Source organism: Ostrinia furnacalis, unplaced genomic scaffold, assembly GCF_004193835.3.
Source record: "Ostrinia furnacalis isolate ACB-3 unplaced genomic scaffold, ASM419383v2 OfSCF4102, whole genome shotgun sequence".
In the NCBI taxonomy this organism is placed as follows: domain Eukaryota; kingdom Metazoa; phylum Arthropoda; class Insecta; order Lepidoptera; family Crambidae; genus Ostrinia; species Ostrinia furnacalis.
In genome coordinates, this window is record NW_021134341.1 from 636,410 (window position 1) to 903,173 (window position 266,764).

Genomic DNA, 266,764 nt, shown 5'->3' on the forward strand with positions numbered 1-266,764 from the left:
TAGCTCTTACATACCAATAAAATTGCATCAGTAAAATTAGAATAAGTAAGACATTTTATTTCATTAGTAGGTAGGTACCTAATACGGCGCAGGACCGGTCTTTGTGGAAATCCTTGGGGGAGGCCTTTGTCCAGCAGTGGAAGTCTTTCGGCTGAAAGATATGGATGGATGTAGCTAATGACAATAATAATAAAGCATAAATAATTTGTGGTAAAAGTCTCTATTATCAACCGTCACATTTTTATGGAAACCAAGGTTAAGACTTTTCGTTTCACCTGACAAGCTCTTAAAAGCAGTCTTTGGACTTTTATATGACGCTTATATTGTCTTTCTAGCATTTAATAAAACAGAGTTGTAAGAAATAGATCGCAATAAGGACCATGTGTAATAAATGCCAGCAAATTGTCTCGTTCTAGTTCAAATACAAAAATAGATCATAGTATTTCTGCAATACCAAACTAAACCAACACAGTATCGAGAAGTAAGAACATACTCGGCTTATTATTGGAATCCATAAAGCTTGTGGAATAACTAATATCCATCATGCGAAAATAAATCATAGTTGATAACATTATGGTGCACTTTCGAATGTGTTTGAACATGCAACTAAACTATCGACTGATATTGTGCTCATCTGAATAGAGTGCATACTGTTTGTGGAACAAAAACTAATTTGGGTTGCACTTAAGGATCCGAGGATTGGAAATACGAGTATATTCAACGTTCATATCCGTTGCGTGTTTACTCACAAATAGTTATTAAGGGTACTACTTTAAACAACGTTTTTTTTATAGCCACGTCTAGTCATTTGCTGAAACCTTTTTTTAACCTGCGGCAATGCTGTTAATGCCTTAGTTCAGGGTCAGGAAGGCAAGAGAGCAGCGGTCGATCACCAACCCGCTGGATAGACGCTTTCACAAAGGCTACTGAGTCCATCATGAACATGGTCCAGTGTACCTACTCGCGACGCCTCTAACCGTCATAAATGGAAGTACATCGCCAGTAGAGCTATCCTCGGAGATGACATCGAACACCCCACCGAGTACCTCGTTAGCGCAACCACGACCACTCTGACAAGAGCGCCGACTAAGAAGAATAATGCAATTTATTATTTGCCATCGCGGGTCAACTACAAGCACTAAAAACTCAATGAGAAAAGGGCTGGGACCTTCCTACCACTGTCATCCCGCTCTACTTTATACATAGAGGAACCTACAAGATCCCCCTAAGGAAGAAGCCGGGGATGGCTGGGACCATAGAATATTTCCTGAGCGATAGTCTGAAGTTACATAAACATTTAAATTCATTGTTTTAATCAAAATTAACTTCTACCTACTACTTACTTATAACGTCAATTTGACGGCATGCTCCCCGGCCCTTCTAGTGTTAACTTTCAACAGAATGTTCGAGTTGTACCTGCTTGCACGTGGCGTTTGCCTACACTTAATTTCACGTTATCTGCAGTGCCTATTTATTGAATACCTCTCACCTAATCACAATCAACGTATGGTGTCAAACATCAAAGGGCACACTGAGGACGCAACCACACCGCATGATAATATAGTTAGGTATAAAGTAAGTAAGTACTTAACAATAATTAGGCTTCATGTGATTGATAGTGGGCTGTTGATAATTCGCTGCCTATTTAATTTAATAGCAGATGGTGGGCACTAGCTAGATGGTCAAGAAGAAACAAAACTGGCAGAGGATTAAACTTTCTTTGCGAATTCCTCATCATCATCATCATTTCAGCCACAAGACGTCCATTGCTGAACGTAGGCCTCCCCCAATTACTTCGACATCGCCNGATGCCTTAGTTCAGGGTCAGGAAGGCAAGAGAGCAGCGGTCGATCACCAACCCGCTGGATAGACGCTTTCACAAAGGCTACTGAGTCCATCATGAACATGGTCCAGTGTACTCGCGACGCCTCTAACCGTCAGATATGGTAGCACATCGCTAGCAGAGCTATCCTCGGAGATGACATCGAACACCCCACCGAGTACCTCGTTAGCGCAACCACGACCACTCTGACAAGAGCGCCGACTAAGAAGAATAATGCAATTTATTACAACTGTCTACAGCATTTTTGCGCACGGGTTATGCATAGCTTATTTTTATTGCTTTAATACCTAGAAATAAGAAGACAACAAAAAATTGTTCTGAATTTGCTTTTATGTGTAAAAAATAGAAAAATTCATATTAATGAATGTATGAAACATGAACATAGAGATGATTTAATTTGTTGCCAAATTTTTTTTTTCTTTCTTTTTTCCATTCTTTCTAATTATTAAAACATACCAAACATCAATTTAAGATTCATTCTCACAAGAGAAAATTTAAAATAGAGTCCAAATATTTATTAAAAATTAAAAGTTCTAATCTCCTCTCATGTTCCATAGAAGATTTTTCTCATAAAAATCTAACCCTATGACGCTTTCAGTATACGAGTACTGGCCTTGGTAACGCCGTCTTTCAAATCCCACTATATTTTGATTTAAAAAGCGTGCCCCTTGTTCTTGCGAATAAGCCCCCATAATTATCTTTAAATATATCCCAATGAGAATGTGACGTGCATCTTTAGAGACATTTTACTATGAAGATGGAAAATTCAAATCGCTATAACTTCTTAAAAAGCAAATATTTTCGATTTGTAATCGCACTTTTTTATATAAATTTGCTTATATAATCAGAATATAATAAGTAAAATCCATGCGCAAAAAAATATTTTTTTTTTTGTTGACCGGTGTTATTTTGTCATCGCGGGTCAACGACAAGCACTGAAAACTCAATGAGAGGAGGGCTTGGGACCTTCCTACCACTGTCATCCCGCTCTACTTTATACATAGATGGACCTACAAGATCCCCCTAAGGAAGAAGTCGGGAATAACTGGGACCATAGAGTATTTCCTTTGCGATAGTCTGAAGTTACATAAACATTTAAATTCATTGTTTTAATCAAAATTAACTTCTACCTACTACTTACTTAAAACGTCAATACGACGGCATGCTCCCCGGCCCTTCTAGTGTTAACTTTCAACAGAATGTTCGTGTTGTCGCCTGCTTGCACGTGCCGTGTGCCTACACTTATTTTCACGTTATTTGCAGTGCCTATTTATTAAATACCTCTCACCTAATCACAATCAACGTATGGTGTCAAATATCAAAGGGCACATTGAGGACGCAACCACACCGCATATAGTTAGGTAAGTACTTACTTAACAATAATTAGGCTTCATTTGATTGATAGTGGGCTGTCGATAATTTGCTGTATTTAATCTAATAGCAGATGGTGTGCAGTAGCTAGATGGTCAAGAAGAAACAAAACTGGCAGATTAAACTTTCTTTGCGAATTCATCATCATCATCATCATTTCAGCCACAAGACGTCCATTGCTGAACGTAGGCCTCCCCCAATGACTTCCACATCGCCCGGTTGGTAGCGGCCTGCATCCAGCTACTTTTTTTTTAGGTCGTCTGTTGCGAATTCTTTACCGATTAATTCAAATTCTAAAGAAAATGTATCATTTATGAAATCATTCATACAGGGTAAAAATTTATACCAGTTAACAATATAAATGTAGGCAAGTACACCTGCCCGAATCATCTCTATCATTGTACCTAGCATTTCGCTTGGAAGTAGTAACTCCTAGTCATTTCATTTTGAGGTATACCAATAGGTAGAGCCAGTCTAATAAAGACATCGCCAAAGAAGACGAGGTACATAACTATTTTGATCTGGACGTCTATTATTCAACCTGTGCACTGTGATGTTATAACTTATTTAGATTTTGTAGGTACATTTATTGTATGTACCTTTTTTGTAAGTACATTTATTATAAGTATTAAGTAATATTTTGAGTTTTGAAAAGATTAAATCAAACTACCTACACAATTTCAAAAGACGCACGTAGACTGCGTGGTTAGCTGAACTATTTCCTTAATCTGCAGCATTTTTCCTATTTCATACGGAGATAACAGGTTAATGTGTCACGTAGGCTTAAATCGACAGACCAATATTTGCGGGGCGTAGAGGACTAATAAGGCATAATAAAGAAAACACACGAGTAAGTAATAGAAGGGAATGTAGGCCTAAGTATTTGTTTGTGCGTAGCTCAAATGCAAAATGCCTATACGTATAATAAATAATAGGTATTTTTGTGACTCATCTGTGTGAAAGAGATATTCCTCGAAGCGCACCTACTAAAGCGCACCTAAACTATTCCTCAAACCTTTTTTTTACCAATTTTTTTTTATCCACAACGAGGAAGCTCTTATCAATATATTAATCAATGCGCACCTATGTTCACTAATATGTATAAAGATTTTAAATACCTAAATTATCACATTTTATTCAGCAAAATATAATGACAAATTAAAATAATATTTTTATTTTAGACAGCCTGCAGAGCCCATGAACATGAAACCAAGAATCATAAAGTATGTAGAGTCTTTTAACATAGTAGGTACAGTATATTAAGAACATAATATAAAGTTGGCGATGGGAAAGTACCACTAATTCCAAAAAACCCCACAAAATCACCACAATGTGCTATTTTTAAGCCTTCTTCATCATTTTTAATATTTCAAGCTATAACATTATTTAAAACATAATGTGAATTAAAAGACGATTTAATGTTAATATCAAAAGGTTTTCAATCTTTAATTGATTACGAGATGAGAACCGTAATAAATATTTAGGTAGTACAACAAAATACGTAATAATTAACAATACAATTTTTTCGCTATAAAGCGCGGCAATTTCGCATTCAAGCAGCATTAAAAGAAAATATTGTTTACAGAAACCATAATAAAATAAATAGCCAAGTGCGTGTCGTGCCACGCGCAGTGTAGGGTTCCGTAGTTATCCGTCGTTAACACAATATATTTCAGAAGCAAGCAATTACTTCATCTAAAGTCACTTTTCATATTTTCTTCAAAGGAATTTCCACTAGTTAAGAAAGTTTATACTTAATACCTACATGAGTTAAATGAATATTACTCAAGTAACTCATGTATCTTAACTCGTTTACTCGTTGTACTGCTAACGCGCTAAAATCACGCTTTTCAAAGCTTATTGTCAAAGTTTTTACACGGGATGTCTGTGGGTCAACCATACCAAGAAATCTTTAGATGTCCTACGTGTCCAATACAATAACATCTTCAGGATGTCGTTGCGGCTGCCGCGCTACTGTAGCGCATCGGAGATGTTTGCGCAACATCACACCGACGGCTTTCACGCTGTCCTCCGTAAGAAGACAGCATCTCTGATAAGCAGACTGCGTGGCAGCGGCAACAGCATTCTGAAAACGGTGGCTGACAGATACACATCACTTAAGTGGAGATGTTGGGTGCGGAGGGTGATTATGTGAGAAGACACTTCTGGCATAATCACACTCGGCGGCTTTCAAAATGCCTACAATTATTAGAAAACCAAATACTTTACTAACATTACTTTTAAGATTATAAATTGTATCCTACTAACCACTATGAACTGTACAATTGTTTGAAATAAACGTCATTATTATTATTATTATTTTCCCAGATTTTTAAAGCCAACAGTTTAGTTTTTAGAGGGGGGGGGAACACCCTACTCGAACTAAAATTGGCACTTCAAACTTTATAATTTGCAAACAGAAGCCTAAATGGAAAAATAGTCTTAGCAACCCCTTTAAAAGACCTATCCAACAATATCCCACATGGGGTAGAAGATGAAAAAAATAATTATCCCCACTTTACATGTAGGACATAACCTCAGATCATAGAAGGGAATAGATGTGAAACGGGGGCGTGGCGCGTGTCTCCGCGAATTATGCCCAGAAACGAACATCGGCCGCTCAGATCATAGAAGGGAATAGATCGATGGCTCCTACGTATAAAGGCGAAACTGCCGCTTACGCCTTTTTCCAATTATTTAAGCAATGATTTCATTTTGCTCTAATCTATAACGTCAGTAAGAAAAAAAAAATTTTTTCCATTAGATACAAAATAAAATTTTAGGCAAATAGGCGTATGTGCAAAACTACGCCACGTATAAAGCCCAATCATACGATTCGTCAATCTATACGAGTAGTTGCTTACATAAATATATATTTTTTATAATCCAAATCTTAAATAAAGCCATGAAAATATTGAGCAAATTGTTTTATTTATAAATTATGACACATTATATAGATATTTAATTTTTAGCGTTAAGAGTCGCATCTCAAACTAATTTGAAAATTATAAATAGGTAACTTGAAAAAATCGAACTGCCTAAGGCATCGTGGGTTCAATTCCCGCCTTAGGCAGTTCGATTTTTTCAAGTTATTTATAATTTTTAAAAATATGACATATTATGTTAAAAGACCTAACTAAATCTCGAGCACAGTATATGGGCGTATTTGCGTTAAAACGTAATAACGATACATTAAACAACTTTTTCTAACTGATTTATTATGGATATAGCACATGATAACAGTTAAAATAATTGCATGCATAAATAAATAGAGTAATCGCTTTAAATATTATATTTACGTTGTCATTTAAGTCTCTTTACGTTGAACAATATACCTACATGAAATTATAGAAATATGACGACGTAAAAGGGCAATGCGTAAAATCTCAAAATATATAAAAAAATATTTATATAAAAATTGATAACAGCAGTTGTTATAACACCATGTTGAGGCTAAATGTGAAATTTCATTAAATTCGTTTTAGTAGGTCAGAAGATTATGACCCAAAAATATGGTTCTGGCCACTTAAATGGCTCTCCTGTAAAATCTATTTTTTTCACTTACGCCAGTATACGTAGGAGCCATCGAGATGTAAAACGGGGGCGTGGCGCGTGTCTCCGCGATATGCCCAGAAACGAACATCGGCCGCTCAGATCATAGAAGGGAATAGATGTGAAAAGGGGGCGTGGCGCGTGTCTCCGCGTTAAGCCTAGAAACGAACATCGGCCGCGAACCCAGAGCCCCGATTACGGTAATTTTTAACGTCAACAATCCAGACACGCTTCTCGATTCTGCGTTTCGATTGGTCGTTCAACTGTTTTGACCAATCGTATCGCAGAATCAGAAACGCGTCTGGATTGTAGACGTTACAAAAGTTACGGTAATCGGGGCTCAGGTTAGTCGCTGTTCAGTCGTACTGAGGTAATGTTCTCCGATATTTTGGATAATGCGTCGTTACGTGCAATAACACAAGAGAAACGAAGAACTACAGGAACACAAGTAAGTATTGCAAATCCATTGGTATATTGCTTCTATATGAAAAAAACTAAACATTTTTACGAACGAATTCAGTGCCGTAACAGTTACTGCGATATCGCAATTAGTGGTGATAAAAATTCAAATACGTTGTACATTGACGATTTGGTTAGCAACCACTTTATGTCATATCAAACAACTTTATTGTTGCGCGTTTGAGAAAAAAATATAGTACACTTTTGATGTGTATTTTCGTATTATTTCTAGCACTAGTTTTGTTAAACAATTTGTTTATTTGCAATGAAATAATTTATTTGATGTAAAAGTTATTTAAATTGATGAAAGTAAATTGATGTACGATAAGTTATTGGATGTGCGATTAATAATATCCCGTTTTTAATAAACATAGGCGGTATGAAGTTCGCCATAGTTAAAAAGTTAATGCGCAATATTAATAATAACTAAGTATAGTGATCCTGTTATTATTATTAAAGTAAATAACATACACCTATTACCAATATTGTAAATACTGGTAAAAATCACAAGTACTTAACCCATGACCTTTCATACAAACTTTGTCAGTCTATAACTTCTACACTCCATTGATATCGATCGACATTGAGCTTTGGTTAGGGTAAAATGTGAATGATTAAGGAAACTACATTTAGTCCCAATTGATTCTGAGTGTTTCGTCCATACAAAATGGAACTGACTCCTTTATGCAAAAATCGTTAAAGGACACAATAATAACGTATTAACTAATTAAAAGGTTTAAACGTTTAGTTGAGACATCTTACGATCCAAAGGCTGGCCTATATCTTGGCCAAAGAATTAGCCTGGCCATCCAGCGTGGCAATGTGGCCAGTCTTCAGGGCACCTTCCCCCAAGACAGCGGATTAAAGGATTGTTTTTATTTTTAAGCCATGTATTTTATTTTATTTTTAAATTAGGTTTAGTTTAGGTTAATAAAGTAGTTATATTTAAATATTATTATTGTATTATTTTATTTTGCCAAATAAAATCTTTCTTATCCCATTAAAAGGTTTTCATACATAAGTATTTTTTAAACCAGTTTCGAGTCTTGCCCCGAAGGATTTAAAGTATCGATATCTTATCGACTCCATTTTATCTTTCTTCTCTCTAATTGCTTGTTGCACATGTTGTCGTACGTAGACTCTCAGTCGCTTTGTTTTTACACAGTTGAATGTATGTGTGGGAGCTATGGTGGGGGAAATGTGGGGACACACTGGTTCTCGTTGTAGTTACGCGCGAGTTCATAATCTATTCCCTTGGACTTATCAGACAGACATTATCGAAACTATAAGGGTTCTTAGGAACCCTAATGAATTTGAAAAAGTTTTCGGCATTGTTTTCGGAAGTAAGACACTTTACAAAAGTAAAGTACCACGCATTTGTGAGGAATTAAGACCACGCACGCTCATCAAAAGCAAAAAACTTGTAGAAAAAACACCACGGAACTACATAAATCACTGTGATTTTTACCATCAATACTTTACGTTCATTGATATTCTCTGTGGCACTTTACTGACGTACTTCCTTTCAAATGTCAAATTTCGTTGAATTTTGTCTATGGTTTTTAGACTATGGCCGAAATCGCGCAATGCTATTGGTTGAAAAATAGACAATTATAAATGGCGGGTCAGTTGTCATATCCTGTTATGTATGGGGTGAGTGCATGGCCTCTACGTTGATCCTGTTTCAAGATTTTTATTTTACAACGCCGCTGTGGTATTTATGTAAAGTTTACGGCGTTAATATTCGTGATGGTGTTCTCTAAAAGGCCATGGATTTGATGAAAACGGTAAGAGACTTATATTTGCAGTGTAATCTTTTAACAAATTTGTTTGGCTTTTGTTTCTTGTTTTGGTGATATTGAAACTGGCCATTTCATTAGAAAAAATATCTCTTTCCAGAAATTGTGTGCTCGTGAGAGGTAAGTTATTATAGTTTCAATAAATACACGGTGTCCAGTTTCGGGTTTGCACAATACGAATCCCCAATATGTTGATTTGTCAATACTTCGATGGCACCCGGCAACTGAGCGTTGTTACGCCATCTTATAGTCCTCCAAATGTTCCGCATATTTCGGAGTTTTATGTAGAAATTCATAAGATTTATCAAGCTGGACGTACTTAATGTGATTAAGAAATCAGTGGGATTGTTTATAAATATGATAAAATTTTGGTATGTTAATTTTACTTTTACTGTTCTAAGACCTATGACCACATGTGCCAAGTAGTATTTGTTGTTGTTATTCGGCGGCGTAAGTGTTATTGCATAATAAGTCCTGCACGGTAGATAGTTTTTACACGAATTAGAATGTATTTATTGTAATAAACATCTGTAAGATAATAAGGTGACTGGTAAATCTCGAAGATAACCTAAAACTTCGAATTGACAAGTTCCTTGGTCCAACGTTCAAACGAAGTGTCACTTGTGTCCATTTTGCAGCATATTTCAAGGTTATTTTGTGATAGAAATCTATCCCAGAAATTAATCAAGCTGATGCAATGATTATTGTTTGTGAAAGATATAGCATGAATTTATTGCAGACAGGTAATTATTACTCCATATTGGGACTTACTATCACTTTTGCAATGTGCACATAATCTTGATCAATGTAACTTTTACTCTACAATCCTGTTTCTTATATTTTATACATTTATAGCGTGTACATCAGGGATGTCAGTCTTACTTATGTTTCAAGTTCCTAATATTTATTGGTTACCGTCACTGCTTCTGACAAATCTTACTTGAATAATACTATTTTCATAAAATTGTAAACAAGGTTTGCCACTCTCAATATTATAAATAAGAAACAGTTACAAAGGTAAACCAGCGTAATGCAAGTTAAAAATTATCCTTTAGATTAAACTATTCTAAAAGTATGACAACTCAAATATGCTGCCGATATAGGTAGTCTGTCTATATGTGATCGTTAACCTATTTGAAAAGATCTGTTACTTTATTCTGAAGCATTTTCCGCAACACAAATGACACAAAATTATCTATCAACTTTATGTATTCTCATTTCTATTTGTACTATGATTTCAAAATTCTTTTTGTATGTGTGCATGCATGCAGTTTGTAACATGTTCATTATTTATGTTAAAATATTTATGAAAGTAATTTATCAAGTTTCATTATTATTTATTATAATTATTTTTTGTCAGTTCAGTTGCATTTAGTTTGTATATTTTACCACTTTTAGTTCACATTATTTTTTCTTAATTACCATTAGAAAATAAGTATCTAATGTAGTAAATAGTAAATCATCATATTAAATTTTTGAGTCATAAGCTAATCTGAAAATAAATTAGGAAAATACCATTATTGCAAAATTTTATCCCTATTCAAAATAATTTAAACAATTTAAAACACTGAATGATGTGATAATTAATAACAGTGTTGATACAGTTAACCTTTATTATACTTTATTTAAACGATGAGTTTGTTTGAAAGGCCTTCAACTTGCGATTACTTTGTGTGTGAACTATTACAATGTGTGGTGGTTAGATTCCGCATGCCGTGGGGATTGTAGCTTTAAATACACTACTAAATGTGAGTGGCGTGTTTCAGGAATATGAGTTCCTAGACTTGTCAGATGTGAAAGAAGCGGAGCTCTGTAGTCTGCAGTGTGCACTGTTCGAGCGGAATCCAGACACGCCGGCATCAACTGCGTCAGTTGGTTGGGCCGAATCTGCTTTAGGTATGTTTATTTAAAAATATATTTCAATGTAAGATCGCTATCTCCTTGTAAATTATGTGAATCTCATTGTTCTTTGTTTACGTCTGCCTCTGAATAATTAAAATTCATCACAGGACTGATAAGATTTGTTTATTGTTAATAATGATCTCATTACTAGTAAATGTTAATGAAACTCATTATAATTGATAAATTTTCCCTTCATCGTTCTGTAATGTCTCAATGTCGGCCGTTTGGTGTAGTGCTTCGAAACGGACTACTATTCCGGAGGTAGCGGGTTCGATTCCCGCACAGTACAAACATTTGTGTGCATGAACACATTTGTTTGTATTGGACTGGGTGTTTTCTATGTATAATAAGTACGCATTTACAAAAAAAATATATTTAAGTATGTTTATATCCGATGTCTAGTACCCATAGTACAAGCTTTGCTTAGTTTGGGACTAGAAGCGCAGTGTAAAATGTCCAAGGATATTTATTATTGGGAGGTGCCTGGATGCGAGCGGTGCAAGACCGGTCTTTGTGGAAATACTTGGGGCAGGCCTTTGTTCAGCAGTGGACGTCTTTCAGCTGAAACGAACGATTTATTATTATTCCTTTATTCATTTTTCTTTCTTATTTTTAATTTTTTCTTTTTACAATGTTATTATCAAAAAATAAAAATACATTATAAAAACAAAAATCTTAAAAATAGTTAACCCGCTGGCAGCAGAGCAGGGCCCAAGCTACCGGTGGTCAGGGTCACAGCCTGAGGAACCTCCGGACAATGCGTGCCGTGCTGAGGATCACCGCCTTTTGAATCTGACCCTTGAGCCAACCATCTAGCAAGAGCTTCTTTAGATGTTGTTCGAAGCTCTTCGCTATTAGCCCGTTTGCCGAGACAACTATCGGGACAATGATCGTCGAGTCAACATCCCACATTATTATTATGTTTGTACGCTTTGGAGCTCACGGGTCAAAAGTGGCCCGGTCCTTTATAAGGCTTGCGTGGGGATACAGATCCAACACGTAGAGGCCGTTTTATTATTATTATTGTTACGTTTCTTTATTTTTACTCGAAGTCCCTATGGTCTTCGGTTTTAACCATAACTCACTGGCTTATTATTTGTTAAATCGCTGATATATTTGTCATCAAAACAGACATCTCATCGTGTTCATCGAGTACCGCTGGGCCGCCGACAGTGTCGAGCAGCCTGGATAGCCTGTCGGGCGGCGAGTGCGAGATGGCGCCCCATTCGCCAGTGAGGGGCGCGGGCGCGGGCCCGCCGCACGCGCCGCCGCCGCCGTACGTGGCGCCGCCGCCCGCCTACCCGCCGCCGCATCACCACCAGTGGCCGGTCGCGCCGCCTAATGTCTACGTCAGCCAGGTGAGTAGCGTGGAAAAAAATCACGTTTTTTTTTAATCAAAAAGTCATGTTGTTTTTAATAAAAAAATCGTGTTTTTTTATTTTTATTTATATTTTGATTTATTTGACTTTTATTACATTTTTACCCGACTACGGCAAAGCCAAAGGAGGGTTATGATTTTGACAGGCTATGTATGTATGTATGTATGTTCATCTGTTCCCTCGTAACTTCTAAACTACTTATCAGAATTTGACAAATGACATACCATTAGAAGCGTCTTAACTGTCCGCTGGTTATAGGCTATATGGGGTTTCACAAAATCTAATGTGGCGCCCTCTAGCGGACAAAACATACAGAGTAAAAAAATAAAGTTAAGATAAATATGCCGTGTTTGATATCATTTGAAAGGGCTTTACTTGTACATTATGAAAATATATATATTACTAGCATTTGCTCGTGACTTTACCTGTATTCATGGGCTGATTGCATATAATTCACATCTTTTCGTTCATTGCTTCGCATATTATGCGCCACAAATACACTTTAACACCAAAATGGTACAAATAATAAATAAAAAGTAAAAAAAACTAAAACCCAACTACGACAAAAAACGACGCTAAAAAAGTATAAAACAAGATTTTCAGAATACTGAACTGAACAAAGTTGCTAATGTAGTTGCATAGTAATTTTCATGTTTGGAAAGGCGTAGTCACACGTTACATATACCTACCGTAGCACTTTGTCTTTCATGCTAAAATTATGTAAGATGGTTTGTCATATTTTTACTGAAACAATAAAAAAAAACTTTTGTCAAAAACAGCTCATCTTCAATGGTGTCCGTTTCCATCGAATATCTTATTACAAGTATCAATTTTATTTTTTTCGCAAAAAAAAAATCTATGGAAAAATATTGTTTTACCAGTTTTCCATACAAAACGGTAATTTCATACTTGAACACCTAAATTAACATTGTTTTCGAACATTATAGTTGATTAAAGCCCAGAACAGACGGTGAAACGCAACTGCAACTGCTAGTTACTTTTAAGTTGCATCTAAGTTTCTGCCATTGCGTCATTTGAGAGACCACACATGACGCGACCAGTTTGAAACTTTCAGTTTCATTCATAAGAATCATCAGAAAGTTGCAGTTGCGATTCACCGTCTGTTCTGGGCCTAATATGCACTACCGGCGTTGCATTAATTCCATTTTCGGATATTGATTTAAATCAGTGATTTTTATTTAAAAAATCATGCAATAAAAATCGGTAATAATGCAACCCTGCAGGTGACGGCCAACGTCAACGTGCACGGCTACATGGGCCAGTACTACCAGCCTCAGCCGCAGTACGCGCCGCCGCCGCAGGTCGACAGACCGCCAAGGAACCCGCGCCGCGACCGCCGCGGGAAGCGCGCGCCCTCCCCGCCCCCGCCGCAGCCCCCGCCGTACTACGTCCAGTATCCGCAGTACTATCCCGCCGCCCAGGCCCAAGGAGCTCCGCTGTACCATCTCCCGATGTACCAACCGCTTGTATATGGAGCTTATCCATACCCGCCTTATTATGCCGACTATCCTATGCCGGTCGAAGGCGACGCTGGCGATAAAGGACCGGAGGAATACCCACAAGAAGTGGTGATGGAACAAGAGGCTGTTGATGCGTACTACGCCAGTGCACACTACGCCGGGCCGCCGTACGGGCCGCCGGTGGAAGGAGGCGTGGAGTACATGCCACCGATATACCTCCCGCCGCCGCAGCATCCGCCGCCGGTGCCCATGCCGCAGCCGCAACCTCCCCATCAGTCCACGCCGCACCAGTTCAATGTTCACGCCAAAAACTTCGTGCAAGGCCAGGGACAGAAAACTTTCACTCCCCCAGAAAAGAGCCAAGAACAAAAAACCTCTCCGGTCACAGCCACAGCTTCGGCGACCACATCTGTGTCCGCCGCTTCCGTGGTCGAAGCGCTGCCGGTTAAAGATCTCAAAATCACCGGCAAGGGCCCCGGCAGCCCGAAACACACCGAGCGCCCCGTCGATAATACTCAAGCGAAACCCGCGATGTCGCCCAGCGAGAAGTCGCCCCCGGCGATTAAACCGGAAACCTCAAAACCCGCCTGGATAGCCAACGAGAATAAGGCCCCCGAAGCCGCGAGTAGCAATCAAGCTCAGACCGTAACTAAATCGTTCCCTCCCACCGCGTCGGCTAATAATCAAGCGTCCGCTCCCCCCAAAGTGACTCCGTCGGTCGGCAAGCCCACGAAAGGTCCGGCCGCTCCTTTCTCCGGTGGCAAACAGACGCCAAAACCTCTGGTGCCCCAGAGCATTGTTCCGGTGCAACAGGCCGCGTCGACGCCCAAGGCTCCCTTCGGCAACCGACAGAAGCGCGACGGCCCGCCGAACCGCTCGCCGTCCAACGAGACCGCCGAAAGCACCGAAAGGTCGACGGCCCCCGAGCAGCATATAAAGAGGGAGCCTCCGCTGCCGCCCAGCAAGGCCCCGGTGCCGATTTCGATCACGTTGCACTGCCAGGGTCAGCCTGTGATCGTGACGAACAAGTCTCCATTCGCTCACTCGCGGAAGGCCGCCGCCGCGGCGCCTGAGCCCCCGCCGGTTCCACAACCGCCACCGCCGGCGCCCACAGCGTCTGATTTCCCACCGCCACCGACTCCGAGAAACCGTGGGGAACCGATTCCGCCCCCAGTGGTCCAGCCTCAGCCTCAACCAGCTCCAGGCAAATCGTGGGCCAGTCTTTTTTCTAACAAGACGTCGGTAGCCGCTCCAGCGCCGGTCCCGGCTCCCGCTCCGGTCGAGGAGCCGGCCAGTCCGACCACTACAACGCCGCCGGCGGCTCCTAACGTTCAGAAACCTGTGGCTAAAGTGTCCCCTTTTGACGCGTCGCCGCTTCAGGCGGCCGTTGTAGACAAGAGCTCGCCCACACCGCGGCCGGTGACCACTGCCGCGCCGACGATCTCATACTCTGAGAAGACGTCAGTGAACGCTGTGAGCAACGTCACCAGCGCGACTACGGCCACCAAACCGGCAGCGTCCGGCCCTTCCACGCCTGAAGCACGCGAAGTCCCGATCCAGAAGGAACCCACACCGACGGCGCCGGTCCAACCGTCGCCTTTCAGCGATGACCCCAACTCCTACAGGATGGGAGGTAAATATTATTCACACACTTGATTTGCTAATTTTCTGAATCGTTTGACTTTCAACTTTTTCCATGAAGGTTGAATTATAATCGTAATAATGCCATAAATTGGAATAGTTTAATATCATTGAATTATCTTAGTCTGGTTTGTTATTGTTCCTTCTTAGCTCGTGACATATTTCTTTGTTTTTTTTTGTACACGATAAACCTAGTTGGCAATACGCCAGTCCTGTAGTTCCTGGCACCGATTCTGGAACGCGACATCTATAGTTAAATCTAACACTAGGAATGTCACTCAAAAATTTATTTTCATAGAAAAAAATTTTAAAGCTGATGTTTTTGCAGACAATTGCTTTTCTAATTATATCACTAAAATATCTCGAAAGGACATTGACATGATTTTGTTGGCCGCGAAATTTTTGCCTACGCGCTTCTCGCGATCACAAAAAGAAAGAAATCAAATAGATTAATTTCTTTCTTGTCAGATTGACTATTGATATTTTATTATGAGTTTCATATCATACTTTCATTCACTATTCTCTGCCCCTTTTATAACTTAATTTGTGACAACAAGAGGATGTTACTCCTTGTCCCATCCTATTTAAATTAATTGAAATTGATTCTGTGGTTGAGTCATGTCATTTTGTTTCAAACAGACGGCTACTTCGCCCCTATAAGTTTAATAATCACAGTATGCATTTGCCATGATGTTCAATCAACATTGATATCGTAGCTACTAATTTTCTATTAAAAAAAACTAACGCCCGTATTCATAAACGATGCTTGCGTGAAGCAGCAAATCGAACGCACAGCGTCGAATAAAGCTCTGTGATTGGTTCGTCTTTGTGAGTCTCGTTCGTCTCTGTGTTATTGGTGTGTCACGCTGTGCGTCCAGGCGCGATGAGACACCTCAATGTTTGTGAATAAGGGCGTTATCCATGTTCAAAATAAAAACTATTGTATACTCAAACTTACCAACTTTCTATTCCAGAGTTCCTATCAAAATACCAGCTGGACAACCGGCCGGTATCGCTCCTGCCTCGTGGCCTGACCAACCGCTCCAACTACTGCTACGTCAATGCGATCCTGCAAGCGTTGGTGGCCTGCCCACCATTCTATAATATGCTGAAGCAGCTGCCGTATCAGACGAGACGGGGCAAGTCGAGCACGCCGGTCATTGATTCTATGTAAGTACTAGAAATAATAGCCGTTATTTTATAAATTACCATACTGAAAAAAAAAACACCTTTTAAATTGAAAAGTGTACTTTGACTATGTGATAGATAGCCTTTAAATAATTATTGTAAAAAACAGCCAATTCTGTTCAACGGTTTTCAATTGATATGTTTACCAGCGAATAGTACTATTTTTTAATGATACAGTCTTTGGAGTATCAATAGTTGAATATTATATTATTAGGCACAATCAAGTTTCTTGGAGCTTAATTTAAGTCTATGTATTTTAACAAGTGTCATTATTTGAAAGAAAGAAAGAAAAGTCGACTACTGCTACTTATGTGCTCTAAACTTAACTTTCGCCCGTATACACAAACATTACTATGAGGTCTCACGGTGCGCGTGGACGCACTGGGTCACACACGAACTATTTTGTGTTCGATTTGCTGCTTCTAAAGCCTGGTCCGTGAGCGCGTAATTATGTTGCTGTCGCGCTCGCACACACACTGCGGGCGCCCGTCGCACAGTCGCGACAGCAATATAATTACGCGCGAGCGATAAGGATGGGTAGCTTGAGGTCATTGGACAAAATTCTACGTGCTCACGGACCAGGCTTTAGCAAGCATCGTTTGTGAATAAGAGCATTTGTTTTTTACCCAAATCATTTCTTTGACAGGGTGGAACTCTGCTACGAGTTTAGCGCCAACGCGGGCGCTCCGCCCGCTCGAAGCCGCGGCCGGGGCGAAGCCGGCCCTGGCAGCGGCCCTGCCGTCCCCGCCGGGCCCCCGCTAGAAGGGGGCGCAGGCCTACGCGTGTTGCGGGCGCTCCGCCCCTTCCCCGGCTCGCAAGAGGGCCGGCAGGAAGACGCCGAGGAGTTCTTGGGGTGCTTGCTGAATTCCCTCAACGATGAGATGCTTGAGGTATGGATTTTGTTTTATCATCAATTATTTTCTTAGTTCATTAATTAGTCTCCGCTGTAGGAACTCGACCCTCTAATTTACCAGTCTTATTAATATCATTATCCGTTCATTTATTTACTTTCCACTGAGAATACTAGAGCATGATCCTCTCTAATTTACCATCATATGGAAAGTAATCGCATTAAAAAAAAAATTGCCTACACTTTCATGCTGGTGAGGCCAGATGTTCGCAAACTTGTCTCTTAGTAAGGTTGCTTTGTATTGTGACCATTTTAAACCATTTAATCATTTTCATTATCATGACACATAGATGGTTGCTTGGTACGACGGTAAACAGCAGATTCATCTGCTAAGTCTTTAAGCTATCGTTTTTAAAATAAAAGCGATAGAAATATCATACTTTAATTTCTCTTATATTTCAACTGAAATACATAATATGTATGAACATAGTTCTACTAGAATATTTTAACATCAAATACATAACTTTATCATTGTGTCACAACAAAGAACTCGTTTTTATTCTCATTTTACTTTTTATCATATCAATTTAAATAACAAACACATACTTTACAATGATGGTACATTATTTTTCGTCTCTGAAATATTCACAATGTGAATAAAACATGTGGACAATACTTGCTGAGTGAATTTACATTCGTAGTATTGCAAAACGTATTAATAGTTTGAAATTCTGAAAGTCTGATTGGTTTTTTACAGCTGATGAAACTGGTTGAGCCAGAGGAGCCTAAAGATGCGAACGGACAACAAAATGGCGTCGTCCCACAGGAACCGCCGCCGGAAGAAGACGATGATGACGACGAATGGAAGGTAATTACTTTGATCTCATTCGATTGGTGCATTTTTTATCGGTTGTTTACGAGTGGCAAACAAAATGCAAATCTATTTCATGTTCGGGATGCAAAAAAAAACTAACGTGGTGCAGCATATTTCAGTGTGTAATATGCTAGTGTTGTTCGCTAACACGTTATCAGTGTGCCAGGTGGCCTGTGTCTAGTGGTAAACAAAAGTGCTTCATTACTTCTCAGCACCAGCCTACATTTTGTCTAGAAGAGGTAGTAGGGCCAGCTATAGGTACTTGGGATAGTCAGCGTCAAATAGTTATGTTCGCAACCTCTTAGTTACAATTTGAATAAGGTTGTGTTACCAACTTTTTGACCACTTTGGGTGTCACGAACTATTTGACGCTGGCTGGAATGCATGCCTTGGAAAAGGTCTATGTAAGTACTGATTAAATTATTTGATTATTATCAACTAACCCAACTACATTCCTCCCAGGTGATGGGTCCCCGCAACCGTGGAGCCGTAGAACGTCGCTGGGCCGCGCGTCGCACGCCCGTGGCCGACATCTTCCGCGGCCGCACGCGCCTGCGCCTGCACCGCGCCCGCGCGCCCCGCCCCCCGCCGCACGCGCCGCATCTTGTTACCGACGCGGTGCAGCCGTTCTTTACATTGCAGCTGGATATTGAGGTAAGTGATACGCTGGAAGTCTTGCATATGGAACAATGAAACAAAAGAGCGTCGCACGCGCCTGCGTCTACACCGCGCTCGCTGTTGCGTCATTCTTTACGTTGCAGCTGGATATTGAGGTAAGAGATACGCTGGAAATCTTGACACGCCTCCCACGTGTTTAGATATACGACACAAGTGTTCATGGAACAATAAAACAAAAGAGCATCGCACGCGTCGCATTTCGTCACTGGACATTGAGGTAAGAGAGGGATACATGACGTCACACGAGTAGTCATAGAATGATACAACAAAACAAAAGAGCGTTGCACGCGCCTGCGTTTACACCGCGCTCGCGCGCCCCGCCCCCCACCGCACGCGCCGCATCTTGTCACTGATGCGGTGCAGCCGTTCTTCACGCTGCAGCTGGATATTGAGGTAAGAGATTCACTTGAGATATTCAATAGGATACGAAAAAATATTCGCGTTTCTGGAACGATACAATGAAACAAAAGAGCATCGCACGCGCCGCAATTCGTCACCGACACCGTGCAGCCCTTCACGAGCAGCTGGAAATGAAGATAAGAGATACATGACGTCACATCACTCGAGTGGTCATCATGGAATGATACAACAAAACAAAAGAGCGTCGCACGCGCCTGCATTTACACCGCGCTCGCTGCTGCGCCGTTCTTTACGTTGCTGCATGCATGACGTCACACGCGCGACGCAGGCGCTCTTTTGTTTCATTGTGAATGATACAATGAAACAAAAGAGCGTCACACGCCCGTGGCCGACATCTTCCGCGGCCGCACGCGCCTGCGCCTGCACCGCGCCCGCGCGCCCCGCCCCCCGCCGCACGCGCCGCATCTTGTCACTGATGCGGTGCAGCCGTTCTTCACGCTGCAGCTGGATATTGAGGTAAGAGATATATGACGTCACACGAGAAAGTACAACAAAACAAAAGAGCGTCGCACGCGCCTGCGTCTACACCGCGCTCGCTGCTGCGTCATTCTTTACGTTGCAGCTGGATATTGAGGTAAGAGATACGCTGGAAGTCTTGACACGCTCTCACGTGTCTAGATATAGGACACGAACGTTCATGGAACAATGAAACAAAAGAGCATCGCACGCGCCGCATTTCGTCACCGACGCCGTGGAGCCCTTTTCACGCTGCAGCTGGATATTGAGGTAATGACGTCACACGAGTGGTCATGGAATCATACAACAATACGACAGAGCGTCGCACGCGCCTGTCTGCACCGCGCCCGCCGCTGCGCTTTTCTTATGTTGCTGCTGGATATTGAGGTAAGAGAAACGCTGGAACTAGCTTAATACGCTCCCGTGTATCTCTAGATACAGGTCATGGCATAACACAAGCGTTCATAGAGCGATACAATTATGAAACAAAAGAGCGACGCACGCGCATGCGTTGCGAGAAACGTCTATGTAAAATCCTTTTTGAAACTAGGATCAAAAAGGAAAAGAAAAAGTAGGAACTCCAGGACTGCAAAATACATACAGATTTATTTCACAATGATGGTACTTATTTTTCGTCTCCGAAATACACACAGTGTATAAATCATGTGGACAATCTTAACTGAGCGAATTTAACTCCCCTTATTCTACAATCCCAACCCAAGATCAAACTTAAAATATTCCTTTATTTTCAGCGCGCGAACAGCGTAAAAGACGCCTTAGAACTTCTAGCCAACAAGGATACATTGGAAGGAGTACCAGACGCCTGGCAGCAGCTGTCTTTGGAACAGCTACCTGTGGTCCTACTGCTGCATCTGAAGTGCTTCCAGTTGGATGCTGAAGGACACACAGCTAAAATCGTGAAGAATATCGACTATCCTGTGGATCTGAAGATTGACCCCCGTGAGTGTAACAATCATCTTTTTAGCTATCAGTCCATTAGAATGTATTTTTACTGCTGAACTAAAGGAGCGCCACTGAGGTTGTTCCTAAACGACGTTTGATTAGACGTAGTTTTTATTCGAAAAGCCCAGCTAGCTTTTCTTGGGCTTATGAGATATCGACCGACCAAAGCTTGCTGCTACATGAAGTAAATAATATTTTGAAAAGAGTAAATTTTAATATCTTAGATATCTTCACCTCTTATTATGTAGAAAGATTAAGGTGAGATGCAGTCTCGATTCCAAGTTATAATATAATATTAAAACTCCATTAGTTAACTATCCCTGCAGCTAGATAATTTGTATGAAATTATTAAAATCAACAATGATGCTCTCTATTTTTCGTCTCCGAAAATGATAAAAACAAATCATTTGCATGTGGACAACACTATCTGAGTTACCGCTCACTCCCACCTTTCCAACCCCTACAATTCGTTCACCGACTCACATCGTTCATTCTTGCAGGGATCATGACGTCAAAAGTGAAGTACACTCGTATCCAGCGGATATACAAGCTGTTTGCGGTGGTGTACCACGAGGGAGTGGAGGCGGTCAAAGGACACTACCTCACCGACACCTATCACGACCAAGTCGGATGGATTAGGTGAGTACTTTATTATTGTGCTTAGTTTGTGATACCTATTCTCTATCAAACTATACCTATTCCTTCAATTATTACTACCTCATTGTATATTCTAGAAAAGTATTTTTTTTATGACATTTTAGGTTTTAAATTGTGTGGATTCTAATTAATTTTAATACATTTTTTTTTTTCAATATTTTCCTTGTGGCTAATCCACCTTCACAGGTTTTGTAAAAAAAAATCATTACTATTTTGAATTCTTAATGGTTTCAACAAAACTGTTGATAAAGCCGACCCCGCGTAACGGGATAGGACGAGGCAGAAGAATAATGTTTTCCAACAAATTACTGCTGTGTCAAGTTCAAAAAATTTTACAGTCTTGAGCTTATTTTAATTTTAAAACTAAAAACAAAAGAAACTTGAAACTCCTTTACTATGATGCCAAATTATTTTTCGTCTCCGAAAGTTCACTTGTGGACAACCTCAACTGAGTATCCTATACTAAGTTGATAGAGTCCAAGCACCCCCAACTACCCTCTAATTCTCCACCTACCCGCAGGTATGACGACTCGATGGTGACGCAGATGGCCTATCACAATGATGTCAATTTTTTTATTTTTCGTCTCTGAACGTTCACTTGTGGACAATATCAACTGAGTATCATTTGATACTAACGCCCGTATTCACAAACGATGCTTGCTTAATTGAAGCCGAAAATCGAACGCACAGCGTTGAATAGAGCTCTGTGATTGGTTCGTGTATCGCTCTGTGCGTCCACGATAATAATGTTTGTGAATATAAGCACGGTAATACTATCTATACAGTATTCCAACTCGCTCATATTTTTGAAATAAATGTCAACTGCCGCGCGGTACGTCACCCTATGACAACATGCGATAGGGCTGCCCACCTTCAGACCCTATTTTCACTACATCTGCCTACTAAGAATTTTTATCTAGTTTTGTGAATGTAATTTTTTATTTTATTTTGACAAACAAAATACACAATGAAATAGGACAAAAATGCATAATTGTCTTGTCATTAGTAAATTTAACTAAAAAAATATATTTGTGTTAAGATTTAGTGACAAATCTTATAAATTTGCGACCGTAAAATGTATGCGCCTCGACTGAGGCGTACAAAATGCTTGATTTATTATACAGGGTGTTAGGTAAATGGGTTTATAAGCAGACACTGGCCCATGTTAACGTGTGCATATAAATGGTATGGTGAAGTCAGAAAATTGATATCAGCATTTTAATAATTTTAATTTTCATATAAATCTGATTTTATAAATTTTATTTTGTATGAAAATTTAAAAAAATATGATATCACTGACTACACCAACCATACCATTTACGTACAATGTTAACATGGGCTAGTGTCGGCTTATAAGCCCATTTACCTAACACCCTGTATAAATAGTTACTAGTAATTATTTTTATAAAAAAAACACTTACTGTTTACAAAACAATACATCGTCAGTTTATTACTGTGGCACATTCGCGACACCCCCGACTTTTGCATGTCGAGCGCATACCGAGATTTGAATTTCGAAGGAAAGCTCGCGTTTCGTCCGTTTATATGAAGTTACAATACTGTATGATAGTATTACCGTGATATAAGCGTAAGTTTCGTGCGAGTCTAAGCGTCCTCAACTATTGTCTAACCCAGCGGTTCCCAAACTTATTTTGTCTACTGCCCACTTTGAGAATAAATTCTTTTTAGCGCCCCCATTTGTAGTCGAGTGTCGAGTGCTCAATCGGTGTCTAAGAGTCCTAGAAAATGACGCCTCCCAAGCCTCTACACAACGTCCCGATTTTTTTTTCTGGGTCTCTTACTGCCCCCCATTTAAGCCTGCAGCGCCCACAAGGGGGCGTTATCGCCCACTTTGGGAAAGACTGGTCTAACCCCTATCAATATCCTCAGATCAGGTCACAATGATGCCAAATTATTTTTCGTCTCCGAACGTTCACTTGTGGACAACCTCAACTGAGTATCCCTCCTCCACTATACCTCCTCCCTCACACCACGACTATTGTCTAACCCCTGCTTTCATTCCCAGGTATGACGACTCGACTGTGACGCAAGTGGGCGAAGGCGCGGTGCTGAAGCCGAAGCCGCCGCGCATGCCGTATCTTCTGATGTACCGGCGCAGCGACACGCTACCACACCGCGCGCCCGTCAAGCCCGAGTGAGACGTGAGTGGATCTATCCTATTGTTTTTTTTTCTTTCCGAAACAGCGTGTCTCAAACGCGACGCGACATAAGTATTTACAACTTACCACTAGTTACAAAAAAAAGGTATCAGACTAAGAGCTAGTGAACGCCAGACCTACGTCATTTTATAAAAGCTGAAAGTTTGTCAGCGTATGCTCCCAATATAGGATAGAATTTTTGCGACCATGGTTGTAGCAACACGGCCGAAACGTTACTAAGCTACATTATCAACTTCAACTAAGTACCAAAGTTAGTAGTGTAGTCAGACTACAAAGTCACATCGTGTTGAGTGTCTATGACTCATACGAATGTCACGCATGAAAAAAAGAAAATATGTTTGTAATAAAAGAAGTCTACTACTAAACAAAATCTCTCCCACAGATTTCCAAGTGGATATGAATATAATAAAATATTTCGCTTGCAGATGTGTAAACTCGGGAGCGGCGCGGGCGCAGTGCAGGCTAGCGGCGCCCGGCGCAGGCGCCCGCGGCGCTAGTGTCGCGACCGCGGACAGACATTGACGAGTGAGTTCTATATTACGCATCGGTAANTTAAAAATCTAAAACTTGAAACTCCTTTACTATGATGCCAAATTATTTTTCGTCTCCGAACGTTCACTTGTGGACAACATCAACTGAGTATCCCTCCTCAACTATACCTCCTCCCTCACACCACGACTATTGTCTAACCCCTGCTTTTATTCCCAGGTATGACGACTCGACGGTGACGCAAGTGGGCGAGGGCGCGGTGCTAAAGCCGAAGCCGCCGCGCATGCCGTATCTTCTGATGTACCGGCGCAGCGACACGCTACCACACCGCGCGCCCGTCAAGCCCGAGTGAGACGTGAGTGGTACATTCTACTACTTGTTGACATTCTAATACTTTTTTTAAATAAACAACTTGAACTGCCTAAAGGCCTATTCAGACCTAAGCGGTATTCGCTACCGTCTACCTATGTACCTCTACCCACAGCGGCAGCGAATATCGCTCAGGTCGCTCTAGCCGCGATACTTGATACTTAATACCTGAGCGAAACCCGCGCGGTATGTACCTCTACCCACAGCGGCAGCGAATATCGCTCAGGTTTGAATAGGCCTTAAGGCGGGACTCGAATCCACGACCTTCCGCTTGCCGGGCGACTGCTCTTCCAACTGAGCTACTTAGACACTGATTTTAATACTTTCGGAAACTGCAACAGGTCTCCAAAAGTGAAATAGACTATTTGACACCATCCTCAAATAATTCGAAATCACAACTTTTCTAAAAAGACACTTCATTCTGGTCCTAAAAACTTAATTAATTTTAAATTACCTGTAAATTACGATTTTAGGTCGCATTGTAATTGAAAAAAGGAGTTTGAGTTGACAAAATAGTGACGTCACTTGCTTGTAGTGCCATACAAAATCTATGGGAGAGTTTCGTTTTGACAGTTTTAAAAAGTACGTCAATTGATCAACAATCAACATGTCTTTAGTCAGGCGGCGGTGGGATTCGAACCCTCGTTCCTCGGATCTCGAGTCGGCCAGTCCGACTCATTCACCGTTCGGCTATTGTGTCTATGTCTATCCTATTGTTTTTTTTTCTTTCTGAAACAGCGTGTCTCAAACGCAACGCGACAAAAGTATTTACAATTTACCACTAGTACAAAAAAGGTATAGTTTCAACACGATGTGACTTTGTAGTCTGACTACACTACTAACTTTGGTACTTACTTGAAGGGGATAATGTAGCTTAGTAACGTTTCGGCCGTGTTGCTAGTTTGCTACAGCTATGGTCACAAACAGTTTGACGGCCGCAGCACCGTCTATTCGGGCGGGCTTGTATATCTTTGGCCAGACTCACCTATTATAAGAACCCTCAGAATCATAGTCATACAGTATTCAATTACTCACCACAGCTACAATGGATTACGCCGGTCTATGACTCGTACGAATGTCACGCATAAAAAAAGAAAATATTTTTGTAATTAAAAGTCTACTGCTAAACAAAATCTCTCCCACAGATTTCCAAGTGGATATGAATATAATAAAATATTTCGCTTGCAGATGCGTAAACTCGGGAGCGGCGCGGGCGCAGCGCAGGCTAACGGCGCCCGGCGCAGGCGCCCGCGGCGCTAGTGTCGCGACCGCGGACAGACATTGACGAGTGAGTTCTATATTACGTATCGGTAAAATAATCGGCCCATACAAACACGTACATCTATATTTATTACGCGAGAATCACGCAAACAGAAATATTACCGTCGGAATGCCAAAATATACGCCAACGCAGAATTGAAATATTTATTTTTGAAAATTTTGGATGTGAAATGTCGTGCGCAGCTGGATTGACACGAGATGGTAGCTCCGCATTTGTTGAAGTGTTTGTGAATTGACTGGTGTGTGTGAAGACTGTGTAAATATGAACTAACGTGTGCCTCTGAGGACTATCCAGTGCAAAAAACGAACTAATGTAAGTGTACATTTTAAAAAAAAGTGCTTTCTGGAGCAATGTAAAAAAATAATGGTGGTTGTTAGTCTGTACTTTTTATCTCATCACTGTTATACTTTCAGTTTTAGTTGCATTTGTTTTTTTGTTTTTAACTACACTATCTCAGAAATTATGTATTATACTGTGTACATTGAAGCATTGCATATTTTAGGTTAAATGTTTACTTGTAAATTAATAAATGTCAGTTATAAAGTACAAAATTAACACATTTTGTTTACTAGGCTATCTAGGACGTTGTCCATTCGGCTTGTCGTCGATACTAAATTTCAGAGCTTTTTCAATGGAGCAAAAGCAAAAATTTTACAAGATTTTGCTATTGCTGCTTTGGAGAATTAGGGGACAATAGCCCTAAAGGTTGCTTTTATGTATCAGTTTATCGAAATAATATTGTAAATATAAACTAGTTTAAAAAACGAGTTGGAGCTTGTTTTCTCAATTATACTGTTGTTTAATTTTGCAAACATCAATTGATAATCTAATTGTAGATTTTGTATGGTTTGACATCATGTTTTATGCATGAGATACAACTCCATCTGCGCAGCTCCAACTCATGTTAGTTGTTAGTTAAATATTTAGAAAGTCTAATGGACAATATGGAATTATGGTGTTATAAATTATAAAAAAATGTAAAAAAAACATGGTAGTCGTATATAAACATTCAAAATACGTATTCTTTCTTAGTGGTTCTGTTAATGATCACGTTAGTATTGGTGTATAGTCACAATAAATGTGAATTTTCTCAAGTGAATACAATATGTATTCTGCATGAAATTACATTTCTGTGTATCTATAATTGTGAGGAAGATTATGTATATTGATTGAAATATTTCGTCCTAGAAATAATTGATAATGTAATTTAGGGACCGTACAGATTGTAGGCTGAGACATCACGAAAGAAAAATGGAATTGTTATGATTATTCTGTACAGTTGTGATTTCACTGTGTATTTAGTTCAATGCGCATGTTATGGCAATTGATTGAAACATAGATTTCACACTGCTATACATAGACTTGATTGTATACGGAAATATATTTATGGCTTCAAAGTACAAAAGCGATATGACGGGGACCATGTAAAATGTCGAATTTTCGATTGTAAAATCGATGTTGCAATTCGCATTGTGGCAACACTGGCCAGTGTTGTATGTTCACGTCGAAGCTAAATACAAAGTGGGCTCGCGCGGTCTTTAGTGAGTGTCAGCCTCGCGATAGTGTTTCAAAGAATCGGTGCTCGGACGGACTAAACAAGGCAAGCGGTGACTTGTTACATGTGATATGGACGGTGATAACATCGACGGATCGTTGGTAGTCTGTATAATATTGTTATAACGGATGTAAGTGTTAAATATAAATAGATTATTCTATCGTCTCGCAGTTACTAAGTTACGTGGGGAATGTCTGTTTTTAATATTATTCAAAATCGACTCGATATCTACGTTTCTTTTTCATTTGTCCGAGAATACGAATTAAATATTAGCTGAACTGTTGGGTATACAAAATTTTACTATGTAATTTATTATCTATATTGTAAAGCGGATTGGTTTAGTGGTTTGAGCTAGTGCGAAGATCATCTTCTAACCATTTGATCTCACGGTAAAGTTGTTGTCTAAAACGCGTGATATTTGGGTGTAAATATCCTTCCTTGAGTGATGAAGGCAATACATCATGCCTTATTTAGTGTTTGAATGATAATATTTTGCTATTACAAAATTGACCAAAAAGTATGGATATCATTTAAAATTGCTACTAAATTAGAGCTTTTCTACTTAAGGTGTTTAAAAAATGCCGATACATTGTTAGGATAAATGATATCTTAACCAGTTTGGTGTGTGTCCAAATGTATGAAGAATATTTTAGTCTTAAAATTAGTCAATTTAACTATTATGATAATGAAACGAAATAGATTTAGTTTTGTATGATAATTTCTGATACAAATTTATTTACTAACTTGCTAAGCTTTTTATATGTATAACTTGGTTGTTAATTCTATTTGGATTGAGGGTAGGTCATAGCATAGAGTAATTACGTGATGAAAACAGGCAATAACTATTGTAATTCATGTTTGCTATACACTTCCTCTTAGTACCTTGACAGGGAACATAAAGACGTAAGAAAGTCAACGAATCTTTAAGAAAATTAATCTGTTAATATAAAAACNGTAAAAATACAGGAATATGTATGTTATTGTTAAATCTGCAGTATTTGAAGGAACTCACATTTTTATATTATTAGGAATATAGTGTTGATCCCAAACATATTATTTAAAAATCCTGCCTTGTAGCTGTATATTGATTTTGATTGAATAAAATCAATACAATAATTCACACAGCACTGATGAAAAACAGGTGCATAGGAATAACCAGGGTTTGTAAATTAAGAGTCCTGTGTTTTGGTCAAAATCTTGACATCCAAGCTATGGCTTTGGGCTACAGAATTCAACATACCATGCACAATCTATAAAGTAAAACCTATACATATATAATTTATTTAACGCCATCTATTTACTGATTGTTCCAAGTCAGAACAAATCGTATTTACAAGGCGTACGGTCTCGTAGCTGCACAAAACTAGTAATCTACAACCACAAGGTCATTGCAGTCTCAAAATAGGTTTGCACGAACTAGCCTCTTGTTTTTGTGTGTACTACACTCGAAACCTAGTAAGGTCAGAGTCCAAATACGGATAAAAACCGCTTGAGACAGACAGATCAAAAACGAATGAACTCCATTCGGTTGCTTTGTAATTTCATAAAGTTAAATGGACAGTTTGCACTTGAAGGTGGGGTGTAGTCCACAGAAAATGTTGTGTGAAAGACTGAACGCAGGGTCTCCAAGCATCTGCCATTGTAGAAGGAGCACAGTAGCGAGTAAGGTTTTATCGTAACTGCCTTTTTTTAGTTAAGTGTCTTATGTTGCGTATTTATTGAAATAGTTAATAGTCTATGTTTGTAACGAACCTCTTGTGATTGTCGATCTGAGTAGAAATTGTAAAAACGTGTTTTAATCTGAGCGGGACTCTGTAGTTAACCAGTCATATTTTTGTATTTACAAAGCCTTATTTCGAATATTGTGACGTCTACAGTTATGTTTAGTGTCTAAGATATTACCGTGAGGTATCAAATGAGCGTCCGTTTACAGTCAGCGTCAAATCGCTTGTGACACCCAAAGTAGCTAAAAAGCTCGCGACACGTCTGTTACATTGGAATAAGATTATGTTGTCAAATTTTTGGTCATTTTGGGTGTCGCGAACTATTTGACGCTGACTATCAACATCTGCGGTTGATTACACTTCTACTCTGATTCACAATCTGTTAGAATTAATGTTTCTACTAGCTAACTCAGGCATTTATAACTATGTATTGAATGATCCTTTCGCAGTTGGCTGTGACATAGCTATTAGGACATCTACTGTTATAAATGACAGCTAGCACTGATATTTAAACACTTGACTTTAAAATAATAAATGTGAATCTTATAACATGTATATTCACTATAATTTATATAGAATTACTTGTCGTCCCGAAAAAAAAATCATTCAATCATTGATTTTTCATCTGATCAACTCATTATTTAGTATAAATTATTTCTGTGTAGATTATAAAATTGTTACATTATGTACATTAGTTTAAAGAGTTTATCATTAGTGAACGTTCCTGATAATAGTTTTTAAATAACTGATCAAAATATTAGCGAGTGAAATCGAAATATCGTTTAGTTTTTATTTAGAGAAAGTGCAGCTTCCTAGGTTCACTATTGACGCTACGTGCCAACACGATCGCTTACAATTCTTATGATCACATAGGTGTTTTATTAATAAGTATCTGAATGCATTGAATGAGAGAATTTTAACATTATGTTTACAATGATTGTTTGCCGCGTCACCGTAAGATTTTACTAATTTGCAGTATAACAGTGTCATCAACAGCTTTTTAAACTACTGCTTACGGAATTATTTGATGTGAGAGCTTATCTTTTAGGTAATATTAATTACTAAGGAGTTTGTAATGTTAAAATGTATTTTTAATAAAACATAGAAATTAATAATTGCTCTCTTAGCACAATCGTCCGTGTTACAGTCTCAAGGGTGACCGAGATGCCAATGTTATGCATTTCATCTCATCTTTTTTACAATATTTTTCATTTTAATACAGCTCAGGCAAACATTTTGCATGTATCAAAAACAATGAATGACAAGTTTTTGAATGATTTAATACCGAATTTTTATATGAACAATATAACTAACAACTCAACCATCTAGTCCCCATCAAATTCCTTTGGTGCAATTATTTACTGATTTATTATCGAATATTTTAGACGTTACCTTAACAGACGTGAATTTATACGAAATGGCTCTTTATTGCTTTTAAAAATGTGCAATAGACTATAAAAATATGCATAGTTATACAAATGGGATAACAAAACTAAACGAAACACGTTGGCGGTCTATCTACTTAGGTTCTAGAGAGGTATGTAATATGCATAACATTAATTTTATTATTATTTTTATATGAGAGGTTCATTATTTAAGTTACAGTTAATTTTAGTGATAAGATCCAAGGCTGTATTACCTAGGAGTGTTTTTTCCCCAATGGAACACAACTGGATTTGTATTTTTTGTTTGAAAATATTTTATTTGAAATATTGTGTAAAAAATACTCCGGTTGGCCGTAATAGATAATGCTTCGAACGAAATATAAAAAGACAAAAAAATCATCATTACATACAGTGGCAATACCTATTACGATCAACGCTATAAGTTGTTATGTGCATATGTGTGTATGACTAATTATAAAAATAATCCTTTATTTTGGTAACAAATTGGTGTTATGAAAATTTTGTGAATAAAATATGGTGTCATTCAGAAAGTTTAATGTTTTATTGAATACAGTTCAGTCTTCATAATATTATAAATTAACACAATCTTCCAAATTACATAGTTTCACACAGGACTTCGAATTTATTTTTCAGTCCCCACAATATTCTGAAACAAAGGACAGTCAAATTATAATAAAAGAACCATAATTACATATTTTATAAAGACAAACATCAGTTTGTAACCTCATAGCATAAAGGGATAAGCCTAAGCCTAGGCGCAGACCACCGACTTTTAATTGGCCGATAGTTGGGCCCGATTTTAATTTGTATGAACAATTGGCCGATCCCACGCTGAACTGTCCCACCAAACTTAATTAAATAAATAATAATAAATATATTTATTTTCTCTCCACAAACAGATTCTTAAAACTAGTCTTAAATTTAGTTTGATACATTTGTCTGTGGGAGACTGGTGTCTAAACTAGGCAGAATCCTGCCTGTATCTTAGAGCACCAGGCCTCCAACCAAGATACATAATTACTAGGTTAGTAGGTAGGTACATCTTACAATGACAGGGGGGCGCTACCATCGTTCAACTATATGGTTTCCAACATGACAAAAATTGAAACCAGCGATCCGGCATTGACGGTGGCGCCCCACTGTCAATGTCATGGATAGGACAGTTCAGTATTTTGGAACTATATCTGTGTAATGTGCGCAACTTCCATACATGCCCGGCTAAACTGTCGGCCGACAAAAAATCAGTGGTATGCGCCTAGTCTAAACGCTTGCTTACCCTGACGCGGCACTTGAAGACGGCATAGAACAATATAACCAGCACAAGGGGCGCCAGTGCCAACGCCACCAACATCCAGCCCGCCGCCGCGCCCGCTGGCCACGATCCCATGCTGACTACGAACATTATCTGAGAAAACAATGGGGGACCATTATCAACTCGTTAGGAATTTAACTGAACACTAGCGGCCGCCCGCGACTTCGTACGCGGGGATCCCGTTTTACCCCCTTCATCTATCTTACGCGGTTTAGATTTTTTCATACAAAAGGATTTTCCCTATAATTCCCGTTCCCGTGGGAATTTCGGGAATTCCTTTCTTAGTGCACCTCTACGGTACCTAAGCTACGTCCCTGCCAAATTTCAAGTGCCTACGTTTATCTGTTTAGGCTGTGCGTTGATCTGTCAGTCAGTCAGTTTCTCCTTTTATATATTTAGAAGATAAGCCAGTCAGTGGCAGTCAGCGAACAGGGAGAAATGGTGGGAGATCGTATCGAGCTGTAAACGGTGCAGTCCTGTTGTCCCCCCTGGTTGGCCCCCCTGGGGGAGCCAACAGGATTTCGAAATCCTGTTGTCCCCCCTGGCTAGGGGAGACAACAGGACTAGATTTTTAATCAATGATTTGAGGACTGTTGTCCCCCCTGGCAAACATGATTTAAAAGCCATATATTATTATTAATTGTAGTTATAACATAATTTTTGAAATACTGAAGTACTTGACTGAATGCCAAATTGCCAAACTGAATACCTAACCGTTTGTTAAATAATAATTACCATTTTGATAACGAAAAAAATAGGTGTTGGTGCCGATACTGACACCTACAAACTTAAAATTTTACAGGTAGGTTCCTTATAGAGTGTAGACATCTGCCAAGAACGGATTTTATTTAACTATTTATTTAAGGATATGATATTTCATATCCTTAATACAAAGGATATAATATAATTTTACGAAATTCCACACTTAAGGGGGTGAAACAGATTCAACGCATACGAAGTCGCGGGCGGCTGCTAGTTGAATCACTGAGCAAGTGTTGAATATTATGATTAATTTAAAATTATGCAGTTTTGGCGTCCTACCTACTAATATTATAAATGTCAAAGTTTGTGAGTATGGAATATGGATGTTTGATACTCTTTCACGTATTTAAAAACTACTAAACGGATTTTTAGTAAACTTTACAGAAGATAATATTATTTTTTATACATGAGAATAGCATACCTTTAACTTAGCTTATGCCCACGGCTTTGTCTGCGTAAAATTTTGTCTGTCACAGAAAAAAATATAAGAGCGCCTTCCTGTTTCAAAAACTGGCATAAAAACTATCCCACGTCCTTTCCCGGGAAATCCCAGATTCAAAACTATCTCTTTACCAAATATCAAAATCGGTTCAATGGTTTAGGCGTGAATTCGTAACAGACAGAGAGATAAAGTTTTTCGCATTCACTTAACATTATTTAGTAGGGATAATTCATAAAGATTTGTTAAAAGATAGTAAAGCAGATTTCGGATACCGGTACTGCCGGTACCAACAACTTATATTTTTTTCGTTACCAAAATGTTAATTATTATTTGACATTCGTTTAGGTATTTAGTTTGGCAATAAGTATGACATTCAGTAAGGTACTTCATTTTCAGTTCATCTTAAAAATTATAAAAATATATGGCTTCTAAATACTCAATGTTTGCCAGGGGGGACAACAGTCCTCAAATCATTGATTGAAAATTCAGTCCTGTTGTCTCCCCTAGCCAGGGGGGACAACAGGATTTCGAAATCCTGTTGGCTCCCCCAGGGGGGCCAAGCAGGGGGGACAACAGGACTGCACCGTTTAAACGACCATTACTGAACTGTTCCACCAAACTCATTGACAGCGGGGCGCCACCATCGTTCTACTAGATAGTTTCCAACATGGCTAAAATCGGCACCAGCAATCTGGTATTGACGGTGGCGCCCCGCTGTCAATGTTCAGTATATTGGGTCTATAACCGCCTCTACAAACGACGTGAACGCTTCAACGTGACCGCACTGCCAAGAGTGAAACGATACCTTTAACTTAGCTTATGCCCACGGCTTTGTCTGCGTAAAATTTTGTCTGTCACAGAAAAAAATATAAGAGCGCCTTCCTGTTTCAAAAACTGGCATAAAAACTATCCCACGTCCTTTCCCGGGAAATCCCAGATTCAAAACTATCTCTTTACCAAATATCAAAATCGGTTCAATGGTTTAGGCGTGAATTCGTAACAGACAGAGAGATAAAGTTTTTCGCATTCACTTAACATTATTTAGTAGGGATAATTCATAAAGATTTGTTAAAAGATAGTAAAGCAGATTTCGGATACCGGTACTGCCGGTACCAACAACTTATATTTTTTTCGTTACCAAAATGTTAATTATTATTTGACATTCGTTTAGGTATTTAGTTTGGCAATAAGTATGACATTCAGTAAGGTACTTCATTTTCAGTTCATCTTAAAAATTATAAAAATATATGGCTTCTAAATACTCAATGTTTGCCAGGGGGGACAACAGTCCTCAAATCATTGATTGAAAATTCAGTCCTGTTGTCTCCCCTAGCCAGGGGGGACAACAGGATTTCGAAATCCTGTTGGCTCCCCCAGGGGGGCCAAGCAGGGGGGACAACAGGACTGCACCGTTTAAACGACCATTACTGAACTGTTCCACCAAACTCATTGACAGCGGGGCGCCACCATCGTTCTACTAGATAGTTTCCAACATGGCTAAAATCGGCACCAGCAATCTGGTATTGACGGTGGCGCCCCGCTGTCAATGTTCAGTATATTGGGTCTATAACCGCCTCTACAAACGACGTGAACGCTTCAACGTGACCGCACTGCCAAGAGTGAAACGATTAAGATGAAACAGAAGTAACATGACCTATGCATCAACAAAGCTGCAAAGGAGCAGTCATCCTGCCTGGATATAACATTAATTTTATTTCGAGGTAAGGCTTTCAGCTATCAGCAATGTGTCTAAGAATCTACCATGAGGCTGTTATGTTAGCCCATTCATGTGAGTATAAAGTGTTCTAAGACTACGCAGCGACTTGTTACGATGGAGCTAACTGCTCACCTCGCTGGAATGCGACTCCCTCACTCCCCCGTCCGTACCAGAGCGTCGATGTGACGTCACGGCCGCAATGTGCGCAGTTAACTTGATCGCATATCAAAGCATAGACATACCACAAGCAGCACCGGCGACAGCGCCCAGCAAACCCTGACGAACACCCCCGGATATTCCCCCACGGCGAAGTACACGTCCTCGCAGAACGTGGTCTGCCCGTACACGTAGCTCACGACCACACCGAGCGAGGCTTGGATACCGGCCAGTCCATTAGGAAGTTCAGGATGTATATTTTCGAGCGTGCGAGACCTCCCACTAGGTGGACCGACGACCTGGTGAATGTCGCGGGAAGTTCCTGGATGCGGGAAGCGCAGGAGCGGTCACTATGGAAATCTTTAAGGGAGGTCTTGTCCAGCAGTAGACGTCATTGGACTTTTCAAGTGTTGCTGGGCAAATGAGCACATACGCAGGTCTTCGACACGATTCTTTTTGAATAAAGCCGCCGACACCAATTCGCCGGGCTTTCGGCAGTTACACCTTAAAGCTACTTCCTCTCAAATCATATCAAATCTTACCACAAGCAATACAGGTGACAGCGCCCAGCAAACCCTGACGAACACCCCCGGGTATTCCCCCACGGCGAAGTACACGTCCTCGCAGAACGTGGTCTGTCCGTACACGTAGCTCACGACCATGCCTACAGCGGCCGCTACCAGCGTGCGAGGCTTGGATACCGGCCAGTCCATTAAGGCCTATTCAAACCTGAGCGATATTCGCTGCCGCTGTGGGTAGAGGTACATACCGCGCGGGTTTCGCTCAGGTATTTAGTATCAAGTATCGCGGCTAGAGCGACCTGAGCGAAATTCGCTGCCGCTGTGGGTAGAGGTACATACCGCGCGGGTTTCGCTCAGCTATTTAGTATCAAGTATCGCGGCTAGAGCGTTTTCTCTGCCGCAGACGGTAGCGAATACCGCTTAGATCTGAATAGGCCTTTAGGAAGCTTAGGATGTGTATTTTTGAGCTGCGAGACCTCCCACTAAGTGTACCGACGATCTGGTGAATGTCGCGGGAAGTTCCTGGATGCGGGCAGCGCAGAAGAAGTCGTAAAAATCCTTGGTCATTTGGCTGAAACGAACAAATTTTCGAGTGTCGCCAGGCAAATGAGCACATACGCAGGTCTCCGACACGATTCTTTTTAAATAAAGCCGCCGACACCAAGTCACCAGGCTTTCGGCAATAACTCCTTAAAGCTACTTCCACTCAAATCATATCAAATCTTACCACAAGCAATACAGGCGACAGCGCCCAGCAAACCCTGACGAACACCCCCGGATATTCCCCCACGGCGAAGTACACGTCCTCGCAGAACGTGGTCTGTCCGTACACGTAGCTCACGACCACGCCTACAGCGGCCGCTACTAGCGTGCGAGGCTTGGATACCGGCCAGTCCATTAGGAAGTTTAGGATGTATAAGCCGCCCTGTGTAAATGTAGATTATTGTGAGATAATTATTATGAAATTCATTGTAAATTATCTTTTTTTTTTAATCCACAACGAGGAAGCTCTTGTCCTGTATCTCACCTGATGGGAAGTGATGATCAGACCGAAGATGGAAGCAAGCTTCACCCGGAATCCTCAACCACGGAGGAACTGGCTATCTTACCTTTAACTGCCGGAACACAACAATGCTGTTAACATTGTTGTTAAGGCGACATACTTAGGTAAGATAGTGGTTAGCTAGCCAGGCGGTCTTAAAACAAGCCCTACCACCACAGAATAATAATAAGTACTACGTACAGAAGTTTTACTTCGCGAAGGTATTTAAAAAAATGTATGCTCAATGTCATTAACAATATGGTGTAATTTAGCCTGTCTCAAGAGTCAAGCACCATTTTGTTGACAAACGTCAGTGATCGGCACTGCGCCGAAGCTCTATAGCTTCGGCGAATTCGGCCGAAGTCAGCCCTATGGCTGACTTCGGTAAAATGATGGGACTTGAGGTGCCAAACTGCGGAAAATGGCGGAGAAAATACATGATTTAGCATGAACTAACATGAATAATATTAACTACTTATTTACCTCTCAGTGTCTTGAGGCAACTTAAAAAAGTAAATTCTGTGTTTTTATTATTATTTAGGCAGTTAAATACTGCACAGTATGTAGTACACCATTTTCTTTATTTTCTTCCATCATACACAAGAATACGCGTGCGTGAGTCAATGTTCGCTCGTATGTGAGGCCTTGTCGAATAGTATCCTGTAGGTGGGCCATCGTGCGTGTTTTGTTTTCGATGTAAACTCGCGGAGATGAACAGGCCTGCTACCACCAACCAAACCGAACAGAAAAATCTGCGCCCACTGGGAATCGAACCCGGAACCTCTGCGTCTGAAGCAGGTGGTCTTACCACTAGACCATAGAGGCGGTACACTTCAGCTTCGAAACCAACATTACTTATTGCCAATGAGGGCGGGGCACATAGCTCGTAGAGCTGATGGCCGCTGGGGCAGAAAATGTCCGACATAGAAGACGCACGTAATGAGAGCAGGCTTTCCACTAGGTGGACCGACGGTCTGGTGAAGGTCTTGGGAAGTACCTGGATACGGGCAGCGCAAGACTGGTCATTTTGGAAATCCTTGGAGAAGGCCTTCGTCCAGTAGTGGAGGTCATTTGACTGAAGAAACGAACAAGGGCTGCTGTGTTTACGCTCTACATTTGGCGTCACTGTAGCGTAAAGTCCTGTCACTCGCTGTGGCTAAGACAGTGACGAGAACTGGTGAATGGTGCAGTTTATATAGGTAGGTAGCTATCATTTTTACTCACCTGAGTACTGACTTGTACTTACAAGTGAGCATAAAAAAGATATTATCTCATATTAAGTTTAATTACTTAGGATTTAAAAAAGTAAAAGTAATTATTTACCTGTGTGCACAACGATATGATTCCAATAAAACAGAATAGAAAGCAAATAAAAATCAAAAAGGCCCAAGTGATTTTTCGGATCGCATGGCCGGTCAGCGTTGACATTATGGTTTGTACCAGAAGAGCCTGGAAACGAGAAAAATCAAAATGTACTAGATTTCGTTTAAATTACTTACTCATAGAATAATATTTATTTCAGCAAAGAGGGGCATACATAGGGACCTAAAAATACATAATAGTAAATTACCGTTGAAGAGATTGCCAGAACAAACATTGTGAAGAATAAAAGACACGACCAGAACTGACTGCCAGGTATCCTGGCCACGTAGTCGGACCAAATCACCATCGATGTGGAGGATCCTGCAATAAAAAAATAATAATTTCCAGGGTTTGACACGGGCAACGTTGAAGCGCTACGTAAGTTACCTACTTACTTTACTTCATGACATCGCCTATTCAGTGACACTCAAAATTATAATTATTTATTCAGTTTACTTTAGACTACAAGTGGCACTTATGAACGTCAAAATATAGTAAATAATAAAAAAGAAAAGGTAGCCCTTATATACCTACTACGCACATCGATGATATCCCTCCCTAAAGTTGCATAACTCATTACGGGACTATTTCCACTTACCACAGCTGCAACTCCTGTGTTGCCAGGATCTTGCTCCTACAGCTTGATCACCAATAAAAAGACAACCAATGAAGGTCAAGGTCCCGAGGGAAAGTTATACTTACTGTCATTGGACCCGCAACAAAATTAATGGAAAGTATATGATCTGAGGTATAGATCGTTATATCCTCGGAAGACGCTCCCCACCAATTTTTGGTCGGGGGAGCGCGGGATGCGGGGAGTTTGGTCCGAGCAATCCGAGCTTCATTATTGTAGTGTGCGTGTGCACTCATAGATAATTAGGTACTTACTTATTCTGTGGTACCGATAACACTCAAACATTAGCGGAAGAATGGTGGGGCGCGTCTTGGTGGATGAAACTATCTATACATAGAAGGACCTCGATGGGACTGAATAAATAACGACTCACCGCCCCAAATGTTAGTGTTGTTAACATCATAATCCTTCTGCAACGCTCCGTGGGCAGCTCCCAATATGAAAGCGCTCGACATCGAACTGGTTTTCGAAGCGGCGAACGCGAGCAACGCCGTGGTGCCGAGCTTGTGCTGTTGCTTGGGGCAGTATGAGCCCAGCATGACGAGGGAACCCTGGGAGACGGTCATCTCTATGATTGAGTATTCCACTGCGTCGCGCCAGATCTGTCAGGGAAAGAAAGATGGGACTCTAACTAAAATTTTAGAAGTTCTCTAGAAGACCAAAACAGACACGGTTTTGGCGAATTTTTCAACCCCCTTAACTAAAGTAAGTAGGTAAGTACCTACCAAATGTATTATTTAAATAAATGGAGTGTATTTTAGCCTTTTTTAAAACTATTCTGTTAAGCTATGTTATTCATTTCCATTCTACTCTAAAGATTTTTGAGATACATTTATTTACTTTTGTTTCGTACCGAAATATATTTATTNTTCACAGCAAGTAATGCTAGGTACACCTTTTTACACCGGACTTCGAATTTATTTTTCAGTCCCCACAATATTCTGAAACAAAGGACAGTCAAATTATAGTAAGAACCATAATTACATATTTTATAAAGACGAAAATCAGTTTGTAACCTCATAGCATAAAGGGATAAAGCCTAAGCCTAGGCGCAGACCACCGACTTTTAGTTGGCCGATAGTTGGGCCCGATTTTAATTTGTATGAACAATCGGCCGATACCGTATAGATGACCCACGCTGAACTATCCCACCAAACTCAATGACAGGGGGGCGCTACCATCGTTCAACTATATGGTTTCCAACATGACAAAAATTGAAACCAGCGATCCGGTATTGACGGTGGCGCCCCACTGTCAATGTCATGGATAGGACAGTTCAGTATTTTGGAACTAAAAATCGGTGGTCTGCGTCCAAACGCTTGCTTACCCTGACGCGGCACTTGAAGACGGCATAGAACAATATGACCAGCACAAGTGGCGCCAGTGCCAACGCCACCAACATCCAGCCCGCCGCCGCGCCCGCTGGCCATGACCCCATGCTGACTACGAACATTATCTGAGGAAACAATGGGGGGACATTATCAACTCGTTAGGAATTTATCCGAACATAGAAACCAGTCAGTGGCAGTCCAGCGAACAGGAAGAGATGACGGGAGATCGTATCGAGCTGTATAAACGACCATTACTGAACTGTCCCACCAAACTCATTGACAGCGGGGCGCCACCATCGTTCTACTAGATAGTTTCCAACATGCCAAAAATCGGCACCAGCAATCCGGTATTGACGGTGGCGCCCCGCTGTCAATGTTCAGTACTATATTGGGTCTATAACCGCCTCTACAAACGACGTGAACGCTTCAACGTGACCGCACTGCCAAGAGTGAAACGATTAAGAAGAAGCAGAAGTAACATGAGCTATGCATCAATAAAGCTGCAAAGGAATAAACATCCTGGCAATGGCATTAATTTTATTCCGAGGCAAGGCTTTCAGCAATCAGCAATGTGTCAAGGCCCAGAACAGACGGTGAAACGCAACTGCAACGAAACTGCAACTTTCTGATGATTCTAAGGCCCAGAACAGACGGTGAAACGAAACTGCAACTGCTAGTTATGAGTTGCATCTAAGTTTCTGCCATAGCGTCTGTTGAGAGACCACACATAACTTTCAGTTTCAGTTTCATTCATAAGGTCTGTTCTGGGCCTAAGAATCCACCATGTGCCTGTTATTATAGCCCAGTCATGTCAGTATAAAGTGTTTTAAGACTACGCAGCGAGTTGTTGCGATGGAGCTAACTGCGCACCTCGCTAGAATGCGACTCCCTCCCACTTACCCGCACACCCCTGTCCGTTCCAGAGCGTCGATGTGACGTCACGGCCGCAATGTGCGCAGTTAACTTGATCGCATATCAAAGCATAGACATACCACAAGCAGCACAGGTGACAGCGCCCAGCAAACCCTGACGAACACCCCCGGATATTCCCCCACGGCGAAGTACACGTCCTCGCAGAACGTGGTCTGCCCGTACACGTAGCTCACGACCATGCCTAAAACGACCGTTACCAGCGTGCGAGGCTTGGATACCGGCCAGTCCAATAAGGCCTATTCAAACCTGAGCGATATTCGCTGCCGCTGTGGGTAGAGGTACATACCGCGCGGGTTTCGCTCAGGTATTTAGTATCAAGTACCGCGGCTAGAGCGTTTTCTCTGCCGCAAACGGTAGCGAATACCGCTTAGGTCTGAACAGTATTATTACCGCATACCCACTGGGTTATCTCTGCCGCAGACGGTAGCGAATACCGCTTAGGTCTGAATAGGCCTTTAGGAAGTTTAGGATGTGTATTTTCGAGCTTACGAGACCTCCTACCAGATGGACCGACGATCTGGTAAATGTCGCGGGAAGTACCTAGATGCGGTCAGCGCAGAATAGGTTGTGGAAATCCTTGGTCATTTGGCTGAAACGAACGAATTTTCGAGTCTCGCCAGGCAAATGAGCACATACGCAAGTCTTCGACACGATTCTTTTTAAATAAAGTCGCCAACACCAATCGTCAGGCTTTCGGCAGTAACTCCTTAAAGCTACTTCCACTCAAATCATATTAAAACTTACCACAAGCAATACAGGTGACAGCGCCCAGCAAACCCTGACGAACACCCCCGGGTATTCCCCCACGGCGAAGTACACGTCCTCGCAGAACGTGGTCTGCCCGTACACGTAGCTCACGACCATGCCTAAAACGACCGCTACCAGCGTGCGAGGCTTGGATAGCGGGCCTATTCAAACCTGAGCGATATTCGCTGCCGCTGTGGGTACACACCGCGCGGGTTTCGCTCAGGTATTAAGTATCAAGTACCGCGGCTAGAGCGTTTTCTCTGCCGCAGACGGTAGCGAATACCGCTTAGGTCTGAACAGTATTATTTCCGCATACCCACTGGGTTTTCTCTGCCGCAGACGGTAGCGAATCCCGCTTAGGTCTGAATAGGCCTTTAGGAAACTTAGGATGTGTATTTTCGAGCTGCGAGACCTCCCACTAAGTGGACCGACGATCAGGTGAATGTCGCGGGAAGTACCTAGATGCGGTCAGCGCAGAATAGGTCGTGGAAATCTTTGATCATTTGGCTGAAACGAACAAATTTTCGAGTGTCGCCAGGCAAATGAGCACATACGCAGGTCTCCGACACGATTCTTTTTGAATAAAGCCGCTGACACCAAGTCGCCGGGCTTTCGGCAGTAACTCCTTAAAGCTACTTCCACTCAAATCATATCAAAACTTACCACAAGCAATACAGGTGACAGCGCCCAGCAAACCCTCACGAACACCCCCGGGTATTCCCCCACGGCGAAGTACACGTCCTCGCAGAACGTGGTCTGTCCGTACACGTAGCTCACGACCACGACCTCAGCGGCCGCTACCAGCGTGCGAGGCTTGGATACCGGCCAGTCCATTAGGAAGCTTAGGATGTATATTTTCGAGCGTACGAGACCTACTAGGTGAACCGACGATCTAGTGAATGTCGCGGGAAGTTCCTGGATGCGGGCAGCGCAGAAGAAGTCGTAAAAATCCTTGGTCATTTGGCTGAAACGAACGAATTTTCGAGTCTCGCCAGGCAAATGAGCACATACGCAAGTCTTCGACACGATTCTTTTTAAATAAAGTCGCCAACACCAATCGTCAGGCTTTCGGCAGTTACTCTTTAAAGCTACTTCTACTCAATCATCATCATCAATCATTTCAGCCACAGGACGTCCACTGCTGAACATAGGCCTCCCCCAATGACTTCCACATCGCACGGTTGGTAGCGGCCTGCATCCAGCGCCTTCCTGCTACCTTTATCAGGTCGTCGGACTTCTACTCAAATCATATCAAAACTTACCACAAGCAATACAGGTGACAGCGCCCAGCAAACCCTGACGAACACCCCCGGATATTCCCCCACGGCGAAGTACACGTCCTCGCAGAACGTGGTCTGCCCGTACACGTAGCTCACGACCACGCCCACAGCGGCCGCTACCAGCGTGCGAGGCTTGGATACCGGCCAGTCCATTAGGAAGTTCAGGATGTATAAGCCGCCCTGTGTAAATGTAGATTATTGTGAGATAATTATTATGAAAATAATTGTAAATCATCTTTTTTTTTAATCCACAACGAGGAAGCTCTTGACCTGTATCTCACCTGATGGGAAGTGATGATCAGGCCGAAGGTGGAGGCGAGCACCCGTAATCCTCAACCACGGAGGAACTGGCTATCTTACCTTTAACTGCCGGAACACAACAATGCTGTTAACATTGTTGTTATGGCGACAGACTTAGGTAAGATGGTGGTTAGCTAGCCAGGCGGTCTTAGAACAAGCCCTACCACCGACCAAACCGAACAGAAAAATCTGCCCCCACTGGGAATCGAAACCGGGACCTCTGCGTCTGAAGCAGGTGGTCTTACCACTAGACCACAGAGGCGGTTTAAATTCGGTTTAAATAAATCTCAGCATCAAGTAGGACTTCAGCTTCGAAACCTACATTACTTTTGCCAATGAGGCCGGGGCACATAGCTCGTAGAGTTGATGGCCGCTGGGACAGAAAATGTCCGCGCGTAATGAGAGCAGGCTTTCCACTAGGTGGACCGGCGATCTGGTGCAAGTTGCAGATAATACCAGGATGCGGGCATCATAGGACCAATCGTTTTGGAAATCTTTGGGGGAGGCCTTTGTCCAGCAGTGGAGGTCATTTGACTGAGAAACAAACAAGGGCTGCTGTATTAACGCTCTACATTTGGCGTCACTGTGTAGCGTAAAGTCCTGTCACTTGCTGTGGCTAAGACAGTGACGAGAACTGGTGAATGTTGCAGTTATAGGTAGGTAGCTATCATTTTTACTCACCTGAGTACAAGTGAGCATAAATAAGAAGGTGAAGCTCGCTTCCACCTTCGGCCTGATCATCACTTACCATCAGGTGAGATACAGGCCAAGAGCTTCCTCGTTGTGGATAAAAAAAACTAATATTAAGTTAGGATTTAAAAAACTAAAAGTAATTATTTACCTGTGTGCACAGCGATATGATTCCAATAAAACAGAATAGAAAGCAAATAAAAATCAAAAAGGCCCAAGTGATTTTTCGGATCGCATGGCCGGTCAGCGTTGACATTATGGTTTGTACCAGAAGAGCCTGGAAACGAGAAAAATCAAAATGTACTAGATTTCGTTTAAATTACTTACTCGTAGAATAATATTTATTTCAGCAAAGAGGGGCATACATAGGGACCTAAAAATACATAATAGTAAATTACCGTTGAAGAGATTGCCAGAACAAACATTGTGAAGAATAAAAGACACGACCAGAACTGACTGCCAGGTATCCTGGCCACGTAGTCGGACCAAATCACCATCGATGTGGAGGATCCTGCAATAAAAAACCATTGCCAAGACATGTCCAGAGTTTGATCGTCGTAAATGGACACTGGGTATAGATAAACTACACTGAACCGTTCCACCTGAAACATTGACAGGGGGCGCCACAGTCCATACTGGATCGCTGGGTTCCAACTGGCAAAAATCAGAACCAGCGATCCAGTATAGACAGTGGCCCCCCTGTCAATGTCACGGGTTTGACGATTTAGTGTAGGGTAGGAGCAGTGTAGAACGCTGCAACGCTACGAAGGTAAGTTATTTACCTAAACTTCATGACAACGCCTTTTCAGTGTCACACACTACGCACATCGATGTTATCCCTAATTTCAAAGTTGCATAACTCATTACGGGACTATTCCCACTTCTCGTTCCCACAACTGCAACTCCTGTGTTACCAGGATCTACAGTTTGATCACCAATAAAAACCCAACCAGTGAAGGTCAGTGTTACGGGGAAAAGTTAAACTGTCATTGGACCCGCAACAAAATTAATCGACAATACCTAAACATCGTTTAATCCTCGAAGACGCGCCCCATAAATTTTTGGTCGAGGGAAGCGCGGGATGCGGGGAGTTTGATCCGAGCAATCCGAGCTTCATTATTGTAGTGCGCGTATGCACTCAGATAATTTAGCGTGTACCTACCGTTAACACAAACATTAGCGTAAGAATGGTGGGGCGCGTCTTGGTGGATGAAATTATCTATAGAAGGACCTCGATGGGACTCATTAAAAAACGACTCACCGCCCCAAATGTTAGTGTTGTTAACATCATAATCCTTCTGCAAGGCTCCGTGGGCGGCTCCCAATATGAAAGCGCTCGACATCGAACTGGTTTTCGAAGCGGCGAACGCGAGCAACGCCGTGGTGCCGAGCTTGTGCTGTTGCTTGGGGCAGTACGAGCCCAGCATGACGAGGGAACCCTGGGAGACGGTCATCTCTATGATAGAGTATTCCACTGCGTCGCGCCAGATCTATAAGGGAAAGAAAGACGGGACTCTAACTAAAATTTTAGAAGTTCTCTAGAAGACCAAAACAGACACGGTTTTGGCGAATTTTTCAACCCCCTTAACTAAAGTAAGTAGGTAAGTACCTACCAAATGTATTATTTAAATAAATGGAGTGTATTTTAGCCTTTTTTTAAACTATTCTGTTAAGCTATGTTATTCATTTCCATTCTCTTCTAAAGATTTTTGAGATACATTTATTTACTTTACTTATACCTTGAGATTTCAAAAATGTGTGTGTGAGAAGAACCATTTAGGTACAGCTTGTTGTTTATTCATTCATATTAGCTACTATAGTCTGGTCCGTGAGCACGTAGAATTTTGTCCAATGACCTCAAGCTACCCACCCTTACTTATTGCTCGCGCGTAATTATTTTGCTATCGCGCTCGCACACTCACTGCGGGCGCTGGTCACGGACCGGGCTTTAACAGAGTAAATACAAATGAGTAGGTCATCTTCATATAAACGCACGGGCGCGGTTTCTATGTGAGCGCGCCAACACGTATAAGGCGCGCACGCACACTTTGACAAAATTTAGCGGGGATTACCGGGGAGCCAGTAGTGGTTGCGCCGAATTTTGTCAGTGTGTGCGTGCGCGCCGCATACGTATATTGGCGCGCTCACATACAAACCGCGCTCGGTGCGTTTCTATGAAGATGACCATTTGTATTTACTCTGCTACTTGGTATATATTGTAACGCGGGTATTCTATAAATCAGTCTGGCAATAAACGTCGAACAGTATGCACGCCTTTTATTTGTCACTGGCGACAGGCGGACTCACGTGGTCACAAACTGACCGGGCGAAAATTGTTGTGTGCGTTAAATAGCAGAAATATTGTTTTATTTTATCATGGGGGGCGTGGGACGAATTCAAGAATTTGATGTGAAATCTGGGAACTGGACAGTGTATTGTGAGCGGATAGAAATGTATTTTCTTGCGAACAAAATTGAAGATAACCTCAAATTACCCACTTTAATTGCGGTGATGGGGGAGGAAGCGTATCAATTATTGTCTACATTATCGAGTCCACAAAAACCATCGACGTTAACTTATGAAGTAGCAGTTACTCTTATGAAGAATCATCTACAACCTAAACCATCAATCTTGGCGGCACGATACTTATTTCGGCAACGGCGACAAGCAAACGGAGAATCGGTAGCTGATTACGTCACTGAGCTAAAGAGACTCGCAAAACCCTGTGATTTCGGCTCGACCCTAGAAGAAAACTTACGTGACCAAATCGTGTGTGGAATAACAAGTGAAACCACGAGACAAAGGTTATTCGCGGAAGATGACTGCATAGCATTTAATCGGGCGGTCAAGTTGGCGGTAACATTGGAAACGGCCGAAAAAAATGCATGCGCTGTCGATCGCGACATTAGTTCTACAGTCACGGTGAATAAGATCCAGAATAATTTAAAGTGCATGGCGTGCGGAGATAACGGACATAAGACAGAAAACTGTAAATATAAAAACTTCGAGTGCAGTTTCTGTAAGAATTTAGGCCACCTAAGAAGGATGTGTCCGGAAAAAAGTGCAAGTGCAAGACCCGAAATGACGAGGGCACCTAGCAATTACCAACCACGGGGAGTGACCTTCACTGGAAGGGGTCGCGGAGGATGGCGTGGAAGGCGTAGCGGCAACGGTGGCGCAGCAACGACGCGCGGAAAAAGCCGCGGCCAAGCCGGACATGTTTCCGGGAGCGACCGGAACGCGGACACGTACTGGGTGCATCAGCACGGCGGCGGCGGCACGGTAGAGGACAATTACGACGACGGCTGCTTGGCGTCGATACCAGGGGTCGACGACAAAGAAAGCGATGACGAGGATGACGAGCAACCGATGTATCAAATGTCTATAAGTAAATACAGACCGGTATGTATCACTCTTTTAGTACAGAAGAAGTCTTTAAACATGGAAATAGATACCGGTTCTGCCTTGTCTTGTATTAGTTCTATTACTTATCAGACCAACTATAGTAACTTGCCTCTTCATTCTTGTCAATTAAAATTAAAATTTTATAATGGTTCTATAATTCAACCACTTGGCTATATCAAGGTGGAAGTAAAATATAAAAACATAAGTAAACAATTGGATTTGTATGTAATAAATAACGGCACTACCAGTCTGCTAGGTCGTCAATGGCTCTCAGAATTAAATATCGAAATACCTAAAATAAATGTAAACAATGTGAACATCGCAAGAGAAGACAATAATAATAAACAATTGAATGAAATAATTTCCAGGCATGAGTCATTGTTCGACGGGACACTGGGTCGCTTCGCGGGGCCGGCGGTGCAGCTGCACGTGCGCGAGGGCGCGGAGCCCGTGTTCTGCCGCGCGCGGCCCGTGCCGTACGCGCTGCGCCCGCGCGTCGACGCCGAGCTCGACGCCATGCTGCGCGCCGGCGTCATCGAGCCCGTGGAGCGCTCCGACTGGGCCACTCCTCTGGTGATCGCGAGAAAGGCGGATGGCGGTATACGTCTATGTGCGGACTATAAGGTAACCTTGAATCGTGTCTTGATGGTCGACAGATACCCGGTTCCAAAAGTTGAGGACTTGTTTAGTGACCTATGTGGGAACGAATATTTTACTAAATTAGATCTCTCTCAAGCCTATAATCAGCTGATCCTCGATGAGTCATCTAGAAAGTACACAGTTATTAACACCCATCGAGGACTGTTCAAATACAACCGTTTGGTGTACGGTCTTTCTTCGAGCCCAGGAATTTTTCAAAAGTTTATGGAAAATCTTTTTAAAGGTATGTCAGATGTAGTCATATTTTACGACGATATTTTAATCAAAAGCAAAAATATAATTAGTCACTTAAAAACTATTGAGCAAGTTTTAGAAATTTTACAGACCAACGGGCTTAAAATTAAAAAGAGTAAATGCAATTTCTTATCAGAACATGTAGAATATCTGGGATTTATTATAGATAAGAAGGGCCTAAGAACCAATCCTGAAAAAATTAAACCAATAATTGACATGCCTCCGCCACGGAATACTACGGAATTAAAATCATTCTTAGGCATGGTGAACTTTTATGGGAAATTTGTTAAAAACCTTGCATCATATTTATCACCACTGTATAACTTATTAAAGAAAGGGAAACACTATTACTGGGGAAAAGAGGAAAATAATTATTTTTTGACGATTAAAAAATTACTATGCAGTACAAGCGTATTAGTACATTATAATATAGCGTGGCCGACTGTAGTGACGTGCGACGCCAGCGCGCACGGGCTGGGCGCGGTGCTGGCGCAGCGCGCGCCCGACGGCTCGGAGCGGGTGGTCGCGTACGCGTCGCGCGCACTCACTTCGGCGGAAACAAATTACAGTCAGATTCATAAAGAGGCACTAGCGATTATATTTTCTGTAGAGAAGTTCCATCAATATTTGTACGGGAGAAAGTTTATATTACGCACAGACCACAAACCCCTAGTGAGCATATTTGGCCCTAATGTAGGAATACCTACCACGGCGGCGAGTCGCCTTCAAAGGTGGGCTATCAAACTTTCAGCTTATGATTTCCAAATCGAATATATTAATACCGACAAAAACACAGCCGATTCTCTCTCGCGCTTAATTAAAACTCACAAAGATGACACCGTTGCCACGGAAGAAAAACTTCCCGAGCAAACATATTTACATTTTGCTACTGAAGCGCTCTTATTGGACTATAAAATCTTAAAGAAAGAAACTTCATCTGATCCCATACTAAGTAGGGTAAGGAGTTATATCACGGATGGTTGGCCTGCTGATGTAGAATTAAAAGAGCTTAAACCTTATTTGAATAGAAAAAATGAGTTGTATTGCGAACTAGGGTGCATTATGTGGGGTCACCGCGTTGTCATCCCAGCTTCCTGTAGAAATAGAGTAATAGATGAGTTGCATGATTCACACATGGGCATAGTTAAAACAAAAGCATTAGCCCGCAGCTACGTGTGGTGGCCCGGCGTGGACGAGGCGGTGGAGGCGGCGTGCCGGCGATGCGCCGTATGCGCCAGCGTGGCGGACGCGCCGCCGGCGCACTCGCCGAGTCCCTGGCCATGGCCTGACCGCCCATGGTCTAGGCTGCATCTGGATTTCTTAGGGCCCATGTTTGGCACGACTTACCTAATAGTGGTAGATGCATGCTCAAAGTGGATCGAGGCTATAAAAATGAAAAGTACTACCGCCGGAGCAGTCATCTCAGTTTTACGCGACATGTGGGCGAGGTTCGGCCTACCAAAACAGGTGGTTAGCGACAATGGACCCCCGTTTACGAGTACTGAATTTGACAGCTTTTTGAAGAATAATGGCATAGACCACATTTTTTCAGCACCGTATCATCCCGCTTCCAATGGAGCAGCTGAAAATTCGGTTAAAATATGTAAACGAGTTATAAAAAAGGCTATTAAACAGAAGGTAGATATAGATACGGCCCTAAATAGGTTTTTACTTGCTTACAGAAACACTGAACATTATACAACGGGCGACAGTCCTGCCAAAATTCTCTTAGGTAGGAATCTACGTATGCGTTTAGATAGACTAAAACCTGACCGCTCGGGACGTGTCGGTGACAAGCAGGTAAGGGAAAACGGCGATTGTACACTGATACGACAACGTCAGCTCCGTCAAGGCGATGATGTTTGGTGTCGTGATTTTCGTTCCCGGGACAAATGGATCCCCGGTGAGGTATCAAAAATTTTAGGCAATACAGATTATAGGGTAAAGTGTGTTAATGGAACCGAGGTACATAGGCACGTCGACCAATTAAGGCGTAGGGTATCCGAGGCACCTGACAGTAGATGTATACCGCCAACGCGCAGAGCGAGTTCCCTGGTGGTCCCCGTGACTGAGAGGGAGGGGAGTGTACCAGAGGAGCGCTCCTCTTCTTCCTCGGAGGAGATGGCGCCGGCGTCACCTGACGTAACAAAGTCACCGGAACAAATAAGCGAACCCAGTGTACCAATAGTGGAAAGTAGTGTTTCGCCCCTAGAGAATGTAAGACCCAATAAACGTTTAATTAAACGCCCTGTACGATACGGTTGGGACGAATATTGTTAAATATTATAAGTGTACTTAAATACTCTGAATATGATTTTATGTTGGAGTCTATTACTATTAGAATAAGTATTAATGTAAGGTAACTTTATCACTATAGTGATACTTAAGACAATCTACATATTGTCTATTTAGATAATTAGTCATAAGTTTAAATTAATGTTAATTAAGGGTGAAGGTGTTGGTATATATTGTAACGCGGGTATTCTATAAACCAGTCTGGCAATAAACGTCGAACAGTATGCACGCCTTTTATTAAGCTCTGGCAAAACAATGAGAACTGATATTAACTTAGGTTCTGTAGGTGGTTCGAAAATATTGAACCTACCTGCATGTTATTCAACAGCACAGTCCAGTCGCAGCGTTTGAACATGGCGGCTGCGCCGTCAAGCCGCGCCGCGCCCAGCCCAAAGCATACCACCACGAAGTACGCCATCACGTCTTTGAACAGCACTAGCTGGAAGTGGTAGAGAGAAGACAGTGTGATCATGTTTTTAAACAGCACTACGAGACTATTCCTACCGCTGCAACTCCTGTCTAGCCAGGATCTACAGCTTGACCGGCAAATAAAAACCCAACCAGTGAAGGTCAAGATTATCCCGGGGGAAAGTTAAACCGTCATTGGACCCGCAACGAAATTGAACAGGATTAGCTGAAAGTAATATAAGCCCTTGTGTTTTCAGTGTTTAAGTATTGTGTTTACGTTATGGATGCGCGTGCGCAGAGATACAGGTAAGTTATATGATTGAGTTGTGCAAAAATTATCTTAGTAGGTATCTAGTAGGTAAATGAAACTTTTTATCTTCTTCATATTCATTTTATGGTGCGTCCACACTGGGCGAATGTGCTCGCGCAGCACGCTGGTCATCCTGCTCACTCTGCTCTTAAGTGAGCAGGATGTTGAGTTTGCCGCGCGAGCCCATTCGCCCAGTCTGGACGCACCATTAAAATATTTTTCGTCTAATTGCATAGCCTTACCTATCTACTTGTGGGTGTAGCATCATAATGTGCACTTATTATAAGATTAAGTTAGTCAGGCATATTTTTATATTTTAGTTAATTTCAAACAATTTGACTTTCTGATGAGAACTGATACCTTCGAATAGCTGTAGATCTTCTTCACGGCGATGAAGTAGATGAGGACCCAGGAGATGACGAAGTAGACGGCCAGCTCCCACACCACGTTTCCGAGGCCGCCTTCCAAGCCATCGCGCTTCAGGCTTAGGACGAAGTTACTAAAAAGAATTCGCAGTTTTTCCAAGATTCGTTCACATCGAAGTCAGAGTTCTTACTACCGGATAGGTAGGTATGGATTTTCCAGCAATGCAAACCATTGTGATCAGATAGGTATACATATAGGTAAATAAAAATAACTGACGGAGCATCTAATCAAAGTGCTCGTGAGTTAAGTAGAAGATATATAGATATACTCACAACAGGACTATTCCTTGTCGTTACTAACACCTATTGTATGCTACTCCAGCATTCGCCATCAGATATTGCTTGACTGCCAATAAAAACTCAACCAGTGAAGGCCAGTTTGTCCCAAGGAAAGGTAAATTATTCACGAAATTAATAGGAAGAATGAGTTTGAAGTACCTACCTAGCTGATAGTGGAAACTGGTTTTGTTCCCCAGTCGATGAAGCACCTGATGTCGTGCCCTGAGCGCCCAAGCAATTGCATTGAATGGATTGGATGAGTGCTGCTGACAACGCCTCTCTCACTCTTGTGGCGGAGTTTTGGGCTGACACTGTGTAGGTTTGTTGTCGACACGAAAAGAAGAAGTGGAAACTACTCACAAGAAGAAAGACTGCGCAGGCGTCTCGCTCCCTTGCACTAATGGGCGGTGCCGCGCCGCGCAGGCCGGGCGAGCGGCGGCCGCGCAGTGCAGCCACGGCAGGAACGAGTGGCCGCTGTGCACCAGCAGCGCCAGGCACCAGGCGGCCACCGCGCCGAGGGCCAGCGCCGTGAACACGCAGCACGCTAGCATGGCAAAGCCGATGCCTGGTTACGGAGAAGCGAAAACATAATGCATGGCGAAACCGATGCCTGGGAAGCGACATTCCAAGAGTTATGGCGGCCACCGCGCCGAGGGCCAGCGCCGTGAACACGCAGCACGCTAGCATGGCGAAGCCGATGCCTGGAGAATATCAGTTTAGATAGCAGTTGTTCCAAGAGTTACGGAGAAGCGTAAGAGTATAGCATGATGACTTTGATGCGTGGGGAGTGATATTAACAGCTGTTCCAAGAGTTTTGGGCACTTTTCTCTGGTAAAATAGAGAGTCGTACTCCTGGGTTTAAATCTCTTGGCGAAATCTTTGGAGTTGACCTGTGTTCACTAGATCACTAGTAGACGTCCTATGACTGAAATTATGATGCTGCGATTGTGAAATGGAAGTACAAAGATGCCGCGCAGTGCAGCCACGGCAGGAACGAGTGGCCGCTGTGCACCAGCAGCGCCAGGCACCAGGCGGCCACCGCCGTGAACACGCAACACGCTAGCATGGCGAAGCCGATGCCTGGGAAGCAGCATAAGTAGCTGTTCCAAGAGTTACGGAGAAGCGTGAGTATTGCACGGTGACTGATGCGTGGGGAGTGATATTAACAGCTGTTCCAAGAGTTTTGGGCACTTTTCTCTGGTAAAATAGAGAGTCGTGCTCCTACATTGGGTTTAAATCTCTTGGCGAAATCTTTGGAGTTGACCTGTGTTCACTAGATCACTAGTAGACGTCCTATGACTGAAATTATGATGTTGCGATTGTGAAATGGAAGTACAAAGATGCCGCGCAGTGCAGCCACGGCAGGAACGAGTGGCCGCTGTGCACCAGCAGCGCCGATGCGCATAGCAAGGCGAAGCCGATGCCTGAGAAGCAGCGTAAGTAGCTGTTCCAAGAGTTACGGAGAAGCGTAAGAGTAGGTATAGCATGGTGACTGATGCGTGGGGAGTGATATTAACAGCTGTTCCAAGAGTTTTGGGCACAAAAGTAATTTATTTTTCTAAATGGAAAGCCTCCCCATTCAAGTGACATCCAAGATTCATCGGGAAGCATAAATATGGGTAAAATTCTCCACTTTCCTCTGGTAAAATAGAGAGTCGTGCGCCTACATTGGGTTTAAATCTCTTGGCACACTCTTACACTAGTAGCACGTCCTATGACTAAAATTATGATGCGATTGTGAAATGGACTGCGCTGAGGGCCAGCGCCGTGAACACGCCGCACGCTAGCATGGCGAAGCTGATGCCTGGAGAATATTGGATTAGATAGCAACAGCTGTTCCAAGAGTTATGGAGAAGCATAAGAGTACAGCATGGCGAATTCGATGTGATTCGAAGACTAACGGGAAGGGGAGGCAAAAAGGTAAGTAACTTTTTCTGTTTCGAAATCCCCCTCCTTAGCCCGTCTAGCCGCTGGCCAGTGGCCAACGTGAGGAGTGTGGGCCAAATCCTTCATCTGCCTCTAATAAGTGGAGGCAACGGAGACTATCTAAATGAACTGATGATGATATGGAAATCATTGGGGGAGGCATATCTTCACTGGTGAATGACTTGCTGCTGAAAGTTGGTGCACGACAAAATAATGAGTGAATAATTTAGTTACCTGCAGTTAAAATACAAAAACATCACTTTGAAACCTGGTCAAAAAACCTGAAGAAAGTGCATTTTGGAACCACCAACCTCTAGCCATAGGCGCCATGTCCCAGCATCTCAACACGCCTTTCTTAGTGACCACGCCTACCGCCAGTTCGAGGTAGAACATCGGGTATCCAATGATGATACTGAACAGGTTGTACAAGAATATGAAGGGCAGCAGTTTCTGCAGGTCGTAGAGGTAGGGATGCCACCAGAGCTGGAGAATTCCAATGCAGGAGGAGATCACCAGTTGCCGGTAGCTTATGTTGTTGCTCCATCGGTCTAAGACCTGTTAATAAAGAAGTTTAGGCATGTGCTAGGCCATCTGATTAGAGATATCAGGCATCCACCGGGCCCAGGGTTAGCGACGAATGCAACCGGGCCCGGCTGGATTAAAGACATACCGGGTTGAAAGAAAGAAAGAAAGAAAGACACATTTATTACAATGGACATCACACAAATACAGGCAATTACATAGCGAGTCGTCTNGGATGGATCAAATCAAGTTTCAACCACCCCGGTATTTCACTAAACGTGACGGATGACACAGATCTAAAAGGTTCCACCTCGATATTGCATACCGAAAATAAAATAATACCGGGGTGGTTGAAACTTGATTTGATCCATCCGCCCCGTTAAACGATATACCGGGGTGGTTGACACTTGATGTGTTCCATCCACCCCGTTGAACGCTAAGACTATGACTACCGGGGTCGTTGAAACACTTTTTCCCATCCGCCTCGTTGCCGGGGCAGATCCACCGGGGCCGTTGGGACTAACCCGATAAATCAAACAGTACGGAAGCTTCATACAAACGCTCGAAATCAGACTCACGCACACAGACGCACGCTTTACACGAGCTCTAAGCGAACCTCGCAGTCCATCCGTCGCGAGTGTCGCGCGCGTTGTTTTTAATAATAATTTTATTGCATGCACTGTCCGCTGTATTTTTAAAAAACATGCCAAGAGTGTATTGCGTAGTATACGGCTGCTTGAACTCGGCATCAGTAAGTATCCGGTATTTTATTTATGAGAATAGAATATCTTCTACCGGCCTCTAATAGTACTTAATCAATTTATTCGATTATGTATTCGATCATTATAGAACCTAATTAACGTTTTATTTTTTTATTAACTACTTAGTCAATTAATTTATTCCAATAGGTATTTGATAATTAAAAAACCTAAATAAACGTTTTTAATAAATAAGTAAGCCAGAACTTTATTAATTTTATAAAGATTAAGAGTGCCAACCCTAACACTCAGTTGAAGTGTAGGTATTTAACTCGCCGAAAGGGCTAAGTTTCCGTACTGCTTTAGCTCATATATCTACTGTGGTAAGTGCGAGGGAGAGTCGCATTCCAGCAAGGTACGCAGTTACCTCGATCGGAATGTAAGTTCAGTTATGTGGTACATAATGTAAAGTGCATTCTTGAGCCTATAAAAGTTTAAATTACTTTGAAATTCAGCTAAATTCTCCGCGATAGGCTAGTTTCCTAAAAAAAATTTTTTAGTCCGGCAAATTTATTATACAGGGTGTTAGGTAAATGGGTATATGAGCCGACACTAGCCCATGTTAACATGGTCATATAAATGGTATGGTGAAGTCAGAAAATTTATATCTTCATTTTAGTTATTTTAATTTTCATACAAATCGGATTTTATAAAATTTATTTTGTATGAATATTTAAAAAAATAAAATAATGATATCAAATTTCTGACTTCACCATACCATTTATATGCCCATGTTAGCATGGGCTAGTGCCGGCTCATATACCCATTTACCTAACACCCTGTATAAAAGAAAGTCGTGTTAGTTACTCCACTTATAACTCAAGAACGGCTGAACCGATTTAGCTGAAAATTGTCAGGGAGGTAGTTTAGAGCCAGGAGAAGGACATAGGATACTTTTTATCCTGTTCGAAATAAAAAAAAAGTCTGCCTATTTATTGCCATTAAGGCGGAACAAAGTTCGCCGGGTCAGCTAGTTTCAATGCGTAGATGAAACATTGCTATAAAAAATTGTATAGGCGAAAATAAAAATAATAAAAATTCATACATCTCTGGTACAAGACACTATCCACAGAAGATAAAAATATTTCTACATAGAGGCTATACCAAAGTATTGTTCAGTATGAAATAAAATTGCGCATTCCGTTTAGGATGGAAGAAAAAAAATAAAGTCTAAATAATGAAAAATAATTAAAATCTCTGGAACTACTTGACTTGTAGAAATGAAATAAAGTACAATACATGCGTCTTTTAATGATCAATCGAATCAGCTTTATCACAAGTTTACAAACCCTCCTAATTATTGAAAAAATGTTTTTTTCATTTTTAGGAATTTTAAAAACGGCCAACTTTCACAATTTTTTTCTCAAAAACCAAGTAAAATGAGCACACGTGAGTTTCACTCTTGTAATTGAAACATAAGAAGCTATCGACTCATGGCATTAACTTAATCATGTCCGATTTTGAGGGTTTCTAAAACACTGTGTGACTGCTAAGCACCCAGATGAACGCATAATTATGTCCTGTAGTTTCATATTAGTGAGCTGATAAAGACTTCATTTTAATGGAGACCCCAGAGTTATGTGTGAAATTTGTTTATTTCCATAAACAATATGATAACGCCTGTTTTCCAGGTCAAATATTACAAATTGGATTAAGATCATTTTTAGTGAATAATTACTTCTCCAAGAAGTGCAGTGAATATTTGCTTCACCGTGAAGNAAAAGAAAGTCGTGTTAGTTACTCCACTTATAACTCAAGAACGGCTGAACCGATTTAGCTGAAAATTGTCAGGGAGGTAGTTTAGAGCCAGGAGAAGGACATAGGATACTTTTTATCCTGTTCGAAATAAAAAAAAAGTCTGCCTATTTATTGCCATTAAGGCGGAACAAAGTTCGCCGGGTCAGCTAGTTTAATATAAAAAATATTGGACACGTATATTTTTAATTGTCAATCAAACAAATAATAATTACAAAGTTATAGTGCGTTGAAGTTCAGCGCGACGTCACAAAGTGCTGCACTTTTACGCACTCATTGACGTCACGGGCCTTTTCTTTGGCACGCTTTATCTCTTTACATTTTCAAAAAAGTGAAAAATACGTGTCGAGTAGTTTTTGATAAGCTAACTGACGGACTAATTAAAACTCTTGCTTTTTTTACCCAGGAAACATCCCTATTGTCCAATTGATTGATCCAATCCGTCCTTATGCCCTTAAAATTGAATATCGTCTACCTTATTGCCTCTAGTCTTCTGGATACTTGTATGTGTTTTCAGATGCTAAAGAGGTCTCCAGCCGAGGGCAGAGGCGCCAGGCCTCCGGTGACATCTGGCAGTTGGGACACGTCTGGCAAATTGTCTATGTGAGACTTGACTTCTGCTTTTACTGCATATATCTTCTGTAGCTTTACGTTGTATTCCTGGAAACGATATTGAAACTGTTTTAGGAGGTAAACTCTAAAATAATATATAATAATGATATTTTTGTGAATTTATTCCTTTATTAGATGCCTAGATAAAGAATTAATATTACGTAATTATGTATATCGATACGAAACAAAACTTAGTGGTCATATATGAAACGAAATATTTAACAAAAAAAAACTGTAATGAGGGGTCGCGCCGATAGGCAGACGTATGGTGAGGTGAAGTGAAACCCCGACGTAGAAGCAAAAATGTATTCAAAAGCCGGGTGTGACACAGGTAGACCCGGTATGTTCGGAGAGTAACTCTGCAAGAGCCTAAGCAAGACACTATAGCGTTCAAGCTAAGCGCTCCTTATGCTAAGTGTACTCCCGAAGCTTATTTACAGTAGTTCGCCAAAACCCTTATACGGTGTCGAGAAAACTCTTATACCGCGATATAAGTAACACACAACGCCATCTGTTGGCAACCGCGGGAACTAACTAGCCACTGCGCGCTGATACATCATAGTGAGCTCAAGTGACGGTCAATGTATTATGTCGCTAATGTTTATTATGATTGTAATGTTACGGTGTTACAAAACTAAATAATTACTGCTATTCAGTACAGTATTGTATTTCGATACCACAAATTCGCGAACAGAACAAAATGGTAGATTGTGGATATGTTATTTAATTCTAGTTATGTTTTGTCAAAACACGCACCTCTAGCCTAGCCTCAGCCTGTTTCGCCAGATCCCTCTGCGCTTGAGCAAAGTCTCTCAACATGGCTGCCACTTTCCTTCTTTTCTCCAACTCCTCGGATAGCCTCAGGTTATATTCAGCGAGCAGAGACACAGCTGAGTTAACCACAGCACTCAAACTCAACGCAGACTCCTTATCTGGAACAGACGGTGTTATATCAGAATCTGACCGTCCGTCCCAAACTAAATAAAATAAAACTACAGTTTGTGCTGGCAAGAAGCAAACTTTACTGACGTGGGTAGGTAAACTAAATTTAACTGTTATTTTTATGTTTTACCTACATTCGTGATTTTTATCTAAATTCAAGAAGTTTACGGTGAATGTGGCAATTTATTTATATTGCACTGATGAAGAAAATATCTTATGAAGAAGAAAGGAAGGGCATAAAATCAAAGAAAAAACGTAATAAAACTTAAGCATGAAGTATTTTTATTATAAATTCTTTTACAGGTGGGATTATTCTGATTTTGATTGAGAAATAGATATCATTATGTGCATGTGAAACTTATGAAAAGAATAAAACTTGAAAAGAAAATAAAAAATGAAACAATAGATTCAGGATAATTATAATTCATTTATTTCATTTATTTGTCTATCCAAACTTTTAATGATCAAAGCTACGTGTTGCATACGCCTTATGATATGTATTGCGAGTTTAAGGCGGTACTTTGGCGTCATTTTACCTTCTAACTTAGACAATAATTGCACTTCGGATACTTCTGGGGGCAGGGACGCTATTCTCTCGCGGACTGCCTCGTCGCTGGAAGCACTCGATTCAAGCTCCAGAAGTGCCTGAAATAAAATTGGATTTCTTGAGTAGGTGCTATTTTGAGATATTAGAAATAGCTTAGATTTTAACTATTCTGAATTGGGGCCAATGTAAAAAATAATACCAGTCCTGTCACCAAAATATGAGTATTCAAGTTATGAAAGTTTTAATGTCACACACATTGGTTTTGTTTTTAATAATTTGTCAACAATAGGCTAAATTCGCTTCAAAGTTAACTTGAACTAAGTAACATGTTGCATGCAGATTTAAAATGTAAAATATGATCAAATTACCCTAATTAATTCTTCTGGCTCCGGGGGGTCTCCCGGAGGCGTCCTGGGGCTGAGTGTGATGTGAGTCTCGATATGTCCGTCCACTTCCACTTTAGTCTCACTACGACGTCTCTCCCGACTCTCCTTTTCAATTTTAGGCTTTTTCTCGGGCTCTTTCGTCTCTGTATCAGCTGATTTGCGCTTGCTAACCTTCTTTGGCACTGCATCGTTAGGATCAACTGTGAATAATTATTATGAATTTAGATATTTAACGTAACTTCACAAAAATATATTTAAATTCACAGAGAAATGGAAGAAAATATACATACCAGCTTCTTTGAATTCTTGTATTTTTTGAGCATCGTAAACACCCCTCTCTTGCCAAATGGAAAGTATTCTATGCAGTGAGTTCTTCGTCTTAGCGTTAATGCCTGTCTTGGCCATATGCTTGAACGACTCTACGAGTACCTCTCCAAACTCTTTTCCATATTCTGGGCCCTTCTTTTTGCTATTTTGTATGACATCATTCGCTAAATACATGAATGTCAGCTGTTTGGCATCTTTAGCTGCAAACAAATTAAAAGTGACATTGAGGCTGATTTTTATCAATTGAACAATTAATTTCATATTATGTACAGAAAATATAACAAAACAAACATTAACTGATTGCTGATAGAAGGATAACAGTAATATGATTTTAATTTGTGACTGCCTATGATTTCTATAGGATAAATTATATAATTATAATAGGGATGTTTCCTGGTCAAAAAAGCAAGAGTTTTAATTAGTCCGTCAGTTAGCTTATCAAAAACTACTCAACACGTATTTTTCACTTTTTAAAAGTAATTAAAATGTAAAGAGATAAGTTCTAAAGAAAAGGCTGGTGACGTCAGTGAGTGCGTAAAAGTGCAGCACTTTGTGACATCACGCAGAACTTTAACGCACTATAACTTTGTAATTATTTGTTTGATTGACAATTAAAAATATACGTGTCCAATATTTTTTTATACTAAAATTGACAGACTAAAAAATTTTTTTTAGGAAACTAGCCTATTTATGTCAAATGGTTGAAATATGGTATTGACTGTTTCTAGTGAACTTGGCAAGAAAACAATAAAAAAAACATCAGGCCTTCACTACTGAAAAATCATAAATGGTAGGTATTTTTTTCAAATATCTATAGATATGGGTTGTTGACACATACATATTGTAGACAATTATCTACTCATCTAAATACTGAAATTCACTTTTCTGCACCATCAGTACAAACAAATGTATACTAGGCAGCTAACTCTTAAGTTAACACTTGTGGCCATAATAATGATTTCGTGTAGATAGTATTTATTTCAATTCAATATACCACAAGCCAGGTAAGAAGTAATATTATCAAAAGGTCAATATCAACATTAAACATGTCAATTGAAACTGTATGAAGCTTTGCAATCTAGAAACGTGTTAGATGAATGTTTAGAAAAACCTAGAACGTGCCAGCAAGCAACTTTTTTTGGTGACAAAGCCTAAAACGTTTTGGTATCAAAACAATAAGTTGTTGTAACCTTAACAAAGTTGTGAAAGACAAATAAAATACTAAATTTAACCTCAACACACTCATACATATCTTGGTCAGAGGGTAGGATAAAGAAAATTATGGGAAAACCGAGTAAATAACACAAAATAGGTTACCTTTTAGCAGCTCCTTGAACCAAGTCTTTACCACAGCAGCGTGGTGTTTCCTGTGATGTATTAACCACAAAGACAAAGTCTGAATACTCTGTTGGCTCGAATTTAACTCCTGTAGTTTACGAATAAGCGCATTTTCTGTAAATCCAGCCATGATCACTAATAAACTGACACTGAATTAAATCTAAATCACAAGCCTTCCCCTCCACGACGATCACACTTTGACAACTGACTGACTGACATTAGTTCGATAACAAGGACCGCAACAACGTTATACGCTACGCAGCAGCCCTACCATGCTCCGAAAAATACCGTTAATCGTTATCTACCTATCAGCCAATAGGAATAGGGTAAGTACGAATGCGGTGCTTCTCATTGGTTGTTGGATTCTTTCTTGAGTAGTATTTTTAATTTTATGTTGGTTGAGTATCCGGGACTTTTTGGCGGGAATTTAAAATGTCGTGTTAGCGGTTTTGTTTTATTTTCTAATAACCATTAGGTGTTCGTGAACATGCATGAGTGTGGGCAAATGAAACAAAACAGTGCAGCGTGATTCTTAGGATTCTCTCAAGTAGTCCATTATGAAGTCTCAGTAAAGTATCACAACTTTACTGAGACTCCACAGGGTGGGAAGGGAAGGGGTATCTATCATCCATCATTATAATTAACATTTCCCATGGTCCCATTTTATAACTCGCCTGACGCCTCACATGGCACAGAGGTATAAAGCAAATCAAGTCGGCCTCGACATGTTTGCCAACATCAACAAAACAGAAGAAGAAGAAGAAGGGTATCCGGTTAATGAGGGCTATCGTTTTTATACTTAACAGTTGGCACCCCTGGCGATTGACAGGACCTTACTCTACAGTGGCGCCATCTTGATGAGTGCAAATACGATAGTCCTCCTACCACTTTCGCGCTCACCAGTTGGTGCCACTGTCTTTGCTACTAGCAAGTGACAGGACCTTACTCTACAGTGGCGCTAACTGGTGAGCGCTAAAACGATAGCCCTCATTAAACTGTGACCCGGATTCAAACGATGGCGCGCAAACAAAAAATCCAAAGTTCGAAATTAATAATAGTAGAATTTTATTTTACGCTTGTATGTAACTCGTAAAAAATCTCCTAAATAGCAAGCACTACATGCTCACATGTTTTACATCGTTCGTTCGTTTCAGCCGAATGACGTCCACTGCTGGACAAAGGCCTCCTCCAAGGTTTTCCACAATGAACAGTCCTGCGCTGCCCGCATCCAGGCTCTTCCCGCGACCTTCAAGAAGAAGGGAAGAGTCTGGATTTTTTACATGCAAAACCTTAATCACAAAATAAAAATTACACTGGGGGGTAAAAAATAGAATTACAAAAATATATTATGTAAAAGCAAAGATCATGAGCACATCATGATTGTTAAGAATAGAAGACATAATCTCGATTTTGCAGACTGAATTGTGATAGTTAAATAAAATTTAAAATTCAATCAATGATAGGCTTACTAACTTAAACTTTTTCAGCTCAAATATTTTGTTCAATTTTCTCTACGCAATTTCCATAGTGTTTCTTATAGATACTTAATTAGAAAATCCAGGGTAAGGACAAGTAGGTATTACAGTAAACAGTCAATTAATTATGATAGATGCAAGGGTAAATATCTCTTATAGGCAGGTGATTATTTTAGGGAAGATAAAATTATTTTGTACCAAGTACTTATGTATACGCAAAACACTTAGGTATTTTTATAGGTTTTTTTAACTTTTATGTAGATGTAGCTCAACTACACTCGCGAGCAAAAATATGGAATCACCCTATTTATTCCGAGCGATCATAAGAACTAAATGACTAATAGAAGATCAATAAAAATGGTACCATTTTAAAGGAGATATTTTAACTTAAAATTGATACCATAGATCAGGGTTTCCCAATTTTTATTTGCCAAGGAACCCTAATTGATTATACTTTTCCTAGCGGAACCCCCGCACTGAATAGTGCGCACCCGCACGCCCTGCCCCTCCCTTGTGCGTAAACAAGTCGGTGCGAGCGAACAACGTCGGTCACGAAACGTGGGATAACATTTTTTACGGAACCCTTGCGGCCTTTCCACGGAACCCCAGGGTTCCGCGGACCACCTTTCTGGAACCGCTGCCATAGATACATACAATACATAAGTAGTCATTCAGTTCTTATTAAGATCGCTTGGAACACAAAGACTTTTGCTCGTAAGTTGATTGAAAGTGTGGTATTTTTCGCACATAACTATTTTACCTTTTACATAGACTTTATCGCTAAGCTAAGGTTTAATTATATTTTTTTAAATAATTTATCTAATTATAGTTTCTCTCAATGTACCTAGGATGTACTTAGATAAAAGTAACTCCTTTCTTAAACCTTAGTTCTTGACCGTTTCAACTTATTTTCTGGAGGTAGGTCACTACTTAAGTACCTAATAATAAATTATCGTATTCTCGTGCACGGAAACAAATACTGTACCCTAAGCACGAATGACTTTCGTAATAATATAGTAAACGTATTTCTTCTAAAACTGTATAGTGGCGCTATTTTGTTTTTCAGACCTACTTACAGCTGGGTTTTATCCCTATTCGAACACCATTTAAGTATACCCTGTCCAGAACTCCGGATGTATTTACGCAGCGTAAGTATACCCTAGCGAGAACTTTGTTCGTGCTTCGGATACTTAAACTATTATACGATTTTGTATGTATAAACAAAAATAAAACTTAAAAAATGTCGTAAAGTAAATTATGTGTGTTGGATAAATAACTAACTACAAAGTTGCATCTACCTACTATTAAAACATTCTGTTGAAAAGCCTTACTCAATTACAAACTAATCGTTGTCAATTCCTTACCGATCTAAAGATCTATTTCTCACAGACCGGTGAATTCTTCAAATGCCGTTTGTAACTACTATACTATAGTAGGCAGGACTTAATTGTACTGGTTGTTATGGTTGTTTGGGCCATCGACCGGTCGCGATGAGCTTGCGTGCTTCTTTCTCCACCTGCGCGCACGCAGCCTTCTCAGTATACTTTACCGACGACGCGAAGCACGCGCTACCAAAGCGGCCGGACCGCGCGAAAATGAAATCGAGTTTCTAAATTCGAACATTCGAAGTTTTAAATTGAAGTGACAGTAATTTTTTCTTAATTGTTTTTTTTGTGTGTTGATAGTACTAAGTATTAGTGAAAATGAGGTTCGTTTTGGTTAATAATATTCCCAGTGTGCTGCTGATGAGTTTGGTACTGCTGGCCAGTGCCCAAAGAACTTCAAACAACTTGAGAGACGCCGGTAAGTTTTTAAAATGCTAAAGAAAGAAGTTATAGCTAAGTAACACTAACATTTTCATAATGACTACTTTTATAGTTTAGTTAATGAACTAATTATTAATGATATGAATGAGATTCAACTGTTGAATACATTTTTTTAGTATTCAAATGAATGACTCTACTTTTAGAAATATTATTTCACGTTATGTTAATCTCTTGACTTGACTAATGCGCTTTAAAGTTGTTTTAAAATTTTGCAAATGCATGTTGTAATTAAGTAGATATTAATAATTACGATGTTACCTTTAAAAAAAAAGCGCAATCAGATAGGTAAATCAAATTAATAAAATGCTACAATTACCTGAGTGTCGTATTAATACTACAATCGCAAAAAAACCCAACTGCGTAAAAATGAACTAAAAAGATAACAAGCCTTAGTGTTCACAAATGCAGTCGGAGGCATCAATGACTACTTAATTCTTTTAATGGTGATATGTTTTTGATGCCTCCGACTGCATTTGTGAACACTAAGGCTTGTTTTTATCTTTTTATACATACATTTTTATAAGCTACTTAAAAAGCCCTTTATTTTGATACCCCACTCAATAGGTTTGAAAAAAAAATTTTTTTGAAGACGCTATTGCGCCTAAAATCAATTTTTTCAATTTTAATATAGCCAGAGATTAAGACGAATCTAACGATACCTCTCACGCTAAAATCGGTTAAGCCGTTTAGGCTGTAGGCTGTGCCAAAGAAATATACAATATACATACAACATACACTCGAAATACATAACCCTCCTTCGGGCGCAGTCGGGTAATAAGTTATCACTTGAATTATATCAAGTCACAAGTGCGTAGGCAATTTAAGTATCCTACTAATTTTAACCGACTTAAAAAAGGACTTGACCTTTTATGTTTTTCCGCAATTTTCTCACGTTTGGCTGAACCAATTTTAATACTGTTTTTCTATTAATGAAATGAATACTTGCGAATAGTTTTGTTGCTTATTTAATCGGCAAATCATCCAGTATTAAGCTAGTAGAGTAGGTATCAACCTTGAAACAATTCTATTTCAAATCCTTGATGCTCTTGAGACTTGACCTGTTGATCCATTATTAAAACGCGTAAAAATTGATGAATTTCCATATTATGCTCAAAACTGCTACTAGGTAGTAATTAGCAATTCAATATGTTAGTGTGCCTACTGCCTACATATTAGGTAAACAACTTGTATTTTGCAATTTGAATTTCATGGATTGACACAAATTAATGATAAATATATAACTTTTTTTATCTTTAAAATATATTACTTTAAAATATTTGTAATGTAAGATAAAGTTTTTAAGAAATATATTAAACTTAACTAGATACTTTAAGTATTACATAACAACTTCAGAATGTGTTTCAAATAAAATGATAAGTTCATAAGTTACAAAATAAAATAAAAATTACAATCGTATCTTTCCTTATTTTCGAATGTGAAAATACTTACCTAATTATTATGTATACCGTCCTTTTTACAGTAAGGTGATTAACATTTTAGTCTTACAACGAAATTAATTATGAAAGTGCTTATTTTCTGACACTTACCATCTCGTGTAAGTAAATACGCTTGCAGTAGTAGGTAGGTAAGTTTTGTATTAACACTTTCTATTTTAGATATTATTAACATGTTTTTTATCTACCTCTAATAATAAATGGGAAAGTAACTCTGTCTGACGTTTTCGCGCCAAAACTGAATCATTGTTTTTAAGTTTGATAACATAAAATGCATCTTGAAAAAGTACCTTATGCCCGTTTTCACCATCAATCCCTAATTTTTAAGTGACCCCTATGAAAACAAAACTCCTGTTGTGTGTTACCATAGGGGTCACTTAAAAATTAGGGATTGAATATTAACTTGCTTAGAATCAAAACGACAACGAGCTTTTAAGTAATCTATAGTTACTTACTTTGTTTATGGTAATAGCAACTGGCATAGATTAATCTAAGGTAAAATATCATACCACAAAATTAAATTCTGCATTAATTGTTTTTGCTAGCTTACGATATATAGGTACCTACCATCAATATCAATCAATACTTATATTTTTGAAATGCTAGTCATCTGAGCCCAGCTATGCTGGTTGAACCACCATTCCAGTGGTGGAATGCTCAAAGTGTGCATTAAAAAATGCAGGAATTGCATTGTTTCGATCAATAAGAACATTAATATTTATTATTGTACAATAAACTTATCCATAATTCATTTTCATCTTACTATAGTTTATGTGTTTCCTTATCCTTTCCTTAAACAAGTGAGATAGTCATAGTTTAGAGTCCTGAAATAAACACCGAAGAATGCAGTAGCATATTTTTATTTGTTTCACGTTCTTTTTATTTGTCTATTGTTAAACCGGAGATGGTATCTTCAACTATTAACAAGAGCCACCAGGTGTTTCACAAATAATTGCCGTCAATGAATTCCTTACATAACGATGACCGTGATCAAAGAATGTATTTCGGCTGGTGTACAGTCCCGACCACTTTTACTTTCTGCGATGTGGGTGTGATTTCTCCGATGCCAGGGCCGTATTGACACTGAGATGTCATGGTGCCCTATAAATTAACGTTTTTAACAACATCATCATTTCAGTCAATAAGACGTCCACTGCTGAACATAGGCGTCTCCCAATGATTTAAATAGTTAATGACAGATTTTTATTTATTTATACTTCAATGCCAAAAATATTAACATTAGGCGAACTTAATGCCATAAGGCAAATTAATTTAATTTTAGGCGAAATTAATGACCGATTGGTAGCAGCCTGCATCCAGCGCCTTCCTGTTATTAACATTGTTAAAATATTAACGTTTAATTCGTGGAACTTCCCGATTTTCAGGGGTCTGACAATAACGTATCGTTTTACTCATGATCGGAGCGTCAAAATATCCCAATTTTTCATTACTTTCGACTATCTTTCGAAGATCAAAGAAGACATAAGACAAAAGTAGGTATGACGACATCAATAACATTGTTCGTTTGTAATAAATGAGTAGTAATTAATTTAGCTACGATTAAAACTTGAAAAAAAATTAAAAGAATACCTAATCCTAGAGTCATAATAATAAAGTGATGTAACTAATCAAAATGTATAGCGATTAAAGTTAAGTGGTTTAAAACATTTGACTTGTTACCTTTAGTAAGCAGCTAGGTACTTTAACAATTTAATTTTCCAGACTAATAACTAATCATGCCTGACTCTTTGACATATTTTGAATCTCTCATTCGTTGCTTTGGGACCCTGAGGCCGAAAGACCCCAACCTGATTACGCTCCTGGTACGAAGCTGTTACAAGCTATTGGCATTTTACGATAGCACAACAAAACGTGCGGTTTCCTTACAAAGTACGAATTGTGAAAATTATGTTTAGCGGTTTAGTGCTGATTTGAGGTTTTAATAAATTAGCTGTTGCGACATGCCCCGTTTTGATTCCGGCAAACAATCGGTCGTTGTACAGACAAAAGCTTGTTAGATTACCTTTGTTTCTTACAAAATCGTACCTAACACAGCTAAATATGATGCTACTCGTACATTACTTATTTAGCTAAATGTGCCGTCATTCGTACATCTGTTGAAAACAATGCCAATTTCCATTTACTATTGTCTCTATGTAGAGCTATGTAGGTATATTTTGCTATTTTGATTGAAACAAAAGTTCTCTTCGTAAGAATTATAAACTAAAAACACCATACTATTAATCTAAGAAATTATTGGAATAAACTCATAAACTGGTAGGTACATTTGCTCGGTACAGTTCTATAGGTACCTACTTTTAGAGACTGGTCTATGATTGCCTAGGTACATTATAGTTAGTAACTATACATTATAGTATAAACCAATTATTTTTCTGCTAACGAAAAGCTTGGACTAAATACACATAAAGGCTTTCGAACTTTTGTAAGTTCGAAATCGAGCGATATCCAAATAAAATCGCTCGATGTGTCCGATTAACCTGAATATAATCGATTACTGATATTCACGATATTGTCATTGAACTCTTTACGTTGGCTTGAACGTACTTTACTTCATAACCGCTATTTCATAATAAGCTCAAAGTTGAATGTTTAATGAGTGTGAAATACTACTTATTTTATGTGGGCCAATTAAATATTTGTACAGCAAGTCAAACACTTTTTATTTTACTGGCTTATTCTATTCGATGCATTCAGTGTGGAAATATTTTCGAAATATGGAATTTTCTTAGTTTGGGTACCTACCTACCCAGCAATTAGTGCGATAAAGTTAAGTAAGTAGGCACCTATTCAAATGATTTAGTATATTTGTTGTATACTAAGGGTGATTTTCAAACAAAGTTCAAGTGTTAACCTACTATAAAATCTTTAGTCACTGGAAATTGAATAGGAGGCAGAAAACAATAAAAAATCTCTAAAATTCGCGAAGGGGAATAAAAAACATCGCAGAATTATGCGCTTGGAGAAAAATAGCATTATTTCTTTACTCTAACTGCTCTATCATGGGTTTAAATGTTAGTTTTAAGACATATTATTACTTGTTCGAACCACGAAAGTGTTATCAACAGACTCTAAAAAGTCGCTTATTTTCTTGAGCAGGTATGTAGGTAGGTTCACTATAAAGTCAAGTGATGAAGAGCTGTCAGAACGCTATTAGCGAACTCTTCCTTAAAATTTATAATTTAACCTTTAATGTATGTCCGTCAATTTCATAATAGAGAAAGGAGAATTAAAATTGCACTTAACATAGACTCTAATTAAAANTTTATTTTACTGGCTTATTCTATTCGATGCATTCAGTGTGGAAATATTTTCGAAATATGGAATTTTCTTAGTTTGGGTAGGTACCTATAAAGTTAAGTATGTAGGTACCTATTCAAATGATTTAACATATTTGTTTAAACAAAGGGTGAGTTCAAGTGTAGGTACTATAAAATCTTTAGTCACTGGAAATCGTACCTAATATCAGTTCTCAATGGACAATAGTTAGGAGGCAAAAAAACATAAAAAAATTCCAAAATTCTCCGAAGGGGAATAAAGAACATCGCAAAACGTAAGCGAAGCGAGCGCAAGAATTAATTATGCGCATTCAGAAAAATCATTTCTTTACTCTAACTGCTCTATCATGAGTGTCAAAAGTCGCTTATTTTCTTGAGCTGGTATGTAGGTAGGTTAACTATAAAGTCAAGTGCTGAAGAGCTGTCAGAACGCTATTAGCGAACTCTTCCTTAAAATTTATAATTTAACCTTTAATGTATGTCCGTCATTCTAATTTCTTAATAGAGAAAGGAGAATTAAAATTGCACTTAGGTACCATAGACTGTAATTAAAAGAAATGCACACCTCAAATCGAACACAATCCAAGGGAAAAGTGAGTTTTATTGCAGTTTTGATCGCCATAAATCGTCTTTCTTTTTATGGCTTCCGTAGCGACGCTACACTCGGCGATGTCCCCGGTTTTGTGTGTGATATGCTCCAATAAATTACCATGGAATTATAGCCATCACTTAGAACCCATAAAAGGGGGATGGAAGGAAGCAAGAAAAAATACCGAAGGATTTAATTGCTTATGAAAGTTTATACAAAGGTTTCATCAATTGTGGGGGGTTGTCACAACCCTGGTGTCAAACTAATGGTCACCGAGTTCTGACTAATGATTGATGAACTGATGACATGGTTTAATTGGATCGATGCCGATGGGACAACAAACCCTCTAAAGCTACCAGATATAATTACTTATCTAGGTACTTACTCATGATTTTTTGGACAATTTGGTTTATTTAAGCCTCCAATACCAACCAAACAGTAATTTAAAAAAAATCCCCAACTTCAAAAAATCTGTGAAATTATCAGAAAACGTATAAGTCTAAGTAGTGAGAGATAGAAGCATTCCTAATATTTATTGAGAGTGAAAGAAGAAAATAATGCAGGTAACTAATTTTAATGTGTTTATAATCATCATAATTAAAAAGTTAAATGAAATGTATTAGACAGATAATAACTATGATTTTGATAGATAAATAAAATGCCTTAGGCGAAATTACTCAGCGACAAATTCATCTAGGTATTCAACGTAGACGGACGCTGACTTTAGATTAGTCATCAGTTAAAAAAACTGGTTCCAATCGAAAGTCAAGGCGCAAAAAATACCCATACATGATATTTCAGCGTTGGTACTGATTTCACTTGAGTTATTGATACCTACAACTATTAAAACATACAGAGTTTCACTTGCAAAAAGACTGCGGCACGCGGCATGCCGCCAAGTGATGGGATACTGCGATTTAGCTATCTAAGTGATAGTTTTGCTGGTAAAAGATATGTAACATTTTTTAATTCAGTCATTTCATTATGCACATCTTTATTGTACCAGTTTAAATGGAGGATTTGGCCTACGCTCCCCACGCTCTAACTTTTTACATGAGACATAATAACTAAGTAAGCTTGCTGCGAGCGAGTCGCTTTTGGCTTTTGCCAAAGCTCAGCTCAGCTCTAGTCTGACTACTTATTAGTTGTGATATGAAAAAGACACCAATTTTACTTTAGGTATAGATAGAAACGCAGCGAACTGCTTCGCTCCACTGGCAATTTTTTCTTCAATCGTATTTTTACTCGTACTTCACCATAACTCTTGACGAAAAATTTTCCTTAAAAAGTATATTTTATGTATAATCCTCTAAATACTGGGTAAAAGAGACAAAAGAAATCATTCAATATCTTATGCGACCTCTATATTTGTTATTTGAGTGTGGCATTTTCTACTGTGTAAGTATTGTATGTTAAGTTTACAAGCTAATTTATGACAAGCAATATTATTTAGAGTCAAAAACAAAACAAAAGTTTTTGTGGAGGCGCACCGTGGCGACATGGAAAGTATACCGGGTGTAACGTTACGGATGTGGGCCTCATCAGTCAGTCTGACCAATGTGTGACGTCATATGACATATTATGTTTGTACAGCATCTGTCTCTGTGTGTAATTGATTTGGAGACAGGATTTCAGATAATTTTCTTCAAGTATGGCTGACAACGTAGTATTACCTAATATTTTTGTTGCAAAATAGCCTCTAATAACCACGTAAAATGCCACAGTATTTAGTCGCCGTTGTAGTTAATTTAATTTCAGAAGATTTTTTTACGTCCAAGCATTAGGTATTGTGTTCTTTCAGTTACAAAAGAAATATTTCATTGTAATCAGAGCGTCTCTCAATCACGGAAAACTTAAACTCTATTGAAACTCTTCACTTTTTACCATCGCTAATTTACCAAAGGCAAATGCACCATCTACTTTAAAGTAACAAACATCAAAATTCTGTCAAACTCCACACAAAATACACCGGGGTTATCGTTATAGTTACGGTTAAAGTTAGGTGGTGTAAGTGATAATTAAATAAATAAGGGCTGATTTTACCATCGTCGGATAACTTTTGAAGAACTACTGAAACTGTATTGTATAGGTATGCCAAACTTATTCTTCAAACGCGGCAACGCACCTGTAACGCCCCTGGGTCTGCGGGTGTCTATGGGCGACGGTAATCACTTACCATCAGGTGATCCGTCTGCTCGTTTGCCTCCTATCACATAAAAAAAAAAAAAAAGTTAAAAGTAAAACCAGCCCTTAATCGTTTAATCGGGGTAAGTAGATCGAGCGTTGTAGATAATTAAAAGAGCGTTAATTCCATTTATCTTCTTTCTTCAATTTCATCAACTACGATTTCTTCTAAAATTCTAAATGTTTTTAGGAAACAACAATGTGTTTTCTAAAAACAACTAAAGTAGTTATAGGCGTCGCGTCAACGTCATCGATGTTGACAGGTGAAAATTTCTAAACAAACAATGTATTGTGTAATTTTAACATCCTAGGTTTTGCATATAGGAACAAGAAAGTTGCAGACTTGACTAAGTTTACCTCTTTTCTATTTTACGCAACTATAAAAAAATATTATTAATTAACCAACGTTTAGGTATTCAGTTTTGCTAGTAGGTACTTGACTGAATGCCAAATTTCCAAACTATAATAAATAACATAATTTGTGAAATACTGAAGTACCTACTTCAGTTATACAAACATATGACTTTTAAATAATGTTTGCCAGGGGGGACAACATTCCTCAAATCATTGATTAAAATTCTAGTTCTGTTGTCTCCCCTAGCCCCTAGGCTCCAAGCAGACGGGGGACAACAGGACTGCACATTGCACAACACACATAGGAATAGAGAAATAGAATAGAATGAAACAGAAGAATAATAATGTGTAGGTATGTGTTCCGTTGACGACACATACTTTTTATAAAGCAAATCATGTAATTAAAATAAAATGTCTTTGTTTCATTGAAAACTTAAACTTATTACGTACCATTTTTAATTAAAAACTTTCTTAAGTTTTATTGAGCGTATCGCTTTTTAAACAAGATGCTTCAAAGTGAAACGTCAATTTTCGTCAAATTAAAAAATATACTTTAGTAAAAAACTAAGGCTTTATATCCTAATTACTAATTATTTATAAACTCACGAGCATGAAGGTGCTAAGAGTGGGCGTGTTACGTCACTCCCAAGAATTCGGTGAAAGTAGTTTTGCATCCTTACAACTGTCATTAAAATTACAAATTAATCTTGGCCAACATGGTAGAGCTACAAAAATGCAACAACTAGTACCTAATTGAGTAGTAAACTTGCATAAGTTTGAATCTTGTTAATTCGAGCCTATGGTTGTTTATTTAGGTAAGATAGAATTAAGTTGATACACTATGATTGATTATTAATAAGTAATTGTTTTAGAATGTATTTTAATTATATTGTTGTTTATAGGAAAAGGAGGTTTGACAGATAAAAAGCCAGAGTGGATCAAAATAAAAATTTATTTTGAAACAAAGACCTTAAAAGTGAATCTTCATTAATATCATAATATTTTATTTCAGGGTCTTTGAATGACACTGTCAGAAGAAAAACACCATGAGAAAGATATCAATTAATAATAAGTAGCAAGTTGTACCTACCTACATAAGTAATATACTTAGATATGATACTGAGAAAGCAGCTATTAATTAATTACTATCATTGCTGGATAATTAGCAACTAATTTTAACAGAGCTCTATTAAAATTGTTTTTCACCTTTGAATAAGTAAATTATTTACTTAAAAACTTTCATTAAATTTAACTTTATACCATTAACTTTCCCCAGGGACAAACTTGAGCTTCACTGATGGGTTTTTATTGGCGGTCAAGCTGTAAATCCTGGCTATACCTACAGGAGTTGAAGCGGGGGGAATACTCCCGTTTACACGTTCTGGAGGACGTAGCGTGGGCGGCCTGCCCAAAATCAAGTGGCATTCGGCGAGGCACATAGCTCGTAGAGATGATGGTCGTGTTCAGGCCTCCTACTAGGTGGACCGACGATCTGGTAAAGGTCGCGGGAAGAGCCTGGATGCGGTCAGCGCAGGACCGTTCATTGTGAAAAACCTTGTCGAAGGCCTTTGTCCAGCAGTGGACGTCATTTGGCTGAAACGATCGGACACTATAATCATATTCTGTGCTATAATAAGCCATTTCATATCCCATTCCAGATTTCAAATTTCGACAATATATTCTGTGCTTTCAATGATGTTTCCCAAGTTCCAGTTTCATTTATTTTTCACAATTTAATCAGACCGTCAAAACTATTTTGATTTGATTTTATAGGGCCATGAAATTTTAACAAATACTTGAAGTTCTCTGAATTCTGCCCGAAGTAATACGTTTTGAAACAAAGCAAATTATTATTAACTTAGTTGCGTTATAAAAATGTAAACAGATATGTATTTCACTTTCAGAGTTTTAATAACGGGGTATAAGTAGGTATAACGCTTGCCTAGTGCAATCGTAACTTAAGTATAATTACCGACAAATGTATGAAATGTTTTGTGCAATTGTGCATTTTTAAGTGATTGTTTTTATAATATTATTTTTATAGCGCAATCTACTTAAGTTACTGTAATTTGACGTCATGTTGAATTTTAACTCTTTACACAATTCAATATGGTGTAGCTATTAATATTATTTTGTACTAAGGGCCGCCCGCGACTTCGTCGCTTGAAATTTGGTATGTAGTAAACTTAAAGCTTATATAAGTAGTTACAACCATAGCTGGGCATTAACTCGTTAATCTTTTAATCGTCAATTAACGAAGTTAACATTTCTATTAACGGATTAACTTTTAAGTTAACTTTAAAAAATGTTAACGGACTTGTTAACTTCCGTTAATCCAGTAAGTACCTACTATTTACCAAAAAGATAAGTACAGCAGGCAGGCTGAAAAACGCTAGAAAAACGCGTTCTGACAAGTACGTTCGGGCTTCCAGAACTTCCAGAACCCAAAACAACAGTTTTTGTAACCAGATCACTAACGACACTTGTTAGTATGTGTGGGACAACTCTTGATGAATTTAAGACCAGTTTTCCTCAACCGATTGAGCTGAAATTTGGTATACCTACTTATGTAAGTACGATGACGATGCAAAGTTTAGGTACCATTGAGCTGGTCTGATGATGGAGTCATGAGGTGGCCATAGGAACTCCTAAATGAAACGGAGGCATCGTTTGTTCATCATTTCGTTTTATTATCATGTGTTAACGGATTAACGATTAACGTTAACTTGCGTTAACTCTTGCGAAATGTAACGTTTTAACGTTTAACGAAGTTAGTTTTTTTTTAACGGTTTAACGATTAACGAAGTTAACTATTTGATTAACGGTGCCCAGCTATGGTTACAACAGGATATTGCAAAATTCCTACGGGAACGGGAGTTAGCGGGAAAAATCATTTGTATGAAAACATCTAAACCGCGCCGCGTAAGATAGATAAAGGGGGTAAAACGGGATCCACGCGTACGAAGTCGCGGGCGGCCGCTAGTTATAAGTATAGATTATTAGTTAGGTAGGTACACGATTGATATCGTTGAGTTACGAGTTGTTACAAAAAAAAACGTTTTGAGAAATATTTTTATTCAAGTATTTGTTACCTTGTATTAAGTATTACAATTATTGGGCTAATAATGATGTCTATAGGCGTACGAGGAAACCTACTATTTATAATTATTTTCCCGTTACGTTCGTTCGTATAAAGTTATTTATATCCGGAATTAGGTAGGTACCCTATACCAAATTATTACCTATCATTACAAAATGTAAAAATTATTATTTCGCGACTAGTGATGGAGATCGCTAATATCAATCGATATACTTACTTAATTATTCGATTTCAACTACATCTACTACACTAATTTTATAAGGAGGAAAGGTTTGTTTGTTTGTATTGAATAGCCTCAAAAACAGCCGGATCAATTTGAAAAATCTTTCACCATTAGAATTCTTCATTATTTCTGATGAACATAGGCGATATGAAGTTCGCCGGGTCAGCTAGTACTTTATTAAAATCAAATGAAGAGACATTTTTCGATTTTCAAACTTCAAGGTTCAAGAGCAGACTTGAGTGAGTATATCGTTTTAATTTCAACTCGATACCTCCACGCGTTCCCGAGTTAAAGGTTCTTCTTGACAGACAGACGGACAATAAAGTGATCCTTTAGTTCCATCTGTTCCTTTCGAAACCCTAAAAAGTTTAGGAATCACAGTAGGTACATCAAGAAAAGAGCCTAGCTTCACCTGATATTGTCGTAATATCAGGCCGCTTCCCATCTACTTATGCTTAGGTCCAAATACCAGAATTCTAGTCGCGGCAGTTCTACCTATGGTTGATAGATCTGTTAGCTAAGGCAGTTGTCAGATCAATCAATAAGTGGAGCAATTTCCGTTAAATGAATCGATAACAAAATTCACATCACTATTTTATAATCACTAGGTACTTAAACCAGCTGTCGATCGAAATATTGGTTAGTCAGTGAATCAGTTCCCAACCATGGCCAAATGCAATTGGCGGGTTCCTACAGGCGTTGCGCTTGTGTTCACCTTGTGCAGTGTCGCCGCTAGGGTAGCATTGTTCACTATGAAGAGCACTCAGAAGATTGAGGTGCCGAGGTTCACGATAGATGAAAGTAAAATGAATCTGCAGCCGCCTTGGTATCAACCGTTTCAGGAAAAACTTTTTGAGGGCAAGATAGAAAGTGTAACAACAACAACGTACGAACCGATCAAGTTAACAACCTACCTGGCTGCCACGTCGTCACATCGACGCCGACGCTCTGGTACGGACGCTGAACCAAAAGCCCAATCTAGCTGGACAGAAAGGTTTAAGGCATTGTTTTCATGGGGTTAGCAAAAACGATAGCATAATAACCAGAGGTAAAATTCAGTAATTATTTTTGTGCCTACTTACCTCCTGACTATTTAGTAATTTTAAGACAAACTTGAACAAGTGAGTATTTTACGACGAAATCATTCACNTCATTCACTTTCTTTCGTTTGATATATCAGTGTACTACAATGATCCAATGAATATAATTATGTATTATATTATGAATTACTTTTACAGGACTAATGTAAACTGGACTGTAACTTGGATTTATCGTCTAAAATTGATAAAAAGCCTCAATATTATAATGTGGCGCGTATTCTAGCCCTGCTTGTAATATATTAAAAAGCTGAGTTGCACCATCTAACTTTAACGGTAACTGTAATTTTGTATTTAGTTTGACAGATTTTTGACGTTTGTTAAAGTTAAAGTAAAATTATGTAAGCCTACTGTTTTAAACTGTTACCTACTATTACTCACGTAATGTAAACTTAGATCCCTGGTGGTATTTTCCCCAATAAATGTTAATGTTTTGTAATTTTCTGTGTGTTTAATGTGTGTAATCTTTAATGTTCTTATTAAAAGATTTGTACCTATTTAAGTAGAGATTGTAATAAGCTTTTGCTAGAGGGTTCACCCGCGTGAATTTGGTCTGTTATAGAATTCAAAGGCTAAAAAATAAAGCAGATGTTAATTATTAAATTGTATTTTATTTTAGATCGCATTTTTGCTGAATGTTTTTATCATTACCTTTCATGATGCGAGCAGTGTTCATTTTGACAAAGTTAATGTGGCAAATCCTTAAGTGCATTCATTCAACCATTTCTCTCTGTAGGTACTATTGCATAAATAATCCGGTTGGTTCTCGTACTAATGTCGCTCTCATTTATGTATGTAATAGTATGTATGTATATATGAGTACGCAACTTGAAAGCATAATTAATTAAGTATATTAGACATTTGCAGCGTGTTAAGGACTGTGTGTAATCTGTAATAGGTATTTATCTTAGATCGAGTTTGTAATCAGGATTAACTGTCTAGGTATAGGTCAGTAAGATGTTACAAGGGGAAATCTTAGAAACAACACGAAAATGATTCTCTTAATGAAACTGAACTGAATGAAACCTCCACTTCTTAAGCTAATTTACATAGAATTCTGGACTGTGGTGTGGTATCGTTTTTCCAAACGCTGCCAAAAGTAAAAGATTCGCATATAGAGCTGTGAAACAAATGAGAATGCTTAATACAAAATCAATTAGTACATGATTATATCTAAGTACGTCTCAACAATGACCCAAATAGGTACTTAACTTTTTAATAGATTGAAATAAGTTTGGCGCTTTACACCCTAAGCATAATTCGATAGTTATTAGTTTTAAGCCTCGGCCTTTACGTCAAAGTTCTTCCTAATTAGTACCGCTTTAGTGCTATTACCTGACAGGTGAAAAGTTGTTATTTCGCACTATAATGTCGGCGCCAGACGTTGCATTGGACTCGTAATATTTTTATTTTATTTTATTGTGCTCTACATAACCTGTAAATGTCATATCTACTCAGATCTCAGGGGTTCAGTAGAGAAAGCTCTAGATTTTGGGCCTTAGTTTCGATTCTAGGGTCAAAAAATTTTCGTTGTAAATTCATCCATAATGTCAATCAATTTCTTTAAAACTAAGAAAGTTTTATCTGACTTGAAATTGAAGTTTAATCCTATTTTAGTGTTAAATGAAAATAATTATAAATAATAGGATTAAATAATAAGAACTACTAGGCTGAATTGCACCACCTAACTTTAACCGTAGCTATAACGACAACCGATGCTTTTTCTATGGAGTTTGACAAATTTTTGACGTTGGTTAGAGTTAAATTAAGATGGTGCAACCCAGCCTTAGCCTTTGCAAACAATTGTCTATCTGACATTAAAGTAAAAAATAACGATCAATAGGCTATTAGAGGTGGTGCCAAAATATTTTCAAAAGACTTGCCTAATTTAGAATTAATTTACGAAACTTAAAAGTAATCTTCCAATTTTATAATAGTCTTCTAGCATTAACACCAACATAAAGGCTAGTAATAGACCTATTAACCTATGATCTAGCTAGATTTTAGGTCATATCAGCTCGTAATAAAAATCTCTGATTATTATAGGCTAATAACATTTTAGAGCTTGGCTTATCACGCAATGGTTTTTGATGATGATTGATTGAATTTACGAAATACTCTTTAGAAATATACCTACATTCAATATCTAGTCAAGTCTAAGGCTGAATTGCACAGATTACTTGAACTTTAAAATCTGACAAATTCCATACAAAAAACACTGGTTTATGTTATAGTTCATCATCATCATCATCATTTCAGCCATAGGACGTCCACTGCTGAACATATGCCTCCCCTAATGCTTTCCAAGTTGATCGATTGATAGCGGCCTGCGTCCAGCGCTTCCCTGCTACCTTTACGATGTCGTCGGTCCATCTTGTAGGTGGACGTGAATGTTATAGTTACTGTTAAAGTAAGATGGTGCAATCCAGCCTTAGAGTTAATACGAATATAATAATAGGATGAATACCTACAATAATTATGAGAAACAAGTCATAATAAATACGTTACAATAATTGCTGATTTTTGGGCTTCTGTTCTTTTATAATTTGAATTGCAATTCGCAACATCTGAGGTCAAAACCTTGGTGTCATTTCAGACATTATGAGCCTCGTCAGAAACCTGATATGATTAAAAATTTAGCAAATACGAAATCATCATTCTTACAATCGGGTACATTTAAAGTTTACAAGAAAGAAGTGATTAATTTTTCAACTTACCTAAGAAGGAATCGAACCCAGATCGTGAAACTCTTCTAGAACTAGGTAACTACAATCATATTGAAGTTAGTACAACTAAGGTCAGGAAAAATACAAATTAGAATCAGAAATTATTATCATAAATAGTATTTTTATGAAAATTAAATAAGTTTTCCGGACGAACCGGTATCAAAAATCTATATTTTGTACTCGAAGCTACTATATAGCAAATAGTAATCTAACATTTTAATATAGAAACAACACTTCACATTGTAATATTCATTCGTAATTATAACATATAATAAGTAAGTATCTACATAATTTACTCATGACTGAAGCTCTACTTACTGAAGTAACCTTGCGAATTTTGTGTCATTGTAACTGCGCAAACTCGATTTAAAGCATGTAAAATAATATAATTAGCCAACGGATATTTAATAATAACATTTAATTCAATTTCATGCATTTCACGCTCATCGGGGCAACGGGCGCCACAGGGATGCAACTGCGATTATATTATTATCACTATCACTACATAATTATTATAAAACAAAGTCGCTTTCCTGTCTATCTGTCCCTATGTAATGTATCTAAGCTTAGAAAACTACGCAACGGATTTTGATGCGGTTTTTTTAATAGATAGAGTGATTCAAGATGAAGGTTTTTAAGTATAATTCATTGTAGGTACCTGTACGAAGCAAGGGCGGATCGCTAGTGACAAATGAAAATAAACCTTAAAGTAAATGACAAGGTAAATGATAAACGATTTAAGACTAAACCTATCCTACTTATTTCCTTTACGCTCTATTACAATTTACCATTTACCTCCTCATTTATACTTTCCGTTCTGCATAAATTAAAAATGTTCCGGGGATTTGCTCATGGTTCACCATCACTTGCTATAGTTGCCTCGGAAAGCTGTCACGCTGGTAGGAGCTATTTATAGAAGACTAGCGGCCGCCCGCGACTTCGTACGCATGGATCCCGTTTTACCCCCTTAAGGGTGGTGTTTCGTAAAATCTTTTCTTAGCGGATGCTTACGTCAATACATCTACCTGCATGCCTTTCAAATTTCAGCCAGATCCATCCAGTGGTTTGGGCTCTGCGTTGATAGATCACTATGTCAGTCAGTCACCTTTGAGTTTACCTATTTTTACATGTGTGAGTGTCAAATATTCTATTAATTAAGGAAAAGTGGGCGTCTATCCTTCCATTAAAAATCGCAGTCGCAACGCTGTGGCGTCCGACACGATCCGCTAGCCCGCACCTTGCATGTTGTATGCAAATCGCATGCGCCACGACTGCCAATTACCTCGGTAGGTGCTAATTGATCAAGAACTTTATACACTGGTCATCAAAAAAATCGACCCTCCAGCGACAAGGACTTTCAAACGTATGCATCCCCACTTCCCACCAATATTGGCACCATTTAAAAGCCTAGTTCTAAACTTCATTTCATTAAAGGAAAGGTTTTTAACCCAAAAATGTGTCTGTAGAAGAATCCAGAGTCACTTCTTCAAAAAATAGGTAGTTACGCTTGAGCCAACTTTTATGGCTATAAAACTATTAAATTGGGATTAATCGCTATCCATCTGTTAAAGAGGTCACGTGACATCATTATTTGGTTTTATAACCATAAAAATTGGTCTAATAGATTCCAGAGGTGAGCCCAAAGTGAGGTTTTTTTTCAAGTCACATTTATTTTATATGTTAATCGTTTATTAAAAAATTAAATGTGTTTATCTTTAAGGATATTTATTGGGCTTTCAAATAACATCAATATTGTTCGGGCACCATGATTGTGTCAGTAGAGAAACGAGTTTTCCTGTAAAACGTAGGTGGGCCGATTTTAGTGATGACTAGTATATTTCACTTTATCTGTCTAAAAACGCTGTAAATTGTTTGATGATGAATCTTGAATTCTATGGTTAAAGGTTGGAATCTGGAACGACGTGGACAGATGATCAAATGGCTGCTACTAAATAAACTCTAGGTATATCTTAGTCAAAATAATGTGGCACGGCCGTTTCGCTATGTCACATGGGCTTAGGTAAAAACAAATAAGTATTCACTGTTCATTGCTTTCTTTTTATACCTATCTAGTAAGATAGGTACTAGTTTAACTTTCCTCAGTGGTTTGATTTTATTGGCGATCCAGCAGAGAGGTGGGAATAGTCCCGTTACACAACAGTCCTTGTAGTAACCCTTATGTCTATACTCAACCAACATAGTAATACACCTAAAGAACACTAGCGGCGGCCCGTGACATTGTACGCGTGGATCCCGTTTTACCCCCTTAGGGATGGAGTTTCGTAAAGTGCTCTAAAGTCGAAATCTAGTCATTATTTTCAAGTTTGTTTACAGATAAACGAAGCGATCATGTACAATTATTATTAGTAAGAAAAAAGTACAAATAAACTCCAAACGCAGCAATTATAGCGAGATACTTAGGCAAAGCTGATTTATTTTCACTTTTTAAAAAAAAAAAAATTTTTGTGTAGGATAGATAGGACATTAGTAGAGCTACCTCCCCTAGCAGTTTGATTCACCCATTCTGGGACACCCTGTAGATAGATTAATTTTTTATNTTGTCGTAGTTGGGTTTTTTACATGTGTGAGTGTCAAATATTCTATTAATGGGCGTCTAGCCTTCCATTAAAAATCGCAGTCGCAACGCTGTGGCGTCCGACACGATCCGCTAGCCCGCACCTTGCATGTTGTATGCAAATTGCATGCGCCACGACTGCCAATTACCTCGGTAGGTGCTAATTGATCAAGAACTTTATATTTCACTTTATCTGTCTGAAAACGTTGTAAATTGTTTGATGAATCTTTAATTCTATGGTTAAAGGTTGGAATCTGGAACGATGTCGACAAATGATCAAATTGCTACTACTAAATAAACTCTAGGTAGGTACATCTTAGTCAAAATAATGTGGCACGGCCGTTTCGCTATGTCACATGGGCTTAGGTGAAAAAATATTCACTTTCTTGGTTTAACTTTCCCTGGGACAAACTTGACCTTCACTGGTTTGATTTTATTGGCGATCCAGCAGAGAGGTGGGAATAGTCCCGTTATACAACAGTCCTTGTAGTAACCCTTATGTCTATACTCAACCAACATAGTAATACACCAAAAGAACACTAGCGGCCGCCCGTGACATTGTACGCGTGGATCCCGTTTTACCCCCTTAGGGGTGGGGTTCTATAAAATCCGTCCTTAGTGGATGTCTACACCCTATAAGGAGCCTACCTGCCAAATTTCAAATTTGTAGGTGTTTACTTTCTGAGATTTCGTGATGAGTGAGTCAATCAGTAGTGACCTTTTGATATACGATATATTATACAGGGTGTCCCAGAATGGGTGAATCAAACTGTAGGGGAGGTAGCTGTACTAATGTACTATCCCTAAAAAAAATGAAAAAAAAAGTTGAGTTCGGAGTTTTTTTTTTAATAAAGTGCTCTAAACTCGAAATGTAGTCATTATTTTCAAAAGTTTTTGTTTACAGATAAACGAAGCAATCATGTAGTAATATTAGTAAGAAAAAAGTACAAATAAACTCCAAACGCAACAATTATAGCCAGATACTTAGGCAAAGCTGATTTATTTTCACTTTTCCAAAAAAAAAATTTTTTTTGTGTCCATGCGCTTTATTTTTTTCATATTTTTTAGGGATAGTACATTAGTAGAGCTACCTCCCCTAGCAGTTTGATTCACCCATTCTGGGACACCCTGTAGATAGATTAATAGACCCTTTTGCTATTCTTGCCCTCGGAACAACAACAACAGCATACCACGCGTTATTAAGATCTCTTACACAAGAGGTCAAGTGGAATCGAGATATTATGAGTGAAATATGAATGAAGTAACCGCAAAGCAGTGCGTTACGAGTTTTATCTATTACGTGAATGTTTGTCGTGCATCAGGGCTGCCAAAAGTTGTTTGTGGTAGTTGAAAATAAGTTTTGTTTCCCGCGATTTCGTACGCGTAGATTTCGATAGGCCATCTTTATAATCTCCTGCTTTTTACATCTAACTGCAGCTGACTATCTTCTTGAAGACGTCAGACCATCAAACATAATAAATATGGTCATCCAACGATATGTTTGCCGAGACGTGTGTTCAATTGAGAACCTGTTGACTCTACTTTTCAACGATTCTCCGACAAAGGACAATGACCAAAAATGTATGGAGTGTGGTCCAAATGTCCACCACTAACGAGACCTATGTAGTAAAATAGTCTACTAAATACTGATTCATTATAACCAAACCGCAATCAAAAATATGCTGTCAGTAAAAAGTTATGACTGAATGAAAAGTCTGTTTTTTACCTTTTCATCCGAAAAATGTTCTTGATGTTATGTCATGTCGCATGTGGCGCGGGGTTATAGATGAACTTTACTAAATATTATACTAGCTGTGCCTACGACTTTGTACGCGTGAGAATTGTTAGAATAATGTTTCCCAATTTTACAACATTTGTCTTTACTTCTCCGCCCCTATTGGTTGTTGGGTGATGTTATTTATCTTAAAACCATCCTTGATAAATGGGCTATTCATAACAAAAAGAATTTTTAAAATCGGACCAGTAGTTCCTGAGATTAGCGCGTAAACTACTACATTTTTTCAAACACTCATAACTTTTTACTGACAGCTTATTTTTTTTTCGTCCTATACTGAAAGTTAATCTCTTTTTAATGGACTATAAGCCAATATAGGTCTCATTGGTGGTGGACATTTGGACCACTTTTGGTCATTGTCCTTAGTGATTCTTTGAGTTTGCTACATGTTTGGACTATGTCCATGTTAATTACTAACAGTATTAGTCTTGTAATAGGCTAGATGACAAAATTTCAATTATTTGTCCGTCAGACAGATAATTAGAAAATATTAGACTCATATTTTTATTTTCTTTCATAATTAAATAATAATATTACTACATCGAGTTGAAATGGCGCGATACGTCACGCTTGAGTAAAATTTTTACTCAAAAGTGACGTCACGCGACATTTCAACTCAATATAATACTGTAATTATTATTCGATTATAGAAAAAAATAAAAAATATAAGTCTAATATTTTCTAATTATCTGTCTGACGGACTAAATAGAATTTCGATTTCATTACCCAGACATCATCCCTATTGAAATATTTGACTTTATAATCAGGTCATTTACTTAGCCTCCAGAAGGAATATTTGGCCTAGACTTTCCACGCTGACCAGGCGGGTTGTGAAGGTTGTAATTCATACTGGTTACTTATCTAAAGCATTTTTATAACACATCTTCTAAATATATGTGTCAACGCGAAATTGTGAACTCTGTCAGTTTATAATATAACGCGTGAGATTGTAAACTAACAGTGGGTTAGGTTAGGTTAGATTGTAATCTGACGGAATTCACAATAGGTATTACGGTGACATATACATATAACTCAAAGGTGACTGACTGACTGACATAGTGATCTATCAACGCACAGCCCAAACCACTGGATGGATCGGGCTGAAATTTGGCATGCAGGTAGATATTATGACGTAAGCATCCGCTAAGAAAGGATTTTACGAAACTCCACCCCTAAGAGGGTAAAACGGGATCCACGCGTACAAAGTCGCGGGCGGCCGCTAGTTTAAAAATAATGATGTGATTACTGTGTATGTAAAGTTGTTGGTATGCCTCATTAAATAAATAACTAAATAAAATATAGAAAGACGACAACCCTAACCACATGAACTAGATGTCCGCGTCTGCGCGTACGCGGTAACACCATTCCGATTACGTTCTATGTCGTATTTCGGATTTCTAAACTTAATGCTCAGCTGTTTTATGGGGCATTTTCATAGATGCGTGAAATGTTTATCATAATGCGGGTGAGAAATTACACATACATAAACAACCGGTTTTAAGTATCACCGTTCCGATTTTACTAAGGCCCAGAACACACGTTGAAACGCAATTGCAACGAAACTGCAACTTCTAGTTACTTTTGAGTAACTAGAAGTTGTTTGAAACTGGTCAAACTGGTCGCGTCATATTGTCATATTGTGTGGTCTCTCAACGGAATCTATGGCAGAAACTTAGATGCAACTCAAAAGTAACTAGAAGTTGCAGTTTCGTTGCAGTTGCGTTTCACCGTGTGTTCTGGGCCTTAGAGTTAAGAAAAGACAAAAGACTGTTCTAAATAAGTGTGTGTTTAGCAGCAATTAATAGCGCATTTGATTAACTTACATCTGTCAAAGTTTTTAATAACTTTATTTTTAGTGCTTTTTGATCAATTTTATCCATGCTGCATAACGGCAAGTATCAAAACAAATGCACTTAGGTACCTATACATATGGATCAATATTCTGTTTTGTGAGAGACTGGTGTGCTATGGTAGTTTTATCATTTCCATATAAATCTAATGTAAATGTAATATAGTTATAAGTAGGTACCAGATTTATAAAAATGCTAAAGATAAAGTTACTGATTTGGTTTCTGTGTGAGTTAATTGGTTGAACTCATTTCCATATCCAACAGATTGCACCTATACATACTTAAATATCTTACCAAAAGTAATAACAACACATGTTCGGCCACAATAATATTATTGTCTGGCATCTTTTCCTTAATAAAATTAATAATAATTACTTCTAATCGACTCTAGAAGGTATTTTTCATGCATTTAATCCTAGTCCGGTTAAAAAACAGGCCGATTGAATGTCAACTCATGAATTATTTTGGAGTTCATTGACATTTACGTGGATAGATTCTCTGTTTTTTAACCATTCCATGTTAAGTTGTGAATACAAATTAGTTTAATTTTAAAAACTTTACTGATCACAACATTCAGAGCCCATTTTAATGTGGCAACGGCCATTTTGAAAAGTTTAATGCTGCCATTTGTTTTATTGGGGGCATTAACTTTTTGCTGGAGTCAATTGAAACATTTTTATTTCGAAGTAATTAAATATTGCAATAAGTAACAGTAAATATTTCGAAGATTTTTATTTTTGTTGGAATAAGTGCGATATTTCATAAGAAGCTTATGTTTTTCAGTGTGTGGAGTTCATTTGAGTCTTTACAGTTTTTATTCAGTGTTTCATAAATTAATTTTGTTTCAGGTAAGTTGCAGACAAACCACTTAACTATAGAGTAAGTTAAGTAATCTCTTACAAACTTTAGGCTTTTAAAAATAGACTAAATTATAATATTATGCTGAAGAATATGCAATGTCTTTAATAGACGGATAAATTGCTTCGTGTCATCATGAAATCAGATAATGCAATAGAGATTATAATAAGTACTATTTTCAGACAATGTTTAGCCTTTGTCTAGTTGTAATCTTGCTATGAGTGCTTTTTAATTATACGTCTTGCCATACACAAATTACTAACTGCAGCCGTTACGGTTGTCAAACCTCGTATGCTTTAAATAACAATAATTTTCATTGTAGATTGAAATCTCTAACTCCCGTAGAAACGTTAACGTTAAGTAACCAACAATTAGCAAATGGTTCTAGATAACCCAGTTTGTGATTTCAATTGTTATAATAATTATACAAACAGGAAACTATACATAAATAAAAAACCATTAAGGCTAATGGAAATACTTAGCAATAACCTAAAAAGTTTTTTTACTCAACTTTTAACCACTTACCTTAGCAAAGTTTGTATTATTAACTAGATAAGTGAATAAGAAGTGATAGGACACTTATTTATAATAATAGGAAAGCTACAGTCAATGTTAAGTTGACCATCCCTATAAAAATTGGCTCAAATTATGATTGCGAATGGGTCCGTNGAGTCCGTTACAAATTAAGATAACTCATTGGATTTGTCTCATATTTGGGGCATGCACTATGTACCTATAATAAGTAGAGTCTTATATTATAAGGATGATTTTAAAGTCACCCTGTCCTGTATAAAGTAGCAACAACTTAAAAATATCTCAATGTAAAAAATTACTGACAAATTGCCGTGAGAAAACAAAATCATTCACGTCGCGTCGCGTCAAGCTCTACTAAAAACAAACTAGCAATTGTATTCTCTTTGCTGAACGCCTCAGCATTTCACGGTTAATTTTAAAACAAAGTACCGGCTTACGAGAGCTAATTAATCCTAAGATAACTAGAGTATCCTATTGAAATCTGACTGCATTACAGCCAAGTCGTGACTGCTGAAAATAGTGTTGCGACAGGCGTTCGGTACCGGTATAATTTTAGTGGATACCGTTTCCAAATTTGTTATTTTTTGTGTAAGTTCTTATGTGGACGTTTATGGTAGCTCCAATCAAAGACAGTTTCATATAACTAATTTGCATCAACTAACATAAAAGCATATAGCTTCAAATTAAATCCCTGAAATGCATTTTTCCTAGCTGCAATCGAACTCACAACCAATGTATAATTATGTATGTACTATGTATAATATGTATGTATTTACAAAAAAAAGTATTTAAGTCTGTTTATATCCGTTGTCTAGTGCCCATAGTACAAGCTTTGCTTAGTTTGGGACTAGAGGCGTAGTGTAAAATGTCCAAGGATATGTTGAGTTGGTGGTTTTAATCCGGTCGTGAAATACCAGTCAGGGCAACCTTAAATCTATCATAACTACATTGGGCTTGGGTGTCTCAAAATTAAGCTTTTAATTGGCACCGGTAAGTGCACGAATCGCCACATCACTAGCAAAAACTACTTTACAATTCGACGATTTAGCAGTGACAATAGCACATTGAGGTTTCTGTTCGGTGCTCCAGTTGTAATATACTGTTGACAGCGCAATGTACATCGCAACGATCGTTCTAGATTAGTATCGTTGTTATTTATGAACACTGAAGGTACAGATAGCTGCAGCTTAAATACTGAGGCTCTTACGCAGTTGAAATAGGTGTTATTTTGCAATGAAATTGTATAGCCCGATGTGCTGTTGACTGCACTAGATGTTCTTGTACAATACATTGGCGGATAAACTGTTGTTGCACATTCTACGAGCAATAGCTATCGGCTATGGCAGAATGAGAGCACTAAAGATGCCTTCCTGGTATGTTTGAGTTTTGTAATCGTCGATTCCCTTTATGTAGTTAGCTAAATGATTTATTTACTAGACTTCCACTTAAGAGGCTAAATGTATTTTAATATTTTTAATCCAAATGTCTTTAAAATAAAAAAATACCCAAAGTTCAAATATTAATGCTTCAATTAACTGGTCTCGCAAACTAAGTTCATCACATTTTGACTAATGAGACCTAATCAAGTGACCGTGACACCAACTGATCAAACGACAAAAAGCTCCGTAAGCTTTCTTTTCTTTTTTCTTTCTACTGTATGATAGAGCATCAAAGAAAACATCTGGAGCCGTCTTTGAGGTAAAATCCGCGGAAAAATGCAGAATTTTTAATTGATAGGAAAATGGGTTCAAATTAAACTAGTAAACTAAGTGTTTNAGTGTTTAGTTAACTAGTGTGTATATCTAAAGGGCTATCGTTCACATGGCTAACTAGGAAGCAAGTTGGGCATTGTCGTTGCATAAGTACACAACTAGAGCATGGTATAGGATGCAATTTGATTGCACTCACACTGGTTTGCATTAGATTAAGTAATTAATGCTTATAATAATCAGTCTTATCTTTAATCACCAGTCATCACAATATTTTACTAACAGAGGAAATGCCCTAGTTTTAGAAAGTGAGTTAGGGGCGTACCTACCAAGATGTAATGAAAAATATGAAGGGATATTTTCATGAAGGGGTTTCTACTCATTATTATGAAAAGCTTTTACTATTGGACCAAAGGTGACGAAAAATCTTTTCTCCTCCTCATTTGGCAAGTGTTTTAAAATATTTATCCCTTTTCTTGAATTATTGTAGAGCAATAGATTGGGCCAGTTAAAAAGTTATAGGATTTAATGAAAAAACCGGCCAAGTGCGTGTCGGACTCACGCACAAAGGGTTCCGTACCATTGATTTATGTTTTTTTTTTAATTTAAGGTATTTGTATGAAAGATTACGCGGTAATAAGCGGTTTACGATTTACGAGGTATTAAAAAAACTACTTACTAGATCTCGTTCAAAACAATTTTCATCATAATTTCATAATGTAATAATAAGATTTTCTTCAACAGATCGAAAACCACGCACGTAGTTTGCGGACAGTTAACCCATGAGTACAAACATAATCGCACGTACTCATTAAAAACTCATTAAAACTCATTTATTTCTGTAAATAGGCTTAAAAAAAAGCACTTTTACACGTCCCAGTATTAACCCTACCACTGCTTCAGGACAATAAATGGGCCAGTGCTGAGAAGAAGCAGCGCAAGAAACTCAGTCACTATTGTCAGCCTCTTTTTCAAAGGTTTACATGCTTTAAAATGTACAAAGTTATAAATATTTATGCGAGCTAGGCAGTAACGTTATCCCAAACATTTTTATCTTTTAAATAATCATCGACTTTACAAATAAACTCACGTAGCTTGCGTTCTATTGACATAACTACGTTCAATTTTCTGCATTACAAATCTGGAGCATTTAGGTTTCGAAAGCCTGAAGATTTACGTACGCGACAAGGTTTGAACTGCGCGCGCACCGTGAGAAAATACCAACATGGCCGCCGCGGACGTCCGCCGATGGTGATTAGATTCGGTTTCGTATAAATTATTTCAGTATTTGTTGATAATTTATGGATTTTATCGAATAATTGGCGATTGCGTGTGTTCAACACACGCAATCGCCCACAAATCCGAAGTCACCCTGTCTGGTGTAACTCTTTGAGCGTCTTAGGTGTACACATTACTTATTTTCGAGCTATGTATTAGCTAAAACGGCAGCACATCAAGATATACAGCGATCTCAACCTGCAACAATATGTGTAAAATTATGTCCTGTCGTCTATACCTTCATATTAATGGGAATCGAATATAAATTCACAAAGTGATTTTGCACTCCATTTTGGAATCGAACTCAGAAGCTCTTACGGATGACTAAACGAGTGGATAAATTACTAATCCAATTGACAGTGTTAATTAATTATAACATAATTAGGAATGTATGACCCCCAACCCACAATTGCTTAGATCATTAGCACCTGACGCACCAACATTCATTAAATTGTTATTTTTTTAATTACTTCATAAATCCAATTCAAATTAACAGTCACAAAGTCGGAATCAAATTAAGATATTCAATCTTCATCAATCACAAATGAGGAGTAACATAAACCACACGCTAACCTTAAGGTTAAACTTAATGTCTGTGTTAACTTTAACATGCGTGTGATGCCAAGGTTGCATATACTTCTAGAGGTACGTAACAGTTGGCTTTGCCCTCGGCATCACTTGTTATGTTTCAAAGTGAACTCACGGATTCTTCAGGATATTTTTTATTTATTTACATTAATTAGATTTACAATATAATGTCTGTAGACTTTAATTTCCTATATAGAGGTACGTGATAATTACTTTTTCGATAAAGCAATAAATTAAAATCTCGGTCATAAGCTCTTTCATTAATTGATATCTTTAAGATTAAATATTAAAAGTTTCGTCAGCTATTCCAGCTATTCCTGTTTTCACAACACAAAGTTTTATACGAAATTGTAATGTCAGCTAAGTAATTTAAAATAATTTTTCGTATAAGATAGATACTTTTAAAGAATCCTGTATACAGGATTATAATACTAGCAAACAAACATTATGTAATAATGCCTCTGTGTTTATAGTGAAGATTTACAATTTGCCGACCATAATAAATAACATAATTCGTCTTATTTGAGCTTTCAATGTAAGCTGTAGAGGCCAATTTAATTTGGTAGAAGGTCCTCTTCTTAGGGCGTCACGAATTGGTGCGTTATAACAAATTAGAGTTATGTATTTTGTATGAAGAATATTATATGGCCTCGATTCCAACCCTCGGTTTTTTAGCACATCGAGCCACAGCGCCATAGGTGATATAATTACCGGTTATTTTATTTAAAATATTTTCTTAAATTATTATGAAGATAAAATATACCTACTATTGATACATCTATAGAACATATTAGGTTCTATAACAAACCAATAGATGTACCTTACTAAATCAAAGTATTCAATCGTTTCTGTGGCAATGCAGTTCCTGATTGACTAAAGCTTGTTGATAACTTTCTTAATTCAACAAGTTATGAGTAATCTGCTATGAATATGAGATGAAAAGGTAACATTCATTCATAGACGCGAGGTGTGGATAGAGCTATGATTGTGTTGATTATTTGTGAAAATAAAAACCAAAAGGTTTTTTTAAGCACAACAAGGCAGTCATTATGACCGCAATCGCACCTGATGTTAAGTGAGATGCGGACATGCGGTCTAGGATGGTACATGTCTTGTAAGTGCTTATTCACTCTCGCCTTAAAAAAGTACGGNTAAATCAGGAAGGAATGCAACAATAAATAACTGTAATTTTCAATTTAGTCGCAGAAAACTTCAAAAGCATCTGCAACAATGCGATATTTTCAAAGAACGCAATTCAACGTTTGGACAAAGTTAGTTACAAGGGATTTTTGAAGTTTCCGGGCAGAGTGAGAAATAAACTGCGAGTCTGTTACGCTTCAACTATAATTGAATCATAAGCTCGGAACAAGTCGTTAGTTCAGCGAGTAGGGTTACCACGATTTGAGGCTACGGGATACTTTTACCGGTTTGAGATAAAATTAAAAAAAAAAGATATCTCGAATCGGTAAAAGTATCCAGTATTTTTAGAGCTCTGACATTTAACACTAACAGACAAAATATTTCAGGACAATAATGCGGGTCAGTACTGAAAATAAACCGTACAAGAAAGCCAGAAAAAGCCAATTTATCGTGAGATCATGGTTCCAATAGGAGATACTACGTCCTAAATTATTCACAATAACGAGTTCATTAGACTCATTTGTCAACCTGCTCGTGTCGATAAACTGGCTACTTGTAAATTGTCGTTGACCTGTTCGAAAGTCATTTCAAATTGCTATAATTATCATCGGTATTTTTAGAAATATCTTTTCGCCACAGACCAATGTAAATTGACTGTTGTTTTTTACCTTTTTAAAAAGAAAATCTTTTTTTTACACTCGTCGTTTGGTCACCCTAACTGCAGCAGGAAATTTAATGAGATATTTACTGGAGCTTTCAATGGGCAAAGCGACGTGGTTGGAGAGAGTGCGAAAACCATTCGATGGGAGTTACGTAATGAATGTGGCGGTACTTCAAAATTAAAAATGGCTGCCATAACAAGTTGTCATTACGAGTTTGTTTAGTCAAATTGCATCCGAAAAGCTTTTGCATAGAAAAAGAGGTAGAGATGAAGTTGATGCTATTAGGTACGCCCCTCCAACTAAGTTTTGGACTTCATTAAGACTAGCAGAAATAAGAAAGAGAATAGTGTTTCCTAGGCTAAGCTGAAGTCTGAACATTCTGGCTTCAATTCTTAGGTGAGAAATGACGAATGCGCTCTGTGTATTTTTTTTTCTATTCTAAGACTGACTTTTAGGATTGATTGCGATCTTCAACTGTTACAGGACACGCTAAAATGAGCTAAAGCTGATTTAAACTTACATAAAATCTCTACAAGAATCGGGGTAACTTTCCGAAATCCGAAATCTTGAATGGGACCGGAGTCAATTTATCGCTCGAGCTGTTCCGGAAGATTTCGGAACTCCGGATGCTTGCATTCCGATCCAGTGATGCGATGATGCAGTTTCTCAACCGCATTTTCCGAAATATAGAGGCATTCTTAGGAATGATCTAGAGGTCTATGATTTGTAAAGGTTCAATTTATATTTCAAATTCACGTTTATTGAAATGGAGTTTACAGTGTTACTTAAATGACATTTCTATTTTAGGATCTTTAAACGTCCCACAAGCTATTTTCTATAAAACCTGAGGTGTTTATGTGGGTACTTACAAGGTATAAAACCCACGTGGCGGTCTACCTCAGGGCTCTACATTTTATCTAGGTATCGTTTTGACAAGTAAATAACAAAGCATAACTTTTGTCAAATTACATTTCGCCAAAAAACTTACATACTTACTTAAGTTACTACACATTTTCGGTTTTATGTGAAAGACACTGTCTTTTCTTCTGGGTGTGGGCAGGCCTCCTACTAGGTGGACCGACGATCTGGTAAAGGACGCGGAGGGAACCTGGATACGGGCAGCGCAGGACCGTTCTTTGTGGAAAACCTTGGGAGGCCTTTGTCCAGCAGTGGACGGCATTTGGAAACGACCGAACGAACACTGTCTTATTGGGCTTAAAACACTGAAAATGGTCCCCATTACCGTTTTCCAAAGAGACCATAACCTACTTCGAGAATTAGAACTAAATTCTTTTATCACCAAACAATGAATCTACGTCGTTTTCGCCACAAAACGCAGATTTAACGACGCCATAAAACGTGTAAGATTAGCACAGTTTTCCATCGCATGCTCCACGGTAAGTATTTCCACAATGGCGGATCACGTTAGGTTGCATAAAACCCCATGACTAAAATGCACGGAAAGTTTCCATTTTGACAGCCGTTAAGTTGTTACATTGTTTCAATTTGAATAATGATTTGATGGGTCTTTTACTACGGTTATTAAGTGATGATTTTAAAGTTCTTTTTTTCACTTATCATGGCTTCATGCAGTTCTAAACTTTTATTAGGTCTGTGTCATCCATTATTAATCAGTTTTCTTAATATTCATACTTACATAAATATTTTATTATGCTTTATTTCTGTCGGAATTGGCGGGGAACTTACGACCTCCGTACTTATTTGCTGAATTATCAACCTCTAGGGGTTATAAAATTTCAAACTGTGTATTGATTTTAATAATCCCTCGAATTATATTCCCATGTAGAGAAAGTGTCACTACCTACCTCATTAAAAGTAATTTTCTAAAGGACTTCGCCTACGACTTCGACTTTGACAACATACTACAACACAGTTTTAACAGTCTCAACACCAGTTACGTCACAACCGTATACTGGCAATATTTCGGCGTTTGTCCCGTCATCAGTGGACCAAAGCGCTCCGGCTTATGTAGAACAATGGTCCTACTTCCTCCAACAATGGTCCGACTAACTATAATTCTGTTTGTTGTAATCCTCATTGTTTGGTCCTCTTTATTAGCATATCATGATCAAAGCCTGTAACAGCAGTGTAAGATGGCTGTACATAAGTATCGAGTAAATAAGCAGAAAGATATTATGAGAAAAGATGAGATACAGGCCAAGAGCTTCCTCGTTGTAGATTAAAAAAAACCTTTTGTAAAAAATAACTGTTTTCTGAACAGTCACTAAATATCATACAAAGTAAAAAAAAACTTTTATTCTCAAGGTTTTACCATAGTACCAAACATGTTTCTTAATATTTTTACATTTAGGTACCTACTTATGTTTTAGTTGTAATTAAAGAAACTATGATGACCAAAAAAGCTTTAATTCAATATGCTTCTTTAAGGCTACGCTAAAGGCTGTTGATTAAATGATAAATGACTTAAAATTGATATGTGTTAACCTAATTAACCATTTTTGCGTGCGCACAGTCCGTTTGAGAAAATACTGCTTAAAATATACCTACTCGTACTTTGCCAGTCATTGGCTTACAAAATTATCGACTGCATAGTATTGATTCTTCCATTCACATCTTGAGAAAATTTAATGTGATGCGACACTGTTTGGTTTTAACTTTTTTGTCTATACTGATACACGTTCACTAACATTTTAAGCCACTGTTATTCGCATTCATATTTGGCTGGACACATTTTTTTAAATCAAACCAAATGCACGACGCTTTACTTTCGCTCCAAGAACAGGTGATGTTACTAGTACTTATTCAAAAGGCTAAAAATGTAACAATTTTTGCACAGTCGACTGTACATACCGCGACATTTTTGGCGGTGAGAGGAGGCGACACATAGGGCACCAAGGACGGTAAAAGTAGATTTGGTATTGCCCTGGATTATTTAAATACTTAAACAGGGTGCAATTGCAGAATCACTGCGCGTACACGTTACCATGCGCGAGTTAAACTGCATTTTTAATTGGCCTTTAAATTATACATTCTAAAGATCTGTCTAAAAAATAATAATGAGGGGCATTCCCTCGACAATGGTCTGCTAGCTTAGGATGCGTGCCATATATCATCTTATCGAAGCATTTTATCAATTATCTAAGACGACAAGTCAATACGTTTTGGCCGAAAATTGACGATAAAATTAATATCGTGGCGCGCATCCTAGGCAGGCTGGTTCACGAAATTGAATTTTTTCAGCAAGATAAAAAATTATCTAATGTTATTTAATCATCTTAATTTTAATTTCATCTTAGACTGAACTGTACTTATTGGTGAAAAATATAGAGCTCATAGTTATACCTATCAACGAACTAGAAAATATCTAAAATAGCGTGCTATTTGGTAATCTAAAGTTGTATTTAAACCCATGCTCGCGATGTCAGATACCACGCCAGTCCATATCACTCTTATACAATATGGCCTCATTAGGGATTCTATCTATGGAAGAGGAAATTATAAGGGTTACTGCATACGAACGGATTATGATGTGATCCTCGATTAGAGAGAGTATCGCTGTAGAGCGCTGAAGTTAATGTACATTTATATGGTGGTGAAATACTCTTTCTCACAGATGAAATTGGAGAAGTGACAAGAATGATCCCTGTCGTCAGGAACTCACTTCTAACATAATACTATTAAAAATACCTAAATATTCGTAGTTTTTAGTAGCAATCGTTCACAAAAAGACTGTCAATAAATGATCCGGAAAAACTGTTTTCTTTCAACAAACAGTTTTTCTTACCGAACTCATGAATTAATTAAATACCTACCTATAAATCAACTAATAATTTCAATCTTTATTTATCAAAACTCATTTCATAGGCTCTCGTATTAATTATTTAAGCCGGACGGCAGCCATCATCTTAATTGATTGCTACCTTTCTCCCAATAACTGGTTTATTGAATGACGTTGACGATTAACGATTCCAGTCATTGGACATTGTACAGAAATGAATTCGACATAATCTATGGATTAAAAACTACAAAATTATGCTGCTGCCTTCGAGATAAATCTGTCCCATCATCTTAGATATAGTCCCTTACCTATTTACTTGGTGGACCGAAAAATTGATACAGCACAGGACCGGTCACTGCGGAAATCCGTGAGGGTTGCCTTTGTCCAGCAGTGGACGACACTAGGTTTAAATGGACGAATTTGCTACAAAATCGCTAGCGTGAAACTGACCTAACTCACTGATACAACATTATGCTTGCACTAGGCATTACCATTTGAGGATTGCACGTTAATTTGATTTTGAAATGTTGGCACTACTGATGTCTGATATGTAATTAAACCCGAGATTTGCGTTGCACTACTTAAATTCTTGTTAACATTTTTTTCAGTTGGTAACAACCATTTTTATAGTGTTTATCAGATTATGATTGTATAGTACGAAACAATTTAATATCGTAATTTAGTTTCTTAACATTAGAACGTGCTGCAAATAGTAGGTGTAATTACTATCTAATAGGTTGATCTAACTTTCAAAGACCTAATTAGGTTAGGCCATAAGTGTCTCAAAGTAAAATAAAAGTAGTACTGATTTAGTTAAATTAATTGATTTTGTAACGCTCCTATTAGTAATATCTATTTTACTTTTTTTACCCCAAAAGGCATCCAGGCTCTTCCCGCGACCTTTACCAGATCGTCGGTCCACCTAGTAGGAGGCCTGCCCACGCTACGATCTGGTAAAGGTCGCGGGAAGAGCCTGGATGCGGGCAGCGCAGGACCGTTCATTGTGGAAAACCTTGGGGGAGGCCTTTGTCCAGCAGTGGACGTCATTTGGCTGAAACGAACGAACCCCAAAAGGGCTCTTGGCAAGCATCTCACGTGATGGAAAGTGATAATCAGGACGAAAGTGGAAGTGAGTTTCACCTGGAATCATCAACCACGGAGGAATCTACCTCCAACTGCCGAATCAACGGCAGGCAATGTTTTTAACATTGTTGTTACGGCGATGACTTAGATAGGTAATATTATGGTGGTAGCTGGCTAGGAGAATTTACAACCTTCTACCAACCAAACCAAGCAGAAAACTTTGCCACTGCTGGGAATCGAACCCGGGTCCTCTGGGTTAAAATGAAAGTTATTAGAGCTCTTCATTTAATAATTTATCGCTAGTGCTAATAACTTAAGTAATGCCGTCAGTCAACGGCGCACGTTCTCTTGTCCTCGACATCGACATTGACTGACGCTTGCACAAAGACGTAACATTATAAAGGTTTTTACAGGCGTATCAAATTCAAAAATCATACTTCTAAACATTCTTCTAAGACCAGGCGATATGGTTCAAAATTTGGTGGCAACTTTACGGAACACCCAAAACAAAACACACAAAATTAACGTGAAATAATTTTAAAAATTTTGTGAGATGCTAGCCGTTCCATTAGTCCAACTATTTATAACAAAATCAGAAAACTTAAAAAAGCTTATACGTGAACCATAGTGGAATAACTTGTACTTCTGCCCAAAACTTGGCTAAACACTACCATGTAACTACCAGGTAAAAATCAGTCAATACCATAGACTAANTCCTCATTAAAAAATAATAATGAGGGGCATTCCCTCGACAATGGTCTGCTAGCTTAGGATGCGTGCCGTATATCATCTTATCGAAGCATTTTATCAATTATCTAAGACGACAAGTCAATACGTTTTGGCCGAAAATTAACGATAAAATTAATATCGTGTGGCGCGCATCCTAGGCAGACTGGTTCACGAAATTGAATTTTTTCAGCAAGATAAAAAATTATCTAATGTTATTTAATCATCTTAATTTTAATTTCATCTTAGACTGAACTCTACTTATTGGTGCAAAATATAGTTATACCTACCAACGAACAAGAAAATATCTAAAATAGCGTGCTATTTGGTAATCTAAAGTTGTATTTAAACCCATGCTCGCGAAGTCAGACACCACGCCAGTCCATATCACTGTTATACAATATGGCCTCATTAGGGATTCTATCTATGGAAGAGGAAATTATAAGGGTTACTGCATACGAACGGATTACAATTGGAATAACCTTCGATTAGGGACTTGATTACTAATCGCTGGAAGATTTTTGATGTTAACTGAAAAGGTGGTAACACACTTTTTCTCGCAGGAGAAATCGGGGAAGCAATGAATTCGGACATTCACGGCCAGTTAAACTGATCAGTTGAACTGACCGTGAATGTCCAGTATTCGTAATTTGTAATAGCAGTGTGTTCTTAAGATAAACCTGTCAATAAATGACCCAGAAAAGCAGTTTTCTTTCAATAAACAGTTTTTCTTACCGAACTCATGAATTAATTAAATACCTACCTATAAATCAACTAATAATTTCAATCTTTATTTATTATAATTCATTCATAGGCTCTCGTATTAATTATTAAGCCGGACGGCAGCCATCGTCTTAATTGACTGCTACCTTTCTCCAAATAACTGGTTTATTGAACGACGTTGACGATTGACGATTCCAGTCATTGGACATTGGACGACATTAGCTTAAAACGGACGAACTTGCAACAAAATCGCTAGCGTGAAACTGACCTAACTCACTGATACAACATATGCTTGCACTAGGCATTACCATTTGAGGATTGCACGTTAATTTGATTTCCAAATGTTAGCACTACTGATATGTAATTAAACCAGAGATTTCCGTTGAACTACTTAAATTCTTGTTAACATTTTTTTCAGTTGGTAACCATTTTTATAGTGTTTATCAGATTGTGATTGTATAGTATGAAACAATTTATTATCGTAATTTAGTTTCTTAACGTTAGAACGTGCTGCAAATAGTAGGTGTAATTACAATCTAATAGGTTGATCTAACTTTCAAAGACCTAGTTAGGTTAAGCCATAAGTGTCTCACTGTGTCTCAAAGTAAAATAAAAGTATTTTTAGGTACTGTTTAAAATAGTCTAACTGATTATTATAGTAGACTATCACTACTAATAGACTATATCTCTTTTTCTTTTTTTAACCAAACGGGGCAGCTCTTGGCATGCATCTCACCTGATGAAAAATGATAAGCAGGCCGAAAGTGGAAGTGAGTTTCACCTGGAATCCTCAATCACAGAGGAATCTTATATCTTTAACTGCCGAAACACGGCAATGCTGTTAACATTGTTGTTACGGCGACTGACTTATAAATTATTTTCGCGTGAAATTTAGTGTCACAGATCGGCATAAATTATAACCTATATGTTAATCTGGGTTACAAACAATAATACTGTAAAGTTTCAACGAAATCCGTTCAGTAGTTTTTGCGTGAAAGAGTAACAAACATCCAGACATCCAGACATCCAGACATCCAGACATCCAAACTTTATTAGTAGGAAGTAGGATAGTAGCAACGACAACAATATTATATTAGTAGGAAGCAGGACCGTTCATTGTGGAAAACCTTGGGGGAGGCCTTTGTCCAGCAGTGGACGTCATTTGGCTGAAAAGAAGAAGAAGAAGAAGAAGGAAGTAGGATAGTAGGATGGTAGTAGCTGGCTAGGGGAGAATTTACAACAAGCCTTCTACCAACCAAACCAAGCAAAAAACTTTGCCACTGCTGGGAATCGAACCCGGGTCCTCTGGGTTAAAATGAAAGTTATTAGAGCTCTTCATTTAATAATCTTTCGCTAGTGCTAATAACTTAAGTAATTCGGTGCCGTCAGTCAACGCCGCACTTTCTCTTGTCCTCGGCATCGACATTGACTGACGCTAGCACAAAGACGTAACATTATAAAGGTTTTTACAGGCGTATCAAATTCAAAAATCATGCTTCTAACTTAAGACCAGGCGATATGGTTCATAATATAGTGGCAACTGTATGGAACATCCAAAAAACAAAACACACAAAATTAACGTGAAATTATTTTAAAAATTTTGTGAGATGCTAGCCGTTCCATTAGTCCAACTATTTATAACAAACTCAGAAAACTTAAAAATGCTTATACGTGAACCATAGTGGAATAACTTGTACTTCGGCCCAAAACTTGGCTAAACACTACCATGTAACGACCAGGTAAAAATCAGTCAATACAATAGACTAATTAATCGATTGGTATCAAATGTTCATTAATTAGTCAATACGAGTACAATAACCAAGGCAATTCACTTTTAAAATGAATTTTATTAAATCCAATTCATAAACAACAAAACATAAACCTTTAAAAAACTACATGTTATTGCTATCCATCGTAAAAGCTTTTACTTGCTCCTGGTACATTCTGTGCTTTTCTTCTAAGGTTTGCAGCGCACTGGAAGGTCTGAGACCACCGACATTGACCATAAAACTAATTTGCACAGGAGGAATCACCTTACTAACCGCCTCTTTATCAGTATTTATGCCTCTATTTCTAGCACTTGATTTGACAGATTGTACTTTGTGATCAGTCTCATCAGGAACCTTTCGTTCGTTTCTAGAAGATTTAACTTGTCCTTTCTTATTGCTTTTAGCATCTTGTTGCTTATGTTGTTTGTCTTCATTTGTTTTCTTAGTTCTCTCATCTTTGAGGAGATCTTTTCTTTCCTTTGCCCTCTGACCACCAGCCGATTTTGATTTTGAGTACAATTTGTTAACCGCTTTTTCATCTACTGACTTGTTAACCAGATAAGAGGCACTTTGGTCGACTCTTTTAATTTCTCTGGCAGAATCTCTACGTCTGGCAGAATTTTCTCTTTCTGCCTTCATTTCTATGTCAGCTTGAACCGATTTCTTATAAATTCTGAGCCTATTTTCCATTCTTACCTTTTCAGAATATCTTTGCAAGCTCCTTGCTCTTTCCAGTCTTGGTTTAATTTTCTCCATGTCTGGACCAAGACCACCTAATTTGACGTTCTGTATAGGTTGAACTGTAGCTCTCCTCGTGTGACGGCGAGGTTGGGACACTTCAGAAACACTTTTAAGGTTGTTATCAGCAGAACCGTCTGGCGAATCACTTCGCAAAGCCTTTTCCTCAAAACGCAACCCCTCATCAAAGGAGTTTTCTAAATAACCTTCCAATTCTTGATTCAAGAGTTTGTCATAGTAAATTTCATTGTAGGACTCGGTGTTATAAAACTCTGAAGCTTGATTGTTGTCATCATCACCAATGCTCTCCCTTTCAGTGTCACCATACTCCGGAGATATTGAACGAATCTCTTTTTCTTCCTGTTTCTTATCCACCTTAGCTGGAGCAAACTGTTTACGAAACATTTCTAAATACGTCGTCCGTTTGGACTTCTTTACATCTTTTTTAATTAGGTAGCTATTTGTACATTGGAACTCTTTCTTCAACTTACTGTTACTCTCCTGTTTATGTTTTCTTTTCTGATCTTTGGGAACTTTTATGAGGACATCGTTTTCATAAAAGGGAACCAAAATTGTGTCGACATTTTCATCCGATGGTGTTGTTTTACGGATAGATTTCTTCCTGAATTCGGTATCTAAGCTATCCAATGACAAATCGCTTGCTGAACTTGATTGTTTATCCATTATTTAAAAAACAAAATTGAAATAATATTGCACGAAGAAATGCATTAAATGCGATGACAGCATCGATGTTGATTCACTGTCACAATTCTGTCATTTTACTTTTTAAACGACCAGTCTTTGAAAATAAGGTTGGTATTTTACATACAGCCTTTTTTATGAAATTCCTATTGCTTTCATGAAAAGCATTTCGCCATCATTTGGCGTGTAGACCTAACACATAAATTGTTCAGTGTCTGAAGTTGAGACACGTAGCTGGCACCGTTCCAGTTGGTTCGAGCTGGCATCGGAGCTATCCTCGCGGGATGCAGCGAAAAGCTGGATAGCAAATAGATTTTATCTTAAGTGCTCAAGCTGTACCAAAGTAAAGTGCTTCTTATTATCCTGCTGCGTAGAGTTATCCGAAGTTAATTTATAGGTTCAAATAATACTAAATTTTTTAAGACAGTAAGTTACGGGTGAATCAAATTATATGATATGACTAAAATGTAACTTTTCATAATAGGTTTGTGTTGCGGTTTCATTAATTAATTTTTTTATTGCTTTTAGTATCTTCTACTCCTATATCGATCTTACTCATGTATGTCTCAGATGTATGATAAATTAATTGTTAGTTTATCTTAAAGTTATCTATAAGATTCCTTTGAAAAATTATGACATTGTAATCCGATGACATAAACTAATATTTTCAAACAGGAGTTGACGAACGTCCTTGAACTATTACATACTCATCAGTGATATTATTATACAGATACCCATTATGTAATAGATAGACATAAAAATAATACGAAATTATCTATTCATTTTAAAAATACGTTATGCGCGCAAAATTGTGGGTTGGAACAACTAACAAAAAGTTGACCTATTCTGACAAATCGTTTTGCCTTTTGGAGATTTCCTAGTTGTTCACTAGACGGCTGAAAAGACCATAGTGGCACGGTAATGATATCTATACAGTATTCCAACTCGGCCATATTTTTGAAATAAATGTCAACAGCCGCGCGGTACGTCACCGACTGACAACATGCGATAGGGCTGCCCACCTGCAGACCCTATTTTCATAACATCTGCCTACTTAGAATTTCTATCTAGTTTTGTGAATGTATTTTGTGATTGTAATTTTTAATTTTATTTTGACAAACAAAAAAAATACTTTGTGAATGAAATAGGATAAAAATGCATGTTGTCTTGTCAATAATAGATTTAATTAAAAAAAAATATTTGTGTTAAGATAGTAACAAATCTTTTAAATTTGCGACCGTAAAATGTATGCGCCTCGACTGAGGCGTACAAAATGCTTGATTATTATACAGGGTGTTAGGTAAATGGGTTTATAAGCGGACACTAGTCCATGTTAACATGTGCATATAAATGGTATGATGAAGTCAGAAAATTGATATCATCATTTTAATAATTTTATTTCATACAAATCTGATTTTGTAAATATTATTTTGTATGAAAATTAAAAGAAATGATATCACTGACTTCACCATACCACATGCATAAATTACATGCATAAATGTTAACATGGGCTAGTGTCGGCTTATAAACCCATTTACCTAACACCCTGTATAAATAGGTACCTACTTGTAATTATTTTTATAAAAAAACACTGTTTAAAAAACGACACATCGTCCGTTTATTACTGTGGCACATTCGCGACACCCCCGACTTTTGCATGTCGAGCGCATACCGAGATTTGAATTTCGAAGGAAAGCTCGCGTTTCGTCCGTTTATATGAAGTTACAATACTGTATGATAGTATTACCGTGATAGTGGCATTTCATGAGGAGGCTGTATTCTAGAGCTGATGATGATGTTGATAAGCTAATTGCTCTTATTATGGTCTCATTTAATCAGCACCAACCATCAGCTATTAAATTAGAGTAGCTAGATAACTTCATTTCCCAAAGCATAATGCACTTTTTTATCCAGCCGGGTTAGGATAGGTACGCGCCGTGATAGACTCTTATCGACGTCAAAATGTATGAGCAAAATCGATAAAATGGCGTGATAACCGCTTATCGCGGCGCGCATCCTAGGCCTACTTCTATCAAATAATATTTCTGCGATAAATCCAATACATTTGCATGCAAAGCAACGGGTTAAAATGCAACCTTTATCAGCTCTAAATCGATATGGGTATTATGTTAGTACCCTTTAACAACTTCATCAATTTATTCACCATTCGGAATGATGTATCAAATAGATCTTCACATTAAGATTTAATTAAAACTTACGTTTGTTAATGCAATGTTAACTGCTTCGTGACTTCTGTTACTTAGATGCTGGCCTACCCATAACTGACTCATATGGTCCAAATTAGTTTATTATCAGATCAAAGTGAACTTTAAGGGGATTTAATAGGGTGTAATTTAAGTTGCTAAGCTGATGAGGATTATGATGTGATAGTATCAGTGACATTAAAACCGGAAAACTAATTCAGAGACGCATCATGGCGTAACTTAAAGGTTAACCAGATCGCTAACATGGTGCTTATAGTGTCTAACACCTACTGGTTGAAAGACCAGGGACATATTATGTACCTAGTACCTACCTACTACGAGTAGGTACATATTGAAATTCTGTTTTCTTGTATTCTCTCTCACGTAAACGAAAAGGAAATATGTAGGTAAGTAGGTACCTAGGTAATTAATATGAATGGAATCTGCCCCGTCTGTTACATTTATTTACCCCTAACCCATAGTCTAAGCCGCTGACAGAATGTAGATGATTTTTTGAAGGTTCAAACAAGACAATAAGGTAGGTACCTACATATTATTGGGATTCTTAAAAACATAGAAGGAGGGTTAAATAGGGATGAAAGTTTTTATGGAGAAAGTGACTTTTACCATCTTATGAAAATATATTTATTTTGTCATAATGACTCGAAGTCAGTAAACATACCGATCGCTCGATTTTAAAATTAGCACCGACTTTATGATATTTATCTAACTGAAAAATAACAACATAACACGCATTAAGAAGAAACGAAAAAAATAACTATAATTAGACTTGCCTAGTGCCTCACCAGATTACATTTCCATAGCTGATCACCTTCGCGAATTTTGAAGATGCGGTCATAATTTCCTTATGGACGGACGACCTTTACCTTTTAGGCCTAACCGTCCGATAGTATTTACACGGTTTTGTAACAAAGTAATCCGCAAACGAATCCCTAATTAACTACCACCGTTAACAAAAGGCCAAAACTACAAAGTCGGTTTGCTTAATAATTTGACATACAGTTTATTATTCATAAAAATAAATAGATATTTGAATGACATTACTGCAGTGATAATGAGACAGTTAAGAGATAGTTTCGTTAGAATCAACCTAATGGATAAATTTTATAGTGATGAAGACAATTCACATTTTACATGTATTTAATAAATGCCATGTTAAGATTTCGAAAGATAAAATAAAGTTTGAAGTTTTCATAACATAAAAATAAGGTCGATCACAAAAAATAATGGAAGTGCTACAGATTCTTCGAACGTCTTTTTTGTGGAATAAAATACAGCGAATATGTGTAAAGTGTTGTTTTCCTTGAAATAGTAATTAAAAATAATATCAGTTTTTTTCGTTGTAACTTTGAATAAAAGAAATAAATGAGGTTTTTAAACATTAGGTAAATCTGGTTCATATGCCTCACAACATGTCCTAAAGGTCAATCACAAAAAAGTTTAATTTTCTTCATTTTTTAAATAAATAAGTAAATTAGATTGTCTGCAAAAAGTCGGATATTTTTTATGCAATTTAATTAAAAGCTGTCGCACCAATAGGTATTTGTTACAAGCAGTGCTTAAAGCTACCTGCTACGCTGCTACAATAACAAATAGATAGGTACACATTAAAAAACCTCCATGTGTAGGTACACTTAACTTTTTGTCCCCCGTGGGATCCAAACCCGTACTTGGGCTAGGAGGATCCTAGATCAAAGACGTCGTGATTTATAGTCTATGTACCAACTGCCTTTAAATAAAAGGCCCAGTGCGTGGCAAGGTGACACAAATTAGGATGGATTGTCTAACAAAGCAACAGCTTAGCGACAGTGGGCCAAGGTGCATCGAATTGATGCCATTTACAATAGTTACGTTATCAACTATTATCACGTTAGGTATTTCGTCGGCCGTTTGGTGTAGTGGTTCAGAACGGACTACTATGCCGAGAGGTCTCGGGTTATTTTCCCGGTCGGACAGAAATTGAAATGATGAATTTTAATTTCTGTGACGGGTCTGGGTGTTTTCTATGTATAATATGTATGTATTTACAAAAAAAAAAGTATTTAAGGAGGTATGTTTATATCCGTTGTCTAGTACCCATAGTACAAGCTTTGCTTAGTTTGGGGCTAGCAGCGCAGTGTAAAATCACGGTAAAATGTCCAAGGATATTATATTTATTTATATTATATTTAAATAAGTAGAATCATCTGCTTTCAAGGCCACGTGCCTGAAAAAGTGGCAGTTTTTGAGGCTGGGATTGAGGAAGTTCTAAGACAACTATACCCGGGACTAACGGGACTATTCCACCTCTCGTTCCCACCGCTGCAACTCCTGTGTAGCCAGTAACTACAGCTTGACCGCCAATAAAAACCCATCCAGTGAAGGTCAATTTTGTCCAGCAAGTCAAAAAGAACATAGGAGGAGTTCGAAGTTAAGGTTCGACTTCCCTTCAGGGTAAAGCGCGTAATAGGTAATAAAATAAAGGTGTAAGTAGGTACCTTTAAGAAAAGTCTCAGGGAATACTCAACCTTCACTGGTTGGGTTTCATTGGAGGCCAAGCTGTAGATCCTGGCTATACAGGAGTTACAGTACCTAATTGGGAAAGAGAGGGCGACTACCAGTCAGACTCAGTGCCTATCCTCATTTATTTCCCGTCTTCTTCTTTTTCTATGGCAAAGACTTGGATTTGGGAACCAAAATTTTGCCAATACCACGTTTATTAATCTTTCTAAACCTGCAAATAACATTGACCACCTTCTTATGTTGCAACAGGATTAGTCTCTTCTAATTGGGGCTTGATTGATGGCAATTGTAAAGACAGAAAGTTCAAGTTCGCATGTCGCTTACTCAATAAAATGTTGCCGCTAACCACAAAATAAATACTTACCTACGTAATTATGCAATTTAAGCCTACACAATATCAATTTTGCGAATCGGTGATGGTGTAGTTACGGATTTTGTATTTTGTAATTGTGAGAATGACTCTTTTTCTAACAATAAAATGTGAGGATTCGTGTGATTAATGTATGACCTTAATGTAAGTTATTTAAGGCTCTTACTTCTTTTTGACTCGCTTTTGCCTTTCAGTGACATCACTTGTGTGAATATCAGACTATCACAAAAAAATTTCATCGTCCTGCGACCAAATCCACATTTTTTTTAACCAAAAGCATACAATCGTCTGTAACATGTTAGTTCTTATTCAGGGTGCAATAAGTCCCAAATTACGAGCATCAAGAGACTGAAACTATTCTATCACTTTGTTATATCAACACTATGATAGTAAAATTAAATAATAGTTCCGGTTGACAGTTCTATAATCGCCAGCCAACCGAGAGACAATGCAGCGATTAGCAAGCACTTGACCTACTTAGATCGCCGCTTAACTTCGCCTGGTGGCCGGCATCTATAGATTACAATTAAGCTTGCTGATTGGCAAATTGTTTATCAATTTGTAACCGATTTATTAAGGCCTCATTTCAGTTTTTGAGTTCCCAAAAACTTATAACCATAAAGTCTTCAAGGCAGGAGTGAACAGGCAGCTTTAGGGCAAGGTCGCTCCACCATAGAACGCATCTTCATTATTCTTCATTCCCTATGTAGGTAAGTAAGTTTGTTCTAAAAAGCAAACCCATCACTAGTATTACGAGTATGTTATCTGTGTTCATAATAATAACTACAAAAAAAACTGGTAGGTAGGTACAGTCTGAAAGTCTGAAATAAAAATGTGCAGAGGTTACTGAAAGAATCATTCACATTCTGGGGAATGTTCCTGAGAAACACGCCTGGGAAACTAAGACTGCACGTTGGTTGGCTAATAAAGATTAATAACATGCCAAATGATTGATTTACATTCCGTGCACACGCAACATCCGTTGATCTGAAGATACCGTTATTTATTATGACCTAAAGAAATCTCCCATAAAACAAGATTACGAATCGATTAAGTATATACTTATTTCTCATCACTACGGAAGAAGTTGTAGTAATATGCAGTAAATAATACTTCACGGAAACGAACGAGACAATTCAATTACGACAAATTAACGACATGCTTTCTGCTGTATGAAGTATTTACGATTATGTAGTTGTATCGAGAGTGCAATAAAAGATTTTAAATTACAATAATTCTCTACAGTGGATTATTGACGCGTTCAAGGATCGATTTCTTGAAAAAGTATTCTTTTAAATCGAGTTAATCAGTTATTTACGGTTAATATTTCACTCGATAAGTATCTGGTGTAGTAAACTGCAGTACTTAAGGCACAATAGGTGTCCTATAATGTGAATGAAACACGCAAGACACTCTCTTTGCAGTAATAAAATATTTTTTTAAGATTTTATTTAACTTAACGCCTACGCGCCTTTGAGGTTCAGTTTTAAATAAAAATGTCCTATCATCCTAGATTGCATCTCACTTAACACCAGGTGTGATTGCAGTCTAACACCTTGTCTCATCACCATCATTTCAGCCATAGGACGTCCACTGCTGAACATAGGCCTCCCCCAATGACCCGACGGATTAGCAAGCTGAAGTGGCAATGGGCAGGGCACATAGTACGCAGAACTAACGGCCGATGGGGCAGCAAGGTTCTGGAGTGGAGGCCACGTCCGGATATCGCAGCGTGAGACGTCCACCCACAAGGTGGACCGACGACCTGATAAAGGTAGCAGGAAGGCGCTGGATGCAATATCAACCGATACCAACCGTGCGATGCCTTGTCTTGCATAAAAAAAATTATTGACTCTCTCAGAGGTTTTAGATTCGATTCTCAGTGGACACCAAACACTTTTTGTACACATTTGTGCACATCAATCAAACTGTTGGAAAATGGAATAATAATATAAAAATATCTGAACCTCACCCAGACTGTTATAGATAGAGCCTTAAAACATTTATTTTTAAATAAAAAATGATTTTACCGTCAAAAGTATAATCAGAGGAAAAATGTTAATCCCGTCAAAACAATACTTGTCAAAAAAACCAAGTCTCGCAACTCAGTTGTTCTACGGTAAAAAGTTGTGAGATCCATGTAATACCAAGTCCAGGCCAGGAAATCTTTAACGTTTTACATAAATATATTGACTTGGCCATCGCACTAAATAATTTAATTTACACGTGTTTTCATACCGTAGAACAACTGAGTTGCGAGACTTGTTTTTTTTGACAAGTATTGTTTTTGATAGGATCTCATTTCTTTTTTATTTTGTAGACAGCAGTTATGTATCTAGAAAACTGGACCGAAATTGAAAAATTTTACTCGACTTGGCGGTTGCACTACCGTGCCCCCAAATATTTTAGTTTTTCCTTGATTCATACACCAAACACTACTTATATTCCAAAGGACATCATTCTTTTTGGGCCTTTTCTAAAAGTGCCGGTCAACAAAAAAATATGGTACGTATTGTTAGAACTATCTATTTGGAGCAATAGTTAATATGGCACAAAAGTTGTAGGACCACTCAGAACAAAGTCATACAAGTTCGATGATTCATCATTTTCATACATTTATTGACTTTTAAAGTGTTGGCAAACTTGAAAATAATTACATATATGTTTTGTTAGAAACTCATGATCCAAAACAATTATCAACCGACCGCTCTAAGTTAGCGATCAAATGACGCGATGACGAAACGAAAAAGATACATCCGTGGCCCGCGCTAGCAGTGTCGCTGTGGCCGGGAAGAAACGAGCAAACATGCCAGCCAATAGGATGGCTCGGAGCATACCCGTCAGTGAATGAGACGGGGACATTGAAAACTGAAGTGAAGGTCATCCAGTTATCCATGCGACTCGCGTTACATCAAACGGCTACCTGCTTGCGTTATCGTTAAACATCATTGTTAAAGCCCGGTCGCCGAGTACGTAGAATTTCGTCCAATGACCCCAAGCTATCCATCTTTTTCGCTCGCACGAATCTATGTTGCTGTCGCGCTCGCACACTCACTGCGGCCGCCCGTCGCACAATCGCGACAGCAATAGGTATAATTACGTGCGAGCGATAAGGATGGGTAGCTTGGGGTCATTGGCCAAACTTCTACGTGCTCGGCGACCGGACTATATGTGAATATTCGACTCAGATTCCGTTTGTTGTGTGAAGTGGCTAATCATTTGTGTATAAGCTGTCGTGGAGATATTGGTACACGGCGTAGATACACCTGGGCTTCGTGAGAGGAAGGTTTTATAAATATTGCTCAGATTATAATGGATGAACTGGTGGAAAATGAAGTAACATGAAAACTACTTTTTTGTCACTTAAATAACTGAACAGACAATGAACCCACACTTTCGCACTATAATGACAGATGCTTCAAATAACTAGTTCTATCAATATCAATAATCATTATTTATGATTCTCTGCACTTTCAAAAATCAATAAATGCATGAAAATGATGAATCATCGAACTTGTATAACTTGGTTCAGCGCGGTCCTACAACTTTTATGCCATATTAACTATTGCTCCAAATAGCTAGTTCTAATAATACGCACCATTTTTTTTTGTTGGCCGGCACTTTCAAAAAAGGCCCAAAAATGTATGAAGCCTGAATGATCTCCTTTGAAGCTTCTAGGTCTGCTAGAAGTGCCTTAGAATTTTGATGATCGGTGAGTCAGTGAGTCAGTGAGTGACAAAATTAAGTAACTTTGACCCGTTATAATTCTTAAACTACTAGTTAAAATTTAATGAAATTTTAAATATACCGTGTCTTTACAATACCTGCATAGCTAATGAAAATTCAGCCTTCTAGTATTATCCACAACGAAGTTACAGGCGGTCGAAAATGGCCTGAATTGCTTCGAGAAAAGGATGGTACGGCCGTGCCGCTTTTTTGCTCGACTTGGTGGGGGCACTGCTGTGCCCCCAGTCCAGATTTGCGTTGTGTCGTGAAAAATAACTTGTAGGGGAACATTTCGATGCAAAATAGCACCTTATTTAAAAATGCATAAGATACACACCACAGCGTTTAGCTTGATATTCCGTTGTCCGTAAAAATCCTCGTAGAGATACTTTACTCTATTGAATTCCATTTTTTACTGCAAAGGAAAGCCGAGCGTGACAACACCATTTCATTTTGGTTGTCATAACTTTAACTTTTTGCTATCTTTTCAATTTGTTCTGGCCAAAGAAACACGCCTCTAGACATTTTTTCTTTTGCGATTTGTTACAGTAATATCAACATAGAAATATAATATGTACTTTGAAATATTCTAAAACTAAGTTTAACTTGGGTTAGTAGTAGGAAACTATCTAATAATTTCGGGTTTAAAATGTGATTGAATTTTATTTCACTATCTAGATTTAAAAGATGTTAATAAATTACATACACTATACTCGAAGTTGTTGACAATTATGTATACCTTGGACAAACAGTCCAGTTAGGTAGGTCCAACTTCGAGAAAGAGGTTAATCGTCGAATCCAACTCGGCTGGGCAGCGTTCGGGAAGCTTCGCGAAATTCTCACGTCCGAAATACCGCAGTGTCTCAAGTCAAAAGTGTTTGACCAGTGTGTGTTGCCAGTGGTGGTGGATGGCTCTGAGACGTGGTCGCTTACTATGGGCCTCATAAGAAGGCTCAAGGTCACCCAAAGAGCGATGGAGCGTGCTATGCTCGGAGTTTCCCTGCGTGATCGAATCAGAAATGAGGAGATCCGTAGGAGAACCAGAGTGACTGACATAGCCCGCAGAATCGCTAAAATCAAGTGGCAGTGACATAGCTCGAAGAGCTGATGGCCGCTGGGGCAGGAAAGTTCTTGAGTGGCGACCACGAGCTGGAAGACGTAGCGTGGGCAGGCCTCCCACTATGTGGACCGACGATCTGGTGAAGGTCGCGGGAAGTACCTGGATGCAAGCGGCGCAGGACCGGTCTTTGTGGAAATCCTTGGCGGAGGCCTTTGTCCAGCAGTGGACGTCTTTCGGCTGAAACGAACGAACGAACGAACGAAATTACATAATTAAACCAAACCTTATTGGAAAGGATAACTTAAGGTTGAAGGAATTCTAAAATTATTTAAGGCATTAATTAAATGTATGTCTGGAATCCTTTAACTAGACAGAAACATAATACCTACTTAATCACATTTGCACGTTGCATTAATGTAATTTTAATCTCGTATTTTCAAAAGATACTTACTTATACAACCTAATAAAACAGAACTATGAGCTTTATTGGTGTGTGTTTAAGTCTATATTTTTTGTGCTCAGTAAATCCTTGAATTCCCGCGCAGTCAGCCATGTTAAATATTGTTTTTTTTTACAAAGCAAGGGCAAAGGAATCCGTGTACATCCAGCGTCCCTACAAGATGGGTGCCCTATAATTATTCGCAAAACTTCCGCACATTCACCGAATGTAGATAGCGATCCCATTGTTTCCATAATAGATGCCATTGCCAACAATTGCTTACAATGGGGCAAGGAAGAAACTTGCTTTGTGTTTCTGATGGGGCATATCGTATGGTTTAGATTAGAATAGGTACCTACGTAATGTGTATTGATGATGTTTTTGAAGGTCCACTGAAAAGACCTTACTATATTACAGAATCAGTCTTGGCAGCTATTAAACGAGTTTCAGTTATTGAAACTTTCATCCGTGAATCTACGGAGTACGGACACAAAAACAAATGATTTTTTTACATTGTTTGATAGGCAAGCTATTCGGGAACATAATTTTACAATAATAATTCCTAGTACTCTACTGAACCTAGAGAGGTCTTGATTGACTGGTCAATTTACTAGAAAGAAGTCACAAGCACAGATGCCAAAAAAGGCTAAAAGGACCCAATAAAAAGCATAGGGAGTAGGGAGAACCAGATAAAAATGACGTCGACCCTGTCTGTTCTTGTCCTACTCTTTCGCGCAGTCATTTTTATCTGTTTTCTCCTTCCTCAGATGTGCACGAACTGGCGCGCCAGAACAAGATCACCAAGCAGATCCTGGAGGCTTTCATTCAGAAGAAGCTGGGTCTCTCGAAGGGGTACGTGAGGCCGCCGTCCATCCAGGACATTATACCGATGAAGATGGTGCAAGAGAAACGCGTGATGAATCAGCCGTTGGAGGAGGAGCAGACGACGGAGACCCAGGAGTATCCAGAAGATGACGGCTTGCAGAGCGTCGAGAGCGAGCAGATCGACTCCATTTATGGCGAAGGTATACTGAAGCTTGATTGGCACACGTATTCTTTCACCTGCACATATAGAAATACCTACTAACTTAATTTGATGATGATTTTTATGATTTTGGTTTGGATTCTTTTGTGAAATGCACTGAGCATATTCACCTAAAATATTTTCACAGAAACGAAGTAAATTCGGAAGCTTTGCTTTTATTAATTAAATCTATGTACAAAATCATAACTCTCAAGAATAACTTACTCTGATTCCAGACAATAATATCTTTTTTGAAACAATGATATAGTAACACATTACGAATAGGCCTGTCTTCATCTATGCGACCAAGGTCCTTCATATTTGGGTGAATATCCCAAACACGTTTTTTACGCGGCGGAGCTGAGAATCGATGGGAGAAATGTAACTAGAGCGATGATTTTTTTTCTGTATATAGTTTATACAGCGTTTTACACGATAGCAAAGTCTTCAGGCCAATAGGTAGTTATTTTATGTACTAAAAAAATTTTCAAAGACCCAAAATCTAATAGTGGTGGCGCGTCCTNATTTGCTGACTCAATAGTGACCACACGGCCAGTTTAAAGCCTCAAAATCATAACTCGAAATTCAAATATTACGAGTATGTCAGTTTGTTCAAATATTTTGTAGTCGGTCAAATAGTAAAATATTGCACATGTGACAGAACCTTATGTGCATAAAAATAAGGCATATATTATGCTTAGCTTAGCATTGCGAAAACTTGACATACCGTATGTACTGGTAGGCACTACAGTTATGTTTGCTTGTTGACTTGCCTTAATTAAACAAATTTTTGCATCCTTCTGCAAATATTCATTCTGTCTCGTAAGCTTGGTGTGTGTTACACAATTTTTGTCACAGCTACTTATTATTATTCTGTGCAGCTAGTCACGCACAGAACTATACAGCGTTGGGTTGGGATGTCACTTTGACACTTTAGGATTCCCATGGTCTCCGTTGTCTCCGTCTTCGTTTGTAGTTCTTTGTACAAACCTACTCAGAACCTTTAATGCAGTTTGGTAATATTTTCACCAACTCGCACTGGAACTGCTTGATAGAGTATGGCATTAACTACCCCACAGTTAGGATGATGAGGTCTGTGTACTGCAATGGACGTTATGTAATGCTTTAATTATTTAGGGGTTTAATATTCACTCACGCAAAAATAAGCTCCGGTCTGCTCATGAATACAATTACCAACGTTTAATTATTAAATGCTAGAATCATTTGCAACTAAGTAGGTATTAAGTATTCGTAGGTTGTATAAATAGTATACCTTCAAAGTCAAATATGTTTTTTTTTATTAGGTACAAGCTTTTTATTACTTTCACATGTCTGGTGTCTGTCGTAAAATCTTGCAACTTAAAATTGACCCACTTCCCGGTTTCCTATTGAGCTGAAATTTTGCATACATGTGTAAGTCCGATGACAATGCAATATTATGGTACCATTGAGCTGGTCTGATGATGGAGTCGGGAGGTGGCCATAGGAACTCCTAAACAAAACGGCGGAAACTCATCGAGTTTGGGTTCGTTGGATTTGTCTTTTCGAGCACTTTAGTGTTAGATAACGTCCAGGGTCCTGAGATTAAGATATAACTAAAAAGTGTAAAATAAAATTATAATAAAAATAAACTTTTTTAAAAACAAGCTTTTATTCTGAATTTCGAAAGCTTGTAGCGCAAACAGAGAAAAAGAGGAATAAATTCCATGCGCGATACAAACTTTCGAAATTCAGAATAAAAGCTTGTTTTTAAAAAAGTTTATTTTTATTATAATTTTTATAAAAAGTAGTTGGTATGCTCGTACATAATTGTTTTTGTCTGACTGTTTTTGTCATTCTCACCTTATTATTAGGAAGGTGCTCATTACTATACGCAGATTTTTGTTTTATTTACAAATATACGTTTGATTTTAATTTAAATGTAGTTAGTATGTAAAATTGGTTCAAAAAAGAACTTTTGATATCCACAAATAGAGTGATACGAGTAAGTGATAAAAAGATAAAAACGCATTAAAACACATTATGACTTTATCTAATATTAAAAAGATCGCATAAGCTAAAAATTATTCAATAAAATTTTATTACCTACATTCCAAATGATAGAAACATTTTACTAAAAATAATTTACCTAATGAGGTCAAATTATGTCAAATACATTATTATTTCGATACATCTTAATCTTATATCGGGGCTATTACAGTTATCGGTTTAACAATATTAATGATTTATAGAAAAGAATAATACGAAACTAAAAAATCAAAAAAACCAAATTACCTATTATATTGACTACTTCTTGAATTTCTTTGGGGATCCAAAACGAAAAGCCATCTTTTAATACAAGTTTAATTCCACTAAAATAGGTAGTATACTACTTATTAGTATAATCTGAGACATATTTAGACGCCATATAATTAGAGAAAAAAGTTAAATGTCATTGGACTGATAAACCGACCCACCTTGGCTCGGTCAATGCATGCGCCAAGGACTGAGGATGCAATGCAACAGCTGACAAAAAGATACAAGTAGTAGAACAGGACAACTTGTCTCTTTTTAATGCTTTCAGCATTGAATGGGTTTTTGCAGACGTCCCTCTTTTGTATTGAATAAATGCAACCTTTATCAATTATGCGACTGGAATGCTCGGTTGCTTTTTAAATTGTGAATGTAAAGCGTCCTTTTGAATTCAAAAATTGCTTTTCCAATTTAGTAAATAAAAGATAGGTTTGTTCTTTACAATCTTTACTTTTCAGTAATCTACTGGTTGGAAACTAATTGTTTCATTGCTGCCTAGGACAACCTTTTCCGATGGATTTTGGACTCATTTATTAATAACAATATTATTACTTTAGATTTCTTGTAATAAAAAGTATTAATATACATAGTAAGTAGGTACCTACTTAGTTTAAAAATAGCATAATCAACAAATACTAGAAAAAGGCATAATACAGACCGGTCTTTACTTTTATTTGTTAGACTTGAAGTAAGTAGGTACTTAAAAAACGTGATCGGAATTAAAATAAAAGATAAAATAAGTAGGTAAATTCTAGATGGGAGATATTCTAGTTACTCGAAGCATTTGGGTTTTTTACCAAAAAAAATAAGTAGGCAAATTGACGTGGTATGGACCTGATGATAGATACAAGCCACGTTTTTAAAAATAAACGCATAAAGTAGAGCATCGCTTCTTTATGATCTACTTCAAGGGTAATTACAAGATCCCCAGGGGTAACCTGAAGGTCTAAATGCCAGTTGTCGGTCTGACATTTAGAGAAACTCATCATTGTAGCGAAATTTATGGCCCTTTATTCCAGTGCACTATTAAGTTCACGGGCAGTAATTATTAACGTGACGACAGGAGTTTTATTCGATGCGATTTTTCTTATCGTCTTTTCATTATAATTATCTTTCAGTTTTTAGGGTTAAACTGCTGAGTGCTGAACCAATTCTTAAGACCGTAAAATAAGATTTCGACATAACTTTGTTGTATAAAAAAACTAAACCCCTTTAAAAAGAAATCGGATAAGTCCTCTTTTCTCAAATTGAAATAAGAAAATTCATATCATATTTGATCAAAAGCCACACCATAATAAGTTTCTGTGACGGGCCAAATATCAAAAAGTGTAGATTGATTAGGTAGATATAGCAGTTTGTAAGATTGCATGATCCGCAAAGATTCACTATAGTTTAACCAAATCATTAACCTTTAACCTATTTAAACCAGCTACAATCACTGCAGTCGCTCTATTTTAATTTCGGACTTAAACCTACTTTTCTGCCCCGTTTTAGCGAAAGCTGAACATCCGACAATCTCCAAAGTAATCCGGGCTGCTGACAATGGCGGCCGCTTACGGGATCGGTGCAGTCGAGAAGCGGGAATCGTGAGCCTGTCGTTAGGCGCCCCATTTTTGTAAATAGTGACGTCACTTTTATTGCAATTTTTATAAAAAATGTTTTAAAATACTTTTTTATTTAAGAGCCTAAGGGTAGAGCTAAGTGAGCCTAAGGATAGAGCTTAGATTGTTGGTTAGAGTTTTTTGCATAATTAATTATAAAGAAGTCACTATCCGAATTTGGTTTTTCTTTTAGATTATATTCAGGATTTCAGATAAATTGAGCCATCATAAAGGTATTGGCTGTTGTGGCAAGAAATCTTGAAAGTTATTTTGTAAATGCATGTAATTTTCATTATTCCGTTTGACAGAATTAAGAATATAATGTGTTTGGTAAAATTAAATTCATCCGACAATCTCCAAAGTAATCCGGGCTGCTGACAATGGCGGCCGCTTACGGGATCGGTGCAGTCGAGAAGCAGGAATCGTGAGCCCGTCGTTAGGCGCCCCATTTTTGCAGTTTCGCCGCGCGCGAATGGTTAACGCTAAATATTGACGTTACTTTTATCGCAACCTTTCAGGTTGCGTTGCTTTTTAAAGCAACGTATATTTTTATAGCATAACAAAGCTGAAAATTGAGATTTTTTTTCTTTTTTCAACCATGGTTTGAGACATTTTGTTTGTTGTTATTTTTCAAGCCAAGGTTTTGGCTTTTTTGGAAAAAACTCAAAAGGGTGATACTTGAAAACCCGACACTTCTGTAGGCGGTGAAATGCCAATACATTTGACTCATTTTCATTGACATTTCAATCGCGATTCGAATGCGCGACACACACGCTGCAGAAAAAGCCTCAGTGTGCCTACCATGAGTTTACGTTAGGTGTGTTCGCTAGCGACTGCGTAAAAAAATGACATTTAAATATATGACATATTGAGCAGCGCCCCTAGCGGCTACTTTCAAGAAATAAAATCTTCATAGAATTTTTTGACGTATTCGCTAGCGAGCTCACATAACGTAAACTCATGGTAGGCACACAGAAGAGAGTAGTATGTCATTTTAAAAGTTAACCTTTTTGTGAATCTATTACACTAATGGCGTAATGATAAATATAACTAAATCTGTGTTACACAAGACCTTTTAAATAAATGACCAGCAATAAAGGTCACGTGGAAAGAAGATGCTTCGAAAGATAAGTAGAACCAAGAATACTGCCTCCAAGAAACAAAGGCGCGCGCTGCCATACAAATAGGGGTAGAAATGGGGTGTCAAGTTTGGCAGGAAGCCAAGCAGGTACCCAGGTACCTAGCCTCTGCCTACAGCTTACAATGAACCAAAACATGGCTCTCATTTTAAAAACATTAACAATATTTAAAAACAGATGGATTAAGGTTAATTAATGTAAAATTAAAATTGGGAAGTTTTGAAATTTTGAAATAAGTATGAATTGAAATGTCTGAAACACACTCAAAGCAAGGACTGAATGAAAAAAGCGAGAGATAGTGCCTTTTACGTCCAGCTGTAGAGTGTAGACTGTCATCGACTAAAATGATACTGATGATGATAGTTTACTGATACTGTAGGATAAACCCCAAACAATCGGAATCCCCAAAAGCCTAGTCAGTTTCCGTAGCCCTCTGACTGAAAAAACATGAGTCAGCTTTTAAGAAAAACACTGTATATTCAAAATGTTTACCCCTCTTTGGAGATTAAGTAGCACTATCCAGTTACATAGCTTTACTCTACTAAAGAGCCTTTCCTTGCTGCAATTAACAAATGCAAAAGGCCGCATTCGATGTTCCTTGCTCCGGTGTAACTGGGAGCACGGGAGTGCGCCCGCCAAGAAGTGCCAAGCGAAATGCAAGGGCAAGGTAATCTACTTTTTCTCGAAGCGTTTCGTCGTTTTTTAAACCCTTAAAACTTGGGTTTGCTTTATACCCGGTATAATATGTAACTTGGAAGTTTCGATACTGCAAGAACTATTGTTTAACGAAAAGTAATGAAGATTGAACAGTGAATAAGTACGTTTTACATTTTACGCTTAAGTGACGATAGCGAAACGGCCATGCCACATAGGTATGAGTATGACTAAGATAGTAGTTAGAGTACTAGAGAGGTAGGGAGTGTAGAGTTAGAAGCTTGGCTCTACATGAGATCCGATATTTTTTCACAACTTGGTAACTTTTTCCATGCAATGTTTTTGGTAGGATTTATTTTTACTTCGTTACCGCGGCCCACTCCTTCGTTGCAGTCTCGGAATAAATTGTTGCAAACTTTTTGAGAACTCTGATAACATTTAAAGGGGGTTTCGTAATTGGACTACGTTTATCTGGTGGTGACCGACTTTTGGAACTAGGTTTCTTGTGTGCCTCTGATATTGTTAGGGTTTTCAGGAAAAAAACGAATCCCAATTTTGTAAATCGGATGCTTAAAATTAATATAAATCCTAACACTAATTTGTGACAGCTATTTAATTTTATGACGGTACACGTTGGTCTGGAGCTTCTGAAAGAATATGCATTGATACACCCTGGGCTTGTGGTTGATGTACTGGACCATAAAGCTAGCCTTGATTGTGGGTTCGAATCACGAGGCGTGCAAATTTTTCAACTCTTTTCAACTTGACTTTTTGTTTTGTTTCAGGTAGGAGCAAAAAGTACCCCACCCCACCATTTGAGCCCGAATTGGACAGTTATCGTAAGAAAATTCACTTCTATGGCAAACGCTTACTTTGCTTTGTCACCATAACACCCTTTTTTGCCACCTTTTTTCATTTGTTTTTATCGCCTTAAAGACTAAAGAGAACACTGCTCACAAAAGGATTGATAAGTTTACAATAGGTATTTATGTTCTAGTTGGTGGTAGTTTGGTCAAAACTATTATTACCTCTAGATTTTAATGATATTGTAGGCTTCATTGAAGAAAGGCGAAGCATGAGTAGTAAACTTGTCAAATGCGTCCGCTGTCTACCACTTTAAGATAAAATATATGACTGGGTAGTAATTAATCAGAACACATAACACCTTTACGTGTAGCTAATGAAATATATGAAATAATGAAATAATGCAATATGAAATCTTTACTCGTACATGATTTCCTAGAGTTTGTTACTTATTATTATTTCCAGGTAATTCTTTGGAATCGTTGATACCAATATTTATTTGTTTTAAAGAATGCAGTAAATTATTTAGTACTAGCGGCCGCCCGCGACTTCGTACGCGTGGATCCCGTTTTTCCCCCTTCATCTATCTTACGCGGTTTAGATTTTTTCATACAAATGTTTTTTCCCGCTAACTCCCGTTCCCGTGGGAATTTTGCAATATCCTGTTGTAAATAAGCTTTAAGTTTACTAAGGTACTTGCATGCTAAAGGACAATGCCCATTTTACTATGGGAGTCTGTACCATGTTGCATCAACCTGAATTTACTCTCAAAAGTCTAGCATGCCAAATTTCAAGCGTCTAACTTAAAAGCGTTTTAGATTTTTCATACAAAAGGACTTTCCCGCTAATTCCCGTTCCCGTGGGAATTCCTATGTACCTATACTATAACCTGCCCAGGAGTATGAAGAATAATTGTACTAAGTTTCATTAAAATCCGTCTAGTAGTTTTTGTTTCTATAAGGAACATACAGACAGACAGACAGACAGACAGAAAGACAGACAGACAAAAATTTTGCTGATTGCATTTTTGGCATCAGTATCGATCACTAATCACCCCCCCCTGATAGTTATTTTGAAAATATATTTCATGTACAGAATTGACCTCTCTACAGATTTATTATAAGTATAGATTTCATTTAGCAGACAGAATACGAACGATGTTTTTGTTTTTTAAGGGAGAGTGTATTATTTAAATTTTTAATTACATATTTTGTTTTAAGCTCTACATTGTTTTAAATAATATGGTTTTTGTAACACATGCTACCTATTTTGCTGAAAGTGTACATATGAAAATAGATAAAACTAGACCTGTTTTTATCTACAAAAAAGAGGTCAAAAATTTTTTGAGATTTTTTTTAAATTTTTTATAGATTTTGATTTCTTCCAATTACTTATTGTAAAGAAAACGTAATAGTCCAGTCATTATAGTAAGTTCACCTCGGAATTCTAGATACCCAGCTGTAAGTCTGTAAATACGTGTATATTGACACCCTAAAAGTTGTCTCAAAACCTACATATGGTAGGGTGTAAGCAACTATTAAATTTCAAGGTCAACGGTCACAAAAATCGGTTTTTTGCGCTTTTTTTAGAAATATCTCATTTCCTATGGGTTTTTTGCTATTTGTATATATTATCAATATTGTAGAATACTAAATTCTCTACAAATTTTGTTTAAAAACTTTTTTTATGCGGTGAACCGTTTTTGAGATAGAGGGCGGAGAGCGCGCGGTCACTGCATCACTTCAGGTCTACTTAAGCGGTTTAAATTTTTCATACAAAAGGATTTTCCCGCTAATTCCTATGGGAATTTCGGGAATTCCTTGTTACAGACAGACAGACAGACAGACAGACAGACAGAAAGACAGACAGACAGAAAGACAGACAGACAAAAATTTTACTGATTGCATTTTTGGCATCAGTATCGATCACTAATCACCCCCTGATAGTTATTTTGAAAATATATTTCATGTACAGAATTGAGAATGTTACTAGGTATGCAAAATCACTTGAAACCTATGTTACAGTTAAGCTTTTACATTTACAAATACATTAGTTTTTATTTCATTCAAAAATACCCAGTTGTTATGATTTTATAGGCATTCAAAGTTCGCTTAAATATTGAGTCCCGCCGACGGTCACGTGACCCTGCGTGACGTACTTACATTCACAGTGTCCGCTCACTAGAAAACGGATATAAACATACTTAAATACATTTTTTTTTGTAAATACAAACTTATCATACATATTAACACCCAGACCTATCACAGAATTAAAATTGAACCAAACCCAAACTTGATGCGATTGTGTCGTTTTATTGCGAATTACGGGTGTCGTAAGAGGCGACTTAGGGACTACACATCAAACAGAGAATGGGCAGCAGCGCTCTCTGAAAAACATCAATCTTTTAAACTGCGATCTCCAACCCGCCTGCCAAGCGTGGAGATTATGGCAAAACCCTCCACTATAGTGGAGGAGGCTCATAGTCCAGCAGTGGACTGTAAAGGGCTGCTGTTGATGATTGCGAATTACCTTCCAGCTTCATCATTAGACCCTGATTACTATATAGAATTAAAATACTCATCAATACAAAACGAACGAGCCCAAACTCGATGCATTTAAGTCGTTTTATTATAGAGTTCNCATGTACAGAATTGACCTCTCTACAGATTTATTATAAGTATAGATTTATTATCTTGGATTGCAACGGATCATACAATACAATATGTTGTCTACTCAATGAATATTTGAAAAAAAAACCGAATCGGCCCGGTCGCAAAATTTGCGCTTAGCAACACATTGTGAATCTTATTTAAATAGATATTTTTCGAGTTCTGCAACTTTATACATATTAAATTAATGTAACATGTATTTTGCCTCAATCATTACCCAGTGAATAAAAGCCTTTACGTATTATGTTGTAACACCGGAACTGGTTAAGTAGAGCCTACGTAGAGCCTACTTTCACGATACAATAAATCCCACTTCCTTTTCTCCAAGTAATGGTAACCACTTGGCGCTTGGCAGCCTTTTTAGTGACCTTCTATCGAATAGGTTGTAGGGTCACGACCCTAGTGTCAAACTTTACTAGCGCATGATGTCTAACATGTTTATTCCGAATGACTAAACTTGTTCCTATCAGTTAGGAAATGATGAATAATAATAATGTTGCAAGCTTTTGACCCTGATGTTGATGCAGTTTGTTTTCCTTTAGGTTAGGTTATTTACCGTTTTGTTTTCCGTCACCCAGTCGCATATGAGCTGTAGGGCTCGTCCTATTTAGCGGATCCTACCACTGACTTCTTCGCAGATGGCCATCCCCTTCCAGCTAGATTATCTAGCACACAATATCTGAAAAAACAGTTTAGTTAAAAATATTAAAGTATCTAAGTTCTATGTTCTTCTGATTAATTTTGTTGCGGGTCCAATGACAGTTTAACTTTTCCCCAGGACAAACTTGACCTTCACTGGTTAGCCTCGCTTGCGCTGCTTTTTCTCAGCACTGGCCCATTTATTGTCCCGCAGTGGTAGGGATAGTGTTCTGGGACGTGTAAGCCTTAATATTATAAGCCTTTTAAAATAAATGAGTTTTAAGAATATCTGAGGCAAAAGATTCCAACACTGGACCATAGAGGCATTTTAGTAATATAGCAAATTCTTGTATGCATTTTGAAAGGCGATGAGGTTAGTGAAGTGAGCCGTCATCTTATTACCATACATAGAATAAAAAATTGACCAAACCGGTTAAAATATTATTGCTATTTTAATAAGGCCTTGAACAATAGAAGATGTGGATACTTTGAATGTGGAGACTTTGAAAATGAATGACCCAGTGGCGGTGTAGAGCGAGGATTTTAAATGCAAGGCGTTCTTGGTTTAATTCCCAATCCCAATTCCTGGTTTGACAATAGAAGATGGCCTTGGTGTTAAACCTATTGTATAATTAGTTATAACTCAGACAGATAACGGCAGGTATGTACCATCCTAGACTGCATCCCACTTAACATCAGGTGCGATTGTGGTCAAATACCTGCCTTGTAATGCATAAAAAAACTGTTTAATTGCATATCTTAATCTTCTTTTAAGTCAAACCTTAACTTCGCGAACTCCTCCTATATTCTTCTGATTAATTTTGTTTGCGGGTTTAATGCCAGTTTAACTTTTTCCCGCGACAAACTTGACCTTCACTGGTTGGGTTTTTATAAGCTGTCTACAGCTTGCTTGCAACCGCCACTGCTACTCAACTTAAGTTGCAGCGGTGGGAACGAGAGGTGGGAATAGTCACGTTTACCTTTTAAGCACTAAATCAAGTAATTATGTAAAACCTAAAGAAACCTACATCGTATAATCACAAGTATGTAAGAGTATGTTTAAACATTTGTTACCGCCTAGTAACAAGATAGCTACGCACAAATATGCATGTTATTTATTTACTAACAACAACACATATTACATTCACAAAGTAAATACTAAGTTTACGAACAGGAATCGCAAGCATCATGTGTTTGGTCAAGATGTTCAATTTATAGTAATTTANTTATTTTACTTCGAAATCTTTTGTTTTTATTTGAAATCTAACTTGTCTTTATCAAAATTACAAATCTAGAGCCATTTTCAGTTTTGTTGTTAACGAAGCGTTGAATGGCGCGCTCGGAGAGGCTTAGTTCAAACGATCATTGCAAACGTTGTGATAGGGATAGAGACATGCGATTTTTGGTTTTACGAAGGTAATACGATAGAAAATAATAAAAAGTAATAAAAACCACCAGTTATAGGGGCATTTTTTGGAGAAATTTATCAAATAACCAAAAAAACACGAATTTTTAAGCATTTGTTGGCCTTTTTTGTGTATTTTATGTATTTTTTTAGTATTGCCTGTTATTTAGCATTATTACTGTTTTTATTTTATCAGGATATACCGCTTAGTTTAAAAGTTATTACGTTTTCTTTACAATAAGTAATTGGAAGAAAAAAATTGTATAAAAAATTTTAAAAAAATCTCAAAAAAATTTTGACCTCTTTTTTGTCGATAAAAATAGGTCTAGTTTCATCTATTTTCATATGTACACTTTAACGTGACTCACACTGTATACTTTGATGGTACTGTTGTTTGACTATACCACATTGGAAGTAAGTTCTCAGGAATCTGGAAGCTCGTCTTTACAGTTTTTTTAACACCAACCAAAAACTATCCTTATCACGATTATTTAAAGCATACATCCATAATCTCGATGCTTTGAAAGTATTGGAAACCACGCTGCTTTTAACACTTTGCAGATCTGTGACTTTTTACAATGCGACGTGTGACACGACACGCAGACGACATTTCATTGACAATGGCTTTAGGCATTGAACTATCACAATTGCTAAACTTGAAACATGATTTTAACATTTTTAACACCTCATGTACTCCCTCAAGGCAACAAATAGTGTGTAGGTGTGCCTTTTACTATATCTTTTAGTATAGAGTATAGCGTACCTTCGTCACTATCGAAACCTCCACTATTAACAAGTTTTCACCATAAAAACAATGTTAACTGTTTGAAATGTTGTGTTTCGGGAGTTGAAGGCAAAATAGCCTCCTTTGTTGTTAGAAATTCCGGCTGAAACTATCTTCCATCTTCAGCCTGATTATCACTTTCTATCAGATTAGATGCAGGCTTCTCCATTTGGATTAAAAAGCCGCCTTACAGTTCCAGGAAAGGATTTTCTGTAATAAGAACTCATCACCGCTGGGTCATTATCATTAATTATCCATAATTGACAGGCCTCAGATTTTTTTTTCTTGATTTGATTTCAATGCAATTCGCGATAGGCAACATGTAGGTATTTCCTCTTTAAATTTTATTTTTATAAACATGGCTAGCCCGACAAATGCCAAAGGCGAGCTTGCGTTTATCATTTCCTATGGGTAAATACACCGTGTTCAATACCTACTGTACGATCACGTAATTATTATTTTATGATGAAAGCGGAGTCATTTGAAATGGCGTCGATTGGGTCAGGTCAGTGTTACATCTGCTGCATCAAGGTCACTTCACGGATTTATGCGAAAACAACATTATTTCTAGATTATACGATAGAGCACTAGAATGTTAATAGATCTAGCGCTTAACTCAGTGCCTGCAAAGTCAAAGTCAAAGTCAAAATTTCTTTATTTGTTTAGACTAATAAATAGTTCTTACAAATCGTCATTTTGCTCTTAAGGAGCCTCTACATGTCTCATGATCTTTTTACCCTACCAGCGCTTCGAGACCAACATTTGGCAAGTGCTGAGAAGAAGCGCCGCAACAAACTCAGTCACCACTGTCTGCCGGTTAATATGAATAAATAGAAAAAGCAGTAGTAGGTACATTTGATTCAGGAGCAGTTCACTGAATTTACCACGCATTCTTTTATGATGTATCTTATAAGAATGGGTATACAAAATTGCGTGGCATATTAAACAAGGTAGTAACGTGCTAATATCTAGACTTACAAATTAAGATACATAAATACTAGGAGAAATGATTCGCATTAATAAATGCGGTATGGGAGCGGCACAGCCCCCCTAGACAAAACGCACTTTTTGATCGAATCGAAAATCGANAGCGGCACAGGAGGGTGTTTTTGGGACGTCAAACGTCAGCGAGACTTCAGATATTTCTCTGACACGTCATAATTATGTCAATGTCATCCCGAGCCGCTCACCCATACCTCAAGCACTGACTTAGTAAACGCTACACCTAATAAACCTTGTTATAATCAGAACCTGATCTGAGCCTTGTAAGATTTTTATTGAGGATGACACTACGGCTGGAGCTGTGATCCATGACAGAAGAATACTCTGGTCTTCATTCGTGAAAAAGATTAATAATTCAAGTGACAGAGCCTTACCTTTTCTCAAGACAGATTCTTATAATCTCAAAGGTGTGATCATGGCATCCTGAGGCAGTTAAATTAGCAAGTGAAAAATCATGTCTTAAGGATTATTTTTCAATCGTCCTTCACGTAGAGCAAATGCATATTTTATTACTGCTGCCTTTTAAAAATCGCACAAAACCAGACGTCTGGAGAGATCGCATTTTGAATATCAGACTTTAGACGCTTTCGTAAGATTATGTCGATAAACATGACATTGCTATTTCGCATCGATAATGCCTCACTATAGCAATATTAGTGACTAAAAATGATGTCCATTAATAAAGCGGCATTCGATATAATTCTTTGTCTATGTTCAGGCTGTGGCTTGTGACCACTGACCACGTCACTTAGTGCGAGATATTTAAAGCGAAACAAAATGCCGATGACTCATTTTATTAATAACATTTTGTCCACAAATTCATTACCTATCCGAATAAAAGTAGCCTATGACACATCAGACTGAACTGAGTCAGTGTTCTCAAAATTATTTTCTATTGTAATCAAAAACAGTTGGGATTTCCCATTTCACAAACTGATATCAATGTTAGTGAGCCATATGCAAGATTTAACCGGATCCGTCAATATCAATATGCAAGAATTGGCAAAATTCTGAATCTCTGAATCAACTTTCAAGGCCGTTTTTTACATAAATAAACTAAAACTGGATCATTTTATATTTATCGGCGAATCAACTTCAAACCTTAGGCTGGGTTGCACCATCTTACTTTGATTTTAACAAACGTCAAAAATCTGTCAAACTCCATACAAGAAACGCCGGTTGTTAACGACAAGTTACGGTCAAAGTTAGGTGGTGCAACTCAGCTTTAAAATAGGGTAAGTACGAGTATACCAAACTTGAAATAAGGATTTGGTTTTTATTTTATTATCGAAACTTAAACTTCAGGTTTGGATGTCACAATACGATGTAATTAATGTAGCAGCTTCTATGAAGCCAACCAGCCTTGGCGACCAGTTCAAATGTCAGAGGACTTACCACCAACTCGAAAAGTCAGATTCTGGAGGATCGCATTTAGATTGTCTATGTAGAGTTTCACGTAAAAACGATAATATTTTGGTTTTTAATGATCTTGGTACCGGGGCATTTTTAAGTCTCAACGTTTTATTTACATAAAATAACCATTAAGGTTTACAAAAATAATTCAATCAAAATAATTAATAATGTGATATCTCTACATTTGAATTGGTGTAAAACTTGAATTTTTCGTCTTTATTGAAGGAATTGAATAAAGCAATGATGTTTATTAATTGCAATAAGCGTCTCTATGGCATTGAACTCATATAAATTACGTCTTATTCACCGCAAACCACATTTAAGTACATACACCTACCATCAAGTGTTGCCACACGCGAATCATAATAGCAGACTTCATACATCAAATGTGTTGCCAAATTAGTTAGGCCAAATAATTACATAGTGTGAAAGAATGACGCAAATGTCAAGGTTACGACAGGTCAAATATCTGAACTAACTAGTTTTGTTTGCGGATCCTTTAAGTATTAAAAACATATAGGCTAAAATACTGATTCGTTTTATACATATTTTTTCAATTGCTAAAAATGTGGTTAACATTTATGTGTCACACACAGAGGATCAAATGTACAAAAAAAGAAAACGAAATATTTTTAGACAAGAAAAAACTAGAACTGGTGAACATTCTAGAATTAGATAATACAACAACAACTATTTAAATTATGTAATTTTCCTTTATTGAATTTTTTTATCATTGAAACTTGTCTTATATGTATATAAAATTTGCATAATTCACATAATATTATGCTAAACATAGTACAAATTCCTATTTACCTAAGTGATTCTAAAAAATCTGCTTAATTCCGTCAGAAAAACCATATTAGTCACTAAATAGTCTGAGTTGTTATTTATTTGTAATGCTTTAAATACTCGCATCGAAAAAATACTTTTCTTTCTTTTTAAATAATGTATTATTTTGTATGTACGAGTATAAATAGGCTACAAAGTATACAAATAAACATTGTGTTTTCAATAACTAGGTACCGAAAATTGATTATCGAATGCCAAATTAATAAGTTACCAATAAAAATCATGCGGCATTTTTTTAAAGAAAGCTCGATGTCGTTATCATGTGATAAAAAACTTAAAAATTAAATAAAAACCGGAAAACTTATGACAAATTTTAATGTATAAGCCTTTAAAGGCTTAACATCCTCTCAGGAAGGGATAATTGGTAATCGCTGATGAGTTCAGATTACGACTAAAATAAATATAAGAGTGAAGGTCTAGTCTATCTGGGCTATAGGAGACCTTGCCCTTTAGAGATCATTAGCCGGGCATCGTATAACTTGCACAAAGACTTGCAGGTTTGTTCGTGTGTTTGTTTTTTGAGTGTAAAGCCTGGGAAAAGATAAAGGATGATGTCGTTTATAGGATTTTTTTATGGATTAAATAAGTCATTCCATGAGTTATTTTTATAAAGAATATTGGATGTGATATTATTTTTGTTTTTTTCGTTTTTTTTTTTCCAACGAATAAATATTATTAAAACTAACGAAACTAAGATCATAGATTTTAGATAGAGTCTCCAAAAAATGCCAATAATAATTTTTGGAACGAGTATTTTTAAACAAATAATAAAAAACAAATCGAGACAAAAGCTGCGATACTTTCAGCTTGGCATTTGAAAGGGTCACATTGAAAATCGAAATGACAAACTTTTTGTTTGTTTTGTAGTTTGATACTTTGATAGTTACGTCATCAGAATTCTCATCAAAGCCTTGTAAAGGTCAGCGTGGACTGTGGGACGGTTTGCGCCATCTCCAGTGAAGATCAGAACACGCTTGACCGCAAGAATGTGGCTTCAAATCGAAGGTTGCAAAAGCTTCGGAGATTTTAGCGCTGTCGGACCTTCTTAGTGCAATCGGATCGGCAGCTGTGCGCACGCGCGTTTCTCTGCGCAAGCGTTCACTTTCAATAACTCGTTCGCGCGTTCGTAATTCGAAAAAACCGTTGAAAATTTATAGTGATGTGCGTGTGATTGGTTCTAGGTATTATTACCGTATTAAATTACCAGTTTTTTTCACAATTACTACCTTAGCTCATTTGCATAAATTAATAATATGTTCCTATTATAAACATCCCAATGGCTGACATTGACATTCGTGAATATTTGTTGTCGATAAGATTTTTTAAACCTTTTTTTTTTTTGTTAATACCTACTAATACTAAGACTACAAAAAATATTACATAATTGCGGTGCCAGACTCTATCTTCAATTCAAAATAATTTTATTCATGAATCATTAACCTTTGAGTTTCAAAAATAAATATTATATTTAGCTTTTCCTGTAACTGTGAGTATTTTGGATTTTTGTTTTTTTTAAATTTGAAGCACTGACAATAATAAATGAATAGCTTATGATGAACTAGTTTCCGAATATTAATTATAGGCTTATGAATAATAAAGGTTAGTAATAGGAACAAAGCACGATAATTTAATATAACTGGGTGTACACCTGGCGCTGATATTTTAAAACGACACAAAATAAAATTATGAATTACATTGGTGATCGTTCATCAGCCATTTAAAAAAATATCTGCTTAAACTTTATCATGGATTATATTATTATTATCTTGGATTGTATTGGATCATCATAGACAATGCATGTAGTTTACTCTAGGAATATACATATGAAAAAAAAATCCGAATCGGTCCAGTCGCAAACTTTGCGCTTAGCAACACATTGTGTGAATCTCATTTATATTAATTTTTTTTCGAGTTCTGCATCTTTATACATATTAAATTAATATTACATGTATGTAGGTATTTTGCCACAATCATTACCCAGTGAATAAAAGCCTTTACGTATTATGTTGTAACACCGGAACTGGTTAAGTAGAGCCTACGTAGAGCCTACTTTCACGATACAATAAATCCCACTTCCTTTTCTCCAAGTAATGGTAACCACTTGGCGCTTGGCAGCCTTTTTAGTGACCTTCTATCGAGTAGGTTGTAGGGTCACGACCCTAGTGTCAAACTTTAGTAGCGCATGATGCCTAACATGTTTATTCGGAATGACTAAACTTGTTCCTATCAGTTAAGAAATGATTAATAATAATAATGTTGCAAGCTTTTGACCCTGATGTTGATGCAGTTTGTTTTACAGACAAGGTCCTTTAGATTGTCTACCGTTTTGTTTCACCCAGTCACGTATAAGATGTAGGGCTCGTCCTATTTAGCGGATCCTACCACTGACTTCTTCGCAGGTGGCCATCCCCTTCTCCTAGGTTGATTGTCTAGCATACAATATCTGAAACAAACGAACAGTTTAGTTAAAGATATAAGTATCTGTATCTCAATGAGGACTTAAAGACAGACTGAGTTTCTTGCGCTGCTTCTTCTCAGTACTTGCCCATTTATTGTTCCGAAGCAGCGGTAGGGTTAGTACTGGGACGTGTAAAAGTGCTTTTTATAAGCCTTTTAAAATAAATGAATTTTATGAGTTTTTCATCTGAGGCAAAAGATTCCATCATTGGACCATAGAGGCATCTTAGTAATATAGCAAGTTCTTGTGTGCATTTTGAAAGGCGATGAGGTTAGTGAAGTGAGCCGTCATCTTATTACCATACATAGAGTAGAAAATTGACGAAACCGGTTAAAATATTATTGCTATTTTAATAAGGCCTTGAACAATAGAAGATGTGGATACTTTGAATGTGGAGACTGAAAATGAATGACCCAGTGGCGGTGTAGAGCAAATATTTTAAATGCAAGGCGTTCCTGGATTGATTCTCATTCCCAATCCCTGATTTGACATTAAGAGATAGTTAATTGTAGTTAATCCTATCGTTCTAAGGCGCAGCGTGGGACGTCCACCTACAAGGTGGACCGACGACATCGTAAAGGTAGCAGGGAAACGCTGGACGCAGGCCGCTACCAATCGATCAACGTGGAAAGCATTAGGGGAGGCCTATGTTCAGCAGTCCTATAGCTGACATGATGATGATGATGATGAATCCTATCGTAGAATTAGTTATAACTTATTAGTTGCATATCTTTATCTTCTTTTAAGTCAAACCTTAACTTCGCGAACTCCTCCTATGTTCTTCTGATTAATTTTGTTGCGAGTCTAATGCCAGTTTAACTTTTCCCCGGGACAAACTTGACCTTCACTGGTTGGGTTTTTGTTGGCGGTCAAGCTGTCTACAGCTTGCAACCGCCACTGCAAGTCAACTCAAGTTGCAGCGGTGGGAACGAGAGGTGGGAATAGTCCCGTTTACCTTTTAAGCACTAAATCAAGTAATTATGTAAAACCTAAAGAAACCTACATCGCCTAATCACAAGTATGTGCCAAGAGTATGTTTAAACATTAGTTACTGCTTAGTAACAAGATAGTTACGCACAAATATGAATGTTATTTATTTACTAAGAACAACACATATTACATTCACAAAGTAAATACTAAGTTTACGAACAGGAATCGCAAGCATCATGTGTTTGGTCAAGATGTTCAATTTATAGTAATTTAACCTTTATGGACATCAGCATATGACTTAAAACTTTGTATTTCTGTGACTTTGTCGAAAGCTACTTGCTAACGAGCATTGAGCAGGTTTTTATAGAAATTTAGCGTTGCATAACACGCAAACCAAGCGATGTGTACGGCTAAGGAAAATCATACTAAATAGTAAAGCAAAAAATGGGTACGAACTATGTAACTATCGTAATAAAATTCCTTTGAATTGTTAGGTAGAGTCTGGCAAGCGAACCGGTTCACAATAGACGAAAATACTCTACTTATTCTTATTTACTAGCGCAGACAACTGGTTGCCTCTAAAAACGTGCAATAGTATCGTTTTTTGTCTACGAAAAATGCAAGCAAAAAGCATCTGAATCAAGTGGCATCCTATAATCAATTATAAGTTAACAAGAACACGGTGTACAATCCTTTGACACGCATGTACGAGTTATATAATTAGAAGATAATAGACCAACAGTTGTAATTTTTTTTTACTTAAATACTGTGCAAAGAGGCTCTGAATTCAAACGTTAATAAAAGTTAATAATAAGTTGGCAAGGAGTATTATCACAGAATAAATACTGTATTATTCTGTGATAATACACCTTACCCACTTATTGTGTAGTCAGATATCTTTTTTTATCAACATATTTCCCATACTGAAACTGTAATGTGCCAAACTTCACTTACCATCAGGTGAGATACAGGCCAAGAGCTTCCTCGTTGTGGATAAAAAAAAAAAAAAAAAAAAACTTATTCTTCCGTTAAAACTTATCCGATGACTGATAAATCAGCCCTAAGTTGAATAAATAAATTTAAACTCCACACGCTACACTCATGCAAGTCAAAAAATAGACAAAAAGCAGTCATTTCTTTTTACGTGTTAGAAAACCCCCACAGAAGAGAAACTGGAAGCTTCTGTTTAATCTTCAGCAGACTCCGATTCCCGTTACACTAAATAACTTATTTACATATCGATAGCCGCCCAGTTTCCTGGTCCGTGCGGCAGGCAATTTCCTGGGAAACTCGGTCGGACGGCCATCCCGAGGTGCAGTGCAACCGATATTTTCCGTGCGGCGTAGTCACACGATGTGGGAAATTGATCGAGTAGAAGCGCGAGCACGAAGTTTGGACGACGCACGAAAACGCGAAACTAACTGAAGTGCGTGTTTACACTACACAGAATGCTCCAAAATAGTTTCAAGTCGAAGCCCAGAGGTAGAGCATCTCCAGGGCGACCTGAATCACCGCAATTTTTGATGGTTTTCGACTTATGTTTTTTTACAACATACTTAGGCAAGATTTTTAACTTTTTTAGTTTACATTGAGTTATGGATGTAAATACTTCTGAATCAGCTAAGCCTGTATTCATGTAATAATAATACAAAATCAGGCATAACTATTCGCGTCACAGTGACCAAAAAGAATTTTAAAACAATCATAACTCGAAAACTATCAAAAAACGCAAAACTGATTCGGGTAGCTCTACTGATGCTCTACCTCTGGGCTTCGTCTTGAAACTACTTTTTGGGACAACCTGTATGTCGATCAACTTCCCGCATAGTGTAACTGCGCCGTAAAATATAGCCATTAAGATGCACCGAGGCTTAATATGGCACATCGTTATGAACATTCCGATAAAATCGAGAGTCGCCAATTATGGCCTGTTTTATTGATTGTTGAAGTACAATTTTGACGGATATAAATATGCAATTATGCAAATGCTTTTTTAATTAATATTGATTTATAACGGGACTATTAATGTCATTTTGGAATTCGCAATCCCTCATCAAGTGTTCTCTGAAAGTCAATTACTTTTTAACAACATCATAATTTTATAAACTCGTACATCCCTTAAGGATTAGTACCTGCACCTTATTTTTTTACTTGTTTTTGGTTTCCTTTGTGACTTGCAACTGAAATCAATTTATCGGACTTAATACCGAAACTGGTTTAAAGCAAGTTTCCTTCTGGCCATGTGGAAATGGGAATTTCCTGTGAAACCGAGCCGGACGGGGCCGTAACGAAATTCGAACGTCCTGTAACGCGATCAACTTCGGAATCTGCCCGACAGTGGCGACGCTAACCAATTTACGGGAAAATAAAACACCGGACGCGAACAGGTTAAATAAATTCCTGCAAAACTTGATAGTTTTCGTTTACGCTCTTATTTTGTTAAATTATTTTAGTAACGTATCATGAAAGCATACTTTACAAACAACCTAAAAATATAATTACCCTTAATAGAACTTACAAGAGTATTTTAATGACGGTAATTTATATGTTAAAATACTTCAGAAGAACTTTTACTCTTAAGTTTCACCACGCTTTGAAGATGTTTATTTTCAAGAATCGCGAGCTAACACTAACCTAAACCTTTTTAAGAAACCCCAGTGAAAAATATTTTCCTAAAAGTGGATGTAACAAAACTCTAGAATTAGGTCGCAGCCATACATTGCAAATGTCATCTGAAAATAACTTTCCATGAAATAGGTTTAAAATCTCGGAAAATTGTATTGTTAAAATGTCAGCCAATTCCTATAGTCACAAAGTTCATTGCAAACTCAATTATTCTGCCGCCTACGTCATTCAGAAATAGAATAAATGAATAAACCCTTTACTGATACCAGATATTCACAATGTAAAGGAATCTGAGACCTTGATAGAGCTAAATAGGCTTTTACCGTTCAAACTATGCGTTGAATAGTAATTACTATGCACCTACAAGTAGGTATAATATTGCTCAACATCAGAAAATAATAGTACCTACATTAACATACGATTGCACGAAGTTATTGTGCAGAAATATCGATGATTGGATTGTAATTACTGGTCAGGTGGTAGGATTGCAGGGTTCGCTTCCCGTTGAAGTCAATATTGGTGTAATGATCACAAAGTTCAAACTCACTTAGGCTGGGTAACACCATCTCACTTTAACTTTATCAAACGTTAAAAGTCTGTCAAACTCCATACAAAAAAGAACCGGATAAGGTTATAGTTACTGTTAAAGTAAGATGATGCATGCAACTCAGCCTTAGTACGGCTATCTGATTAGTGTTATCGTTAAAAATAAGTTATTTATTTGTGTGTGGTGGTCTACTCCAATAATTAACTTCACACTTCAAAATCATCAAAGTTAAATTAACTTTGTTAAACATTAGAGGAAAAAGTTTGTGGTTTTAAATAAAATGACGTAAACCATATATACCAAATTAGAAAAAACAGGTCTGCCTAAAATGTAGCAGTGGTCACAAAGCGGCTTTTTAAAAGATATTCTAACCTGATGTAGTTTGATAAAAAAAATTCTGCGCATCGTTTAGCAACACTATGTGGTCGAAAATCCAGTTAGTCAATTAAAAACCGCGACACCTATTAATTCTTGTTAAATCAATTAAACATTACTCAATAAGTGAATTTTGATTGTTACAGCAAATAATAGAAGTGACAGTGAATGTTTTTGACAGTTGTGTAACGGATTTTGGCGGGAAAAGACGTTCCGTTCCATTTTAGTTAAAGTGACTAGAACTTTTTTGTGAAAATGTGTCAAAGAAGAATCCTGTGCGTAATGATCATCATGAGCTGGATAGCCAATACTCACACAGTGAGCTACCCCTCATCGTTGGGAAAAACAGGTAATTACTTTCAATTGTTTTTGTTACGTTGTATTATGGACTGTGTTTGTAATTTATAAAATTTTCTTGTGTTGCTTAATACTTGGAGTGCTTGCTAGCTAATATAGGAATTCGATAAAAGAGAACTGGGTAGAGCCTTTTGGAGCTGTCTATAAGCAAAATAACATGACTTCACATTCGCAACACAGAATTTGCGTTGTCAGGCCAGCTTCTAAAAATGAGGTGTGAATCGCATTTTTTTTATTTGGTTACTACGGTTTATACTGATTATAATGGTATTCGCACAGTAATACCTCCATGCTAGTATAATTATTATATCCCTGCTCTCAAATATCATGTGACCAATTTATCACCCACCACTCATACACAGCTGATACTTATGTACTGTGTCAATGATACCTGGAAGATATTAAGAAATATGCAATAAGCCTCCATTAAAGTATTCATCAAAGTCACTGAGGCTTTCATTCCGATTACGTGTAAGCAGAACGATTTGATATTTACCAAGTTATGTACTTTTCTGAAACTGTTGCATGACACGGGTCACTTTAGTACCGTTAGCAAATTAAATCATATTTTGATCAGTTCTTAAATTTTTATTATCCTAGTTTAACATGAGATTTAAAAGGTTTTATTATGCACATCAGACTTCACAATTTTATCTAGAACTGCAACACAGTGTCGTTGTCTGAAAATCGCACATAGATATTTTAAAAGTCGATTTATAATTTAAAGAGAATGCAGTTTTATTTTTTAAATTATTTGTGACAGAAAACTGACATAGACTTGGTGTCTATAAAATAACTAATTGAAGAAAAATAACTTATTAGGTTATTTTGTAAAAAGAACCGTAAAATATTTTTATTGGTGTTCTAATTGTAGCTGCTGACTATACCAGTGTCCATTGCTCTGCATTTGCAAGCCGGCAGACTTTATGTCTTCGCGCCAGTTTTAACGAAATTATAAAAGCTTTATGTAAAAAGTAGCTTATCGACCTTTAGTGCAATTTTTATCAACTTGCTTTGAGTTTACCAACGTACGATTGTATCATATTTTTAGTGACGTAGTTCCAGGTTGGTATCGCTAATTAAAACATTTACAATCAAGGAAATACCAAAAACACGAAGCAACTGACATACAGGGTAGCTCATATTGAAGTGTCTATACTGTCTATTGAATGTGTGCTATTGAATGCTTTATCAAACAGTCAGAACAGAACAGAGACGAAAAAACTAGATCAGCTCTACAACAACAATAAAAAGCAGTAGCGATATAAAGAACAATCAAAATTGTATTCTTTGGGTGTCACGTTTAAAATACTCTTTGTATTTAGTACCTACCTAAATAGATGTCAAAGTAGCCAAAAAGCAACACGTCTTTGTATGCTGTCAACTTTTTGGCCACTTTGGGACTCAAGAACTATTTGACGCTGACTGTACCACAATATAAGTTTAGACATCCTGTATACTCGAATGCTGAAACCGTTTGAAATCTTCGTAATTTAACCAAATCACCTATTGTATGCTAAATACAGTGCCTGTTTCCCAAACAACATTATAATCAACGCAGCTGAGTGAAAGACAGAGTATCACTATAATTATAAACTGCTATGTAATTATTATGTCGAGTTTTAAAACTGTGTTAAGTAATGGACTTACAAAAAGCCAATGATGTGGGACTAAATGGACTAACGAGTTTAAGTCCTAAGCAACTTTTTAACAACTATTTAAATCCCAAAAAAACATAGTAATGATAATGTATATTTATCTGAATTTCAGAATCTGGATACAAAGGAGCATATGGCAAATCTAATATCTACAACCCAAATCGGTCAGATGATGATGGTGATAGTAAGTAAACTTTGAATGATTTAATAATGAGAAAACTCAGAAAAGAAACAACTACATTATCTAACCACTTTTTACCGAATAACTAAGATTACACAAACACGTCGCCACATACTTAACTTGCGCATAATTTCCATAATTATTCAGTTAAAATAAAATCAAACAACCAATTTGAGAAAAGGCGCGGGTGTGTCCATTTTCGCGGAAAGTCGTGACGATGTCAATTATGTCATTCTAAGTTGACAGCCTTGAATCTCAGCCTATTGGCTACAAATTATAGATAAATAATATAGAACGTCGACTTTAAAAGAGTTCAGCCCCCCTAGACAAAACGCACTTTTTGATCGAATCGAAAATCGAATCCGTCAAAACTCCATACAAAAAAGGGGCTTGTCGACCACTTTTCGACTGGTTTGCGATTATAATTTGCACTTTGTCTAGACCCACTGACATACTGGTAATGCTTTTTTTTTTATCCACGATGAGGAATTTCTTGGCCTGCATCTCACCTGATATTAGAAGATTTCAGATTATAGATAGATATAAGTAGCACGTTCATTGTAAAAAAAAAAAACTTTAAACGTAGTTATAGTTTAGTAAATTATTTTAGTTAAATTAGCCCGCTTTTTAGTACCCATTTTTTAGTCTAGTGCCCATAGTACAAGCTTTGCTTAGTTTGGGACTAGAAGCGCAGTGTAAAATGTCCAAGGATATTTATTTATTTATTATTATTTATTATTTTTCGATAAAGCTGATAAGAAAGATAGCGTGCTCTAAAATCACGAAGATCGTCCTATTTACTTCCTATTTCGATGATATTCGAGGTTAAGTTAGTTTATCGTGAGTAAAGTGACTTGATGAAGACCTCGGGTGAGGTCAGCCCCCCTAGACAAAACGCACTTTTTGATCGAATCGAAAATCGAATCCGTCAAAACTCCATACAAAAAAGGGGCTTTTCGACCACTTTTCGACTGGTTTGCGATTATAATTTGCACTTTGTCTAGACCCACTGGTGTTGACCTGTCAAAACTCTCCTTGAATATTTTGACAGGTAGAAGACACGCCACTTAATTGTTTCTTGAGTGTTGACTCTAGATTGATCAATATGATTTGTATTGTAATATATGGGTGTCAATGTGTCTGACATTGTAAGATTGATATGTATTTATATTTATTTGTGTTTTAGAAATTAGATTTGTCATTGTTTAGTTACTACCTGTATTTTATGTTTTCGTAGTGTAGACCTGAAACTTGTCATCAAAACTGACTTGCACATAATTTTAACCAACTTACAGATGTCCCCAGCATTGTATATTGTATTTCATATTATTTTTAATAAAACGTACTTTATTTCTGACATTCGAAAAAACATTATTATATTGAATGCATANGATGCACAAAGGTAAAAGCATTTTTATTCGTCAACTCAGCAATCATTTAATAAAATTATCTTCAAAACTGATGAAACATCTTGTTTTGGGATGAGCATAATAATATTTATGATTATACCCGCATACTTTATTATGACCACTTCTCACTTCTCTTGAATCTCAAAAGCGTCAACGCAGCGTGTGCGCACAAAAAGTGTCGATAAATTAAATAATCCGCCGTTTGCGGGTATAATGAGATTCCCATCATGAAGTTGAGTGTTTTATATTCGGCGGCCGTTCAAAAATGCCTTCACGGGTGGTTATAGGGTTGGCGATCGGAAAAATAAACCAAAAATGTACAATTACCTTGTGTTAGCCTAACATCATACAAATTTAATTATGTAGATTGTAGACCATACTTTTTATGGTCACTAAAAGAAACATCCAGTTGGAATGCACTATATTTAGACTAAAAAATGATTTTTTAACAAACAGTGGAAACGACAGTGTTTTTAAAATAAAAAGTTTTGAAATTTTCACTCGGAATATTCAAATGCCTTGGATGCAATATCAACCCGTAAGTTAAGTATTTTATTTATGCTAATTGTTATCTAGTCGCTACTTTACAACCTACCGGTATTGGTTTTAGATGGCAAAGATGTAATAAAAATTATTCAAACCATCCAATTTTCTTCTTTTCTTTTTTCTTTTGGTAACCCTAAAAAAGTAGCACAAGCATTCACACGCGGAATGCCCCGTCCAAGCCAACGCTATGGGCATTTATTTTGACAGATCGTATCTTTTGTTTATTATGCGCTTTAGCACGCAGAGGAGTCATGAGTTCCAATACCAATAAATTAATACCACTTATGTATTGCATTCCATTTTGTGAGTAAGCTGACAGACGTAAGGTCAGTTAGTTCATAAAAAATAAGCGAATCTTTGAATAATATTGATTTAAGAATACACCCGAAACTAGTCTAGCGCATATAAAAACGTTTCTAAATATTCTAATAAATACATACATTTTTGCAACTGGTTTTTTATAGTAGCATTTACAGATCTTAGGACGGGTTGAACCGGTTCCTGATAAAGTTTCAGATAGTTATCTGACGCATGTATAACGCTATCTAACAACTAAGGCTGCTGATTTACCAGTGATGTTATAAGCCAGATAACTTACTAATATAAGCTTTCATGCAGGAAAATTGTGAAATGACTCAGAAGTTAATCGATGTTTAATTAGATCGTTTTGCCTAAATAAAAAGGAAAAGAAACACTCAGTTTCAAAAAGAAAAATCTGTAGGCCATGTAGGTATATTAAACCTTTCAGTATAAACCTTTCCTGGAAAAAATAAAAATAAAGTGTCCTTACAAACCTTCACAAAAAAGTTCAACAAGTAATTTTTAATCAGGAAACACATAAATTATTATAATTGCACAAAAGCATTCAACAGCACACACGTAAGACATAATTGTAAAAAACGTCCAATGCAACATGTCTGTTGTAAGAAATTACTGATTTAATGAAAATATTCATAAGCGAAGAAGCCATAAAAATATTAAGGAAAGTTATAAACTCATTCACATAAATGCATTGATGATACTTACAGGTAACTTAACTACGGATTTAAACTGTATATCAACGACATACGGTATTTGTTCGCTTGAAGTCTACTCGACGACTACTGTTTAGTGCTGCGCCACCTTTAGCTTCACCATACCCTGAGTGTACGTTTGTTTGTAAGCACATCAACCTTAATGTGTAGACATTGGGATAGTTCTTATTGCACGGAAAATATGGGCTACACTTGCAGTGCAACTGTTGCACTTGTTGTGCCGTCGGTGTACCTACAAATGACGTAGAAAGGAAATCACTGACTAATGTGGGATTTCCCGTAAGTCATCACCAAGGGGCTTTTAAAAAGGGGAAAAGTTTTATGGAAAGTCGCCATTTTTGTAATTTGGAAATCTGTATCCTGCTCTGGGCATAAAGCAAGTAGGTACCTACTTAATGTAAATGTTATATTAAGAAAGTGGGCTTCTGCTGACATAAATAAATAAAGGCTGGTGTCTCTCAGTCAAAGATAAAAAAATATATATGAACATAAACTTTAATAACGCATTTCCTTTGTAACGTTAATTTAATATTGCATGAGCAATTCACAATCTTCGTGTACAAAATCGCCAACAGCCGCCATTGCAAAAATTCTGGCATTATAATAAAGATGAGTTAGGATGTCATACATAAAGATGTATTGCTGAGAAAATCTAACACACACATTCACCGCCTCTCATTAATCATTGCACAAGGCTTGCGTGCTATGCGTTGCAAAAGGAAACATACATAGTGTGGTCATGTCATAATACGACTTACGATTTGAGAAAAATGGGCGGGCAATTTTGGAGATAACGGTTGGGGTTAGGGCAAAGACCACGTCATAGGAAATGGAATGAAAATCTTTTTTCTTTTTTTTATGGCAAAGACATTCCAACCTAAAGCCTAAGCTCACAACGTTTATTAAGTTTAACATACCGTCGACGCGCGTTTGTAACGATAAAGTCGCGATATACATGAAAATCGGACTCGGACCCAATTTATAGACTTTTGTAGGAGAAAAACGTGATGTGCACATGCCCTAAAATTTCACCTGTCTCGTATGGATGAAAATCTATAAAGGTTATCTACTTAATACCTACCTAAATCTATAAAGTGTTTCATGTCGGCCAAGAGTCGACATTTTCAAGCTTTGATTTTTTGAGACCTACGAAATATATCACAAGAATCACTGAAAATTTAAACCTTTTCTTTTAAATTAACCAGATGTTTCATTGCTAGTATTTTCATAGACTCTACCTTCTATTGACGCTACACTATTACGTTATGAAGGTGTGTAATTCAACATGTAACTAAAATTATCCAGTGTATCATCAGCCTTAAGATGTTCCAAATTATGACTGGCAAGTCAAACCACTTTCGCCGAAATTACTCCGGTTGTTTTCGTCGCGTGCGCACGTCGTAACATCAGCTGATGGCGACCAAAGTCTACAACACATGTTCTAATTCAAAGGAAACCCAGTTCTAATTCAATTGAAAATACAATTACCTAAGTACGCTGTACTTTTCAGTTTTAGGAATCCTGCAATGTATAATACATATCGCTACGCATCAGGAAATTAATATTTCATAGCCTATATTTCTATTAATATCCTCATCGAATTATGTTTTATATACTTCTAAAACGAACCTTGTTTTTAGTCCAATAAAAAGACCACTTGCCGACAAATAAGGCAGTGGCGATAAAAAAAAATCAAAATAACAAAATGTTGCTGGCTGAAAAGAAAAAGTTCACATGACATAAAACGGAAAAAATATTTGCTCGATTTAAAAAAAACTTTGACGTTTTACACTTTTCCCGCTAATTTTCATTTCAAAAAAAGACAAATTTTAATGCATCAGCGAACGGTGATTTTTTTTACCATTGAATATTCAAACTAATTTAACCGCCACGTTCAGACATCCGAAATATTGAAAAAGTAGACCGTTAAATTAGCATTCACTCGTCCAGCTTTAAATAAACATCAATTAAAACGTTATTTGTCTTTTTTGCAGAATGTACGAGTTGCAACGACGACGACCTGGGCGTCACGCGGTGGACAATGCCTCTACTCAAGTCGGGGGAGAAGCGGTATTACTTAGGCATATTTTTCAAGGTAAGCTATAAAATAATCATACGTATCAATTTCTTAGGGTTCCGTAGTCCTGACAAGGAACCCTTATAGTTTCGATATGTCTCTGTCCGAGGTTTTTTTTAAACTAGGCACAAATATGTCAGGCTTCGTTAGAGGTCAGCTTAATATAAATAATTAATTAGGACTTTCAAAACTCTAGTATAAATTAATATTCAATTGAATAATAATATCTTTAACACTAGAATGATACTATACTTACGGCCTACAATTAAATAGTTTTATCAAAGAATAATTATACTTAGGTTCTTCTTATCGATTTATTAAATATTGAATAACTGAAATTATCAATTCAAATGAATTATTTACACGTAATATTGTTCCTCGTTCTGTATTAACAAAAAATCAAGCTAATATGGATCCAAAAGGTCTAACTACTTTTTTACCATAAATTATCTAGTTAGTCTAAATTGAACCCTACTGAGTATTTGACATGACTAATGACAAGTCAGACTGACCGTGAACTTTCAGTAGTAACAAAAAAAGTATCCGTTTGAACCTTTAAATAATTAACTACTTAATCTTCACAGGTGTGAAAAAGTTAATTGTAGGTATCTTTGTAGTTATAAGCCAGATAACTTACTAATATAAGCTATCATGCAGGAAAATTGTGAAATGACTCAGAAGTTAATCGATGTTTAATTAGATCGTTTTGCCTAAATAAAAAGGAAAAGAAACACTCAGTTTCAAAAAGAAAAATCTGTCGGCCATGTAGGTATATTAAACCTTTCAAAAAAGTTCAACAAGTAATTTTTAATCAGGAAACACATAAATTATTATAATTGCACAAAAGCATTCAACAGCACACACGTAACAGACATAATTGGAAAAAACGTCCAATGCAACATGTCTGTTGTAAGAAATTACTGATTTAATGAAAATATTCATAAGCGAAGAAGCCATAAAAATATTAACGAAAGTTATACACTCATTCATATAATAAATGCAATGATGATACTTACAGGTAAGTTAACTACAAATATAAACTGTATATCAACGGCATACGGTCTTTGTTCGCTTGAAGTCTATTTGACATCTGTTCAGTGCTGCGCCACCTTTAGCTTCACTATACCCTTGGCCTAAGTGTACAAAAGCACCTCAAGCTTGACATGTAGATATTGAGATAGTTCTTATTGCACGGAAAATATGGACTACACTTGCAGTGCAACTGTTGCACTTGATGCGCCGTCGTTGTACAAATAACGTAGAAGGGTAATCACTGACTAACGTGGGATTTCCCGTAACTCATCATCAAGGGGCTTTTAAAAAGGGAAAAGTTTTATGGAAAGTCGCCATTTTTGTAATTTGGAAATATGTATTCTGCTCTTAGCATAAAGCAAGTACCGATATTATTAAGAAAGTGGGCTTCTGCTGACATAAATATATAAAGGCTGGTCTCTCAGTCAACGATATAAATAGGAACTTTAATAACGCATTTCCTGTGTAACGTTAATTTAATATTGCATGAGCAATTCACAATCTTCGTGTACAAAATCGCCGACAGCCGCCATTACAAAAATTCTGGCATTATAATAAAGATGAGCTAGGATGTCATACAAAAAGATGTATTGCTGAGAAAATCTAACACACACATTCACCGCCTCTCATTAATCATTGCACAAGGCTTGCGTGCTATGCGTTGCAAAAGTAAACGTAGTGTGCTCATGTCATGATACGACTTACGAGTTGAGAAAAATGGGCGGGCAATTTTGGACATAACGGTTGAGGTTAGGGCAAAGAGCACGTCATAGGAAATGGAATGAAAATCTTTTTTCTTTTTTTTATGGCAAAGACATTCAAACCTAAAGCCTAAGCACACAACGTTATTAAGTTTAACATACCTACCGTCGACGCGCGTTTGTAACGATGTAAAGTCGCGATACACACGAAAGTCGGGGTCAGACCCAATCTATACACATAGAAGTAGTAGTAGGAAAAAAACGTGATGTGCATAGGCCATAAAATTTTACCGATGTCTCATATGGATGAAAATCTATAAAGACTATCTACTTAATACCTAAATCAATAGTGTTTCATTATTTTTGATAAAAAATTGACATTTCTAAACTTTGGTATTTTGAGTTATTTACGAAATAATTTCATAAGAATCGAATTTTCATTGAAATTTTCAACCTTTTCTTTTAAATTAACCAGATATTTTCCTTGCCGGTATTTTCATGGACTCTACCTTCTATTGACGCAACACTATTACGTTAAGAAGATGTGTAATTCATCATGTAACTAAAATTATCCAGTGTATCATCAGCCTTAAAGATGTTCCAAATTATGACTGGCAAGTCAAACCACTTTCGCCGAAATTACTCCGGTTGTTTTCGTCGCGTGCGCACGTCGTAACATCAGCTGATGGCGACCAAAGTCTACATTACATGTTCTAATTCAAATTAAAATACAAATAACCTAAGTACGCTGTATTTTTCAGTTTTAGGAATCCTGTAATGTATCGCTATGCATCAGGAAATTAATATTTTATAGCCTATATTATTTCTATTAATATTAGGTATTATCCTCATCGAATTATGTGTTACATACTTCTGAAACGAACCTTGTTTTTAGTCCAATGTTTTCAAGAAGGCCACTTGTCGACGTATACGCCAGTTTCGATAAAAAGAAACAAAATGTTGCTGGCTGAAAAGAAAAATGCACAATGGCATAAAACGGAAAAAAGATTTGCTTGCTTTAAAAAAAACTTTGACGTTTAACACTTTTCCCGCCAATTTTCATCAGAAAAACACAATTGAAATAATAAAATGCATCAGCGAACGGAGATTTTTTTTACCGTTGAATATTCAAACTAATTTAACCACCTCGTTCAGACATCTGAAATATTGAAAAAGTAGACCGTTAAATTAGCATTCACTCGTCCAGCTTTAAATAAACATCAATTAAATTGTGATTTGTTTTTGTTTCAGAATGTACGAGTTGCAACGACGACGACTTGGGTGTCACGCGGTGGACAATGCCTCTACTCAAGTCGGGGGAGAAGCGATATTACTTAGGCATATTTTTCAAGGTAAGCTATAAAATAATCATACGTACGTGATAATTTTTTTTTAGAAAAAACTAGTCACAATGTCAGGCTTCGTCAGAGGTCGGCTTAAGATAAATAATTAATTAGGACTTTCAAAACTCTAGTTTAAATTAATATTCAATTGAATAATAATATCTTGAACACTAGAATGATACTGTTGCGGACAGCCGCTCGGGCGTGCGGAAATAAGAAAAACCTTCGGATTAAAATGAAGATATATTCCTGCAAAATATGCCCACAACGGCTATCAAAAACATATGAACTTCAGCACTAAACAAAAGGTATCAAAAGTAATAAAAAAGTATAAAAAACATAGACAATATAAAAAAGAGGTTGGTCCACCAATCGGTTCCCAACAGATACTATACTTACGGCCTACAATTAAATAGTTTTATCAAAGAATAATTATACTAGGTTCTTCTTATCGATTTATTAAATATTGAATAACTGAAATTATCAATTCAAATGAATTATTTACACGTAATATTGTTCCTCGTTCTGTATTAACAAAAAATCAAGCTAATATGGATCCAAAAGGTCTAACTACTTTTTTACCATAAATTAACTAGTTAGTCTAAATTGAACCCTACTGAATATTTGACATGACTAATGACAAGTCAGACTGACCGTGAACTTTCAGTAGTAACAAAAAAAGTATCCGTTTGAACCTTTAAATAACTACTTAATCTTCACAGGTGTGAAAAAGTGAATTGTATCTTTGTAATTTATCTACCACTCAATTGATAATATTCAAATTAATATTAATCAAACGTCCGCAATCTGAAAAAATAATGTCCTTGTATTTGAGGCTGACAATATTAATCACGCAATTTTCTAATATAAATACAGGGTGTGCAAGGAACAAGTTTGAAAAGTAAAACGTACCATACCTCTTAGGTGACAAAACAAAGTTAAATTCACCAATTTTCATTTAATTAACAAATCAATATTCAAAGTTCCATTTTTAGTACTGAAAATAACTTTCATTAGATGTCATTGTGTTTAACTTGAAATACCTAGTTAGTTTTTCGTTGCTGGCATAAAATCTAAAGTTGTTGTCTACACACCCAGTATTTATTTCAAATATTTTTCCGTAAGATTAATATTTTAGAATGTAATAACAATATCGTATTCAAGTTATAGATACACCTACTTACGATCAAATAACTAAGAACAAAAACTAGCACAAAAATGTAACTCTACCTACGCAGTAGAATGCAAAAAATCCTGTACTTATTCACTTTGTAGACACATAAAATGTAAGTAGGCATTTAATAAATTTTAATTTGCCGTTTTTCAATAAAGCTAAGTAGGTGATTTCCCGGTTTTATAACATCTTAACCATTAGTAAACATAATAAATCTTACTTTTTACCATTTTACTAAATTTTCAGTCAATTTATTTATTTATTACGTTATGTACTTAACCCTTCTGTTTTATGTGTCAATAGTTCGGGTAAATTACGTAGACCCCCGACCACGTGACCTCAATCGCATTTATTTATATCTCGCAAAATATTTGTCAAACGAAAACAAGAAAAACGCGTCATCATTACAACATCGGCGCGTACGCATCCCACGTGACGCAACATCGCTTAATCGATTCGGCTTTCTCTTTCACTCAGATGCAAAAGTAATAGCACAACAGAGTTTTAAAGTAGTAGACTCACTTTTACCTGTAAACGGTAGAAGTAATCTATTTTAATTTCTAATATTATTTGCAGACTTTATCAGGGTCTTTGTTACATTTTCATGTCTCTACCGATAATGAACTTAATGAGTGACTAGAACTTCATTTCAATTACTTTTTTATAGGGTATTAACTTGTAGAAGACTGAGTGAAGAATATGTAGTCAAATAATATCTTATTAATGTTGTTATCAACTAATTGGCAACAGTTTTGCTTTCTCGAATTACGGTTTTTCACAGTTTTACTTTAAAAAACCGGGATACAAACTACATATTTTATATTATTTTTCTATTATATTTTCGGGTCTCTCTCGAACTAACTCTACTTATTTTCATCTAAATCAGTGTTCAGAATGACATAGTTACACTCGTCTTGAAATGGATGGATTGATTGTGATGAGCAAGTCCACTTTCATCACACTCCATCATGGCACCACGCCCTGCGTATTGTTAAAACCGGTTCCAATATTCGTTTTGTTGAGTTACAAATAAATGTTATTATTAATATTGTTTGTAAATGTATTTTCACATTTCAATGACCGGAAACTAATGAATGCTGAATCATTTAAGATGTTTCTAAACCTTAGGGCGAATGTACACTATCCAGTGGATAGTGTACATATCCACACTAAATGCACTGGGAGAATTTTCTCAGTTTTTTGTGCAAAACAAGGCAGGTATTTGACAGCCATCGCACCTCTATATACATATATCAGGTGCATCTATGACTGCATCAATGTAGTCTAAGGCCTAGGGTGGTAGATTATCACTTCAGCCACAGGACGCCCACTGCTATACATAGGCCTCCCCCAATAACTTCCACATTGCACGGTTGGTAGCGGCTTGCATCCAGCGCCTTTCGGCTACCTTTATCAGGTCGTCTGGACGTCTCACGCTGCGTTTTCCGGTACGTGACCTTCACTCCAGAACCTTGCTGCCCCATCGGCCGTCAGTTCTGCGTACTATGTGCCCTGCCCATTGCCACTTCAGCTTGCTAATCCGTCGGGCTATGTCATGGGTAGTGTATATTCTCTTCATATAATATTCTCAAAAAAAATACTTATTCACTCTAACTTTTAAGAGACCCGGATTATAATGTTCGGGAAAGACAGCAGCAAGTAGCGAATTCCAGTCCTTAGCTGTTTGAATTATAAGAGTTATCCTTGTAAATAGGCCAGTTGAGAACACCGAAGTAACTCATGCAGTGAGATGTCCTCAATCCAATGAACCATAACCTCTTAACATAGATTGAGTTACTTAATGCAGTATCCTTCGTGTGATGTTGACACAATTTATTTATCCGAAGCGAATACATACATTAGCGAATACGACTTGGTGCTCTAGTCTACATAAATATTACGACGGAAATTTGAAGATTAGTTCTCTCTCTCTAATCTTCTNAAATGTAAGTAGGCATTTAATAAATTTTAATTAGCCGTTTTTCAATAAAGCTAAGTAGGTGATTTCCCGGTTTTATAACATTTCTTAACCATTAGTTAACTTAATAAATCTTACTTTTTATTACCTTTTTACTAAATGTTCAGTCAATTTATTTATTACGTTATGTAGGAACTTAACCCTTCTGTTTTATGTGTCAATAGTTCGGGTAAATTACGTAGACCCCCGACCACGTGACCTCAATCGCATTTATTTATATCTCGCAAAATATTTGTCAAACGAAAACAAGAAAAACGCGTCATCATTACAACATCGGCGCGTACGCATCCCACGTGACGCAACGTCGCTTAATCGATTCGGCTTTCTCTTTCACTCAGATGCAAAAGTAATAGCACAACAGAGTTTTAAGGTAGTAGACTCACTTGTACCTGTCTAATCTATTTTAATTTCTAATATTAAATTGCAGACTTTGTCGGGGTCTTTGTTACATTTTCATGTCTCTACCGATAATGAACTTAATAAGTGACTAGAACTTCATGAAGTAGAAGACTGAGTGAAGAATATTATGTTTCATGTAAAATATGTAGTCAAATAATATCTTATTAATGTTGTTATCAACTATTTATTGACAGTTTGCTTTCTCGAATCACGGTCTTTCACAGTTTTACTTTAAAAAACCGGGATAAAAACTACATAAGTATTTTATATTATTTTTCTATTATATTTTCGGGTCTCACTTGAACTAACTCTACTTAATTTCATCTAAATCAGTGTTCAGAGTGACATAGACTCGTCTTGAAATGGATGGATTGATTGTGATGAGCAAGCCCACTTTCATCACACTCCATCATGGCACCACGCCCTGCGTATTGTTAAAACCGGTTCCAATATTCGTTTTGTTGAGTTACAAATGTTATTATTAATATTGTTTGTAAATGTATTTTCACATTTCAATGACCGGAAACTGATAAATGCTGAATCATTCAAGATGTTTCTAAATCTTAGGGCGAATGTACACTGTCCACACTAAATGCACAAGGAGAATTTTCTTAGTTTTTTTGTGCAGAATGAGGCAGGTATTTGACCGCCATCGCACCTCTATATCAGGTGCATCTATAACTGTATCTAGGTAGTCTAGACCTAGGGTGGTACATATTCTCTTCATTATTTACTCAATGAATACCTATTCCACGTATTCACTCTAACTTTGAAGAAACCCGGATTATAATGTTCGGGAAAGATATCAGCAGGCAGCGAATTCCAGTCCTTAGCTGTTTGCATTATAAGAGTTATCCTTGCAAAAATAGGACAGTTGAGAACACCGAATTAACTCATGCAGTGAGATGTCCTCAATCCAATGAACCATAACCTCTTAACATAGATTGAGTTACTTAATGCAGCATCCTTCGTGTGGTGTTGACACAATTTATTTGTTCGAAGCGAATAAACATTAGCGAATACGACTTGGTGCTCTAGTCTACATAAATATTATGCCATCTACATGAAATTTGAAGATTAGTTCTCTCTCTCTAATCTTCTTTCTGTCATAAAAGGTGTACTTATTTTCCATACAAGATCTATAAGTAAGTGTATCTTAAGAGAAAAAGTGACATCAGATCATAAAAAGTATATCCGATGATTCATAGAGCCTGTATTTTCAGTCTACACATAGCGATCTTTCTAGTCACGTGTTCTACAAACCTGCTTGCTTCATAGTAATCAATAATCATAGTTGGAAGTCCGGCCTTTAAACCGGGTCCGATAAATGTAACGGTTTGGATGTAGCCTTGCCTGCATTAACGGATATTCTGGAAAATGGTTGCGAGAGCATCCGTAGTTCGGCCCTGTTTCACGATTGACTGCTCTGCTTGTATTGTTTACATTCAAGGAAATGCATTTTAGTTGAAGCCTTATATGATCGGGTTAAGTATTCTTCCAAAAAACTAAAGTCGAGCAAACCGAAACATTATTAGCAGTAGGGAGCCATATCTCCTAACCCGTGCTTGTCAGTTTATATCTAACGACTTAACTTTATAAGAGCTTTATAGCTACCAAATTATAAATTTTTATACTGTCGAAGTCGAAATAGAATTTGTATTAATTTTTGATTGCAACGAATAGTTTAAAATTCATTAAAGCGCGATATGACACTGTAATAGCTAACTCCGGTAGGGCATTTCCGATAATCTGTTAATCAGAATGACCAATCACCTGTCAAGGTATAATCCGAATGCACGCTTAATCTCGGCGGTCAATGAGGTGTTCCATCGTCAGGCGTCCAGGGAATTAGCCGGGCGTCGACGTAGCGGCACTAACGTGCGCGAAGTCTGCTGGAAACACGACACTGACCGCATCGCACAGGGCTGCATTTAGGGCATGAAAAGACGAATTACTTAATGCCGTGTGGGCCGAAATAATACCATTCCCCATCGCCTACAGGAGTCGTAAGAGGCGACTAAATCCTGTAGCACGAGATGGGCAGCAGCGTCTGCGTGCGAAACCTTATACAAAACTACGCTCGCCAACCCGCCTGTCAAAAGTGGCGAGTATTGGCAACTTAATGAACGGTAGAGCTAAAACCAAGCCCCCAGTCTCCAATTAGTAGGTATATCCTAGTTAGGTAGGAATATCTCCTGTGAGTAGGTATACCTATACGTAATTCCGAAATTTCTTTTTTACATGCCGAACACACTAGCGTTAACTGCTTAGCATCTGGCACTGACTATGCCAATGGCTATGAGATTTTGTTACAATTCGATTGAGGAATGTACTGGAAACCCGACACTAAATACTGCACAAGGCTGCAACTATAGGACTCTACCATTTCTAACATCTGTTGCACATAGAGCACATAAGACAAAAGGCTTTAATTCATTACTAAGTTACAAAGGCTCTAATATTTTATTCAAGATCAAGAAACTGGCCTTTGGCAAAGACGGACTGATGAGTTTTTAACAAAGATGACTCCATAATGTTTAATAACTGAGATTCATTTATGATTAAAGCAACGTAGTTACTTCATTTTATTTAACTTTAACTATTTCTCTACATTGAAAAAAATTCACCAAAACACAGCATAACCTGAAACCAGTCCTGGTAGAGTTGACATTTGGGGAACATCTCTACACCTGTGTATTGCATACTGACCCATATCCCATAAAAAATATGGTTCCGATTCAAGTGACTGCATGTGAAGCCTTGTAATTCCACAGGCCATTAATTCAACTATTGGGCAAGTAGGTAGCTTTGTACTAGGTACGTACGCAGTCAAATTTATGAACAAAGTGCCACCCAGGTGGCCATACTAAGGCCTGAATAACTGCTACGGTCGTGTTGCGAGACTTAAATACGAGAGACAATAACAACCATCATAATTCATGTGTGGTACAATACTGGTACTTTCTAAGTAGGTAGAGGTACTTAAGAAACGAACACGTCCATTTCTAAGTAGCTATTACAGCGAAGCCCTTACAAAGTTACTTTAAAGGAGATCATGTGACGGAAAATAATATCTTCTACTAATTATTGAAACTCGTCTCAAACCTAATGGAGGTCTCTTGCCATGGACAAAAATTCTGGCAACTCGTTAGTTAGGGACCCTTGCAATAAAATTGGTGAGTTGTCACATTATAATTAATTTCATGTAATTAAATTAATTATTAACGTATGAATCAAGTAATGAACTGTTAAATCCTAAAAATATAACTGACATTGAATAAATAGCAAGTGATAACTAACTCTACTTCAAAGAGTAAGCCGAAAACAGAATATGCCTATTGCGTAATATCGGTTCATGCAATACAGAACATGAATCACCGTGATAGCACTAGGGGTCGCAAACCGGGATACCGAATTTCGAAAATANTTCCGAAATTTCTTTTTTACATGGCGAACACACTAGCGTTAACTGCTAAGCATCTGGCACTGACTATATGCCAGTGGTTATGAGATTTTGTTACAATTCGATTGAGGAATGTACTGGAAACCTGACACTAATTACTGCACAAGGCTGCAACTATAGGACTCTACCATCTATAACATCTGTTGCACATAGAACACATAAGACAAAAGGCTTTAATTCATTACTAAGTTACAAAGGCTCTAATATTTTATTCAAGAACAAGAAACTGGCCTTTGGCAGAAACTGATGAGTCTTTAACAAAGATAACTCCATAAAAAGTCGTGTTAGTTACTCCACTTATAACTCAAGAACGGCTGAACCGATTTAGCTGAAAATTGTCAGGGAGGTAGTTTAGAGCCAGGAGAAGGACATAGGATACTATTTATCCCGTTCGAAATAAAAAAAAAGTCTGCTTATTTATTGCCATTAAGGCGGAACAAAGTTCGCCGGGTCAGCTAGTGTTTAATAACTGAGATTCATTTATGATTAAAGCAACGTAGTTACTTCATTTTTTTTTTAACTTTATTTCTCTAAATTGAAAAAAAAATCATCAAAACACAGCATAACCTGAAACCAGCCCTGGTAGAGTTGACATTTGGAGAGCATCTCTACACACTACACCTGTGTATTGCATACTGACCCATATCCTATAATAATTATGGTTCCGATTCAAGTGACTGCATGTGAAGCCTTGTAATTCCACAGGCCATTAATTCAACTATTGGGCAAGTAGGCAACTTTATACTAGGTACGTACGCGGTCAAATTTATGAACAAAGTGCCACCCAGGTGCCCGTAGTAAGGCCTAAATTAACTGCTACGGTCGTGTTGCGAGACTTAAATACGAGAGACAATAACAACCATAATAATTCATGTGTGGTACAATACTGGTACTTTCTAAGTAGGTAGAGGTACTTAAGAAACGAACGCGTCCATTTCTAAGTAGCTATTACAGCGAAGCCCTTACAAAGTTACTTTAAAGGAGATCATGTGACGGAAAATAATATCTTCTACTAATTATTGAAACTCGTCTCAAACCTAATGGAGGTCTCTTGCCATGGACAAAAAGTTCTGGCAACTCGTTAGTTAGGGACCCTTGCAATAAAATTGGTGAGTAAAACGTATGAATCAAGTAATGAACTGTTAAATCCTAAAAATATAACTGACATTGAATAAATAGCAAGTGATAACTAACTCTACTTCAAAGAGTAAGCCGAAAACAGATGCCTATTGCGTAATATCGGTTGATGCAATACAGAACATTAATCACCGTGATAGCACAGCACAGCTAATATAATATTAGTAGATAGTATCGCACCTGTCATGTAAGAGGCTTATAATCATAAAAATAACTGTCACCATGTGGTTATGGCAGAAACATTTGAATTAATAAGATGGTAGCTAATAATAAAACCTAAAGCTTATTCTTCGTGAGAAAAGCCTAAAATTAGATCTAATAATTTAATCATTCGTCGGCTCGTACACGCTTTCTGTTATCTCGCAAAATTCTATAGAATATACTTAATTTATTGAGGATGTTCTCCAAAATGCTAATCCTAGTTTGCGTCAGGTGGTACAAAATGTTATTACGTCATAATACAACTTAACGGTCGTCTGGCGATTGACAACACAGTTCTTGATCATTTATATTATGCAGGTTGCGTAAGTGAAGACATTGATAGCTCGAAAATGTGCTTCTATAGACACCATTTATCTAATTTTTGGATAATATTATAGCGATGACATGGAATGGGAATCATTATGACTAAAATCAGAACTGATGTTTTTTCTTCTGACTAACAAATAGGTATAGGCAATGAAGACAAAAGAATATAAAAAACAAATTGTACTACTTACTTCTTAGGCTCAATAGTTTTTAATCGAAATATCAATTAAGTAAATTAATTTGCAAATAATTAGTTACATAATAGAAGGAATGTAGAAGCTAATGATCCTAGTTCAATATTGGTTTCTTGATAAAATAATTCTGCTATCAGCTTTAAAATCAAGGTCTTCAACCTGTTCTTTTGGATTTTTTTTTAATAGTACAACATCCCCGAAAGCGTCATTCGCGATGCACTGGTTTACTAACATTTAACGTTGGTTTGCATAGCAGATGTTTAAGATAACCTTGCAATACCTACTGTAATATCAGTAACACACTTTTAAACGTTATCCTGTTTGTGGTCAATATCCCAAAGAAGCCGTGTAAATTCAAGATGTCTGATAAAAATTCAGACGGTAACATGATCAAAAGTTCCTTAGGGCCGGGTAGNATTCTAAACTAAAGGTTACAAGTAGTGGTAGTACTGGTAGGTACCTACATAATACATAGTTTATTTTATGTGGTTGATTCGTTCTTTGACTGACCAAAGTCCACTAGTCCGGTTGTTATTACAAGCGGCCCGATTTCTTTTTTGATGCGTCAATAATTTTCTATAATGATGATGAAGCCTTACTTTGTAAGACTATCAATAGTATTATTAGCATTAATCATACATTGATTAGTAGGTACAAACCTACATAATAATGTTTTTCCAATACAAGAAAAAATGACGTCATCTTATGTACCGATTACCGATANCAAAATTGATAACCTACATCGAGAGGCGGGCATCACGGGGCTCAAAATTAACTGCCGGAAGACCCAAGAGATGCGATCTGGAGTGAGGAATTGCACACCATTACGGATTGGTGCAGAGGATGTGGAACGTGTCCACAATTTTACCTACCTCGAGAGCGTCGTGTCAGAGACTGGAGGTACCGAAGAGGACATCACTTCGCGCATTGCCAAGGCTAGAGCTATCTAGCTAGAGCTTCGCACAACTTCGCCCCGTATGGCAGTCACGGAAACTGACCCGAAGGGTCAGACAAGATCAAAATTTTCGGGTCCAACGTTAAATCCGTTCTGCTCTATGGGTGTGAAACGTCACCAAGGTTATCTCGCACCAGCTGCAGGTCTTCGTCAACCGCTGCCTTCGCCGAATTCTCGGCATATACTGGCCTGAGAAAATCTCCAACGTCGAGCTATTGGAACGCTGCCACGAAATTCCGATCGACCAGCAGATCAAGCGCCGCAAGTGGAACTGGATTGGCCACACTCTCCGAAGAGATCCCGAACACATCCCCAAGCTCTGGATTGGAACCCCCAAGGAAAACGCAAACGTGGTCGCCCCAAGCAAACTTGGCGGCGCACTGTGGCAGACGAGGCGAAGAAGATCGGCAAGACTTGGAGTGAGATCAAACGCGATGGAGGACTGTTGTGGACGCCCTCTGCCCCATCTAGGGGACATAGGACCTTAAGTCAAGTAAGTCAAGAGTGATAAAAGTTTAGATACTTTACTGTTTCTACGATCTCATTACAAGGCCCAAAAATTTAATCTAGATTTAATAATATTTAGATTACCTCTTTATAACTCAATTTGATTTGGACTGAATTTTGTTTTATTTAGAAAATAAATTAATTTAGGTTAGGTACCTACTTACTATACCTCCGCAAACTAACTTTATTATACTAAATTTGCTGTATTAAGCTTAATCTCGGAAATATCGAAAATACCGGATTATCGGTATTCGTCTAGAGCCAATACCGAAAATACCGGTTTTGCTGAAATGATTCGGTATTGCGACCCCTAGATAGCACACCACAGCTAATATAATACTAGTAGATAGTATCGCACCTGTCATGTAAGAGGCTTATAATCATAAAAATAACTGTCACCATGTGGTTATGGCAGAAACATTTGAATTAATAAGATGGTAGCTAATAATAACTAAAGCTTATTCTTCGTGAGAAAAACCTAAAATTAGATGTAATTTAATAAATCGTCGGCTCGTACACGCTTTCTGTTTTCAATATTCAATGGAATATAATTTATTGAGGATGTTCTCCAAAATGCTAATCCTAGTTTGCGTCAGGTGGTACAGAATAATATTACGTCATAATACAACTTAACGGTCGTCTGGCGATTGACAACACAGTTCTTGATCATTTATATTATGCAGGTTGCATAAGTGGTGACATTGATAGCTTGAAAATATGCTTCTATAGACACCATTTATCTGATTGTTGGATAATATTATAGCGATGACATGGAATGGGAACCATTATGACTAAAATCAGAACTGATATTTTTTCTTCTGACTAACAAATAGGTATTATAGGCAATAAAGACAAAAGAATTTAAAAACCAAAATGCGCTACTTACTTTTAAGGCTCAATAGTTTTTAATTGAAACATCAATTAAGTAAATTAATTTGCAAATAATTAGTTACATAATAGAAATAATGTAGAAGCTAATGATCTTAGTTTAATATTGGTTTCTTGATAAAATAATTCTGCTATCAGCCTTAAAATCAAGGTCTTCAACCTGTTCTTTTGGATTTTTTTTTAATAGTACAACATTCCCGAAAGCGTCATTCGCGATTCACTAGTTCACTAACAGTTGCATAGCAGATGTTCAAGATAACCTTGCAATTATGTACTGTAATATCAGTAACTTACTTCTTCTTTATCCTTTATGTGGTCAATATCCCAATGAAGCCGTGTAAATTCAAGATGTCTGATAAAAATTCAGACGGTAACATGATCAAAAGTTCCTTAAGATTGATCTGCAGGGCTACTCCGAAACGCTGTTACGTAGTTTCGGGTCTATCTGTCACCGTCGCTCATGCTAGCATCTTACTTTGCGTGAGAGGGATAGTAACATTCGAAGCTTCAGAATCTTCAGATAACGTTCTTCGAAGTAACCCCCCTTTATACGTACCTTGTCAATCAAGTTTAGCAATTAATCTGACCCTTCCGGTTGTCACTGCATTAACTAGTCCAATAACGACTTTCCCCCAATTAATGCTTTAAATACATCTATCAAGGTGCCAAATTACGATCGTTCCTTCAATCTACCTAGCCGCGTCTATAATTTACTCAAGATCACGAATTACAAGCCATTACCTTATTATAAAAGTGTATTACCAATATTATACGTAATTTTCGCGAGATCAGACAAGTCAACGAAATTCCGACTTCGTACTTTCACCGTAACCGGTTTGGTCAGCTTGCCACTGTATTTCAACTTTAATTCTAACTATCCTTTGTTTTGTGTAACAATTGGAACATTGACTTGTTTAAGTCATGCACACAAGATATAAGTTCTAGATAATTTTAAAGCTGTGACTACACAATTTATACAGGGTGAAATTTAAATAGTAGAGTCTTATATTTAAAAGGATGCCAATGACATATAAATTTCACCCTGTATAAAAGCTACAACGAGTCATTCTCGTTGAAATTCTTCTTTCTAAAATGCAGGAATGTATTTTTTAATGATACTTCGGTGCAAGGTCGCTGTAGCGTCTTTTGGCCGCAACCTTATTACCATGCAAACGTAAAACTTGCGATATTCAAATTATGTTAATATTGTGTTACTTAATACATTGAAATTTTCCATCTGCACGAGACTTCGTCTGTGTGGATTTAGGTTTGTAACAGAATGTCTTATCACGCGACCCACAGTCAAATTGTGTTCTAATCTTTAATAATATTTTTTTAAATTTTCATTACTTCACTAATTATAACTTAACTATTAGGTTGTTGTTGTTCTAATTGATTCACCCCCTATCCAACATAAATGAACGGTTAATTCTTCAAGTCTTGAAATCAAAATATAAGAAACAAATAAACTAGTAATGGTAGTAGGTACTTAAAAATACATTAAATAATAGCAATGCTTTTTCACGAAACATAATTAAGTTAGCTTCAACTGCTGCATACGACTAAGTTAAAATATTAGCAAATCATACATTTCAAAATCATACTTGTTTAAGTAAGTAATCAACGTAATGTAAAGAAAATAACCCTGTTCCTGCTCACAATTTGCCACGTCGTTATTTATCAATTTACAAATGCATTTACTTATGTAATACATGAATGTAACTAATTGTGGTTTTCGACACTCGAGCAAACAAAAACAAAGCGTGTCTCTAACCACCGGCCGATTGTTTAGAAAGCTATAAGCCTATGGACACATAGGGGACTATACAGTGACGTATATCGAATACTAGCTTTTGCCCGCGGCTTCACTCCTTTGAATCTGTCATACAAATACTTTTCGCGCGCACCCCCCTATCAAAAGTATCCTGTTATTCTCATTGACAAAATTTATTCCTAAAACTTTTTCAAGTTATATCTATTGGTGAAAACCGCATGAAAATCCGTTCAATTTTTGAGTTCAGACGGGACGGAGGACTAACATCATTTGAAAAATAGCAAGATATAATACTTAAAAAGTACTTGAAACTTCACATAGAGACGGGTAATGCAATTGCGCTAAGCCAGTTCACTGGTCAGTTTGCCATATAACTCATTTCTTCAAAATCTGTTCGCACGCGCAGGGCCGGGAAAATTTGAAACATGCTTATGATAATACCTATTTCTAGAGAGAGAACTAACGTTAACCACACCTCGGAGATGCCACATAGTGTATTCAAGGCTTTATTTTTCAAGTGCCGACACAACACCTGGTTATTACACTGAATGGCACCTGCAAACGTTAGAGTGATAGGAGCAATAAACTAATCTTGGCTCAATAGCGAAAGTCTTCGTATGAATCGCAGTAGTAATAATAAGATGAATGGTATCATTAGAAACGTAAAAAGAAGAAGTCGGTTTAATTACATGTAAGGCTAAGGTTACACTGTAGTTACCATGCGTTGTAACTCCATGTGTTAAGGAGTTTTATGGCTTGCAAAAAATAGCGTTGCATAATAAGTTTTGCAATCCGATGGTTATTGTTTTGATGGTATTACTCTTTAGATTTAGAAGATCATAATAATATCACTAATTGTTGACAAACACCTATAGGCTGCTTTACTATTACTGTGTTATAACGACTAAACCACATGAAACTTTATAGTTTCATCATGATTCGTTCCGTAATTTTTACAATTTTTTTACGTAACTTTATTGTGACGAACCGCAGTGTTAGGGTTAAAATACTAAGAAGTGAAAAGCGCTTAAGCCTTAGAGCAAAAAAATTAGAGAGGTCAAGATTCTCTAATTTTTTTGCTATAAGGTTTTAAATTTTAAAACTTTTTCTTGATTATAATATTAAAATCGCGGGAAGAGCCTCAATGCGGGCAATGCAGGACCGATCGTTTAGGAAATCCTTGGGAGAGGCCTCTGTCCAGCAGTGGTCGTCATTTGCCTGAAACGAATATTAAGTTTCGACATGTTGAATCAATAAAGCTAATTCAATAACTTGTTTGTTTCCAGGCGAACTGGTTCAAAGCGCAGCAGTACTGCCGGTTCCACGGGATGCACCTGGCCTCTATCTCCTCACAGCAGGAGAACGACAAACTCGAGCAGTACGTCAAGGACTCCGGTAATTATTTATCTACTTATTTTGTTTCACCCCTTCGTAGAAAATAAATAAAAATATTCCCACCTCTCTTTCCCACCGCTGCAACTCCTGTGAAGGATCTACAGCTTGACCGCCAACCCAACCAGTGAAGGTCAAGTTTGTCACGGGGGGAAGTTACACTACCATTGGACCCCAACGAAACCATATATCCATATAACATAGTAGAAGATAGGCATTGGTTTGGATTTGGAAATAACCTACAGATTAACATAACCACCTCTCTCAGCTATTTGAGACATCTCTTTTTTTATGGTCTGCATCTTACCTGATGAAAATCGATGATGAAGGTGAAGGTGAAAGCGCGCTTCACCTAAAATTCTGCACCAGAGCAGAACTGGTAATTTTACTCCAACTACTAAAACATGAAAACGCTATTAACTTCATTGTTAAGCCAACAGACTTAAGTAAGAATAAGATGATAGTAGTTAGGCGAATTAGAACAAACTCTACCACCTATCAAACCAAGCAGAAAGTTTCGCCCCTATTGGGAATCAAACCTGGATTTTTCTTCTGAGACAGGTGTAGTTACCTCAAAACCTGCTGAGAGAATAAAAGCTATTGCAAGAATCTGAGCGTTAAAACGTCTACAAAAGTCACGCCATGCCACGCTCACTCGCTTACCTGCCATAAGAACACTCATAACCCTGCTTAATGAAGCAGCAGCAACGTATACCCGCTGTTTGCTCCCAGCAAGGGTTACTCAACGAGCCCGGGCTAGCTTAATTGCAGTTTAACTCAAGGTTAGGGTTAGACGTTCAACTAAGTACATTTTTGCCCTTGAAAATACCAGCAGCTTAAAAATTTACAGTACTTTATTCCCAGTGGAGATATTTAGTTTGGAGTCTTCCAGCGACTTGGCCCACTTTTAGCTTGGTCCACGGGGAACTGGCATCAATGTTTTAGTAATAAATTAAACACCAAATCAACAAAAATCTACTCCAGAATCTCAGTGGGCCCAGTTGTTGGAAGAAAAAATATTTAAAAATTCAATCCAGTGACTTGGCCTGTGGACCAAGCTAAAAGTGGTAGGGAAACATCGGAGAAATTAAATTATGAAAGTGTTGTAATAAAATAAACGCATAAACCTTTTTGGAGTAAAGCAATAATAAGATATGAACGTTCAGAAATATCGATTTGAAATTAAGTTAAATGAGTCGAAAGGTGTTTGAGTATTTCAATACCAGAAGCAATCACATAACGTTTAATAGTAAAACACAACCAGCCATTTTACTCGTTACCTTACCACAACATTTTCTTACCAGAATTTACCATTTAACAGCTTTCAGTGCATTTAAATAGATACTAAAAATAATAACCTATAGAAATGCTTATTGAAAACGACAAATATTTTGCGATTGTAATTTTCATGAGATATTACAAACTACATAAAGAAACTCATAATCGGACTTTAAGTTTCATGAAAATGTAACCTAATTCTTAAATTACTAATCATTTTACTACCTTTTATTATACTAATCTATGATTAAAGCCAATTAATCAGCTTTCTAATGATGTGTTTAATTTAAACATGTAGAAAGCAACTATAACTTGCGGTTAGCATTGTCTTGCTAAAGGTACAGGATTGAGAAGGCACACGATGATATAATTTTAAATACTTACTTTGTTCAATAAACTCCCCACTTCTTTAACTCCATGTTACATATTCTTCATTGTTTTCACAACACAATCGAGTGAAAGTTTCATGGTAGGCCAATTTTGTTGCAAAACACGACCATTTTCTCAACAACTTCTCATCATCTTTTCAGGATATGGACGCGAGCACTTCTGGACGTCGGGAACGGACTTGGCTGAAGAAGGCAACTTCTTCTGGATGGCCAACGGGCGTCCTTTAACATTCGTCAACTGGAACGCGGGAGAACCAAACAACTTCAGATACGAGAACGGGGAAGAAGAGAATTGTCTAGAACTCTGGAATCGAGACGACAAAGGGCTCAAGTGGAATGACTCTCCTTGCTCCTTCGAAACCTTCTTTATCTGTGAAGTGCGGACCGATTGAGGATCTGTGTAATTGTATTATCGTTCAATTGTTTTGCATAACTTCTGGAAGTTCTGGGTTCTTGTATTTTTAATAATCAGCTTTTTTAATGAGGTGGGATTGGGTAGTTGATACCAAGCAATTATACCAAACTTAACACTAATTTAGCCCTGAAACCTTATAGATATTAGTTTATAAATGGCTGTAAAATATTTATCAATAGTAATGATAAAATTGCTCATTACTTCAGGTGCCTATGTAAGAAATTGGAATAAGTATAATGATTTCAGTTCTTACATAGCTTCTTACGTAAATATTTATTTCGTTTAAAATTATACAAAGCAGGGTAAAGATTTGCGTATTGGTTACAAAATTTAATTGCTTTTTGTGTCAAAAAATGGCCTTTTCACTGGGTCAGGACAAAAGTCGGCCATTGATTGAGTTACGAAACGAAATCACTTAGACCAAACCTTACCGACAACCGACAATTCGATACAGATTCCAAAAAAATGTATCGCTGCCGTTTTTTTTTTTTTTTGGAATAAATCTCGATAAAAATACGTACCTAAATCGATAGAAAAACGACTAATAACGATTATTTTGCCGAAATATTGATGGTTGAATAATGATATAAACCAAAAACTTTATAAATCTGAGTTAATGTAAAATAACGTTCAAAATATTTAATTTACAAGAAAACGATTTTAAAAGTATGGACTATGGACCCGATATTTTCGCAAGTTTAGCAATAGTTTGTTGTTTTGTGTGATAGCAGTTTAGTGTGCTAGACGCCATTTTCTTTTTGCAAAATATGTTCAATATTTTTGTTTTACAAAAAAATTACGGCCAGCAAATATTTCAAGTAAATCAGAATTTTGTTTCATAAAAATCGAAATTAAAGTGAAATATTTATACATTTAAAAAAAATATCTGTTCTTTGCCTTAATTAGTACAACGTAATGTATGTATTTTGAAGAATTGAATTTTCAATACTTCGATCTCTTGTAATTAATTGTATTATTAATAGCTACAAAACAATAAAGACTTAGATAATATTATTGTGTAAAAAGTATGTAAATTAAGTGTGTATGTACATACTGTACATTAGGTAGATACAATAATTTTCAGTTTATTTTTTTGTTCTCAGAGTGAAAAAATGTGAACAAAAAAACTTAAGACAATTTTGTATTAAATCTTATAAATACATAATTAAAAAGCAAAAAATGTATAAAAATTAAAAGGGGTCAGTATGTAGTTAGGTTTAACTACAAGTACTATTTATTTATTATATTGTATAATCTCATTAATATTTAACAAAAATTGATACTTCAACACATTTTCAATCCAAATTGTCTTTTTAGAAGCTATAAGTGTAAAAGCTTTAAAAAAGATAGTTTTGCTACGTTCACTGCCAGATCAGTCATCAAACTGATGTATATTTAAAAAAATCTCGCACTTTGTAAAGAGAGAGTTGAAAACATCAAAATAATCACGAAATTGAAATGGCTCAAGGAAAATGAATACTACCGCGTTGCAAGGTACTTACAACGCCATCTCTTGACACATTTATGAACGAACCTTTATCTAAACGACAAAAAGTAAACTCTGTATAAAAATCTTCTGTTTGCTGTATTTTAACACTCTCTTTTCCTTTGTGTGACTGTAAAATAATTGAAAACCTCCGAGTGGGAGTACGGACACTGAGTGTCATAGTCAAACATAAATAATGTTACCTTATGCTAAGTGTCAATAGTTTTAAGGTGAATTTATTAAAAAAATCATAAAAAAATATTTTCTTTTCTTTTTATCTTCTTAAAATTGCAAAATAGTTACAGTTGCACCGCGCCACGTCGCAATTTACTACAAACAAGATTCATAACATTTGAAAATAAAAGAAAAACCACCAAGCGTGAGTCGCATTTTATACAATAACATTGTACGAATATGTAGGTACAAGATTGATTCTCCTATTGCCATAAGTTTAATGTAGGGATACATTTTTGTGTATCCCGTCATATAGGTTAGTATATTCTATAACTATGGTCCATAAGATACAGCCCGCAAATAGAAAAGATCTCTAAAAGACTTAAAATTTGATCCCGCAGTTACAGTTTAGGTACGAAACCTTAAAATAAAAGATGGTGTTATTTATAAATGTGCCACCAAACGATATTTTACCTTTAACTAACTTGTCAATTAACTTTTTCCGGAACAAAAGTGTAAAAGTAAAAGGTCATTTCCTCAGCAATGATTGAGTTTGGTTGGTGACTAGCGAGTTGGCACCGCGCCTTTATTTCGAAACCAATTACGAACCGAAATATTTTTTCCACTAGGGTAAACGAACTGATGTTTACCGTTATTTTTACAGCGCTTCATTACATTGTTATAATTAATTGGCTAAGATATTGTTTATGGTTTGCCTAAGAGTAATAATTATAAACCTTATTTCATGTGCAAAATATTCATAATAAAACCGTTTAAACACGGTTTTAAGAAAAAAATGTTTATGATAGAGACAAAACAAGTGCCAAAATTTCCCAGTTTTTCCAGCATCATGGAAGTAACAAGGGCTTCAAGGCTGCATACCGTTTTTTTTTTAAATCATCTTTATCACTTCCGATGTAATCCATTGTATTTCCAGTTGGCACTGGATTTTCGGATTGGATTAAAATAAAGAAAAAAACAACACACTAACACACCATGCCCCTGCAGTGTCCTAAAAATTTAATGCGGGCGCAGGCCTAAAGTATTCAGTCGAGGGCGCCCAAGATCGAGTTTAGGGTCACCCGAAAATACAACAACTACAGGTTAGGCACAAATATTGTTCCAGTCACCAGGTGTCGCTATCTTAGAGATCTAAGATATAAGAAGACTGCCTGAAAATGTAAGAAGTCATTTGTAAGGTGCTTTTACACGTCCTACGAGTAAGTAGTATCACAGAATAATAATAAGTACTTGGTAGTATAACTTCAAGTGCAACTACTCCGGGACAATAAGTGTCTGTAGAGCTGAGAAGAAGCAACAGGAGAAACTAAAACATAACTAGATATGTATGTATAGTTCCGGAAAAATATTGACTAATGTGGTATTAAATGAATCCATTATTTATTTCACTATGGAGTAAAGAAGTGTAAAACTGTGGACGAATAGTGATTATAATATTAGAAAATAACATTTACACGAATTTTCGAGATAAAAGGAACCAATGGAAACCCTACTCGCGCCACAAGCGCTGCATGCGCGGGGACTTATTCATACACTGGCACGTGTTTTTCCAGTTGCCAACTTTTGGCTTGCATTGGTGCTAGGACTGTGACAACTTTTCCTAGCAAACGTTGTAATAGGCTTATCTGTAAGTCCTTTTATAATAGAAATACACTGGCCAGTACTGGAAGCCACGTACCAGAAAACGCAGTGTGGGTCCGACGACCTCATAATGGTAGCAGGAAAGCACTGTATGTAAGTCGCTACCAACTGGTCAATATGGAAGTCATTGGGGGATATTATGTTCAGCAGTGGACGTCCTATGTCTGAAATGACGATGATGATGATGATGATACTGGCCGAAGAAACTGTTAAAATTACAATAATTGTTTACTACAATACTGGACAATCCCAACTAATATTATAAATGCGAAAGTAACTCTGTCTGTCTGTCTGTCTGTCTGTCTGTTACGCTTTCCCGCTTAAACCTCGCAACGTCGCAACCGATTTTGATGAAATTTGGCATAGAGATAGTTTGAGTCCCGGGAAAGAACATAGGATAGTTTTTATCCCGGTTTTTGAAACAGGGACGCGCGCGATAAAGTTTTTCTGTGACAGACAAAATTCCACGCGGGCGAAGCCGCGGGCGGAAAGCTAGTAAATAAATAAATAGGTAAGTAGGTACTACAGTAATTTTCCCGAAAAGAAAATTTTGGAAAAGGACTACAGACGTTCAGAAATGTATATTATTATGCTTTTCACACAAACGACTTACAAAGAAATCGTAAAAAATCAATATAATATCAATACCTATAATGGAAAAGAAAATAGTTTACTTTTATTCAAGCAGATTTATTCCTTGTCGTCAAAACGCTTAGCGTCGATTTTTTGTAAATATTCTCTAAACTCCCTCCACCCTCAACGCTGAGTCATGAATTCTAAAATATCAATTTCTGGGATAGATGGGAACCGGATCCAATAATATAAATTGATGCAGTTTCATATCGTGGAAGCGGCGGCACGCATCCTGTCACCGATACGTCTAGACGATTGCAGTAATCGATGGGTACGATTAATGAATCGTTAATCGTAATGGGCGTATTAAATCGATTTAGAGTTGAGGCCTTTGAGAAAGCTACATTTTAGAGTTTCTTTAAACATACAACGATATTGGAGAGACCTAAGCCCGTATTCACAAACTATGCTTGCTTAGGTGAAGCCGCAAATCGAACTCACAGCGTTGAATAGAGCTCTGTGATTGGTTCGTGTGTCACCCTGTGCGTCCACGCGCACTGTGAGACTTCATAGTAATGTTTGTGAATACTGGCGATAGCATTACATTTGTGTGTGACATTTTCGTAGTAGACAGTAGGGACTTCAAAATTTCAAACTACCTATAACAGTTTATCTCCTTCACGTGTCATGTCTCTTTACTCATAATTTACAAAGCATCGCGTATAAATTATTGGGATACACACTATTTTTACACCTCACATTTGCACAAAATCAATTAACCTATGTGAACTTTCGACCTCTTGACTCAGCATCCCTCTACTATTATTTTAAGTAACATCATTCCTCTGTCTGTACACTTTCCTCAATTCAAATCTCGACTTAATTATACAAACCAACCTAAACCTAATAAGCATAAAATCCAGTGCATTCGTGTTTCTTTTCCACTGCCTCTGACGACTGCAGAAGAGATCAAAGCAGCTAATTTCTCCCGGGATCTCAGTTTCAAAAGAACACCAGCGCGGTAGCAACAATGTGCAATACTTTTAGAAGCTTCGGCTGGCAAGATGAAGCGGCGCTCCAGTTGCGATTGGGTAAGGTAAGGAATTCTTTTTATTACTTATTACTAAGTTGGTTGTATTAAATAGTTTGCTCGTTAAAATATTTTAGCTCTGTTTTAAACTAGTATGAGTTGTATTAAGGTTGGCAAACACTACGATACTTAGTCATGATGATAACGATTCTTGCTCTTTCCGTGCATGCCATTGGGTCGCTGTTGTTTTTCACACTTTTTCTCGTTAGTTTGATCTCGTAGCTACACACGAAATGGTCTGTAAGTTCACATACTTTACTTATGTGGTCAATAATTAGTTTCATACACTTTGTCCAAGCACATTTAGGTGCACAGTGTGCCATGGTAGGGGAGCGTATAAATGCGACACGGGTAGTAGTTAGTCTCTGCTATATGTCTGTTTATTAATGTGAACTGCGCGACTATTTATACGATATAGATCAAAGGTAAATGACGTCACAGCATCAGCACTATACGTGATAAATGTGCTGACACTGTGAACGTGATCAAGATAAGATATGAAGAGATTAAGTATTGTGCATACCGGCACAGTACTCCCCCCCTCTAAATAAGAGAAAAAAATGCGCTAATTACAATAACATACATAAATTACTTATCTACGTTAATACAGGTTCAATGTTCAATCTCTACATACTTACATACAAGAAATAAAAATAATAATTACATAATATAAATTACAATAACTATCTAGTTTATACAAATCATGTGGTAAAAAATAGTGAAGTGTTTATAAACATGAGAATATAACAAAATATACACTGGCTTCTTCCTTAGCTAGCGTTTTCACAGTCGTGGGTTGGCCTCGCGCAAACTCGGCGTTACGCGATGGGTGCGCTGTAGTCACAGCGTTCATGCCTTGTGTCCTTGCACATTTCATAAGCGTTATCGGCTTCTGAAGACCAAAGGATAGGCGAATTATCATTCTTGAAATATTCAAAGTATTCAACTTCGATACGCGGCTGCGTAATTTTCTCAATTCCTTAACTGTGTTTCAATTCATCGATTATTTTGATTTCTGCTCTGTTCGGCGATTCCTTGGCTCGTTATCGGATAACCTAAGAAATATTCGCTCTGGAGGGACTCACATTTTTCTAAATGATTGAATTCCCAAGTTAAGAGTCAGCGTTTTCTCACCGTAAGTGTTTATCTTTGAACCATTCGTGGTATATAACATATTGCTCATTTAGCATTGTTGATTATTATCACTGATATGTTGCTCCCGTAACGATTAAAAACCTCATACCACTTTTTCAGTCGGTAACAATAAGGCGGTTAGACGGGTAGATAGCACAGAAGCCATGCTGGCTGTGCGAATTTTAGTTTCCTTGTTTCGTTTTTTTCCAATCACATGATTTTTCACATTTTTCTGCATACGTTGATACATATTATAATAACAAAATCTTCTTACTTGACTAGGCGACCTTGGCCTGTAACTGCTGCGTCGCAAATTTTCACGGTCATGGCACAATCATTATTTCAATTGCACATGTTATAGCTGTGTTAGCACATTTTCCATTGTTTGGTCTTGAATTTTGCTGATGTTGTAGTTGACTGTTGAACTGCTGAGACTTCATTATTTTTGCATTCTCTAATTTTTATTAGCTATTTGATTCTTTTGAAGTTCCAACACTGTTTCCAGCTACATAGACGAGGTTGGTCCTTTTAGAAATCGGGAATACGGATGTGACAGGGGTACTGGCAGCGACTTCTCATAGTGTTGTGTTGCACGACTTGCACGGAGTTGACATGATGACGATGATTGATGTTGAAGTGACGTCACGGATTTGCTCTGCTCAATCGGGGTAGCCAATTTGATTCCATGTCAGATGAAGGCTGGCGGAGGCTGACGCTGAAGATGGTGGTGGGTGATGGAGGTTACGTCTCACATCACGTTGGCTTGGTACGTTTATCTTCGTCGTCGTTCGTCGGCTTCGTCTGTTTCTTCGACTTCGTTGGGGTTACCAATTTGTGTCATCTTCGTTTGGATCGTCTTCCTCGTCCGGTTCGTCGTCGGGGTCACCAATTTGTGCCATCTTCATCGGGATCGTCAGATTCTTCTTCTTCGTCGTGGTCACCAATTTGTGGCAACTTCGTCGGGATCACCTTCTTCGTCGGGTTCTTCTTCTTCGTCGGGGTCACCAATTTGTGCCATGGTAGGGAGACCGTATGAATGAGATACGGGTAGTAGTTAGTCTCTGCTATATGTCTGTTTATTAATGTGAACTGCGCGACTATTTATACGATATAGATCAAAGGTAAATGACGTCACAGCATCAGCACTATACGTGATAAATGTGCTGACACTGTGAACGTGATCAAGATAAGATATGAAGAGATTAAGTATTGTGCATACCGGCACANGGTCCATGCCTTACATTTACACAAAATCAATTAACCTATATGAACAAACTTATATCTCGACTCAGCATCCCTCTACTATTATTTTAAGTAACATCATTCCTCTGTCTGTACACTTTCCTCAATTCAAATCTCGGCTTAAAATACAAACCAACCTAAACCTAATAAGCATAAAACCCAGTGCATTCGTGTTTCCTTTCCACTGCCTCTGACGACTGCAGAAGAGATCAAAGCAGCTAATTTCTCCCGGGATCTCAGTTTCAAAAGAACACCAGCGCGGTAGCAACAATGTGCAATACTTTTAGAAGCTTCGGCTGGCAAGATGAAGCGGCGCTCCAGTTGCGATTGGGGAAGGTAAGGAATTATTTTAATTACTTATTACTAAGTTGGTTGTATTAAATAGTTTGCCCGTTAAAATCTTAAGCTATTGTTTTAAACTACATAGTTTCAGTTGCATTAAAGTTGGCAAACACTTTAAGATTTGATGATGCTGCTAGCTCCTCCCTGCATGCCTTCTGGCTTTTGTTTTTCACAGTTTTTCTAATTCTTTTACGAAAACATTGTATTTAACTCGTAACTAAAAGCACTAAGCGTTTCGTTAATATCTAGGGACTGAAATTCGCTGCTTGCTGCTGTATTTCATGAACATCAGGTGCGAGAGAAACTTATGGTCAAATAGGTACCTGTCTTGTTTTGCATTAAAAAAACTACGTACACAAAGTTTTCTCGTTTCAAATTACATATTTTTTAAACCAGTTGGTTGAGAGAAAACAACATCAAACCTTAAAACAGTATTTACTCTGAAAATTATAATTGTTATTATTGGATTCATAGAATTTGCCCAAGCACATTTAGGTGCACAGCAACAACTTAGCTCACGGTAAGTAGCTAAAGACGTTCCTTTAATTGGTGCTCCAAAGCATAAATGCTTGGAAAACAGAAGCTTTCTGCAAGGGAAGCCTGGCATAATAAATAAGGCTAATGCTCACTGCAACCTGCGCTCGCAGAACACTCGAGCAATTTAATCGTCTTGTAACGCGCCTAATCCGCGCGTCTGTATGCAGCCTACAGGAGTAGAGCCATAGCACAGGTGTAAACAGCCAGCTAAGTATTCTAAATAATACCTGTTCTATATTCCTGATAAAACTGGGACTGCAATCAAGTACAATTCGCCACCTAGACAGAGTATTTTGTATCGAAAGTCCATAGTCTCAAAATGTATGTTTTTGTTAGTGTTCTTATTTTTGTAGGTTAGTTTAAAGTTTTAAACCCACAACTACGTATCTACTATACCTAACCCTGGAAAAGTAAAGCAAAAAATTTGTATAAAATCCTCAAGATCTGATTTAGCAAGCAATTGAACAATTTTAGTAAAGTTTCCATTGCAAATGAATGCTGTCTATAAAATATGTACTTTACAATTATTATAATGAAATGGCTGTTCTCCTTCATACTATTATTTGGCACAGAGCACCTCGGGCTAGTAACCTAACAAGCACACAGATTTCATCTGCGTTCTAACTGGTGCGGCAGAAAGACACCTAATTGCCCAGCAATAGAGTCCATAATACAACGACCTGGTGCGCCTCTATCGGCAAAATAGTGCGAGTAATAAGACAGGCTTAGGCCAGATTGCCGGCTCCCAGGAAATGAGCAGGCGAGGTTCCTCGATATCGAGTGTCGATAGTCGATATACGTATCGATACAGTTCTGACACTTTGATCGTGGGGAAGATCAAAAGAGTTGGTGGATTGATACGTTATTAGGAGTCGATGACCATTACACAGACACGATTATGAATTGAAATGTTGAAAGTAACACAAATTATGCCTCTTCTTCTTCTTTGCCTGGTCCATTCCCATTTTATTTTGGGTCGGACCCTCTTAACATGCGTTTCCAGGCAACTCGGTCTTGGGTAACACAAATTTTTCAAAATAATTAAGTACCCTGTACCTGAAATCCATAATTATGCATATCTGCATAAATTCTTCTGTTTTACCGTGCTTTAGTTTATCAGTTTTTTCAAGTTAAGTAAACTTGACCGACACCTATTTTACTGATTTACAGTTAAAAGCTCTCCGCACGCAATATAATCATTAATGTGATATTTTTCAGGCTCCAAACCTGCAGTAGTTAACTATTTTATTGTTATTCGTATTTTATTATATCGTTAAAATGCAATCACGACCACACGATCACACGTATTGGTAGATTATTTTTATTACGAGTTAATTTCATATCAAACGGTGTTAGTGAATGAGAAAATTCATTTTAAATTACATGAAAGTAACAATACCTACACAAGACTATTAAATAACATTGAATTCTGGCAATTTTTATATGCTGAAAAAATAAAAAAAAAACTTGAGCTAATAGTATAAATTATTATGTGAAGTAGTCAAAATGAAGTTAATTAAATACGCTGATGTCTCTAGCACTTAGCTTTTTTCTGTAAAAAATGCAGCATGTAATTTCTACGCGAAAAAACTTTTAAAATTACACCGACGTTATTTAAAGAGAAAAGCACTAAAAGCTTAAAGTGAGTTAGCAACTCAAAGTTTAAGTGGTTCAAGTAGATTTGTGAGGATAAACTCAGTTTTAAAGTTGGAAAATTTTAAAATACACATACTTTCATGAAATACGAGTTTGCCTCGCGACTGCGCTTGAGATTTAAGATAAAAGTAAAAATATTGTAGTTTCAAAAAGAGTTTACAGAGGTACTAAGCTACAGTATTTCAAAGCAGAATAAGAAAAGTAAGTACCTTTTTCCCTAGAATGCCAGATGTCCAGATAAAGTATACGGTGGACCGGACTGTCGGTTTATTTTAACTTTTATAGTCATCACAGCTGCTTAACCGGTAAAATGACGTCCAAAAGTGTATTGCTATCACTGCATAGAGGATGTTAGGTGACTAAAAAAGATCGCCGACAAACCCAGTGTGGGGAGTACCTACTGAAATCAAATCAAATCCTCCATTTGCCTCTGGTAAATTTGAAATCGCATCGTAGGTACCTATTCTTGCATAGGAAACGAAATGACCCAATGATGAGGAATAAGTACCTACCTACAATTTACGTCTATAGGCTATTTGTCGAACTAAACCTGAAATCACCCCCAAACCATTACATATTCGTGTCTGGCAATCATTTTCAAAACCTCGCTGCAATCACACGCAACGCAAGCAATTTTTAGGCATAGAAATAAGTACTGTGTCTAGACTAGTTAAAAACGGTTTAGTCAGAACATGCTAACTGTCGTTAAAAGTAACACTTCTGAGAATCTTAGTTCCACTTTACACATTAGGGTATTCTTCCATTTTGTGTAAGTATTCCCAGTCACGTCACAATTGAAAAACTAACTCGTACACTCTTGCTTCTTCACATGAAAAAGGCAAAATTTAAGTAGGTACTTTCAATTTTAAACCTACTGTTAAAAACACATGCTTTTAACTCGCGAACCTTTGTCGAATCGTAAATTGGAGCATAAAAGAAAGTACACCTCAGATCCCTTCTATGATCTGAGAGGTACACAGACAGACGCTCGAATGTAAAACACCTGCATTTCAATTTCCGATGTAAAAATCCGAAAGTTAAAACGACTTAAGAGCTGGAAATTAGGTTGCTCAATGAATGGGAGGCATTAACGGCATATTTGGTTCTACTTTTTCAGTTTTCAGCCGTTTCAGCCCGGATTAAAGTTGGTATAAATCGCTCGCCGCTGGCATGAGCATAATTTTAATGCAGGGCTGGCGACGGTCATTAGAAAACATGAGTTTCAGGTTAACGTTAGAGAACACGTAATCTTTCAGGTTAACGTCCGATCGCCAGCTTATCAGCTTAATGCTATGGTGCCTACGCACTTGTAATTATGAGCTCTATACCTAAGCCTGGCGGTGTGCATGTGATCATGACATAACGCCCTAAAGGTAAAAAAATTAAGATCTCAAATATCAAACTAAGAGGCATAACCTGCTAGTCTTGTTAGTTGACTTTTTTGGCTAATAGCTCAACAAGGTAAACCGTTGATAATTCGCAATTGTTAAATACACAAAGCCCGACAGATTAGCAAGCTGAAGTGGCAATGGGCAGAGCACATAGTACGCAGAACTGACGACCGATGGAGCAGCAAGGTGGAGTGGAGGCCGCGTACCGGAAAACGCAGCGTGAGACGTCCACCCACAAGGTGGACCGACGAAATCATAAAGGTAGCAGGAAGGCGCTGGACGCAGGCCGCTACCAACCGGGCAACATGGAAAGCATTGGGGGAGGCCTATTTTCAGCAGTGGACGTCCTATGGCTGAGATGATGATGATGAAACACACATAAATCGTTGAATTATTAAAAAATACCAAACATGCTTGTTATGTTATATACTCCCATAGATATCAATTATTTCGGGTAAACGCTTGTGCTCATGAAGGTACAGACAACAGCCTTTTGGTATCAAAATCACCCTTATTACCCCTACATAAGACCTCTAACTGTTTTTAGCTTGAAGTGCTGTTGTCCATACATTAGCTCCCAGCGGTATTCAAACGAGTAATACCTCTGAAAGCACATTAATAACCTTGAAAGGTCTCGAATGTCATATTACTATGCTTTTTATTCCTTTACCTTACAATTCCCGGGCGATGGACTAGTGAGACCATTGAAATATTAAATTTTAGTGCCACCCCTGTGAGATAGTGGGTCGCATTCTGCGGGACCCTATTCTATTATGCACGCGGCTGATATACGGCTTGGCCGTCCCTGGAGCACCGCGCAGTCTTTTTGCCCTCATGTTCATGTAAAAGGGACCAAATTAGGAACTGATGTCTTACTTGTTATCAACGCGAGTGTTTACAAGTGACTGACTATTGTCATAGTTCGTCTTGTTGTCAGGAAGTTATTTTCCGTTGCGGCTAAACGCAAACCGCGAGCCGAAACATAAGAAATCCTCTTTCCACCAATCACTTTAGATAGTGATTTAAAAGTGATCCGCTTCCAAATGCTAAAATTTTAAAACCATAACTTAAAATTGTTATGAAAAATAACGTGAATTTCATGAAATACACTTTTAGGTACCTACACATTTCTTAGGCTGGGTTGCACCATCTTACTTTAACTTTGACAAACGTCAAAAATCTGTCAAACTCCATATACAAAACACCGGTTAACGTTAAAGTTACAGTCAAAGTTAGGTGGTGCAACTCAGCTTTAATGTTTGCTTGCTCCCTACAGTCAGCCTGAGATTCTCGTAAATATTCACTAACAAACGAATTAGGTGGCATACAATGTTTTCACCATTTTTAACCAACTTCAAAAAAAGGAGGAGGTTCTCAATTCGAGTGTATGTGTTTATAGAAAATACTCTAATAATATACTCTTTTAATAGATGTACAAGAACACGTATATAAAGAGTGCAAAGAAATCCATTTCCAAAAAAAATACCTCACAACATTTTAGAGGTGCAATAGTGACAAGACTAACAAGAAACGAAACTCAATAAACACGGTCATCATGCACTTACACAACCTATAAAATCCTCCAATTAGTGCGCCCCGCGGCGTTGGAACACGAAATTGCAATCAGAGTCCGAAATTGCTGCGATTAACAATTTGTTTGTATTTCGAGGAGTCCCGGGGGGGCGGGGACCACGTGATTAACCCCCGGTTAGCCCCTGACGAGATTTTTAATGAAAGAGATGAGCCTCGGATGTAACTGGCTAGATTTAACTTTTCCGACTGCTGTTATGATTTTTTAAACATAATGATATAGTGATTACTTACTTAACTAAACTAACGTATTTACTTACTTACTTAACTTACAATTTTCAAGTTATAAATTAAATAATAGAGTAGGTTCTACTTGAAAAGACTCTTTCAAAAGAAGATTTTTTTTATAAAAGCTTTCTGACTTTACATGACCTATCTACGTAGGTACTCATATGTTTTATTTGATTTTTACATCGTGTGATCAACGTTATGCTCACGTTGTTATTGTACTCGTATGCATACATATACACCTGCAGGTGAAATTGTGATCAAAAACTTGCCTATGAAACCAACCATACAAGTACTGACTCGGAAAACAAAAGATGCAAGTACAAATGGCCACACTTTAAAGCACAAATCATAATTTTTATGCATGCATGCAGGCCAATTCCAATGCACAATAATTCTACCAGAGACAAAAAGCGGGAAGCCCATTAATTCGCGCCAAAAACGCATGGTTCACAAAGGAAACGGAATGCTAGTGATGATAAATGTAACGGCCGTAGCGACTCGACCTAAAAAGTAAAACGTTGGAAGCTAGTGTCGGTACTGTTCCGCAAAACGGCGCAGCCTTATTCTGGGATAACAAAAGTTATGTCCTAAAACCTGGATAAAGAAATTATTTAAATTAAAAGAGAGACATGCACGTATGGAATAAAATAAATCGCATAAATTATGTTAAGTAAACTTTGGAAAAGAGAAAAAATTTGTGACTGATTTTCATGAACTAATCAGCTCTGGGCCACATTATTTATCCCGAAACGTTATTATACGGTTAATAAGATCGATGATTTTCATTTAAAATTGCAGTTTGCAAGATGCTATTTTCAAAATTGCATTTATACTTCTTAAATATTCCTGATTATTGCTCAACAAAACCAATCATGTTTTTACAATGTTCTAAGCTAGAAACAACTTGCAATTTAAATAAGTTATCTAAAGTAAAGTACTGCTATACTTGCATTTCACGACCAAGTTGCTACGAAACTTACGTAGCTGTTCGTAGCAATTTCGTAGCGCTTACGTTTCTAGTGTTTTTTCTATCAAATTCATGTTCTTTCTGCTACATCCTACATTTTCTAGCAATAATCGTGGCTTGCTGCTCTAACACTAAGAGGACCGACTAATTGGTGATGGAACCACGATGTAAGCAGCGAAAGACCGGTCGTTAAGGAAATTATTGTGGAGGCCTTCTTTTTTTTACAAAATAATATTAGTCATTTGTTTTTGCACAAATTACTAATAGCCTCGTTAGCCCGGCGCCGTAATAGCCAAATATGCTTGTGTCACGAGTGGACTCACCACAATACGAGTAGTCGAGCGTCAGCGGGGTTCGAACCCGCGGTCCTCGCATGACGAGTCGGCCAGTCCGACCCCTATCACCGTTCGGTTATTATGGCTTATTTGACCAGCAGTGGACGTTATTTGGCTGAAACAAAGGAATCCTAGCAAGGCCCACTTTATTTTCGGAATGACTTTGCTGATAGCCGTGAGCGGCTTTTTCAGCTTCACCGGACAATAGGCCGACTTTCGCACGGTATTCCAGAATAAGGATCAGCGTATTCCCATTTCATTTGTGCGGTGCGGGTCCATTTCACACCCTTCACTGCGAGTGTCGATCGGATCACTAACGCGGCGGTTTTCATTGTGCACCGCGACTATTAAACCGCACCATGCTCGCAGGTGTGTTTAGATTGCTATAGAAATACCACTCAGATATATGAGATACCTAAAAATAAAAATTACGCACCTACGTAACTTGTAAGAGTGTAAACACAACAGCTTAATAAAAATAAAGTACCTTAAATAAACTTAAATAATGCTCCAAGTTAGGTATTTTCCGCTTCTGGCTGTAGCTACAATCTAATCCCCTCCTTATTAGAGGCACTTTAACCTAGGCTGGTGGTCTGAATTCACGACCAGGCAAACTTAATTTGATGAATTTAATACTCATATTACGAGTACATACTTAAGTCGGTCAGTTTATTGTCCATACTCAGTACATAGTTACTAATCAATCATGTTTTTATTTGATGTAAAAAGACAATAGACCAGCCATAATATGTTGTCTCGAAGTGGTCATAGGCAATTTATGCATATTAGGGAAGTGTTGTGTATCATCATTTCAGACACAGGACGTCCACTGCTAAACATAGGCCTCCTCCAGGGTTGTGTTATTGTGTATAAGTGCCCTAAAAAGTTCAATTTGAATTTTCCAAGGACTAGAGAACTCACTCATTACACAAAAGAGCAGTAACCCTTAGAATATGCATACCGCAATAACATGTTAGTCGGCCTGTGAATATGCATGCGGCGTCACGGCAATGATCCGGAGTGTTCGCAATATGCTGAGTGGTACTTGCGGCGTTGTGCCGCCGCATTGTGCCGCGGCGCTTTCTTACTTTGTGCCGCGTGCGTTGTTGCGAGGCTGTAACTCGTGCCATGTAGTTTTTAAAGCTACTTTTCAAACATAAGGTAAATTGGAATGGAAAAGAAATTCCTATGAAAAATATCATGACAAATACAAATCATGGCAAGGTTTTCCATGATTTGTAAACGTCGTCAAGTTATTTCAATAGTACCGTGATCACCGTCAAAAGTACTAAAGAACCTGACTGCAGCAGCATATGCATGCGGCGTCAAGGCAACGTCTGGCAATGATCCGGAGTGTTCGCAAAATATTTTCTTTCTTCCTTTCTTTCTTTTTTTCTTTCTTTCTTTCTTTCTTTCAATATGCTGAGTGGTACTTGCGGCGTTGTGCCGCCGCATTGTGCCGCGCTGCTTTCTTACTTTGTGCCGCGTGCGTTGCTGCGAGGCTGTAACTCGTGCCATGTAGTTTTTAACACCTTNTAAAAGCTTTCTGACTTTACATGACCTATCTAAGTAGGTACTCATATGTTTTATTAATTGATTTTTACATTGTGTGATCAACATTAAGGCCATGTTGTGATTGTACCTACTCGTATATGTAGGCACTTTATTACCTGCAGGTGAAATTGTGATCAAAAACTTGCCTATGAAACCAACCATACAAGTACTGATTCGGAAAACAAAAGATGCAGTACAAATGGCCACACTCTTCGCACAAATCAGAATTTTTATGCATGCATCCAATTCCAATGCACAATAATTCTACCACAGACAAAAAGCGGGAAGCCCATTAATTCGCGCCAAAAACGCATAGGTTCACAAAGGAAGCGGACTAGTGATGATAAATGTAACGGCCGTAGCGACTCGACCTAAAAAGTAAAACGTTGGAAGCTAGTGACGGTACTGTTCCGCAAAACGGCACAGCCTTATTCTGGGATAACAAAAGTTATATCCTAAAACCTGGATAAAGAAATTATTTTTATTTTATAAAAGAGAAACATGCACACACGTATTGAATAAAATAAATCGCATAAATTATGTTATGTAAACTATTAAAAAGAGGCTTTTTCAGCCTCTTTATGATAGTTTACCACATTATTTATCGCGAAACGTTATAATACGATTGGTGAGATCGACGATTTTCATTTAAAATTGCAGTTTGCTAGATGCTATTTTCAAAATTGCATTTATACTTCTTAAATATTTCTGAATATTGCTCAACAAAACCAATCATGTTTTTACAATGTTCTAAGCTAGAAACAACTTGCAATTTAAATAAGTAATCTAAAGTAAAGTACTGCTATACTTGCATTTCACGACCAAGTTGCTACGAAATTTACGTAGCTGTTCGTAGCAATTTCGTAGCGCTTACGTTTCTAGTGTTTTTTCTATCAAAGCCATGTTCTTTCTGCTACATCCTACATTTTTCCAGCAATAATCGTGGCTTGCTGCTCTAACACTAAAAGGACCGACTGCCTAATTGGTGATGGAACCACGATATAAGCAGCGAAGGACCGGTCGTTATAGAAATTGTTGGGAAGGATTTGTTGTGAGGCCATTTGTTTTTGCACAAATTACTAATAGACTCGTTAACCCGTCGTAATAAGCTAAATACATATACATAATGCTTGTGTCACGTGTGGGCTCACCAGAATATTCGAGCGTCAGCGGGGTTCGAACCCGCGGTCCTCGCATGACGAGTCGGCCAGTCGGTTATTATGGCTTCTTTGACCAGCAGTGGACGTTATTTGGCTGAAACAAAGGAATCCTAGCTAGGCCCACTTTATTTTCGGAATGACTTTGCTGATAGCCGTGAGCGGCTTTTTCAGCTTCACCGGACAATAGGCCGACTTTCGCACGGTACTTATTCCAGAATAGGGATCAGCGTATTCCCATTTCATTTGTGCGGTGCGGGTCCATTTCACACCCTTCACTGCGAGTGTCGATCGGAACACTAACGCGGCGGTGTTCATTGTGCACCGCGACTATTAAACCGCACCATGCTCGCAGGTGTGTTTAGATTGCTATAGAAATACCACTCAGATATATGAGATACCTAAAAATAAAAATTACGCACCTACGTAACTTGTAAGAGTGTAAACAAATTCACTTTTAATTTTAACTTCGGCCTGATCGTCACTTACCATCAGGTCAGATACAGGCCAAGAGCTTCCTCGTTGTGGATAAAAAAAATCTAATCCCCTCCTTATTAGAGGCACTTTAACCTAGGCTGGTGGTCTGCTGAACTCACGACCAGGCAAACTTAATTTGATGAATTTAATACTCATATTACGAGTACATACTTAAGTCGGTCAGTTTATTGTCCATACATTATTTGATGTAAAAAGACAATAGACCAGCCCATAATGTTGTCTCGAAGTGGTCATAGGCAATTTAGGCATATTAGGGAAGTGTTGTGTATCATCATTTCAGACACAGGACGTCCACTGCTAAACATAGGCCTCCTCCAGGGTTGTGTTATTGTGTATGTATAAGTGCCCTAAAAAGTTCAATTTGAATTTTCCAAGGACTAGAGAACTCACTAATTTCACAAAAGGGCAGAATAGAATATGCATACCGCAATAACATGTTAGTCGGCCTGTGAATATGCATGCGGCGTCACGGCAATGATCCGGAGTGTTCGCAATATGCTGAGTAGTACTTGCGGCGTTGTGCCGCCGCATTGTGCCGCGCTGCTTTCTTACATTGTGCCGCGTGCGTTGCTGCGAGACTGTAACTCGTGCCATGTAGTTTTTAAAGCTGTTTTTCAACCATAAGATAAATTGGAATGGGAAAGGAAGTCCCATGAAAAGTTTTATGACAATCTGCCATGATTTGTTGATGTAAACGTCATCAAGTGATTTCAATAGTACCGTGTATATCACCGTCAAAAGTACCTACTAAAGAACCTGACTGCAGCAGCATATGCATACGGCATCAAGGCAATGTGTGGCGATGATCCGGAGTGTTCGCAATATGCTGAGTGGTAGGTACTTGCGGCGTTGTGCCGCCGCATTGTGCCGCGCTGCTTTCTTACTTTGTGCCGCGTGCGTTGCTGTAACTCGTGCCATGTAATTCAGGCACCCGTACTAGTTTGTTCAAGCTACGAGCCATCTTGCAACCTTATGATATTGAAATGGGAAAGAAAACCCACGAGAACTCTACTATGCATCAAAATAAATATTTTACATATTTTGTTATAAATAGCCTCGCTTTATGTAAGTGATATTTACACAGGTCACGACAACATTTCTCTATTGAATGGTGCTTGGGTAACTTTAAATTTCTGCGTTCAATTGTGATTGTGCTCTAAATGTGACGACAAAATTGCTTTTACCAGCTTTTACCGTGTTTCAATAGTACCTACTACTTTTCACTTCAAAATTCATTTCGAATCAAAACCGGCGCGTTTTCGCAATACAATATAAAAATATTTATCAACGCGCATTACCATTCAATATCCTCCCTCCGTCACCTGTCAAATGGAAGGAAACCCTAAAACCGGCTTATCACAATCGATATTGCTTCGGGCCCTAAAAGGTACCAAATAAAGTCGGATAAAATGTATAAAGATGCGCAATCAAAGTTATTGAATGGACTCAATCCCCTGCCGGGGGCAGGCGTCAATCCGGGTGGGGTGCCCAGCTATGGGGAAGTCCCGGCTATAGACCGATGACAACTCTAATATCACCCTTATAACCACTACTAGGTACTTAATATAATAAGGAATACCTAAGTTTGTCGATGTGTATGTTTATATACTAAACATCAAATAAATCGCACCTTCCGCGACGCGAACTTTAAAGATTTTCTTCTGACACAACCATACCCCAACAATATTGGTGTTATTTGAAAGCCCAATAAATATACTTAAAGAAAAGCTCATTTAATGTTTTTATAAACAATTAACAGGTACCATTTTATATATAAGTAAAGTAGAACAATTTTTGTGGTTATAAAACCAAATAATGATCTTACGTGTCCTTTTTAACAGATGGATAGCAATTAATCCCAATTTAAAAGATTTGTATCCATAAAATTTGGCTCAAGTGCTAGACCTATAATTTATTTTAAATCACATAATACATACACATTTTAATACAAAATCGCTTCTAGTATAAAACTGTAAGATGACGTAGTGTTTACCTTTGACGTGCCCTTAACTGTAACTACCATGTCGTGGATTATTCGCCTGGATGAGCATTTTAATATTAACTAAGCATATTTTAGCTAAGGTCATTAAGGACATATTACTAAATCTGACATCAGCGCTGTACCTACTTACTTTTCATACAATAAGGCCGAGTTGCACCACCTAACTTTAACCATTATAACGATAACCGATATTTTGATGTTTCCTTTAACTTTAACAAACGTCAAAAGTCTGTCAAACTTCGTACAAAAACACCAATTTATGGTTATAGCCACAGTTAAAATAAGGTGGTACAACTCAGCCTTGGTCTATTTTATAGATAGCTGGATTATAACAGACCAAATAATTACAAATAAGTTGGTCCGAAAATAAATAAATTTGTAAAAGTAAACTCATAACCCATCCATTACTTATAACTCCATTAGTTTCTAATTTTCGGTTCAGTTTTCTAGTTAGTAGTTGAGTTTGCAATCTAACCTCCGTAGTGCAGATGTTCTCTACGACGAAACAAGTGTTCACAAACGACAATCAGATATTAATTGTTATCATAACTTTGATTGGTCTCTAAGGCACCCATCAAGATGGGGTCCCTACACTGCGTTCCTTAACCTACGTATCGACCTGCCCAAACTTGAACTGTGACCTTTGGACTGAACACTCGTTCGTCCGCGAAGCCCAATTTGTTGCTAGGTTTCAAAAATCAAACGCCTAAATTGCTTTAAGTGGCCTTTACATTTAGTTATGAATGTGTACTTCCTTCTTCTTAAAGAAGGATTCAATCTGTAAAAAACGAAACGATAAGAATTTCTTCCCTTTCCTTGCCTGTAGGTAAAAATTCAGCGATAACTTTAATATTCCTACAAAAGAGCTCTGAAACTGAATGTAAAACAGTTCAGTTTAGTATATCTCATTATTTTGTCTTATTTATTAGTCTGATAAAATAACTCCGTAGCATTGCACCAAATATGCATAATGCATGCAACATTTTTCAGTGCGTTTGGTTTTTCAGGAATACTTAAAGTTATAAAATTCATAAACCAAACATGTACTTACCTATGTAATTATTTCCACGAGACCCATGACAATTTAAAATTAATACCGATTGATTTGACGTGACAAAAATATTGTTTCTAAAAGCGGCGTCCACGTGACCGAATACTGAAAATACCCCGGCGGTGTGCCGGCGGTCTCCGCCGGAGCCGGCGACGAGTGGCGGCCCGGCCTTTATGGAGCCATAAAACATCAAATCTCGCAGCAAAGGTCGAGTCGCGGCCCGAACCTCAGACAGGTGTTCATAAAATGGCGACATAGGAGGCCCGCGGTCGCCGGGGGGCTCGGCCCCCTGACCTTTGCGAGTCCCGCGAGCGTAATCGCGCCGCATTACCGCGCGGCATATCCCAGGTCTTATAACATCGGGGTTTTCCTCGAGTGCATATTGGTGCATCGCACACGGGCTAACGGCAACGCAGCCTGAACTGGCTTTTGAACATGGTGAAATTGATAGTAGTTTCATTGATATTCGCGCCAGTTTCATGAAAAAATTGGTTAGCAATGCGCTAATAATCTACAGTTCGCGTAGCGTCGTCGCTGAAAAGTATTTTTCCAAAAGTTGCGTCATGAAAATCGCCTGAAAAATATATGCTAACGCAATTGATTGTATCTTTGAGAAAAGGTTTTATTTCGGACACCTCGTGTGAGAGTGGCCTTAGGGATTATCGCGAGCACCTGGCTAGGTGGGCAGGGCGCCGCGCACTGCTGCAGGCGCGGGCCGCGGCGGCGCGCCGGCCACGCGCATGCGCCGTGAGCGAGTCGAAAATGAATTCCTAGTTCCCGCACTGTGAGCCGCGCGCCCGACGCCGCCGCCGTGTCGCGAACCGTGCACCGGGACCGCACCCGAGCCCCGAGCGAGCCGAGACACCGGGTGTGGCCGTGACCAGTGCAGTGCGTGTAGTGGAGTGCCCATGCGGTGAGATGCGGCCCGGCGGCTGCTAGCGGCAGCGGCATGGCGCGCCGCGCCGCCCGCGCCCGCGCCCCGACCACACACGCACCATGACCGACCTGCAAGCCACCTTCGAGTTCTCCGTAGAACTCTACAAGTTCTACAATGTCGACCTCTTCCAGAGAGGGTGAGGGTCTTCATACTTCCAGATAGCAGCTCGATTAAATTTCTGCCACCAATCAAGGCACGGATGCGCAGCGGTTAGACGTCGATCAGCGCCGGATATTGTGCGAATGTCAATACTAATCTCACGCAAGCCAAATCCCTGCGATCTCCTTATCAAAACGGCTGACATCAATTGTCTGTGACGTACGAAAGCTTTGAGGAACGAAGATAAAGTCGTATTATTTGCTATCACTTGTGATTACTCTTGCTAAACAATATTATGTAGGTAGGGGATCTAAAAAATATCATTTGGAATTTATTTCACCGGTATTTTATTTTCTTGGATCGTTAGATAACACTAACTTAAACCAGGAAAAACCAATTACAATTGAATTAAAGCTGCGTGNCTTGCGTGAATACAATTAAAAGAAGCAGCACATGTTTGGGCCTTTGCGCAAAATAGCCAATCAATCAAATTCAGTACAATGCATTGGTATGTAACTGCGGTATTTGGGCTATGTGCCCGACACATAATATGTGCTAACCCAGTTTTTCAAGTTACATAATGGGTGTACGACAACACACAATAAGAAACCCTGGGGTGTCCGATTTCTTGCGACGAACAGTACAAGTATATGGAGCTGTCACAATTAGTTTGTGATACAAACTAGAAGTATAACAACTCAGGGGAGAAGATATCACTCCATTAATAAACGAAGAATGCCGAAGGGACTATTAGGAGATTAAAACCTTTATAGCTCAGCTAATTGGAACACGCCTAACATAATTGAACGTGACTATTGACTATTTTATACTATTGAAAGCTACCTTTAATTACTGAACTTGTTGTGTTGAAGTAATGAATGGAAATCAGCACACAATTTTGATGAACACATTGTTACATTTTCATAAATCAAACTTCTTTTCTGTAGAGTAGATAGGTAATTTTAAGCCTACCTAAGTACCTATTGTTATAATTTATTCGTTGATAGGCTTCGACAATATGAAAAATTTTAAAAATTGGCATTTTCCCGTTGGGATGAAAACTGCAGAAAAGCTTTCCAACGAGGTTAAAAAATTACTCGTAATATGAGCACGTGCTCGTTCAATTATCTGATAAAATGTAAATGGCTGAATTGAGTTGTGTCAGTGACAGAAAAATCGCACTAAGCTGAAAAAAATACGCGGAAAATGAGAGGCAAAGGCATTAAAACTGAAAATACTGAAATGCACTATAAATGTTTTCCTTGTTCAGGAAAAAGCAAAGGCATACGCCATACAGCCGATTGCATTGCCAATTCTCTATGCTCCGTTTTACATTCTACGTTATTTAAAATAAAATGTGTAAACGTAGTTACATCTTCAAATATCTTTAAATACCTGTTTAATTTATGTTTCATATTTACATATTATCTACACTTAGAACCTTCGCTCACATAATATTATTGTGTGTCTCAATAATAGCTCAATTTGGCATCCCACTGCAGCGTTTAATCCTTCTTCGAGCGTCATTAGGCTGCAGCTTAGCACTTAGCTGGTATTAATTAAATAGGCCTATCCATCACACTATCGATATCAATTATGGAGGTGTTCGCAGCTATTTAAACACGATAGATAACTATTATGATAATAATATGAATGGTGATGTTTGTCACCATTTGTTAAATATTTTAGCTTTGCCCGTCGCTTCAGCCGCGTGGTTTTTAGCGTATCATTCCGAAAGCCTTTTAATGCGACTTGCAGTCTTTATTTGTACGTAAAGATTAAATGAATTTCTTGAGAATATAGGTAGGTATTATGAACAGTTTATGATTTTTTTGCAGGTAAAAGTAATCTTAACCGACGACATCATAAAGGTAGCAGGAAGGCGCTGGACGCAGGACGCTAACAACCTGTCAACATCATTGTGGGAGGCCTATGTTCAGCAGCAGTCCTATGACTAAAATGATGATGATGAGGAAGTAATCGTTGGAACTACTAAAACGATTTTGAATATTCTTTAGCCAGTAGAAAGCTGCATCATAGCATAACCAATATTTCTGCTGTTTCAATGAAATGGAAAAGGAAAGCTCCAAACTTTGTTGCACCAAAAAAGCTTCTACAATGCGCAATGTTGTTTGAGCGTTACATGACGTGAGGATCCCGGTATACTATCAGTACTTATGGATCCCAGAGGAACTGACGTGGGCACTTCACGCGTCAGAATATGAAAACACGTGTAGAACATCCTTTCGTGCGGCTTTGTTGATTAAAACGTTTTTACATTTGTGAAGGTGGACGTAGTTATACCTATAATATTTTAAAACGTGGACGTAGTTAGATGTGAAGTTTTAAACAATTTTAACAAACATAGACAATGACATAATGTAGCTTGAAATGATCATTATTTTGATTTAGGTATTTACACGTGAAATCATTAATTAACAAAGTTGTAAGTAAGTACAGTCAGCGCAGTCAGCGTCAAATAGTTCGTGACACCTAAAGTTGCCTATAACTTGGCAACACGTCTTTGTTACAATTGGAATAAGGTTATGTTGTCAACTTTTCGGCTACTTTGGGTGTCACGAAGTATTTGACGCTGACTGTATACTAATTAACATGAATCTTATAAAATTGACAAGCCGGAGTTATTTGAAATAAAAATCTAGGTAGGTATATTATATTTTTAATTCTTATTATTCGTTGGCTTACTTGGTCTTTAAAAAAACCTCTAGCTTAAATTTAAACATTTCTGCAAGTTAAAAAACTAATACAATTTGGAAAAGTCTTAGATGGTGTAGGTTCAATTTACGTTTGGCTTTTTATGTTTTTCTTTATTGTTATGGCCATTCATGTCAACAGACCATTAGGCGGGACTATTTGAGAACATTCGCGAGTTGTTTGTTCGTCCAATAACAAAAAGAGCTGTAAACTTTGCCATTCCTTGTAAATGTCGTGTCATACCGCAATTATTGTTTAGGTATGATAACAATGAAGCTATTTACAAAAGTATTTTAGACGTTTTTTCATTACATTCAGTGTTATAAATACTAGGTGTACCTACACAACACTCAATGAATCCGAATGTCAAGCGATTTATTAGCGTGGACAAATTAAATACCATTATTAGTACGTAGGCCCTTTTCGGGACATTTACACGCGTCAAAAATAAGTAAGTACGAGTTGATATACCTACCTATAAATTGCTCTACTCAACTTCTGGACAAAATATCGCCTGGTGCTGAAAAGAAGTGGGTAGGAGAAACCTGGTCACCTATATATCAACCACTCCCATTTACAAATTATTAAAATAAACAGATATATTTGCAACAAACGCAAACTTAACAAAGAAAAAAACCTTATTGTTTACTCAGCCACTCGTTTATTTACAGACAAGACTAAACAGGTTAAATCTATGCACTCTGTTCCTTCCTTTATAGTACCATTAAGGGTAAAGAAAAACATGCTACTTTGTAATATTGCAATATTCGTGATCGCCCAGCCAATAACGTAAGTGGATTTTATGTAATTCACTAAAAGCCAATAAACATAAGTAGGCCAATCATTAATACTTGTAAACTTATAGAATAAAGCAATAAAGGTTCAATAAAGTATTTTTTATTTTTTTCATTGATACTCTAACACACTCTAGTTGTAGTCTTTTTTATTTGATTTGACATCAATGATCATTCGGTAGACTTTGAAAAAGAACTTACAAATGGCTTAAAACATAGATATACAAAACTTAGGCTGAGTTGCACCAGCTGACTCTAACGGTAACTATTAACAATAACCGGTGTTTTTGTATGGAGTTGACAGATTTTTGACGTTTGTTAAAGTTAAAGTTAGATGGTGCAACTCAGCCTTAATCTGTGGGCCAAAAACCTGAGCCCCGATTACGCTAATTTTTAACGTCTCCAATACAGACGCGCTTCTTCGATTCTGCGATACGATTGGTCAAAATTAGCGTAATCTCTGGTTTTGACAGCCAAAAAAAATATCTCAATTGACTCAGTGATATCCGTACCGGTATTATGTAACGTGGAGGTCCAATAAAACATTTAAAAATAAAAAAACGGTAACGATTTTAAAAATGGAACCGAACGAATCGCGGGCAAGACCTACACTACAATAAGGGCTTTAAAGTTTAATGCGCTCGTTCCCTCTCCCCATATATGTCGAGTGCACGCAAATTACAACAGCACGGTAATACTATCTATACAGTATTCCAACTCGGCCATATTTTTGAAATAAATGTCAACAGCCGCGCTGCCGTCTATAAGCTAAAAGGCCGCTAAATGACATTTGGTCATTTTTCACTTTTTTAATGTAAAGGTAATAAAAAAAAATTCTCTATCGATCTGTCTAGGAACGGTTATTCTATCTTTTACCGTTCTCAAGATATTTTTTTTCAAAAGGCAGCTAAATACAAAAAACAAAAACCTTACATCGCTTAAAGGTCGTTAAACGGCACAACTAGATTAGAAGGCAGCTATACTACTTTAACGTTTGGATCGATTGAACATTCTTATTATCAATGCTNTATCCGGCGCCGGGTACCCGGTCGTGAATGTATGGGCATGCCGGATTAATTACGCCGGAACATGTGAAAGCTACGTACCATGCCCATACACTTCACCACCGGGTACCCGGCGCCGGATAGCCGGCAACCGGAACGTGTGAAAAGGCACTAACGGTAAGTGTTTTTGTATGGAGTTTGACAGATTTTTGACGTTTGTTAAAGTTAGATGGTGCGACTCAACCATAATCTGTGGACAAAACATGGTTTTGACAGCTCTAAAAAGTATCTCAATTGACTCAGTGATATCCGTACCGGTATTAAGTAACGTAGCGGTCCAATAAAACGTTTAAAAATAAAAAAGCGGTAACGATTTTAAAAATAGAACCGAACGAATCGCGGGCAAGACCTAGCACTATAATAAGGGCTTTAAAGTTTAATGCGCTCGTTCCCTCTCCCCATATGTTGAGTGCACGCAAATTACAACGGCCTGCCAACTGCGAGCGAGCCCCTAATTGGCACTTGTTAAAGTCTTATTGATCACGAAGCATTTTTGTAATTGATTTCTGCCGTTTATTGTCCAGCTGATGATTTGTAATGACAGGGTTTTTACTTTTTACAGTTGATTGCACACAAAAACAAAAGTAAGGAACCCATCGAAATTAAAAGAAAGTCGGTCAAACCATTTTAAAATTAAATTCCAAAAGTTACAGACTTAAAATGGTATAGGTACTTATTGTTACTTTTTTGTAAAACTGCACCATAATGTCTCTACATAGTCTCTCCATTTAAGTATAATTATTATGTAAGTATCCTGTCACCATGATCAGCTGAAAGAAAACCCGGGTTATGTTTCATACTAGGTGCGAACCAAAGATACTACATAGTATTAGTAAGCTAACCTAAGCTCTAGTAGAGTTATTTAATTTTATTTGTAGGTACTTTTTCAAATAACAACATCATTTCGTCCATTTGCGATGACAGTGTGGTGACATCTCGAACTAATAGCTGTGCTAATAGTCACACTGTCATCGCAAAAGGACAATTTGTGACCGTCTTTCCATTGCTCGTTGTGCGACTCGGAGTCTCTCAGCAGACTTTTCTGTCAGCGTCGTGGTCTCCATCCCATACACGAAGACCGGCAGTAGATGTACACACTGGTTGAAGATCTTGGTCTTTAGGTGTTGAGCAATTTTCTTAGAGCTCAGAACATGGCTGTTTGCCCCGAATGCCGCCCAAGGTTGTCCGATGCGCCTTCCTACTTCCGCGACCTGATTTTCAGAATCTAGAGTGATTTAGTAACTTAGATAGATATAGTGGTCGACCAATTCTACAGGTAGGACGTGATTTTTCGCGTTTTCAATGTTCGTCATGATTTTGGTTGCTGCTTGGCGTTTCCCTATAAGATCACAAAAGGAACGAGTGGATCAGAGAAAAGACGGGGGTTAGCGACGTGGTAGAAGTGATTAAGAGCCGTAAATGGAGATGGGCAGGGCACATTGCAGGATCGCTGGGCCAGAAATACCCTGGAGTGGAGACTCCGCAACAACACCCGCGGCAGGGGAAGACCGCCTAAACGGTGGACAGACGATATCCGGCAACAGGCTGGAGTGAACTGGATGCGTATGGCAAGGGACAGAAGTCGGTGGAGGGTTGAAGAGGAGGCCTATGTTCGAAGAAGGCGAACCCGAAGGCTGCTATAGATAGATAGATTATTAACCGATTGGGAAACCATTTATTTTATCAGAAGTAACTTTCTACATGTCTTTTGACGTATCTATCAACATAAACTAATCTAAAATGCGCTCAGCAAAACAATGTACTAAATATCAAACGGCCGAAACGTTTGAGTCTGAAATCCCTCGCCACTCTATTTTTCATGGAGCAAGGTTACGTTGTACTTACTACGTGTCTAATTTTAACTCTACTGTGTTTGTAATGTTATGCTTACGTGTGAGTCTTTATAAACGCTTTTTTCTTCATGAGGAAAAATGTACTTATAAGTTTTCAGCAATAGAGGCAATATTATGTTTACAAACACCTCACAACGAAATAATTATTAGGTATTGACGGAATTGCTATCATGTGTTAGTGTTAGTGACTATGAAAGTTTAAAACAATAATATCCTTACAACGAGTTTTCATAAAGCTGTTTTCCATTAACATCCATTAATGCCCATCAGCCCACAACAAAATTACTTTACAAAATTTGGTTTCACAATAAAAACTAATATAAGCTGTTAGAACTTAATCTTAGATCCATACCATAATAAAATCCTAGTACCTAAATAGAGTACTAAATAAAAAACAAATAAAACATTGGGTTAGTTACGGCGAAAACATAAGTGGCATCATAAGCAATTGTAGGTACTTACTGATGGAATAACAATCGTGCTATTACAGCCTTACTTTGATTAACAAAATGTAGTCAAATCAACAACATGAAAATACCATGTCCAATCCACTGAATGTGTGAAAAAACTCTACTACCGTTTACATCTGAAGGTAAAGCTTTGCTAGTCTCTTAAACAGTTTATTTCTAGAACCTAGCCGTATTTACGGGACACGTGTGCTTTGTAAAGGCACATCACACCACAATTCATTTACACCTGTCGTATGTCGACCCAAATCAATTTACAGTTTGTTGTACATTTGTTGGGTGTGTGTAGAAATGAGATGTCCGGGAAATATCCGACTTAGATTTAAGGCACAGATTTGGATGGCCAGAGTTGTGGTAACTTTTAATATGCGATTGTATAGAAAATCAATTTCAATTACTCGTAAGTAATCACGAATTTTCTAATGACATCTTTTCCACGTAGTGAAAAGCAAAACTGAAGTAACGCAAAGCTCATACGTCCCAATAGTGACTGAGTTTCTTGCGCTGCTTCTCAGCACTGGCCCATTTATTGCCCTGAAGCAGTGCTAGGATTAATACTGGGACGTGTAAAAATGTTTTTTAAAAGCTTACTTGCAAAAAGAAAATGAGTTTTGAGTTTTACTAACTTTGAATAGAGGTCATCTCGCCACCCAGTACCCTAATAAAAAAAATGCATAGAAACATGATAGATAGGTATTATGTCTAGGTATGTACCTCTCTATACTACACAAAACTAATAATCACAAGAAACATAATATAAATGAACACGACATAGGCGATCTTATCGCTAGGAAGCAATCTCTTTCAGACAACCCAAACAGAACACCTACAATACTCCCTCCAAGTCGGATACTTTTCGGACACCGCCCCAACCCCACAATTCGCCAACGGATATTTCTGCCGTGGACGAGTCCTTTTAATTTCCCGGCCCTTTAGTAGACAAACATAATTATAGCCACTTCTGTCTGTGTACGACTTAATCACGCAATGCTCCCTTTGGTTCTTTGAGAGGTACCTATTTATATGTATCTTTTACTGGTATAAATAAAGAGCAAAGTGTTTTTTTGAAATACCAACCTAATAATGTAAAGGCAGTTCAGATACGTTACAATTGCAGTGCTGCATTAATTTTAGATGCAAATTGGAAAAGCTAGTCGCTAATAGCATCGCCTTTCTCGATATAAAAGCTAATAAAAATAAATAAAAATTCACGATCAAAAATTTTAAGTTCTCAGGCGGGATACATAGGCACACCATGAATATAGGGAATTATGTACAGTCCAAATCTAATAAATAAAATTTTATGTAGTTTAAAATGTTTCACACAAATCGTTATCTTTTCACGGCGCTGAAAACACTTGAAATACTTATGAATAATATTCTTTCGACACCTTGTTATCGTGGAAATAGTGCGCCCTAGATGTTAACAGCTAGCTATAGAGCCATTAAATATTACATTTATTGAGTGCTGTACATTAAACATGAATAACATTACAGTCCCGTTTATTATTCAGTTAATTGCTGTGCGATGACAATTAAACTACAAATCGTATCACGTTTAATACATCCAAAGTCATTATTTAAGAAACGATAGCTTCTAAAGACTACTCGTATTAAGGCATTTTATAATACGAAAGCTGCGAAAGAAGACTACAACAATTACAACAGAATATTACATTAAAAAATATTACAATAGAGTAACATCCAAAGTTACTCGTTTAAGATACTTTTTATACAAACAAATTGATTTTTCGATTAACGTGTAAGGGGAAAATGGGAAAAACCCCAGAATTTCCGGTTTGAAAGAGTCAAGCTCCACGTCATTCAAAACAAAAGCTAGGTAATAACTAATAAATAAACAATATCCCATAAAATATTACCAAATGAAGTAATTTAAGTGACATGTAACAAATTTAATAAAATACAATGGCTGAATAAATGAAGTCTTATAAAGCGTTCCGATGACGCGACGTCTCGATAGAGTTATTCGCCCGTATTCACAAACATTACTATGAGGTCTCACAGTGCGCGTGGACGCACAGGGTAACACACGAACCAATCACAGAGCTCTATTCAACACTGTGCGTTCGATTTCCTGCTCCACTTAAGCAAGCATCGTTTGTAAAAACTGGCGATTGACTCTTTATTATACGAAATAATTTCACTGCGATGACAAATAATATACTCATAAGTAAAAAATACATAAAGTTCAAACTCAATCCATTAGCCATACCAAGCCCAATCCATGAATCCATTCGCGATTAATAGACGCGTTACAAGCGTTTGAATGCGTTTAAACGACAATAAAACGTGCGAACGTGCTCTCTACTCTATGCGCGGAGTGACAACCGGATAAATTGGGAACTGGGTCAGAATCTTGTCCACATGCGTGGGAGTGGCCATTTGGTATTCGTGAATCGTTCTGAAATCTGCGTATATTTTGTATGCAGAGTTAATTTTAAAGAGCCATTAATTAAGACTTATAGCATATGCTGTAATATAAAATATATATATCTTTCCAATTTCCCAGTAAAGTATTATCCCCATGATACCTTCCTTATGAAAGCACATGCTCAAATATAATATGTATAACGTTCCAATTTTCCACTGAGGTATCTTCATGATACCCTAATCATAAGCAATAGGTACTTAAAAAGAAAGAAGTGAGGGTTTCTTCTCCTACGAAATAATAGAAAAAAAACTATCGAACTTCCTAAAACTAGCTTCGCTAGCCTACAGCTACTTACACTAGTATTATAAACGCGAATGCACGAATGTTTTATGTTTATTTTTCTTAATCAGTGAACTATTTTTAGTTAATTTTAGTATTGTCGTACTAAAACTAAAAAATACTTTTGCTAAGAAATAAGAAGTCTTTTCAACAGTTTAGATTTTACGACCGTGTTTTTGATCGCGAGAATGCGATAAAAACTTTTTGTGACGTAACGAACTTTAATACGGGGGCAAAGCCGCGGGCAAAAATTATAATTTTTACTAGCGACCCGCCCAGACTTTGCACAGTTGCAATGGAATTTTCCGGCTTTTCTGCTTTATAATATGCATGTTTTATACCTATAAACCTTCCTCTTGAGTCACTCGTATCTATTAAAAAAAGCGCATCGAAATCCGTTGCGTATTTCTAAAGATCTAAACATATTTACATAGGGACAGACAGCGGAAAGCGACTTTGTTTTATCATATGTAGTGAAGTATAAATAAACTTGCGGTGTATTAGTTTCAATTAATAACACAAATAACATTTCTACAATACATCCACAAACACAGGCCCACAGTCGTTCCTGTCATATAACATACGTAGTGTAGTAACTTACCATACTATGGTATATTTGCCTACTAATATTTTTTTCAGGAGCTTTTCCTTTTCATCCATTGTGTTTTTCATTCGTAAAAACATAATGGCGCTCAACTTTTGCTATAACTAGGAAGGTACCTATTTAAATCCGTATTAAAATAAAATTCAGACAAACAAAATATGGACTTCCCATTTCGAAAGCCGATTTTAATTCTCTTGAACTTTAACCTTTCTGTCTGTGCCTTAACCCTATTATTAGTATCAAAAATTAAGCGTTTGAAACTTTTAGAGCGTGACCTAGGTATCGATCTGGTAATAGTAGACATTTATGGAAGTTTGAGACAACAAGTAAGCTAGCAACCGACGAATAGGGTGACCACACTTTCATATTTTCCAACGTCTTGGTTATCCATGTATTTCCAAATTTACTTAGTTTGTCTGACGAAGACTTTCCTTTGCCTACGCGTGCTTTTAATGGCCTAATATTTTCGGGACTTTTCAAACAAATATGGTAACCCTACTCACGACTCACGAAGAATTTATTTGCATATGAATTCCGAGAACGTGACTTGAGAATTCTTTGCATGAGGGCATAAAGATGGCTACGGCCCAATTGTACGAAAGTTAAATGTTTTTTAATGAGTAATATGTTTATGAAGAATTTAACCTTTAAAAATAGTTTCTGAAATAATTTCTCTGAACTCAGATAGAAAAAAAACGCCCGAAGAAGGCCTTTCGATATTACAACTGTCACATTTTGCCACTTGTCTAGGGCGCCAGGTCCCTATTGTCCCTATTGTCTTCAGAATTTCCCAAGAACTTGTAGGTAACAGCATCGAAATTATATGTATTAGGCCGTGTAAAAGCGTATTTTGAAAGCCTACAAAAATATAGGTATGGCTTTTGCTACCATATTTTGTTATCTGACGATTGTATTTCTGATGGGCATAGCTATTTCTTCATTTCTTTTTTTTAATCATACTAAATACCTGCTTCAAAATAATTACGAATTCTTTTTATAAGAATACTTGTATAATTATGAATATTCTCCCTTTTACAGGTTATACCAGGTGCGCGTGGGGCTCCGCGTGTCGCCGAAAGTGCCGGTCCACATCGAGGCTACCGTATCGAGCGGCAACGGCGCAGCCCGCACCGGCCGGCCTGCCGCCAACGCGTCGCTGGTCGGAGGCCTGGGTGCCTCTCGGGCCTTCCAAATCATGTACCGGAACGAGGAGGTCACGCTGAGGGACATCGTCCATTTTAGAGCGCATTTGCTGGGTATGTGCTGTTTTATAGGGTTCTGAGTTTCTGACAGAGTAGAATAGGAGCAACCATTCTCAGCTTGGACAACTTAAGAGGATTCACGTATAGCTCAAAGTGTCAGCCTACACATTGTGAAGCTACAGTGTCGAGCGCCAACGTGTCGCTTGTCGGGGGTCTGGGTGCCTCTCGGGCCTTCCAAATCATGTACCGGAACGAGGAGGTCACGCTGAGAGACATCGTGCATTTCAGAGCGCATTTGTTGGGTGTGCAGTTTTTTAGTCTCCAGGAGAGTGATAGAATAGGACCAACCACTCTTCCCTTGGATATCATTAGAGGCTCCGCGTATCGCTGAAAGTACCAGTCCATATTGAGGCCATGGTGTCGAGCGGCAACGGCGCAGCCCGCACCGGCCGGCCTGCCGCCAACGCGTCGCTGGTCGGAGGCCTGGGCGCCTCTCGGGCCTTCCAAATCATGTACCGGAACGAGGAGGTCACGCTGAGGGACATCGTCCATTTTAGAGCGCATTTGCTGGGTAAGTGCAGTCTTTTTAGGGTTTGGTAGAGTACCTAGACTAGAATAGGAGCAACCACTCTTTCCTTAGACATCGTAAGAGGATTCACGTATCGCTCAAAGTGTCAGTACACATTGAGGCCACAGTGTCGAGCGCCAACGCATCGCTGGTCAGAGGGCTGGGCGCCTCTCGGGCCTTCCAAGTCATGTACCGGAACGAGGAGGTCACGCTGAGGGACATCGTGCATTTTAGAGCGCATTTGCTGGGTAAGTGCAGTTTTATAGGGTTCTGAGTTTCTGACAGAGTAGAATAGGAGCAACCATTCTCAGCTTGGACAACTTAAGAGGATTCACGTATCGCTCAAAGTGTCAGCCTACACATTGTGAAGCTACAGTGTCGAGCGCCAACGTGTAGTTTTTTAGTCACTCCAGGAGAGTACTTAGAATAAGGCTAGCCACTCTTCCCTTGGATAACGTAAGATGCTCCGCGTGTCGTCCAAAGAGCCGGTCCACATTGAGGCCGTAGTGTCGGGCGCCAACGCGTCGCTCTTTGGAGGCCTGGGAGTCTCTCGGGCCTTCCAAATCATATACCGGAACGAGGAGGTCACGCTAAGAGAAATCGTGCATTTCAGAGCGCATTTGATGGGTACGTGCAGTTTTTTAGTCACTCCAGGAGAGTATTAGAATAGGGCCAGCCACTCTTCCCTTGGATAACGTAAGAGGCTCCGCGTGTCGCCGAAAGTGCCGGTCCACATCGAGGCTACCGTATCGAGCGGCAACGGCGCAGCCCGCACCGGCCGGCCTGCCGCCAACGCGTCGCTCGTCGGGGGCCTGGGTGCTTCCAGGGCCTTCCAAATCATGTACCGGAACGAAGAGGTCACGCTGAGGGACATCGTGCATTTTAGAGCGCATTTGCTGGGTACGTGCAGTTTTTTTAAGGTTCAAGATTAGAATAGGAGCAAACACTCTTCCCTTGGACATCGTAAGAGGCTTCGCGTGTCGTCAAAAGTGCCGGTTCACATTGAGGCCACGGTGTCGAGCGCCAACGCGTCGCTCGTCGGAGGCCTGGGTGCCTCTCGGGCCTTCCAAATCATGTACCGGAACGAGAAGGTCACGCTGAGAGACATCGTGCATTTTAGAGCGCATTTGCTGGGTACGTGCAGTTTTTTAGTCACTCCAGGAGAGTACTTAAAATAGGGCCAACCACTCTTCCCTTGGCTATCATTAGATGCTCCGCGTATCGCTGAAAGTACCAGTCCACATTGAGGCCATAGTGTCGAGCACCGACGTGTCGCTTGTCGGGGGCCTGGGCGCCTCTCGGGCCTTCCAAATCATGTACCGGTACGAGTAGGTCACGCTGAGAGACATCGTGCATTTTAGAGCGCATTTTCTGGGTACGTGCAGTTTTTTAGTCACTCCAGGAGAGTACTTAGAATAGGGCCCTTGGATATCATAGTGTGTTGTAATGTAGTGCATTTCAGAGCGCATTTGCTGCGTACGTGTAGTTTTTAAGGGTTTTGGCAGAGTACCTAGAATAGGACCAAGCACTCTTCCCTTGGACCTCGTAAGAGGCTTCGCTTCTGGTAGAGTACAATAGGAGCAACCACTCTTCTCCTGAATACCTTAAAAGGCGACTAAAGGGAATGTATTTGACCATCAGGCCTTCTCTAACCCTCTATCTACCTTCCTTTCTCTATCCAGTCTGGCCAGGGGAATGTAGACCAAATCCTCCATCTGTATTAATAAATCAGAAAGGATTACAATTGACCACGAAGGAGTTCTNAAACGCCCGAAGAAGGCCTTTCGATATTACAACTGTCACATTTTGCCACTTGTCTAGGGCGCCAGGTCCCTATTGTCCCTATTGTCTTCAGAATTTCCCAAGAACTTGTAGGTAACAGCATCGAAATTATATTAGGCCGTGTAAAAGCGCTTTTTGAAAGCCTAATTACAAAAAATGGCTTTTGCTACCATATTTGGTTAACTGACGATTGTATTTCTGATGGGCATGGCTAATTCTTAAAATACCTACCTATTTCAAAATAATGATTTTTTTATATGAATACTTGTATTATTATGAATATTCTCCCTTTTACAGGTTATACCAGGTGCGCGTGGGGCTCCGCGTGTCGCCGAAAGTGCCGGTCCACATCGAGGCTACCGTATCGAGCGGCAACGGCGCCGCCCGCACCGGCCGGCCTGCCGCCAACGCGTCGCTGGTCGGGGGCCTGGGTGCTTCCAGAGCCTTCCAAATCATGTACCGGAACGAGGAGGTCACGCTGAGGGACATCGTGCATTTTAGAGCGCATTTGCTGGGTAAGTGCAGTTTTATAGGGTTCTGAGTTTCTGACAGAGTAGAATAGGAGCAACCATTCTCAGCTTGGACAACTTAAGAGGATTCACGTATCGCTCAAAGTGTCAGCCTACACATTGTGAAGCTACAGTGTCGAGCGCCAACGTGTCGCTTGTCGGGGGTCTGGGTGCCTCTCGGGCCTTCCAAATCATGTACCGGAACGAGGAGGTCACGCTAAAAGAAATCGTGCATTTCAGAGCGCATTTGATGGGTACGTGCACTGTGCAGTTTTTTAGTCACTCCAGGAGAGTATTAGAATAGGGCCAGCCACTCTTCCCTTGGATAACGTAAGAGGCTCCGCGTGTCGCTGAAAGTACCAGTCCACATTGAGGCCATAGTGTCGAGCACCAACGCGTCGCTGGTCGGAGGCCTGGGTGCCTCTCGGGCCTTCCAAATCATGTACCGGAACGAGGAGGTCACGCTGAGAGACATCGTGCATTTTAGAGCGCATTTGCTGGGTACGTGCAGTTTTTAGTCACTCCAGGAGAGTACCTAGAATAGGGCCAGCCACTCTTGCCTTGGATAACGTAAGGGGCTCCGCGTGTCGTCAAAAGTGCCGGTGCACATCGAGGCCACAGTATCGAGTGGCAACGGAGCCGCCCGCACCGGCCGGCCAGCCGCCAACGCGTCGCTCGCCGGAGGCCTGGGAGCCTCTCGGGCCTTCCAAATCATGTACCGGAACGAGGAGGTCACGCTAAAAGAAATCGTGCATTTCAGAGCGCATTTGATGGGTACGTGCAGTTTTTTAGTCACTCCAGGAGAGTACTTAGAATAGGGCCAGCCACTCTTCCCTTGGATAACGTAAGAGGCTCCGCGTGTCGTCCAAAGTGCCGGTCCACATCGAGGCTACCGTATCGAGCGGCAACGGCGCTGCCCGCACCGGCCGGCCTGCCGCCAACGCGTCGCTGGTCGGAGGCCTGGGTGCCTCTCGGGCCTTCCAAATCATGTACCGGAACGAGGAGGTCACGCTAAGAGAAATCGTGCATTTCAGAGCGCATTTGTTGGGTGTGCAGTTTTTTAGTCTCCAGGAGAGTGATAGAATAGGACCAACCACTCTTCCCTTGGATATCATTAGAGGCTCCGCGTATCGCTGAAAGTACCAGTCCATATTGAGGCCATGGTGTCGAGCGGCAACGGCGCTGCCCGCACCGGCCGGCCTGCCGCCAACGCGTCCCTCGTCGGGGGCCTGGGAGCCTCTCGGGCCTTCCAAATCATGTACCGGAACGAGGAGGTCACGCTGAGGGACATCGTGCATTTTAGAGCGCATTTGCTGGGTACGTGCAGTTTTCTTAGGATTTTGGCAGAGTACAATAGGAACATCCATTCTACCCGTGAATAGTCTCGGTCCACTAATAGGCCACAGTGTCGAGCGCTAACGTGTCGCTCGTTGGAGGCCTGGGTGCTTCTAGAGCCTTCCAGATTATGTACCGGAACGAGTCCATTTACTGGGTGCAGTTTTTTTTGGATTCTGGTAGAGTAGAATAGGAGCAACCACTCTTCCCCTGGATACCGTAAAAGGCGACTAGAGTGAATGTATGTGACCATCAGGTCCTCTAACCAGTCTGGCCAGGGGTGTATAGACCAAATCCTGCATTTGCGTCTATAAATTAAAGATATTTACAACTGACCACGAGGGAGTTCTAAATCCCCAAGTCTTATAAAAACTTTATACTTCCAGTCGACAGCCGAAACTTGAAGGAGTCACTAGAACGGGCAGAATGGAGCCTCGGCGTGGAGCTATGGTGCAGCGAGGGGGCGCAGTCCGGCACCCTCGCGCCGGTCATCTGCCGGGTGCTAAAACTGCATTTCCAGCCGGCCCAGGGTCTGCACTACCACCTGCCGGTGCTATTCGACTACTTCCACCTCTCGTCTGTCTCCATCACCATCCACGCGAGTCTGGTTGCTTTGCATCAGCCCTATATCAAGTGAGTGGATTCAGTAGACTTCTTTCACTTTTTAATCACCACGCCCGTATTCACAAATAGTACTATGAGGTCTCACAGTGTGCGTGGACGCACAGTGTCACACACGGACCACTCACAGAGATCTATTCAACGTTGTGCGTTCGATATTCTGCTTAACTTATGCAAGAATTGTTTGTGAATACAGGCGTCAATATTGTAAGACTAATGAGTTTTACCTGAAATAAAAGTTTGTGATCACGGCACCTCAGTTTTCATAGAGAATTTTAATCTCATAAGTGCACGAAAATAACAATTTTATTACGACGTTTTTATGATACCGTACTTACAAATCATAAAAGACAGATCGAAATATTAATCTAATTTATTTTTATGCATACCAATAAAGGAAAAGCATCATGCATTATGTGCAAAGCTGGTAAGTAACAAAACAATTATTAATCTACTTTCGTTCGTTTCAGCCAAATGACGTCCACTGCTGGACAAAGGCCTCCCCCAAGGTTTTCCACAATGAACGGTCCTGCGCTGCCCGCATCCAGGCTCTTCCCGCGACCTTTACCAGATCGTCGGTCCACCTAGTAGGAGGCCTGCCCACGCTACGTTTTCCAGCCCGTGGTCGCCACTCGAGAACTTTCCTGCCCCAACTTTACCATAGACCAAAAATCTACTTTACCATAGACCAAACTGGCAAAAGAGCTGACTTAATATTATTTTCAAATTCTTACTAATGCTTCAACCACACCCACGCGTGCAGGTCGCCATCGCCGACGCGATCAAAGGCCAATAACAAATCGCGTGAACTGGCATAGGTCGCGCACCTGTCATTGGCTTTTGATCGCGCCGGCGATGGCGATCTGCACGCGTAGGTGTGGTTGAAGCTTGCAGTTTGTAATCCATGTATACCAAAACTATGGTCTATTTTTCCCAGCGCCCCACGATCCAGCAAGCAGTGGGGCAAGCTCATGAAGAGTGCGGGTTCGAACTTCAACACTTCAGGGAGCTTCGACAACGTTCTCTTCGGGGCCACAGCGAAGTGTGCTGGTGGTAATTCCAGCAAGATTGCGCATGCGAGGTTAGTAAGCCAACATAATACGTATATTGTATGCTTATAGTTCTTGCAACTCACGAAGGCGAGTGAGCTATACTTGTGTGTGTAGGTGTACATGCACATAACGATAGTGTAATGTCTATCAAAACATTTGAAAAACGTGCATATAAGCTCACTCGCCTTCGTAAATTGCAACAACTATAGCTACATTCAAAGAACAAACACTTTTATTGATCGTAAGGTGGTGGAAATAGACACGGTATTGGTACTAAACAGTTGGAATCGGGAAAGGTTTATAAACTAGAATACTAATTTGCGTGAACTCGTTTGACTGTAATTTGGGCCAAGTAGCAAAGGAACAAACGTTAATCGGAAACATTACTTTTCGAAAACCTAAATGTCTAAGAGCTATTTTTCGAAAACCTAACTTTCGAAAAATTCAGCTTCAAAAACCTAACTTTTCGAAAACCTAACGTTCGAAAACCTAACTTTTAAAAACCTAACTATCGAAAACCTAACTTCTAAAAACCTAACTTCGAAAACCTAACTTTCGAAAACCTAACTTTTAAAATGTCATCATCATCATCAACAGCCCTTTACAGTCCACTGCTGGACTATGAGCCTCCTCCACTATGGTGGAGGGATTTGCCATAATCTCCACGCTTGGCAGGCGGGTTGGAGATCGCAGTTTAAAAGATTGATGTTTTTCAGAGAGCGCTGCTGCCCATTCTCTGTTTGTTGTGTAGTCCCTAAGTCGCCTCTTACGACACCCGCGGGAAGAGTAGGGGTTGGTGACAAATGTATTCTACTCTGCCGTCACCACACGGCTTTTTAAAATGTACCTAACTGAAAACCCTAATGAAATTAAAAAAAAAACTAGAAGGAAAAAAAGCTTTTGAAAGGCGAATGAGAGTTAGTTCTTTTACTCAATTAGCTCTAAACATTTCCAGACAAGTGCACGCCGAAATCTGCGGCATCCTGCTGGGGTCTCTGGAAGGCCTGCAGAGCGCCCTATCGGTGTGTGGTTCTGCGGGCGTAATGCTGACCCCTGAGGAGTCCACGAACAACTCCGTCGTCGGCGAGGTCGCGCAGAGGCTGCAAGAGTTGAGCGACATCGGCAAGGTGAATTTTAAATGTCTTATTAATATTTTATATTGAACTAACAGCCGCCCGCGACTTCGTACTCGTGGATCCCGTTTTACCCCCTTAGAGGTTTAATTTTGCAAAATCCCGCCTTAGTGAGCAGCTACGTTCTAAAAGAAACCCCCATACAAAATTTGAGACTCCTTGTAGTTTCTGAGATTTCGTGATGAGTGAGTGAGTCTTTCGTTTTTATAGTTATAGATGAGCTAGCGCTTGATCTTACTCAAGGTGCAGATTCTTGTAGAGCCATAATCTAGATGTGTGAAGTTGTGGCTTGAGGGCTTTATGCTTGTGTAAATTTTGGAATAATCTACACACTACACCATGTTTCGTAGGTATCCTGTCCGACACCAAAACCGTTTGGCTATATTTGCAATTATTCCTATTTTATCGCAGACTCTGATTCTTGGTAAAAGTCAGTTACCATTTTCTCTTTAACCTGAGACCCTTACTAGGATTGTATCTTCCAGAAGTCAGAAGCAGGCGAAGAAGAGGAATGGGCTATGGGTGCAGCGCACGATATCGCAAGGCTCTGCGCCGAGGTCACGCTGCGGTGGCGCGCCTTCCTGCACCACGTGACTGACCGGCCCCATGTGCATCATGCTCTTGCTGCTCGTCATCATGCCTTGCGGTAAGAAACATTTATTCTTCTTCATATCCTTTGGAAGGCGAAATATTTCGCTAGACCAGAAATAAGCGGCTATGGGTGCAGCGCACGAGATCGCTCGGCTCTGCGCCGAGGTCACGCTGCGGTGGCGCGCTTTTTCCGGAACCACGTAATCGATAGGCCGCATGTCCACCACGCGCTTGCTGCTCGTCATCATGCATTGCGGTAAGACAAATGAATATCTTTTATTCATAAAGTTTCGATAACAAGCTAAACGACCGAACCAGAACTCTGTCATTTGGATAATAATGGTGAGACTTTATGAACATCTAAATCAAAATCCGGATCCTCGTCGGATGATTCAGCTTTTGCCAGGATTCAGCTTGAAAATATTGTCTGCTTCAGAAGTTTCACGGATGACTTTGCCTACATAACTATCTACTTGTGTAATTTTCACTTCTTTGCTTACCTATACGCTTTAGGCAAAACCAACTGAAAGGACTGATTCGACCCTAAAAACTAGTAATAAAGTTACGGGAATTGGATCTAATCATGGTCTTTATTAATTACTAAGGGTCTTTAGCTCTAAATTATGTCTCAAAATAAATTAATATGCACTAGCATAAAACGTCAAGGAAAAACAAGATCGGACTAGCACCAAACTATTTTTAATTTCAGCATCAAGCGTTTCTCCGAATGCTTCTTCGTGCTGGACAATCCCAGGCACTCGCTCGCCGGCTGCTACGACAGCAACTACCAGTCGTACCAGAGCGTCGGAGAGGCGGCGAGGAGGTCCCGCTACCTAGCCCTCCTGCCTCCTCTGCCGGTGCACTGCATTGCCCTGGACGGGGACCCGCATATCATGCCTATCATCTTTGAGGATAGGTAAGAGATCTAACTGAAAAAACATACTATGTGCCTTATGATCTGTTGCTATATCAGCAATTACCAACCTAGAATTTACGAGTAGATTTGCCACCTATTACTGCATGGATTGCACTCTACTTTCGACAGACAGCTTTGCAGTTGCGAGAAGAAGAAATGATGGTTCTAAGTTCTCAGAAATACGAAATCTTTTTTCTTTGGTTTGAATAATCCAAAACACTTGCTATTCTTCTAACAAAACTATATTATGTCATAACATAATCATTATCACAATGTGTGTAGTATTTTCCTCTACTCGACACTGAAATCAAAACTTTATTGTTTTCAGATATCAAGATACAGCGGAGTTCGCAAGACGTCGTTCCTTTTTAAATTCCAGTGCTAGTAAAGCTGGTAGTGGTAAGTTTTATTTCTACTTTGATATTAAGACTTCCTTCTATAAAATCATCGAACTACCTAATGTAACTAAATAGTTAGTACAAAGAAATCTTTGTACCTTTTTCAGATCCGTTTTTATGCATCGATTCTATGGAATCGTGTGGCTGCAGCAATGTGAGTCCAATCTTGGATTCAAGGAGACCTTCATCAGAAGCTTCAAGAGTTACCCTCACCCTCCCGAAAACAATAATGGATGTTCTAGAACCACAATTTAATGCCCCCAAATCTGGCGAAAGTGTAGTACAAGCTACGCTGACTCTAGCCCCACAAAAATCTGCTCGAGGTTCCCCAAAGCGAGCACTTGTCAAACAAAATGTAGTCGAAATGGCTAAAGCTCACAATAAACAATTGGAATTGACTGGAAGGAATCGATACATAGTGCAAAATAATCAAATTAGTGAAATACAGTTACCTCCAAATAATGCATTTGCATCTTGTCCCATACAACAGGGACAACAACTATCTAGGTATTCAGCATCAACATTATTAGATATGAATACAGCTAAAGGTTCTGCCAATATTTCTCATTCTGGGAGAGACTTAACTGATCCGAATGAGTTTCGACCAAAACGTGAAATAACAAGTGGAGTTAGCACACTGCCTGCTAGACATAGTAAGTCGTTGGATCAGTTAAGAGTCGCACAAATGACGCCACTGAGCAACCCACAAACGCTTGCTAAAACTGTGAAAAATGGTTCAAATTCTTCAGTTAATTATCCCAAATCTTACCATCCACCACAACAAATGAAGCCCACAACTCTTCCGCGAAGTGTGACTACTACGGCATACCCAACAAATACTACCACTAGGTGCCCAAAGGGTGATGACTACAGAAGAAACATTAGTGAATTTAGAGAAAAATACAAGAATCCTTGTCAAGGAATGAACAATGAAGTATTCCACAACGTGGGATATAAGTATGATGGCGTGTCGAAATCGAATCCTAACCAAGTGTACGGTTATACTTTCGGTAATCAGGGTACTCTGCCAGCGAATAATGTTATTCGTAATCCGTTAGAATTTCAAAGAGGCTATAGTGTAAATTTACCCCGTCCTATGTTGCCTCCACGTAATTCTTACCCACCGGTTAGTGGGAAAACTCAAGCGACTGATCAAAGTAACTTAGTTTCTAATAAGCACGTTCATAGGTCAAACTCTACTCACGTGTTCCACCAAAATGCAGAAAATCCTCAGATAGATATTGAGGCAGCTCGAAATCAACTGAGGCATGAACTAAACTACTACCTTCAAAAGGGAGATTGGAGTTACGACTTCAATACAGGCAGTTTAATACAAAACTATCAGAAAAAATCCAGTAAAAGCAGTGATGACAGTGGATTTGTGATGACATTAGACAGAAGCAGTGATTGTACGTCTAAATCTACGTATTCGAAAACTCCACCGTCTACTCCGCATTCAACATTGCCATCAGTAAGGCATAAAAAGAGTCGGTCTAAAGAATCAAAATTAAATAACAGTGGAAAAGAACATTCAAAAGTGAACTCAAGTAGAGACTCACTAAGTAGCCATCATTCTATTAGATCAAGAGATAGCAAATCAGATCGTCAAACATCAAAGTCTGAAAGAAGCACACCCAAATCTGGTAGAGGTACTCCAAAATCTGGCAAAGCTACGCCCAAATCTGGTGGGGTTACGCCTAGGTCTGGCCTGGCTACCCCCAAATCTGGTAGAGCTACTCCAAAATCGGGTGTAGCGACGCCAAAAAGTGGTAGATCAAGTGGAAAACCAGAAAAACGCTCGAAACACAAGCCCTCAGAGAAAATGACACAGTTAATGTCTGAGGCAGCCTCCTCATCTAGTAATGAAAGTATACCATTTGAATTAAGGAGGTTGGAGTCATCTGCAAGTGTGCCCTACAGTCTTGATCATGGTCCTGAATTACTACGCCATTGTCGAAGTGCAGCATCAGTACTAGATGAACCTAATATAAACAACAACTTTGGATCTGAATCACTACCCAATTTAGCACCACCTCCAGCGTTTGAATCGCCACCGTTAGATATAGGAGATAAAGATTTCAAAATATCACCGCCAGAAAATTTCTTGAATAAAGAAGAAAAGAGGAGTAGAAGTTGTTCAACTTCGAGTTTGAGTGAACAAAGTGGATGGGTTTCTAGTGCGCGAAGCTCGGGGCCATCGTCGCCTGATAATGCCAGTTGTCAATTAAATGAAAAATTCATTCCACCAACTACAACCGCCGCTCCTAAAATTCCTTGTCCAAAATATGAAGGCGACGTGATCAAACCGCGAAAAGCTGAAGGTGAGTCAATAAGTGACTTCAAGAGAACTGTACTTAACGGTGAACAGTTACGAGAACGCCTTATGAAACTAGCCGTAAAAGTATCTCAGAATAATTCCAACGAAAAAATAGAATGCTGTGATAAAGAAGTTTGTGAAGAATGTACAATATGTAGCGATTCCATTTGTACAGATAGCCAATGTGAATATAACAAATTAATGCACAGCAATGGAATAGACGCTGGTTGTAATTCGGACACATGTTCAGCGAGTTGCTTCAAGCAATTCTCTGATACAAGTTCAGCAAAAGTCAATCAGAGGCATAACTCGTTTAGCGCTGGGCAGGGAAAATCTTACAGTACTAACATCAAAACTTCAAATGAAGGCTCTGTGAAGAAATCTCAGACCGTAAGCGACAATTTGCATCCTTATATACGCAAAGAGATACAAAGTAAACACCAGCAATTGCAGCAGCAAAAACAACAACTGCAACAACAGCAGCAGCAGCAATTGCAATCAGGAAAGTCAAGCACATTAGATAAAAACAAATTAAGGGAAAGAATAGAATATACGGAGAAATTAATAGCAGCAGAACTTCGAAGTTTAACAGTAGATCGCTCTTGTAAATCTCATAATGGCAAAAAAGTTGCTGGTGGCCCTGTGTCTGCTATACAGAAGTACTCAAATAAAGCCAAGTCCGAGGTGAATTTGTCTAATTTCATGACTGACAATGATTACGAACATTTACCTCCGCCTCAGCAGTTTAGAGATGCTCCACCGCCACCTGATCAATTTAGGGTAAATAAGCCATCTTCTTGGTCAATATTTTTCAATTATTCGATTAGACTAGACTGATGTTTAAATATTTTGCATTTCAGGATCCACCTTCAAAATCTCCAAAACTTAGCAGACAAAGTAGCAAGTCCTCTACTCCTTCGAAGACTCCAAGGAAGCAGCAAACGCAGCCTTCGCCTTTACAACTAGACAATCCATTGTATCATGTTTGTGAAGGTAAGTAAACCTGGTTAAATTCATGGTACCTACTCGTAAACTTTATTCTCGCTTCTGCAACTAACACACTAACCCTTGCCTTTGCGTCAGGAATTATGGAGAGGCGAAAACTGAGATCACACCAGTCGGTGAACTCGTCTTCCAGCACGCCGGCAGGCACCCTGAACAAAAGTCAGAGTACCGGTGAACTGGCAAGCAGAAACGATAATGGAAATGGTAAATTACCTAATATTTGCTACAATGTTATTCTCTACCCCAATTATGACAATTATCAAATCACAGTATTTTTGTCACCGCATAAAGCTTTGTAACATGATTCACAGGCACCTTTGACTTGCTGCTATCAGCTTTTCCCTCCTCTTCAGTCCATAATGTTTCGAATTGTTTTATTTATAAAACATAATATGACTGTGAGACTGGCCTTAACCGAACTGTCTATGTTTGCAGAACGTGAGAGCAACCTCGTCAGTATCTTTGGATTGGCGGAGTCTGAACGTCTCTTCGTGAAGTGCAGAGAAGAATTCAGACAAAGCGTTAAGTACCCTGGTGCCATCTACTCAGACTTTCCCCCTGTAGAGAACTCTTTACCTTACTTCCATATCAGCGATGAATATAGAATGTTCAACACCGAAGGTAAGACCTGAAATTGTCATTAAATAATAAGATTTGAACCAACGAAATTAAAAATATAGGAAACTTGGTTTCAGGGCTGCATCTCATCATTTGCGTACATGGCTTAGATGGCAACGCAGCTGATCTCAGATTAGTCAAGACTTATCTAGAATTGGGTCTGCCTGGAGCAAGATTAGACTTTCTAATGTCAGAGAGGAATCAAGGAGATACGTTTTCAGATTTCGATACTATGACTGATAGGTACGTAACATGCAGTAACGATATAGCCTCTGCTCTGTCATTATAACAATTCCACAAACGACTGCCTACTTAAGACGACTGTGTCATAATGCAACGAAACTTTTCTTCACAGGTTGGTCCAAGAAATTCTTACCCACATACAGAATTCTAGTGAACCAGCTAGAATCAGTTTCGTCGGCCACTCCCTGGGCACGATCATCATCAGATCAGCTCTGGCCAGGCAGCAGATGAAGCCGTTCCTGGGGAAACTGCACACATTCCTGTCGCTTAGTGGACCTCATCTAGGCACGTTATACAACTCCAGTGGCTTGGTGAATGCAGGTATGGTATTTTTGTTGCTAAAACTGTGTGTTTCCATATGTTATTAATGTACAAAATTTAGAGGGGAGAGGGGAGAGCCTGGTCTATGGGAGGGCCTTAAAGAAAAGGGGTAGTCTCTCAAATCAAATCTCTATGATCTTCTCTCAAATCATTTAAAAATGCAGTTTGACTGTCATTGATTGATCATCATTGGTTTTCAGGAATGTGGTTCATGCAAAAGTGGAAGAAATCAGGATCACTCCTTCAGCTTTCCCTCCGCGATGCGTCAGACCCTCGTCGCTCGTTCCTCTACCGGCTCAGCGAGCGGAGTCAACTGCACCAGTTCAAGCATATCCTGCTGTGCGGCTCTGGTCAAGACAGATACGTGCCGTTACACTCTGCCAGGCTGGAGCTGTGCAAGGCTGCTGCTAAGGATACCTCGCTGCTGGGCCAGGCTTATAGAGAAATGGTTAGTAAATAATTAACTTCATTATTGACTAGCTTCTTCCTTGACTTCATCTGCGTAGAGTTCGATAAGCTCGCTTTCGTTCGTAAATTTATTAGGAACCCAGTTGTCACCCTTATATCCATGATGACCTTTTAACTATCTACACTTTACTACCTTTAAATAATTTTTAGAAACATTCCATTCCATCTCTATGCCACCATTGCTTATTGTGATTTTTATAAGTACCTTCTTCACAATAAAAGAAGATCATCCCATCATCTTTTTTTCCAGGTGCACAACATGGTGTCCCCGCTGGCTGCCCGAGCATCAACAGTATCAGTGGTGCGGTACGACGTGCAACACGCGCTCCCGCACACCGCGAGTGCACTAGTGGGCCGCGCGGCCCACATCGCGGCTCTGGACTCCGACCTCTTCATAGAGAAGTTCCTCCTCGTCTCCGCCCTGAAATACTTCCGATGAACGCTAGTCTTTTGTTTGCTTCTTCAAAGCTATTCAACGTGTTTCATTTGTTGGTATGGAGTAACTATGGTTGTCAATCTCTGGTATGTACAGTATTTGCTAGATGCTATCTAGGGGATTGGTGAATCATCACGTAAGATATGACATGCAACACGTGCTCCCGCACACCGCGAGCGCACTAGTGGGCCGCGCGGCCCACATCGCGGCTCTGGACTCCGACCTCTTCATAGAGAAGTTCCTCCTCGTCTCCGCCCTGAAGTACTTCCGATGAACGGTAGTCTTTTGTTTCCTTCTTCAAAGCTATTGAACGTGTTTCATTTGTTGGTATGGAGCAACTATGGTTGTCAATCTGTGGTATGTACAGTATTTGCTGGATGCTATCTAGGATCTTGGCGAATCATCACGTAGGATATGACGTGTAACACGCGATACCGCACACCACGAGCGCACTAGTGGGCCGCGCGGCCCACATCGCGGCTTTGGACTCCGATCTATTCATAGAGAAGTTTCTCCTCGTCTCCGCCCTGAAATACTTCCGATGAACGCTAGTCTTTTGTTTCCTTCTTCAAAGCTGTTGAACGTGATTCACATGGAGTATTATTATTATTTATGGTTTCTTTGGTAAGGATTAACTATGGTTGTCATTCTGTGGTATGTATAGTATTTGTTGGATGATATCTAGGGGATTGGTAAATTGAAGATAAATGACTTCGAGCGCACAGTGGGCCGCGCGGCCCACATCGCGGCTCTGGACTCCGACCTCTTCATAGAGAAATTCCTCCTTGTCTCCGCTCTGAAATACTTCCGATGAACGCTAGTCTTTTGTTTCCTTCTTCAAAGCTATTCAACGTGTTTCATTTGTTGGTATGGAGTAACTATGGTTGTCAATCTCTGGTATGTACAGTATTTGCTAGATGCTATCTAGGGGATTGGTGAATCATCACGTAAGATATGACATGCAACACGTGCTCCCGCACACCGCGAGCGCACTAGTGGGCCGCGCGGCCCACATCGCGGCTTTGGACTCCGACCTCTTCATAGAGAAATTCCTCCTTATCTCCGCCCTGAAATACTTCCGATGAATGCTAGTCTTTTGTTTGCTTCTTCAAAGCTGTTGAACGTGATTCACATGGAGTATTATTATTATTTATGGTTTCTTTGGTAAGGATTAACTATGGTTGTCATTCTGTGGTATGTATAGTATTTGCTGGATGATATCTAGGGGATTGGTAAATTATCATGAAGATAAATGACATCGAGCGCACAGTGGGCCGCGCGGCCCACATCGCCGGTCTGAACTCCGACCTCTTCATAGAGAAATTCCTCCTTGTCTCCGCCCTGAAATACTTCCGATAAACGCTAGTCTTTTGTTTGCTTTTCATTTGTTATGGAAGCAGTTAAGCGTATTGCATTTGGTGTAGTATTTGCTGGACGGATCTGGGAGGTTGACGAATCATCACGTAAGATATATCTCTCCGTGTCCATCTGTCACTCATTCTCTATGAGTGAATTATGTAAAGAAGCTTAAATCTAGCCACACAGATGTTGACTGCCAATAATATAATGCCAATGACATGGCCTGATACCACTGCATGCATTTATTTACAAAGGAGCTGAAAGAAAAATAATCGTATACCTACCTACTTATTTAGCTCTACCAAAATAAGCATTTCTGAATGTATCCCAGTATATTCAGAGTCAGTACGGCTAGCACGAAAAATTACAGCCCGCGCCTACTTTTTATTAATACCTTGATATTTATAATTAAAATTTTACCTACTTATGTACTTAAAATATGAAATCATACTATTTAGTTGCGCTCGAAATCATAACTCCTTATTGTAACATGAGACCCCATTTACCAAAAATGTCTAATTTACATAACCTACATATAAATGCCTTAAGAGAGTGGATAAGAATAATATAATTANCGCCATCTACTCAGACTTTCCCCCTGTAGAGAACTCTTTACCTTACTTCCATATCAGCGACGAATATAGAATGTTCAACACCGAAGGTAAGACCTGAAATTGTCATTAAATCATAAGATTTGAACCAACGAAATTAAAAATATAGGAAACTTGGTTTCAGGGCTGCATCTTATCATTTGCGTACATGGCTTAGATGGCAACGCAGCTGATCTCAGATTAGTCAAGACTTATCTAGAATTGGGTCTGCCTGGAGCAAGATTAGACTTTCTAATGTCAGAGAGGAATCAAGGAGATACGTTTTCAGATTTCGATACTATGACTGATAGGTACGTAACATGCAGTAACGATATAGCTTCTGCTCTGTCATTTATACAAGTCAATAGACGACTGCCTACCTAAGACGACAATAACATAATGGAACGAAACTTTTCTTAACAGGTTGGTCCAAGAAATTCTTACCCACATACAGAATTCTAGTGAACCAGCTAGAATCAGTTTCGTGGGCCACTCCCTGGGCACGATCATTATCAGATCAGCTCTGGCCAGGCAGCAGATGAAGCCGTTCCTGGGGAAACTGCACACATTCCTGTCGCTTAGCGGACCTCATCTAGGCACGTTATACAACTCTAGTGGCTTGGTGAATGCAGGTATGTTGGCTTCTTTCTTTACATAGTATAAAACAAAGTCACTCCTGCTGTCTTTAGGTACGCTTAAATCAGCGATTTTCAGCAATATAATGACTGATTCAAGGTTTATATTATAAAATACATTGTACGCATACGAAGCCGGTGAGGGTCGCTCGTTTTTTATACCCGTGTAAATCTTCAGCCAGATCCATAAGAATCAAAAAGGTACCTTATTGATTGATCACACTTGGTTTTCAGGAATGTGGTTCATGCAAAAGTGGAAGAAATCGGGATCCCTCCTTCAGCTTTCCCTCCGCGATGCGTCAGACCCTCGGCGCTCGTTCCTGTACCGGCTCAGCGAGCGAAGTCAGCTGCACCAGTTCAAGCATATCCTGCTGTGCGGTTCTGGTCAAGACAGATACGTGCCGCTACACTCTGCCAGGCTGGAGCTGTGCAAGGCTGCTGCTAAGGATACCTCGCTGTTAGGCCAGGCTTATAGAGAAATGGTTAGTAATTGACTTCAATATGTTTGACTAGCTTCTGCCTTGACTTCATCTGCGTAGAGTTCGATAAACTCACTTCACCTTTCACGGTCATAAATGTATTAGGAACCCGGTGGTCCACCCTTATATTCATGAGGATGCTCTCAGGGATGACCTTAATAATCTACACTTTGCTACCTTGAAATGAATTTTCGAAACGTTATTCCATCTCTAATCCATCATCAGTTGAATCATTGCATTGAGCCATTGTGATTTTTTAAGTCTGGGTCATTCATGTCAGTCTTCTTAACACCTAATAGACACAATAAAAGAATATCATCCCATCATCTTTTTTTCCAGGTACACAACATGGTCTCCCCGCTGGCTGCGCGAGCATCAACAGTATCAGTGGTGCGGTATGACGTGCAACACGCGCTCCCGCACACCGCGAGCGCACTTGTGGGCCGCGCGGCCCACATCGCGGCTCTGGACTCCGACCTCTTCATAGAGAAATTCCTCCTTGTCTCCGCCCTGAAATACTTCCGATGAACGCTAGTCTTTTGTTTGCTTCTTCAAAGCTATTGAACGTGTTTCATTTGTTGGTATGGAGCAACTATGGTTGTCAATCTGTGGTATGTACAGTATTTGCTGGATGCTATCTAGGATCTTGACGAATCATCACGTAGGATATGACGTGCAACACGCGCTCCCGCACACCGCGAGCGCACTGGTGGGCCGCGCGGCCCACATCGCGGCTTTGGACTCCGACCTCTTCATAGAGAAATTCCTCCTTGTCTCCGCCCTGAAATACTTCCGATAAACGCTAGTCTTTTGTTTTCTTTTCATTTGTTATGGAAGCAGTTAAGCGTATTGCATTTGGTGTAGTATTTGCTGGACGGATCTAGGAAGTTGGCTAACCATCGCGTAAGATCAATTTTAAAAGCCATTTTAAATTGCAACATCCAATCAACTATTTTTTGTTTAAACACATTATTTTATTTCAATATCATAACCACTATAATCTCACCGTGTCTGTCACTCATTTTCTGAGTGAAATATGGAAAGAAGTTTAAATCTAGCCACACGGATGTTGACTGTCAATAATATAATGCTAATGACATGGCCTGATACCAATAATGCATGCATTTATTTACAAAAGAGCTGAAAGAAGAATCATCGTATACCTACTTATTTAGCTCTACCAAAATAAGCATTTCTGAATTTATCCCAGTATATTCAGAGTCAGTACGGCTAGCACGAAAAATTACAGCCCGCACCTACTTTTTATTACCTTGATATTTATAATTAAAATTATACCTACTTATCTACTTAAAATATGAAATCATACTATTTAGTTGCGCTCGAAATCATAACTCCTTATTGTAACATGAGACCCCATTTACCAAAAATGACTAATTTACATAACCTACAATGCCTGAGAGTTGGTAAGAATAATACCTATAATTAAAATAAGCATTTATAAAATTAACGTTACACAGGAAAATAAAATCTGCCGCAAGAGATTGGTAGGTGCAACATTTAAGTTTTTTATTTATTGCTATAAACCACAATATGATAGCAATGATAGCAATTTTTTACAACATGCTTTTTGGTTGTAAATTCCTATTTAAGTTAATCGCATTTTCAGTTAGGTACCTACTTTCAGCATTTATATATTTTATGAACACATTTTTACCGGCCCTTTTTACGTTCTCCCCTTTTTTACCATTTTTTATAATCTCCCCCGTCTATTTTATTATATTTATTTATTTATATTATAATAATTTTAATAAACAGTTCCGTTGTAGAATTTAAAGGGCGACGAGAAAAAACAATTGAAAACTAGAGTCATAGAACTTTCTTTGACTTTTTTCATGGCATTTTTACGACACTTTTTGAGTACTTTTCAGGGTAGATTATGTAAAGTTGACTATTTAAGCTTATAAAGTTACTCTACGGCTATAAAACTATGAAGATATCNAAAATATCACCTGCGAATCATAATATGTGTGTAGAGCGTTAATTATTAACGATAGTTAATTATATCAAATTGTTGTGTACATAAATATTACTATTGTCTTTTCAGTTCAATTTTAATGATAGCTTTCAATGAGTTTTCGTTTCGAAAATGTTTTAATGACTAAAGTTAGAAAAACGTGTGATAAATCATTACATTTGTAGAGGAATTTATTAACTCGGTTGATATTATGATAAATGATAAAGTGGTGAACAATTGTAATTACCTAGGTAACTATAAGACGGATCTTTACACCAATTAATTAAGACAATTAGTAATTAATATGTAAGTAAGTAGATGTTATTTGTATGTATGTATTAATATGAATGCCTACAGGAATGAAAAGTGTTACGTTTTACTTAATTTATCGGGAAAAAGTTAATATCTGAAGAAAAAAAAGATTGTCCAAAAGTTGCGTAAAGGGTGTTCACTGTCTTCGTGCTTCAACAACTGTGCTGCTAAAAATACTTAACTTAGTTGATGCACGAATATATTGGATACCTGAGTAAAAGTTGACCTCCTTTTTAATTGCAATTTCGTTCTCTCATTAAGAACATTTATGAATGTTTGTACTTTTAGTAGAACCTAGACATTGCCATTTCGGCATCATCCAACAAAGGACAACTTAACATTCAAATTACTTTTTTTTAAATATTATCAACTAACTTACAAAGTGTGTGCCTACCTTTATTTATGGAATATTATATGACAGACAAAAAAAGGACCTACTTAACTATTATAACTCTTAAAGACCACGTGTGTTTAATTTATTCAATCAAAGTAATATTTTCAGTTATTACCACTTCATTTTTTTAGTTAGTACCTATTATTGCTTAATTAAGCTTTTTTCTTAATTTTTGAAATGTTTAAAGTTTTTTACATTACATTACCTTCACACTATTTATTATTAAGTACCTACTTGTATCCGTTTAATGTTAAAGATAAATAGGGAAAAACATTATTATGTTACCATCCAGAGTGGGTTGTATTTACAATATTACATTAATTAAATATCATTCATTTTAAATAAGGGTAAGGTCTCAACAGCACAAAAGGAATACTTACTTATTTAAATAATATAAAAATAAATTTAAGCCAGTGTTAATTTCTGACACACATCTTTGAATTTGATTATGTACCTACTTAGGTACCTAGGTATGCAAAAATTACCTACTTATTAGTGTTTAATACGGACATTCGGGCTCGTACTTCGAAACCAGACTCAAAACAATCATAATGGTCTAATAATGGTTTGAATTCCACAAATTATTAGACCCTATGAAAGGCTAACCGCGTACCGGAAAGCGAAAGAAAGTTTGTTTCATAATACAGGCCCGAAGGTAAACATTTATTGCTTTTTAGCAGCCTGTGGTTTTTTGTGCTCGTTACACTATTCTATCTATAAAAAAAGGTGTCCGTTAAAAAGCTTTTTTACGATCTACAACACTATTTCATTATTAAAAACAGAATTATTTCTTTTTGCAGCTATGTTCCTTTACCCCCTTTATTATTATTACAAATAATAGAAAGATAAACGAGGGCCGGTATTACTATAAGGCCATAGCCTTAATATAAAGTTAGAACTAAAATTGTAAATTTTATCGAATGTTAGACTGATCTTTAAAATCACTAAGATAATTTATAAGTTTCATAGACTATCTTTTCTTATCGTAGTGATGTTATTTTGATATAAATTCTTGACCTTGTTCTGTCCACGTTTCTCTGATATTCAGTAGGTAATTTCATACAGGGCTTCAAAAATCTGATTTAGACTATTCAGTATTTATTATGGTAGGTACTTACTACTGGGATAGTAATAGTAATACCTCAACTTTGCTCACAGCAATGCTTAAGAAAATGAGTTAATAATTTATTTAGGCATGTATCGAATGGTGAAAATGAAATGTAAATATAGAAATGGATTTTTATTTGTAAATCGTATGTTTAATGGCAATGTGTCGATGTTATACACTTATGATAATAAATAAATAAAGCCTGGAAATGTTTCTTTCATTTTTGGAAAATGTGTCTTTTCTAGGGTTAGCCTAAAATTTAGCCATTTAAGTAGAAGCATCCAGAATCATGCATTGAGATGAGTACCCTGAGCTGAAATTACTCTCGTGATCGTTTACGTGGGACACTATTTAAGTTGTGAGCCTAACTATGAAAACAAAGTAGTTTATTATTAAAATGGTACTGATTGCGTTTATTGGTACTGTCTTTCATGATTTATGTACTTTTTAATGTGTCCGAAATACTATTCATAGCATTTTTTCCACTCAGCTTGAGGCACCTCCAAAGTATGGTTTTTGACCGCACCGACAGTTGCTTCTGGCTACATAAATCGCTGTTCACGCATTTAATTTTAATATATGGGTACCAAAAGAAGTGTTTAGATTCCAAGCAAGAATTTTGTAGAGTTGGACCTGTTTATTTCATATTTTAAGTGTTCAAATAGTCAGTTGTTTGACGAGACGTGTAAAAGCTCACATTTTCGTCACAAATGGCGATTCAACTATGCTGGTCAGTTTCCCTTATTAAACTGAAGACTTTTGGAAAAAAGTGGCTGTTTACTATTAAGAATGAACCATTCTAAATTTCTCTAGTGACGTTTCTGTCATATAATCGGATATTTCGGAAAAATAGGCGACCGTAAGTTTCAAAGTGTTCCGAGCGCATNATTTTTAAGAATAATGTTAAGTTTATCAGAAACAAAAAATATTACGCGCTAAATTGTTTTCTTTATTCTGGCAGTTCATATTTTTACTTGTGGTAACACTAATGACTGCAATAGTGATGTTCGATATACCTTTATTTATTTGAGAATCGATTTAAAAATTAGTACTCGATAGTTTTTAAATATTTTGCAGTGTCAGCAAAATCTGTAGAATTTGTAGAATCTTGTCAAATACTTTTAAAATATTGTCCGAAATGTTATCATAACAATTTATTCTGTTGTTTGGTTTTCTGACTTAAATTAATTGATACAAAATAAAAGTGTAGGTAGGTTATTAAGTTGTAACTGTAATACTCCTAGATCCCTTTAAATTTACAACAGTAATTATTCAGTCCAATCAATTTTATGAACGTATTAATTAAAATATATTATTATTAATTCTTTTGATAATTTACTTTGTACCATTAATAAATCGATACCTTTACAACATTGAACTATCAACTTGAGTATAAATTATAGAATCGATAAAAATACTTCACTTAGCACTTCACTATTTCAATGACAGATCAGTCGAGTCGTCGCCGTGGAGAAGATAGGGCGAGTTGTTACTTGGTTTATTGCTTTATTTGGGCGTATAATAATTTTAAACATATTTTTACATCTTTCAGCGAAGAATTTATCATTAATATTGTTCTAAATAATTTAACAAATTGTGTTGTTACCAGTGCAAAGTGGTTTTCATTCATAGAACTTATTTGTAGGCAATGCAGTGGGTACCACCGTCGAAGTTTTAATAAATTGTGATATTAATTCGTTACAATGGGAAAATTGTTGAGTCTTTTGTCCCGTGACGACTCCAACTGTTGTTCGTCGCCGCGCTACGATATTTTTCTGGATTTCGAGAACGCCGCTCCTACGGATACAGAGCGCGATGTTTACGAGGAGGTACAGCGGGTTCTGCTGGACTCTGAGCGGATATTAGAAGAGATACAGTGTTACAAAGGAGCTGGGAAAGAGATACGGGAAGCTATAGCAGACCCTTCGCGAATATCGCAGGAACGAGCGTGGCGCGCCGTGAAACCACTGGTGGATAAGCTGCTTAGATGCTACAACCACTCGCTGGAACTACAACGTGTAAGTTAATTTAATATAAATATTATGCCTGGCAGTTTCATATCCGTTCAACCAATTTGAAGAAATCACTTGCCCATGCCTTATCTTTTCATCGAGCGAAAGTTGAGAGTAGAAAAATCAATTTTTAGTCATACAGCTGCATAGAGTATTCTGGTATATTTTATCAATGAATAATATGCAATCAAGGCAGCACAGGAAAGCACTTAAAACTGATATCCTCTCTTCTAATTTTACGTCCAAAGCGAGATAAGGATTGAGTGCACCACATATGCATCATTTATTGTTGTTTATGTTTTAAATTATGACCAATAACACTTAGAATTATGTACACTTGACAGTTTATCAGTCATTTATTAATTAGACTATTATAGGCGTATTTATGCTAGGAAAGCACTTCTAGGATGAGTTCTTTTCCAAGTGTACTCGTAACCGTAATACATAATATACTTAGCTCAACTTAAAGCTAGTAAAATAATGTTAAACAATCAGATAAGTAATATTTCACACCCACTCAACTTTTATTGTGTGTTTGTGCATCCTCCTGATGATAAGATCCCATTTTTATCATTAACGTTCTTATCGCTAGTGATTACATGTCATGATGTCACTGATAATGTTTCCTGAAGATAGTAAGTAAAGATTTAACATTTTTGGGTTCACCTTTTTCACTAAAACCAGGCCTGTTCATCTCCGCGAGTTTACATCGAAAACAAAACACGCACGATTGCCCCCTACAAGAGTTTTATTCGACAAGGCCTCACATACGAGCGAGCATTGACTCACGCACGCGTATTCTTGTGTATGATGGAAAAAAATAAAGAAAATGGTGTACTAAATACTGTGCAGTATTTAACTGCCTAAATAATAATAAAAACACAGAATGTACTTTTTTAAGTTGCCTCAAGACACTGAGAGGTAAATAAGTAGTTAATATTATTCATGATAATTCATGCTAAATCATGTATTTCCTCCGCCATTTTCTGCAGATTGGCACCTCACGTCACATCATTTTACCGAAGTCAGCCCTATATAGCTTCGGCGCAGTACCGATCACTGACGTTTGTCAACAAAACTTCTGACAAACTTGCTTGACTGCTAAGGCAGATTATACAGAAGACCGAGGAGTATAATCAACCACTTTGCCTGGCGTTTGTGGATTATGAGAAAGCCTTCGATTCGGTCGAGACCTGGGCAGTGCTACAGTCTCTCCAAAGGTGCCAAATTGACTATCGATATATCGAAGTGTTGAGGGGTTTGTACAAAAACGCCACAATGTCGGTCCGCCTCCAGGATCGGGATTCGAAACCTATCCAGTTGCAGCGAGGGGTAAGACAGGGAGACGTCATATCTCCAAAACTGTTTACCACCGCCCTGGAAGATGTCTTCAAGCTTCTGGACTGGAACGGATTTGGCATAAATATCAACGGCGAGTACATCACCCACCTTCGATTCGCGGACGATATCGTAGTCATGGCTGAGACCTTGGAGGATCTAGGCACAATGCTCGATGGCCTCAGTAGAGCCTCTCAACAAGTGGGCCTCAGAATGAACATGGACAAGACAAAAATCATGTCTAATGTCCGTGTTGCACCCACTCCTCTGAAGGTTGGAGACTCTACACTCGAAGTTGTTGACAATTATGTATACCTGGGACAAACAGTCCAGTTAGGTAGGTCCAACTTCGAGAAAGAGGTCAATCGTCGAATCCAACTCGGATGGGCAGCGTTCGGGAAGCTTCGCCATATACTCACGTCCGAAATACCGCAGTGTCTCAAGTCGAAAGTATTTGACCAATGCGTGTTGCCAGTGATGGTATACGGATCTGAGACGTGGTCGCTTACTATGGGCCTCATAAGAAGGCTCAAGGTCACCCAAAGGGCGATGGAGCGGGCTATGCTCGGAGCTTCCCTGCGTGATCGAATCAGAAATGAGGAGATCCGCAGGAGAACCAAAGTAACCGACATAGCTCGCAGAATTGCTAAAATCAAGTGGCAGTGGGCGGGGCACATAGCTCGTAGAGACGATGGCCGTTGGGGCAGGAAAGTTCTCGAGTGGCGACCACGGGCTGGAAGACGTAGCGTGGGCAGGCCTCCTACTAGGTGGACCGACGATCTGGTAAAGGTCGCGGGAAGAGCCTGGATGCGGGCAGCGCAGGACCGTTCATTGTGGAAAACCTTGGGGGAGGCCTTTGTCCAGCAGTGGACGTCATTTGGCTGAAAAAGAAAAGAAGAAAAGAAAGATTTACATGTCTCTCATGATCACTAACTGCAGTGGCGAACGTTCTTTTTCAACATTAAAACGTATTAAAAATGAATCAAAGAACACGATGGGACAAGAACGTCTTAATCATCTTACTTTGTTGAATATAGAGCATGATTTGCTTAAAGAAGTTGATATTGAAAGTGTTATCTCTAAATTTTCCCACATTAAATCAAGAAAAGTTCATTTGTAACAGTTTTGTTTCATTTAATAGCCTAAACTTGAGAACCTAAAGCAAACCAAGGGCCCCTTGATAGAAATTTGCTACAGGCCCCGCGCTGGCTTAATCCGGCACTGAACCTAACCTAACCTACTTTTTTCTGTAATACTTACTTACCTACTTTTTGCAACCATACTATTTTCTGCAATGTTTTACATAAAATTCTTGTGAAAACCAAGATCATGTGCCTTATACTTTGATTTGTGTGTAACGGTGGGTAAGTATGTGAAGTGTCAATTTGACCAAACAAATTTTTGGGATATAATATTTAGCAACATAAAACATTTGCTATATAAACATTTGCCAAGTAAAATTTGGCCAAATGATAATTTGACCAAATGAATTAGTTGCGAAAAGTACAGTTGCTAAAAGTTCATTTGGGAAATGAAACTTTGGCGATAAGTTGTTTGCGAAGTGAAATTTGGCGAAAAGTAATTTGGCCAAACGGAAGGATACCGTTTGCATGCAGTTCGTCATAAAATAACGTTTAAGCGCCATCTATGATAATTCTTTAGTATTAACTTTAATCGTCTAATTCTGCTATACGGACATGCGTGAAGGTAATTTAATTTTTAAACGTTCATAAACAAAGTTAATTGTAATCATTTTTAANGAGCATACATTTTTTTTAAATACCTTCGCGAAGTAAAACTTCTGTACGTAGTACTTATTATTATTCTGTGCTAAAACTAGGGCATGAATATCGGAATCTCGGAATCTCGTAATATCGGAATCTCGGACTGCGAGATCCGATATTTCAATTCCGATATTGAGCGACCCAATATCGTAATATCGGAATCAGATAAAAGTTTTAATTGAGATTTTAAACAAGGCGTTTAAACTCGCCACAACCTGCCACAAAGCCTAAAGTACATGATTGGCAAAGACCAATGATTTTGTCATGTCTCTCAGCATCACTTTTTGTTCCACTGCAAATATTTTAAAATCTTTACTATATTTATGGTTAATTTAACTTGTTCTAAATCAATTTTATCATTTGCCATAGGTACTTGGTCAACAAAGAACGACATATCAACTCCCTTTCAAACATTAATTTTACTGGACTATGGACCGTCAGTTCTGCGTACCTGCCCATTGCCACTTCAGCTTGCTAATCCGTCGGGCATTTCTGATTAGATCTCGTAAAGAAACACCAAGGTTAGCTATGGATAGAGAATACAATCCCGGGATCCCGAATCCCGGGATCCCGACCATTTTCTGATCCCGAAAATCCCGGGACTGTACTTGGCTAATCCCGGTATTTTCGGGATTGATATAAACAGGTCTATTTTGCATTCGACGATCCGTTGCGCCTTGACTATGACTTTGCCTGGATTATACCTTAGCATAAAATTATACAGTGTGAGTCACGATAAAGTGCACATATAAAATTAGGTGAAACGACCTATTTTTGTCGACAAAAAAGAGGTCAAAAAATTTCTGAGAATTTTTTTATTTTGTTATAGATTTTTTTTCTTCCAATTACTTATTGTAAAGAAAACGTAATAATTTTTAAACTAAGAGGTATCTATACTAATATTATAAAGCTGAAGAGTTTGTTTATTTGTTTGTTTGTTTACTTGAACGCCCTAATCTCCGGAACTACTGGTCTGATTTGAAAAATTCTTCCAGTGTTAGATAGCCCATTTATCGAAGAATGCTATAGGCTATACAACATCATGCTACGATCAATAGGAGCAGAGCAATAATGAAAAATGTTGCGAAAACGGGTTTTCACGCGTACGAAGTCGCGGGCACAGCTAGTATCCTAATATAATAAAAACAGTAATAATGCTAAATAACAGGTGATAATAAAAAAATACATAAAATACTCAGAAAATGCCAAACAATTAATAATAAAAAATGATACTTTTTGATTTTTCAGTTTTTTTGATTTTATAAATTTCTCCATAAAATGCCCTTATAACAGGTAGTTTTTATTACTTTGTATTATTCTCTATCGTATTACCTTCGTAAAACCAAAAATCGCATGTCTTTGTCCCTATCACAACGTTTGCAATTATCGAACCCAATTCCCACATAAGGCTGATCCCGGGATAGTCCCGGGATCCCGGGATTACCCATCAACAATCCCGTAATCCCGGGATTGAAAAACATGGTCGGGATTGTATTCTCTAGCTATGGAGAGCCATAGCATGTTGTGCCCTACATTCAAAGGCCACGTTTTCGAGCCGTATATCATCACTGGTAACACACACTAATTAAAGACTTTCGGCTTCGTATTCGACGATTTACCTCTGTCTACTCACGGACATAGCCCGCGGGCGGCGTGACCGGAGGGAGCGGCGAGCGTTCGGCGAACGAACTAGCAATGTTGGGTTCGCGAGTGAACATCGAAGGAGACATTCCTGACGCACTCTCTTCAACGACTTTGCACTAAACGGTCTCGATAATCTTGTGAATTTATACCGAATAGATAATTAATTTTATACAGTCCACTCTTTTCATTTATAAACTTCCACTACACTCACTATCGAAGTAACAACATACTTACTTATCAACAATCTCAAGAATTGAGCTCCTAACCGAAACTGGGTAAGGAGCAACATGGACATTCGACATAAGCTTCGTTTTTGCCATATTCATCCGAAGGTCTACCTGTTGGGAAACTCTATTAAGGTCTTCGAGCATTGTGATAAGGTCTTCGAACGGTTCTGCCTTAGTACGCAAAACAGACGGACGATGAGGCAGCAAGGTTCTGAAGTGGAGGCCACGTACCGGAAAGCGCAGCGTAGGAATCATTACCACAAGGTGGACCGACGACCTCATAAAGGTAGCAGGAAGGCGCTGGATGCAGGCCGCCACCAACCGGCCATTGTGAAAATCAGCATCGGATAGCCTGTGTTCAACAGTGGACGTCCTATGGCTGACATGATGATGATGATGGCCATATAGGCTCATTATCAGTAACCATTCATTATCAGGTGATTCGTCTGCTCATTTGCATCTTGTCATATAAAAAACCAAATGCAATGTATACCCATAACGTAAAAATGGTTTTAAAATACTTAAATTTTATGAAGTGCTGTTTTGTACCAAATTAAAGATTTTGATTTAAATCATTATTTTATTGTAAACAATTCAGAATTCTTACGAATATAACCAAATATTAATTTTATAGCACATGAACTCAATTCCGATATTAATATCGGAATTCCGATATTGAGATCTAATATCGGAATCCGATATCGGAATTGAAAACCTTCCGATATTACATGCCCTAGCTAAAACGCAGAAGTTTTTAAAAATGATTGTGATTAGGTACTTTTCAATGAACTTTTTCTAAATTGTTAACAATAAAATTTCTTCTAACACAAATTCTGAAATAACTAAAGCTATTGCTGTTTTGTAGCATTACATAATGTGATACTATTAATAAACTGAAAAATATTAATTTACTTAAGTTTTTCCTTAAAACAATATAATTATTAATAATGTTATTACTGGCGATCCTACTCATTCAATATTAGTGTTATCAAGCATAATTTATAAGCAACTAGCGGCCGCCCGCGACTTCGTACGCGTGGACCCCGTTTTACCCTTAGGGGTGAAGTTTCGAGTTTTTCAGGGTTTACCCGGAAATTATTCAAACTTTTCTCGCTGTAAAAACCATCCTTGGACTTCAACAAACATTAAAAAAAAAGAATTGGTAAAATTGGTCCAGGCGTTGTTGAGTTATGCGCTTACCAACACATTTTGCGATTCATTTTTATATTATAGATATACATTACAATGTGTTAATAAAGAAGTAAGAATAAATTATTCAATTGTAAAATAATAACTAAAAGATGATAAATTCCTTTTTTTGGTGCTATTAACAACAGGTGGCATTTTGAACATTTCCACAGAAGGATCTTCATTCTTCCATACACATGAATCCTCACTCTATAATCACATACTGTAAAATAACTATTAATTAAACAGTTCACCAAATAATTGATGCAAAAATATTTTTCATTGTACAAATGAATTTTTATTTCATCATAGATTGTAGTGTTACAATTTTAATTTGGTAAGATAAGCTTTTTAATTAAACTAAACACTATCAATTATTTTTATTAATTAACATTATATATCTAAAATAGATTCATGGAAGTAATATGAATAAAGATATGATTTTGATACACCAGTATCATACCAATGAATATGTTTTTACATCATGCAAAAACTTGATAGCATGTTACTCTGTAAATTAGAGGCAATTGCCACTTTCACCATTCAGTTATCAAATTTTCAACGGATAATAATAGCAATTAAACAGTGGACTAGTTAATTACTGTTAAACCAGTTAATGGTTGTACATTGCTAATGTAATTCATTAGGTACTTTGCTTCATTTCATAATTGACAAATCAAAAAGCTCTAAACACGAAAATAATTGCAAAAAAATTACATGCTTTTTTTGCATTCACATGAATCTGTTTAATCTTTATTGTTAATTTATTTAATTTTGGGCTTGTAACGTCGAATGTTTGGTAGTAGTACAGTCGCACGGCTGATTTTGATCAATGACTGCGTCATCTTAGCGCATACGGGATACGGTTGTCGCTGTAGGAAATTAATTATAGTCTCTGCATGGCCGCCCTGCTGCAGTGGTGTTTATGTTGCCGATAATGTGCGTAACTCGACAAAATACGGATTATCCTTGTGTTCAGCGGATTACCGGCCAACGTACTTTAAAATTCAACAGTTTGGGAAAATTTTGTAGGAAAATGCTCTGTACTACTGTAGTTAGGTATCATCCACAATCAGGCATCTTCAACGACGTGTTTGTAGGTAATATAGAAATCGCACACCCAGATAAAAAGTAGTACAACTCAAAATGCTACTTTTTCCATAAAAAGCAAATAATTTAAGTATTTTTTGACGCAGATTCTAATAATCTCGATACTCGATTTTATTAATATATTGACAATTTAAAGAGAGATTCAGAAGCAACAAAACCAAGGTTTGTGTTATTGAGCATTTTATCTGAGTGCCATAGTAGATAGGTAAGTATACTTAAACTTATGCACACTAATTTGTATAGTTTTGAAGAAAAACAGAACAAAAAGTCTATGATAGGTACTACGATCCACGATAGGATTCGTCGATATTTCCTCCACCAGATTGGCCTCACATCCGGTGCAAAACCGACAATACGCCTGTCTGTTCGTCGTACAGTAGTCGCCAGCACGTCAAACTAAACATTCGTTTCAAAATCGCACCTATTACAACTAGATAAATGTCACATTATTTAGCTTTGTACCTTCATCAGTACAAAGACCACCTCATCGTTTACGACGTAGTTTACGGGTGTTGATCTAACAAAACAAGTTGATCTAGGACGCCGTGGATATTATTTTATGGGCATTTGGGCTACTGGGTACTGTCATCATAATAACTTGGTTAACTGACCAGTTCTGCTTATTAAAATTAAAAATAAAAAAGCTAATTATAAACAAGACTACAACAATAACCCCAGATTTTTTTATCTTCTTGAGAGAACAAACAACATTAACCCACATTAATACTGAATGAGGATATCTTGTAACTTAATTAATATTTTAAAAGTTTAATGTTACTTTTGATCAAAACATCGTTAAAAACCAAAACCAAACAGATATTTTAAAACATTTAATACATTGTTTACGTATATCAAGTGTTATTAATGTTAAAGATGCTCTCTCTGAAATCAACGTCATTATCAGTCTGTCATTCAGATATTAATTACTCTGCAAAAAACCACTCGTGAAATAATCGCAAATATTTTTGTATCATTTTGTGTAATTAGTAGCGTGCTCATAGTTAATTATCGCGCATCGCTAATAAAATTCTTAATCTCATATTTTTAATGAAACGGATATTTATTTATGAGTCCGAAATGTGTGTGCAGTAGTCACGCGCTACTTCTTTCGGTTCCTATTAAGTGATGACGTCATCAGTATTCATCACCTACAGTGCCCTACCTTATTTTTAAAAACACCATATCGATAATATACGTATTTGATACCTAAGTAGATTAATTAATAGGTGTCTCCTCTAAGTAAAGTGCAGCTAAAATATGTATGCCTTTTAATTTTAATGAAAAGTTTGTAATGACGACTTTCATTTTCTGACAGTTCTTCTCAACTTTTGAGAAGGAGGTGGCCAGAGGGAAACCTGTACTTTCGTACACAGTACCTATAAGATCGTTGACAGTTAGCGTTAACAAATTCAAAAACATGTCATACTAATAATTCATTAGTTAATTCCACCAAGACCGATGAAAACCCAGTGACGAACATTACAAATTTTTTTCCGATCGAAACAATGCCCCCTCGTCACTTATGACCTGTCGGGCTCAGTTCAAATCGTCATGACGTCAGCAGTCAGCCCAGCCCCACTGCATTCTTTCAGAAGCAGTCCACACCCTCCCACGATTATCGCGATCCATGTGACAATCATCCAATCAAACTCATAGAAGCGTCATGAGAATTTGAATAATGCTGCATCCTCTACCCAAGAGTTCAATTGCCGCATGTTACTCTACATGCATAAATTCATTAAACAGTTACAGCGATGAAACGATATATAGGTTGCTCTGAGTTAATTAATGGGTGTTTCTTTTCTTTCAATAGTGACACTGATACAATTTCTCAACAGGATCCGAAAGCTTATTTTTGTATACCAAAGACATTGGACAAGAACTCTTGTCTTGGTATTCCCTTAAATAAAACTTAGATTTTAATTCCTATTGTACACCTTGAAATGACTCTTAATCATTTTACATTGATATCGCTGTCATGAGTAGTATTATAAAGCTACTTTGATTGTACCATTCCCAAACAAATATTACTGCTCTGTATCCTTTGTTCCGAGATGTCCACGAATATTGTGAACAGATCCTCCCATTATTATAATGAAAACGGGATCTCTAGTGGCCTCGCTTTATATCCGTACAATGGCCACTGATATCATAATCCTATTGTCCTTCTCGCCAGAATAAAGATGCTAAGAAAATCTTAATTAAGATACTGCTCAAATCCTTCAGAAAGGTCCCTGTGGGTATTTTATTAAATTCAACCAGGCAATGGCATGTTCTAAATTAAAAATAATATCGAAATTAATAAGGACCCTGCTGCGGGTTCTAATTATACCGTGTAAGTAAGTGGAAGTCACGCGAAGTAAGTCACGATAGTTTTTTTATAAGTAACAGTTTAATACTCTTGATTGTAAAATACGCAGTTTGTTTTCATTAGTGATGCAAACGAAGAATCACTAAGTTTTCTCTACAACAAAGTTGGGAATTCACGCTGCGAAACTTATTAAAAGTGGCAATTCCACGCCAAAACCACAGACTAACTAATTTAAGTACGACAATAGACGTCAAGGGAACTTGACTACATTCAGCTGCAAACCACCTCATACGTGCGTAATCTGTGGCTGTCTCGTTCGTGTCCTTAGGGTTAAAAAGAGACAACTCACATGACGCATAATTGTATTCAAAGATCGTTACAATAGCTCCAACTCCGATTGAGTTCCTTATAAGGCGTCGAACAGGCCTGTTTTGCAACACGATAGTTTATACACCAAAGATTGCTAGGAGCTAGCCTGGAGCATACTTCCTGCATACGAATTAGTTTTGGTTAAGTTAGTACGTGACCTTATTTATTGCTCGCAAAGATAAAAGTTTGTGTGAAGCGTGAAACGAGGATCCGGCACTTCATTAATCTAAGTTAGCTACTGAATTAGGAGTATCACAGGAAAACTTCCATATTACTCGGAACTCGTGGTTATATTATTCATTATTATAGTATTTNTTATAGTATTTGAGTGTTCTTATTTTACCTTCCGGGAGTTTATGTTATTTTACCTTCCAAACCAATGTTGTTACAGAATCCTCGGATGCAGTAACCAAAGGTACCATATAAGATACCTATGTTACCATCTCGATTTATCGATTCGATCTGCTGCCATAAGACTACAAAGAAGATCACGACGATGTTATTGTTTTTAACAAAAGTCGTAACGTCTAACACTAACACTTTATCAAGACAAACAGCAGGCGCTAAAGTAAAGTGTTCTCCCAGAATTTTGTGTAAATCGATACCAGGCCAGTAGGTTAAGGACAAACCTCTCGCGCTTATTCAGGAAACGACGGTGCTCTGCGAACCGTAACATTAAACAGCGGTTCATTTAGGCCTTTACACTGGACGAGTTCTATTTAATCCAAGGACGTCTCTCTACTTGTTATTTCATTCATTTCTCTATGTCCGCCTGTACATAATAAAAAATAAAATAAGACAGAACCATAAGGAAAAACATAACAAAAATTGCGGACCAGCAGCTAGGAGACAATTGAGTTACCTCTGTTTTCATATGGAATTAATGAAGTATGAAAAATATGGTGTTCTTCATTGTTACGATTCAACCTTAGCCCGAATCTTTGGTGAAAGACAGGTATTGGCAAAATAGTTTGCCAATACCTGTCTTTGTAAATCCTCATCTTCCGGACACAATGGGTGATGTGATGTCGGATGCATGTATTGATGCATGGTATTGTTTGCCGCCCTAAATCTTCCTTTGGGTATTGCAGTATTTGCAGTGGTAGTGAATTGCTCTCGACAGGAAATACATACATAGCTATCGATTGAGAACCAACTACGTCTTCTGTATTTTTACATTTGGAAGTTTAGAATAACAGGATATATGAGGTATTATAAATTATGTGACTAACTAAATTCTCGCAGGCATAGCTATGTAGCATACATGGATGGAAATTACTAAATAAATAACGAAATAACCTCAATTAAATTAACTAGAATGACATCTCCAAAGTCGCAGTATGTAAATAAATAAAAAAAAACTCAAGATTCCGATGCGGTTCCAAAGTTATTTTCAAGTTCCCTTTCCAAATCAAATCATACGAGTCCATCTCGGTAATCTCGCCCTTGCAAATCGTTAGGGCGTTGCGGGAAATTCCAATAAATCCCTAACAAGATTGCCCAGCGGTGTCAAAGTGGATCAGGAATCTATTTCCGCAATTTTACAAGCTTGGCCGCAATTTACAAGAGTAGGTTGTTTGTGCTCCAACTTATTACTGAGGTTGTCACACTTTTCTAGTCAAATTCCTTTTAACTGGCATCATTATGTAACTACTCTGTAGTACAACTCTTCCCACACGTACCTATAAAGTTCTTTCATTATCAAGAAATGAAAGCCATTAATTAAATAAAGCCGTGATTTAATAGACACATAATTGAAACCCTTGAATACTCCTCCTGACCTTTATTATTCTCAAAGTTAAAAGCAATTTAAAAATTAACCTAAATACGAGTAAATGCCCAAGTCACGCTGTTTCAACCAAAAAGTAATAAATTCTTGTTGAAAAAGTCTCCCATTAAAATTGCCTTTTCCATTCAATGTCATTTCTAAGCCATGTCTGAATAATGGCATGATAAAAAGCCTAGTATTTTCCGTGGCATGTTATACATTACTGCGTCATTATTTAAACATTTAATGGACGCTTACAATCTTGATTATGATTCTTTAAGGCAAGAGAAAAACACTTTGCAGTTTACTTGTTCCGGCTCGCACCTGCTATCGTAGGATTCGTAGGGTTGCTATTGGTCGAGTTGCTCGTAGATAAATATTATTTAATGTTAGAAATCTAATTCAGAGTGATGTAATTTTATACAGAATCATTTACAAAAACATGTCAATACAAACAGATTGCCTTAATATGCTCTATTTCAATAATTGCTTTGTATTTATGTAACTTAACCTATTAGTAGTTTGATGACTGATTTTTCCACTATAATTATTAATGTTAAAAATGTTGTCTAATGTGCGCACATTGACATTATACAGTGTATCTTTAGCATGGCTAGCCCTACCTCCATCCTTCAAAGAAGGCAGGTGCATCACAATCCACTAATAATACCGATTGTGCCTCACCCAGTGCAGGAGGCTGACCGCCGGCATTCCAGCCACCACACCTGTCGCGTCGGCTGGCAAAACCGCACCAAAATAAAAAAAACACATTTAAAGTCATAACAAAAGAAAAAAATTCAACGTAAAGTTGCGATTCATCGTCCCTAAAGATGTAAGTGTTCAAAATTATGGATTTTTGAGATGGGTCACTTTGAAATCTTTGAACTTCTTTTCCGCGAGAACATAATTTTAAAAATGTTTTTTTTCCATTGCGTGTGACATTTATGTATTTGTTGGTATGTTTTTTCTTATCAACAGTTTTAACTTGTGATTGAATTGATGATGATCCATCCATCCGACCGATTTCGGCCATGGCGACCACTCCGACTCCTAGCTGTCTTGGCGGCGCTGGTGTGCCCGAAGATGGCTTACGTAGCCTATTTTCGCGGTAAAATCCCTCGCGCATTGAGGGCATCTGAGCACGCCGCCAACATAGTTATAGTGAATGGCGGCAGATGGACGGGCCTTCAAGTCATCGCGCTTCGCGTCGAGTTCAGTCGTACGCTGCACATCGAACTCGTGGACTTGCCTCTTCACAATCTCCCGCCATTCTGGACGCTGTGCTGCCAAACCTTCCCACTGAGAGGGCTCAATGTTGCATCTTTTCATGTGCCGCTTCTGTACATCTTTGTACCTGAGGAGTTGACCGCNATATAGATTATTTACAAAAACATGTCAATACAAACAGATTGCCTTAAATATGCTCTATTTCAATAATTGCTTTGTATTTATGTAACTTAACCTATTAGTAGTTTGATGACTGATTTTTTCACTATAATTATTAATGTTAAAAATGTTGTCTAATGTGCGCACATTGACATTATACAGCGTATCTTTAGCATGGCTAGCCCTACCTCCATCCTTCAAAGAAGGCAGGTGCATCACAATCCACTAATAATACCGATTGTGCCTCACCCAGTGCAGGAGGCTGACCGCCGGCATTCCAGCCACCACACCTGTCGCTTCGGCTGGCAAAACCGCACCAAAATAAAAAAAAAACACATTTAAAGCCATAACAAAAGAAAAAGTTTCAACGTAAAGTTGCGATTCATCGTCCCTAAAGATGTAAGTAAGTGTTCAAAATTATGGATTTTTGAGATGGGTCACTTTGAAATCTTTGAACTTCTTTTCCGCAAGAACATAAAAATGTTACAATTTTATCCATTGCGTGCAACATTTTTATAATAAGTAAGCTTTACAAAAGCGCATCATTGCTTTGTGTGGTATGTTTTTTTCTTATCAACCGTTTTTATTGGTGATTTGTCTTTAACAAATCACGAACCCCTTCAAGTAATTAAGCTAAAATATTGTATGCTTATTAGTAAGATTGGATTCACCCATCCCATCACATACAGCCTACACATAACATACGCCTACTCCTTGTATTTACTAAAGCCTCTTACCTGGCCTTCATCTGCCACATACGATATCCCAAAAGGCAATTTAATCATTTAGGTATTCACTTCTCCCAACACTCACAAACTCGCGGGGGCGGACATGATGGCGCATAAATTATAATGAGCCTTGCCCCAGAGGTTCAAATATCTCTAAACCCAGTGGCGGCAGATCAAAAACTGTTACTTTTGGTTACTGACTTATGGGTCAGTAACCAAAAGTAGCAGTTTTTGATCTTGAATCTTTACACCCTTTATTAGGATTGGTTTAAAATATCCTTGGATTTTTTACACTGCGCGATCTAGTCTCAAACGTGTCCCTTTTTACCCGACTGCGCCATAAAAAAAGGGGTATGTTTTTAAAAACCTCTTTATTAATATAAATTAGGTATATGTATTTAGTCAAGGAAACACATACGCAACTGGTAGAGTTACTGAACCTGACGATGATAGCGAATAAAATAAAATGTATTTTTAATTAGTAATTAGGTTATCATATTATTATTCTATTTTTATTCACAAAATTGTTTGTTTATTTAACCCAATGCAATATGAGTCGTATATCGTATTCACCACTATAGTACAAGGCACTATAGGCCAATCTTCGAAAATCGAAACTTAAATAGGCACCTACGTTTTAATTAATTTATTGAAGACGGCAATTTACTCATTGACGTGCGAGATGCATCACAGTGATGGCAGTGCCATTGTGTGCTTTCAATAACATCGTCTAAGCCGTAGGTGTAGTGCCCAGTGGGTGTACGGATAAGGACGTGCCACCGTATCCGAATATGTACCTTAAAGTTAATTAAAATACGACGAATTTGCTTTGAACTTTAATTTTAAGGTAACCATGTATCAACTACCTAAGCCATATTGTTCTTCACCAGACACTTGTGTCATTATTACACAAAATCTTAGTAGGTAAACATTTGGAAAAATTACATGGATTAACCAAAGATAAACAACAATTTGATGTGACACATGGCTTATCTAAATCCTCCTTTCGTTAATCTTTTTAAAATTATTACAATTAACGTCCAATTTATACTAAAACCATGATGTTGTAAATTATAATCGTGCGTAACTCGCATCACCCCTTTAACGATGGAATTTAATTTATTAATCCTACATGGTTTGTGGGTCGATGCTACGTATATGTCGGGTTGTGGTTAAACCTCGGATGCCATACATTATGTATAATAACGTAAAACACAACAGAACCAAGCAAATTAGAATATTAAACCTTTATATGAAGTTATGACTCGTTACCGCCACATGTTTCATTGCGCGAAATAATGGAAATAGGGTGTGAAAAATAATTACGTTTCCAGATACGCTTATTTTATGCGAAACAACACGAACGAATACGAATATAGCTAGCCTTTTATGCGCATGGTACAACTGCTATAACTGAAGTCTTGAAAGATGACCACCAGATCATCAGAACTAATAATTTCTGCGACCTTCCATTTCTTCTCAGCACTTGCCAAATGTTTGTCTCGAAGCGCTGGTAGGGCAAAAAAAGAATGAGACATGTATAGGCTCCTTAAGAGAATTTGACGATTTGCAAGTAGTAATTTAATTAGTCTAAACAAATAAAGATAATTTTGATTTGTACTTTAGTTACAGCACTAATTCGAAACAACGAGGTTTTAGTTTGGATCTGATAAATAAATTACCACTCGTAACTCATTATTTCACGCCAAAGATCAAAATGCTCTACTTTTTGAACCCATCATCATTTCAACCACAGGACATCCACTACTGAACATAGGTCTTCTCAAACGACGGAACTTGAACCCATTGGCTGTCAGCTATCTTGAGGTCATCGGTCCATCGAACGTAGCATTATTTATCCTGAGGTTTGAGACTGCATAACAAGCTTTCACACAATGTCTACAAGGCATCGGCCGTAGCAGCCTGTTAGCATGGCAATAAAACCTAAGCAATACGATCCCATTATTCAATCTAACTGTAGAGCCGTTTGAATTATACTGCCGTAGAAACAACAATGAATAAATTAAAATGTATTAACTGGCAGCGACCGCCCGTGACTTTTCTTGCGATTGAAACTTGACGACTCGACGACCCAATTGAGATAAGATCATAAGAGCTTAATAATTGATCATCGATCGACTGCAAATTCTGAACGGGAGATACTCCTGAAAGAAAAGAACACTGGAAATGTTTCTAAAGTATTCGAATCCGATTTCTCACAAGAACCTGTAGGTGTCAATCGTTTAGGACAGTGGTTCTTAACCTTTAAGTCATGAGGGACCATTTTACCTAATAATTTCTTTCTTGTCAGGGACCACACACAGTGGCGGCGTAGCACCCCCCACCCCGTCGTAAGTAAGTTGGTTATACATATAGCGGGGAGGTAAGACACCCCAGAATGGTCTGGTGCCCCCCATGATTTTTGGGTTACCGAGTGAGTGGGTACTAATCTGCGCGACTGTTGTCACCCCCTGATGAGTGGCACCCGGGGCGGCGGAAGAAATTCGAGTTGAAGTCATCACGTCACGTCACTTGTTTATTACGATGTCTTCGCGGACCACTTGGAATGCCTCCAGGGACCACCAGTGGTCCGCGGACCACCGGTTAAGAACCACTGGTTTAGGATATTACAATACAATTTGTACAACTACGTTAGGCACTTGGATGGAGTTCGGATGCTTCAAAAATACATCCCCATTGTGCGTTTATGTTACTAGCACGCTACGCATTTCTACTAGGGGTAAACATTCTCAAAACTTCAAACAAAGACGCTATTTATTTATTTTCGTTCGTTCGTTTCAGCCAAATGACGTCCTCTGCTGGACAAAGGCCTTCCCCAAGGATTTGCACAACAACAACACTTATTTATTTCATTTATTTATCTGAAATTCGTGTGGTAACTTTGCAGTAAGTACCAGCCGAAATTGTCTCCAGAAGTTATGTTTCGGACGTGAGTGCTGTAAAGAATATTAAACGATTTTGATCGTACAATTCCACAATCGAGAAAGGAGACCGATGACTAACATTTAGATAGTGGAGTCGATGCTGCAGCACGATGCATTCACAAGTAGATCTCTTTCTCAAGTTGTACATCTTAGTACACATCCCACGTACTGTAAATCACGTGCCAGCACCGATGCAGATGTCCGCAGTGTGGAACCAGAATTAATGGGGCATGCAGTCCGTTGCACTTCACAAGAAAGCATGCTTTCTGCTGCGCCGGAGTCGCGTCAACTGTAACTAACTAATGTGGAAAAAACAGAACAAGGATAGGAAATTCCACATTTTTATTGAATGATTTCGCACAAATAATATTGTATTATTATTCTTAAGTGGTTTTTCAAATCATCAACGCCACGCGAAATTGTTTTCTTTTACATTATCATGCTCTATTAACACTGACTACCGGTGTAATTACCATCTTGTACATATTATAATAACTGAGATACTCCGCAGTTTTCTTGGCGTGAACGAAATGATTAATGAGTTTTATATTGCAACTGGCACTCAATGGTGTTGCCGTGCTAATCAAGTGTTTAAAATACCACCAAGGCCTCGGCTATAAGAAGAAACTTCACGCCTATCCAAAATATACACAAAACTCTAAACTCAATGCGGAAAACGGATTCTGTACCAAAACACCAAACAAATGTACTGGTTTATTTATCTTGCAGCAGTTAACTTCAACCGCGGTCTGTCTTTATGGAACTAAATATACCCACTTCTTTGCTTTGTGTACATTGCTTTCTTGAACTGACTTAAAAAAGGAGGAGGTTCTCAATTCGGTTGTGTTTGTTGTATTATCTCGTTCTTGCATGAAAAAGACTACAGTTGAAGTATAGCAACGATGATAACGGATAAACATACTCAAATAGATAATATGTGTTCATCAAACAATAAATTATAGCTACTTGTACTCATTCATTACATAAACATTTGTCCCCTGAGAGATTCGAAACCGCAACCACAGCTGGTGTTGTAGTCGTATTTTCATGAACCACCAGTCATATTAATTAACTGAAGTAATGTTGAAAAATTCTACCAACAATCAAAATGAGATCAACAAACAAATCTAAATTACAAAAAGTTAAAGCCGAGAAGAAAGTGACAAGGACGGACTAGTTCCTGCTAGCAACAAATAAATCAAAATGTTCCATGGAGAAAAGATTGGGAACCACTTATCATACCTAAGGTTCAAAATTCAATGCATAAAACAAAGAGACTCCATTAAACGTTCAACAGCAGCCTTGGCACAACCAAGTCAAATGAACAATGAAAAATGAAGAATGAACTGGGTGAATCGATAAACTTGTTCTAGACTGTAAAGATAACCGCTGAACCGCAATCCAATTACTTAACTGCCAAAGCGGTGTCTTCTGCGGTGTAAGGATGAACCAATCTGAATCGATTGATAAGTCAATCTCAGAAGATTCAAAGGGAATCGATCAGTAGCATCTCTAGATTCTCGCAAGTTTCAGAACAAAACGAAAAGCGTACAGATTTTCAGCTTTCAACAAATAATACAATTAAAAATCGTCTTGTAACAAGAGTGCACATTGCGATCCTAGATAATTATCGGAAAAGAGTACATACAGCCACAGCACATTAGGCTACACCATCGTCGCAATATCGCTCTTATCAAAACTATGTAGGTAGGTATTATGATGATACCACAGTTGATGTGCCCGTCGTCTGTAATAAACCGTCGTCTGTAAATAACCGTCAAATAGTTCATGACACCCAAAGTAGCCAAAAAGTTCGCAACACGTCTTTGTTACGATTAGAATAAGGTTGTGTTTTTAACTTTTTGACCACTTTGGGTGTCACGAACTATATTACGCTGCTGTACCTACATAAAAATCGCACATCCCTACGCAGTAAGGTTGAATCGAACAAGCTATAAATAGTGTTGGGATGACACCCGCACGCCCGAGTAGCCAACATCTGCTCGAATTTACAGCACAAATCTCGCAATTGGGCTGTAACTGGCGTTAATTTAATTAAAGGCCGGGTGTCGATGTCTTAATTGTACGTTGGGCCCGATTCTCTGTACACTTTAGAACGAGATGCTAAACTATCTCTTTAATTTTGAAAGAAATGAAAAAGGGACAGATCAACAAAGTATGTCAAACAACATACGAATTTAAACTTTTCGCGTTGAAGGATTAAAAGTCTATTGTACTATTAAAACATTTGGTACAGAAGCGATATCTCGTATTGTATGTAGGTAAGAAGAAAAAGGATAAGTCGACTATGTACTAAGAAATGTATTTGGAAAAATACAGATTCTTATCCTCCAAAAATACTCCTCAGTTTCGATATCAATATAGAGGAATCATCAATGCTTTTCTAGGGTCATGTCAATTGCTGGCTCGAATAAACTTGAATTTTTTTTTCTCAGAATTAACCCCACATAGTTATTTTAGTGTAGTTAATAAGTAGTTGGCGGTATATCAGGTCGTTTGCATTTTACTGCTCCGCACTAAATAAATCAGTGCCCTGCGTCTACAATCTGCATGCATGCTTGAATGCACCACCGTTTTTCGTACTTTATGTGGCTTATGTACGGTCACATAATTTGCGTTGAAAGTGGCACGTTTTTTTCTTTCTTTTTTCATTGCTTCTTTTCAGCCATTGCGTGTCTAAAAGTGGCACTTATTAAATTTAAAATGATAAGGTTGATGAATTAAGTCAGTTCCTAACTTCCTATTACATATTTAGATTAGCTGTCAACTTAATAGCTGACTTAACGCGATATTATGCTAATAAGTTTTTATTCGCCTGATTCTAAATTCTTTACTCGGAAAATTATGAAACAGAACTTTGACAGAAAATATTAAAGACTAGTTTTTCCATGTCATCCATCAGTTATGACTTAAATAGATAGACGTAATAATTACACGTGTACAACTGCAACTGTAAACAAAAATTGTAGTTAATCTGAAAAAGGGCCAAATAGATTTATCTTTCACACATTAATATTATCAAAAAAAAGGTGAAAAGACTCATAAAGTAGCACTTACCTTTCAATTTATCCCAATCTCTGATAGTTATTAATAACCCATAATTACAAGCTCTCCCGCGTTGTCAACTTTATAAACGACCGTTAATGATGCTATTGTCACTAAAAATAAACAACTCAGCATTTGGTTGACTATGTCACTACTATTATTTTGATAACTGTACTTTTGTTTGAAGAATGGCACTGTCTACAGCACATGAGACTATACACGTTGCAATATCACCCCTATTACGTCTTCATAAGAAACCCCAGCGTTTACGTTGATGTGCTCTTCAACAACACTACAGACATAGTCCGTATAAAATCGTGGCCTATTTACGTTACGTTACATCATCGGAACGTATCCCAGAATTATCCTTCGTCGAATGGTGAGTGTGCGCTTAAAAAAGTTAAGGATTCGAGACGGTCTCGCCCCATTGTGATTCATGGACACTGAATCACCGCAATTAATATGTTAAACTGGCATAATACTTCTTTAACACGTTTTCCGTATTCTTAAGACTTTCCTGTGTTAAGAAACAAAGCTAAAAACTAGTTTCAAAACTTGAGTAACTATAGTTAATTAATTTAATAGAATTGTGATTGGTGGAATTCCAATTACAGACTGTTAAAATATTAGTTTTATTCTGTGTATGTTTGTACTCTATGGTAAAATTCTCGCCTTTTTCGAAAGCTTGTAACTTCTATCTACTCTGTGGGCATCAATAAAAGTCAGTTGTTNGAAGTACTGTAAGTTTTAGGTATGATTCCTTAAGAAAATTCGCTAAATTTCGAGTAAATGCAACAACAGTCAGGACATAGAGGCAAAATCTCGTAACGCCCGAAACGCACACTTTTCGACTCATATTTTCGTTATCCTACATTCTAAGCTGTACAAACTTTATTATTAAGATGAAACAACTAAAAACGGACAGATTAAGGCACTAACATTATTAAAATACTATTTCAAAATACATGAAATTGTTGAATATGTGTGTACGAACGTAACACCCGAAACGATGGAATGACCCTGCAGTTAATAAGTACCTACTTGGCGGTATATCAGGTCGTTTGCATTTTACTGCTCCGCACTAAATAAATCAGTGCCCTGCATCTACAATCTGCATGCATGCTTGAATGCACCACCGTTTTTCGTACGTTTTGTGGCTTATGTACGGTCACATAATTTGCGTTGAAAGTGGCAGGTTTTTTTCTTTCTTTTATCACTGCTTCTTTTCAGCCGTTGCGTGTTTAAAAGTGGCACTTATTAAATTTAAATGATAAGGTTGATGAATTAAGTCAGTTCCTAACTTCCTATACGTATTTAGATTAGCTGTCAACTTAATAGCGGACTTAACGCGATGTTATGGTAATAAGTTATAAGTTTTTATTCCACTGATTTTAATTCTTTACTTGGAAAACTATGAACCAGACATAAAGGACAAGACTTTGTTAGAAAATCTAGTTATTCCAGTCGCCATCAGTTATGACTTAAATAGAGAAGCGTAATAATTAAACGTGTACAACTGCATGCAACTGTAAACAAAAATTGTAGTTATTCTGAAAAAAGGTCCTAATAGATTTATCTTTCAGACATTAATATTATCAAGAGGGGGAAAAGACTCATAAAGTAGCACTTACCTTTCAATTTATCCCAATCTCTGATAGTTATTAATAACCCATAATTACAAGCTCTCCCGCGTTGCCAACTTTATAAACGACCGTTGATGATGCTATTGTCACTAAAAATAAACAACTCCGCATTTGGTTGACTATGTCACTACTATTATTTTGATAACTGTACTTTTGTTTGAAGAATGGCACTGTCTACAGCACATGAGACTATACACGTTCACTGCAATATCACCCCTATTACGTCTTCTTAAGAAACCCCAGCGTTTACGTTGATGTGCTCTTCAACAACACTACAGACATATTCCGTATTAAATCGTGGCCTATTTACGTTACGTTACATCATCGGAACGTATCCCAGAATTATCCTTCGTCGAATGGTGAGTGTGCGCTTAAAAAATTAAGGATTCGAGACGGTCTCGCCCCATTGTGATTCATGGACACTGAATCACCGCAATTAATATGTTAAACTGGCATAATACTTCTTTAACACGTTTTCCGTATTCTTAAGACTTTCCTGTGTTAAGAAACAAAGCTAAAAACTAGTTTCAAAACTTGAGTAACTAAAGTTAATAGAATTGTGATTGGTGGAATTCCAATTACAGACTCTTCAGCTTTTGCAGGTTCTAGTACTGCTGGGGAAACGATATTGAAAAATTTTGAGTGGAGATGCATATCCGCATCACTGGGAATCCCATTTGATTTGAATTTACGCAATTTTGAGTAAAAATCGCTATAAATAAGTGAGAAATTCAATGTTTTGTACAATTTAATTGTGGAATTATTAATTAGGTCAATTTTTCCCATAATTAATTTTCCTTATATCAAAAATATCGCTAATTACCTATATCGTTTTGTTTTCAGTTGTTTCGTAATCCAATTACTTCATGGCATTTATATTTTTTAGTAGGGAATTTAGTGCAAGAACCCCTCCACTTTGGTATAGAAGGCTCATTTTTGCAACAGTGGTTCTTTGGGTGCTCCTAAGTGGATTTCCGTCGGTAGACATCGGGAGCCCCCCCTGTGGTAGCAGGGGGAGGGGGGACAAGTTTCCTTCCGCCGCGCTTCACTTTAAGGCCCATATCTTCAAAACTATGGGTATTAGGGCAAGTGTGGTATCATTTTCGGATAATTAAAGGATGACGAATTCATTTCTAGAACAATTTTTTTGCCTTTTCATACAAAAAAATAGAAATATTGAGTAAAATTCACAAAAAGCAAAAAGTATTTTTTTAAATAAACGTCGTTTACTTTTAAACCACTAGAGATAATCTAATAAAAAAAATATGACCTGAAAGCTACATTTATCAGGATTATAAACATATAACATTGTATGGTACTTTTTTCGCAAAAAGTGGGTGAAAAAAATTTTTTCTTCAGGACACAGCGGGCGAATTTTATTGCGCATCGGAAAAAAAATTTTATTTTATCCATGAATTCATTCTATTTGGTTCATAAGCAAGCAAGGATTATTATTTTAGAATTTATTTAGAGTTGCTGGCACATCAATCTACCATAATTTGTATTTTTTCGTCAATTGATTTTGAACTCTATGTGTGAAACATAAGGTTGAAAATAGCTTAAATACATTTTAATATTGAAAATATCATAAGAAGAAAGCACTAAATAAAGAACTTTAATTTGTCTAAACGTCTTAATGATTATTGTTATTTTAATTAACACTTTTATTTCTACATACTATTGTACCAGTGATTTAACGGAAAGGTAAGTGTGAGGAAAATGAGGTTTCACAATCATAGTACGGGAGATATTTTTAGCACAAAGGTTACGGGTGTGACCGTTTTAGTTGTTTTTTTCAGACAGCACCAGTTTCTGCACTACTTCTTGCACTTACATCTCACCATTTCCAGACAAGCCTCGGCAGCTACGGGCAAACCGGTCCATGTAGGCTCCATATTGCTATCGGCTCTGGTCCACCCCCAACCAGTCGGGTAAAGGGAAGACTGAGTCGGTTGCTTGCAACTAATCCTATACGCGAACCCCTTGGATTGATCTAATAAGTAAGTGGATAGATCTTGAACAAGGGACGACTAGAAAAGAGCACCAAAATCCCAACAGAACAGCCTAATCTGGTTTACTGATAGCTCAAAGATGCAGTAGCNCACCTAATAGATAGGATTTTTTTTGATGATAGGGAATAAAAAAATGGAGCATATGGATCCTAATGGGTCGCTGTGGACTACGCTTAGACCTAGCTTAGCTTAGGCCCTACATAAGAGAACCCAGACAGCAGCAGCAGCTTTGTATCAGCCTTGGCTACTGGCAGTATATCAAGGGATTCGCGTATAGGATCAGGTGCAAGCAACCGACTCGAGTCTTCCCTTTACCCGACTGGTTGGCTTGGGGGTGGACCAGAGTCGATAGCAAGATGGAGCCTACATGGACCGGTTTGCCCGTAGCTGCCGAGGCTTGCCTGGAAATGGTGAGATGTAAGTGCAAGAAGTAGTGCAGAAACTGGTGCTGTCTGAAAAAAACAACTAAAACGGTCACACCCGTAACCTTTGTGCTAAAAATATCTCTCGTACTATGATTGTGAAACCTCATTTTCCTCACACTTACCTTTCCGTTAAATCACTGGTACAATAGTATGTAGAAATAAAAGTGTTAATTATTAAAATAATAATAATCATTAAGACGTTTAGACAAATTAAAGTTCTTTATTTAGTGCTTTCTTTTTATGATATTTTCAATATTAAAATGTATTTAAGCTATTTTCAACCTTATGTCTCACACATAGAGTTCAAAATCAATTGACGAAAAAATACAAATTATGGTAAATTGATGTGCCAGCAACTCTAAATAAATTCTAAAATAATAATCCTTGCTTGCTTATGAACCAAATAGTATGAATTCATGGATAAAATAAATATTTTTTTCCGATGCGCAATAAAATTCGCCCGCTGTGTCCTGAAGAAAAAAATTTTTTCACCCACTTTTTGCGAAAAAAGTACCATACAATGTTATATGTTTATAATCCTGATAAATGTAGCTTTCAGGTCATATTTTTTTTATTAGATTATCTCCAGTGGTTTAAAAGTAAACGACGTTTATTTAAAAAAATATTTTTTGGTTTTGTGAATTTGACTCAATATTTCTATTTTTTTGTATGAAAAGGCAAAAAGTTTGTTCTAGAAATGAATTCGCCATCCTTTAATTATCCGAAAATGATACCACACTTGGCCTAATACCCATAGTTTTGAAGATATGGGCCTTAAAGTGAAGCGCGGCGGAAGAAAACTTGCCCCCCCTCCCCCTGCTATCACAGGGGGGGCTCCCGATGTCTACCGACGGAAATCCACTCAGGAGCACCCAAAGAACCACTGTTGCAAAAATGAGCCTTCTATACCAAAGTGGAGGGGTCTCCATACAAATCATTGCACTAAATTCCCTACTATTTACTCAGGGCAGGAAACGTCGACACCTAACTAAAGACTTGCATCTTGTGCAGTTGCAATAGGTGATATTATGCAACAAAAACTAATAATCTGATGTGCTGGCTACTGTACGTTATGCGCAACTGCTCCTAATTTTCCTTCCTGCTATAAGTAACGCAATGAGTCCCTATTTGTTTGTAATAATCATAATTAATAATGTTGCTATACAGCCACAAGTACTTACTGTTTGTTTACATAATAAGTTCGTTCATTGTTTGAGACCCCGAAGTATCAACGAAACTGATTAAAATTTAACTGTGAAAATGGCGTCAAGATAAATCTTTAATAGGTATTCATCATCACGTAACAAGCACTAGGTTATAATGTTTCATTACATTTTTGGTCTATTCCACTTTGATCACCTGGGTTTGAGCACCTAGGTGATCAAAGGTCGCTTGGAGTCCCAAGCGACACTTTGGTGTCCTAATCACCCATGGATAAGAAGTCCACTTTGATTACCTAGGTGATGTTATCCATTATCGTATCGTAAATATCGTACCTACGCGTCTGCACTCTGGCAAGACCAAACTAAAAAACTCCTTGCTAGAAGGCAAACCACGAACGCTTCAGCTAACATTTCCATTTTCATTCACGTGTCAAAGTCAATGATAATGATTTCTGATAAGTCGGCGATAAAATGCATGATAAGCAATCGTCTACTCTGCTGTTTAAACAAATCACGTTGCATTCAGCACTTACTTTACCCGGCCCAGATTTGTAATCCATAGTTAAAACAACTAACTGTCAAATTCGATGACTTGATAGTTATGTAGTTTGATTTTTAGGATGCGTCGCACCACCTTATTTTTTAACCAGGACTATAACCATAACCGATGGTTAGACCAGTCTTAGGCTGGATTGCATCTTACTTTAACTTTAACAAACGTCAGAAACTCCATACAAAACACGCCGGTTATCGTTATAGTTACTGTTAAACTTAGGTGGTGCAACTCATCCTTAGTATAGTAACAAAATTTGACAATTGGTTTAGTTAACTACGCATCAAGAAAATTAATTAGCCTATTAATTGCGTTAAACTCGATCAAACGCGATGCAACTTGGAGCTAATCGTCCAAATAACAATCGCTTCCTGGCATTGTTCAACGTTAACTTGGCCTCGATTTTCACCAACAGCCGTGATGCCGATGCGACGTCCGAATGTCTCATTGTTTTATCATACGTAAGTCATAGGTCGCGTACGACCGGCTGTTCTATACAGGGTGTATAGAAATTAAAAGATGAAGTAAAGAAAACCTGACCTTAGTAGAACATACCCAAACTCGGCCCTACCCATATCATTAGGAGTTTTCCAGACTGAAATCAGAGTGCGTTTTTTTCACTGCTCAAGTATTACATTCCTATACTTGAAGATCACTGATTTTTTTGTACGTAGTAAATGTAAGCGAATTCGGTATATGAATTAGTATTTAAACGCTTCAAAAATACGTTTTCATGGAGTACTGTTTTACTATGGAAATCCAGGCCAAAACTCTACTGGAATAGTTTGAATGCTGTCTGTTCAGGAGATTGTCAAATTCCTTCTTTCATCCTATATGAAATGCTCGTCTAAACAGATAAATGCTAGGTGCACGTAATTGCTAATTGCCGTGCCGTGTTCAGTATCTCTAATTCTTAATTGACCCCAGACAACCTTTGGTTGTCTCCTGAGCCTAGCGTGTCGATCGATCGATGGACGATGAATTCGGTCTACGTGGATGACTTTTCGGCACGCGGGCTGTGACATTGACAAAGTTATTCTACCATCTTCCAGAATAGTTTTAATTTATTAGGAAAAAGTTTGAGTTTGCATTAGGTACTTTGCATATAATATAAGAGCAAAAGTAGGTACTTTTGATAGTTTAATATTTGTAATATCATAAGAATTTTAAAAAAATTAAGATACCATGCATAGTGTGCATACCTATCGAGGCAAATCTTTGCCGACGCAATCTGGCAAATCTTGCAAGCGGTGCAGGACCGGCCGTTGTGAAAATCCTTGGGGGAGCCCTTTGTCCAGCAGTGGATGTCTTTAATTTTAGCGTTAATGAGTTAAATTGCTTACTTTCTGTTTACTAAAGCTTTTCGAATTCAAAATAGATACAGTTTTGGGTCACGCATGATTCATAAAAATGTTTAAAGAAGAATTTTGTAGAGAACTCTTTTATTTCTTTGTCTAGATCATGCACTCGGATTACAGACATTGCTTAAAATGTTCCCAGAATAGTTTTCATCAAAACAATGTTCAGTGTTTCAAACATTTTTANGACATTTATCATACATGTCTGTTGTTAGCAACTGCATAGCACGATACGAACATTGTTCTGAAATTGTACATTTCTGTTTGACTTGTTATCTGATATCCTTGTAGTTTGATACCATCACGTCAGCTCTGAAAAATCGTACGATGTCACCGTCAATATTTGCGATGGCAAAATATTCATGCTCGTACGTTTCGTGGTATATTTTTCTCATTATTTTTTTTACCTATACTCGTACCATATTACTTTTTTCAAATGTGTGTGTGGAAAACAATTGAACACACATCGGCTTGACGTGCTCTCCATCCAAAGCATTTAATCTGCTATCTAGGAATTGGTTTATTCAATCCTGCAGTGTAAATAAGCCAAGCCTTATCAAACACCTGCTAAAAGTGATTTTACATTCCATTTCACTCTTTCAGCACTGAACCAGAACGTTTATTAAAGGTCTAAAACTTTATCCCTAATTAAATTGAAAATATGTCGCAGAAGTACACTTTACAAAGCTAGGTTTATTCATTTTGTTTGTAACCGCTTACATTCCAGCTAGATTGGCTCTGGTTGATCGATTCCATTTCTTTCCTCAATGAATATTGGAAAAATCCACTCCGAACTAGATTTCCAGTTTATTTCGCGCGGCTGCACATGTCAATTTCTGGGTTTTATTGACACGTGCTTTCATAAAGTTTATGAGGAAGAATTTTAATGAAAGTGAATGAATGTATTTACATCTATTTTTTATTTTTTCATTAATTCTTAGCATCCCAACTAATATTATAAATGCGAAAGTAACTCTGTCTGTCTGTCTGTCTGTCTGTCTGTTACGCTTTCCCGCTTAAACCTCGCAACCGATTTTGATGAAATTTGGCATAGAGATAGTTTGAGTCCCGGGAAAGAACATAGGATAGTTTTTATCCCGGTTTTTGAAACAGGGACGCGCGCGATAAAGTTTTTCTGTGACAGACAAAATTCCACGCGGGCGAAGCCGCGGGCGGAAAGCTAGTCAGTAAATAAATGCCGAAACATACATCCGCTTTTTATAAAGTTACATACCAAATTAATCTCACTTATGATGTGTTAAAAAGCAAATTGCTACTAGCAAAATTCCTGGTACCCGTATTGAGTCAATCATCGTTCATAGAACGTAAACCCATGAATATTTATGTTGCCATCATATTTCCTGCGTTTAAAACTTCGATGACGTACAGTCTATGCAAACTAAACATTTTGATCCAAAATAGAACGTATTACAACTAGTTAAGATTCTCCAGTGTTAGCTTGATGTGCTCTCATCCGTGTACTACACGTTCGCGAACAGATTGCGTTGTAAATATGCTGTTAATAGCCTTGAACCTTCGGATATTTTCGATCTGCCCTTCAGGGACCCTTTATCCCCTGCACCAATAGATCCATTATACTGGAAACAATGGCTACGCGATATGAACACAGTTTTCTTGATATTTATAGGGAGGATCGATTGCCTGCGTAATTTGTTTTTAACAGTGTCGCCTGCAGTAATTTCAAGCGTCTAACTTAAGTAAGCGGTTTAGATTTTTCATACAAAAGGATTTTCCCGCTAATTCCTGTTCCCGTGGGAATTCCTAAGTATACTATAACCTGCCCAAGAGTATGAAGAATAATTGTACTAAGTTTCGTTAAAATCCGTCGAGTAGTTTTTGTTTCTATAAGGAACATACAGACGGACAGACAGACAAAAATTTTACTGATTGCATTTTTGGCGTCAGTATCGTTCACTAATCACCCCCTGATAGTTATTTTGAAAATATATTTCATGTACAGAATTGACCTCTCTACAGATTTATTATAAGTATAGACTAGCTTTCCGCCCGCGGCTTCGCCCGCGTGGAATTTTGTCTGTCACAAAAACAATATCGCGCGCGTATTTGCTCACCGTTTAGACCTACCGGAGCTACCCTGGACTACGACAAACATTTTAAAACCAAAATCAGCTCAATCGGCCCAGCCGTTCTCGAGTTTTAATCAGACTAACGAACATCAATTCATTTTTATTTATATAGATAGATAGATATTTGTCAGGAATACAGTGAACACTAAAATTAAAATAAATAAGATCATACGAAGAAGAAAGGAAATAATAGCTTTAAAGCAAGCGTGTAAAGTAAACGTAAAAAAGTGTAACAAAAGATAAAAATGTAAACAATCTTCAAAAGGAAATTGCCAGCAACCGCTTCTATTACTCCTGTAGTTGATTTTTTTAGGAAGGGATCCTAAAAAAATCAATTCGGAAATCTTTTCAATTTTTTTCCTTGTTTAATGAAAACTTCATTTCTCGCCATCAGGTGGTGCCACGGTTGCTCGGATCGCTCGTAGGAGGGGCGATGAGTCCGACTCAACACTTGGAGCAGCAGCAGGCGCTCGTCAAGCAGTTCGCTGAGATCCTGGAGTTCGTGCTCAAGTTTGACGAACACAAAGTAAGTTCCAAGGAAAGATTAACTGGTCTAGTTCAGGCCTGATGTAAGTAATCAGTAAAGACTACATGAACTGAGAAATAGAGAGGAAATCTTTTTTATTTTGAAAAAAGGTCTAAAGGTGAGACACATGTCTCAAGACGCGATTTTTATATTAAAAGTCAAGTAAAATACAAGACTGATCATCACCATTTGAGATTGCGGCAGATGACCCACAGAGGATTAGTTGAACACAGAGCCTAAACCTCCGGTTCAGCTGCCGTTTTGATAGCTTCTGCATACCGCATAGAGTCGACTTGTAACAGTGAATCACTTAGAAACACGCGAGGATTCATTATACAACCACAACAAATACAATCATAAGAAACTCTAAATTATTAATAATTAAATAACAATGGAAAATAATTGGAAACATCGCAGCCCTGACGTGTCATGCGCGTGCGCTTAGCGGCGGAACCAATCGTTTTGGTCGCATCAACGTATCATTACGTCGTTACGGGTGGATATCCGCCCAGTATTGTGGTTGAGAGGATTACCTGGCCTCTTCAGTAAAGGTCATTCAGTTTTATGACTGTCCAGTACTGTCCTCTGGTGAGAATCATTCCATAAACAAAAGTTTGGAAAGAAAATGTATGGAAAACTATTTTTGTTATTTCTGTCTAACCCAGAAAGATCCACTACATTGCTCTCTATCTCCTCTAAGTCCGAATAATCGTTATTGAGGTAAAACCTAATCAGAAGAAATAATTTAACACGTCTTGTTTTGAGTTTTCCTCTTGTTTAAATACAGTTAAAGCACCGAATTTTACAATTAGTTTACAAATATCCAATTGTTTCAAATTCAAGATAATAATAATAATAAGTAAATAAATAAATCTTTGGACAATTTCACACAGCGCCAGCTAGCCCCAAAGTAAGCAACTCAATGCTTGTGTTATGGGTGCTAGCTTAACGGATATACTACTTATATACTTTTTTTATTAAATACATACATATATACAAGATGACTGAAGAATGACATTAGATCATCAAATTCTACGTAAGATACACCTAAACCTACGTTGTTTACTATTATTGTTCTACTACTTATAGTAAGTACGACTAATTGTCGAAAACAAACAAAACATTCAAACAAAAAATTGAATCAAATCGTGTTTTACACACTTCAGTTAGACAATTGTTTATTCATAGCTCTATGAGTACATTTCGATATGTTTTTCTGTAAAATAGTGCCAAGCTCTGAAACATGAATGGACCCAACCACGAATCAAACCTGAAACCTACTACTGTCAATCAAGACGTATTACCTACTAAACGAGCAGCATTGAGCCACTAATTGACGCTGAAAATATAAATGCATTGCATTGAAAAATATAAATGCATAAAAACTTAATGCACGTTGTATTAAAGAAGCGTCAGACAAATCAAAATATAAAGTTAATCCTAATACCAAACACAAAACGGACGCTCTGGAAAATCCCTCGATTCCAACAATTCCAATATTAATCCCGTTTATTTAAGCCTCATTTCTATTCGGAATACTGGAGTGTTTGAACTCTTCCAGGAATATACGAGGGTGTTTCCCCCGCGTTGAATATTTCACACGATCGATATGCTTGAATCGATCCTGGTATTAAACGATTGCGAAAGTCCAGTACATCAAGCTAAATACTGTAGCATCTTGTGCAGTTGTAAGGGCTGTTTTGCAATAAAATGGCTGAATTCCTCTGTATAATAATGAGGAAAGCGAAGAAATGGACGGATAAATTGAGTCGTCAACAAACGTTTTCCTATACAGATAATAGAAGGATACATTTGAATGTTATCGATAAATAGAAAATTGCCAGAAATACTCATTATTTCTGGCAATTATTATTAGCAAAATATTATTGTGAAGCATGTACGACGACTAGATAACGGATTGGAAAACTTTAATACATAATTTATTTTATTTATTTATTATTCATTATTGAGCAATTACATATTTGATCCAAATAGCGTCCTAAATCCTTTTTAGGTTTGTCTAGACACTATTGTTCTCTATACAAATAAAAACAAACGTTTTAGTATAAGCATTCACAACACTTTCAGATATACAAAATATTATTTTAGCGAGTGCGCACTACGATGACGAAAGACTCGACGTTCGATCATAAGATTATGCACGTGATAGATTACTCCTTCCTAGTAAAGAACGGCACAATTTTGACGGTCTTATTTAAAGGAAGCTCTCATCCAGATCCAGACAACCTAAACAAAAACCCAATACATGAGCTGTAAAGTATTTAGACTCCATCAGGACTCAAACCGGCAACAGCAGCTGACTTTGCACAACTACAAGGCCAGGTGGCTATCAAATACAATTAAATTAGTCATCAGAATGGTCCTATAAGGCGTCGAAGTACGAATCAAAAGGCATTGTGATAGAAAGCGGGCCTTGGCCTGACCTCCGTCAAGCTGACTCATCGAAACTCGCCTTTTCATCAATAGATGCGATAAAGAAATTTTCTATGTTAAGGTCACGTTCACGCCTAGGCATTAGTTTAAAAGATCAGTCAGTCTAAGTAATAGACTGTTAATAATGATAGATGAATATTTTTGTTGTTCACTGAGCGATTTTATTTTAAGTAGCTCGCCTAAAATACTATACATTTTTGTTGAATAATAGCATTTACGATTACATAAGATGGCACAGCCTTACGGGCCGTTTCTGTACATGGATTTTCAATAAATATGTCCCTCTTCTTAATTCAAACAAATGAAGAATATTTTTCTTGATTCAAACAAATGACGATCCGCTGACTAATGGATGGATGAAATGTCGTAAATACGTAATGTATCCCCCCATAATTGGGGCGTAGGGGAAATCCACTATCTCTATCAGTCTCCTCGACAAGTACAAGGGAAGGGCTCGCCGATACGTGATCTCCCATAACAATGGCGACCACTCATGCGATTTTGTTTCAGGGAAAACACAGCCATTTTGTCCCCTCGTGAAAAATTAAGACGCACCTACGTAATCCCTTTGAGGTTTCAACGTAATACGGATGTGGGGGTGAATGCCAGACTCGGAGAAAGCTTTTTACTGTAGGAAAAACCACCGTGTGTATCTCACAAACGTTGTCAGCTTGATTCTGTTAGGGGAAATATTTGTAACTCCTAAATGAAACGAAACAAATGAAAAAAACCTTTTTTTTCTACAGTTTCTTCAGGCTTTTAACCTTTACCATTCTGAACGTCCCACATAAAATATAATTTAAAACAATCTCTTCGTTTACTTTTGGTCTTAAAGTAGACCTTAACTTTAGATTCTAAAAGCAATAGTAGTATCAGATTTAGTATTGAGATAGTAGTAGTAGGTAGGTAGAACAGGTAATTTCGTTCTTTGAAGAATAAAAGTCAAATCTCTTCTTTGAATTTCAGCAGAAGCTCTAAACAGTTTTCCTGACCTTTAAATAGAAACTGCCATCAAATTCTTATAACAAACGTCTTCATTCCAGATGAAGACGCCAGCCATCCAGAACGACTTCAGCTACTACAGACGAAGCGTGTCCCGCGGGGGACTGATCAACGCCGACCTCCCACCAGGAGACGAGCCTCACATAAGCGCTGACGTAGCCAACAGAATGTCGCTCTTCTACGCACAAGCCACGCCGATGCTGAAGGTGCTTTCAGAAGCCACGAGCCAGTTCGTCAATGATAATCAGCAAGACCTGGAGAATACTACGGAAACGCTGAGCACGATGGCCAAAGTCTGCTTGAGGATGCTGGAGAACCCGTAAGTTTCTTAATTATTTTAGCATGTTACTTTCATCATATTGAGCCCTAGGCAAATTCAAATTCAAATTACTATTCAAATTATTGCAAGAGGTACTTTTTTATCGCTCTGAAATTCGAATCCCTTCACGGAGTGAAGTAACTTCATACAAAACAAAGTGATCCTAAGGGTTCAATTTTTTCCTTTTGAGGTATGGAATCCTAAAAAAACTGCGCCTTTCAAAATTACAACTGTCACGTTTTGCCACTTGTCTAGGGGGCAGGTCCAGTTCTCCCCTGCAGGAGTAGGACCATCTTTAATTTACAGAGGCAAATAGACGATTGTACTCAATAAATTGAAACCAGTAATAGTGACTAGGACTACTGAATTACTGAACTAGAAGTACTAGAACAGTCCATTAACTCAAATGAAAAAAATCCTTATTAGAGCAGTGGCAATATAGAGGCCACCATAACTGACTGGATTATGGCCGAATGATCCAAGAAAAACAATTAAAAAAACTCAAATTACAACACGCTTTTCTCGCTAAAGGGGTAAAAGTTTTTAGCGCGTCAGAACCTCAGAACTTTAGCAGCGACAAAGTAACATGTTTTAATATTCATCTCAAAAGTGTAAAGTTTTACCCTTTCTAGTTTGTTTAATTAACAAAACTTTGGTTAGAGTCGAGTCGTGTTATTTAGTCTGAAATGTTTATTTCATCATCATCATTTCAGCCATAGGACGTCCACTGCTGAACATAGGCCTCCCCTAATGCTTTCCACGTTCCCCTCTCCTAATGTTTATTTATTAAGATATTTTCCATTTCAAAGTTAAGACATAATAATATTTTACCAAACTATAGGTCGTTTATTTCAAAGAAATCTTAAATAATTATGTTTAACCTTTTACAAGTTTCGATACGTACCGGAAAGCGCAGCGTAGGATCCACAAGGTGGACTGACGACCTCATAAAGGTACGGGAAGGCGCTGGATACAGGCAGCCACCAACCGGCCATTGTGGAAATCGTTGGGGGAGGTCTATGTTCAGCAGTGGACGTCCTATGGCTGAAATGATGATGACAAGTTTCGATTAAAATCAGAACTGAACCTTTTTCCATAGTTACCCTATTTCAAGCTAAGTAAGTAAGTAAGTAAGCATTTATTTGTTTATATTATTATGCTACTAACATAAAGAAAAAAGAAAACATGTCATTTGCAAAATGAATTTATGTTTATTGCACGACGTCCTCACGAGATTCGTCCACTCTTCGTCAAGTAATTTTATGGCACCATGGGGCGACATTGTAGGATAAACTTATTACCCAGAAGTAGCGACACATAAACATTTGTATCTAAACCTACATAATGTAAAATATTTGGAACGTGTGATTCTCAGAATTTTGTCTACATGTAACTTACTCTTGTATGTTTCTATTACTTTTGGACACGAAAACTACCAAACACGTTTTTTCACTCTTTTCAGAATATTAGTTGCAATTTTTCCGGTTCATAAATGCACCTGAAAAACCACAATACTAATTGATGAACTTTTTTTAGTTGTAACAAGTAACACAACGGAAACAATTATTTTGTTACGTTGAAGAGTTAATTTAATAGTAATTGAACATGAAACGTTTATTAGGGATAGTATAAAGTCGTGCGTGAGCTCATATCTCAAGATATTTGGTAGAGACAAAGGTAGACCTTATCTACACCCTGTATTATGCCGACAAGCGCGCTCTTATCCATAAATCCGCTTATCTCTCTATCGTCTTGTAACTTCAATGCAACAGCCTCATGTACCCGCTTTAAAACAGGCCACACACAAACGGCAATAAACAATTGTTTAGAAACTGGCCAAGGAATCTAGCGCAAAGGTTCGCAGCCGTATAAATCTCGGATTTCTCGCGCAACCAGATTTCGAAGCGTGCGTATGCGCAAACCTGAACGCTCTAAGGCTTGCCATTGTCAATGCAGATTATAATAGTATCCAGTCCAGCAACTCATGTCATTATTCTAGCTGGAACAACACTTAAATGCATAAGAGCCTATAATTGGTATAATTAATTATATTGAAATCCAACCAATGTATGGTTCAGTTCGAATCGAATTTTACTCGTTGTTTGCAAACGGTAGGTCCTGCTTATCTTTAAGAATATCATGTTCTTAATCTATTGCAAGTTTGTCAGAACACTTTTGTGTAAAGATTAGGATGCTGCTGTGAACTAAGATATTATTGTTTTTTTAATAAAAATAATGTAACAAATTAATACCGTTATAAATTAACGTATGCGTATGTTAATTAGAATTAACATACAACACGTGTTAAAAATGGAGCATTAGGGCTTTAGGGCACCCCGAAAAGCGTGTTGGAATTAAATTACAACGAGATTATGTAATAATACCGTTATTAAGAACTCTCTGGTAATGGCCTCCATAAAGAGCGGCTCACGCAAAATTAGCTCGCAAACACAACAAAATTATTCAGGGAAAATGGATTCCACGAGCGATTGAGTTCAAAATATGCTCACCAGTGTTAGAATAACTTTCCTGGGTCACCACCAGAAGTAATAAACTGGGGCTTCTTTAGTGCGCTAACATATTTTCCGACAATTTCAGACAACTTGGCAGTTTTGCGCTAAACTTATTCGGACATGTTGTAGGTATTAAACGGAAACGTCGAAGTATATGACGGTTACATACAATATACAATACAATCCATTCTAATTTAATTTGCAAGTTAATTTATTACTTTTGCAATAATGTTAGGTTTTGATTTGNTTAGTACTAAACAGCGGGGTGTCAGACTGAGCTAGCTTAGACGCCCCGTTGCAAAGTGAGCATGCTCATTTTGCCCTGCTCACTTTGCCTTTTGCGTCACAACACGTTTCATAAAACATAAACTATAATTCCTTTTAAATAATTTTCAAGGAAATATCCTTAAAACACGGTAAAGTAGGTGCAACACATTACGCATACATTGATAATAACGTACGTCACTCAGTTTAATCTAAAACACAACGAACATACCTTTGTTTTTTCAAATAAAATTGACGAATTTCGTTTATCGCTGTCCACGCGTGGTGTTGTCACTCGGAGGTGGCGCACACGACTTCCGCGGGAGCGGCGGGGCGGGGGGATAACGTTAACAAGACAAGACAACAAGTCGAGCAAATGAGTGTAAGTTTAGAGGGGGGTGCCCGCTTTAGGCGGAGTGCCCGCTTTGGGCCAGTCTCCCCTATACAGTGTGAGTCACGTTAAAGTGTACATATGAAAATAGATGAAACTAGACCTATTTTTATCGACAAAAAACTTATTATGTCAATTTAATCAACCTATCTCAAAAACTATAAGAGATACTTTGATCAAACCAAAAATCGTTGAAAGAGTTAATTAGCATGCATCACCTCTATTTTTTTTAGAATTTTATACCCCGTAGTTATAAAAATAGAGGGGGGGGGACATACTTTTTACGACTTTGAGAGCTGATATCTCAAAAACCGTTCACTTTAAGAAAAATGTTTTTTAGAAAACTTTATATCATTTTAAAAGACCTTTCCATTGATACCCCACACGGGTATGTACATCGAAAAAAAAGACAGACGGACAGACGGACAGACGGACAGACGGACAGACGGACATGACGAAACTATAAGGGTTCCGTTTTTGCCATTTTGGCTACGGAACCCTAAAAAGAGGTCAAAAAATTTTTGAGATGTTTTTAAATTTTTTTATATATTTTTTTTTCTTCCAATTACTTATTGTAAAGAAAACGTAATAACTTTTAAACTAAGAGGTATATCCTGATGAAATAAAAGCAGTTATAATGCTAAATAACAGGCGATCCTAAAAAAATACATAAAATACACAAAAAATGCCAAAAAATAATAAAAAATGATATTTTTTGAAAAAAATCTGCTTTTAAATTCGTGTTTTTTTGGTTATTTGATAAATTTCTCCAAAAAATGCCCCTATAACAGGTGGTTTTTATTACATTATATTATTCTCTATCGTATTATCTTTGTAAAACCAAAAATCGCATGTCTCTATCCCTATCACAACATTTACTATGATCGTTTGAACAAAGGCCTGCCACAACATTATTCTCCGCTACAGGTAGTAACAATTTTAATTTTAACTAAAATAATTATTTTACTTCGAAATATTTTGTTTTTATTTGAAATCTAACTTGTCTTTATCAAAATAACAAATCTAGAGCCATTTTCAGTTTCGTTGTTAACGAAGCGTTGAATGGCGCGCCCGGAGTGGCTTAGTTCAAACGATCATTGCAAACGTTGTGATAGGGATAGAGACATGCGTTTTTTCGTTTTACGAAGGTAATACGATAGAGAATAATACAAAGTAATAAAAACCACCGGTTATAGGGGCATTTTTTGGAGAAATTTATCAAATAACCAAAAAAACACGAATTTAAAAGCAGATTTTTTTTTAGTGTCATTTTTTATTATTTGTTGGCCTTTTTTGTGTATTTTATGTATCTTTTTCAGTATTGCGGGATCCATGTAATGCAGGATTCAGCTAAACTGTATTGCTGTAAGAACGAGCCCTTTGCGCTTACGCTTGAAGGGATTCCGTGTGTACTTTAGCGCCACCCCAAAATAGGGTTAACGTTCAATAATGTATAAAAAGGCGTATTTTTTCGATTTGCTTTCTTATTAGTTGTTTGTATGACCTAGCTCGCTGTTCCACTTGCCTGAACAAAGATATGAAACTTTTCGTATTGCGAATTGCAAACAGCTACGAACTGAAACTTGCTGAAACGTAAATACTCGTAGCTTAATGTTTCCAGCTATGCATGATTAAATTGAAGAGAGATTTAGCGCAGTGGTTAAAAGAATCTGCGACACAAACGTTTAAATCCAATGTAGATGTAAAACACATTCGCCTGTATTCACAAACATTACTATGAGGTCTCACAGTGCGCGTGGACACACAGGTTAACACACAAACCAATCACAGAGCTCTATCAACGCTGTTCGATTTGCTGCTTTACTTAAGTAAGCATCGTTTGTGAATACGGGCGATTATCTTTACATAGTGAAAACAAAGTCGCTCCCGCTGTCTGTTTGTTTAGATCTTTTAAACTACGCAACGGATTTCAATAAGTACAGTTTTGTGCAATAGATAGAGTGATTCAAGAGGAAGGTTTAAATGTATGACACATAGTAGGTACAGGTACCTACCCGTGCGAAGCCAGGGCGGGTCGCTTAGTGTATAAGATAAAATACCTAATTCAGGATTCAGAAATTGAGACACAAAATAAAAACCCTAGCAAACCAACCGCGTAATATCAACAGAATATTTCTTTTCTCTTTTTGTTCCACATTAAAAAAGGCTTCAACATTATTTTACCATTCTTCCAAGTTTTGCTAATGAACTACTTGAAAATTGATAAGAATGTTGGATAGGTACTTGAGTTAGAAATGTCAGAAAACTGAATCAATTATTTGAAGGAAACGAAAAATTTTGTGCGTCCACTTTTAGCAGCGCCCATAATTTATGATCGTTAAAAGCCTCGTTCCGATTGAATTTTTACGATTATATTATTCAAAATTCCGAGTAGATATTCTAAATTCTATAATCACCTTTTAATACAGTTATGGATGTGATAAGAATATCAACGGCTTGACTACCACCATAAAAATTGACTGTCGCACTCTCAACAACTACATAGATCTACGACTAAATAATTGAGTTGTCGGTGTTATCTTTTTTGATAACAAATAATGTTGCTGATTTAGATCCTTTTTTCACATGAAACAAAATTATTCGTGGTTTCCGAAGCCCAAGTCTTTCCAAAGAAGAAGAAAGAGAACTTGGAACAAAATTAAGCAGAGCTTATGGTTACTACTTTTAAAACCGATTGATCAGAAAGCATTAAGTTATTGCGTACTTACCTATTATTGTTTTTGACTCCTTTTAAGTCCATAGCCCCGTAAACTTATGAAACATCATGGAATTTAATCAAAACATATTAAAAATGCTCGTGAAATATGTTTTTTGGTGGCGAGTTTCACCCTTTCACCCTTCCCATATCAATTATTTGGGTCGGGTTGACTTTTTTATTGTAAAAGATTTCTTCCCCTATTATACCCGAGAGACTTTATTCTGTAAAAATATTGGGAAAGTCATTATAACGTGTTTTATTAAAATGAAATGATCTCATCTGTGAACGCTTCCGTTGTCGTTCCGAAGTTCGGAGTCGATTTCTGATGGGATCTAAAAATTTAACATCATTTTGCACAGTTGACCCGATTAAGTCGTGAAACGGTCTAAGAGTGATGGTCATCGTAATAAATATTTCTTTCTTTCTTTCTTTCTTTCTAAGTCTGACAAGATGTGTGAATTACTTCTTTCGACTTTCTGTGTCAGTACAGGTAGAAATCTAGATCTATAAGTTCATTCCTTTGGAAGCTACGATGCAAACATAGTTCAAGTGCGTCAACCTCGTCTTTTTCCGTCTCGGGGCTTACTTTGTGATAGAAAATACAAATGAATAATATACTTACTAAACTACTACTAAATATTGAGGAAACAAATTTATTTCCTAACCAGGCTTTAAACTAGGCTAGGGAACGAGTATGGAAGAGTCCATTATCCAAATTATACCGAGGTTTCAAACTGGGTTCCTCAAAGCATTTCACTGAATCAAGGCGCCAAAGACCTTCCGTATATGCTAGCGGTTAAATAAATAAAATTATTCTGCTGTTACTAAACATATAGTAAACATGTTACATAAGCTAAGAGGTTGAATACCTAGGCTATATGTGCAGTTAAGTATTTCAGGCTACGCGTTATTGAGAGCTCAGGTAAAATTTTGAAATTTTGGAAAGGTAAGATTTTTGTATTTTGCCTTTGAATTCAACATCATTCATACTTATATCAAAGAAAGTAACGAGTATACATTGCGCTGCCCTCTCATTGTCGACTTTACCCACATAAAACTGGTCAAAGTCCGCAAACTTCGATAATTAGGCCAGCCCAATGGCTGCAGTGTTGACACTGGAGTGTGGACTCAACTAGTGAAGGGCAATGTCGATTGTTTCGTCTAATTGCGGACTCGGCCCTACTGCAAATAACTAGCCATTGTTGACATTGCTAATTTTGCGGGCAAAGTCCACTTAGGACCGTCCGATCCCTATCAAAAAGTTCACAAATCCTCATTACGTTGTAACTAATGTTTAAATTAGATTTAGGTTAAAACTAACTTTGTATAACCATCAATGTAGCAATAAGAGTGGAATTAGTCCTGTGTCTTTGTAGATATTGTTATCTCATTAGTCTCGTGTCTACAAGCTCTTCTTCTTCTTCTCAGCAAAAAACGTCCACTTCTGGATTAAGGCATCCCTAAGTATTTATACTAGCGTAAGTATACAAATTTTTTCGTCTAGAAATTTCAGAACGAACTTCTCATTTTCATGTTAGGCTCTATGAATTACATTATTACGGTAAGCAGAAAAAATATGAAATACAATGCTGTACAGACTCATTATCCCGCATAATTATTTATAATTTGAGCGATATCATATTTCCCATTTTATTCTGAAAGCCGTAATGGTGTTCAGGCAAGGGTAAAAGAACCAAAAGATTATCCCTTTGGAGGACAACACCATAATATCTTACCTTTATTACACCATTAGAAGTGTCTCTACACCATGATACCCAAAGAATAGTCGCTGAAACTAATGCTGAGTTGCACCACCTTTGTATTTTAACCGTACTATAACGATAACCGGTGTTTTTTGTATGGAGTTTGACAGACTTTTGACGTTTGTTATAGTTAGTTAAAGTAAAATGGTGCAATCCAGCCTAACTGTTATTGTTCCAAAATAGCATCTATTGTAAGATTGTAACTATCCAAGGTCCCAAAGTGTTAAGCGTGAAGTGCCTTTGTGCCGTACCTACACATTGCGACAAAAGTATTCACGTTGTTCACGTAGATTTTATATACAAACGTTAAGATCTCTAAACGGCACGTTTAATATTCGGTCGTGTACATAAAATACGATTTGCAATAACTTTATTTTAGCGTGAACTGTAGTAACTGCGGTAATATTTTCGAACTGCAATATACTTGCAAATTTTCGCTGCGCTCTGCCAATACCTACATTCGGGGCCTTAATATGCTATCAGCGTATGTAAACGATTTTCAAATGTTTATCTAGCCAGACTCAAGCACAGATCAATTCAAGTATTCAGAGACTGGTTTTGAATAGGTACAATTCATAGATGGGTATTCTAACTATTGAATAGCAAGCATTGACTATTCCCACCAGTGCTACTCCGGTTTACTCAGGGTTTATCGTAGGTAGTATATTGGCACCACTTTTGTTCCTCATGGACATTAATGGTCTACTCAAAAGTATTCCACATGTAATAAATTTAATTAAATCACTGTAACAACAAGATTACAAGACGATCTATAATGACATTGACAATGAAAAAGATTATTGACAATTATTTTTAAAAGGATGAACAATGCAAATGAGGTAAACCTACAACCATTTAATGGAGTCGTTGCAGAAACGATATTATTAAAATCCATTTTAAATTATAAATCACATTACATCACTGCCTAATATTATCTCTGTACATAAATTCACGCTTAGAAGCTAATATTATTACAAACAGACATTTCTGCGAATCGATAGCAATCCCAGAGCCCCGAACCGTTGCAACTATTAAATAATTTCATATCAAAGCTTTGACGAAGTCAGAACTATTCAAATACCTAACGAGAAGCCGTTTTTCCTGTTCTTTTGGTACAGACTAAGAGCTAGTTCGATTTTTTATGGAATAACGTAAGCCTAACTTTTACGGTGGCTTTTTCTGTATATTCAATAGCCTGTAATTCTACTTACGTTATATTATGTATAATAAAATCTGATTTTTATGTATAATATTTGGGCAATGATTAAAAGTTGTTTCCACATCAGCCAGATATTTTTGACAGTTCCAACTCCTTGCCAGACAATTTTTTAGGGTAGCTGCTGCCAAAGCCACGATGACCCAAACTTCATGATTCACCAACATTCTAACCTATCTTGGGAGCAAACGCTGACCAACTTTCAGCTTTTATAAAATGACGTAGGTCTGGCGTTCACTAGCTCTTAGTCTAGTACGGCTCTTGGGAAACGTTCAAACAAATATTGCGTGAAATCGAGATAGTATGGAACGCTTTTTAAAAGATCCAGTTTTATTAAAGCACTAGCTATTGTCTGTGATATCATTTTATCTCACACACGGTTTGCTTATGACTGTTGGTTTAGTAGGGGTTCTAGTTATTCATAAAAGAGAATTGGACACTAAACAATCTTCACAAATTATTATAAATTATATTTTACAAACACTGGAACCTGATTTCCGAAATAAATTAATTTTTGAATAGGTCAGCGGTGTTTTATTGTAATAATCAGAGGTTTGTTTCGGTAATGCTTTATTGGAATAAAATTAAGACAAGGCAAAATACGTAGTCTGCTTAGAAACGCTACAATGAAATTAGTAATGTAGTCTTTAAACAAGTTACCTAACTAAAGTATAATGGCTTTCTTTGAATTTTAAAAATGTTTAACGGTCGTAAACAAAAATATCCAATAAGTGACATCAAAAAATCTGCAATCACGAAAGATGTAGACACACATTGTATCCATAAATATACTTCGAGTGTTGTAACAAAACATGCAAAACTACTTTGGGTCCGAACTCCCCTGACCCTTAGCAAGGGTCATATCTGAACATACCCGCAGAAAACTATTGTTGACAGTTTAATGAGTGTTTATAGAATAGAATAGAATAGAATAGAATAGAATAGAATAGAATAGAATACCTTTATTCAGCATTAACATTTATATGCATACATGTAAAGAGGTTAAATTACTGAGCCATGCTGAAAAGGCGCCCGCTCAGCGAAAATCGTGACATGACACAAGTCGTCAAGTCACGAAGCTGGTTTTCAGCGGGTACCAACATGGGGGTTACCATAGAGAAAAGTAATACATGTTAAACCATTCTACGCCAGTTATGCGCCCTTTTGACAGTGACGGTTCATCGATAATATTCGTGTCGATTCGTAACACTTCCTGGCAAAAAGGCGCGCAACAGAGGGCGCTGCAGTTACAATAAAAAATCAATCAATTTATTTAAAAAATACAAAACAAAATAAAAGGTAGACCTAAAAATATGACATTTACAAAATATTAATAAAAATAAACTCCACAATTGTTCCATGTTTCATGATGCACACTTTAGCAGTCGGTTATCTGGAGGTGGCAAAATTGGGACGAGTCAATTGAGGCCTTCAAACGCCTTCTTGTCATCAATCATGGCCGAATTAGAGTCATTAACACTGACCAAATTTAATGACTTAGGATTGGTGCAAACAAATCTATTCCCTTTAGCACCTTTTCAGCCTTGATTACATTGTCTTTCTTGCACAATATCTTTTATATGGTTGATCTATAAAAGATATAGGTACAGGTACAAAACACACATGCCCAATTCTGAAGCCTTGAGGTAATTAACCTAAAAGATTGTATTCTTTCGTAAAACGTTTCAAAACTTAAAAAATCAAAATTAAAGTAGTTCAAAATAAAATATTAAGTAGGTACATATCTAATTTAGAGATAGCTTTGATATTGTTGAAACACATACAGCGGACCCAACCGAGCGATATGGAAATCATTGGCTGTAATGGTGATGATGATGAAACAATGACTGAATGTTGGAGCAAGTTTTTAGACTAAGTAAATAACGTTTTAGTTGTGATAAAGGCAAGGGGCAAACCCAAATCTTTTATCAATTACCATAGAAAATAAGACTAAAATTACCTTTCCGCAATTAGCTAAACATCTTATTAATCCCAGTTTTATGACAAGATCATTAAAAATTCAATTTTACTAAGCCGTCTATTTTCATTCATAACAAACCTTGAGAGACCATCATCCGCTAACACCTTGATCTTTGGAAAAACAACAAGCTATATAACACAACTATTTATTTTACATTGATCTTTTGTCCGACTAATTGACTGACTTTGCAAACTCATAGTTGAAATTTCCGGTTACCAGAAAGCATTTACTTCGAAATTTGAAAGGCCTTTGAGTAACAAATTTAATAATATTAGGTAGTGCCGAAATGTTTTGACTTTCAATTATGATGCAAGCTCATGGCTTTTATAGGAGGATTTCTAGGAAACTTCAACATTTATACTAAATTTGCTATACCTAATAGCCGAATTTCGTCCAACTAGGTATCTACGAATCCATTTATATTACTCTGCTCTTTTAACTATACATCTACATCTAGGTACACTAATATTATAAAGAGGAAAGATATTTTGATTGTTTGTATTACTTCGAAAGTACTGAACCGATTTGATTTGGGTCAGCTAGTATATTTTATATAAACTTCAACAACTTAACGTAGTATGATTCAAAGCTACTTTTTAATATTAACTTATGTAAATCTATTTGTGACTCATATAAATTTTTACTCAGGACTTCTCAAGGTTCTATTTTGGGTCCATCATTCTTTAGGTGTTAGTTACATCACTTTAACGTGCCTTTTAAATTTAAAATGACGGCTACCAACTTTAATCAATTGAAGTGGCCTCAAAACATTTTGAACACTTACGTCATGCGCCCTGCGGTCATTAAGCCTAATAAACATTTTAATGCTCATCTAGGAAGTCGGCTAACTGTCTTTTGATTGATTTGAATATTCACGAAAGAATTTTATTGGACACGTTAAAATAAACGCCATCCAATCAACTTATTTTGTAATATGATTTAAGCATAATTAATCAACTAAATCAAGCTGTAGGCGTAGCTTTTGATAAACTAATTGTAAATCAGTCCTGAAGCCTTAAATAAATTAATTGCTCTTATATTAAAATACTGGAGTAAGTTTGAAGCTAATTTTGATAGAGTTTATTACATTCCCGCCACTTTTCTAGGAAATATTTGAAACAGTAGGTACCTCCTGAGACCCATAACAATAAACCTAATCCTGAATAAACATTTCAAGTTCCTGGTAATCTGTTAACTAAATACCTTATCCAGGTATCTTGTAGATAGGATAGAATTTACCAAAATTCATAATTTGGTTTCCCTCTGGTAAATATCAGTATCTTCCTAATACGAGTATTTTAAGAATTTGTAATTGAATTTGTATAAGTAAAACTATTTAATTCTTGGAAGAGGTTGGTATTGTTATACCAAATTTTTATCGTACCTACTTAAATTCTAAAACCTTTTCAAACAAGATTACTACTAACAATACTGGGTCCCTAGCACATCTAATTTGTAAATAAATGTATTTTAAGGTAATGTTTTAGTCAGAACTCATGTTTAAAATTAATTCACTGATAATAAAAAGCGAACAATCCTCGCGAACGGAGTCACGGACTAAAGAAAGGCTAGCCTTATACAGGGTTACTATAAATACTTACTTAAAAACTCTTGTAACAAGATCATCAATCATCATATTTAGGAAGCAACACCAAGCAAGTTAATTACATCGGCTAAAATGTTTCCATTATCTTCAAAATTAACTGATTTGTGAACCTATGTTAGGAACAATTTTCTAAAAAATCGAAAATGTTATGAAGTTTGTCCTCTTTGATTTAAAGAAGGATATTATCAGAAACAATGTAAAACTTTAAAAATAGAAACAATATATTTTTATTGCTAAGTTCATCAACCGCCACGCATCGTAAGCTTTTAAAATTTTTAATTGATGGAACTGCTTATTTATCAACGTCTGAGCAAAAGTTTTCTAGGACTGTATTTCATACACCCTGTATGTTGTCTTAACTGATATTACTCAGCATTTTAGCATAATCCAAGATCTTAACTTTCATCCTGATATCCAAGCCATTGTAATATTCTCGCATTTCCAAAGAAGGTATCAACATTAACATAATCAGCAATCTACGAACTGTATACCTTTTGTAGTGTTGAACACGAATCGCAAACATTGATAACTCGACAGCATTCTTGACATGACCTTTGCGATTCAATTTAAAAGATTTCGACCTGTCCAATTTTAATTGAATGCATAAAACCTGTTTCGTGGGTTGATCAACGTTTTGTAATACTTAATACAAGCTTTTTCCCACGGAGTTAGCTGCCTTAGGGCTTGTTCCCTCTGAGACATCCCGTTTTTTGCAGGATCCCGTTTAGTAGCATATGTGTTTTAATATTAACGTTCACAAGAATATTCCGTTGTAGTGTCCCGCAAAAATTCGATCCGTTCGAATTTGTATTTCAAATTCAAACACACATAGCCTTGTCTAGGAGGGCGAATTCGCTGCGAGTTGAATATACGCGCGTCTTGTGGACGCAATGTATTGGCTGCTAGTATCTCGCCAACGCGCGTATGACTCTACGCGCGAAGACATTCGCGGCGAATTCACGCTCCTGAACAAACCCTTAGTCAGTTCACACATAATGTGTCACATACGTGATTGTCGTGGGAACGGGCCCTTAGATCTACCATAGAAAATCCGCGAGCGAATTCAATTTATTTCTTAAAAACATCAAAATTCAATTTCATAGCGTTAACGTGAGAAATTATGAAGGTTGTCTTGGGTCGGGGAACCCCCATTAAAACTTTCAACCCTTATTTCAACCTCCTTTAAATTTTATTTTACGGCAAACTAATTGTTTATGGGCGACACGGCAATCGTGAAATTAACATTTTGATTGCATACAAATTAATTAACATTTAAAAATACCGTCACGCAAGTTGTAGTGAGTACCTACAGCTGTGAAAAGTATGTTTCTTTAATTGAATATTTTTATGCCTGCAATTTAACAGTATGGGTATGTAAATAAGTAGGTAATACTCACTATTATACTGATTTATACTTTCTATGGTATGGGTCATGATGGGTGTAACTAATGCTGGAAAAGCGTTAAGAGTTGTCTTCTATATGTATTATTAAAATTTTATTTATTAATGACTAGCAGCCGCCCGCGACTTTGTACGCATGGATCCCGTTTTACCAGAGTAAATACAAATGAGTAGGTCATCTACATACAAAACGCCCGAGCGCGGTTTGTATGTGAGCGCGCCAATACGTATCGGCGCGCACGCACACACTGACAAAATTTAGCGTGGATTAGCAGTGAGGTGCTGGAGGTGCGCTGAATTTTGTCAGTGTGTGCGACGTGCGTGCGCGCACATACAAACCGCGCTCGGTGCGTTTCTATGAAGATGAACTACTCATTTGTATTTACTCTGGTTTTACCCCCTTAGAAGTAGAATTTTGTTAAATCCCTTAGTGAGCACCTGCGTTCTAAAAGGAAACCCCATGCAAAATTTAGACTCCTAGCACTAGTAGTTTCTGAGATTTCGTGTCAGTCAGTCAGTCAGAGACCTTTCATTTTTATAGATGTAGATATTATTTGATAAATACCGCGACTAACATATATTGTATATGCGCGCGACTAACATACAATACAAAGTCTAGGAATTTAAAAGTGTAACATCCGGTTCTGAGTTTTAGTTTTATGCTAACCTATGATTATTATCAAATAAAACGGTTTTTTGTCACGGCCATTATGCGAAATCGAAACATGGAGTTCTTAGTCGGTCGTTGCCCCTTAAATCTTGGGCCATTTCTACCTGCCCACATGGTCTGTTGAAGGTGCGGTTCTGAGGATCTAATCTAAAAATACGTTATTTCTTTTCTTTTTTTTTATGCACATGTTTTCGCAAATCCACGATAGCCGAACGATGAAGGGGTCGGACTGGCCGACTCGTGATCCGAGGAACGCGGGTTCGGTCCCCGCCGCCACTCGACTATTGTGGTAAGCTCATCGTGATACAAGCATATTTAGCTTAGTACGAGGACTATTAGTAACGGGACTATTACAAATTATTAATAATCTTTAATAAAAATAGGACCACTCTTACTCTTCCAAAAGTCATAAAACCCAAGGATATCAAAAAAAGGAGACTGACTAATAGACAAATTATGCAAACATC

General features: G+C 37.9%; 9 protein-coding genes across 15 annotated transcripts; 5 read left to right on the forward strand and 4 right to left on the reverse strand.

The window, feature by feature from the left end:
- Positions 1–8,756: 8,756 nt before the first annotated feature.
- Usp10 (ubiquitin specific protease 10) lies at positions 8,757–31,020 on the forward strand. Of its 4 annotated transcripts, XM_028312750.1 has the most exons (13): positions 8,760–9,012; positions 9,125–9,144; positions 10,791–10,920; positions 12,058–12,284; positions 13,550–15,419; positions 16,402–16,597; positions 17,262–17,505; positions 18,223–18,333; positions 18,802–18,993; positions 20,646–20,853; positions 21,357–21,495; positions 24,402–24,537; positions 25,740–31,020. In XM_028312750.1, exons 4-12 carry the CDS (start codon positions 12,141–12,143, stop codon positions 24,532–24,534), a joined length of 3,237 nt encoding a protein of 1,078 aa, XP_028168551.1. In that variant the 5' UTR covers positions 8,760–9,012; positions 9,125–9,144; positions 10,791–10,920; positions 12,058–12,140; the 3' UTR covers positions 24,535–24,537; positions 25,740–31,020. The 4 variants fall into 4 exon arrangements, with proteins under 4 accessions (XP_028168549.1, XP_028168548.1, XP_028168550.1 ...); XM_028312748.1 differs by lacking the exons at positions 9,125–9,144; positions 24,402–24,537 and adding an exon at positions 23,540–23,675 and having other exon boundaries at positions 8,757–9,012; XM_028312747.1 differs by lacking the exon at positions 9,125–9,144 and having other exon boundaries at positions 8,758–9,012.
- A 753-nt stretch (positions 31,021–31,773) lies between these two features.
- Positions 31,774–39,265, reverse strand: LOC114358703 (sodium- and chloride-dependent glycine transporter 2-like). Its single transcript, XM_028312737.1, has 6 exons — positions 39,254–39,265; positions 38,840–39,068; positions 38,041–38,153; positions 37,794–37,919; positions 36,156–36,353; positions 31,774–31,923 (listed from the first exon to the last, which is right to left on the reverse strand). The coding sequence occupies exons 1-6, from the start codon at positions 39,263–39,265 to the stop codon at positions 31,774–31,776; spliced, it is 828 nt and encodes a 275-aa protein (XP_028168538.1).
- A 70-nt stretch (positions 39,266–39,335) lies between these two features.
- Positions 39,336–54,357, reverse strand: LOC114358704 (sodium-dependent proline transporter-like). The gene is made up of 11 exons (XM_028312738.1): positions 54,334–54,357; positions 54,001–54,244; positions 52,124–52,328; positions 51,420–51,558; positions 50,652–50,780; positions 45,009–45,237; positions 44,146–44,258; positions 43,899–44,024; positions 42,740–42,937; positions 39,794–39,922; positions 39,336–39,407 (listed from the first exon to the last, which is right to left on the reverse strand). Exons 1-11 carry the CDS (start codon positions 54,355–54,357, stop codon positions 39,384–39,386), a joined length of 1,560 nt encoding a protein of 519 aa, XP_028168539.1. The 3' UTR covers positions 39,336–39,383.
- A 2,713-nt stretch (positions 54,358–57,070) lies between these two features.
- LOC114358713 (regulation of nuclear pre-mRNA domain-containing protein 1B) lies at positions 57,071–61,006 on the reverse strand. Its single transcript, XM_028312746.1, has 6 exons — positions 60,856–61,006; positions 59,502–59,738; positions 59,194–59,411; positions 58,815–58,923; positions 58,093–58,268; positions 57,071–57,384 (listed from the first exon to the last, which is right to left on the reverse strand). The coding sequence occupies exons 1-6, from the start codon at positions 61,004–61,006 to the stop codon at positions 57,238–57,240; spliced, it is 1,038 nt and encodes a 345-aa protein (XP_028168547.1). The 3' UTR covers positions 57,071–57,237.
- A 2,902-nt stretch (positions 61,007–63,908) lies between these two features.
- On the forward strand, positions 63,909–163,768 carry LOC114358700 (CD209 antigen-like protein C). 4 transcript variants are annotated; one of them, XM_028312731.1, is made up of 6 exons: positions 63,909–64,154; positions 112,780–113,037; positions 119,508–119,561; positions 142,402–142,502; positions 159,844–159,952; positions 161,758–163,768. In XM_028312731.1, exons 1-6 carry the CDS (start codon positions 64,055–64,057, stop codon positions 162,006–162,008), a joined length of 873 nt encoding a protein of 290 aa, XP_028168532.1. In that variant the 5' UTR covers positions 63,909–64,054; the 3' UTR covers positions 162,009–163,768. The 4 variants fall into 4 exon arrangements, with proteins under 4 accessions (XP_028168532.1, XP_028168531.1, XP_028168534.1 ...); XM_028312730.1 differs by lacking the exon at positions 142,402–142,502 and adding an exon at positions 145,469–145,569 and having other exon boundaries at positions 63,911–64,154; XM_028312733.1 differs by lacking the exon at positions 119,508–119,561 and having other exon boundaries at positions 63,911–64,154.
- Positions 100,374–101,731, reverse strand: LOC114358699 (uncharacterized). The gene has a single exon (XM_028312729.1). The coding sequence runs from the start codon at positions 101,670–101,672 to the stop codon at positions 100,374–100,376; it is 1,299 nt and encodes a 432-aa protein (XP_028168530.1). The 5' UTR covers positions 101,673–101,731.
- A 19,731-nt stretch (positions 163,769–183,499) lies between the features above and the next one.
- On the forward strand, positions 183,500–209,510 carry LOC114358711 (uncharacterized). Its single transcript, XM_028312744.1, has 16 exons — positions 183,500–183,776; positions 195,006–195,223; positions 199,750–199,996; positions 200,922–201,065; positions 201,992–202,163; positions 202,655–202,815; positions 203,470–203,676; positions 204,005–204,075; positions 204,182–207,171; positions 207,252–207,384; positions 207,475–207,600; positions 207,832–208,017; positions 208,092–208,257; positions 208,370–208,578; positions 208,779–209,026; positions 209,297–209,510. Exons 1-16 carry the CDS (start codon positions 183,700–183,702, stop codon positions 209,483–209,485), a joined length of 5,544 nt encoding a protein of 1,847 aa, XP_028168545.1. The 5' UTR covers positions 183,500–183,699; the 3' UTR covers positions 209,486–209,510.
- A 120-nt stretch (positions 209,511–209,630) lies between these two features.
- Positions 209,631–214,495, forward strand: LOC114358705 (protein FAM135A-like). The gene is made up of 6 exons (XM_028312739.1): positions 209,631–209,743; positions 211,393–211,502; positions 211,562–211,742; positions 211,855–212,063; positions 212,301–212,548; positions 212,885–214,495. The coding sequence occupies exons 1-6, from the start codon at positions 209,631–209,633 to the stop codon at positions 213,071–213,073; spliced, it is 1,050 nt and encodes a 349-aa protein (XP_028168540.1). The 3' UTR covers positions 213,074–214,495.
- A 3,293-nt stretch (positions 214,496–217,788) lies between these two features.
- On the forward strand, positions 217,789–251,793 carry LOC114358712 (protein FAM49A). The gene is made up of 3 exons (XM_028312745.1): positions 217,789–218,352; positions 247,867–247,998; positions 251,496–251,793. Exons 1-3 carry the CDS (start codon positions 218,038–218,040, stop codon positions 251,775–251,777), a joined length of 729 nt encoding a protein of 242 aa, XP_028168546.1. The 5' UTR covers positions 217,789–218,037; the 3' UTR covers positions 251,778–251,793.
- Positions 251,794–266,764: the final 14,971 nt, after the last annotated feature.

Excerpts from the sequence above, each read along its gene's own strand:
- Usp10 (XM_028312748.1), top strand. Across the intron at positions 16,598-17,261 it reads ACGCCGGTCATTGATTCTAT|GGTGGAACTCTGCTACGAGT; the intron begins GTAAGTACTAGA and ends TTTCTTTGACAG. Across the intron at positions 21,496-23,539 it reads GACCAAGTCGGATGGATTAG|GTATGACGACTCGACTGTGA; the intron begins GTGAGTACTTTA and ends TTTCATTCCCAG.
- LOC114358711 (XM_028312744.1), top strand. The coding sequence starts at position 183,700 with ATGACCGACCTGCAAGCCACCTTCGAGTTCTCCGTAGAACTCTACAAG. Across the intron at positions 183,777-195,005 it reads GTCGACCTCTTCCAGAGAGG|GTTATACCAGGTGCGCGTGG; the intron begins GTGAGGGTCTTC and ends TCCCTTTTACAG. Across the intron at positions 209,027-209,296 it reads GCCAGGCTTATAGAGAAATG|GTGCACAACATGGTGTCCCC; the intron begins GTTAGTAAATAA and ends CTTTTTTTCCAG.
- LOC114358713 (XM_028312746.1), bottom strand. The coding sequence starts at position 61,006 with ATGGCTGGATTTACAGAAAATGCGCTTATTCGTAAACTACAGGAGTTA. Across the intron at positions 59,412-59,501 it reads ACAAGAATTCAAAGAAGCTG|TTGATCCTAACGATGCAGTG; the intron begins GTATGTATATTT and ends AATTATTCACAG. Across the intron at positions 58,269-58,814 it reads ATTATTGTCTAAGTTAGAAG|ATAAGGAGTCTGCGTTGAGT; the intron begins GTAAAATGACGC and ends CGTCTGTTCCAG.
- LOC114358700 (XM_028312731.1), top strand. The coding sequence starts at position 64,055 with ATGAGGTTCGTTTTGGTTAATAATATTCCCAGTGTGCTGCTGATGAGT. Across the intron at positions 113,038-119,507 it reads CGACTCCATTTATGGCGAAG|GTAGGAGCAAAAAGTACCCC; the intron begins GTATACTGAAGC and ends GTTTTGTTTCAG. Across the intron at positions 119,562-142,401 it reads GCCCGAATTGGACAGTTATC|AATGTACGAGTTGCAACGAC; the intron begins GTAAGAAAATTC and ends TCTTTTTTGCAG.
- LOC114358699 (XM_028312729.1), bottom strand. The coding sequence starts at position 101,672 with ATGGATAAACAATCAAGTTCAGCAAGCGATTTGTCATTGGATAGCTTA.
- LOC114358704 (XM_028312738.1), bottom strand. The coding sequence starts at position 54,357 with ATGTCTTTAATCCAGCCGGGCCCG. Across the intron at positions 50,781-51,419 it reads AGATCTACAGCTATTCGAAG|CTAGTGCTGTTCAAAGACGT; the intron begins GTATCAGTTCTC and ends TACCACTTCCAG. Across the intron at positions 39,923-42,739 it reads TGTCACCTGTATTGCTTGTG|ATAATGTTCGTAGTCAGCAT; the intron begins GTAAGTTTTGAT and ends TTGTTTCCTCAG.
- LOC114358712 (XM_028312745.1), top strand. The coding sequence starts at position 218,038 with ATGGGAAAATTGTTGAGTCTTTTGTCCCGTGACGACTCCAACTGTTGT. Across the intron at positions 218,353-247,866 it reads ACTCGCTGGAACTACAACGT|GTGGTGCCACGGTTGCTCGG; the intron begins GTAAGTTAATTT and ends TCTCGCCATCAG. Across the intron at positions 247,999-251,495 it reads TCAAGTTTGACGAACACAAA|ATGAAGACGCCAGCCATCCA; the intron begins GTAAGTTCCAAG and ends TCTTCATTCCAG.
- LOC114358703 (XM_028312737.1), bottom strand. Across the intron at positions 37,920-38,040 it reads TTCTGGCAATCTCTTCAACG|GCTCTTCTGGTACAAACCAT; the intron begins GTAATTTACTAT and ends TCTCGTTTCCAG. Across the intron at positions 36,354-37,793 it reads TCATATCGTTGTGCACACAG|GGCGGCTTATACATCCTAAA; the intron begins GTAAATAATTAC and ends ACATTTACACAG.